The sequence below is a fragment of the Thalassophryne amazonica genome, chromosome 9, assembly GCF_902500255.1.
Source record: "Thalassophryne amazonica chromosome 9, fThaAma1.1, whole genome shotgun sequence".
In the NCBI taxonomy this organism is placed as follows: domain Eukaryota; kingdom Metazoa; phylum Chordata; class Actinopteri; order Batrachoidiformes; family Batrachoididae; genus Thalassophryne; species Thalassophryne amazonica.
Genome location: NC_047111.1, coordinates 108,509,622 through 108,797,979, shown reverse-complemented (window position 1 = coordinate 108,797,979; position 288,358 = coordinate 108,509,622). Strand labels below are relative to the sequence as shown.

The following is a 288,358-nucleotide window of genomic DNA, read 5'->3' as shown; positions in this document are numbered from 1 at the left end:
GGTCAGGTCTAGCGGTCACATTTAATGATCATGACACAGCACTCAACACTATGTTTGGTCTGCACAGATATAGTCCAGTTGTTCTCTTTCGTAGCATCTGGCATTCACGATGAATGACTTGCAGTGAAATTTTGTGCAGGCCTTTCTGTTGCATTAGCTAGAATTATGTTATGTTGTTTTCTTTATTTGTTTTGGTATGAAGTAATTATTTTACTTAAGGAGTGTATTCTTAGTTTCATATACTTTTAGTCTGTCATTTGTTGGAATGTGCATGTCGAACTGGTTGAACCGGTTTTACCACTCGGAACAAAGAAAGACATTCAGGTTCCATTATAAATCATATGTCCCGTTATCGCGCGGGCCATGGGCAGTGGGGCGAGACATCCCCTAAATACCTATGGGACCAATAAGGGACAGATTTTGATTAGTAAAACTTGTGCTCAGCCGTCGTATACAATGGCGTCGGCCCCAGAGGGTTAAAGCACAAACAGTTAACCATGAGGACCCTGGTGATCTGACTAGTTCTGACAGAATGCTGTAGCCACTTTTCTCATTGTTAAACACAAACTATTAAACTGATACTTAACTGTGAATGTTAGCTATATGATATGCTAATGGAGCTATAAAGTGGCATTTCTCACATTATCCTCGTATCCAAATGTGTTTCATGTCTGTTTATTTTCTTTTGGTCGTTTTGTTATTTTCTTTGATTCATGGTTTTCTGTGTGTTTTTTTCTCTTGACATGTTTTTTTCTGCTGGAGTCTGTCTGTCTCTATCCTCTCGTCTGTCCCTGGGTTCTTCGTGGTGGGCGTTTCCCTCTCTCTGGCCACACCTTGTTCTGGTGCTTTCCACGCACACCTGTTCCTGATTCGTAGCTCAATCACCTGGGGTTATATAAGGTCACTAGGCCAGATTGATGCGCCTTTGCCTTCGCGCCAGTTCAGATCTTTGTGTTCATCGTCCTGCCTGCCTCGTTGTGTTTATGTCCTCCTGCCTGTTTGAACAATCACGCTTTAGCCTGATGATTTTTATACTGCTGTGTTTTTTGGACTGTCTACTTGTATACTGACCTCTGCTATCCACCTAAAGTCTGTTATTAACAGAGCTGTTTGTGTGAGCCTCACATTTGTGTCCCAACCTTTTTTGACTAACCTGCCTGTCAATAACTAAATTCATATAATAAATGTTAGCAGTGTGTAGCACCTAATTTCTTTATTTTTTATTTTTAGCAGTTTATTCATTTAGCACTATTCCCGTTTTAACTGTATAGTTAGCGGATATCATTAACAAAGCTATCTTTTCAGTTAGCTGTGCCCATCAGTGGTATTGCATAAAATAATGCATAGCTCTTGCGTGATTTCATGCAAGAATTCATGATAATTCTAACCCAATCTCACGCCAAGCAGAATGTTCATAAGGGCGATTTGAGCGACGTACTACCAAATGGGAAAGGGGGATTTTTTTTATGTCCAAGTCTACCCTATTGCAGTGGTTATCAGTGTTCCAGACCGTTTGATTTGCCTCTGAATGTCATCCAGTCCGGTCTCACCCATTCTGAGGTGATTTCAGTCAGGTTGAAATTCAAACCACCACATCTCTTCCAGACTCTCATGTAAAATCAATATTTTTCACAAAATGGAGCTTTCAACACAATCTTTAGGGTTCTGGTGTGTAAGCAACCCAGTCCAGTCGAAGATTCAAGCTTCTCTACTATGGAAACCACCTGGACAACTGAGAGCCTACACAGAAACGTTCTGTGTGTATCTTTTATAAAGCTAAATCGATAAACCACCTAAAAATTTATTGGAAGCTACAGATAACTGATCAATTCCAGTATTGTCTCTGGTACACTTGTAAGTACTAATAAGCTGATTTTGAGGTTTAACACCACAATCGCTTCTGGGAGCATCAAAGGCGATCACAACCCAAACAATGAGTCAGCACTTCTATCATTGTGCACCCTGCCCCCTGCTGGAAGCTCATGTTTACTACATAGCTTCCAACAGCAAAGCAGTTAAGAGGAGCAGCGAAGCCCAACTCTTTACTCAATAACAGCGTTGCCGTCAGGCGGATATCTTGGAAAATAAAGCAGTGCTGACTTATGGTTTGGTGTATAAATAAAATTAATACTGACAGAATAACTCCATTAATGTCAGTTCTGTCATTTGTACAAAGTTAAAATATAACATGGTGTTGGTGTTTACAGATAAATGTGTTTTTGTAAACTATGCCATTTAAAAAAAAAAAAGCCAAGTTGTAATTATATAACCGTCTGATATAACTGGTGTCAAAAATAAACAGAACACTGTCATGATCTACTGGTGCCAGACATTCAGTACTAAAGCTGGGCTTACACTGTGTGAGTTTTGGCCCTTTTTCATCTGAGTTTTCACTCGTGCGAGAATTTTTTGGATCGCGCCGACTTTCAGGTTAATCCTGCGTCCTACATCGTGTAGTAGACATGGAGTAACGAGCTGCGTTTGACCTCTCACAAACACCTCCTGATCGGCAGTCATATGGTCAGATGAAAATCAAACCTGTTTGATATTCTGATCAAGCGTCGTGAGGGTATCCCGCTGCTGAAGCGCTACAAGCGTCCAACCTCTCGCACTGTGCATTTGCAAACACCAGAGAGAGCATAAACAGTGATCATCTCTTTGGAAGAGCAGCTTCTGCACCACCCCCCCCCCCCCCAAACTCATGTAAAGTCTTGTAATTTTTTTTTTTACTTTGATGTCTTCCATCAAGAGTTTTTGTAAAAATAAGAAATGTAAATTTAGTATGAAAAAAAGCTTCTGTTTACGTTTTGCTTCTGGAAACACGAGTCCGATGTGGTTTTTGAATGTACATGTGTGAGAACAAACATAAATCGTGCGCTCTGAACTTTTAGACCGTGCAGTTTGTCGTACAGTTTGAGCTGTAGCTGAGTACAGTGATTGAAAATATTGTACAGTGTCTGCCCAGCTTAGGGCAAATACGGCCATGAACACTACTGGCCAGTAGATGGCAGTAGAGACCATGAAAAAACTTGCCAAACAAAATTCCAGATAATCCGTGTCTGCTACGTTTAAGATGCGTGGAATTTAATAAATGCAAACACAAACGCAATAACAATGTCTATAAATCAGAGAATATATTCACGCGAGTTTTAGGCACAATATACAAAGAGTTTAATGCTGTTGTCCGTGTGGAGCCTGATCAGAGTGTCTCAAATGCATGTCTTCTGTCGTGAATGTACTGAGATACCCTAACGCACAGCATCTCCACACTAAAACATTCAAAATTAGCACATTGCTTTAAACTAAAACATATATCTGATATTTTCACTTTATAACCTCAGACATGACGTTAATTTAAATAACTTGTCCGAAATTAATTTGGTTAAAATTTTAAACCATAAGTTAAACGTGTATGCCTCTGGATGACTTGGGTGCTATTGCCATCTTGTTAGTATGGGGTCAGAAGAAATTAGTTTTTTTTTTTCTTCTTTTTTGTGACCAATTTCTCCTTTGTCCTGCAGAGGATAGAGTGGTTTCTTCTGGAACCAGTTCTCCTCTATTTATGGAGGGTTAGAACTACACATATGCTACAAAACATTTAAACAGGTAGGTGCTAAACTGATTTTTAAATTTTATAAATGTTTGTAGCTATTCAGCTTTGTTTACCACATACGTTAGCAGTCTAAAAATGAATGGACCAAAGACTTATCGGAAATAATTAGTCTGATAATGGTTTTCAAAGTTAATGAAACCAAATTAGCGGATTAGCAGAACTGTGCTCACCACCGTTGAGAAGCTTGGAGCCTCGGACTCCAAAACCGACGAGACGGCGGGTGATTTTTGACTCTGTTGGATGTTTCTACCGTCACGCAAACCATTTGTTATTATTATCATTTATTTTATTTTAAACAATAATGCATTTTTTTTCATTGCGATTAATGGCACTTTGCTCTGTTTTGTTCAGATGTCATTGAATTGGTCTGGTAGATAAAGTGTGTTCCCAGAACAATAACCAGGTTAGATGTCACTTTTTTGCACAGTTTAAACAACAACACTAGATCAGGAGTATTTAATTTGTTTAAATAGCAGCAAAAGAAAAAAATCACACAATCAACACACCTACAACTCACAGGTCAGTTTTGTTGTTGTTTAAACAGCTTCCTCCTGCCGATCGAGACATAGAGCATACATTAAATACTTTTCATACCAAAGTTAACTTGCTTTAATAACTGTCATTATTTTATCTCAAATGTGGGAGTTTATTCTTTTACCAACGCATTTGTCTTTAAAGATTGTTAATTAACAGCTTCACAGAGCTCCTGCAGGCTTAAGACAGCTTTAAGATGTTTGATTCATGATGCCTTTCATCCAGATTTTCATGGTCAATGGACCAATTAAAATGAAATGGTCTTTGCACCAATACGATAATTATTAAAGGATAATGATTAAATTCTATTTAAATTCTATTCTATACTTGCAGCATCATTTGTCACCAAGGAAAAGCAGCAGAAATCAACTTTTGAATGTGAACACATCACAAAAATTTCAAACGGTGAGCTGCAACCCAATAAATTTGTGTAAACAAGCAGAAAATTGTGCACCGTGCAGTACATCATTATTTTGTAAATAATCGCCTTCAGCATATTATATTTTTTTTTTCAACAATCTGTTGTCTTTATTGTTGTCCAACAACAGAAAGTCACCTAAAACAATGCCGCTTCTGTCTCATTTAATAATGCTTTGCTCATTAAATGCCACATAACACAAGCGGACTCCCCTCTTTCTGTCTCCTCCTCCTCCTCCTCTTTTTCTGTCTGACTACACACCATCATCCTCCTGAAGCATTCTGGGTTAAACAAAACCTTTAACAGTTCACCGTGCCATTTAACATATGTTCGAGTCTGCGCTCTTCTAAGGCGAAACCAAATGCACAGAATTATTGACCCAGTAATAACTCCTGAAATGGTTAGTGAGCGTGTGCACAAAATAGCACATTGCTAATTGATTATAATAGTTGATGAAACTACTTTCTCATGAATCTGCACAGGCTTTGAATAAAGAACAGATTTAAAAATCTCTGTTAAAACCCCAACAATACATATTTATATGTTTATACTTCCAACATTTAACCCAATTTAGATCTGAAGTTAAAAAAAAAAGGCATTTTTGTCACATAAGAATTGGCCCACATAACTATTCTGTTGTAAAAACAAACCAATATGTGTCCAATGATGTGTGCTCTGGAATCAGACTAGAAAACGTGCAAAGAAATTGCAAATTAGAATGTTACTCAATGGGATAGATGCTACAATATTTTGTGAAATCAGTCTGCTGTAACTCCATCAGGGCAATAATTCAGCATGAACTCTTACCATATCTTCATAGCATTTCATGATTCAGCATCAGGAAAATATACATTATATATACATTGGTTTGTGATATTGTCAGGAAAAGTGTCACATTTTCGTAACAGGAGCAGGGATTCAATCGAATACATTCTGTGACAGGAGCACGAAATGAAAAGTAATGCAGGGGGGGTCTGGGCGGGGGGTATGGTTAGGGTTAGAGTAACGGGTAGAGTTAGTAATAGTAACATTTAAAAAAAGGACTCCTGTCATGAAAAATGTGACTCATTTCGTGACAGGAGTATGAAAAAAAAAAACTCATCAGACTGGTGATGTGAACTGACCGATGACCAATCAGGATGCAGACTTTTACCCTCAATTAGAAGTTCATGACATCAAAGGCAAGAGTGTGTGTGGCGGGGGGGAGAAAGCCCATCTCACAAGGATAAAGAAAAAGATGAAGCAATAAATAATAGATCCAGCATGTCACCAAAACAGAATCAATTCTTTTCTGACCAAAGAATCAGGTCAGGTCATCAGATCATGTGCTGATGCTGTGTGTGGCCGCATGCACACTATGGAACCACCTTGGATCCTGGATGGTAACCACCCAGACAAACAACCACTCCAGCCCCACTTCTCAAATGCACCCATTTATATAACAGCCGAGTGAATCCTTGTCATTTGATTGGTGCTTTGTATGTCACGTGACATGAATTATTCGTTCCATTTGTGTTGCGTTGCATTTAGTGTGCAAATATGTTCCATTACTGTGCAATTTGGTTCCATACGTTTTGTACCATTGCACACTGAGAATGAACCCCGCCTACGCACACACTAGTGGGGGCGGTGTTTAGCTAAACATGGCGAAGTTTGTTTTGCTGAGAGACGACGATTTGAGCGAGCTCATTAATGGTGTTAATTCTTCTAACACACACATAAAAATAAATCCACTATGCCATAAGTATACGGAGGCATGTAGAAATGTTAGGATGAAAACCTGGACAAATTTCTGACACAATTTTTCACTGGACTCAGGAAGCACACAAAGTATTTTGGGGGGTATCACAGACTACATCATGACAATTATTTTTTAACTATCTGTTTTTCCAAGTTGACTGAAAACAATCTTGTACTCCTATTTAAAGTTTGTGTTGGACTGTATGTTCTTTTTCTGTTGTTTATAAATGAATATAACATCAAATGACAAGGATCTATTTTAGCCGACAAATAAAACAAATAATGAATGTTTTTACATTCTTTCAATGGAATAATGTTTAATTCTGTGAAACCTGGAGCGTACCATTCAATGAGGCAAAGCAGAGTTGAATGGAACATTCCATCTTTCACCACATGAAATATTCATACCATTGAACTCATGAACATTCATTATTTGTATACTATCTGCTGCAGCCAGGTGAAACATGGGCATCCCCTTAGTCTTCTCCACCCGTTGGGGTTCTCAACACTGAGGCAACTACGTGCTAGATCATGCCCCAAAAAATACATCACAGGGCCAAACTGTTGTAACTGACACTCCTACACAGTGGAAGTGGTACTACTCATTTGAATCTCCCTAAGTAACCATTCCTTTGACACAGTCTTTCCAGCAGCACCCAAGAATCCTCCAAAGAGACCTATAAAGGTCACTGGTTAGCATCCATGTTTCACAAACATACAGTGAGACAGGAAGCAGCAGGACCCTAAAGACTTGGACCTTTGTTCTCCTGCAACAATATCAGCATCGGCAAACACGTCTGTCGAGTAACTCATGACTTCATTAGCTCTTGTTACACTTCAAGAACCATCTTAACATAAATACTATTGAATACTTCACACAAATGGTCAGACTGACAGTTGTTGAAAACACATAACCTCTTTTTTTTTCTGTCAGTTAGGAAAGGTGAAATTACTAAATTAGGAAAAATTGATAGATAAACCTTTGAACAAGTAACTGAATGATGCACTTATTTTACTGTACCAATAACAAGCACAAGAAAATAGACATGGCATCAGATGATGAGATATTTGACAGTGAAGAGTTGGAGTTTCAAAGATTAGCTCTTCGAGAATATTATTTAGTGGGAACAAAAACATCAATCTTCATCTCAGCTATTATGCAGTTACAGCAGGATAAGTAATGTAGCGCAGAGATGGGTTTACTCCAGGATCTCCAATGAATTTTCAAAAGCTCTGCACCAAAGCCATCCCCCCCCGCTGGGTCTCTCAGCTCTCTCACATCTGGTGTTGCCCCCTTGCCAAATTTCCTAGAAAAACTCCTGGTCAGTGATTGGAAAAGGACATGAAAAGGGTGGAGGGCGTTTCAGTACGACTTTGTATGATAGCGTCACCTAAAGTTTGAGCGTAGAATTGCAGCCTTTGTAGTACACTGTGTCATGAATGAATGAATGCACAACCTCGAGCCTCATTTGTTGGATGCACATCTGAGTTATCTGTACTATATCAGCTTTCAAAGCTGGAAAGAAACGATGCATCAACCTTCAGTACTAAAATATTAAGCTGATGCCGAAGTACCAAAACGTGCAATTCCTCGCATGGCCACTTTAGGATTGGTCCAAAGTGAATCAATCCCCATAGAACCCATGTTAACTGTCCAACCTTACAGCAGAAATTACCATGTACAAATCAAAAAGCCTGGTACAAAAATGTTTTTTTGTCTTTATAGCTAGTTTTCACTGTTCATGACAACTATACCAGGGACTGATTTTTTTTATATAACTCATTCGTTTAACCTGTTTCAAGCCATAGCGTTATGCATATTTAGGGGCATGGAGGATTTGAGTGACAGCTGTCATCCAAGTGGTCAGCCAGTAGCAGGTCGCTAATCTCTTTACCCTCATTTAAATCAAATATGAATAAAACATACCTTGCTGTACAATTAATTGTAATAACAGACCAGTCTGTGTGCCAGTATTTTCTGAGGGAAATTTTTACCATTTGTATGTTAGCACCATTAGCACAAGTTAGCAGGTATCAGTAGCCAGGTAATGTTAGCTACACTGATAATATTTGTATCTGTATATGTATTTGTGTTGCGACCCTCCTGTCCTGTGCACCAGCAGCAATTCTTGTATATTCGCCCAGTGAATTGTCTGTGAATTGTTTCTGTAATTTATGTTTGTAGCATGGCCCAAGCAGAGGGTCACCCCTTTGAGTCTGGTCTGCTGAGGTTTCTTCCTCAGAGGGAAGTTTTTCCTTACCACTGTTGCTCTGGGGGTTGGTAAGGTTAGACCTTACCTGTGTGAAGCGCCTTGAGGCATCTCTGTTGTGATTTGGCACTATATAAAGGAAAATAAATTGAAACTGAAAAATAATGCCACGATTACTGAGGAGTCATCCCAGTATAGTTTTTAAAACCTGTACCATCTGTCATTTGAGCTGCCACTTAGTTAACAAAAATATGTATTAACATATACATATATATATATATATATATATATAATATATATATATATATATATATATATATATATATATATATATTATATATATATATGTAAACATGTTAGAAGAAAATTTCTTCTTTATAACTCCATCCTTTCTCTGTTTATTAAGACTTCTTGCTTGCTTTTCAGTTCATTTAGGGGTTTCGCTGTCCAACTGGCTGCATTCGTGAATACATGGTTAGAGATTAATTTAATTTAGCACTCTGGACAAAATCACTGAATAAACAGGGAGTCAAACAAAGAGCACCTTCACAAAGAAAACAAATCTTTTTGTTTGCTTGAAAGATTTGTTCATCAGGATTTGGCTAGCTGCAAATGAAACATCATTAGTGCATGTGAGACACTTAGCGTGCACAAATATAGTGTAATCTGAATGCCTTATTATTGCTGTGCTGTCCATTTTGGAGTATTTTCAAGATGACAGATGTCAACTGTTGGGTTGTAAAGACAGGAAACCCCAGTTTGTGCATTAAATAATCAATAAACAATGTTTTCTTAGAGCCCTAGGTGTCATCAAAGGCACAGGTCAGGTCAGATCTGGAAGCATGTTGATGCCGGGTTGAAAATCATTAATTTTAGTCTCGCTAAGTAACCAGTTGTTTGACAAAGTCATTTCAGCATTACCCAAGCATCTTTCAGAAAGGCGTAATATCAAAAACATTTCAGTACTGCTTTAGGTCACTGGTTAGCATCCAGTTCTCACAACCATACTGTAAGACTGGAAACACCAGGAGTATAAGGAGTTGGACCTTCATTTTTTTTAAATAAATCAACATCACCAAACACCTCTGGCCAGTGACCTTATGACTTCACAAACTTTCCCCGGCATCTCTTGATGTCAAAGGCTGAGGTCCCAAAGACAGAAATGTCACTGCCGAGATGAGGGAATCTTTCAACAAGTTCAACAGTTCACCACAACAATACACGTTGATGGTGCAATCCTGTAATCTGATCCAGGACAAGAAGAAGCTCAACGCTTCAATGCGATCAGGACATCAAGTGATACACACAAAGACTGTAGCACTGTCCACGAAATCAATGTCACCGCACCTTCCCTCACTGACCAAGTTACATAAGATGCTGGACGGCATGACCCTACCAACATCAGTCAGTGCTACCAAGGATCAAAGTAGAAGACCAAACACATCCCTGACAATCACTAGAACTAACTGAAGAAGTCAGACTCTGCCCCCACTCCACCCAGCATTCATATTACCTGTGTACAGGCCAGCTATAGAGGTAGAGGTTCTTATTTAACGTGGGTAGCCAACAAAAGCCCAAAGCTTGTGTCCAGAAGGGCCCACATCACATATCTGGCACTCCTCCCAGCACCGTTGTTGAATGTGCCAGTTGAGAGCGTGGCTGCAATTGGGAAGAGAACCCATCCCAGTCCAACATGCAACCATGACACCACCCCCTCCCAGGCTATGACGTCCAGCAACCTATTGAGGGCCCAGTGAATTCTCAGGACACCCTGCAAATTCTGAGTACAGCCACCACAAAGGTAAACTTCTGCATTAGTATGTCATAGGTAAAAAAACAAAAAAAAAACAAATGCGTGACCAGCCACATGGAAATGGGTGGTTACCGCACTCTGACTGTACAGGCTGCAGAAAAATTAATTGCTACAGGGACTAACTGTAGTGGGCACAAAGGAATGGGAGCCTGCAGTTAACTGGCCAGGTAGTCTCACATGTGTCCCACCTCAGTCTCACGTGCATTCTCAGGTGTCACTTAATGTTCAAATGCCTGATTAATTGCATATTTGTTCCATTTGATGTATCCCAAATGCCTACACTGCCATGTAATAGCATTGCACGAGCACCATCACCTACCCACAGGCTCAAATAATTCCATGCTCACACTTTTGTGTCAAATCACTGACAGATCTCTACTGCCACTGCCAGCTGGTATGTAGCCATAACTTATATTTGTCTAGCCAAACCCATTTGGGATTCCCCTCTTATGGCTAAGACACAAATGGATATATCATGTGTGGAGTTCATTTTGATTGTCGAATGGATGTGTGTTATTGAAGGGGTGTGGGAAAGGATCAACATCAGTGGTGGATTACTATATATCTGGAATTGGAGAAGCAGACCTGTACAGTCCCTGAGGCCCATCAGGGCAGTGTTTATCCCCAGATACCATAGTCTGAAGTGGAGGAGACTCTTATCAACCCCCTGGAAGGAATGCCAGTCCATCACAGGTTACTTTCCCAGCCAAGGTAGGTACCTATTTACAGCTGTGTTGACTGGGACAATCCAGATGAAGTGTCTTGAGTGGAATTGGAAAGCTGACTAAATATTCATTTGTTGCCATCACCTTTGCCATAGCGCCAAATAAGCCCAACTGTAATCCTAAGGCCAACCAAATACTTGCTTTGGGCTTCACCACTGCTCATTAAAAACCTTTACAAACTATTAGTAGCGGTCCCACAGGGGTGTTCCCAACTGTGACATGGATGGAGTCCTTATAAGCGTTGCAACTCCTGTGGTACAAACCCAGCAAATATTCCAATTCAAGGTGCACTGCTGTACAAGAGGTGGGAACCACAGCCGTCTGTGTAATGATACTCAGCGCTCTAACAACTGATGAGTGTTTGACACCTCTAAATGAGAATGTGCTGGACAGGGAATTTTAAAATGTTTCATCATTCCACTCTTTAGAGGTTTCATCAGTTCCATACAACTGTTCTCAAGAGATATGGTGGACTGGCTCGAAACATAATCTTCCCAACAAAAAATGGTTAAAAATACAGCATAGGAAATTTTACATGTAAAATAATGACTGTACTAATTCTTAGCAAATTCCTTTTAATGACTGAACATTTCTCCACAAACCACTGAATGGGAGTTGTATATTTGTTTCCATTCTGGTCCCAGTTTATTTTTACCTGAGGCCATCAAATATGGCCATCGGATATTGCGAAGACTTTTTGACCATCCGTCCATCGGTCTGTCTTTTGTTCAGCATAAGTCCAGTCCTACTGCCAGAGTCTTCAGTTTCACAAGGAACATTCTTGGGACACAGACCTTGGACAAATTCAAAGATGGCTAACCTTGACCTATTTTTAAGAGGGATTTTAAGAGGTTAAAAAGTCACATTCTCTTTCAATCTGTTCTGTTTTTTTTTTGTTTGTTTGTTTGTTTTGTTTTGTTTTGTTTTGAGTGACAGAGGTGACAGTAAATCAGAGCAGAGCGGCACTGTGACATCAGTGGCAGGTCTCTCTTAAAACGCTTAATTTATATGTTTATATAGCATGTTTCTCATATATGAAAAAGCTAGCAAGAAATAAACACTTCTAAAACTGAATTTGCTGTTTCTAGAACCTAATAACACCTCTGAAGTGATCTACAAGATATTTAACAGAACCTAATACCACCTCTGAAGTGATCTAAAAGACATTTAACCAACATTAGCGTGGTGACATCACAGGCTGGAAGCTAGCTGCAAACTCTGTTTTGATTCTGTGTATATATAACATCTTTGTCATATAATATGTAAAACCCAACGAGAAATAAACACTTCTAAAACTGAATTCACTGTTTTTGGAACCTAATAATACCTCTGATGTGATCTGAAAGACATTTTACCTACATTAGCATGGTGACATCACAGGCTGGAAGCTAGCTGCAAACTCTGTTTTGTTTCTGTGTATATATAACATCTTTGTCATATAATATGTAAAACCCAACGAGAAATAAACACTTCTAAAACTGAATTCACTGTTTTTGGAACTAATAACACCTCTGATGTGATCTACAAGACATTTAACAGACGTTAGTGTGGTGACATCGCAGGCTGGTAGCTAGCTGCAAACTCTTGTTTCGTTTCTGCATATATATAACATCTTTGTCATATATATATAAAAGCAAGCAAGAAATAATCACCTCTAAAACTGAAAATGCTATTTTGTAACCTGATAACACAAGACATTTTTGGGACACACTAACACACTAACTTCCCACTAATTCAAAGCTAACTTCCACGCTTGTCAAACGCTCATACGTGTAAATACTGTTTATAACTGATTGATAGAGGGGCTTTATCGAACATGTACAAATTGTACTTTGCGCTGGGATACCAATTAAACAACTGAAAATTGTAATGAAGACAATGCTCATACGGCTGAGGGTATTTTAGTATTGTGTTATATTAATGTCTACCCTCATTTGGGCTATTTTAGGACCACTTTAAAAACTATTCCTGGATAAAAGTGTTGTCTTTCATTCCTCAAACATTTCCAGCAGTCAGTTTTCTGTGTCCAATCTCTTGCTATTACATTCTGAACAAGGCAAAAATATACAGCATGAAACTAAATTCTATTAGTACATTAATCATTTTTGACACCTGGGAGAAGTCACAGGGAAAATGCATATGTTTTAATAAGCAGAGGCACCTTTTCTCCGGCAGCCCCTCGCCATCCTAAGCTGAAAGCTAAAAATATCTCTGCACAGAGTGATACTAAGTGCCAATTGAGGAGCTTCGCTGTATATTTACACAGCTTATTAGCATCCAATTGAGCATGTGTCAGATACCCCCCCCCCCCCAAACCCAGACACAGCTGAGCATAAAAAACATTACATCGTTTCCCAATTTTATCTCTTCATAACTGGAATATGTTTTTCCCAATCCATTTAGATTCAAATAGACACTTTTGCAAAAGCACTTCAACTGCTCGAGCACCACTAAAGTGAACTCTGCATCAGATTTTACCCTCTACAGCACCATTTTTTTCTATCCACTGTAGGTTAGCTTGCAAAAGCATCCACAGCTCTATCCAAAACTATCCATGGCAAAAATAATAGGTGAAAATGGTGATGCTCTAATGTTTCAAAGGTATTTTCATCCAACATCCAAATCCTACGTAAAATCACCCAATCACACAATACTCATTACTGTACCTGGAAATAATATCATACTCCAAAATCTGTCATTAGGAATCAGTGGCGGGTTGAACTCTATCAAGGAGCATTTTCAGGATCACCTGAGCAAAGCGCTGCTCAAATCCAACGCTCACACTGCAGCAACACTTCATTACTCAGGTCTCCATAGTGACAACTTCAGCTGTCTGTAAGGGTCCAGAGCCCTAAAAGCCTTTACTTCAGGTAGTGACATCTTTCTCTGCCCAAAAGAAGACACAAGGTGCATTCTAATGATGCCTAAGCATTAAAATGAATTTTCTAGCTCCAATGAGTGAATGCAGCTCAAGAGATTGCACTGCATTTTGATGCATTCTGCAGTCACTTGTGTATTTACCGCCGTATTTAGTGGTGCACAGTGAGAATTTTCATACCACACCCTAATTTCTAGCCACTAAACAAAATAAATCTATCTTCGTCTCACAGTGACCTTTTCTGTGGAGTCAAATGGGGGTCTGTCAATATGAATAGCATTGCAACTACAACTGCAGCATTCACCACAATTACAAGTGCTGTTACTGCCGTTCAAAGTTTCTATGTAGAGGTCTGTAGCAGCAGCCATTTTGCATCGCTGTTGCCTGGACCAGAGAGACTGATAAACCATTCACCATCAAAAGCGGATCAGCAAGCGGAGCATTCAGGGAAGCATTGAGCGAGATTTGCAATGGACATCGAGCTTTGTGTTTCTGGAGACTGTCATGCCTCAGTTAGAAAATCATCGCTGCTGCACCACCATCACTGGTCTGACTCTGTTCCCGCCTATAAATAACCCCCACTGCTTCCATTCAACCCATCAGCATGGCCACAAAATGGTTTTCTTGTCATTTTTGTTTGACGCATCACCCTCAGTGTTACATCGTGTCCATTTTCTAGTCCTTTCCTTCAGTCCGTCTGTCAAAATAGGTGCTGAACGCAACCGATTTCCATTCGAGACAATTTTTGCCCTCCATCACATGCGCTCTTTCTACCCCACAGCCCCTAGTCCTCCTCACTGCCCCCCCCCCCCCTTCTTACACACCCTTCTTGTCTTCACTGTAAAAATCAATCCAACAGCACACAATGACACTTAACAACTGCATCTTTCAGACGTCACAGTACACAAAACAGGATCTGGATGTGTTTTATGAGACATGCACTTGGCCAAGGGTGATAAAATTGTCTTTGTTTTCCCCATTCCCCCAAATCTAAAATGACTCCATGTCTGTGCTTCTAATATGGCGGGTGCAATGCCCTAAAAAAGCAGAGCCACCCGACTTAATCCTATTTAATTACCATTTTCTAGAATATTCTCAACAGAAGGAGCAGCCTGCAATTGTGTAGTCATCTTTACCATTTCATCGCTTTGACATTAAGAATTATTCCACAGAATTTTAACATGCAAGGGAATGCAATATGTTTTTCATCAATGCACATAAAGGTTTATTTTGTGTTTCTTTTTCTGCATCTTAATGCCTTTATATAAATTATTGCAGTTTTATCTGGTAAATAATTACACATTTTCTGTGCAGTTATGAGGCACCTTTGAGCTGCAAACAAATATAATACCAGGCAAACATTCTATAGAATGTTACAACAAATTAAAAAAAAAATTTTTCTCAAGTCATAATGCATAAAAATGTGAGTGCAGATTATTAGTATGCAAATTTGCCATCTAAAAAAGGGCTTTCCAAGTGCACCCAGGTTTAGGCCCAATGCAGAGTGATCACAGAGAATGCAACAAAAATAATTGTGAGATTTACTCTGAGGCCTACAAATCTTGCAAATAAATAAATAAGTAGTTAAATTAATAAAATAAAAACAAATCTAAATTCTAATATGAGAAAAAAAAATATATTATCCCTCATGTGGTGCAGGCTGCACCTTTACCAAACCATGCTTCTTTCTTTTAAAAGGTTTAATAATTATTTTTTTACACTTTGGTAATTTAACCTGGATGTGGCACCACACACACACACACACACACACACACACACACACACACACACACACACACACACACACACACACACACACACACCCTCCCCCCACGCAGTCCCAACCCTTAAAAAGCACTACTGCTTGTGTCAGGACGCAGCAAAAAAAAAAAAAATAAAAATAAAAAAAAATCCAAAAACGAATCAACATCATAAATATGAAAAATACTTCGCTGCATATTTAGGTTATTATTTGGGCACGCAGTCCTGTGGAAAAAATTCAAGATAAACTTCAAGTTTGCATTAAAATGCATCACCTACCATTCAAGATGCACTGGAAAAAGGAAAGAGCCAATATCCACATGCCCCGCTCCGTTCAATATCCAAGCTTATGCTTTTTCTTCTAATCTCCGCGCGCTCTCTTAATATCTCGCTTTTAATTCTGCAACAAGTCAATGGGAATGAAAGAAAAGGGAGAAATCTGCCTGTGAATGTGTGCGTGCGCGCGCGTGTCAATCCTGCACGTTAGGAAGAAGGAGGAAGTCGGAGCGTCTTCCTGCAGCTGATTGTCTCCTTTATGATCCACAGCTGCGCGTCTCACCCCCTCTTTTTGGACAGAGTGACCACACCGGCCCTCAGCGCAGCCGTCCCCCCGTGTCTGTGCGCTGCTCTGCGTGGAGCATGAGGGATCGGCTCGGTGCGCTCCGGTCCAGGTGAGCTGCTGCTGCTGCTGAGTCAGAGGCTGGAGGCGCAGGACGACCTGCCTGTGCGCAAAAGCCAACTCCACGGTTAACCAGCTTAAAAAAAAAAAAACAAAAAAAAAACAACAATAATAGGATAAAAGGCTCCAGAATCTGGAAACAATCAATAAATAGACAAATAATAAGGCTTCTATGCGCGTAAAACAACCAAATGCATCTGACGCCAAAAATGCGTAAAAGTTGGATAAATCTATGTTTTTTTTTCTGGATAAAATAAAAGCGCAGGGACTTGATTGTTAGCTGCGCTGAAAACTCATTCTTTCTTCGCCTCCTCTCTCCGTCCGGCAATCAACAAGCACACGCATCTTTCCCCCGCAGCCGCACACACAAACTGCGCACACTGGTCCCTGCGCTTAGAACCTGTGCTGCCTCACAGCACTGTGCAAGGGAAAAAAAAAAAAAACCTTCGCCTCCTTCGCCGCAGCCGCGCAGCTTCCTCTCCATTGCCTTAAAGGTGCAGCCTGGGTGTGTGGGGTGTGTGTGTGTGTGTGTGTGTGCGCGCGTGATAGAGAGATGGGTGAGTCCCTCTGTAGGTGCGTAAAAATGAAAGAAACAGAGGAAAGGCTTCTTTGTTGTTACAACACAGATTTAAGACGCACTGAGGTGTGCGCGTGAAAAGTGCACATTTGCATGTGAGGAGGAGAGGATTCGCTGGTTGCAGGACATCCTTCTGCCTGGTGGTGGATGCTGGGGGAGGGAGGGAGATGGAGAGGGAGTGATGTAGGCGACACCTGACCACTATGCAGGCATTTAGTGGTCAAAATGCTAAATTGTCTTAATTGGGGGGAGATCAAATCCTGTCTTTTAATATGTTTTGTGCATAATTCATGAGCCCCAGGGGTGTTTGGGGGATCCTGCCATGCAGCCTCTCCAATGTTTTTATTAATTGACCTTGACAAATATAAGCAGCAGCTTCCCCCAGTGCACCAGGGGACATCAAACAGCGGCCATGTCAGCCATCCGCAGCCCCCCTGTAAGGAAGCCTGAGCGCCAGCTTTGCACTGGACACAGATTTTATAATATATTAACTGCCTGCAAGATGGAAGGACAGCTGGAGTGCAAAAACTCATTCATGCTTTAACCTATTATCTGACATCACAAACACACAGGCTGCATGTTTCTTTTTTTAATAGGCCACTATACTTTCTTGTTTTATTTTTCTTTGTTTTTTTGTAAATGACATTTTTGCATCACTCTTTAATTTTGAAAACGGTTTTCCAGCTCCATTTATGTGTTTTTATAGCTCTCTGCCCAGACACGCTGTCTCTCATCATCCCCATCAGACCTGCACATGCACACGCTCTGCACATGCACCAGCACCTGTCACTGCTTGTCTGCCCCCCCTCCAAGCATCCAGCCGTGCATCCCCAAAATAAAACACATAATTACCAGCGACTGCAGCCACAGCAGGTAGAAAACATGCGATAGTCTTTACATAGTGCATACAAAGTATTTTTTTAATGTTTTGTGTTGTTTTTTTTCCTACATTCTCGTTCTGTCAGTGTCTTTTTTCAGCCATGTGATTTGGTTTTCGTTGTGTTCCTCGTGCCTCTGCCTCTGTGCAGCACTGGTCTGCAGTCTGGCTCTCTCACTGGTCCACCGCCCCTTTTCAAAGGTTTTATTATTAGAAACCCGATTGTACTGTTTTGCTCTGGTTGCAGGCGTGACAGCTACTACCTACTTAGTCTGCCTGCAAATATGAGGCACCTCGTTAAATGAACGCAAAATATTACAAACTGTTATTTATACCCACTCTTTGCTTCCACTTTCACAGCTAGTGTTTTATCTTGGGTTGATGAATTTCTGTGTTATCTGCATGTACTAGATAGTGAAAGGAAATAAGCTTGCAACAGACAAAAGCTGCATGATGCACAGTTTATTTGTAGACATAGAAGCCTATAATTCCTTCCTATTCACCATCTATATTATAATAGCCAAGTGGCCTCTGTGTGTGTGTGTGTGTGTGTGTGTGTGTGTGTGTGTGTGTGTGTGTGTGTGTGTGTGTGTGTGTGTGTGTGTGTGTGTGTGTGTGTGTGTGTGTGTGTGTGTGTGTGTGTGTGTGTGTGTGTGTGTGTGGCTTTGATCACGCAAAAACCGTGGAGAGCTGACATTTGCGTTTGGTATGCTTATGAATTTTGGGTCAAGGATGAACACAGCAAAAACAGAAAGTTGATAGGACAAATATTTTTGGAGAAATTAGCAATTTTAGCTCACCAATTAACAATGGATGTTGTGCTGCAATGCACCATGGGAGTTTGGGGTTGTGAGGTTTTAAATGTTATTGTGGTTTATGTTAAGTGTTGTTAGTGTTATTGATTTGTGTTTCAATTTTTTAGTCAGTTTTGTTAAGTTTCATGTTGTTATTAAAATGAGTGAAAAGAGTATTGATTTTGATGTCTTCCACCACTGTCTCTCTTTGTGTGTGTGTGTGTCTAAAAATTAAAAGCACCTATTTGCAGCAGCCACTGTCTCTGTTTGTGCATGTGTAAAAATTAAAAGCACCTGCTTGCAGCAGAATGCAGAAACAAAAACCAAAAAGCTCTGCATGTGGGCGACCGAGGATGGCTGACATTTGCCGTTTTGGTATTTTTATGTATTTCAGGTCAAGGATGTATGCTGCAAAAATGGAAAGTTGATAGGACTAACATTTTTGGAGAAATCAGCAATTTTAGCTAATGAGTAAACAATGGATGTTGTGCTGCAATGCACCATGGGAGTTTGCGGGTTTGGGGTTTTAAATGTTATTGTGGTGTATGTTAGTATAAAAGTGTTGTTAGCGTTATTGATTCATTGTGTTTTTGTAGTTCAATTGGTTTCATCAGTTTAGTTAAGTCTCATGTTGCCGATACCATGACTGCATTGCATTTGATGTCTTCTGCCACCATCTCTGTTTCTGCATGTCTAAAATTAGAAGCACCTACTTGCGGCAGAATGCCAAAAAGAGACAAAACTTGCAGTCCATCCGTCTGAGTGTGTGTGTATAACTTCAATCATGGAGAAAAACTGTGGAGAGCTGACATTTGCTGTTTGGTTTGCTTATGTTTTTTTTGGTCAAGGATGAACGCTGCCAAAATGGAACGTTGATAAGGCTAACTTTTTGGAGAAACTACAGATATTAGCTAACAACACTGAACAATGGATGTTGATTTTTACATTCTGGACTAACATGCCATTTCAGCAGGGGGCAGTAAATCATCTTTATATTAAAAGCATGAGTGCGTGATTTTATTTAGTAATAATAAAATAATACTAAATAATAATAATAATAATAATAATAATAATAATAATAATAATAGTGTGTATAATAACAATAACCTAAACAATTTATAAATACATTTAGACAGTAAATTAACATTAAAAAATTACATAATTAACAGGAAATAAAAGGGCTGAGTTCCGCTTCTAAACATTGTTGAGGTCTAACATTCTAAAAACATTCTGGACTCACACGCATTCCAGCAGGGGGCGGTAAATCATCTTTATATTAAAAGCGTGAATGTGTTATTTTATTTATTGAGCACATTCTGATCATGTGCAACAGATTTACATAATGAAATCATGTGAATCTAAGACTTTTTCAGTGTATCATTTGTATTTCTTAATGACTGATGTAAATAAAGTCCAAGACATGTTAAGTGACTTGTAAGTTTATGTATCCATCCCCTGTCTTCTCTAAAATAAGATGCCTGGGATTATTTCTTTAAAATCCTCATATTTAATTCAGTTTGTCATTCAGTTAGAGTAGTATCTCACTGGGCTGTGACTGGTGGAGAGGAGGCGGAGACAAAAAAAATCTAACAAAAATAGGCGAACAGGCGACAGGTTTTTCATGTGGAATCTCATTGATTTGGTCCTCCCGACACGTTTGAGCATGGCAGCCGGCTGTCGGATGAATGCTGTCCTGAGTGGCAACGAAAATACAGCCACAAATGTCGAGCAGTCCACACAAATAGTGCGTAAAAGCCAATGACATGCTGCACAGCACACACGAGAAAAAGGAGCGGCACTGGCGCAGCAGGATGTTCTTTCTGACACAACTCTGGTTACCTGGAGAAACACACACAGCCCTGGTGTTCCGAAGAGGTATCTCGTATGAACAAGGACCCACACTGCTTAGCTCCTGAGATCTGATGGGATCAGACTTACACAGAGCAAACTAGCTGTAATAATAATAATAATAAAAGTAAGTCGCTTCAGCTGCTCCCTTGTTTTGCATTCAGGGTCACCACAGCAAATCTGAGGTGGATCTACACATTGAATTGGCACACGTTTTACACCGGATGCCCGTCCTGATGCAACTCCACATTACATGGAGAAATTGGCAGGAGTGGGTTTTGAATCAGCAACCTTCCACACTGAAACCAAGCGTACAAACCACTTGGCCTCCACAAAGTAGTGAAAATAAATAAAAAAATACATAAATAAACAAATAAATACATGAAAAATACATAAATAAATAAAAAAAAACCCACAATAAATCCAGTTTGTGCGGCTCCTCCGCAGTTGGACAGGATGCATCCCACCCACTGACGTACGTACACGGTGTGTGGGTGCTCACGCGGCTGTTTGGAGGCTACTGGACTCACTTGACCACTTCCAGAAATGCTGTTCCTCTCCCATCATATTAAAGGAAAAGTGTGTGGCAACCCCTCACAAGCTGTCTCACATGTTGCACACATTTGAGTCTCAAAGACTACAGCCCCAATTCCAATGAAGTTGGGACATTGTGTAAAATGTAAATAAAAACAGAATACAATGCTTTGCAAATTCTCTTTGACCTATATTCAATTGAATGTACCAGAAAGACAAGATATTTAATGTTCAAACTGATAAACTTTATTGTTTTTGTGGAAATATTTACTCATTTTGAAATGGATGCCTGCAACACATTTCAAAAAAGTTGGGACGGGGCAACAAAAGACTGGGAAAATTGATGAATGCTCAAAGAACACCTGTTTGGAAACAGGTGAGTGTCATGATTGGGTATAAAAGGAGCATCGCCAAAAGGCTCAGCCGTTCACAAGCAAAGATGGGGTGAGGATCCCCACTTTGTGAACAACTGCATGAAAAAATAGTCCAACAGTTTAAGAACAATGTTTCTCAATGTTCAATTGCAAGGAATTTAGGGATTCTATCATCTACAGTCCATGAAGATTCTGAACTCCTGCTCATCAAAAGATTCAGAGAATCTGGAGAACATTCTACACGTAAGTAGCAAGGCCGAAAGCCAACACTGAATGTCTGTGACCTTCGATCCCTCAGGTGGCACTGCATTAAAAACTGACATCATTGTGTAAAGGATCTTACCGCGTGGACTCAGAAACACTTCAGAAAACCATTGTCAGTTAACACAGTTCGTCGCTACATCTACAAGTGCAAGTTAAAACTCTAACATGCAAAGTGAAAGCCATACATCAACAACATCCAGAAATGCCGCCGCCTTCTCTGGGCCCGAGCTCATTTGAAATGGACAGACGCAAAGTGGAAAAGTGTGCTGTGGTCTGATGAGTCCACATTTCAAATTGTTTTTGGAAATCATGGACGTCGTGTCCTCCGGACAAAAGAGGAAAAAGACCATCCAGATTGTTACCAGCGCAAAGTTCAAAAGTCAGCATCTATGATGGTATGGGGGTGTGTAAGTTGCCCATGGCATGGGCAACTTACACATCTGTGATAGCATCATCAGTGCTGAAAGGTACATCCAGGTTTTGGAGCAACACATGCTGCCATCCAAGCAATGTCTTTTTCAGGGACGTCCTCACTTATTTCAGCAAGACAATACCAAGCCACATTCTGCACGTTACATAGTAAAAGAATGTGGGTACTAGACTGGCCTGCCTGCAGTCCAGACCTGATGCCCATTGAAAATGTGTGGCACATAATAACATAATGAAGAGCAAAATACGAAAACGGAGATCCCAGACTGTTGAACAACTGAAGTCGTACATCAAGCAAGAATGGGAAAGAATTCCACCTACAAAGCTTCAACAATTAGTGTCCTCAGTTCCCAAATGGTTATTGAGTGTTGTTAGAAGGAAAGGTGATGTAAGACAGTGGTAAACGTACCACTGTCCCAGCTTTTTTGAAACGTGTTGCAGGCATCCATTTCAAAATGAGCAAATATTTGCACAAAAACAATAAATTTTATCAGTTTGAACATTAAATATCTTGTCTTTGTGGTGTATTTAATTGAATATGGGTTGAAGAAGCGTTGCAAATCACTGAATTCTGTTTATATTTACATTTTACACAACGTGCCAACTTCATTGAAATTGGGATTGTACGTGGTGAGGGACTATTTGGCAAGGAAGTTTGTCGTGTAAATTTCTTGGTCTGTTCAAAAATCAAGAGATGCACGAGCGCCACTCCAGTGAGGCAAGGGGACATGAACGGCTACGAGTTTTGCACCGAACTGCGCAAATTTCCTCCGTTCACAAACTGTTGCACCCCAGTGAAATACTGGCCTTAGTTAGTCAGGCAGTCAGTCCAGTTACTTACAGGCTGTGAAAAGTCACTGTGTATGAAAATGGCTGTAATTCATAAATGGTTAATGTGATGTGTTTGTTGAAACCCTTGAATTAAGGCTAAATGTCAACACTACAAGAACATCTTTCATTTAACTCCACTGTGGTGATGTACAGAAGTACAATTACAAACACTGTCACTGTCCAGTTACTGTCCTGACTCTATTGCTGGTTAAGATACTATGTAACACATGCATTGTGGCAAAATTATTGTTGGTTTACATTTTTGGAAGAATGCACACAACCAGAACCCAACATATTTGGCACTGACCCATTTCCTCATCTATGTTTACACTCGTTGCCATTTTGTGGTTTTGTCCTATCATTTGGCCATATGGTAAAATTATTTTTCCTTGATCCCAGTGGACTGTTTGAATACAGAGATTGGATTAAAAACACGGGCTGCTTGGTTACAAAATGCTAAATCCCGATTTCTAATCCTTGCCTTAACTCCATGATATGTTGTGACTGAAAGATCAAATCAAAGATGTTATCCGCTTTAAAACCTTCTGTTATTTCAACATTAGATGTTTACAGACATTTGTGGAACTAATAAATTAGATCATATTGAAAAGAAACCCTTATTTTCCCCACAATTTGCTGAAAAGTAAATACCCAGGGCTCCTACCCCTGATTTCTAAATAAACCCCAACTAAATATCCATACATTAAAAGCCAAGCGGCCTCTGTGTACATGTATGTATGTATGCGTGCGTGCGTGTGGATGACTTTGATCACGGAGAAACTGGGGAGAGCTGACATTTGCCGTCTGGTATGCTTATGTATTTTGGGTCAAGGATGAATGCTGCAAAAACGGAAAGTTGATAAGACTAATATTTTTGGAGAAATTAGAGATATTAGCAACCAACAGTGAACAATGGATGTTGATAATTACATTCTGGACTCACATGCCATTCTAGCGGGGGGCAGTAAATCATCTATACAGTAGTGTTCAGAATAATAGTAGTGCTATGTGACTAAAAAGAGTAATCCAGGTTTTGAGTATATTTCTTATTGTTACATGGGAAACAAGGTACCAGTAGATTCAGTAGATTCTCACAAATCCAACAAGACCAAGCATTCATGATATGCACACTCTTAAGGCTATGAAATTTGGCTATTAGTAAAAAAAAGTAGAAAAGGGGGTGTTCACAATAATAGTAGTGTGGCATTCAGTCAGTGAGTTCGTCAATTTTGGGGAACAAACAGGTGTGAATCAGGTGTCCCCTATTTAAGGATGAAACCAGCACCTGTTGAACATGCTTTTCTTGTTGGGGAAAGTGTAGTGACACGGACCCACAACAGGGGGCGCAAATGAACGGTCAATAGATGAGCCAAAAGGTAACAATTTAATGTTGTGAATGTGCACAACGACTATACAGACAATCTCAGAATATGACAACAGTCAATACACAAAGGTGATGTGTGGGCAGGCTCGAGGATAGAAGACGTCTGTCCTGAGAAGAGCCGGAACCACACGATTTCTGCCGCCACCGAACCTGGTGAATACTGGAGCCGCCAAGTCCCGAATTCCCAGGTGATCACCGTCCCCGACTGTCGGATCTGGTACTGCTGGTGAGGAGCACAAACAGTGAGATGTGGGTGTGTGCACACCCAGTAACAAAAACAGTCAGAAGGTGGAAAGTCACCTCCACCTCTAATCACACACTCGTGCAGCTCCTGTTAACCACTTATCTGGTTGGAGTGTGAAGCGAAGCCGTCGCTGATCACACCAAACGCCAATCCCACAGATAAGGAAACACTTACAGGAAAACAGCTGCAAAGAAGTTCAGACTATTAGTCAGTGTTTTCAGTTTAGCAGAGAATTACCTTCACAGGTAGATGATATCTCGGCAATGAGGTGGAGATGACGTCCGGGTTTTATGGAGTAGTATGATGAAGCGTAGATGGGTGACAGCTGTCATGAGATAATGAGTGACAGCTGTCACCCCCGGCTGTGTCCGTGGCGGCAGCGCCCTCTCGTGCCTGAAGCCCGCACTTCAGGCAGGGCGCCCTCTGGTGGTGGGCCAGCAGTACCTCCTCTTCTGGCGGCCCACACAACAGGACCCCCTTCAATGGGCGCCTCCTGGCGCCCGACCAGGTTTATCTGGGTGTCGGCAGTAGAAATCGGCCAGGAGGGCCGGGTCCAGGATGAAGCTCCTCTTCACCCAGGAGCGTTCTTCGGGTCCATACCCCTCCCAGTCTACCAAATACTGGAACCCCCGGCCCATTCGACGGACGTCCAGGAGCCGGCGCACTGTCCAAGCCGGCAATGATCCGGGCAGGAGGCGGCGCCGGAGCGGGAGCACAGAGGGGTGAGGTGAGGTGTGGTTTAATCCGGGAGACATGAAAAACAGGGTGGATCCGCAGTGAAGCCGGGAGCTGGAGCTTCACTGCAGCAGGACTGAGGATTTTGACGATCTTGAATGGTCCAATGAACCTGTCCATCAGTTTGGGGGAGTCCACCTGCAGGGGAATGTCCTTGGTTGATAACCACACCTCCTGCCTGGGCTGGTATGCAGGGGCCGGGGACCGCCGGCGGTCTGCATGGGCCTTAGCCCTCATCTGGGCCTTTAACAAGGCAGAACGGGCAGTGCGCCACACCCGACGGCACCTCCGCAGGCACCGACCTCTCCCTCCACCACGGGAAACAATGGGGGCTGGTACCCCAGACACACCTCAAATGGGGAGAGGCTGGTGGCAGAAGACACCTGGCTGTTATGTGCATACTCGATCCAGGCCAGATGGTTACTCCAGGCCGTCGGGTGCGCGGATGTCACACAGTGGAGGGTCTGTTCCAACTCTTCGTTGGCCCGTTCTCCCTGTCCGTTCGTCTGTGGGTGGTACCCGGACGAGAGGCTCACGGTGGCCCCCAGTTCTCTGCAGAAACTCCTCCAGACTTGAGAGGAAAACTGGGGACCACGATCCGAGACTACGTCAGTTGGTATCCCATGCAGACGGACGACGTGGTGGACCAGGAGGTCTGCTGTCTCCTGGGCCATTGGGAGCTTCGGGAGGGCCACAAAGTGGGCCGCCTTGGAGAATCGGTCCACTATCGTGAGGATGGTGGTGTTGCCCTGGGACGGCGGGAGGCCCGTGACGAAATCCAGGCTGATATGGGACCAGAGGCGATGAGGCACAGGAAGCGGCTGGAGAAGTACATGGGACCTTTTGTGATCTGCCTTGCCCCTGGCACAGGTGGTGCAGGCCTGGATATACTCCCGGATGTCGGCCTCCATAGACGCCCACCAGAAGCGCTGCCGGACAACTGCCACGGTCCTTCGCACCCCTGGATGACAGGAGAGCTTGGAACCGTGACAGAAATCCAAGACTGCAGCTCTGGCTTCTGGTGGGATGTACATACGATTCTTCAGACCAGTTCTGGGGTCCGGGCTCCGTGCCAGGGCCTCCCGGACGGTCTTCTCCACGTCACAGGTGAGGGTGGCCACGATAGTGGACTCCGGAATGATGGGCTCCGGTGGATCCGACAGCACAGTTTTGACTTCGTCTTCGTGTACCCGGGACAAGGCATCCGATCTCTGGTTCTTGGTCCCGGGGCGATAGGTGATCCGGAAGTCAAAACGTCCGAAGAACAGTGACCAGCGGGCTTGCCTGGGGTTCAGCCGCTTGGCGGTCCTGATATACTCCAGGTTCCGATGGTCAGTGAAAACCGTGAACGGCACAGACGCTCCCTCCAACAGGTGTCTCCACTCCTCAAGAGCCTCTTTCACCGCAAGGAGTTCTCGATTGCCGACGTCATAGTTCCGTTCAGCGGGGGTCAACCTGCGAGAAAAGTAGGCACACGGGTGAAGAACCTTATCGGTCTCCCTGCTCTGGGATAGCACGGCTCCTATCCCTGAGTCAGAGGCGTCCACTTCAACCACAAACTGGCGGCTAGGGTCGGGCTGCACCAGAACTGGTGCAGACGAGAACCGGCGTTTCAACTCCTTGAACGCGGCTTCGCACCGATCCGACCAGGTGAAGGGGACTTTTGGAGAGGACAGGGCTGTCAGGGGGCTAACTACCTGACTGTAGCCCTTAATGAACCTCCTGTAGAAATTTGCAAAGCCGAGGAACTGTTGCAGCTTCCTACGGCTTGTTGGTTGGGGCCAATCTCTCACCGCCGCAACCTTGGCCGGATCAGGGGCGACGGAGTTGGAGGAGATGATGAACCCCAGGAAGGACAAAGAGGTGCGGTGAAACTCACACTTCTCGCCCTTCACAAACAGCCGGTTCTCCAACAACTGCTGCAGGACCTGACGTACATGCTGGACATGAATCTCAGGATCCGGGGAAAAGATGAGTATGTCATCCAGATATACGAAGACGAATCGGTGCAGGAAGTCCCGCAAGACGTCATTTACCAAAGCTTGGAACGTCGCGGGGGCGTTGGTGAGGCCGAACGGCATGACCAGGTACTCAAAATGACCTAATGGGGTGTTAAATGCCGTCTTCCATTCGTCTCCCTTCCGGATCCGAACCAGGTGATACGCATTCCTAAGGTCCAGTTTGGTGAAAATTTGGGCTCCATGCAGGGGCGTGAACACTGAATCCAACAGGGGTAAAGGGTATCGATTGCGAACCGTTATGTCGTTCAGCCCCCTGTAATCAATGCATGGACGGAGTCCGTCGTCTTTCTTGCCCACAAAAAAGAAACCTGCACCCATCGGGGAGGTGGAATTCCGGATCAGCCCGGCAGCTAATGAGTCCCGGATGTAGGTCTCCATTGATTCGCACTCAGGACGTGAGAGGTTGTGCAGCCTGCTGGACGTGTACTCAGCGCCCGGGACCAAATCAATGGCACAATAGTACGGACGGTGCGGGGGAAGGGTGAGCGCCAGATCCTTGCTGAAGACGTCAGCAAGGTCGTGGTACTCAACCGGCACCGCCGTCAGATTGGGAGGGACTTTAACCTCCTCATTAGCATTTACACCGGGAGGAACCGGGGATCCTAAACAATTCCGGTGGCAAGTTTCGCTCCACTGAGTCACAACCCCAGACGGCCAATCAATCCGGGGATTGTGTTTAATCATCCATGGGAAGCCCAAAATCACGCGGGAGGTAGAAGGAGTTACAAAAAACTCAATCTCCTCCCGGTGATTCCCAGACACTACCAGGGTTACAGGTAGTGTCTTGTGTGTGATAAAAGGGAGAAGAGTGCCATCTAGTGCTCACACCTTCACTGGTGAAGAAAGCGCCACCAGAGGGAGCCCTACCTCCCTTGCCCATCTGCTATCCAGCAGATTCCCTTCTGACCCCGTGTCCACCAGTGCTGGGGCTTGAAGGGTTAAATCCCTGCTCAGGATTTTAACTGGGAGTCGTGTAGACAGATGTGTATGACCCACGTGAATTTTTTGACCCCCCCTCAGCCCAGTCTCTAAGGGCGGGCGTTTGTGTTTTGACCGTTTTGGGCAGTCTCTCTGCTGATGCTCACTCGAGCCGCAGACAAAGCACTCCCCACGGACCAGCCTCCTCTGTCTGAATGCGGCCCTGCTCGTGTCCCTAGCACCGTCAGCAGGGGGAGCTGTAGCCACACTGAGCGCTGTGGCTGTGGAGCGTGGGGAAGACGGCTCCCTTTCGGACCCGGGAGGAAGAGGGACGGCTTGTGCCTGAGCACGCCCTTCGCCTCGCTCCCGTCGGCGTTCTTCTAACCGGTTGTCCAACCGTATAACCAAATCGATAAGCTCAGCCAAATCCCGCGGTTCCTCCTTAGCCACCAGGTGCTCCTTCAGGACCGACGACAGTCCGTTTATGAAGGCGGCGCGGAGCGCAGTCATATTCCAGCCGGACCTCGCAGCTGTGATGCGGAAGTCAACTGCATATTCGGCTGCGCTCTGACGCCCCTGTCTCATTGATAGCAGCACGGTAGACGCGGTTTCGCCTCTGTTAGGGTGATCAAAAACGGTCCTGAGCTCCCTCACAAACCCAGTATAAGTGGTAAGGAGCCGTGAACCTTGCTCCCAAAGCGCTGTAGCCCAAGCGCGTGCCTCACCCCGAAGCAAATTAATCACATAAGCCACCTTGCTGGAGTCAGACGCGTACATCACGGGACGTTGTGCAAAGACGAGCGAACACTGCATAAGAAAGTCCGCGCACGTCTCCACACAACCTCCGTACGGCTCTGGGGGGCTTATGTATGCATCAGGGGATGGTGGGGGGGGGGGGTCGTTGAATGACCAGTGGAATGTCTGTATTCGGCACCGGGTCGGCAGGAGGAGGAGCTGCAGCAGCGCCCTGAGCGCGTGCTTCCACCTGCGTGGTGAGAGCCTCCATCCTGTGATTAAGGATGACGTTTTGCTCGGTCATCAGGTCCATCCGAACGGTAAAGGCGGTGAGGATATGCTGCAACTCACCAATCACGCCTCCAGCCGACGCCTGTGCACCCTGCTCTTCCATTGGCTGTCCAACAGATGGTTGACGCCCCTCGGGATCCATGACATTGGCCGAGATATCCTGTTGGGGAAAGTGTAGTGACACGGACCCACAACAGGGGGCGCAAATGAACGGTTAATAGATGAGCCAAAAGGTAACAATTTAATGTTGTGAATGTGCACAACGACTATACAGACAATCTCAGAATATGATAGCAGTCAATACACAAAGGTGACGTGTGGGCAGGCTTGAGGATAGAAGACGTCTGTCCTGAGAAGAGCCGGAACCACACGATTTCCGCCGCCACCGAACCTGGTGAATACTGGAGCCGCCAAGTCCCGAATTCCCAGGTGATCACCGTCCCCGACTGTCGGATCTGGTACTGCTGGTGAGGAGCACAAACAGTGAGATGTGGGTGTGTGCACACCCAGTAACAAAAACAGTCAGAAGGTGGAAAGTCACCTCCACCTCTAATCACACACTCGTGCAGCTCCTGTTAACCACTTATCTGGTTGGAGTGTGAAGCGAAGCCGTCGCTGATCACACCAAAGGCCAATCCCACAGATAAGGAAACACTTACAGGAAAACAGCTGCAAAGAAGTTCAGACTATTAGTCAGTGTTTTCAGTTTAGCAGAGAATTACCTTCACAGGTAGATGATATCTCAGCAATGAGGTGGAGATGACGTCCGGGTTTTATGGAGTAGTATGATGAAGCGTAGATGGGTGACAGCTGTCATGAGATAATGACTGACAGCTGTCACCCCCAGCTGTGTCCGTGGCGGCAGCGCCCTCTCGTGCCTGAAGCCCGCACTTCAGGCAGGGCGCCCTCTGGTGGTGGGCCAGCAGTACCTCCTCTTCTGGCGGCCCACACAACATTTCTCTTTGAAAGCCTGAGGAAAATGGGACGTTCAAGACATTGTTCAAAAGAACAGCGTAGTTTGATTAAAAAGTTGATTTGAGAGGGGAAAACGTATATACAGGTGCAAAAAATTATAGGCTGTTTATCTACAATGATCTCCAATGCTTTAAAATGGACAAAAAAAACAGACGCGTAGAAGAAAACAGAAAACAACCATCAAAATGGATAGAAGAATAACCAGAATGGCAAAGGTTCACCCATTGATCAGCTCCAGGACGATCAAAGACAGTCTGGAGTTACCTGTAAGTGCTGTGACAGTTAGAAGACGCCTGTGTGAAGCTAATTTATTTGCAAGAATCCCCCGCAAAGTCCCTCTGTTAAATAAAAGACGTGCAGAAGAGGTTACAATTTGCCAAAGAACACATCAAATCAAATCAATTTTATTTATATAGCGCCAAATCACAACAAACAGTTGCCCCAAGGCGCTTTATATTGTAAGGCAAAAGCCATACAATAATTACAGAAAAACCCCAACGGTCAAAACGACCCCCTGTGAGCAAGCACTTGGCGACAGTGGGAAAGAAAAACTCCCTTTTAACAGGAAGAAACCTCCAGCAGAACCAGGCTCAGGGAGGGGCAGTCTTCTGCTGGGACTGGTTGGGGCTGAGGGGAGAGAATCAGGAAAAAGACATGCTGTGGAGGGGAGCAGAGATCGATCACTAATGATTAATGCAGAGTGGTGCATACAGAGCAAAAAGAGAAAGAAACACTCAGTGCATCATGGGAACCCCCCAGCAGTCTACGTCTATAGCAGCATAACTAAGGAATGGTTCAGGGTCACCTAATCCAGCCCTAACTATAAGCTTTAGCAAAAAGGAAAGTTTTAAGCCTAATCTTAAAAGTAGAGAGGGTGTCTGTCTCCCTGATCTGAATTGGGAGCTGGTTCCAGAGGAGAGGAGCCTGAAAGCTGAAGGCTCTGCCTCCCATTCTACTCTTAAAAACCCTAGGAACTACAAGTAAGCCTGCAGTCTGAGAGCGAAGGGCTCTATTGGGGTGATATGGTACTATGAGGTCCCTAAGATAAGAAGGGATCTGATTATTCAAAACCTTATAAGTAAGAAGAAGAATTTTAAATTCTATTCTAGAATTAACAGGAAGCCAATGAAGAGAGGCCAATATGGGTGAAATATGCTCTCTCCTTCTAGTCCCCGTCAGTACTCAACTGGCCTAAAGAGAAATGGAGGAATATTTTGTGGACTGATGAGAGTAAAATTGTTCTTTTTGGGTCCAAGGGCCGCAGACAGTTTGTGAGACGACCCCCAAACTCTGAATTCAAGCCACAGTTCACAGTGAAGACAGTGAAGCATGGTGGTGCAAGCATCATGATATGGGCATGTTTCTCCTACTATGATGTTGGGCCTATATATCGCATACCAGGTATCATGGATCAGTTTGGATATGTCAAAATACTTGAAGAGGTCATGTTGCCTTATGCTGAAGAGTACATGCCCTTGAAATGGGTGTTTCAACAAGACAATGACCCCAAGCACACTAGTATACGAGCAAAATCTTGGTTCCAAACCAACAAAATTAATGCCTCGCAGATGTGAAGAAATCATGAAAAACTGGTTATACAACTAAATACTAGTTTAGTGATTCACAGGATTGCTAAAAAAGCAGTTTGAACATAATAGTTTTGAGTTTGTAGCGGCAACAACAGATGCTACTATTATTGTGAACACCCCCTTTTCTACTTTTTTTTTTTACTAATAGCCCAATTTCATAGCCATAAGAGTGTGCATATCATGAATGCTTGGTCTTGTTGGATTTGTGAGAATCTACTACATCTATTGGTACCTTGTTTACCATGTAACAATAAGAAATATACTCAAAACCTGGATTTATCTTTTTAGTCACGTAGCACTACTATTATTCTGAACACTACTGTATATTAAAAGCGAAGTGCTGTCTTTGTGTATGCATGCATGCATGCGTGTCTGCACCTTTGAACACAGAGAAACGGGGGAGAGCTGACATTTACAGTTTGGTATGTTTATGTATTTTTGGTCAAGGATGAACGCCGCCAAAAGGGAACATTGATAGGACTAATATTTTTGGAGAAATTAAGGATATTATGTAACAACAGTGAACAATGAATGTTGATGATTACATTCTGAACTCACACACCATTCCAAATCATTATAGAAACTTTGCATAATTTATTACCACCCATAAAAAGTGTCAGCTACCTATTATATAAACACTACCCACGGGCAATGCGCTAGTTTTGCATTATGTTCTTAATGTATTTTTGCATTTTCTAATTAGTTTCAACATGTTTTAATGGAAATATTTATACATTTCTCAGGAACTGTTAACCATGCACTGCATTCACAATAGACAAATGTGGACCACAATGGTCTTCTCAAATGGGTGCAGGGTTGATATTAAATGGTATATTAAGGGAAAAACGTACAACGAGCTGGCTATATTACTTCAGATGTCATTATAGCACAAATGTGCTGACAAGTACAACAATTCTGCATTATTTTGTTGCTATTAAGAGCGTATGGAGGGTTTTTAACTCCCAGTATGGTTATTTCAGAGCTGAATTCTGATATTTTCCAGTGTCGGCTGTATTATTTAAATGTTTTGGGGTTCATCTTTTCAGCCAAGTCAAAAATGAATTGAATGGGTACAATATTGATTTAGAATGCAAACATGGTCACCTCTGTATGATGTAATTGTTCAAAAACACACTCACAGTACTCACCACAATGTCAAAACGGAATTGACATTTTTTGTGTCTGACATAATGTAGAGCAGACCTGGGTAAACTGCGGCCCTTTGCATGTCTCTGTCCGGCCCTCATGAGGTCTGTAATTATTATTACATATATTAAAAATGTCAAGCTTGTGTGTTGCAAATCATTAGAGAGGTTTATTTAGGTATATTTACATATTATTACAATAATAAAAAATTACCTATAAAAGCTATTAAACAGGTCATTTTTTGTAAAATTTGTAATGGGAGACAGCTGAGTTATCGATGGTGTGGCCCTCGGACATAATTCAGGTTCCCTATGTGGCCCCTTGTAAAAATTAATTGCCCACCCCTGAGGATTCTCCCTATGGAGTTAAATGTGCACGTTTACCTCATTAAATCTAAAAAACTTTTTAAGATGACTGATTTACATAGATATAACTGCTTACTTTAGCCTAACCATCATCCAGCACCACTGGTCTCCACTGAGTCCGCATGAATTGATTGCCAGTATTAGGCCAAATAAGTTGACAGAGCCACTGGACCAACTGCTGGACATTATGGATGATACCAATCACCCTCTGCACACTGTCATCAGCAACCAGAGGAGCCTCTTCAGCCACAGACTGCGCCTTCAGGCCATCAGATTGTACTACTCACTCAGGGAGAGGAGGAGTAACAGGAAGGCAAGTGACAGAAAGGAGAGGTACAGTAGTAGCCAGGAAGCCAGTAGTGAGCAGTATTTCTGGTATTTATACTTGCATTTACATTTGTAAAATTCTTTTTTTACTTCTGTAAAAAAAGGTACTCTGTGTGCTTCTTACCCTGTGTGCTGCTATACTATGCTGCTGGAACCTCAATTTCCCTGAGGGAGACTTCCCAAGGGATTAATAAAGTTCTACCTAATATAATCTAGTCATTAATTTTTTGCTACTTATCCGGGTCCAGGTCATGGTCTTAACAGGCCAAGCAGTGTGGCTCTCACTTCCCTGTCATTCGCTAAGTCGTCCAACTCCTCCTGTGGATTCTGAGGCATTCCCAAACTAGCTAGGAGATGTAATCCCTACAGCATGTACTGGGTCTTCCCTGGGGGCTCCTCCCTAGGGACTTGACCTGGGGTAATCATCACCAGATGCCCAAACCACTTCGGGTGCCTCCCTTCAACGTGAAGAAGTAGCAGCTATACTCTGTGAGTCCCTGATGGAAAATTTAGCTTCTCACGCTGTCCGTGAGTGTAAGCCCACAATCCCGATGGAGGAACCTTATTTCCACCAGTTGTAACAGTGACCTTGTTCTTTCAGTCATTACCCAAAGCTCATGACCATAGATGAAGACAAACTGACTGGTAAGTAGAGAGACTTACTTCCTGCGCAGACACACTGAAGGAAACATACTGATTTGGGAGTTTAACTTTGAATGGAAATAAACTGCATCTGGACCAAAGCCGGTGTAAATCAAAACAAATTCAGAAGTGTGTGAATATAATGGATGTTTATGTGTTATTTTATGACTGCAAATGTTCTGATCTTCTATTTGTGATGCAATGCTGCCCTCACAAATTGTCTGGAAGGTGGTCTGGTTGACATCATGGTTCCAAGGATATAACAACTGAACAGCTCTAAGATCCAGAGATAATACGAGATAAGGTGGGAAAAACTGTATATCTAGGATCCATCCATCTTCTATACCCACATTCTCCAATCAGGGGCACTACAGCATATCCCAGCAGTGATAGGACGTGAGGCAGCGTACACCCTGGACAGGACGCCAGTCTATCGGAGGGCCACATGTAGACAGACAAACGTTCACACACCCCTATGGTCAGTTTAAAGTTTCCAGTCACCAGACCTATAGGCAACCCACAAAGACATGGGAAGGACATGTAAACTCCACACAGAAAAGTTCCAGGTGGGAAGCAATCCCATGACCTTCTTGCTGTGAGGGAACAGTGCTAACCACTAAGCCACTGTGCTGCCCATATCTAAGCTCTGTATTAAATATCCTTTGTTGAAAAATTGTAGCCAAGAATTTTAAAACATGCCACATTTCACAGTGTTTTAAAAAACGGTGATAAATTCTGGATCTTTGTATCGTCACAGAAAAAGAGGGCGTCTCTTCTCTTCCAATATGCAGGGTTTAGTGGTGTTTATTAGCAGAAATGGAATACAGCATTCATCACCACCTATTAATCCAACCATCCATTTTCTGAACCCACTTATTCCAGTTCAGGGTCACAGGGGGACTGGAGCTTATCCCAGCTGTCACTGGGTGGAAGACAAGGAACACCCTGGACAGTCTGCCAGTCAGCTGCAGGGCTGACACATCATGTACAAATTACCTGCAACAATGAATCAATGTGTCATCAGGAGCTTAGAATGAGCCCTAAATATCTATACGGGAGCGGGCCCACTCATGGAGGCTGCCAAGTTGCAGCACCATGTGGATACAGTAGCCCAAAAGGGACATACGCCACCTTTCACATCTTCACAAGACTGACGAAAAAATCAATCAGCGGTTGCTCCTCTGTACGCTGTGTGTGTTGCCAGTGCAGGCTAAGTTTAAGGACCCTCATGTTTGTGAAATGGAGACACATATGTTGCGTGTTAGAAGAGAAGGGAGCACAACTCCATCACCAAGGAGGCAAAAATGTGAAAAGCAACAAAATCAGGACCAGCAACACCATAATTCAATCCACAACGTCACCACCAGACGACAGTAAGTTCTAAACAATGCAGCGTTTAAAAGAAAAAAAAGGTTGTTGTGTTACATTTGATCTAATGGGTTATTTGTTTTTGTCCCGCACTGCTTTGATCTACTTTACTGATGTTAATCCATCTTGTTTACAGTGCCTTAATCCCCAGAATATAATTATGAGACTGACAGAATATTACAGTGTTACTGTGTATTCCTTTACTATACCCACTTATTCCAACTAAGGGTCACAGGGAAGTTGCAGTCTATCCCAGCAGTCATTGGGCAAGAGGCAGGGTACACGCTGGACAGACATATACACAGACAACCATATTCACACGCACACCTATGGCTCATTTAAGTTATCAGTCCACCTAACCTGCATGTCTTTGGAAGTGTGAAGATGCTGGAGCACATGGAGGAAACCCACACAAACACGGGAAGAACATGCAAAATCCACACAGAATTGTGGGAAGCAATCCCAGAACCTTCTTCAGACAGGCAACAGTGCTAACCACTAATCCACTGAGCAACCCTCATTACTGTGCAGAACTTTGATTTCCTTTTCAAGTCAGCGGAACTGTTGATTATCACGTGCCACATTAGGCACTGCTCTTCCCTGTCTGTCAGTTCATTCTCACAGACAACACCACTTGCTTTTGTTGCAAAGTGCCGTTCTCTTGTTCCCACAGGGAGTGCAGATGTTTGCCTGTCTGTTTGCGATATTTTCACCGTGATGACATCTGCACAGCTGTGTCATCGGCTGCCACACAGGCTGCAGTGCCGCAGCCTGTTCTTGAGCTGATGACAGCTAGGGGCAGGTCAGCACAGATGGCAGGGGGGAGTGTCAGGGAACTGGCACCGGGTGAAGTGAGGTGGCAGGTAGAGACGGCGGCTCCCATCTGGCCTTGGTGTTGGCGCTCTACCCCGGGGCATCTTAACTGTTTACTCGACAGAAGCTGTCAAGTGTTGGAAGTCACCTTGTGCAAAATGTTGTACTCTCCAGGCACTTTAACACGAGTTGAAGATGGTAGGAAGATGGTCATGTGGTTGGCGGGAAGGGGGGGATCAGATCCTGTAGATAGAACTCAATCCACAATACAGTGAGAAGGGAAAAACATGTAGCTAACCCTAAATACTCCCTGCCAGAGTGTCCAGTGTGTTACAAAGTAATGACTGAGTTCAGGTCAAGCTGCAAACTCACAACTGCATTTAAATGTATTTATCATAGTTTTGTTTTGGTGGAAGAAGTTAAAGGAGTTAAAAGTGTGTAACTGGAGTCAAATTCCTTGTATGTGTTCACATACTTGGTCACTAAAGATGATGCTGATTAGATCAGCGATGTGCAACTACAGTGGATTGTTATGTGTCGACGCGGGTTGAGGAGCGGACCTGCGTCAGACAGAACCCAGCGCTAAAAATAACCAGAAAGCGGTTCCAACAACAGAAACATTTTATTTTTCACCTGTGCATAATAATGTGTACAAAACTGAAACAATGTCCTTCTGGTGGAGTGACTGTTGGCACGCTCTTAAGCGCCCAAAAGGATAGAAGCCCGGCGTTCCTGGACCCACTACCACCAGACAAACACGACAAACTGACTCTCTGTGAAGCAAAGAAGAGGTGAGGTAAGTCAGCAGTTACAACAATATCTTTCAAAAGACACACGCTATCAGCAACACATTCAGGTCTGTATCTTTTTTAACTTTATACAAATGAGCAGCTTCTCACAACAGGTGGAGGATCACTTATCCGCGCGCCACAGCAGTGAGAAGCAAGCTGCACAATTCTCATCACAATTCAAGTATACTGTGTAACAAAACACCAAGTTACTATCAACAATTAATCAAACACTTAATTACCTTTAACGTGTGCTGACAGCATGTGTCCTCACCCTTCCTTGCTTCACGGGCTCGATGTGTCAAACCCAGGCGCGGTCCTCAGTGTCTCACAAACGAACATCACAAGGTCGAGTTCCCGGCAGTTCTGCTTGAATCACACATGCCTTAAATGCAGAACGCCATCCAATTATCTGCTTCAGCTGAAAGTCTTCAAGGTTGCATGTGAGCACCAGTCACAGGTGCTACACATGATGTTGATGAGGGTGAGGACTCTTCAGCCAGCACCTTCTCCACAGACAAATCAGTTTCCATGCCACCTGAAAAGTAAAGAAAAGAAAACCAAAATATCCAGCCACACCCCCCAACACACAACAGTACCCCCCCATCAACGGGAAGCCTCCCGGCGACTGAACAGACCAGGCCCGAGAACAGCACCTCCCTCCGGGGTCCACGTCAGGAAGCAGACAGCACCACGCTCCCAAGGTCCATCACAGACAGCAGGACAGGCACCGCAGCTGGAAGGCCGGCTGGCATCAACAAAAGCCCCAAAACATTCAAACATTCCCCAGAACAATTCAACACACAGAAAAAAACATAAATCCCACCCAAAACCTCCCCAGGGGACCGTCCCATCAAACCCCGGGAAGAAAAGAAAAACTCCCAAACGCAAAAACCCAACACAGCCCCACAAACACAATACAAACGTAAATGCATAAAAGAAAAATAACAAACAACCCCCCCAGAATGACCTGCAGAGCCCAACCCCCCCCCCCAGAAGGCCTTCATCGCCAGTTCCAGGAGGAACAGCCAGAACCATAATCCCACAAAGGTCCCCAGGTGTACATGGAGCAAAACGGCGCCCCCCAGGGGACCGTACCATCAACCCCAGGAGGTACCCTCCCCACAACCCCGGAACCCCAGACCCGGTCACACTTGGCTAGTTGGCCCCAAGCCAATTCCCCCCCAGAGGACCGTCCCATCAACCCTGGAGGTGGAACCCGGAAGGAAACAGAACAAAATCAAAAATCAACCCCCGAAGGACTACCAAAAACAACCCCAGGGGGATATAAAACGACCATAAACCCTGTTACCCTCCCCGGCACCCCGAAAGACCCCGGGTCCCTCCCAGAGCCCCTCGGCGGCTCAACTTTGGCGAACGGCTCAAAACATTGAGCCGGAGAAGGGCACAGGAAAAAACTAACCCAGCTCCAACCCCAAGGCGCAGCGGAGAACCGGAAATACGTCCGGTGCCCCAACTCGACCATACCCCAGCCTCTCGGGAGGGGTGGAACTACCGAAATGGCGAACGGCAACAGATCGGCCCACCCCTCCGACTGAGGTAAGTCTCCACTGCACCATACCCCGGCAACACCAATGACGAACGGTACAAAGGCTCACCGAGGCTGGAGTGGAACCGGGCCCTAACCAAACCAAGAAAAACGCCTTTAACACCCCCCCCCCTAGGGGCAGAGGTCTTCTGAGAATGCTCAGCGTGACCAACCTGCACCACCCCACAACCCACAAGACAAACGGTCTTGGGGCAAGTGAGGTTGGGGTTAGGGATGTAGAGAAATAAAAAACAACAAAATAAAACGACCCAACAACCCAAACAGAAAATACCTAAAAACACATAAAAATTAACAAAGACGTGAGCCCAGGCGGACTTCTAACCGCCTAACAGTCACTCCATCAGATACGCCTCTGACTCCCCATACAATTATAACCCCTATTTAAAGAAAACAAAACATTTACTCGTGCTAGATTTTTTTTTTTTTTATGTGTGTTATTTTGCCTGTCCCAGAACACTTGGAGATACATTATTTCTCTTGACGCTTACATGTTGGGGCAATACAGTAATCTCTGCTGGTCCGAGCTGCATGGGCTCGTCAACAGGAGGAGCCAGAGATCCCGTCGGAGGAGCTTCAGTGGGGCGAAGAAGAGGCGGCCCAGATCTGTGTCGGGGAAAGCCCCGAGACGAAAAAACCCGCTCTGATGGGCGTCCTCTCTTGCGTCCACGCTCCTTCATCCGATCATCTAGACGAATCACCAACGATATTAGCTCATCTAAATCGTTTGGCTCGTCACGGACTGCCGGCTCGTCTTTTAATGACTCATTTAACCCATCTACAAACATTCCTCGTAAAGCTGCAGCGCTCCAACCTGACTGAGCAGAAACCAGAGAACATTGCATCACCGCACAAGGCTCCGGACAACAAACAATCGGTTCGGACGCCGAATCTCTGGGTGACGGAGTTATCTGCACTAGTATCGATGATGCCGCAGCTGGAGCAGCAGGAAGCAGAACGGCTTGCGCTGCAAGCTCCGTAACTGGCGTCTGTTTGTTTAATTTGGTTTGCGAGATGCTGCAATTGCTCCCTTATTTTCTCCAAGTGTTCTTGAACTTTTTCGGCAAAAGGAACCGCTTCTGCCGCTGGATCCATTATGGAATGGCCGGGAACTGTGGCTGAGTTCCTTTCCATGTTCAAAACATCGTTCTGAAAGCAATAGTTTCCTCTTCTTCTAGTTGTTGTGACACCCACTAACTGAACAATTAATGCAGCTCATGTTTGGACATGTCTAGTGTACTGTGTTCCCACGTAGCTAATCATTGACGCAGTGGAAAACCGGACGTTGTTTGAGAAAATGGAGCCGCCCACCCTGACTTCCTGAATAAGGTGAATACTCTGAACTATCAGGTGTCTGTCTTGTGGTATAAACTGGATCACATTTAAAGACAATTTTCCCAGGGGCAATTTCTGTCTTCCAATGCAAAAGCAGGATCAGTGCGTGGTGTGGTGGGTGCAACAATGCATGAGATCAGCACATGTTCCCTGACCTGACCTGACTTGACCTGACACTGCACGGAAACACAAAACATAAACTTATAATCCACAAATGCTTGAAACAAACGCTGCTCGCAAAGCAAGAGAGAAAAGGTATCCCTCTGACCCTTCAGGAACTTGTTTTTCTTAGATTACAGCAATATGTGACCACATCAGTAGAGATTCTGTCTGTTATACCGCTAGACAGCGTGGTAATATTCAATGGCCTGACAAATACTAGAATTACCAGGGCAACCTCTAAGAACATAATGCCCATCTTAGACACTGGGCATCTGTTGGCTTTTCCTCACTATATATACAGCATGAAGGGGAGGGAGTGATGGCGAGGTGAGGCAGTGAAGGGAGGATGAGGGAGACTGAAGCAGGGATTAAATGGGAACTGTGAAGAGAAGGGGGGAAGAGATGATGACCCGACCACATGCTTCATCCATAAAGCGCTTTTCTTCTGTGCTCGCCCTTTGCCCTGGACAGGCAGACCACGTCAAACCAAGAACCCCACTGCATGATATCCCATGAGGTTAGCAGCCACATACTGATCTACAGTTGGTCTCTCCAGTTTGATGCTTCATGTTGGGAAACCTCCCTGAATATCTGCTGTCTTCTATTATATATATATATATATATATATATATATATATATATATATATATATATATATATATATATATATATATATATATATATATATATATATATACAAGCTGCATGCATGAGTTTTTCCACGCCTGTCGGTTGCGTCATTCGCCTGTGAGCAGGCTTTGAGTGAGGAGTGGTCCAGCCCCCTCGTCATTGTTTCATTGCCAGGAAATGGCAGAATGATTTGGGCTTTATTTCCCATCAGAATTTTTTCAGAAACTGTTAGAGACTGGCAGCTGGAAACCATTAAAAAAATTTATCACGATGGATTTGCTACTGGAGCGAGACAAAACCACCTCCGTTTTGGTCTCACAGGACGGCATTGAGATGGCGTTCAGACAGCTGTCGGTGGTTTTTCCATTGAGTGATTATCCGAGAAATTGTGGATGTGCCTGGACATGCCAGAACATGTCCCGTGAGGCTTCACCACGGCGTTGCTTTGCGCCATGCGGCACCGCCGCGACGCACGGAATTCCTCCGCACGTCTGTCTCAATGTGCCTGTTGTATGGCTGGGGGGCCTGGCTGCCTTTTTGTTTCTGTCTTTTGTTTTTCCTTCCAGGTGGCTTGCATTTGGGACTGAGTGGCTGTGTTGCTGAGGTTATCAGGACCTCACCCTGATCACCTGCGGCTCGTCAGGACTCACAGCTGAGGTGCATCTATATGGATTGGAACATGGTGGCATTTAAGACTGGAGTATACAGTGTGTATTTGCCAGAGACTCGACCTTGTGACCAGACGGGTGAGATCGTCGTCTCGGGAGCCATCTCATCATCAGTGGATGCAGAGAACGTCCAGGGTTTGATGCACGGTCTGTGAAAGAGGAAGGGGTGAGGTCTCACGCTCGTCAGCACACTTCCTGAGGTACGTTAGATTTTGTGACTAACATTTATACAGTCAGTAAATGTGGTGTCCCTCACACCTTTATTATAATGAGCTGTATGTTAGTCATGTATCGGCTTCCACTGCAGTGGAGTTTTGTGAACTGGATGTTCCATGCCTGCAGGTTGGGAAGCTGATTAATAATCAAGCCAGGAAGTGTTTGCTGTTTGTACACCTTTAAGTGTTCTCTCTGTGTGTAGAGTGTGGACTCACATAATGGTTCCTTCTTTCACAGACTCGGTTTGTTGCGGCCACCTGGGGGGTGTCGGCAGGGTCCTTGGGTCCGAACAGCTTCTGGCTCCGGACCGTTAGCGCTGCTGGGAGCGCACCACGCCAGACCGCACTTTCTTTTGTTATTTTTTGTATCACTGTTATGTATTAAATTCAGTTAGCCTTTGTACCATGCTCTGCTTATTTCATACTGGGTCCTTCAAACGTTGGTCGGTTCTCCGAGCTGCGTCCGACACATAACAGTGGAAGAAACACAAGATGACTGTCAATCTCCCTCGGTCTGGGATTCCATGCAAGATCTCACTTTGTGGGGTAAGGATGATTCTGAGAAAGCTCAGAACTACACAGGAGGACCTGGTCAATGACCTGAAGAGAGCTGGGACCACAGTCACAAAGATTACATTAGTAACACATGATGCTGTCATGGTTTAAAATCCTGCAGGGCAGCAAGGTCCCCCTGCTCAAGCCAGCACATGTCCAGGCCCGTTTGAAGATCACCAGTGACCATCTGGATGATCCAGAGGAGACATGGGAGAAGGTCATGTGGTCAGATGAGACCAGAATAGAGCTTTTTTGAATCAACTCCACTTACCATGTTTAGAGGATGAGAACAACCCCAAGAAAACCATCCCACCTGTGAAGCATGGGGGTGGAAACATCATACTCTGGGGTGCTCTTCTGCAAAGGGGACAGGACAACTGCACCGTATTGAAGGGAGGATGGATGGGGTCATGTATTGTGAGATTTTGGCAAACAACCTCCTTCCCACAGTAAGAGCATTGAAGATGGGTCATGGCTGGGTCTTCCAGCATGACAGTGACCCCAAACACACAGCCAGGGCAACTAAGGAGGGGCTCCGTAAGAAGCATTTCAAGGTCCTGGAGTGGCCTGGCCAGTCTCCAGACCTGAAATCTTTGGAGGGAGCTGAAACTCCAAACCTGAAAAAATTTGGAGAAGATCTGTATGGATGAGTGGACCAAAATCCCTGCTGCAGTGTGTGCAAACCTGGTGAAAAACTACAGGAAATGTTTGACCTCTGTAATTGCAAACAAAGGCTACTGTATCAAATATTAACATTGATTTTCACAGGTGTTCAAATACTTATTTGCAGCAGTAACATACAAATAAATTATTAAAAAAAAATCATACATTGTGATTTCCGGATTTTTTTTTTTTTAGATTATGTCTCTCACAGTGGACATGCACCTAACATGAAAATTTCAGACCCCTCCATGATTTCTAAGTGGGAGAACTTGCAAAATCGCAGGGTGTTCAAATACTTCACTGTATATATATATATATATATATATATATATATATATATATATATATATATATATATATATATATATATATATATATATATATATATATATATAGTACATCCAGAAAGTATTCACAGTGCTTCACATTTTGCTATGTTACAGCCCATTACTTTGAAAGGTTACTTCATTAGTTACTTTTTTAGTTCCTATATGCAATTACTTTATGAGAAGCTGCGAACAACTTGCAACTAATAACTAATGTAACTAATAAGGTAACTAGTAATCTAACTTGGTTACTCTTAAGATTGAGTACTCAGTAACTAATAGTTACTTTTATGAGTACTCAATATTAAATATAAGTTACCAAATTAGATTACTACTTACTTTATTAGTTACATTCAGCAGCTGCTGACAAGTTGTCCACAGCTGCTAATGAGGTAACTGTATAAAGTAACTGTAAAGTGTAAGTGTTTAAGTAATAAATAAAGTAACTTTTCAAAGTTACTTTGGCAACACTGGTTACAGCCTTATTTCAAAATGGAGCAAATTATTTTTTTTTCTACTCAAAATTGTACTCACAACACCCCATGATGACAACATGAAAAAAGTTTTTTTTTTAATATTTGCAAATTTATTAAAAACAAGAGCAATCAGAGATTTATGGCATCCGCCAATCTGGATCCAGATCATCTGTAGTACAAATTTGGTGATAATCCATGAAGTAGTTTTGATGTAATCTTTCAAAGCCTATATACGTAAAGTGAAATCTTGATCCGGTGCCGCCAACCGAATGGTCGTCCCTAAAAATCGGTCTGCACTGCCTTCACTGAGCATGCCTCATTTTGGAGCATCAGCAGTGATTCACCGATTATCACCTCCTTTCTGCTTAAAACTGTACTCCATTATCATTGACAGATATCTGAAGCTTTTGTACAACAATCATTTCCACATAAGTTCAGCATTATTTCATAATAAAAGACGGCGGCCCGAACAGAGCGCACAGCAGCTGCTGCAGCGCCAATGCCATTTCAGACTGTAAAGACTTGACAATTATCGCCTCATTTTCTGCTTAAAACTGACTTTAGAATGATTTAAGAGCTTTTACCTTGTCATGTGATGGTTAATAATCCCATTAATCCATTTGATCTTTTTTTTTTTTTGTAAACATTTCTTTTATTACTGTTACCAGTGTAATATTTCTGCTCATTTTTAGTGTAACTGCTGTGAATTGGAGCTCATTATTTTGCTCCTGTGTGATTCTTAGGAGTGGTTAGCATTTTCGTTAGCGGTTAGCTCGCGCTAGCTTGGCTACACTCTTGGATTTTCTGCTGCACAAAGCGCACGACTTTACACTTTACATAAATCCTGTGGCAGATAGGGTGGCTCTTTTAGAGAGCTGTGTCCGTAAGCTAGAACAGCTTCTTAGTTCAGTGGAATTCGATGTTACGGGCACTCCAGATAGTGAAAAATACACAGTAAAATACACTTCAGTTAGTGATACAAGCACCACATTTTACACAGGTGCTCACTACAACCCTCAAAAGTCTGGTTGTCCACACACAATTTCAAGATGGCCACCATTTGCACCGATATCTGAAGATTTGAGTATACTCCAGAGATAAAAAATATATCATTAATCATTTCATTGTGTTTTTCTTGGTAATAGAATTATTAAGGATTATCACCATAGTTTCTGCTACAAAATGGCCACCATGAAAATGTTTTGTTTGATATTTTAAAAGCTAATAAATCTACTATGTGAAATTTTCAGTTATGCATGCACAAATGAAGCCAGTTAATGTGCTTCTAATATGATAAATCACACATCAAGCCCACAATACTACAGAGGAACACCACAAGGCTATATAATAGAATTTGACATCAACGCGTCACATCCATATTCACACACTGTCACAAGGTCTTTTTTGAAAAATTTGCTGGCAAATTATGTGCTAGAGGCTTGAACAAACCATTATCAAGAAACAATTATAGACACAAATGTTCATTCATGCATGTATATATATATATATATATATATATATAAAAATACAAATAATGGATGGTAAGGAGTCCAACATAGAGAAATATTAGATGAAGAAAAGTTATATTGGATGAGGCGTAGCCAAGTCCAATATAACTGTCTTGATCCGGTATGTCATCTGACTAGCACAGGAATTGTGAAAAGAGTGGGCATCAGCATTTTTTCGGCACATTGAGACAGACGTGCGGAGGAATTCTGCGCGTCGCGATGGAGCTGCATGGTGCAAAGCAACGCCGTGATAAAGCCTTCCAGGACATGTTGGGGCAGGTCCAGCTCATGCACAATCACAATCGGATAATCACACGACTGAAAAGCAACCGGAATCCATCTGAAATCCACCTTTAAGCTGTCCTGAGAGACCAACACTGAGGTGGTTTTGTGCTGCGTAATGAACGGCTCCGCGGCGCGTCCCTCCGCTTTTCTTTCCATGAAAAAAACTCCTGTAACGGTGGAATGTAGCGAAAAAGTGCTGATGTCCACATCTTCAGCCTTTTTGTGAAAGTCAGACGAGGTCCCGGATCAACAAAGCCTTCACGTGGGAAATGATCTGGTTGTTCCAGCGGGGTGTCAGCCTGTCGATGGGGGCTGGGAGCGCGCCGTGCTCTCAGCAGTTGTGGGCGGTCTTTAAACCATCTGGATCACTCCTTAATCTGTGTAATCCCCATAAAATCGTCCCTGAAAGCCATATTAATTTTCCGAACGGTGTCCACCTGGAGGTCTCTCAGTTTCTGGAAAGAAATTGATGCAGCAAAGCTCCAAATCGTTCAGACATTTATTCGCAATAAAAAATAGACGAGAGGGGTGGACCACACCTCACTCAAAGCCTGCTCACAGGCGAATGACGCAACCAACAGGCGTGAAAAAACTCACACATGCGCACGAAGGTTCAAGCTTGGCTGATGCAATCACACGTGATTCAAATCCATATGGTTTTTGAAAAAAATAAAAAGGTCGGATACTTTTCTAACAGACCTCGTGTATATATATATATATATATATATATATATATATATATATATGTGTGTGTGTGTGTGAGTGTGTCCACAGAAAAACTTCTTGCACTAGGAGAATTAAACAACTGAAATGATAAGATTACATTGTACAGGCTTACATCCGATAGCACAAAGCCACAAAGGCTTAAACATGCAAAGAGATTCAGGCTTTCCCTGAAAGAGTGAAAATGGCAAATATTCCATGAAGCCTACCATGGGTCTGGTCAAACTGGAGTGAGGGTTTTACATTGCTTTTCATGAAATCATCTGTGCTTCTGGAAAGAAGCGATACAAGAAGTTTCTGCACCAAAAAAATAAATAAAATAAATAAATAAAAATAGAATCATTCAGCACTGACAAGAAAAATAAAATGGAAGTCAATATGAATCATGGAGCCTTTTCGATTGAGAAAAAAAAAGTGTTCATTTGAAGGTGAATTCAAAGCTCACAACTACATCCACACAAAGCTGAGCATGCAAGCCCAAGTCTGTAGCATTTACACCTGCCAGTACAGCAAGACTTGCAAACACACGTAATCAGCTGTTCACAGCTCTTTGCAATTGGGGAGTTGGCAATCCAAAAGACTTTCCATTGATCCACATCCTTCTCCCAACCCCAGTCAGATGGACTTTCTTCTTCTGGTTGGTGCAGAATAGCCTGAGCCCAAACATCTGACCATCTGAACTTGAGCTTTCAGTGATGTGATTCACCAGTTCTCATACAACCAGTGGAAAAACATTGTTTCTCATCACCAGATTGTTCCTTTTCAAAATTTCTAAGGTGGGACCTCTCTCTGTTGTAGAGACCAGTGAGGCACCCATGATGGTACTTTAGCTCTTGTGCAATTGCATCACCTGCACTTAGTATTGCCAGAAGCTTACCATCGTTCAGTGTGGTGCCACACTCATGTAGTCTTCTGTTGAGATTCAATGTCATGACTTGTCGAAGATCATATTCAGGTGCCTTCCTCTCACAGAAAATGTATGCTTCATTGTCATGACTGGGTCGAGGCAGCTTAGCTTGATTTTCTGGTGGATCACCAACTTTAGTTGTAGATCTCTGCTTTCTGACACAATCAAGTTTTGCATTGCTAAACATGACTCTGCAGCTTGTGTGATATTTTGCCATGTTTTCTAAAAAATCTCCTTTAACAGTGGAATATCCGGATAAAATGCTGAAACCGACTTCTTCTGAACCTTCTCTGTTCTCTCACGACATCCTGGATCAATAGAGCCTGAAATGTGGAGGTTTTCAGCTTGAAACGCCATCCCGCTCCGTGGGAAGTCCTTAAAGCGACAGTATCACCTCAAAATCTCTCATCAGCCGTTAAAATTTTGACCAAAAACCAGCTTAATTTTTCGATCCGTGTCCACTTCGATGTGCCTCACAGGTTTAGAAAAAATTTTGATCAAACAAAACGCCAATCTCTCAGCAACTTCTCAGACAAAGGAATTCCGACGAGGGGCTGGACGACTCCTCCCACAAGGAGTGCTCGAATGACGTCACCGACAGGCGTGGAAAAACTCACGCATGCGCACGAGGGTTCAAGCATGTCTGACGTAAAAACATTTGAATGAAATCCATATAGTTTTTGAAAAAAATAAAAAGGACCTATACTTTATTGACAGACCTTGTATATACACACAACACAATTTAATTCCTGTTTTTGTGAAACTTGGTAGTGTCAACGACTTTTATTGCAAAGAACATTCTATTAAAGAAAAAGTTGCTCCTTATCGCCAGTTGAATCATAAAGTACAAAAAAAAAAGCTTTCTGACCGCCATTTTGGCTGCCATATTCATTTCTACACATAAATATATCATACCATATTTATTTATATTGTATATATATAAAATTTATAGATATAAAGCCCATTTTTGCTCTTTGATTGTAAATGAAGCATGTCCAAGTAAAAAAAAAAAATACTTCAAACACGAGCATAGGTGCCTACGGGGAATGCTGACTGGGGGCCATCTTGAAAAATGGCCACCATTTTGAATTTGTGATTGGACAATTGGGATTTTTAAAGAGTGGACTACAGAGAATCTATGTATCAAATGATATATTTGCATCATTAACTGAAGTCTTCTAGTGAAAAAATGAATTTATCTGCTGCACTAAAAGGAGGTTGCTGTTGGGCCGGCTAGCATGCCCATTAGCATTAGCCTAGAAATGGCGGCTGTGGATAACGGCTTTCGGACTGTGGTTAGGTGGAGGAAGTCACATAGGGCTTGGTGCCCGTTTTGGTACCCCGATCACACTTGCCACTTTGAACTGTCAACCAGTTTTCTCTGTTGTGTGTTGGGGGGGGGTTGGCTGGACAAGGTTGGGTTGTTTTGTGTTTATTTTCCTTCCCAGATGATTTGGGGCTGTTCTCTGAGGAAAATGTGCTGCAGAAGAGTCTCTCTCCTCTGTTACGATGATTGGCTGCACCCGTTGCATTCTCGTGCGGCTCTCTATCAGGACAATCCACGACACCTGTGATGTTCACGTGCAGATCTGAAGACTTCCAGCTGGTACCAATGTAGTGATGAAGAACTACATTTAAACCAGCAGTGAGTTGGATAAGATTGCCGGAGAATACGACCTTGTGACGACCGTGTGGGGACGCTGAGGGCCGTCTGACATCGCGCCTGTGAAGGAGGATGAGGGTGAGAGACAAACGTTGTCAGCACACGGCAGAGGTGAATATTCTGAAAAGTTTATCCGTGAATGTAAATTGGCGTCTTATACGCAGCTTATTGGTGGAATTATTGGTGGAAAGTGTTTGGTGTGCTCCTCACGGCAGTGGCATGCGGATTAATGATCCTCCACTAGCTGTGAGCAGCAGCCTCCTTGAATTAAGTTGGAATTCAGACCTAAACGTGTAGCTGATAAGTTTGCCTCCAAACAATATTTCGTAGTAATAGTGTTGAATAATCTCATCTCTGTTCCTCCTTCGCAGAGTACAGTTCTGGGAAAAAGTTACCTGGGGGGGGGTGTCGGCGGAACTCCTGAGTCCTGAACGTTCGGACTCCGACTGTTGAGACACTGAGAGAGCGCGCCGCCTTTTCACCTCACCAGAACTTTAATTAATTAGTATTTTATGTATAGCACAAAGGGGAGAAAAATAAATGTGTTTTCTTTTTGGAACTGCTTCTGATTATTTCATGCTGGGTTCGGTCAGATACTTGACCGCTCCTCACTCCGCGTCTTATCCATAACATTCTCCCTTGGATATGCCTGTTGTTAGTTCTTTGAGCCCATGGGTGACTTCTGCTCCTATCTCCAGCCGAAACACTGGGCTTTAGTGATAGGGGATTCTATCACTCGCAAAGTCAGGTTACAGATGCTGGCTGATGTTAAATGTATTTCTGGGGCCAGAGCCCCTGACATTGCCTCTCATCTTAGGGTTCTGATGCTACAGAAGGGTAGACAGACAAAGGAACATGGTTTGCAGTATTCCCTGGTTTGCATTATCTGAGCAGGAACAACCAAGAATTTGTGTATTTATGTGGAAAGTGTGACCAGATTGAGAGGTAAGAATGTTTTATCAGAGAGAGATTTTAGTTGTATTTTGGTAAAAAAGGTTAGTGTTTACTGTTAATGCATCGTGGGTGTCCAGCTGTGTTTTAGTTTAACCACAGTGAGGACACTCACAGACACACTCAGCATAGACTTTGAAAGAAAAGAAAAGTTTCAAAATATGTTTGTAAAATTCAGTTCTTTGCTCACTGTGTCACTGTTCAGATTTCATTCATCACTCTCATCTTGCCCAAGTTCCACCTGTTTACTGTTACATGGGTTGGGCTAGGAGTTAGGCAGAGTCAGTCACAACCAAAATGGTGACATTTAGATGAGTTGTCCCATTTGAACTTCAAACCCCCTCTGCGGGTGACATCATGTAGGGTGTGCCCGTATGTAAATCATTTGCTGAAGTGGGCAGTTGAAACAAAAACCTTCAGGCTGTTGGGTTGTCACAGCATCCATGTTGTGTGTTGGGGGGTGTGGCTGGATATTTTGGTGTTCTTTTCTTTTCTTTGCTCTTCAGGTGGCATGGAAACTGATTTGTCTGTGGAGAAGGTGCTGGCTGAAGAGTCCTCACCCTCATCAACATCATGTGTAGCACCTGTGACTGGTGCTCACATGCAACCTTGAAGACTTTCAGCTGAAGCAGATAATTGGATGGCGTTCTGCATTTAAGGCATGTGTGATTCAAGCAGAACTGCCGGGAACTCGACCTTGTGATGTTCGTTTGTGAGACGCTGAGGACCGCGCCTGGGTTTGACACATCGAGCCCGTGAAGCAAGGAAGGGTGAGGACACATGCTGTCAGCACACGTTAAAGGTAATTAAGTGTTTGATTAATTGTTGATAGTAACTTGGTGTTTTGTTACACAGTATTGTTATTATTGTTACACAGAGAATTGTGCAGCTTGCTTCTCACTGCTGTGGCGCGTGGATAAGTGATCCTCCACCTGTTGTGAGAAGCTGCTCATTTGCATAAAGTTAAAAAAGATACAGACCTGAATGTGTTGCTGATAGCGTGTGTCTTTTGAAAGATATTGTTGTAACTGCTGACTTACCTCACCTCTTCTTTGCTTCACAGAGAGTCAGTTTGTCGTGTCCACCTGGGGGGTGTTTGTGTGGTGGTAGTGGGTCCAGGAACGCCGGGCTTCTATCCTTTTGGGCGCTTAAGAGCGTGCCAACAGTCACTCCACCAGAAGGACATTGTTTCAGTTTTGTACACATTATTATGCACAGGTGAAAAATAAATTGTTTCTGTTGTTGGAACCGCTTTCTGGTTATTTTTAGCGCTGGGTTCTGTCTGACGCAGGTCCGCTCCTCAACCCACGTCGACACATAACAGTAGTTCAGTAGTTAAAAGTGTGTTGGAGGTTAAGCGAGTGTCTGACAGGGTGATGAGTGTGAATTTGGAAATTGAAGGGGTGATGATGAATATCATCAGTGCATATGCCCCACAGGTAGGTTGTGAGATGAAGGAGAAAGATTTCTGGAGTGTGTTAGATGAGGTGGTGGAGAGTGTGCCCAAGCATGAAAGAGTGGTGATAGGAGCGGACTTCAATGGGCATGTTGGTGAAGGGAATAGCGATGATGAGGAAGTAATGGGTAGATATGGTATCAAGGATAGGAATGGGGAAGGACAGATGGTAGTTGATTTTGCAAAAAGGATGGAAATGGCTGTGGTGAATACCTGCTTTAAGAAAAGGGGGGAGCACAGGGTAACATAAGAGTGGAGGAAGGTGCACACAGGTGGACTACATTCTTTATAGGAGATGCAAGCTAAAAGAAATCAGAGACTGTAAGGTGGTGGCAGGAGAGAGTGTCGTTAGACAGCATAGGATGGTTGTTTGTAGGATGACTTTAGAGGTAAAGAAGAAGAGAGTGAGAGCTCAACAAAGGATCAGATGGTGGAAGCTGAAGGAGGAAGACTGTTGTGTGAAATTTAGCGAGCAGGTGAGAGAAGCACTGGCTGGATGGGAAATAATTTTGGACAACTGGAAAAGTACTGCAAATGTGGTGAGGGAGACAGCTAGGACAGTACTGGGTATGACATCTGGACAGTGGAAGGAAGACAAGGAGACTTCGTGGTGGAATGAAGAGGTCCAGGAAAGCATAAGGAGAAAGAGGTTGGCGAAAAAGTTTTGGGATAGTCGGAGAGATGAAGAAAGTAGACAGGAGTACAAGGAGATGCAGTATAAGGCGAAATGAGAAGTGGTCTGAGAATACTGTTGGAGAAGTACAGAGAAGGCCAGAAAGAGTTACATTGTGTGTTTGTGGACTTAGAAAAAGCTTATGATAGGGTGCCAAGAGAAGAGCTGTGGTATTGTATGAGGAAGTCTGGAGTGGCAGAGAAGTATGTTAGGGTAGTGCAGGACATGTACAAGAATAGTGTGACAGTGGTGAGATGCGCAGTCGGAATGACAGACTCATTCAAGGTGGAGATGGAATTACACAAAGGATCAGCTCTGAGTCCTTTCTTGTTTGCAGTGGTGATGGACAGGTTGATAGATGAGATCAGACCGGAGTCCCCATGGACTATGATGTTTGCAGATGACATTGCGATCTGTAGTGAGAGTTGAGAGCAAGTTGAGTCTAGTCTGGAGAGGTGGAGATATGCTTTGGAGAGAAGGGGAATGAAAGTCAGTAGAAGCAACTGAGTACATGTGTGTGAATGGGAGGGAGCCCAGTGGAATAGTGCAGTTACAAGGAGTAGAAGTGGTGAACGTAGATGAGTTTAAATATTTGGGGTCAACTGTTCAAAGTAATGGACAGTGTGGTAGAGAGGTGAAGAAGAGAGTGCAGGCAGGGTGGAGTGGGTGGAAAAAGGTGGCAGGAGTGATTTGTGACTGAAGAATATCAGCAAGAGTGAAGGGGAAAGTTTACAAGACAGTAGTGAGACCAGCTATGTTGTACGATTTAGAGATGGTGGCACTAACAAAAAGACAGGAGGCAGAGCTGAAGATGTTGAGATTCTCTTTGGGAGTGACAAGAATGGACAAGATTAGGAATAAACATATCAGAGGGACAGCTCAGGTAGGACGGTTTGGAGACAAAGTCAGAGAGGCGAGATTGAGATGGTTTGGACATGTGCAGAGGAGGGACTCAGGGTATATAGGGAGAAGGATGCTGAGGATGGAGCCACCAGGCAGGAGGAGAAGAGGGAGGGCAAATAGGAGGTTTATGGATGTGCTGAGGGAGGACATGCAGGTTGTTGGTGTAACAGAGGAAGATACAGAGGACAGGCTGAGATGGAAATGATTGATCTGCTGTGGCGACCCCTAACAGGAACAGCCGAAAGACAAAGAAGAAGTTTTGAACATGGAAAGGAGAGATCTGAGTGCTGTGGACGAGCATTTAACTTGTTCCCTCCTCCATTGAAAGACAAGGATCTCTGACGCTGGCTAAAGGCTCTAAATTTGAAAAATCCACCCAAACATCCCGATGTGTGTTATAGTTATAGTCCAACCATGTCCAGAGAAATGGTTGGACTATAACGCTTCGTTGAAGAAGCCACGGCGGATGCTAGTGAGATAAACGGGTAAGCTCTGTTTGTATAGTTAGCTGCTATCTTATTTACTCATTTTCTGGGGTTTGATACAACCAAGCACTGCATGAAATAACACCATACGTATATTAACGTTACATAATCTTGGCATTATGGTGGTACTACGAGGTCTGTTAGAAAAGTATCCGACCTTTTTATTTTTTTCAAAAACCACATGGATTTGAATCACGTGTGATTGCATCAGCCAAGCTTGAACCTTCGTGCGGATGCGTGAGTTTTTTCATGCCTGTTGGTTGCGTCATTTGCCTGTGAGCAGGCTTTGTGTGAGCAGTGGTCCACCCCTCTCGTCGGATTTTTATTGCGAATAAATGTCTGAACGATTTGGAGCTTTGCTGCACCAATTTTTTTCCAGAAACTGTGAGAGACCTCCAGGTGGACACCATTCGGTAAATTCAAATGGCTTTGAGGGACGATTTTATGGGGATTACACAGATTGAGGAGTGCTCCGGCCGGTTTAAAGACCGCCCACAGCAGCTGAGAGCGCGCCGCGCTCCGAGCGCCGATCGACAGAATGAAACCCCGCTGAAACAACCAGATCATTTCCAACGTGAAGGGTTTGTTGATCCGGGACGTCGTCTGACTTACACAAAAATGGCAGGAGACGTGGACATCAGTACTTTTTCAGCACATTCCACTGTTACAGGAGTTTTTTTCATGGAAAGAAAAGCGGACGGATGCGCCACTGTGCCGCTCATGGCGCGGCACAAAACCACCTCCGTGTTGGTCTCACAGGACGGCATTGAGATGGCTTTCAGACGGCTGTCGGTGGGTTTTCAGTCGTGTGACTAACCGAGAAATTGTGGATGAGCCTGGACATGCCAGAACATGTCCTGTGAGGCTTCATCACAGCGTTGCTTTGCGCCATGGGGCTCCACCGCGACGAGCGGAATTCCTCCGCACGTCTGTCTCAATGTGCCGAAAAAGTGCTGATGTCCACATCTTCCGCAATTCCTGTGCTAGTCCCGGATAAAACACAGTGTCCAGTTTGGAAATGAACGGCACATTCCACTGTTACAGGAGTTTCTGTCATGGAAAGAAGAGCAGAGGAATTCCGCGCGTCGCGGTGGTGCCACATGGCGCACAACAACGCCGTGATGAAGCCTCACAGGATATGTTCTGGCATGTCCAGGCTCATCCACAATTTCTCGATTAGTCACACGACTGAAAACCCACCGACAGCCGTCTGAAAGCCATCTTAAGCCGTCCTGTGAGACCAACACAGAGGTGGTTTTGTGCCGCGCCATGAGCGGCACGGTGGCGCATCAGTCCGCTTTTCTTTCCATGAAAAAAAGTCCTGTAACAGTGGAATGTGCTGAAAAAGTACTGATGTCCACATCTCCTGCCATTTTTGTGTAAGTCAGACGACGTCCCGGATCAACAAAGCCTTCACGTTGGAAATGATCTGGTTGTTTCAGCGGGGTTTCATTCTGTCGATCGGCGCTCGGAGCATGGCGCGCTCTCAGCAGCTGTGGGCGGACTTTAAACCGGCTGGAACTGTTGGGAAAGTGTAGGTACACGGACCCACAACAGGGGGCGCAAATGAACGGACAATGGAGGAGGTCAAATAACAACACTTTACTGTTGTGAATGTGCACAACAAATACAACAGATTACAACAATAGACAAAAGCCAAATCACAAAAGGTGTCGTGTGGGCAGGCTCGAAGATAGGAGACGTCTGTCCAAAGCAGAACCGGAACCACACGATTTCCTCCGCCACCAGACCCCGGGAATACTGGAGCTGCCAAGTCCCGAACTCCCAGGTGGCCACTGCCTCCGCGTGTCGGACCTGGTACTGCTGGCGAGGAACAAAAAAACAATTAAATGGGGGCGCGTTTGCACCCAGCAATCCGCACGGCAGGAAAACTACCTCCACCTCTCGTTGGAAAAGGAGTCAGCTAAACAACGCACAAAAGTCACAAAAGATCACTGTCAAACAGTCAGCTGAGTACGTTACCTTCCAGGTAGAACGATATCTCGGCAAAGAGGTGGAGACGTCGTCCTGCTGATGTACCCCTGCTGATCGGATGATTGGTAACAGCTGTTGCAGGTGATGCGTGACAGCTGTCACCCTGGCTGCTCCTGTGAGGCGGCTGTGCCCTCTGGTGCCTGGAGCCCGCACTCCAGACAGGGCGCCCTCTGGTGGTGGGCCAGCAGTACCTCCTCTTCTGGCAGCCCACACAACAGGAACACTCCTTAATCTGTGTAATCCCCATAAAATCGTCCCTCAAAGCCATTTGAATTTTCCGAATGGTGTCCACCTGGAGGTCTCTCACAGTTTCTGGAAAAAATTGATGCAGCAAAGCTCCAAATCGTTCAGACATTTATTTGCAATAAAAATCCGACGAGAGGGGTGGACCACTGCTCACACAAAGCCTGCTCACAGATGAATGACGCAACCGACAGGCGTGAAAAAACTCACACATGCGCACGAAGGTTCAAGCTTGGCTGATGCAATCACACGTGATTCAAATCCATATGGTTTTTGAAAAAAATAAAAAGGTCGGATACTTTTCTAACAGACCTCGTACTTGTCGGGTAGTATTTTAACTTGATTGTGCTTTTATACAAGCTTCATAGTTCCTCATAGCCAAACCATGCACGCTGAGTGACAACAGAAATGATTGAGGACAACTTTTTCATGTCATCTTCCCACTCTGTTATGACCTGTGGGTGAGCCAGAGACGATCCCTTTGAGCTTTTCAAAAAGGTTTTTGTTTCTACCCATGTAATATCTTCCATTGTTCTATAATGAAAACACCGCTCACCGGAAGTCCTAAGAAAAAACAGAAATGCCTCTGTTGTAAAACTCGGCGGGGCTGAATAAGGTGAATAATGAATTCCAATAATTTGGGGTCCACTAAACATACCTCATGGATGAAGACAGATGGCTCAGAAGGTAATTTACTGCTCAGTGTTCTCCTCGGTTTGTCGCACAATGTAGCCAGTTATAGTTGTTAGCAGCATCTACTGGGTTGGCTAACATTAGCAGAACCACTTGATAAACAACACATTATATGATATTTCATGCATCAATACACAGTAGCAACATGTTTTTTTTTTTTTTTTTGAATAGCAGAACAATGCTGTGGACACAAGAAAGACAGTGTGGGGAAAAAAAAGAGCAAAAACTAGAGCTTTTACTTACTGTTGCTGGGCAGAGCAGCCATCTTGGACTGTAAAGTTGGAGCATGTGGTGTTCAAACAAGTTGACAAGTTAAAATTACAACTTAGGGAAAGTTCCATTTGGAACCTCATAGCTGAGGAATTATGATATCAGAGTGCAACAGGAATGCACCGTGAGGCACCTGTGTGCTGGATCGTGCACAGAGAAATGTCTCACATGGCTAAAATGTCGTAGCTAACTGCATCACGATTCAAGTGGTACACTAAATTTACATATTATTAAATCATCCAGTTTGGCACTCACAATATCTCATTATTTATATTTATGATATGAAATCTATTTAAAAAGGAAAAAAAAAATCTATATAATCATTTTTTGGTTGAAGCAAGGTGAAGCAAGTACCATGTTTATCCAGCAGGTGTATTTTAAAGCTTAGACCCAATCTGAGTGTTACCTGACATCACCTCCATTTCAAACACACGTGAGAAAAATAAATGTCAGCTTGCTAAAGATTTCTCTGGACATCAGACTGAGCACGGATGATTATTTACTCAAAGGAGCGCTAGCCACAGAGTGTAAAAAGTAAAGGGCATGTCTCACTCCAGTCAACAGATTCTAAATCATGACTTCCAACTCTTACCTTGTGTGAGTCCTGATAAAGCTAATAAACGTAAAATAACCCAGAGTGCATATGAAAAATGCACAACAGACTGACAGCCATTTTGATCTATAATCATGATGTAACATTAGGCACAGAGATTACCTGTCTGGAAGTCACTCCACCTGTGTCCACCAATGGAAAGAATGGAAAAACGTATTTGATCCACTGTTGATTTTGCAAGTTTTCCCACCTACAAAGAATTTTTATCATAGGTACACTTCAACACTTCAAAAAAAAAAAAAAAAAACAACAAATCAGAAAATCACATTGTATGATTTTGAAATAATTAATTTGCATTTTATTGCATGAAAAAAGTATTTGATACAATAGAAAAACAGACCTTAATATTTGGTACAGAACCCTTTATTTACAATTACAGAGGTCAGACATTTCCTGTAGTTCTTGACCAAGTTTGCACACTGCAGCAGATCTTCTCCAGATCTTTCAGGTTTAGAGTTTCAGCTCCTTCCAAAGATTTTCTATTGAGTTCAGGTCTGGAGACTGGCCAGACCACTCCAGGACCTTGAAATGCTTCTTACGGAGCCCCTCCTTAGTTGCCCTGGCTGTGTGTTTGGGGTCATTGTCATGCTGGAAGATCCAGACACGACTCATTTTCAATGCTCTTACTGAGGGAAGGAGGTTGTTTGCCAAAATCTCACAATACATGACCCCATCCATCCTCCCTTCAATACGGCACAGTTGCCCTGTCCCCTTTGCAGAAAAGCACCCCTAAAAATAATGTTTCCACCCCCCACGCTTCACGGTTGGGATGGTTTCTTGGGGTTGTTCTCATCCTCTAAACATGGTAAGTGGAGTTGATTCCAAAAAGCTCTATTCTGGTCTCATCTGACCACATGACCTTCTCCCATGCCTCCTCTGGATCATCCAGATGGTCACTGGTAAACTTCAAACGGGCCTGGACATGTGCTGGCTTGAGCAGGGGGACCTTGCTGCCTTGCAGGATTTTAAACCATGACAGCATCATGTGTTACTAATGTAATCTTTGTGACTGTGGTCCCAGCTCTCTTCAGGTCATTGACCAGGTCCTCCCATGTATTTCTGGGCTTTCTCAGAATCATCCTTAGTCCATGGAGCCACAGACTGAGGAAGATTGACAGTCATCTTGTGTTTCTTCCATTTTCTAATAATTACACCAACAGTTGTTGTCTTCTCATCAAGCTGCTTGCCTGTTGTCCTGTAGTCCATCCCAGCCTTGTGCAGGTCTACAGTTTTGTCTGTGATGTCGTTAGACAGCTCTTTGATCTTGGCTATGGTGGACAGGTTGGAGTGTGATTAACTGAGTGTGTGGACAGGTGTCTTTTATGCAGGTAACAAGTTCAAACAGGTGCAATTAATACAGGTAAAGAGTGCAGAATAGGAAAAACTAAAAGAAAAACTCACAGGTCTGTGAGAGCCAGAATTCTTGCTGGTTGGTAGGTGATCAAATACTTATCGCATGCAATGCGATTTAGTGAAAATCTTTTTTTATTCTGTCTCTCACAATTGAAGTGTACCTACGATAAAAATTACTGACCTCTCCATTATTTGTAGGTGGGACAACTTGCATAACTAATTTTCAAACCATTTTTACATGATATATTTTAAAATGACAAACATTTAGTTTTGGGCTCTTGATGGAGGGGAAGAGCTAAATGGAATGAAATGTTGTTGCATTTTATAGCATGTTTCTCATCAAGATCTCCAAAGCAGAGGAGCAGAACTTCGTTTGTGATAAGAGAATATGTCAATCACGGAGATTCGGAGAGAAAGTGGTTTGTCAGAGCCTGAGGGGGCCACGCTGACCTAAATACAAAACTGTCAACAACAGTGCGACACTGACTGACCAAAAGAGAACACGGGGGAAACAACCGTTTAACTGAGCAAAAATCTCCACTGGGTTATTCCAAGTCGTCATCACATTCACATTTTAAATATTTATGCTGTCTGGAATCTTCAGGGAATGATGTGCACGTGGTTGGCATATAAATTTCAGTGTTGTTCAGAAAGATGTTTTGTGTCATTGTTTAGATTTTGAAACTTAAAATAATAATGGATCATCACTGAAAAGAGTTTTCTTTCCTTTTTTAGGTTTGACCTTTGCAATATAGAGGATTTGTCCCCATTCAGCTGCTGATCAGTGCTGATTTCACGACCTGAGTCAGTGAACACTGCTGCCACCATGTGGTAATTTATGGTTTTGTTCCTGCTGGAGAATTTATATGCAGTACTAAGAGACTACCGTATAGTGGTGGTGGCCAAGTGGTTAATGCGCTTGGTTTCAGTTCAGAAGGTTCCGGGTTCAAATCCCACCCCTGCCACATTTCTCCATGTAATGTGGAGTTGCGTCAGGAAGGGCATCCGGCGTAAAACCTGTGCCAATTCAACATGCAGATCCACCTTGGATTTGCAGTGGCGACCCCGAGTGCAAAACAAGGGAGCAGCCGAAGGGACTTACTTTGAAGCAGGGGTGGTGGCCAAGTAGCAGGGGTGGTGGCCAAGTGGTTAATGCGCTTGGTTTCAGTTCGGAAGGTTCTGGGTTCAAATCCCACCCCTGCCACATTTCTCCATGTAATGTGGAGTTGCGTCAGGAAGGGCATCCGGCGTAAAACCTGTGCCAAATCAACATGCAGATCCACCTTGGATTTGCTGTGGCGACCCCGAGTGCAAACAAGGGAGCAGCCGAAGGGACTTACTTACTAAGAGACTACCGTATGTGTGTATATGTCCCTCTCCTGTCCAAATGGCACCTCAGAATTGAGCCAAGATGGGCACAGATATACTTTGACATACTGGGAGTGACAGACTACTGAGCACTTTAATAGCAGTAGTCGTGGTACTAGCAGTTAAGGGGGGAACCACTTTTGTGCTGCAGAACTGAGCCAAAGTTGGCAGACATATACTTTCACATATGGAGAGTGACATAGGCCAATGAATGCTTTAGTAGTAGCAGTAGTAGTAATATAGTCGTTGTTAAGGGGGGAAGCATTTTTGCCACAGTTGGCAGACATTAGGGTTGCCACCTTTCAAAAATGAAAATAAAGGACGCCCACCACGGCTCCTCTGGGCCACTACCACTACCCAAAGAGTGGTATATTTAATTTTGAAAAAAGCATTTAGTCATACTTAAAGCTTTAAGTGCTTCATTAACACAAAACTGTTAATGATAAATTGTGCAGTCACTGAAGCGTGCAATAATAAACATAAATATTAGACTAAATTATTAGATAAATATTAGACAGACAGACAGACAGTCTACAAATTCACGTTGCTACAACGTTGTCAGCAACCTTCCAGCAACATTGCATTTACGTTGTTTGTTACCTGGGGACACACAACCCTAACAGCAACATGTTTTTTTTTTTTTTTTTTAAATAAAACTCACATTAAAGACTCTCGATTATCTTAGTTAAACACCTAAATACATATTTTGGTTGAACTCACCTCCATAACAATGCAATGTTGCAAACAAGTTGCCACAAACGCTTGTTTACACTGATAACGAAATCTCAGCCTCCCCAGTGAGAACGTGATTACGTACGAGATTTGATACCGTAAAGGGATCTATACCAAACTATAAACTGTTCCTACTCTGCTCCGAATATTATTAGTTTGCTGTAGGCCTGTTTCTTGCAATAAATGCAGTAAACTTTAACAAAAGCACATTTTACTGCAACAGATATGCTTGAAAATTCACTTATTGTCAGCTATAGGATATGGATGATTGGAAAATTTCATGTGTATTGGATTTTGAGATATTGATGAAAACATAAAAAATGACTGTTTTATAATCTATAATCCACATCCTGATCAGCACCAGACTACATTCAACTCTTCCTCTTGATAAGGTTGATGCTTCCAAATAGGTTTCTGGGATGGACTGAAAAACCTTCTGAAAAATTGATCAATATGTCGAGGAAAAAAAAAATCTACAATCTACTCTGGTGTTGTCGAAGGGACTCATGTTGGTCTGAGACACTATGAGGCTTGATGTGGACTTGGCCCAACACTTGGTCCAACTGAAGCTGCAATCTGACGAAGGCCTTTGGCCGAAACGTTATTATGAAATAAAACAGCAGCAGGACATCAATATTTTGAGTGTGCTATGCTTTTTCTTTATATTTGATGTGGACTTTACCAAAGAACAGGGAAGTGGAAAAAATATATAACTGCCCGGTAACAAGGGCTGTCTCTTGATTGGCTGTTGAGGAACGTTGCATTGTTTGTAGCTTTTGTATGAAATAACAGAAGTGTTTGGGACAGAATAGACACAGAAAGGATGACAGTAACATGCACAGAGTGCACACAGTCTAATACCCCTATTTCACAGAGCACTGTTTCACCCCGAATACTGCATTTGGAAGCATCACAGTAACTTCTTGATCCTTCTTTTGTTGATATTGAACAAACTTGGTACACTGAAAAAAGATAATAGTTGAACCAACTTTAAAAAGCGTTACAATTGGTATTCTAATCCAATTACATTTTTTCTGCAAATCTGCTTGAGATTTCAGACCGTATAATATCGGATCTAAGGTCGCAAAATATTCAACCATTTCACATTTAATGTATTACTCCGCGCCCTGACCGGCTGCGCACTGCGCTGTTAGCTGAGAGCGAGAGAAAGTCGCGTACTGATGACAATGCCAAAATGGGTGAATTTAAGCAACCATACGAAAGTACTGACGTGGATTGTGATACAGAATTACTGTTTCACATTTGATGGATTTTCACATTTGATGGATTACTCCGCGCCCTGACCGCTGTTGGAGCGGCACCTCGACAGTAAGTCTCGCAGACCAAATTACCTACAGAAAAATAAACCACGCAAACGATGGAATTGGATTAGAATGGTAATAACTCCCTTGTGTTTGATGATTTGCTGATGTTCATGCTGGATTATGGTTGCAAATATCCATTTTACCGGCTAAGCTAATGTGTCACTGGTAAAGCTCAATTTGTGACCGTATAACCAGCATGAATGTCTGCAATTCACTAGACACAACAGGGTTATTCCCTAATAATCTGAATGAATTAAGTTGTTGTAACTTAAGTTTGTATGTTAGATCATCTCTAGATCAACTCTAACTTACAAACTTAAGTTCAAACAATTTAATTCATTCAGGTTTTACCATCTGTAGTGCTTTTTAACTTGGTTCTTTTTTTTCTTTTTGTTTTGGTGTGTATGCAGTAATTACAGCCAGTTCAGCACCAGTTTTGAAATCGGGGTGAAATTTTCAAACTGTTCAAAAATTTAATCCAGATTCACCAAATTTGCATCGTTACGCAGTCACTTCCAGTTGTTCATTGTATTAACAGCGTCATTCATGTTCAAACAGTGAGTACAGTGAGTACAGCTTGAAACATGTTTGACTGTGTTCCTTCAGGATAAAAATTTGAAGAAAAAAAAAAGTTTTTGTTACAATTCTGGCTGAGAATGCAGCTGTACGCAGCTTTACATTTGTTTACGAGAGGATTGCCTGCGCCCGGTTTCATAAACCAGTCTAATCTTGTTGACTAAACTCACTTACTCAACTAATCTTTTGATGTTCGTCGTTGCACAAAGCGCTTAGTCAGCTAAAATTACACGTTAGCCGAGTAAAGTTTTTAGCCTGTTACAGAGGAGGCTAATCTTATTTTAGTCAACAAAACTTCAATGCCTCAAAAATGCCAGCTATCATGTACCACCAATTGATGGAGCAGGAAGGAAGTAGAGCGTTGCAGCGGGAGCTGGTGTTCCGGGACCAGAATAATCCATTGGGGATGTTTACAGACACGGATGTTGAGAGCGCTTTTCCTCTGGTGCTGCAGACTCAGCCATGTGTAGCAGCTGACCAACCTGGAAGTAAAATAAAACTGTCATGCATTGGAGACGTTTCTTGGCAAAGGCACTTGCGAGGTCACTTATGACCATGAAAATTGTTGACTAATGTTATACAGCTAATCTACAAGTTTAGCCATCGATGTGAAATGGAGATAAGATGGATAATGTTTTGAGCGACTAACCGTATTCGACTAAGTGAGTTTAGTAGACTAAAAGATTAGACCGCTTTATGAAACTGGGCCCGGGCATCCACTTTATGAGTTTCATCCCGTTTTTGCACTTTTTCTTGGTGGGGGATGATAATAGAACAGTGCCCTGTGGAATATGGACAAAGTGTAGGTAAGAACTAGGGCAAAATTTCACAGTAACTTTCTTTTCACATACGCTGCAGATTCTCTGATCATTTTTTTCACCTCAACTAAGATTTGTATTGAGCAGATAAGAAAAGCTCTGTCATTTTGTTGATACACATCACATAGTGTGACTATTTTCACCTCAGTAACTAGCTCACCCTCCCAAACGTGCATGAAATCAAGAACACAAACATTTAGACTCTAAAAAAGTTGCAATATTAGTGGTCCATCACAGCATCAGAAATGAAGGTATGTGCACACGCACTGGTGTCTAAGTTGGAAAAGCTTCTATGTTTAGGCGGTTTTTGACCACCACCAAGTCATACAAAAAGGCTGCTTGTTATGAAAATAGTCATATTATCCAAGAATACCAATGGACACATTTGGCATTTTTCCTCATCATTGATACATTTTTCATTGTTTCTGAGAACACTTAAGAAATAACACCTGGAAGGCATATGGGTTGACACAGTAACTGGACCAGCCAAGGAAATGCCTACTTAACAACTGGCTCCAACAGACAGCTGATCACTTTCAGAGGATAAGGAAGGATGACAGGTCTGAATTACAGGGACCCAAAGCAGCTCTGTGAGGTTGTGGGTGAAGTTGACTGATACCCTCTTACAGCTAACCAATTTGTCTGTCAGCCGCAGAGGATTCTGAGCCTTTTTAACACCAAGGCAGGCTACCTGATGAAGCATGCAATGTCCTTCAGGGTGGAAAATCTCATGTCCTGCATGTAGGCCCTGACGCCCACCGGTGCCAGTCCTTGGATACCATAGCGGATGAGAGTCCATGACTCCCCCAGATGGGACTTCAGTCCATTACATGTTACTTCCACTGTTCAGCCAAGGCCAGTTGGGAGGACTGGGACAATGCAGATGACTCTTATCCAACTCCCAGGAGATGGACAACTGTGTTGTATGGACATCACATATCCCACTGAACTACCTGCTCCATTTAATAACTAAAATAAACCCATTTGAGTGATATCAAAAACATTAAAAGTGTCCAGATCAACTGCTTTTTACCTTCTCAAAACAAACAGTGAAGTAAAGAGTTCAGGGTAAGTAGGGATTATCCCAAGATGTAAACCACTGCTAAAACTTGAAAACAGAAATGACAGACCAATTATGTGGGAAACATTTTAAAAAAGTATGTACAGTTTTACAACAACAGCCCATGAACAGGCCAGACTAGAAGGTACAGATTCATGCAAATTAATTATTTTTGATTCAATGATAGCTCAATATATGGTTCAGTGTGTCCTTCACATTTTGAACCATCTCATCCTTGACAAACAAACAACATTTACACTGTGTTTAATCCATATTGGCTCCAAAATGTTAGTGTTACAAACAGCTATGATCTTGAGTTGGCCTTTCAGGATCACCAAAGGTCAAAGCCCATGCAACCAACAGAAAAATCCCTTTCTCCTTGGCTGACCCTCACTCATTCTACTAGTTTGGTCCAAATCCGGTCAAAGCGCAGCATGTGGGTGGTACAAGAATGATGTGAAGAGACTGTAATTTTTAAAGCATTGTGACAAATATGAAATATGCTCCTTCCCAAATACAGGACCAACAGATTGAAAAAACTCCTTTGTCCCTCAGGCCATCAGACTGTACAACTCCTCACTCAGGGGGAGGAGGAGCAACAGGAAGACAGGGGACGGGAATGAGAGGAACAGTAGTAGCCAGTAAACCAGTACTGATCAGTATGTCTGATATTTATATTTGTGTATTTATATTTGCCAACTATTTTTCTTTTTTACTTTCATTTTTTATGCATATGCTGTGTACTGGAACCTCAATTTCCCTGAAAGAGTCTTCCTAAGTGAGCAATAAAGTTCTATCAATCTCTAATGAGACAGGAAGAATTTTTTTAAAGAAAAGGCACATTCTATCTGCTAGAGAGATGTCGCCATATTTTGGTGACCTGGTACCACACCAGGTACAGGATCTCTGTAGAAAGGTCATGAAATTAGATTCTGATTGGCAACACATTCAAACTAGGGAACAGTTTGGTAGAATGCAGCACCAAAAACTGTTCGAACAGCATTGTGCTGTGTAGGCGCGAGCGCTTCACTCCATCTCGTTTGAAAGCAACTCTGCAGCTTCCCATGAGCTGCCCGGTGAACATGTTCATGTGGTGAGGCGTAAAGGGGGGTTGCACAGCACATGGGGGGTTCGCCGGTGCTTCTCCACCTCATCTGAGAGGCAATAAGAAAAAAGGCAAGCGGATGAAAGGCAGGGCGCCACAGTTGGACCCGGAGACACGAGGGCCCTCAGTCTAAACAGGCAGCTTTTCAAATGAGTGGCTAATTGTGGCATCTGTTAACCCTCTGAAGAGGCGTCGCTGCTGTATCACGGCTCTCTTAATTGATACAAACAGGTAGCAGATGCAGGCGCTGGGATTGAGCATCTGCCAGTTAGTGAGGGAACCTCCATGAGCACTGATTAGACAGAGGAGGGAGTGAAGGAGGAGAGAGAACTGAAGGGAGAAATTATCAACACCGGAGAGAGAGAGATTCTCATGACACAGCCAGTTATGCCAAAGACTTGCCAGCAGAGGGTGACAGCTGTTTATTTGTACTTGTATTGTTTTATGCCATCACATTTGGTTTTGATAATAAAGAAGGATTTTTCAGAGAAGAAAACAGGTCAGATCTGGGCTCAAGTTTACCATGTTCCTTCTGGCAAACCAGCTGAAAGTTCTTATCTTTAAAGCCACAGTGTGTAGGATTTAGGTTTATAAGCAGAAGTGGAATACAGCATTCATTTTCAAAGTGGCTGGAAGACTGAAGAAAAAAGAAAAAGCAATCAGAGGTTGTTCCTCTTTACATTATCTACTGGTTGCGAGTTCAGGCCAACAAGTTTTTATGAAATGGAGAGTCATATGTAGTGCTGACCACAAGAGAAAGAAAGGGAGCATGAATCCCCATAAAGCAAAAACGTATCATCAAAACAAACAAAAAACACAGAAGCAAGACATATAATAAGAAAATTAACGTGTTGTCCGTGGGGATCCATGGGCTCTACATTGGGTAGTGTTTCTAAAAGAGGTAGCTGATATTTTTCAAGGGTGGTAATAATTATGCAAAGTTTCTATAATGATTTAGAATGGCGAGTCCAGAATGTAATTATCAACGTCCATTATTCATTGTTGTTACGCAACATCTGTAGTTTCTCCAAAAATATTAGTCCTATCACCGTTGTTTTGGCTGCGTTCATCCTTGACCCAAAATACAGAAGCATACCAAACGGCAAATGTCAGCTCTCCCCAGTTTGTCCGTAGTCAAAGTTATACACATGCACACAAACACATACAGAGAGGCCACTTGGCTATTAATATAGATGATTTACTGCCCCCTGCTGGAATGGCATGTGAGTCCACAATGGAATTATCAACGTCCATTGTTCACTGTTGTTAGCTAATATCTGTAGTTTCTCCAAAAAATTAGTCTGATCAACATTCTGTTTGGGTAGCGTTCATCCTTGATCCAAAATACATATACCGAACATATACCAGCTCTCCCCGGTTTGTCCGTGATCGAAGCCATACGCACGCACACACATACAGAGAGGCCACTTCGCTTGTAACATAGGGGAAGCCAGAGCACAGTGGATCAGAAATGTTGTTTTGTAACAGCATTAACACATTATGCATAGGTTTAGGTCATTCTATTGTGGATTTAATGCAGCAAGTTATTGTTTATAAGGCTGTGTTATTTATTTCTGCCAAAGTGTAATTTACAGGTGTTTAAAATCGATTTTAAAATTTTTTTGATTGACTGTGCTCCGGACACGAATTCACAGGGCACAGTGAATCAACTTAGAATATAATGAAAAAAAAAAAAAACACATGATTATAAGGATGTCTTCAAAATTATCAAATATATGCTGATGCATATACAAACTATAATCCAGAAAACCAGCTATGTAATGTGTGAGTGTCTTATATAGTGATATAAGTCTTTTAGAAACTATTATAAATACAACTGTCATAATTTCTGGTCAAACATGAAAACAGTTGTTTATATACACAAATTATAGAAATAATTCATGGACAAAATAAATGTATAAGCTTCAACAAGTAATATTTGTGATCCACTTGAAACTAGGGCTTAGTAAATCATTTTCTAGACTGATTCACTGTGCCCAGGGTGCATGTGACACACATGAGTCATGTTATCAAATACTGTAGCTGATAGTCTGGAGAAGACATAACACATGCTCATCAGTTGGAAGGGGTCGTCTTCTAACTAATAATTTTTTTGGGCCACTTTTCCTCTGTTGTGAGAAATAAATACAAAAACACTGACATCCAAAAAAATTTACTTTTGATAGGAAAAAACTGGCTTCACTTGCCACTTAGTTTTACCCTTAATGTATCCAAAAACAAAACTCTAATTTATAAGGGGGATGTCTTTATGCATAAAAATATGGCATAACTGCTGCAAATATATATGTAGTTTTGCAGACATAGCTACTGATTCACTGTGCCCCATGATTCACGTGCCCCCGTTTCCCCTATAGATAATGTCACCCGTCACTATCTAGATGTGGCTTGGTGTTCACGTTCTAAAATGTTTAGGGTAAAGTTTTGAAATTGATTAAGCAAACAACTTAGTGCCAGTAACGACGCACCTTTTCTCAAACAACACACAATTGTCCTTTCGTTGTTGCTGAAACACACCTGACTCATGTTTGACCATCATTGATCCTGACACTGATACGGAATACTGCATGCATAAAGAGATACAACTTCTTTATGAAAAGATCGCATCAGTATTTCCTCTTATTGTAATGGTATGTTATAAAAACAGAACATGTTCCAGCATACGTGCCAGCAGTCTTAGTCACTAGCAAACCACCACTGAAATGTCATAACTCCTAATACTTGTTAATCATTTATGGTGGAAAAAAAGTTTAATATTTAACTTGGAGTTGAAATGCATGAACAGTAAGTCTGCTGGTTGTGGCTTTGACATGGTAATACTCAACGTGGATGTTGGAATTTTGCTTGTTGCATTAATTACTTTAATTAATAAAAATTAAAGTTGTGGCAGTTTTGGTAAAAAGTGATGCAAATTATTGGTTGAGCTAATAGGATTATTATATGGAATAGTTTTGATTGTGCTGAATGTTTGGTCTCCAAAGAAAAGGTCAAACAAGGTCAACATCCATTGGATTCTATGACGTGACATATGTTACCCTGTAACGTGATAACTAAGCATGATACATGGTCCAAACTATCCTTTTTAAAACCCTGTTGACTCAACTAATAATTTGCTTTTTTTTTTTAACAAAATTGGAGCAACTTTAACTTTTGACCCCTGTACAAACTGAAACTGACCTTTGTCACCATTTTTGCTGTTTTTACCCCATAACTCCAGATCATTCAGTCATAGATAGTCCAGACTATACTTTTTTGGAATCTTTACAGTCAGACAAATAATGTGGTGTAGTTTTCAAAATGATTTGAGCATTTTTAACTTTGACCCCTGTGTAATTCTTCAATTGACCCCTACCTGGCTGCCTACTGAAAATTCAAGTGGCCAGTCAGTTTTTTCAAAAGAGTAATGTCTAAGGAGTATTTGTGCAAACTTTGGTGCTTGTATCACCATTTGCACAATTTTGCTCTAAATATTCTCTTAGCTGCTGCACCAGTTTGAGGCGCTATTGTCACGACTGGGGCCAAGAGTTTGACGCCGCCTGCTGGGACCCCTGACTTAAGGTCCAGCTGCATACTTATCCATGACTCCTGCCCAAACGGACGCTGATTTACAACATTTACAGCAACCTAGAATCAGCGAGCTGCGTATTAGTACTGTGCGTGCACGAACTCTGAGCCTCACTCTCGCTTGGCGACCAAATCTAGGTATAGCTTGATGAGTATGTGTGTTTCGGGAGCCACATAGCTTTAAGTTCAGGTGAAGTTTAAACATGTCAGGTGTACACCGCGCTATTGTTGACTATGCAAACCTTTATTATAGACTTGAAAGGTGGCGTAAAAGCCAGTGTGATATTGTGAGGACAGAGCTCCAGAATGCACATGCCAACCACTGTTTGCTTTACACAACTTTCCCACGGAGGAGAGAAACCCGGACTGGTGTAAGAGATGGATTAATATATTAAGTTTGTCCATTCTAGTTATCACAGTCAGTTTAATAACGTGAACAGAATGTTGCTGTGGTAAACAATGACAAGACGGACCTTCATCGTTGAGCTGCTTTAAGAGTGCTCTCTTGTTATTTTCCATCAAATATTCAGCAATATCTGCACACATGTTTACACTGGTATTTTTTCCAATCTATCCAACTGTCAGTTTCAGGAGGTCAGGTGTAACAAGTCGTTATAATCTTATGTCCGCCAAGCACGTAATAACATCATCTGCATTTATTTATTTGTCTGTGTGTTAGCAGGATTACGTCAAAACTACTGCACGGATTTTGACAAAATTTCCAGCACAGATAGACATTACGCCATGGAAGACTCCAGAAAATTTTTGGAGGTGATCCAGATCCAGATTCTGATTCTGGATCAAGATTTCACTTTATACAGGCTTTGATGGATTATGTCAAAACTACTTCACGGATTCTTACCAAATTTGCACCATAGATAGATATTAGGGTATGGAAGACTCCACTGAATTTTGGAGGTGATCCAGATCCGGATTCTGGATCAAGATTTCACTTTATACAGGCTTTGAAGGATTATCTCAAAACTACTTCACGGATTCTTACCAAATTTGCACCATAGATAGATATTAGGGTATGGAAGACTCCGCTGAATTTTGGAGGTGATCCAGATCCAGATTCTGGATCAAGATTTCACTTTATCAATCAATCAATCAATTTTTTTATATAGCGCCAAATCACAACAAATAGTTGCCCCAAGGCACTTTATATTGTAAGGCAAGGCCATACAATAATTATGTAAAACCCCAACGGTCAAAACGACCCCCTGTGAGCAAGCACTTGGCTACAGTGGGAAGGAAAAACTCCCTTTTAACAGGAAGAAACCTCCAGCAGAACCAGGCTCAGGGAGGGGCAGTCTTCTGCTGGGACTGGTTGGGGCTGAGGGAGAGAACCAGGAAAAAGACATGCTGTGGAGGGGAGCAGAGATCGATCACTAATGATTAAATGCAGAGTGGTGCATACAGAGCAAAAAGAGAAATAAACAGTGCATCATGGGAACCCCCCAGCAGTCTACGTCTATAGCAGGACCTGATTATTCAAAACCTTATAAGTAAGAAGAAGAATTTTAAATTCTATTCTAGAATTAACAGGAAGCCAATGAAGAGAGGCCAATATGGATGAGATATGCTCTCTCCTTCTAGTCCCCGTCAGTACTCTAGCTGCAGCATTTTGAATTAACTGAAGGCTTTTTAGGGAACTTTTAGGACAACCTGATAATAATGAATTACAATAGTCCAGCCTAGAGGAAATAAATGCATGAATTAGTTTTTCAGCATTACTCTGAGACAAGACCTTTCTGATTTTAGAGATATTGCGTAAATGCAAAAAAGCAGTCCTACATATTTGTTTAATATGCGCTTTGAATGACATATCCTGATCAAAAATGACTCCAAGATTTCTCACAGTATTACTAGAGGTCAGGGTAATGCCATCCAGAGTAAGGATCTGGTTAGACACCATGTTTCTAAGATTTGTGGGGCCAAGTACAATAACTTCAGTTTTATCTGAGTTTAAAAGCAGGAAATTAGAGGTCATCCATGTCTTTATGTCTGTAAGACAATCCTGCAGTTTAGCTAATTGGTGTGTGTCCTCTGGCTTCATGGATAGATAAAGCTGGGTATCATCTGCGTAACAATGAAAATTTAAGCAATACCGTCTAATAATACTGCCTAAGGGAAGCATGTATAAAGTGAATAAAATTGGTCCTAGCACAGAACCTTGTGGAACTCCATAATTAACTTTAGTCTGTGAAGAAGATTCCCCATTTACATGAACAAATTGTAATCTATTAGACAAATATGATTCAAACCACCGCAGCGCAGTGCCTTTAATACCTATGGCATGCTCTAATCTCTGTAATAAAATTTTATGGTCAACAGTATCAAAAGCAGCACTGAGGTCTAACAGAACAAGCACAGAGATGAGTCCACTGTCCGAGGCCATAAGAAGATCATTTGTAACCTTCACTAATGCTGTTTCTGTACTATGATGAATTCTAAAACCTGACTGAAACTCTTCAAATAGACCATTCCTCTGCAGATGATCAGTTAGCTGTTTTACAACTACCCTTTCAAGAATTTTTGAGAGAAAAGGAAGGTTGGAGATTGGCCTATAATTAGCTATGATAGCTGGGTCAAGTGATGGCTTTTTAAGTAATGGTTTAATTACTGCCACCTTAAAAGCCTGTGGTACATAGCCAACTTGTTGGGAAAGTGTAGTGACACGGACCCACAACAGGGGGCGCAAATGAACGGTCAATAGATGAGCCAAAATATAACAATTTAATGTTGTGAATGTGCACAACGAACATACAGACAATCACAGAATATTATAACAGTCAATACACAGAGGTGACGTGTGGGCAGGCTCGAGGATAGAAGACGTCTGTCCTGAGAAGAGCCGGAACCACACGATATCCGCCGCCCCAGAACCTGGTGAATACTGGAGCCGCCAAGTCCCGAATTCCCAGGTGATCACCGTCCCCGACTGTCGGATCTGGTACTGCTGGCGAAGAACAAAGACAGTCAAGTGTGGGTGTGTGTACACCCAGTAACAACAACGGTGGGAATGCCACCTCCACCTCTCACTCAACACGTTGCAGTGGTCTCAGAGGAAAAGGAGCGCCGTCGTGCACAGCCTCCACCAAAACGACCGGTTCTCCTGCAAACACTCACAATCACAGATTTATAAATCTCAAAAAAAGGCTGAGAGTAGTACCTCCTATGAAGTATGATATCTCGGCAACGAGGTGGAGATGACGTCTGGTCTTTATGGAGTGAGATGATGTTGAGTAGATGGGTGACAGCTGTCAAGAGGTAATGAGCGACAGCTGTCACCCCCGGCTGTGTCCATGGCGGCAGCGCCCTCTCGTGCCTGAAGCCCGCACTTCAGGCAGGGTGCCCTCTGGTGGTGGGCCAGCAGTACCTCCTCTTCTGGCGGCCCACACAACACAACTAATAAAGACAGATTGATCATATTTAAGATCGAAGCATTAAATAATGGTAGGGCTTCCTTGATCAGCCTGGTAGGAATGGGGTCTAATAAACATGTTGATGGTTTGGATGAAGTAACTAATGAAAATAACTCAGACAGAACAATCGGAGAGAAAGAGTCTAACCAAATACCGGCATCACTGAAAGCAGCCAAAGATAACGATACGTCTTTGGGATGGTTATGAGTAATTTTTTCTCTAATAGTTAAAATTTTGTTAGCAAAGAAAGTCATGAAGTCATTACTAGTTAAAGTTAATGGAATACTCAGCTCAATAGAGCTCTGACTCTTTGTCAGCCTGGCTACAGTGCTGAAAAGAAACCTGGGGTTGTTCTTATTTTCTTCAATTAGTGATGAGTAGAAAGATGTCCTAGCTTTACAGAGGGCTTTTTTATAGAGCAACAGACTCTTTTTCCAGGCTAAGTGAAGATCTTCTAAATTAGTGAGACGCCATTTCCTCTCCAACTTACGGGTTATCTGCTTTAAGCTACGAGTTTGTGAGTTATACCACGGAGTCAGGCACTTCTGATTTAAAGCTCTCTTTTTTAGAGGAGCTACAGCATCCAAAGTTGTCTTCAATGAGGATGTAAAACTACTGACGAGATACTATATCTCACTTACAGAGTTTAGGTAGCTACTCTGCACTGTGTTGGTATATGGCATTAGAGAACATAAAGAAGGAATCATTTCCTTAAACCTAGTTACAGCGCTTTCTGAAAGACTTCTAGTGTAATGAAACTTATTCCCCACTGCTGGGTAGTCCATCAGAGTAAATGTAAATGTTATTAAGAAATGATCAGACAGAAGGGAGTTTTCAGGGAATACTGTTAAGTCTTCTATTTCCATAGCATAAGTCAGAACAAGATCTAAGATATGATTAAAGTGGTGGGTGGACTCATTTACTTTTTGAGCAAAGCCAATAGAGTCTAATAATAGATTAAATGCAGTGTTGAGGCTGTCATTCTCAGCATCTGTGTGGATGTTAAAATCGCCCACTATAATTATCTTATCTGAGCTAAGCACTAAGTCAGACAAAAGGTCTGAAAATTCACAGAGAAACTCACAGTAACGACCAGGTGGACGATAGATAATAACAAATAAAACTGGTTTTTGGGACTTCCAATTTGGATGGACAAGACTAAGAGTCAAGATTTCAAATGAATTAAAGCTCTGTCTGGGTTTTTGATTAATTAATAAGCTGGAATGGAAGATTGCTGCTAATCCTCCGCCCCGGCCCGTGCTACGAGCATTCTGACAGTTAGTGTGACTCGGGGGTGTTGACTCATTTAAACTAACATATTCATCCTGCTGTAACCAGGTTTCTGTAAGGCAGAATAAATCAATACGTTGATCAATTATTATATCATTTACCAACAGGGACTTAGAAGAGAGAGACCTAATGTTTAATAGACCACATTTAACTGTTTTAGTCTGTGGTGCAGTTGAAGGTGCTATATTATTTTTTCTTTTTTAATTTTTATGCTTAAATATTTTTGCTGGTTATTGGTGGTCTGGGAGCAGGCACCGTCTCTACGGGGATGGGGTAATGAGGGGATGGCAGGGGGAGAGAAGCTGCAGAGAGGTGTGTAAGACTACAACTCTGCTTCCTGGTCCCAACCCTGGATAGTCACGGTTTGGAGGATTTAAGAAAATTGGCCAGATTTCTAGAAATGAGAGCTGCTCCATCCAAAGTGGGATGGATGCCGTCTCTCCTAACAAGACCAGGTTTTCCCCAGAAGCTTTGCCAATTATCTATGAAGCCCACCTCATTTTTTGGACACCACTCAGACAGCCAGCAATTCAAGGAGAACATGCGGCTAAACATGTCACTCCCGGTCTGATTGGGGAGGGGCCCAGAGAAAACTACAGAGTCCGACATTGTTTTTGCAAAGTTACACACCGATTTAATGTTAATTTTAGTGACCTCCGATTGGCGTAACCGGGTGTCATTACTGCCGACGTGAATTACAATCTTACCAAATTTACGCTTAGCCTTAGCCAGCAGTTTCAAATTTCCTTCAATGTCGCCTGCTCTGGCCCCCGGAAGACAATTGACTATGGTTGCTGGTGTCGCTAACTTCACATTTCGCAAAACAGAGTCGCCAATAACCAGAGTTTGATCCTCGGCGGGTGTGTCGTCGAGTGGGGAAAAACGGTTAGAGATGTGAACGGGTTGGCGGTGTACACGGGGCTTCTGTTTAGGGCTACGCTTCCTCCTCACAGTCACCCAGTCAGCCTGCTTTCCCGGCTGCTCGGGATCTGCCAGGGGGTAACTAACGGCGGCTAAGCTACCTTGGTCCGCACCGACTACAGGGGCCTGTCTAGCTGTAGAATTTTCCACGGTGCGCAGCCGAGTCTCCAATTCGCCCAGCCTGGCCTCCAAAGCTACGAATAAGCTACACTTATTACAAGTACCGTTACTGCTAAAGGAGGCCGAGGAATAACTAAACATTTCACACCCAGAGCAGAAAAGTGCGGGAGAGACAGGAGAAGCCGCCATGCTAAATCGGCTAAGAGCTAGTAGCTACGCTAAGCTAGCAGATTCCTAAAAACACGCAAAGTGAATAATGTGTAAATAATTTAGAGATGATTCAGCAGAAGGAGTGCTTTAGTTAAGGCACGTAAAGATTACACTGGGAAACAAATCGTAATCTAGATAACTAGATCAATCTAACTGCGCAGATTAAACAGCTAACAGATACAGAAAAACACAGCTGTGCTCCGGAACAGGAAGTGATACAATACCGCAGTGAGAGCCAACCACCAGTAGAGGCAAGCAAGGCTTTGAAGGATTATGTCAAAACTACTTCACAGATTCTTACCAAATTTACACCATAGATAGATATTAGGGTATGGAAGACTCCACTGAATTTAGGAGGTGATCCAGATCCGGATTCTGCATTAAGATTTCACTTTATACAGGCTTTGAAGGATTATCTCAAAACTACTTCACGGATTCTTACCAAATTTGCACCATAGATAGATATTAGGGTACGGAAGACTCCACTGAATTTTGGAGGTGATCCAGATCCAGATTCTGGATCAAGATTTCACTTTACACAGGCTTTGATGGATTATGTCAAAACTACTTCACAGATGCTTACCAAATTTACACCATAGATAGATATTAGGGTATGGAAGACTCAACTGAATTTTGGAGGTGATCCAGATCCGGATTCTGGATCAAGATTTCACTTTATACAGGCTTTGAAGGATTATCTCAAAACTACTTCACAGATTCTTACCGAATTTGCACCATAGATAGATATTAGGGTATGGAAGACTCCACTGAATTTTGGAGGTGATCCAGATCCGGATTCTGGATCACGATTTCACTTTATACAGGCTTTGAAGGATTATCTCAAAACTACTTCACGGATTCTTACCACATTTACACCATAGATAGATATTAGGGTATGGAAGACTCCACTGAATGTTGGCGGTGATCCAGATCCGGATTCTGGATCAAGATTTCACTTTATACAGGCTTTGAAGGATTATGTCAAAACTACTTCACGGATTCTTACCAAATTGACACCATAGATAGATATTAGGGTATGGAAGACTTCACTGAATTTTGGAGGTGATCCAGATCCGGATTCTGATCAAGATTTCACTTTATACAGGCTTTGAAGGATTATCTCAAAACTACTTCACGGATTCTTATCAAATTTGCACCATAGATAGATATTAGGGTATGGAAGACTCCACTGAATTTTGGAGGTGATCCAGATCCGGATTCTGGATCAAGATTTCACTTTATACAGGCTTTGAAGGATTATCTCAAAACTACTTCACAGATTCTTACCAAATTTGCACCATAGATAGATATTTGGGTATGGAAGACTCCAATGAATTTTGGAGGTGATCCAGATCCAGATTCTGGATCAAGATTTCACTTTACACAGGCTTTGAAGGATTATCTCAAAACTACTTCACGGATTCTTACCAAATTTACACCATAAATAGACATTAGGGTATGGAAGACTCCACTGAATTTTGGAGGTGATCCAGATCCGGATTCTGGATCAAGATTTCACTTTACACAGGCTTTGAAGGATTATGTCATAACTACTTCACGGATTCTTACCAAATTTACACCATAGATAGATATTAGGGTATGGAAGACTCCACTGAATTGTGGAGGTGATCCAGATCCGGATTCTGGATCAAGATTTCACTTTACACAGGCTTTGAAGGATTATGTCAAAACTACTTCACAGATTCTTACCAAATTTACACCATAGATAGATATTCGGGTATGGAAGACTCCACTGAATTTTGGAGGTGATCCATATCCGGATTCTGGATCAAGATTTCACTTTATACAGGCTTTGAAGGATTATGTCAAAACTACTTCACAGATTCTTACCAAATTTGCACCATAGATAGATATTTGGGTATGGAAGACTCCAATGAATTTTGGAGGTGATCTGGAACCGGATGTGAGAAACCTCAGATTGCTATTGTTTGATTTGTTTCAGGTTGGACCTTACCAATGTGAAGCACCTTGGGGTGACTTTGCTGTGATTTGGTGCAACTGAATTGAACTGAAATAGAATGAATACGTTGCTGCTGTTGCCCTGTGACAGGCTGGCATCCTGTTCAAGGTGTACCCCACCTCACGCCCTATGACTGCTGGGATATGCTCCGTTCATTGTAGTTTCCATTAGTGCAGCTGAGGTCAGTTAAAAAAAATTGTTGTGTGAAACAAATATGAGTGGAATTTCATTTTTTTCTCAAAGCACTGCAAAACTCAACAACAAAAACAACAGTTTTGTTTTCATTCCCACTTTTCATGCATCATGCATAGATCTATGATTTTCTCTATGCATGTTAAAGGCTTATTTCTCTCTATCGTTGTTCAAAAATTGTTCAAATCTGTGCCACTGAATACTTCACCTTTGCAAAGATAATCCATCCACCTGCCTGATGGAGAAAATCAAAATGCTGATTAAACAGCATGATTATTGCACAAGTCAACTCAAATCTGGGAACATGTGCCAGTGCTGTGCGTCGCTGCATCCAAAACACCACAGAACCCCCTTGGGTCCTGGATGGCAGCCACCCAGGCAGGCAACTGATCCAACGCCACCTCTTAAGGGTAACAGTCTTTCAGCTGCAGCTTGGTAAATCATGGTCACGTCCTTGGACTTTTCCAGCCACTGGGCTGGAACTTCAACTTTGAGGCATCTGCATGCCGGATCATGCACATATTAATGCTCCACAAGACCAAGATGTCATGGCTGATGATCCCTCACAATGCATGAGATGCTCCTCATCTACTATAAGTAACTGTTTGATACAGAGTTATTGTCGTGGTACTCAAGGACCCTCCAGTCTGAAAACATCTAACATCCCTTCATGAGCTGTTGTCTTGTAATATTCTTACAAATGTCATCAGGCTTTTCTCAGAGTATATAATTTCTTCCCAACTGTATTTCTCATGAAACATTTCTGCATTAGGGACAACTGGACTCCTTTACATACGACAAATGTGTGTTACAAATGTAAGACATTATGTTCTCCACAGTTTTGTCTCTTTGCCCTTTTTTTTTTTACTTCATCCTTCCTTCCTTCCAGTTAACACAGTCATTGCTAAGTTAAATATTATCCAAGTCTAAAAGTCCTCTTTTTTTTTGGGTTAAATCAGGTTGGTCTTTGTTCAGACGTTACTGATTAAACGCAGCAGAAGCTTCTGTTTGGGACAATGTATAGTCCGAATGTAAGAGCCAAAATTCTTATTCATTTTCTCACCTGTTAGTAAAATACTGGTCAGACAATCTGAACTTGTTGTTTGGTCAAACTGAGGAAAGAAATACTCAGATCTTTCACTTTCTTGTAAATAGTAATGACACAAAGTAGAAACATTCTGTTATAAGTAAAACTCCTTCACTGAAAATGTTACTGAAATAAAAGTATTAATGTCAAGTATCAAAAAAGCACTCATTGTATAGAATGGCCCATTTCAGAATAATATCTATGTTATTTATAATTGGATTATAATTATTGATGTATTATTGTTCCTAAATATGGTGCTAATTACATATATATATATATATATATATATATATATATATATATATATATATATATATATATATATATATATATATATATAAATTGGAGTTCATTTTGTTTAGTGGTTTGATTCCTGGGAAAACCTTACATCATTTTTGGTCACACTGTCATATAGGTAACACTGGTGTGTAAGTTACCTCCCAAACAAGTAAAAAACAAGAAACATGACTTATACTCCAAAAAATATGGTATTATTACCACCACGTTTGACGGAAATCCATAAAGTTGATCTTGAGTGACCTTGTTCACACACTACACACTCCAGTGAAAACAGAACTGCTTACCCAATTTGCAGGGTAATTAAGTTCTGTTATCACTAATCGATGACTGGATTTCACATTTTATTAGCCTCATGTGAGCCTGGGTGTGTTTTAATGAGAGTTCCTGCTTGCTGACATCATGTATTAGTTTTGCTTAACTCCAACAGGCTGTGCACACACACAGGTAATGGTGTGGTTTCACCTGCTGACTGCACAGTGGAACGGGCCAGAGGAGAACTCACAGAGTGAAACCAGAAGCACAAAGAAATTCTAAAACCACGTTCAAGACTTTGGAGCATTTTCATGGTAGGTGGGAATTCTAGTACCAAAAAAAACCAAAGGGATTCTTGTAATGTTTGACAAAGCATGTTTAAGAGAAGCTGTTTTAATGATGTTTATACAAATGGCACAGCGCAGCTTTGTCTTTTTTATCTATATTTTAGTCCAAAAAACATATCAAAATCTGTCTAACCTTTGTCCAGGTCTCTCCCTGAGTTCTGTGAGCAGTTTCAGTATGAAAAATAACCAGGTAAAGTCAAAATTAAAGTTTCATCTGATCTGCAGCACCTTTCAGTTTACTGTGAATATGTTTTCTGTTCTTTAACATTTGTTCACAGTTCTACATTTCTACATTTGTTGTGTCAACTTAGAAATGTAAATTTGGGTTATTAAAATTCAAACAAGGAAACAGGTTTTTTTCCACGTTTTGGACTGATCAGTTTTGGAATTTGGCACAATTTTTACAGCAGATGCACTTCTTTACTATAGAGTCAAATGGATAAACGTGAGGACGGACTTATCACATGACCGTGTGCCGCCACCATTACCCTTCAGTTTGTCCCTTTTTTCACTTGGATCTGTAGGTTGATATGGCACAACATTTACACCGGATGCCCTTCCTGATGCAACTCCACATTACATGGAGAAGGGGCAACAGTGGTCTTGAACTGGGAACCTGTCCCTCTGGGGAAAAAAAAGAGTATTTATTTATCCTGCTTTATGTAACACCCAACTAGATCCGTGGCATGTGATTTGTGGATTGTATGTCAGGTGACATCATTTGTCCGACTGTATAGAGAAACAGTCGATTGTATGACATCTTTAAATTCTCCTGTGCGAATCAGGATTTTTATTTTATTTACAGTATTTAGTGTACAACCCCAATTCCTATGAAGTTGGGACGCTGTGTAAAATGTAACAGAATACAATGATTTACAAATCCTCTTAAACCTATATTCAATTGAATACACTACAAAGAGAAGATATTTAATGTTCCAACTGATAATCTTTATTGTTTTTGTGCAAATATTTGCTCCTTTGCTCTTTTCACTCTTTTACTATGAAGCCACACTGTTGTAACACATGCAGATTGTGGCATTGTCTTGCTGAAATAAGCAGGGACATCCCTAAAAAAGACATTGATGGTGCCATCACAGACACAGAAGTTGGGACATTGTGTGAAATGTAAATAAAAACAGAATATAATGATTTGCAAATCCTCTTCAACCTATATTCAACTGAATACACCATAAAGACAAGATATTTAATGTTCAAACTGATAATCTTTATTGTTCATGTGCAAATATTTTCTCATTTTGAAATGGATGCCTGCAACACATTTCAAAAAAGTTGGGACAGTGATATGTTTACCACTGTGTTACATCACCTTTCCTTCTAACAACACTCAATAAGCGTTTGGGAACTGAGGACACAAATTGTGAGTGTCATGACCGGGTAAAAAGGAGCATCCCCAAAAGTCTCAGCCATTCACAAGCAAAGATGGGGTGAGGATCACCACTTTGTGAACAAACTGCATGAAAAAATTGACCAACAGTTTAAGAACAACGTTTCTCAACATTCAATTGCAAGGAATTTGGGATTTCCATCATCTACAGTCCATAATATAATCAGAAGATTCAGAGAATCTGGAGAACTTTCTGTTCTCCAGATTCTACACATTAGAAGACCTGTTTCCAATTAACCGGTTCACCTGTGGAATGTTTCAAACAGGTGTTCTTTAGGCATCCATTTCAAAATGAGCAAATATTTGCACAAAAACAAGTTTATCAGTTTGAAAATTAAATATCTTGTCTTTGTGGTGTATTCAATTGAATATAGTTTGAAGAGGATTTGCAAATCATTGTATTCTGCTTTTATTTATATTTCATACAACGTCCCAACTTCTTTGGAATTAGGGTTGTAACACCAGAACCCTCCCGAACAGTCGGAGTTAATCCACGCCAGTTGAGCCACAAAAACATATAGTGTTGTAGAGTACTTGCTATGTGAAGTGTTGTTGCTTTTACTTGGCATATCAGATATGATTCTGTTGTTGCTGTTGCGATGTGAACTATACCATCAATTGCTCTTATTGTTTATGTTCTGTTTCTTTCGGTGTGTGCTGCCTGGTTGGCAAAGCATCTGTGGTAGCAGCACATAGGAACAGACATTCATTTTGTCAGTTGTTGGTAGTCATTTGGCAGCACGTCTTGCTGTTTGGAGAAGACATTTATTGATATTTGTTTAACAATTAATTAATTTAATTAGGTTATAATGCGCCAAATCACAGCAAAAGCCATCTCAAGGTGCCTTACACGAAACAATACAACATAAAATTTAAATCAATAATTAAAAATTAATAAAAAAATTCAGCTAAAAAATAAAAGCTATTTATAAGAAAGAGAATAAAAATGGGTTTTCAGTCTTGATTTAAAAATGTCCACGGACTCTGACTGCCTCACAGTTGCAGGAAGACTGATCTACAGGGTGGGTGCACGATGAAAAAAGGCTCTTTGACCTGCTGACTTCTTCTTCACCCTGGGAACACAGAGAAGTCCCTCATCCTGCGACGGCAAAGCCCGGGCCAGCATGTAAAGTTCCACCAGATCAGCCAGATAAGATGGCGCCAGTCCATGAACAACTTTATAAGTCAATAACAAAACCTTAAAATCTGCTCTCACAGAGACAGGAAGCCAGTGCAAGGATGCCAAAATGGGTGTGATATGTTCAGACCTTCTGCTATGTGTCAACAGTCTGGTGGCAGCATTCTGAACTATCTGAAGAACCCTAATGCTGGACTGCGGTAACCCTGAAAATAGAACATTACAATAATCTAGTCTAGAAGAAACAAACGCATGAATCAAGGTCTCAGCATCAGCTATAGACAGGATGGGGGTGGATCCTCGCTATATTTCGCAGATGGAAAAAAGCAGTCCTAGTAACATCCCTGATGTGGAGGTCAAAAGACGATGTGGCATCAAAAATTACCCCAAGGTTCCTCATTTTGTCCGTATGATGTATGATACGTGAACCCAGGACGAGCGCCAGCTGGTCAAACTGATGCCGATGTCTCGCTGGACCAAGAACCATCATTTCAGTCTTATCAAAGTTTAAAAGTAGGAAGTTACTAGACATCCAACTTCTTATTGATAGAAGACAGTCCTCCAGGGTTTTTTATGGGAGTGAGATTTCTCGCAGTTATCGGCATCTACAACTGAGTATCATCAGCGTAACAATGAAAGGCAATCCCAAAACTCCGCAGTATACGCCCAAGGGGTGCTACATACAGGGAGAAAAGCAAGGGGTCGAAAACGGATCTCTGTGGAACCCCAAATCTCATGTCACTAAGGTTAGAGGTAGTGTTATTATACAAAACACAATGAGAATGACTGGACAGATATGATGTCAACCAGGCAAGGGCACTTCCAGTAGTCCCAAAAAGATTCTCCAACCTATCGAGCAAAATATGATGATCCACGGTATCAAACGCAGCACTGAGATCTAACAACACCAAAACTGTAGTGGTGTCTGAGTCCAATGCTCGCAGAATATCATTCACTACTTTAGTGCGCGCTGTCTCTGTGGAGTGATATTTCCTAAAAGAAGACTGCAGTGGCTCAAAAAGATCATTCTCAGTGAGATAGTCTACGAGCTGCCGTGAAACCACCTTTTCTAAAATTGTGGAACAGAATGATAGATTTGATATCGGCCTGTAATTTTTCAATACACTAGGGTCAAGATTAGCTTTCTTAAGTAATGGTTTAATCACTGCAGATTTAAAACATTTTGGAACAGATCCAGAGGTTAATGACAGATTGATAATTTCCAGCACAGTTGGCCCAAGAGTGGGTCACAGGTCCTTAAATAGTTTTGTTGGTATAGGATCACGAGTTTCGTCAGCACACCTAATGAAATACTATTAAATTCTGTAAATCTAGGTAACACCTCAGTGGTAGCACCCACCTCCATAGCAGGGCTTAATGGCTGGGCCGAGGCGTGCTGAGATATGCTCAGCCTAATATCTTCTATTTTCTTCTCAAAATAATCCAAGAAATCCTGCACTGAAAAGGGAGAACGACTAACAGGTGGCTGCCCGTGAATAAGAAATGCTACCATGTCAAACAAAAACTTTGAGTTATGTTTGTTTTTACTGATCAAATCAGAGTAATAGGTGCGCTTTGTGGTCAGTAGTGCATGTTTATAATCTAAAATAGCATCCTGCCACACAAGGCGGAACACTTCTAATTTGGAACTACGCCATTTCCGTTCCCTTCTGCCTGAGGTCACGCAAGTAACCACTGAACCAAGGTGACTGTGCCTTGGGAGGGCGTGGCCTTAAAAGAGGAGGCGCAATCTTATCAAGTGTGGTTTTAAGTGCTAAATTGAAACTATCCGCAAGGCTGTCTACTGATTTCGTGTTCTCCAGACTCTAAGCTAAAATATCATGTAGTCTAGTCTCACGTTCAGTCATAGTTGAGTGTTTAATACGAGGCCGCAGTAGTGGACAAGGTTGTTGGTCCACTAAACGTGGCAGCGTAAATGTAAACCTGATAAGTGAATGGTCTGAGACTATAGATGCAAGAGGAAAGATGTCAATATTTGTGACAGCAAACCCACATGCAAGAACCAGATCCAGGGTATTTCCTCTGATATGTGTCGGGTCTTGAACGCATTGCTGGAATCCTAATGCATCCACAATTTGCATAAATGATTTGCTAAGGGGATCAGAGGGCTTATTTATATCATTGTTAAAATCACCAATAATCAAAATGTTATCTGCACTAGTTGACAAACTAGAGATGAACAAAATTCACCAAATTCATCTAAGAAATCGGAGTATGGGCCAGGGGGCCTATATACAGTGACAAAGTAACATAGCTGAGCTCCGTACTGTACTTGAATTACTGAACTACTGTACTGTACTAAGTACTGTAGACAGTACTTAGTATCATGGGCATAAGGGAGAGTCAGATGCTCAAAGGAATTATATTTGTGACCCCCAACAGCTAATAAAGAAAGCCTAGATTTGTAAATAAAAGCAACACCTCCGCCTTGCTTCACACCACGAGACATGTGACTAAATGTGTACGCTGGTGGACAGGCCTCATTCAGAGGGTGCTGCCATACAATGCGCTCACTCCACATTGGGAGCAACTAGGGGATTAAGGACCTTGCCCAAGGGCTCTTAGTAGAGCCCGACCGATATGGATTTTTTGAGGCCAATGCTGATAATGATATATGGATGAAAAAAATGCAGATAATTGATAAATCGGCTGATTTGCCTATAGCCGATATATTTTTAATGAATAAAATGTTCTTTTTTGGACCCTTAACAAAAAAGGTATGAGCTAAACGCTGAAGCTTTGTCCTCATATTGATTAATTTTATAACAGAGAAGAATTTTCAAGTTCAAAAAAATGCAAAAATGCAATTGGAGCAGTTAGGGGGCTATTCAAACGGGCCAACTAGTAAGATATGACTCCTGAAATTGATCTTTGCCATATCACGTGAGGTAAATCTGCCCTACAATTGGATTTTGGAAAACCATGTGACGGAGAACCAATCCCGATTGGACACTCACATTGCACACGTCATCACACATCTTCTATGAGGAGTACCAAGATGGCCGATGGTGAATTGAAAGTCCGCAGAGTTAACTTTTTATCTCATATCATTAAAAAGTTATTTACAATTTAGTAAAGAGCAGGGGTGGTGGCCAAGTGGTTAATGCGCTTGGTTTCAGTGCAGAAGGTTCCGGGTTCAAATCCCACCCCTGCCACATTTCTCCATGTAATGTGGAGTTGCGTCAGGAAGGGCATCCGGTGTAAAACCTGTGCCAATTCAACATGCAGATCCACCTTGGATTTGCAGTGGCGACCCCGAGTGTAACAAGGAGCAGCCGAAGGGACTTACAATTTAGTAAAGCTTGGTCCCACCCATCGTATACGATGGCATCTGCCCCAGAGGATTAATGGCGAATGGCAGTAATTTCCAGAACCCTTCCGGACGACCAGTGAATCTGAATGTTTCAACCTCTTAGCAGTAAACGAAAGTTTTTCATGCTAGAAATAAGGTCTACACAACGTGGGCTTAATAAAAAGCGTGACTGACGCATTGAAGCACATTTGACACATTACTACATAAACTGAGAAATGTGGGGTGAATGTAATCGCAAAGTTATTACAAACAACATCCTTATAAGCTTACTTGTATGCTTTTGTCAGCTGATCAGTGCAGTGTGACGGCGAACTACGGGATGAACACATTTAAGCAGGGGTGTAAGCAGCTCTCAGTTGAATGGAGTCAGAGCTCCATCTACTGGACAAACGGTGCAAGGACATTTTACATTGCAGACACAAACATTATTTCAGTAACTGTTCTGTTTATGAGAAATTATCGGCGTTCTATCGGCAAACTTTTGGCCGATAGTGAGTACTTTGAAAAGGACTTATATCGGCCGATAATATCGGCCGGCTGATATATCGGTTGGGCTCTAGCTCTTAGTGATTTTCCGGTCATGCTGGGATTATAATTATGTGTACATTATGTATACAGTGGTCCCTCATTTATTGTGGGAGTTACGTTCTAATAACCCGCGATAAGCTAGTCAGCGCTATTTTTTGCAATTATTATAGATGTTTTAAGGCTGTAAAACCCCTCACTACACACTTTATACACTTTTCTCAAACAGTCATTAACATTTTCTCACTTTTCTCTCCTGTGTAAACACTCTTTTTTCTTCTGGGCAAGAAGATTATAAACAGACACACACAGAACTCTCCCTTCGCTCACTGCCTCCGGAGGTACGGATGCGGGACCCGCAAAGAATCCAAGTCCTCTCTCGGTGGCCACGGAGCTCTGTGGCTGCGGTCAACATCCGCATCAAAAAAGCAAGCGTAGTCTCTGGACCTGTTGCCAGATTTGGCGCAGCTCTGCACAGCAGACAGGAGGGCGGTGTGAGTGGCCCGCTGCTGCGTTTACCGAGCCCGCAGACTCAGTTAGCGCATCGGAGGCAGTGAGAGCAATCGCGGTGATGCCGACCGGTGCCGTGACCAGCCCACCTGATAAGGACGCAGAACACAATGCGCTGTTAAAAAAAAAAAAGCATGCAAAACTGCACTAAAAAAATCTGCGAAACTGCGAGGCCGCGAAAGGTGAACCGCGTTATAGTGAGGGACCACTGTAGTAATATATATTATATATTGAGCTGCCCCCTTGTTTTCACTCAGGGTCAACACAGCAGATGCAACGTGGAACTGTACAAGGTCTGTGAGAAAAGAAACGGACCTTTTTATTTTTTTCAAAAACTATATGGATTTGAATCATGTGCGATTACATCAGACAAGCTTGAACCCTCGTGCGCATGCTTGAGTTTTTTCACGCCTGTCGGTTGCATCATTCGCCTGTGGCCAGGTTTTGAGTGAGCACTGGTCCACCCCTCCTGTCGGAATTCCTTTGTCTGACAACTTGTTGAGAGACTGGCGCTTTGCTTTATCAAAATGTTTTCAGAAACTGTGAGGCAGATCCGAGTGGACACCATTCGAGAAATTCAGACGGTTTTCTGTGAAAATTTTAAGGGCTGATGAGAGATTATGGAGTGTTACTGTCGCTTTAAGGACTGCCCACGGAGCCGGACGGCGCGCCGCGCCCCGAGCCGCCGTCGTCAGCCTGTTTCAAGCTGAAAACTTCCAAATTTAAGCCTCTGTTGATGCAGGACGTCGTGAAAGAACAGAGAAGTTTCAGAAGAGGTCGGGATCAGCAGTTTATCCGGACATTCCTCTGTTAAAGGAGATTTTGTAATGAAAGACGTGCGGACGGATTCGCGCGTCAGCACTCAGCCGCTCATGGCGCGGCGCCACAGAAAAACACCTCCGTTGGAAGCCTTACAGGACAAGTTTGAACATGCCCAGCTGTTAAACAATTTCTCGGATACTCACTCGACTGAAAGCCATCAAAAGCTGCCTAAATCTTACGAATGGTTATCAACACGGAGGCGTTTTCGTGTGGCGCCGCGCGATGAGCGGCTGCGTCGAATCCGCAAAACTCACGCATGCGCACGAGGGTTCAAGCTTGGCTGACGTAATCGCACGTGATTCAAATCCATATAGTTTTAAAAAAAAATAAAAAGGTCCGTTTCTTTTCTCACAGACCTCGTATGTTGATTTGTCACAGGTTTCATGCCGGATGGCCTTCCTGATGCAACTCCATATTCAATGGAAAATGGGAAGGGGTGGTCTTTACCTGGGAACCTTCTACACTGGAACCAAGTGCACTGAACACTTTTGGTCACCTCCCCTGCCTTCCAGCTGGCTCATACCAGAATATACACACTTTCAATATTGAAGCAACACAGAAACAAACTATTAGACCAACAACAGCAGTGTGTCTGAAACAGCAACACGGATGCCAACAGTGTGCAAACATAATAGATATTTAAAAAGCAACAACAAACAAACCAAAACAAACAGAGGAACATGAGCATGTTAAATAGGGGTGCTGGTCATGATGATAGAAGCAAAAATAAATAATTTAAAAAAAACCTCGGCCATATGAGCATAAAAATGTGTCCTTCTAACCACTGAAAATAGGTCAAGGTTAGCCATCCCTGTGAATTTCAAGACCCTGGCAGTAATAGGAGCACAGACAGATGGACAGATGGACAGACACAAAGCCTTCACAATACCCAATGGCCATATTTTGGCCTCGGGTAATAAGCATGTGCAGGATTTTTCATGAGTTACAAAAAATATTCAGTCAGCACAAGTTATGTGAATGTGTGTGTGTGTGTGTGTGTGTGTGTGTGTGTGTGTGTGTGTGTGTGTGTGTGTGTGTGTGTGTGTGTGTGTGTGTGTGTGTGTGTGTGTGTGTGTGTGGGTGGGTGGGGGGGGGGGCATGGCTGCAAAGCTACACAAATAATGAGGTTCTACTAGTTTGAATGTTTTAAAATATCCATAAAATATCCATATTCTTTTTTTAATCTGACGTAAGCATAACTGATGCACAGATTTATAATTTTGCAGTCAATGAATGGACAACAACATGGTAGACTGGGTTACTGCTAAAACAGTATCATCAACTACACTGAGGCCAATTTAGGCTCATTCCTTCATTTTCTGTTGCTTATCTGGGTCTGGGTCAAGGTGGTAGCAGACCAAGCAGCTCATCCCACACTTTCTTATCTTCTTTCTTATCTAAGTCCTCTAACTCTTCCTGAAGGACCCCGAGATGTTCCCAAGCCCACTGGGAACACTTCTTCATTCCAGAAAGGGCTAAAAGGGTGCAGGTTTTCTTTGCAACCACTGACTCCAGCAGGTGGCTTCACTGATGAACTCATCCCATCTTCTCAAAGTGATGTTAATCAGTGAAATCATCTGCTGGAATCAGTGGCTGCAAAGAAAACCTGCACCCTCTTGGCTCTTTCTGGAATGTCTTTGGACACCAATAATCTACTATGTTAACAAAATTCCCCTCTAGCCAGTCTAGAACTTAAACTCATCTTTTATGAATTCAAGGTCAAATCTAATTAAAACCACATGTGGAGGGTGACTGTGTATGGGAAAAAAATATGGTGGAGAAAACCTCTACAATTTTTGTTTGGAGTCCTGTTGTAGCCGAGGCATCACAAAAGATGACCAAACTTATAATGCTGATGTAGTGGCGGAGTAGGAAGACATCCGACTGCGGGTGAGTGGTCCCAGTTCAATCTTGGGTGGGACAATGACAGTGACTTTCAAGGTGCTTAAACATGGCTTTTAGCATATTTGAGTAAAACGTAAGTCTACTAAATACTTTCCAGAAAAATATTGGTTCAGCAATATTCAGTAACATGGCTAGGAGTCTACAAATTCATGTTGTGGCAACATCACTTTCTAACACATTATTACTAAAAAGTGATTTAACTGTTGTAACAAAGCAGAATTGTTTTGGGATACCTCCTGGTTATGGTCATATTCCACAACAACAATACTAAAATTATTAGTTGGGAGCTTACAAATAGTAAAACTCAATACTGTTTGTTGGAACATAGAGCAATGCATACGAGGTCTGTCAATAAAGTATAGGTCCTTTTTATTTTTTTTCAAAAGCTATATGGATTTCATTCATATGTTTTTACGTCAGACATGCTTGAACCCTCGTGCGCATGCATGAGTTTTTCTACGCCTGTCGGTGACATCATTCGCCTGTGAGCACTCCTTGTGGGAGGAGTCGTCCAGCCCCTCGTTGGAATTCCTTTGTCTGAGAAGTTGCTGAGAGAGTGGCGCTTTGTTTGATCAAAATTTTTTCTAAACCTGTGAGACATATCAAAGTGGACACGGTTTGAAAAATTAAGCTGGTTTTCAGTGAAAATTTTAATGGCTGATGAGAGATTTTGAGGTGATACTGTCGCTTTAAGGACTTCCCACGGTGCGAGACGTCGCGCAGCGCTCCCAGGCGCCGTCGTCAGCCTGTTTCAAGCTGAAAACCTCCACATTTCAGGCTCTGTTGATCCAGGACGTCGTGAGAGAACAGAGAAGTTTCAGAAGAAGTCAGTTTCAGCATTTTATCCGGATATTCCACTGTTAAAGGAGATTTTTTTTAATGAAAGACGTGCGGACGGATTGCAGCGTCGGCTCGCAGCCGCGGCGACACTCCGCCACAGGAAAAACACCTCCGTTGGAAGGCTTAAGGACAAGTTGGAACATGTCCAGCTGTTAAACAATTTCTCATATACTCACTCCACTGAAAGGCATCAAAAGCCGCCTGGATTTTACAAATGGTTATCGACACGGAGGTGTTTTTCGTGTGCCACCGCGCCGGCTGCGTCCCGACACGCGGACCCATCCGCACGGACCCGTCCGCACGTCTTTCATTAAAAAAATCTCCTTTAACAGTGGAATATCCGGATAAAATGCTGAAACTGACTTCTTCTGAAACTTCTCTGTTCTCTCACGACGTCCTGGATCAACAGAGCCTGAAATGTGGAGGTTTTCAGCTTGAAACAGGCTGACGACGGCGCCTGGGAGCGCTGCGCGACGTCTCGCACCGTGGGAAGTCCTTAAAGCGACAGTATCACCTCAAAATCTCTCATCAGCCGTTAAAATTTTCACTGAAAACCAGCTTAATTTTTCAAACCGTGTCCCCTGTTGTGTGGGCCGCTGAAGAGGAGGTACTGCTGGCCCACCACCACCAGAGGGCGCCCTGCCTGGAGTGCGGGCTCCAGGCACCAGAGGGCGCTGCCGCCTTATGGGAGTAGCCTGGGTGACAGCTGTCACCCATCACCAGACACAGCTGTTCCACTCAGCACAGAGGTATATCTGGAGGACGGCGTCTCCACCTCAGTGCCGAGATATCGCCTAAGACTGAGGTAATATTCTCTGCATTTATATTCTGAACAAACCAGCTAAACTTGTTAAACCTTTTCAGGACTGTTGACTACTGATAGCTTCATTGCTTGGATAAGTACTCACCTTCCTGCTGTACTTTGACAAGAGGTGGAGGCGGCTTCTCCCCTCTCCGTTACTGGGTGCGGTCGCATCCACACCTGTGTGTTGTTGCTCTCTCCCGCCAGCAGTACCGGATCCGACGAGCGGAGGCAGTGGCCACCTGGGAATTCGGGACTTGGCGGTTCCAGTATTTCCAGGGTTCGGTGGCAGAGGAGATCTGGGTGGTTCCGGTTCGACGGAAACGGACGTCTCCTACCTTCGAGCCTGCCCACACGACACCAGTGGATTCGACCCCAAATTGTGATTGTTGTATTTATTGTGCTCGTTTCACAATAGTAAACCTTGTTATTTACCTTCTCCATTGTCCGTTCATTGCGCCCCCTGTTGTGGGTCCGTGTTCCTACACTTTCACAACATCCACTTCGATGTGTCTCACAGGTTTAGAAAAAATTTTGATCAAACAAAGCGCCAGTCTCTCAGCAACTTCTCAGACAGTGGAATTCCGACGAGGGGCTGGACGACTCCTCCCACAAGGAGTGCTCACAGGCGAATGACGTCACCGACAGGCGTGGAAAAACTCACGCATGCGCACGAGGGTTCAAGCATGTCTGAAGTAAAAACATATGAATGAAATCCATATAGTTTTTGAAAAAAATAAAAAGGACCTATACTTTATTGACAGCCCTCGTACTTTACATGGCTAATTAACACTGTTTTGTTCACCTGACCCAACAATCACACTGATACCAGGAATTTCACATTTCAAATTATATATCAGCAGCAAATAATTTCTTTTATTTTGTTTTTACCTCCAGCCAAATGGTGCCCAGTTTGTTAACTCTGGGTTTCAGGGCGATGAAGGACGACCTCCTCCATATGTCCCACAGATGGGATTATATCCATCAATCTCACCACCTCCAAGCTACACCTTTGAACCCATCAACACCCAGCAAACCGCAATGCCTGGAATACCACACAATACAAGACAAAACAAAGGTATAAAACTGAACCTTATCAATTATCCAATTAGTCAATCAGCAACTAGTCTGACAATTACTCTGAAGTCAGTTCTTAATGGTGTTGAGTATTTTCTGGTTTCACCAACTCATGTACAGATTTGTTGTTGTATTTTTATGGAAAAGAGTGTATGTTGAGCTCTGAAAAGTTTCATTTTTAATATTTTAATTTCTGACATTGCACTATAGCTAGTGTCATATTGGCAAAGCAAAATTTGTCTCAGTAGTCTTGTTCAGAGATGGAGATGGACTCATGTGTTATCACTGTGCACCTAATCATGACTCACCTGTATCTAATGTCAGATCATGGTGAATTGTTTTGTAAAATAAATCAGTAGGAAGCATCTTAACAATACCAAATGAACGCATAACCACAAAATACATGAATTTGTTTGTTTTTTAACCAGATAAATGCTAACAAACCAGGCTAGCATGACTAAGGGGCTAGCTAGCGCCACTGGTTGCTACTCGGATAATAGTTGATAACTATAAAAGTAAGACATTTACTGGATTAGCATGTAAACTCTACGAGGAACAAATTTTTGATTTTAGGTTCCCAAACATTTTTGACTGTAAAACATTATTCCAAAAACTAAACAAATTAATTCAAATAAAATCATGAGCTGACTCAAAATTAGTGGAAGCAAACTTGACACCAACGGTTTTCAAAATTAGTATAAGAGCTAATCTGCGAATGAAAAACGTAGCCTTGCTAATTAAACATTAGCTGGTTGTCTGACCACAGACGACATAAATGATACAACATAAATGGTCTACATGAAAATATATGATAGCCATCTCAGGGTGGTAGCTATAGCCAATTAGGGCTCAATGAAGAAATACACAGAGGTCAAAATGTAAAAATGCTGCAACCACATTGAAAAGTATACCACATTATTTGTATGATTGTAACAATTCCAAAAAAGCCCCTGTTCTGTGGAATGATCTCCCTGTGTCAATAAAACAATCAGATTCTGTGGAGACTTTCAAGTCCAGACATAAGACGCACTTCTTTTCCCTTTCATATAGCTAGCATTCTGGTAGAGTTTTGTTTTACGCTTTTTACTCTTTTAATTCATTTATTAGTAATTGGAGCGGGCCGAGGCCTCAACTTTACCTAAATTCTGGGTGTTTTAGTGAACTTTAGGGCTAGTGGCCAGCGATCACCTTAGTATTTCTTCTGTTTTTCTTGTTGATTAATGCGCAAATTATATGGTATTTTTTGTCTTTCTGATGCCTGATTCTGTTTTTTCTCTGTTTAAGGTGCAGCTCCATCCAGAGATGGGAGTTGTGTTTGTGTTGGCGACCCTCCTGTCCTGTGCACCAACAGCAATTCTTGTATATTCATCCGTGAATTGTTCTATGAATTGTTTTGTAATTTATGTTTGTAGCATGGCCCAAGCAGAGGGTCACCCCTTTGAGTCTGGTCTGCTTGAGGTTTCTTCCTTAGAGGGAGTTTTTCCTTACCAGCGCCTTGAGGCAACTCTGTTGTGATTTGGCGCTATATAAAGGAAATAAATAAATAAAATAAATAAAGGTATGGTTTGGACTAACAATAACTGAATGTTATGGGGTTAAAAACAGCAACAAATGGTAACAAAGGTCAGGTTCAGTGTGTACAGGGGTCAAAAGTTAAGCTGCTCCAATTTGGGTAAAAAGGGATACAAATTATTGGTTAATAGGGTTTGAAAAGTTTGCACCATGTGTCATGTTTAAGCCTAATTTATGCTTCTCCGTCTCCACAGCTCCGTAGCGACACAGAACCCTCTGTGTACACTCTCCGAGCTCCTTTCTGTTGCCTGACATGCAACTCCCAAAAATTTAAACTATACTTTGAAATGATAGAGACCACAAGCACTGTGATTGGTCACTTTTCCGGTTTCGCTCCTTCCTCTCACGTCATATTTAAAAGATTTTGCAGTGTGCACGCCAATAACATTTTTATCATGGATCAAATAGAGGAATGTTTGGCAGAAGTCCGCACATATGACCAACTTTACAACACAGTGTTGAAAAACTACAAAGATGCTCAAATGCCCATTAGTTCACGGAGGGAAACTGCACACAACATTGGTTTGGAGGATGATGATTGTAGAAAGAAGTGGAGGTCGTTGAGGGACGAATTGGTCCAGAAAAAAGAAAAAAATGACCAGGAACTGTAGTGGCCTGGCGGAAAGAAAGTCCCTGCCTTGTTCTTCATGTCGCACCCCCTACTGTTCCGGAGGTAAATTGCAACACTCACCAACGTGATGGAGAAATTAGATGGGGTCACGCCCACGTTGACTTGATTGTGTGTCCACAGAGTTACAGCGTTGTAGAAGCATAAATTAGGCTTTAGGTGTCACATTACATGGTAACATATGTCATATAATCCAGTGGTCATTGATCTTATTTATCCTTCACTTTGGAGACCAAGCATTTAACACAGTCAAAATTATTCCATTTATTAATCCTATTAGTTCAACCAATAATTTGCATCACTCATTGCTAACCAAATTGACTACTGGCTCATGGACTAAGTAGAAAAAAATTAGATTGCTTGATTATGAATTCAATATTTGGTACAATCAGTGTTTAGCAGTAGCTACATTTTATTATAAGCATTTATAAAATGTCACATTGAATAGAAATTCACACAGATTAATATAAACATAAAATGCAATGAATATGATCATTACTTTCCTCGGTCGGTCATGCCTAGTGATCTCTGCACTGGCACCTGCATTTAAGATATCAATAATTTGCATGTGACCATGCACATTTACGTAACACATGCAAAGGCACATGTAAAAGAAACAGATGGAAATATGTTGTATTTTTGTTTTGCAGGAGTATCTAGGTATCCACGCAAATATGTTGTGTGCATATCTCTGTGCATGATCCTAGTTCTCCTGGTAGTGACTGCAGTCTTGCTCTGGTACTTCTGTAAGTCAGTTGGCAGATATGACATTTTGTTAAGTGATACTGTCATCACAGCAGTATCAGTTAATCTGAGCGGAACTTTATGCCTGTTCTGTACATGTGTGTTCGCAGTATATTATCAGTGTTTACTGGGGAAGTTATGCAAAACAGATGGTGCATGTTTGAGCCTGTCCCAGTGGTGTGACGGTGTCAAGGACTGTCCGAGTGGAGAAGATGAAGCCCAGTGCTGTAAGACTAAGAACACCAGAATGTTGCACATATTGTACATGCAGAATCAGAGCATTCTGTCTTCTTTACAGTTCGAATGCATGGGACCAACTATCTGCTGCAGAGTTACGTGCCAGACAGTGGCACGTGGATGCCCGTGTGCGCTGACAACTGGAACAACAACTACGGCAGAGCCATGTGTGAGCAGATAGGCTACAAGAGGTGCTGATGTGTGATATTGTTGACTTGTGTTTCCAATTATACCTCTTTTTTTTTTTAATCTTTTCAACAGCAGTGGCAGTTCTAGGCCATTTTTTTTACCAGGGGTCAAAAATAGTCAATTTATCTCTTAGGCTAACAATCAGGTTAGCTCCAAATGAGGATGAGAAGCAGTTGGTGTTTGTCACTTCATGTGCATTCCAGGGGCGTGGCCAGCTTGTGGTTACTTGGTGTTGCTGTGCACGTTTGAATAGACTGAACAGAAATATAAATGCCGCACTTTTGTTTTTACTCCCATTTTTCATGAGCTGAACTCAAAGTTCTAAAACATTTTCTATATACACAAAAGACCTATTTCTCTCAAATGTTCACAAATCTGTGTTAGTGAATGCTTCTCCTTTGCCGAAATAATCCATCCCACCTCACAGGTGTGGGATATCAAGATGCTGATTTGACAGCATGATTATTGTGCCTTAGGCTGGCCACAATAAAAGGCCACTCTAAAATGTGCAGTTTTGCTTTATTGTGGGGGTCAGAGGTATGTGTGTCAGAAAACCAGTCAGTAATTTGCCTCACGCAGTGCAACACATCTCCTTTGCATAGAGTTAATCAGCAGCCAGATGCCATTGAATGTGAGCATTTGCCCACTCAAGTTGGTTACAACAACGAACTGCAGTCAGGTCGAGACCCCGATGAGGACGACAAGCATGCAGATGAGCTTCCCTGAGACAGTTTCTGACAGTTTGTGTGTAAATTCTTTGGTTTTGCAAACCGATTGTTGCAGCAGCTGTCCGGCTGGCTGGTCTCACACGATCTTGCAGGTGAACATGCTGGATGTGGAGGTCCTGGGCTGGTGTGGTTACATGTGGTCTGTGGTTGAGGCCAGTTGGATGTACTGCCAAATTCTCTGATATGCCATTGGAGACGGCTTATGGTACAGAAATGAACATTCAATTCACGGGCAACAGCTCTGCTGGACCGTGGACATTCCTGCAGTCAGTATGTCAATTATACGCTCCCTCAAAACTTGTGACATCTGTGGCATTGTGCTGTGTGATAAAACTGAACATTTTAGAGTGGCCTTTTATTGTGGCCAGCCTAAGGCACACCTGGTGTGCAGTCAAAAGCTCACAAGGCAAAGGCTCACATCTCAAAATTTTTGTTATTTTATTATACACAACTTGATATCACATTAGACTTATCATGTGATATTATACATATTAAATATCACAAATTCTAGATATCAGATGTAGTTGAACAAAAAAATTATAGGTTTTATTGGGATAACAAATATTGTAATTCTGCAACAGTGGGTCATACACGGTTTTAAATGTGTACATTGAGAAAAAACTAGATGTGAACTGAGGTGTGGGAGGTGAGAACAACTCTGCAAGATTAACTCATCAAATGTGTAAATTGAGGAGAAAACTGCTAACAAAGTATGTGTTTCTGTTCATTTGTATAATAACTTCTAGTTTTTTTAAATGTGAGCTTTTATCTTTTTTAAGCAGGGCTGTGAGTTTATGTTTTGTAAGCTTTTGTCATGGAATCGGCACACCTGTGCAGTAATCATGCTGTCCAATCAGCATCTTGATGTGCCAAACCTATGAGGTGGGAAGCTATACCACATTATTCTTCTGATCAGAAAAATTCCAAAAAGGTGTAGTTTGGACTATCTATGAGTGAATGTTATGAAGTTATGGGGTAAAAACAGCAAAAACAATGACAAAGGTAAATTTGCTACAAAGAAGCAAAAATAAAACAAGGTTCTTAAGCTTCTCAGCCAAAAGAAACCTACATTTATGAAGAAAAGACGCTGTGAACACAATCAATGTGGGGTTCATTTACTAGACAAACAGAATGTTCAAACAAAAATACAGGTGCAACATTGTGACTAACTTTCACATTTCTCGGCCGACTCTGTTGTGTGTCCCACAGACAGGAGTATGTGAGCTCCACCCAAACCAGTGCAGGATCCATGGCCTCCAACGGATACATGAAGCTGAAACCTGGAAGTAGCCCTTCAGGATATATAGGGCCACAACTCATTCAATGGTTACCCATACAAAACAATGATTACAATTTTATACACAGCACTGCAAAAACTAACTTACATTCAACAAGGATCTGAATTAACTATGTCACATTCTGGATTACTAACATCAAACTGGTGGTTTGGGGGCCATATAAGGCCAGTGGAGACTGTATTTTACAGTCCGCTGCACGCCATGTGACCTATCATTTGGGCCCCCTCATACTTAACATGAATGAAGCCAAATCAGGCCAAATGGGGAAAAAAGCCAAACTTCGAGGCACAGTCCGGAGGGATATGCATCCGGACAGCTGTGTACGAATGACGTATGACCACTTAGAATGTGAGCGGATCCCGCCTCCACTTACACTTACAGTCCAAACATAGTTGGAACACAGTGCAAATACCTAGAATGTTGTCAGATTGCAATAAGAATAAGAAGAATGCACATTGAATGTCATACAGGTGCAGTTCGATTGCCACCTGAAGTCTGGTTGGAAGACAAGCAAGGGAAACACTTATCTGCTGTATCTGTCAAGACGTGTTGTTCCTGTCATGTAAAGCAGGTACCTCGGATCATGGCAATACTGCTGTGCATGTAAATGGACCGATCACATGATACAGTTGTATGCAAAAGTCTTTTCTTTTATAAATCATTGGTTGTCTGGATCAGACATTTCAGTTAAATATATCATATAGCAGACGAACACACTGATATTTGAGAAGTGAAATGAAGTTTCTAATATTTACAGAAAGTGTGCAGTAGTTATTTAAACAAAAGGCAGGTGCATAAATTTGGGCACCCTTGTCATTTTATTAATTTGAATACATTTAGCACTAATTATTGGAACACAAAATTGATTTGGTAAGCTCATTGAACATTGACCTCCTTACACAGGTGAATCCAATCATGAGAAAGGGTATTTCAGGTGGCCATTTGCAAATGTTTCATCTCTTTGCATCTTTTCTAATGTGTGGCAACATGGAAGCCTCTAAACAACTCTCAAATGACCTGAAAACAAAGATTGCTCAACATCATGGTTTTGGGGAAGGATACAAAAAGCTATCTCAGAGAATTCAGCTGTCAGTTTCCACTGTGAGGGACATAGTGAAGAAATGGAAGACCACAGGCACAGTACTAGTTAAGGCGAAAGTGGCAGGCCAAAAAAAATCTCAGATAAGCTGAAGCGAAGGATGGTGAGAACAGTCATAGTCAACCCACAGACCTGCTCCAAAGACGTACAACATGATTTTGCTGCAGCTAGTCTCTCTGTGCATCGTTCAACTATACAGCGCACTTTGCACAAAGAGATGCTGTATGATGCTGTAATGCAGAGGAAGCCTTTTCTGTGTACACGCCACAAACAGAGTCGCTTGAGGTATGCTAAAGCACATTTGGACAACCCAGCATCATTTTGGAATAAGGTGCTGTGGAAACTGAAACTGAGTTATTTGGACATAACAAGGGGCGGTATGCATGGCTGAAAAAGAACACAGTATTCCAAGAAAAACACTTGCTACCTACAGTAAAATTTGAAGGTGATTCCATCATGCTGTGGGGCGGTGTGGCCAGTGCAGGTACTGGGAATCTTGTTAACGTTGAGGGTCACAGGGATTCCAATCAATATCAGTAGATTCTTGAGAACAATGTTCATGAATCAGTGACAAAGTTGAAGTTGCGCCGGGGCTGGATCTTTCAACAAAACAACCCTAAACACTGCTCAAAATCTACTAAGGCATTCATGCAGAGGAACAAGTACAACATTCTGGAATGCCATCTCAGTCCCCAGACCTGAATATTATTGAAAATCTGTGGTGTGATTTTAAGAGGATGCTTTCTGTCCATGCTCAGAAACGAACAAACCTGAGATGTTTTGTAAAGAAGAATGGTCCAAAATACCTTCACCCAGAATTCAGACTCTCACTGGAAGTTATAGGAAGTGTTTAGAGGCTGTTATTTCTGCAAAAGGAGGATCTACTAAATATTGATGTATTTTTTCTGTTGGGGTGTCCAAATTTATGCACCTGTCTAATTTTGTTTAAAGAAGTATTGCACACTTTCTGTAAATCCTATGAACTTCATTTCACTTCCCAAATACATATCACTGTTTTTGTCTGCTATGTGACATATTTAACTGAAATTGCTGATCCAAACAACCAATGATTTATAAAGGAAAATCATGGAAATCATCAGGGGTGCCAAAACTGTTACATACAACTGTGAGCTCACGCACATGCTGCAGAGTGATCAGATATGAGCTCACACACGCGTGGCGATCAGTTGATACAGTCTCACACATGTGCTGCAGAGCAATCAGATGAAATGAGGTCACGCATGCATAGCGGAGCGATCAGTTGATACAGCCTCATCCACGTGCTGCAGAGCGATCACATGATGTGAGCTCATGCACGCGCAGTGGAGCAATCAGTTGATACAGCCTCACGCATGTGCTGCAGAGTGATCATATGATGTGAGCTCATGCACATGCAATATGTCCTTTGCGCACACCAAATGGGATGCATGGGGGGGTGCCAACAACTACTTTCCGTGTAAAGATTTAGTGGCTTAACGGTGTGTAGATAATGAAACAATACTTCCTCTTGTTATCTGAGTTGTTCTGTCCCTTGTTTATAAAGCTGACATGGCCTCAAGTGCATGTTTAGTGCATGAGCGTGCCACGTGTACATTTAGTGCATGTGACCTACCCTTCTGGCAGATTATAGCACTTATGAAGTGTTACATTTTTCACTGGGGCCCTTTGGGTAAACAACCTTGTCAGTAATCCTCAAATAATTTTGGCATGTGTTCACTGCTCTAAACACTGACAAATACTTCAATTTTTTCCTCTGCTTTAAATTTACAGCAAAAATTGTGCACACGCAGTCAGCCTGAAATGTATTGGTAAGTCACCTTTTTAATGCACACATAAAACAGCTGTCATGATTAACATTTTGGATGATTTAGTTTCATAATTGTGACTTCACATTCTATGATAACTCAAGACCCATTCTCGTTGATTGATCTGGATTCAGTTTGAAACCTTATCATCGAGGGTCTGAATGATGAGCCAGGATGGATCCTGCAACCTGAATTATTATATAAATAATGAATGTTTATGAGTTCGATGGTACGAATATTTCATGAGGTGAAAGCTGGAACATACCATTCAATGAGGCGAAGCCAAGTTGAATGGTATGTTCCAGCTTTCGCCAAATTATCTGTTCCATTGAAAGAATGTAAAAACATACACTATTTGTTTTATATAACGGCTAAAATAGATCCTTGTCATTTGATATTTTATTAATTTATAAACAACAGAAAAGGGACTTACATTTTGGTGTTCCACTGCTGCTAAAGTCAAAATTGTGATGTGTAGTCCAGTGATGCTGTGCACTTCGGGCTACCATAAAAAAAGACTGTGTAGTTCCTCAGTCCAGCCAAAAATCACGTCAGCTTTTCATCTGAACAGCTCTTCATGCATCCAGACGACTTACAGCGGAGAGGATTTTGTATGTGTGTGTGTATGTTACAAGAATTAGCAGTGTCAGTTAGCTTAATCAAATCATTGTCTCGGTAGAGTTGCTGTCCCGCGCGTGCACACACGCGCAACCGGGTCGGCGTTTGTGCGCGTATGTACTACCAAAAAAAGACTGTGTACATCCTTCGTGCAGTGAAAAAAAAATCACGTCAGAAATTAATCCTGCTTTTCATTCTTTCTTCCTGCTAACAGCCTCCAGACAGCGCAGTGGATTTGTTTTGTGTGTGTGTGTGTGTGTGTGTGTGTGTGTGTGTGTGTGTGTGTGTGTGTGCAGAGTGCAATGGTAGCAAACGTATGGAACCAAACTGCACTCTGAATGCAATGCAACACAAATGGGATGAATTAATCCATGTCATGTGACATACAAAGCACCAATCAAATGATAAGGATCCATTCAGCCGTTATATAATATGCATCATTGCACCATGGTTGTTTTAACCATGGCAGTGATTTTCAAGATGTTCAAAAATGTCGTTGGTAATCCTTTGCATTCCTGTAGAGACTGTAACATATTTGTGCATGACATCACTAGAAGGTTTTTCCCGGAGCACCACATTTGCGCTAAAGCTACACTACAATTCGGCTGTGATTGTTTTTGCTAACATCACACGGTTGCTACATGATATGATCAAACAGCACGCTAGATGATACCAGCAGGCGGCCGTGAGCTTCACACAACAGTTTGTCACAGTTACAAAATGTGACCTTCAGCATGGCGCACAGCCGTGAGAAACAGGCTCTAGTCACTTGAAGAGTCACATTAAGCGGTGTATGTTTTATTATTATAAAAAATGTATTTCTTCTGGTTTTGCAAAATCACATTATTATGTTTAGTTATGCAATTATTTATCCTTTGACACAAATGTCACATGATCAACTGTCCTCCTACCCTCAGAATGTGGACAAAGTCCTGCAGCCCCTAGCACTCGTATCGTAGGGGGAACAGACGCAGCACCCGGGGCTTGGCCATGGCAGGTCAGTCTCCAAATTAACAACCAACACCTTTGCGGAGGATCCATTATAACCCTGTACTGGATCGTGTCTGCTGCACATTGCTTCAAAAAGTAAGCTTCCACACAAGTAAGAGCCCAGAATGGCTTTTCACCAGATTATGTGTTTACTTTATTACATTGCAACATACTCTGGATTGTCTGTTCCAGAACTTGTCTTTCTGCCAAACAGTGTGAGAATACAGAAGGAAATACAGAAATACAAATTTTGACATCACTCTTCCAAAATCAAGTCATTTGCATGTTCCGATATGAAGATTAAAAACTTTGGCTGTGCAGTTCATGTTTGCACAAAGACTGCTGGTGATACGGAATTCAGAGGTTGTAAGCACCAAAGTGCAGATAAAATACATACAGGTTGCCAACTCTGATCTGCTTCTCGGTGAAACCAAACCTTGCAGTCATCATCTCCAAATCGCCACTATCACACTTACATACAGACTAGCTAGAATTTTTCTCTAAACCAGGGAAGCCATTTGGATTGGTGGCAAAATGACCAATATACGAGGGTAGGCTGAAAAGTTCTAAGGCTCCCCATGAAGGAGTAATGCATTAACTGCATTATAGTGAGCCTTAGAACTTTTCAGCCTACCCTTGTAGAGTCCAGTTGGTGGTTTGTGATCTTCTAGATAACTTCAATCTGAATGACTGAGATCCTGCATTGATATTTGCATAAACACTGTGCACTCTGTTCCTCTGAGCTACATTGGGGGACCAGATGTCTCACGTTGTGCCCCAAATGGAGATGGTTTCCATTCTTGTTGACAGACATGGTTCAGTTTTGAAATGCATGTTAAAATCACACCTTTTTAAAACACACATTTCAAAACTGAAGCCTGACTGTCAGTAACAATGCCAGAAACCATCACAATTTGGGGCACAATGTGGGACATCTGGTCACCCTAGAGCTACACCTTGTTGTGTTGTTATCCCACCGCTGCACTCAGTGTGCATTATGTGACACTCGAGGCAAACAAGCATGGTGTCATTGCTAGTTTCCATTTTTGTGGAAATGGCAAGTGCTCTTGTACTCATCTCTGCACCACCTGCTCAAAAGTCAAGCAGAGTTTTTCTGCTGGTTTCACTGTACATAAAACTACAGTGAAATTGGAATGAAAACGAAAATTTCAAATAAATGTACAAACTAGGAGGTGTTGTGGTGTGAACAAGGCACTCAAATGCTTCACCTCAGGCAACATTGGTGGCTGCTCCTGTAAATAATCTGCATGCACACTTTGACACTTGGCACAGTTTCCAAGCCAGAGAAACTCTCACTTGAGTCAATCATCTAACTAGCTCCCAAGCAGGTTCCACCACAATAAAGGCAATAACAGATGTGATTGGTTGAATTCATGTTATGTCCCAAAACATAAGTCAGGTCTGAGAACATATACTGGTGCCATGGCCACCTCACCCCACAAAGGAAACAATCTATGTGCTGCAGCACAGAGAAATGTGGATGATCCAGCTGAATGTAACAGCAGATGCTCCTTCACAATGCAAGTGAAGCTGCGTCCCCAAACCACACACAGAAGTAAGGAAGTAAATACAGCCCCTTTGAACCCGATGCCTTACTTTGCAATCAGATTATGTGCCATATATATAGTACGCGTGCTGTGCACTTCACGTGGTATGCTATTGATCATCAAGTCAAAGTCTCAGTTGCAACTTTCCTGTTTTGCTACTTCATGCTCTGTCAGTGTGGTTTTGTGCCTTTTGTCTTGATAGAATGGTGATAGTAGATGGTCACCCCACTTAGTCTGTTCTGCTTGAGTTTTCTTCCAGTAAAAAAATAATTATGGAGATTTTCCTTACCACTGTCAAAAGTGTGCTTGGTTATGGCCCGGTCATACAGCATAAGACAATTCCTGAACAAAGGGAAAAAAGTAAAGAAGTCACAAATTGTTGAGAAAAAGTGGACAAATGAGCTTTTGACCTTTCCCATCACCGAAGAGCCTGCAAATCAAGAGCGCAAAAGGAACGAAAGATAAACAAAATGAAACTGAAGCTAATGATCTCCACGCTTTAAACGAAATGCGGCTGGAGCCACTGCTGGAGCAGTGTGTGTCTGTGTCCTGCTCTGTGTTCCAGCTGCAAACAGAAGCACACGATCCGACCCACTGTGGAGAGCTATGTGCATGTCTGTGGATCCACCTGCTCTGGTCCTCATCCAGAACAAAAGAGGGATCATTTCCATCATCAGAATCCTCACTATCTGGTTCAGACTGACGGCAGGCTCCAATTAAAAAAAAAAGAAAAAAAAAACTGCTGTGCTGTGGTGGCTGCTGTATCACTGTATTACATTACTAAGCCATATACGAGGTCTGTGAGAAAAGTATCCAACCTTATTATTTTTTTAAAAAACCATGTGGATTTGAATCACGTGTGATTACATCAGCCAAGCTTAAACCCTCGTGGGCATGCGAGAGTTTTTTCACGCCTGTTGGTGACGTCATTCGCGTGTGAGCACGCCTTGTGGAAGGAGTGGTCCAGCCCCCTCGTCGAAATTCCTTTGTCTGAGAAGTTGCTGAGAGACTGGCGCTGTGCTTGATCAAATTTTTTTCAAAAACTGTGAGGCACATCCGAGTGGACACCATTCGAGAAATTCAGCTGGTTTTCGGTAAAAATTTTAACGGCTGATGAGAGATTTTGGATTGTTTCTATCGCTGTAAGGACTTCCCACGGAGCGGGACGTCACGAAGAGCTCAGAGGCGATGTCGTCATCCTGTTTCAAGCTGAAAACCTCCAAATTTAAGCCTTTGTTGACCCAGGACATCATGAGAGAACAGAGAACTTTCAGAAGAGGTTGGAATCAGCAGTTTATCCGGACATTCCACTGTTAGAGGAGATTTTTTTTTTAATGAAAGACGTGCGGACGGATTGGTGCGTTGGCTCGCAGCCGGCACGGCGCGCCCGCCACAGGAAAAACACCTCCGTTGGAAGCCTTAAGGACAAGTTGGAACATGCCCTGCTGTTAAACAATTTCTCAGATACTCACTCAACTGAAAGCCACCAAAAGCCGCTTGGATTTTACAAATGGTTATCAACACGGAGGTGTTTTTCCTGTGGCTGCGAGCCGACGCGCCAATCCGTCCGCACGTCTTTCATTAAAAAAATCTCCTTTAACAGTGGAATGTCCGGATAAACTGCTGATTCCAACCTCTTCTGAAAGTTCTCTGTTCTCTCACGACGCCCTGGGTCAACAGAGGCTTAAATTTGGAGATTTTCAGCTTGAAACAGGATGACGACGTCGCCTCGGAGCGCTGCGCGACGTCCCGCTCCGTGGGAAGTCCTTACAGCAATAGAAACAATCCAAAATTTCTCATCAGCCATTAAAATTTACACCGAAAACCATCTGAATTTCTCAAATAGTGTCCACTTGGATGTGCCTCACAGTTTTTGAAAAAATTTTGATCAAGCACAGCGCCAGTCTCTCAGCAACTTCTCAGACAATGATAATCCGACGAGGGGGCTGGACCACTCCTTCCACAAGGCGTGCTCACAGGCGAATGACGTCACCGACAGGCATGAAAAAACTCACACATGCGCACGAGGGTTCAAGCTTGGCTGATGTAATCACACGTGATTCAAATCCATATAGTTTTTAAAAAAAATAAAACTGTCGGTTTCTTTTCTAATAGACCTCGTATATTGATTTATAACAGAAAACTGTCAAAAGGGGGAATAAATATAAGTGTAAAGATGATTGAATATATCAGAGCAGTAAATTGATCAGTCCGTGTGAACGTGCATTGACTCCACGTGTGCAGTTATTTCAACCAGCTGCAGCTGATCCACAACATGAATCCTTCCTTCCAGAACAGCTTCCATCTGAATCATCTACCTGTTGCCACATGTACAGAAGAGAGGCAAACACCCCTGCTGCTGCTGCATTCAAGTACCGTCGGAAATTACACAACTTTTTTGTTGTTTCAAATTCAGCAGTTGTTTGTGGCAGGAGCGTGGTTTTCATTTTACTTTTGGTAAAATAATTCATTGTATCTACACAAAAGATTAATTCTGGCCTATATAAGGTGCCTGAACCCATTGAAGCTAACCCCCCACCCAGATAAAAAAAAAAAAAATCCAAGAAAACAGGCTGAGTTTGCCCTGTAGTTTCCGACAGTACATGAACGCAGCGGCAGTAGTAGCAGCGCTCACAAACCAGCTTCTGCACTGTGTGAAAATATTCAGCTGGTCAAATGAAGTCAAACTAAACGCTAAGGTTACAAAAACTAAGCAAACGATAAAAAAACCATCAAGAACTACAGCAAAACGAAATACTGATGAATTGAGGTTTTCGGTGGCCTTCGTTCAACATTTTCAACAGTTTAAAAATCCTGACGAAGCTCCAGCTGCAGGAACGAAGCCGCACGAAGGTTAAATGATGCCAGTGAAAGTCAACGGAAGTCTAGATTCCTTGTTTCATTTGGGCTTCGTTGCCCTTCGTTAAGTGTCATGTGACCGGGCCTTTATGGGGGGGTCTAAGGTCTAATGTTACTTGTGTATAGCCCTTTGAAATGACATGTTACAAACATATGCACTCATGCAGTTTAGCATTTTCCACAGTAAGTGACATTTTCCTGTGTTTTCTCCCTTCGAGATACAACAATCCTGAAATATGGAGAGTGCAAGCTGGCAAATTGCGCTTGTCTGAAATGGAGCATTTTTCTGGAAACAGAGTTGACAAAATCATCATTCATGAGAATTTTGACAGAAACACCCTTAACAATGACATTGCTCTGCTTAAGCTCGCCAAAGCTCTGACATTTACAGGTGTGTACTCGTTTGCTGAATTTCACATTTGATTAATGTAATGATGAGCCACATCGGGTTAATTTGCATTGTAATAATATAAATTCTTAGAAAAAATAAAGCCAGTGTGTTTGCCCAATGTTGGTGTGGACCTCTCTGCTGGAAAACAAGCATGGATCACTGGCTGGGGAACCATATACTCATCTGGTGAGCCAAACATCACGTGTGCACTCCAGGTGAAAGTCATCGAGATATGATAAGGACTGAGCTTACATGTTTTGGAATATTTGTTTTAGAGAATAAAGCAGACTGTAACACAATTGTGCCAACAGAGTGTATAATTGTTTACAGGTACCAAACCTAACACACTGAATCAGGCCCAGGTGACCATCTACAGCAGGGAGGAGTGCAACAAACCCTGGGTGTTAAACGGAGCTGTCACAGAAACGATGATCTGTGCCGGCAAAATGAAGGGAGGAGTTGATTCATGTCAGGTCAGTGTCTCATTGAAGCACGAGGATTTTCATGGCAAGATCTATGAGCAGTGATGTCAGAGGTTTTAACTGCTTCATCTGTTTGCATGAACGCAGCGGCTTTTATGTGCAAATGAGCCGAGTTACAAGACAACGTTTGCCAAAAAGCTTGGGAAATTATCATCATCACATCCACATGACAAAATGTTTGCAACTTATCGGAATGGTTTACAGCGAAAAATATGAGTCCACAGTAACTTCAAATCTGCAACAAAAGTAGTTTCTGGCTTTTACAAGAGAGGTTATACAGTGAGGAAAATAAGTATTTGAACACCCTGCGGTTTTGCAGGTTCTCCCACTTAGAAATAATGGAGGGGTCTGAAAAATTAATCTTAGGTAATAATTTATTTGTATGTTACTGCTGCAAATAAGTATTTGAACACCTGTGAAAATCAATGTTAATATTTGGTACAGTAGCCTTTGTTTGCAATTACAGAGGTCAAACGTTTCCTGTAGTTTTTCACCAGGTTTGCACACACTGCAGCACGGATTTTGGTCCACTCCTCCATACAGATCTTCTCTAGATCAGCCAGGTTTGGAGTTTCAGCTCCCTCCAAAGATTTTCTATTGAGTTCAGGTCTGGAGACTGGCCAGGTCACTCCAGGACCTTGAAATACTTCTTACGGAGCCCCTCCTTAGTTGCCCTGGCTGTGTGTTTGGGGTCATTGTCATGCTGGAAGACCCAGCCATGACCCATCTTCAATGCTCTTACTGTGGGAAGGAGGTTGTTTACCAAAATCTCGCAATACATGACCCCATCCATCCTCCCTTCAATACAGTGCAGTTGTTCTGTCCCCTTTGCAGAAGAGCACCCCCAGAGTATGATGTTTCCACCCCCATGCTTCACAGGTGGGATGGTTTTCTTGGGATTGTTCTCATCCTCTAAACATGGTAAGTGGAGTTGATTCCAAAAAGCTCTATTCTGGTCTCATCTGACCACATGACCTTCTCCCATGCCTTCTCTGGATCATCCAGATGGTCATTGGTGAACTTCAAATGGGCCTGGACGTGTTGGCTTGAGCAGGGGGACCTTGCTGCCCTGCAGGATTTTAAACCATGACAGCATCATGTGTTACTAATGTAATCTTTGTGACTGTGGTCCCAGCTCTCTTCAGGTCATTGACCAGGTCCTCCTGTGTAGTTCTGAGCTTTCTCAGAATCATCCTTACCCCACAAAGTGAGATCTTGCATGGAATCCCAGACCGAGGGAGATTGACAGTCATCTTGTGTTTCTTCCACTTTCTAATAAATAATCATAACAGTTGTTGTCTTCTACCAAGCTGCTTGCCTGTTGTCCTGTAGTCCATCCCAGTCTTGTGCAGGTCTACAGTTTTGTCCCTGGTGTCCTTAGACAGCTCTTTGGTCTTGCTATGGTGGACAGGTTGGAGTGTGATTGATTGAGTGTGTGAACAGGTGTCTTTTATAGAGGTAACAAGTTCAAACAGGTGCAATAATACAGGTAAAGAGTGCAGAATAAGAGGGCTTCTTAAAGAAAAATTAACAGGTCTGTGTGAGCCAGAATTCTTGTTGCTTGGTAGGGGGCCAAATACTTATTTGCAGCAGTAACATACAAATAAATTATTAAAAAAAATCATACATTGTGATTTCCAGATTTTTTTTTTTTTTAAGATTATGTCTCTCACAGTGGACATGCACCTAAGATGAATTTTTCAGACCCCTCCATTATTTCTAAGTGGGAGAACTTGCAAAACCGCAGGGTGTTCAAATACTTATTTTCCTCACTGTATATAAATGGCTACACCTCCACCTTTCTTGGGACAATCACAACGGAAAACATTCTAACCGTTAATAGCAATATCATAATCCGAGACTGATCTTCTCAACCAAGTCTTGGACAAGACATCAGGTTCCGCTGTTTGTACCCAAATTCATACTAAATCAATTTTAGGAAGCAGGCTCTGGACATTTAAATGTAAAATGCCAAGGTGTGATCTGGCTCTGAAACTATCAGGGGTGTCGATATTTTTTCAGAGAGGGCAACAGACCTGGATTAAAATGAACATTGCCAGACCGTAAAATATTAATTAATATTAAAATTTAAAAAGTATTTAGTTAAACAACACAAATGTTTGGAGCGCAGCTAACGACTGTGCTAGCTGTTTTGGCCCACCCCAGTGGCCAACAATGACCCATCAACGATGGCCAGCAAACTCCAGTGGCTGGTAGACCAGCAGGCTCCGGCAGCTAGAGTTAAATGGGCTCCAGCGGCTAGCAGGCTAGGGCTCTCCAGCATCCAGCAAGCTCACAAGCTCCCACAACTAGCAGGCAGACGGGCTCCAGCAGCTAGAAAACTAGCAGGCTCCGGAGGCAAAAGGGCTAGAAGGCTCTGGCGGCAAGAGATCTAGCAGGCTCCCGCAGCAAAGTTATGTTGATGCTGTACAGATTTTGGGCTTCTGGTCAGATCAGGTCTGAACTCATACATTTGGACAAAAAATGGGGTTTGATTTGTAGATTATTGAAGATAGATAGATGGTGAAGATAGATTTGTCACCAATCTGCTGTGAAGTAGAACTAAATAATCCTACGCAGAGTGAACCCAGTATGGATATACATGTTGATTTGGTTCAGCTTTTATACCAGATGCCCTTACTAAGGCAGCTGGAGATGTGCACAGAGAACAGGGCACCGGTGACATTGAACCAGGGACCTGCTGCTTGAGAGAAAAGCATACTACTTGTGTCACCACTATGACCAGAACTACTTGGTGCAAAGACATTAAACTTAATCTGAGGTTTAAAATAAAACAAAACAAAGTTTTAAAAAAAGAATTTTTTGGATAATTGAACTTTTATTATTATTTTTGGGGGACTGGATCACCACTTTATCCGATGTGGTTCTGACACATACATTTTCTGCAGTTATCTTGGACCTAATTTCCTGCAAAACAACAAAGATAGTCTTTGCACTGACTTGTTTAAATGAAACAACAAAACATTTGTTCCTCTCCTCCCACCTCAGCATCACGTGCTCTGCACCGACAGACTAATAATCTGAGATCTGGTTACACTTAGACTCTAGTCTGATGTCATTGTGTGTGTGTAACAGGGTGACAGCGGAGGACCCCTGGTGGTGAAAGATGGAGTGTGGTGGCTGGCAGGGGACACGAGCTGGGGAGTTGGATGTGGTCAGAGAGACAAACCAGGAGTATATGGAAATGTAACATATTTTACTGAGTGGATATATAGAGAAATGAACACATTTTACCGCTGAAATCACAACAAGCACACCTGAGAGACGGTAGCATTTACTGCTGGAGCTTCAAGGGTAGAAATTATTGTTTGCAGTTGACCAAAAACCAAAAGGTGCACAAATCAATTTCTATATGAATCGCTTAATTTTTTTTTTTTTTATATTTTTTTTTTTAACTACTGCTACTACTTTACATATGATGCAATCTGAATTCTGATGGGATTTTTGTTTTGTTTTTGAAAAGCTGCATTAAAGATTTGTTAAAAGAATTCATATTTTACAGAGAACCCAGAATATATCATTTCATTATTTTTAAGCTTCTTATTTTTTACAAATTAATGTTTGAATGTGACCAAATAAAGTTATATGTTGAAATAAAACTGTTTTTGCACAAAGATCAGAGATTAACATCTGGGTTTTGGCACCAGCTGGAATAACATAACACACACACACATATATATATTAGGCATGTGGAGATTAACTGATACAAATCTGTATCTAGATACAAACGTATGCAATGCGAGTGCATCAATTCATTCGATGGATCGAATCGTGTTGCATCGTTCGCTCGCATCAATTTTTTTCCGAGGCACATTGAATGCACCACGGACGGTTCAGAACACCGGAGAGGCCCTTGTTTTTGAGGGTGTTTATCGAGAAAATGATTATTTCTCTACGTTGACTGCAGACTGCAGCGGGTCTCCTTGCAGCTTGAAGCAACGAAGCAGTGCTTCGACCCGCTGTTCACTGGTTCTCTGCTTCACTGGTTTTCAGAAGTGGCAAGTCCAGTGCCATGAGCACTAGCTGGTACGTAAACTGAAGTTGTCCATCAGGTAAAGGAAATAATAATAATATCCTCTGTTTTGTGGGTCTAAGTGCGCAGCTCCAAAGAGCCGTGCAGATTTCGGTCGGAATTAATAACTTCAGAGCAAATTGCTATTTTAAATCTAATGACACCTCTTTTCCAAATGTTATAATACAAACAATAGATCTACAACTGACCAAAACCAGGGTTGTTTTTCCCCAAAATGAGACGTTTTCCGTTTATGAATTCCATCTTGATGTGCAGCGCAGCCGAGTGAAGAGCTCAGCTCAGAGTCTATGGGGTTACATTTGTGTTATTAATATCTGAAAGGAAATGCTTTTGACAAAAACTGCAGATTTTGTTTATTTCTATTTCTGTGCAGAGATCAAGGAACCAGTGACCATGTATAGATTCTATTGATTTTTATTCATGTCCAGAGTTTAAGGATGCAGTGACCAATTTCATATTTATTTAGTTTAAGACTCATAAAATGTTGACATAGAAAACCTGTAAAGCCTACTTTTAGTACACAGAAAATTCACAAGCGGTACTGATATGGGAATCGATAATGGCATCGATATCGATAACATCTTATCAATACCCATCCCTAATCGTATCGCACCAAATCGTGAGGAATTTAATCGCCATCAAATGCATATCAAATAGCATTGAATCGGGAACAGGGGTGAATCGTATCGCATCGTCAGTATCATCAGTATCGTCATGTATAGCTATATGTATCATATTGCTGGTAGTGTATTGGGGTGCATATTGAATCGTTGTCAGTGATGAGATTCACATGCTATATATATATATATATATATATATATATATAATATCTCAAGGCCATCCAAAGCAAAGTGAGAGCAGTGTTTGGGTGCTCGGCAGTAAGTCGGACTTGTTTCCGGTGGAGACTGGCCTCCGCCAGGGCTGCACCTTGTCACCAATCCTGTTTGTGATATTCATAGACAGGATATCAAGGCGGAATTGGGGGAGCAGGGTATCCAGTTTGGTGGGCTCAGGGTCTCATCGCTGGTTTTTGCAGATGATGTGGTCCTGTTGGCTTCATCGGCCTGTGACCTCCAACACTCACTGGATCAGTTTGCAGCTGAGTGTGAAGCGGCTGGGATGAGGATCAGCACCTCTAAATCTGAGGCCATTGTTCTCAGCAGGAAACCGATGGATTTCCAGGTAGGGAATACGGTCTTGCTCCAAGTGAAGGAGTTCAAGTACATCTGGGTCTTGATCACAAGTGAGATTGGCCAGAGAATTGGTGCAGCAGGGGTGGTATTGCATTCGCTCTACCGTACTGTTGTGACGAAAAAGAAGGGAAGCCAAAAGGCGAAGCTCTCGATCTACTGGTCAAACTTCGTTCCTACTCTCACCTATGGTCAAGAGGGTTGGGTCATGACCAAAAGAACTAGATTGCGGGTACAAGCGGCCGAAAAGGGCTTCCTTAGAAGGGTGGCTGGTGTCTCCCTTAGCGATAGGGTGAGAAGTTCGGTCATCCGTGAGGAGCTTGGAATATAGTCGCTGCTCCTTCGCATTGAAAGGAGCCAGCTGAGGTGGTTCAGGCATCTGGTAAGGATGCCTCCTGGGCGCCTCCCTAGGGAGGTGTTCCAGACACGTCCATTTGGGAGAAGACCACGGAGAAACCCCCGGACTAGATGGAGAGATTATATCTCCACACTGGCCTAAGAACACGTCGGGATCCCCCAGTCAGAGGTGGTCAATGTGACACAGGAAAGGGAAGTCTATACATACATACATACATACACACACACACACACACACACACACACACACACACACACACAAAATGCATCCGGAAAGGACTGACAGCACTTCACTATTTTCACATTTTGTTATTTTACAGCCTTATTCCAAAAAGGTACCCACATACTGTGAGGGCTTTCCGGACAAGTTGTTGTTCTGTGGGTACCCACGATGGTCCCTGGACAAAGTGCAGAAGTCCCAGGGAACAAAGAGACCAGATAGACAGGAGACAGAGACAAGAAGAAGAGTGTCTCTCCCTTATTTAGCAGGAGTATGGGAAAAACTACAGAGGATCTTCAGACAGCACAAAATCCCAGTTTACTTTAAACCGGTTAACACCTTGAGACAGAAATTAGTTCACGCTAAGGACAGGATCCCTAGTTACAAACAGAGCAATGTAGTGTATTCTATCAGATGTCAGGAAAACTGTAATGAACACTACATAGGTGAGACTAAGCAACCTTTACACAAAAGGCTATACCAGCCGCAGAGAGGGCGCCAGTGGACCTCACTCTGCAGTTCATCTCCACCTTACTGACACTAACTACACGTTTGAGGACAAGGAAGGTAAAATCTTAGCCAGAGAGAAGAAATGGTTTGAGAGAGGTGTCAAGGAGGCATTCTATGTGAAACAGTTGAAACCCAGCCTTAACCTGGGAGGGGGTCTAAGACACGCTTTTTCAGTTTCAGTTTCAGTCTTTTGTTCATGGTAATGAGTCATTCACGTCATCAGGAGAATCGTCAAGGAAGTCGGCAGGAGAGGCGTCTGTCCCATCATTAGGAGGGACAGCTGCCCTGTCATTAGGAGGGTGCTAACTAGAGCACAATAGGTGTTAATTAGAGCTATTGTTTAGTCACTAGCCTATAGCAGTCTGCTTCTCAGTAGGAGGGGTCTGGTTAGGTTTAAAACTCCAGCTTTTGTGGCTTCTGTTTATTCTTCTCTACAAGAGTCAAGACAGAAGTCACACTACCAGAGCAAGAATTTTAGCTGAGGAAGCTTCTGCAATTTGAAGCGAAATGTCCTCGCGTCAAGCAACCCAGTCCAGTCGAAGATTCAAGCTTCTTTACTAATATCTTTGGGCAGTTTTGTCCATTACTCTATGCAGCACCTCTCAAGCTCCATCAGGTTGGACGGGGAGCGTTGGTGCACAGCCACTGTCAGATCTCTCCAGAGATGTTCAGTCGGATTCAGGTCTGGGCTCTGGCTGGGCCACTTAAGGATATTCACAGAGTTGTCCTGAAGCTGCTCCTTTGATATCTTGGCTGTGTGCTGAGGGTCATTGTCCTGCTGAAAGATGAATCGTTGCCCCAGTCTGAGGTGACGAGCGCTCTGGACCAGGATGTCTCTGTACACTGCTGCATTCATCTTTCCCTCAGTCCTCACTATTCTCCCAGTTCCTGCTGCTGAAAAACATCCCCACAGCATGATGCTGCCACCACCATCCTTCATTGTAGGGATGGTGCCTGGTTTCCTCCAAGCGTGAAGCCTGGCATTCACACCAAAGAATTCAATCTTTGTATCATCAGACCAGAGAACTTTGTGTCTCATGGTCTGAGAGTCCTTCAGGTGCCTTTTGGCAAACTCCAGGCAGACTGCCATGTGCCTTTTACTAAGGAGTGGGTTCCGTCTGGCCGCTCTACAGTACAGGCCTGATTGGTGGATTGTTGCAGACATGGCTGTCCTTCTGGAAGGTTCTCCTCTCTCCACAGAGGAATGCTGGAGCTCTGACAGAGTGACCATTGGGTTCTCGGTCACCTCCTTGACTAAGGCCCTTCTCCCCCATCGCTCCGTTTAGACGGGCGGCCAGCTCTAGGAAGAGTCCAGGTGGATCTGAACTTCTTCCATTTATGGATGATGGAGGTCACTGTGCTCATTGGGACCTTCAAAGCAGCAGAAATGTTTCTGTACCCTTCCCCAGATTTGTGCCTCAAGACAATCCTGTCTTGGAGGTCTACAGACAATTTCTTTGCCTTCATGTTTGGTTTGTGCTCTGACATGCACTGTCAATTGTGGGACCTTATCTGTAGACAGGTGTGTGTCTTTCCAAATCATGTCCAATCAACTGAATTTACCCCAGGTGGACGCCAGTTAAAGTGCAGAATCAGTGAAAACAGGATGCATCTGAGCTCAATTTTGAGCTTCAAGGCAAAGGTTGTGAATACTTATGTGATTTATTACTTTTTAATTATTATTGATAAATTTGCAAAAATCTGAAAACCTCATTCACATTGTTATAATAATAATAATAAAAAAAATCATCCATTTTGAAATAAGGCTGTAACATAAAATGTGAAAAAAATGAGCGCTTTGAATACTTTCTGGATGCACTGTGTGTGCGCGAATACACACACACACATATATATATATATATATATATATATATATATATAAAATTTGCTGTCCATCTACTCCTGTCAGCTATATGGACAAGCACACACTGCCAACATCTACTGGCCGATTAGAGAACTGCACACTTACTGTGACTTACTTTATTAATTCATGTTAATCTTAGAATGAAACACATTCAAACCAAATTATCTTCCACCTGCAAAACTTTGTTTTCAGTCAAGGGTTTAGTAGACTGAAACTGAAATATCAAAAACTAGAATCTCTGGTTTGAAATAGTCTCATTTACTTTTGGAGGTGTGCTACAGTCACTATTGGACCACAGTCAATATTGTAATAAGTATTACAATAGTGCACATTATTATAATAGTGGTTGCTCAAATATGTCACTGTTGTGATCACACTCACGACTGTAAAAACATCAAAGTGAGGGCTTTTGTGGTACAAAGCCGAGGTGAATTTTGTGCGTTTCTCTGAGAATGACTTTGATCCTATGTTTTGGTAGATGTCTAATTGAAATTCTAAGACATTTCAACCTGCAACATCAAGCACTATTGCAATAATTATTACAATACTGACCTTTATTACATTAGTGGTTGACAAAAATGAGTCCATTCCAAGCACTAATGTAATATTATGAGGGTAAAGTTATGCCTTCAGTATGATTATTTCAATAACAAGCAAGATATCAAAGTAAAACTGGTACGAGAATAATCCTTTGCTTATTGGCTATCACTGCACCAAATGTCGGAACAAAAAGACGCACATGAACATATGTGTTAAACAACGTGTTGTTATTGACTTCCTCACGTCGGAGGGCTGTATGTCCATGGACATTCATCGATGAATGAGTGTTGTCTAAGTGTTGATGTCAGTTTTAGTTGCGAGGTGTTTGAGGAGTCTGAAAGGAGAAATCCTCCAAAATGCTGAGCAGCTATGACGGAACCCGATACCTCCAGTACTATGATTTTAAGAAAGGCTTCATAAATAAACAAATATTTTTGATCTTTCTATAGACTGTGTTGCCATTTAAAATTTTGGCACAAATCACTCATGACATGACAGAATCATGTATTATAGCCACAAAAAGTAAAAAAAAAATTAAATAAAAAAAAATAAATCACTGCATAGTGCTATTGGGTGTGAAGTAGTAGTACTGTAGTACTACTGAACTCTGTCACAGCCACTCAAACATTTGGAGAACCACTGCATGGAAATGTCTCCGCTTTTGCCACATTTGGAAAATGACTTCTGTGGCTACGTCCTTCACAGACGAGCTTTTATATTTTTGATCATGAGGAGATTCTTTCTTTCTCCAAATGCTGGCCTTTCAATCACTTTGGTAGAGGTCAATCTTTGTCTCCTTAACACCTCGCCGGTGTTTGTCACCTACATTCGTGTCAACATTCAGACCCTTTTATTGCACAAATTTAAACAGGCAACAAGAAACACCCCTTTGCCATGTTCTGACTGGTCAAACTTATCAAATTTGTCAAAGGACCTATATTCTTTGTTGTTGAACACAGACATAAATACAAGCTCAAAATTCAAAAGTCTTCTCATACAGCAAAAAACAAGAGCCCTTGCTGTTACAATACATTTGGAGGAGACTAAACAACTTATTCCAGCCGTTACGTCAGTAAAATAGTAATCATTTATTGCACTAAATGTTTAACAAACAAAGGCGTGTCAAACACTGGAGTCATAACATCATAAGTCCTACTTTGCTGACGATAAGGCTGCTGGCCTTGGAGTTGTAACAGGTTCTTTCTTCACAATATAAAGGTAGTTTCCAAGCTGCTGTAACCACTTTGAACAAATACGTCATTACCATAAGAGGGAAAAGTTTTGCTACAGTTTCTGGATAATAATAGAAGAAGCTCCACCACCTCCGTTGCAGATACCGGCGAGCCCGTACTCTCCTGATTTCAGATGGTGCACCATGTGACCCACGATTCTCGCCCCAGACATCCTGAGGAAAAAGGAAAACTGAACAAGTGAGCAGGAAGATGTGCTCAGTAATTTTAGTGCTAATACCACCTAAATTCCTGTGTTTTAGCACCCATCGGCAGTGCTACTGTAGTTTAAAGCTACAGTATATAGGATTTAGTAGAAACAGAATATAACATTCATAGCCACATGTTATTAATACACTTCGAATGAGCCCTTCATAGGAGCGTGGCCCCCCTCAGGCCATGATGTCACAACACCATGTTGATACAGTAGTCCAGAATTACATACTTACTCCTTCTTCTGCATTGGACGAGTGACTGCTCCCCTGTACATGGTCTACTGGTTGATAGGGCAGGCTAACAGGTTTAAGGGTGGTCTCCCACAATCCATTTCTGGCCCCAATTTTTATCCCAATTTCAAAAATGAGGAAATCTGCCCCAATTTTTTTTAAAGTAGTTAGCAAAATTTGTATTACCTACTTCTGTATATCTGCTCACAAAGGAGTGTAACAGAATATTGGCAAATACACCAGCGTATATATACTTCCAATTCCAGACTGCCACCCACACTTTTCCAAAAAGCTAAAATGTTTCTGTTAACACCTTAAAAACAGTCTTCTGTTGAAGAGCATGACAGATTTTTCAAGGATCAGAAGAATAGTAGGTCCCGATTATGTCAACTTTCACCTACTGTTAGATCTCTGAGTGCCTCCATCTGCTTCAGTTAAATTCAATTATTCAGTTGTTTGAGGATCACCATTTAATATGACGTCAAGAAATTTTTAAACGTTTAAAACTTTCCAGATTGCTTCCAGTGTTCCACTTTTTTTTTTTGCCAAAAAAGTAAACAACTGGATGTCAAAAATCTACAATCGTAAGAGAAGTCGAGGGAGGATGAATCCCTGCTGCCTAACAAGCAAAAATGTGAGTGGAAATAAAATCATGGCCATCAACTGCATAAGGCAATCTATAACCTCACCAGTAGATGGCACTAAAGCCTACACAGGCTTTCAAGTTGCATCGAAATGTCAATGTTTTGTGTGTGAGTTAGAATTGAGGCACTTATATTGTGCCAATGAAGGCAGTTCTGTGCAGAGTTAGTATCACACTCGGTAATGACCAAAATTAATAAACATTAGAGTATCAGTAATCAGGAGAGTTCCAAAATATTTGAATGGAAGTTTTGCCAGTGGAAGATAATTAGGGTGTTGGCGATCATAACACTGGTACCTTTGTGGACGTCTCATAACTTGCCATATTATCCTATGTATGTCATTCCATGAGCTGATAAAAGTCTTTGTAAAAGCTGAAAATACACAAAAAGGTGTCGACAAATCATAGCTGAGTAAACAGTAAGTCCGTTCGGCTGCTCCCTTGTTTTCCCTCAAGGTCGCCACAGCAAATCCAAAGTGGAACTGCATGTTGATTTGGAACAAGTTTTAGGTTGGATGCCCTTCCAGGTGCAAATTACAGCTGAGTAAATTCCTAAATAATCTACCATATCAATAACTATTTTAATAATATTACAAAAAAATCCCTGACAACCATTTTTATTCCAGATAATGTCCCTAATTTGGTAATTAGTCAGTTCCTTACCCAATAGGGTGTCCCAGTGACACAGCTCCCCCATGGATGTTGACCTTTGTGGGGTCGATGTCCAACATCTTGATATTGGCCAGAACGACCACGCTGAAAGCCTCATTGATCTCCCACATGGCTATATCGTCCTTCTTCAGCCCAGCTGCCTTAAGGACCTGACACACACACACACACACACACACACACACACACACACACACACACACACACACAATGTTAGGATGTCCTACCATCTAAAAAGGTGTGTGATACAACCATATCAATCTAATTCTTTTGTTTCGCCATGGATACAACATATTTCTCATCATTTTGATAAAAGAGTTGTTTTGGACTTCACTTTACATTAATCAAGATGACATTCAGTCATAAGAATCCAAACTTAGGTTTTACAACTGCTCAATGATAACTTAACCTTCAAGACAACAAAGCACAAAAATAAATTTAAGGAAGTATAGCACAGTTCTAGTTTGGCTACTGTCACCAGTTCCTAATGTGCTGGGAACTCCCAATAGTGGAGGAATTATTATGAATGCAAGAACCAGCCCCCAAAAGTGCCTTATTGTATCTTCATAACTCACCTTTGGTGCAGCATAGGCTGGAGCAATGGGGAAGTCAATGGGTGCAACAGCAGCATCAGCAAAAGCTATAATGTTTTTTGGGGTTAAAAAGGGGAAAAAAGATGTCAATTATAAAAATATTAACATAAATAGTCATATGATTTAAATAGTATTGTTCACTGATATTCTTAATGTTACCGTGTTAAATTTTCCCCATATTTGCTCAAATGTAATTTAAACAAAAATCTTTCCAGACATGCAATCAGAAGAACTGCTGTTGCCCAATTTATTTATGTCACACCAAATCACAACAGCAGCACACTGTTGCACATAGCAGGAAGAAACCTCGAGTGGACCGCACTCATTGGCGTGGTCATTAGTTTCCAAGAATCAGTACAGAAGGTTCAAAATGAGACTGAAGCAGATACACAGTGAATTAAAAGTGGAAGGACAAAGTAAATGAATGTAAGAAGCGTCTGGATCTTTTAGAAACTATACTGCGCATATTCAAGAATTTTTTTGTCAAAAGTACAGCCGAAGTGTGTTTCTCTGAAATGATCAATGTTAGCAGTCATAACACTGTAACAAAGCATTCTATGTGTCTGTGTCTTGCACAGTTTTACCACACACACACACACACACACACACACACACACACACACACACACACACACACACACACACACACACACACACACACACACACACACACACACTCTCTGATGCTACAAGCTCACTTCAAGCTGCTGACGTGCACAACACCGAACAACAGAATCCAAACATTGAACCTCCTGTTCACAATATGATTCCCTCACACACACTACTGTCTGCCACACTAGTTTATTGCATATATTATGTCAATTGCAGCAAATCTATGGTCAAGAAATACTTGAATTAACAAACTCATCAAGCTCTATATTGAAGATAACAGTTTGTCTATTTTTCTTTTTTTGTAATTGACAAATATGATATGCGATCCCCTGCCATCCCCTCATTACCCCATCCCCGTAGAGACGGTGCCTGCTCCCAGACCACCAATAACCAGCAAAAATATATTTAAGCATAAAAATTCAAAAAGAAAAAATAATATAGCACCTTCAACTGCACCACAGATTAAAACAGTTAAATGTGGTCTATTAAACATTAGGTCTCTCTCTTCTAAGTCCCTGTTAGTAAATGATATAATAATTGATCAACATATTGATTTATTCTGCCTAACAGAAACCTGGTTACAGCAGGATGAATACGTTAATTTAAATGAGTCAACACCCCCGAGTCACACTAACTGCCAGAATGCTCGTAGCACGGGCCGAGGCGGAGGATTAGCAGCAATCTTCCACTCCAGCTTATTAATTAATCAAAAACCCAGACAGAGCTTTAATTCATTTGAAAGCTTGACTCTTAGTCTTGTCCATCCAAATTGGAAGTCCCAAAAACCAGTTTTATTTGTTGTTATCTATCGTCCTGCTGGTCGTTACTGTGAGTTTCTCTGTGAATTTTCAGACCTTTTGTCTGACTTAGTGCTTAGCTCAGATAAGATAATTATAGTGGGCAATTTTAATATCCACACAGATGCTGAGAATGACAGCCTCAACACTGCATTTAATCTATTATTAGACTCAACTGGCTTTGCTCAAAATGTAAATGAGTCCACCCACCACTTTAATCATATCTTAGATCTTGTTCTGACTTATGGTATGGAAATTGAAGACTTAACAGTATTCCCTGAAAACTCCCTTCTGTCTGATCATTTCTTAATAACATTTACATTTACTCTGATGGACTACCCAGCAGTGGGGAATAAGTTTCATTACACTAGAAGTCTTTCAGAAAGTGCTGTAACTAGGTTTAAGGATATGATTCCTTCTTTATGTTCTCTAATGCCATATACCAACACAGTGCAGAGTAGCTACCTAAACTCTGTAAGTGAGATAGAGTATCTTGTCAATAGTTTTACATCGTCATTGAAGACAACTTTGGATGCTGTAGCTCCTCTGAAAAAGAGAGCTTTAAATCAGAAGTGCCTGACTCCGTGGTATAACTCTCAAACTCGCAGCTTAAAGCAGATAACCCGTAAGTTGGAGAGGAAATGGCGTCTCACTAATTTAGAAGATCTTCACTTAGCCTGGAAAAAGAGTCTGTTGCTCTATAAAAAAAGCCCTCCGTAAAGCTAGGACATCTTACTACTCATCACTAATTGAAGAAAATAAGAACAACCCCAGGTTTCTCTTCAGCACTGTAGCCAGGCTGACAAAGAGTCAGAGCTCTATTGAGCCGAGTATTCCTTTAACTTTAACTAGTAATGACTTCATGACTTTCTTTGCTAATAAAATTTTAACTATTAGAGAAAAAATTACTCATAACCATCCCAAAGACGTATCGTTATCTTTGGCTGCTTTCAGTGATGCCGGTATTTGGTTAGACTCTTTCTCTCAAATTGTTCTGTCTGAGTTATTTTCATTAGTTACTTCATCCAAACCATCAACATGTCTATTAGACCCCATTTCTACCAGGCTGCTCAAGGAAGCCCTACCATTAATTAATGCTTCCATCTTAAATATGATCAATCTGTCTTTATTAGTTGGCTATGTACCACAGGCTTTTAAGGTGGCAGTAATTAAACCATTACTTAAAAAGCCATCACTTGACCCAGCTATCTTTTTATCTAATTATAGGCCAATCTCCAACCTTCCTTTTCTCTCAAAAATTCTTGAAAGGGTAGTTGTAAAACAGCTAACTGATCATCTGCAGAGGAATGGTCTATTTGAAGAGTTTCAGTCAGGTTTTAGAATTCATCATAGTACAGAAACAGCATTAGTGAAGGTTACAAATGATCTTCTTATGGCCTCAGACAGTGGACTCATCTCTGTGCTTGTTCTGTTAGACCTCAGTGCTGCTTTTGATACTGTTGACCATAAAAATTTATTACAGAGATTAGAGCATGCCATAGTTATTAAAGGCACTGCGCTGGGGTGGTTTGAATCATATTTATCTAATAGATTGCAATTTGTTCATGTAAATGGGGAATCTTCTTCACAGACTAAGGTTAATTATGGAGTTCCACAAGGTTCTGTGCTAGGACCAATTTTATTCACTTTATACATGCTTCCCTTAGGCAGTATTATTAGACAGCATATAGTTTTAAAAAACAAAAAAAATTCTATTTATCTCCCTTTGAAGAATTTTCATTCATACATTTCATACAGTGTGTGACCACTGTGTGAAGTTTAAATGAAATCCATAAACTGTATAATACATGAGGTAAATACATGAACAACACTTGTGACAGGATAAATAGTGTATGAAACTTACAGACAATCCTGGCCAGTGGTGAGATGTTGAGTTTCTTCACTGCATCGGTGGTCATTAAAACGAGAGCAGCTGCCCCGTCATTCAGCGTGCTGGCATTGGCTGCCGTCACCGTGCCTGAAAGCAAAGACCAATCCCAATGAAGTCTCAGCGTATAAAAACAAAGCAAAATAACACAATTTTTCATGTTTTCACTCTGATCCACACATGGCAAGTGAGGTAGTGATCGCATTACCGTTCTCTTTCTGGAACACAGTCTTCAGTTTGGGCACTTTGCTAAAATCGACCCGCCTCCACTCCTCATCCTCAGACACCACCACATCCGGCTTCCCTACAAAAATCATGATGACATCAAGCCATGACACTGGCTAAGGACAGACTGCCGCCATCTTCCTATACCTCTCTGAGGAACGGTAACGGGTACAATCTCCTTGGCGAGCATGCCAGACTCGTATGCAGCTTGGCTGCGACTGTATGACCCAATGGCGTAGGCGTCCTGCTCCTCCCTGTTGATGTTGCAGTTCTTGGCCGTATTCTCTGCACAGTTACCCTGTTAAACACCACAAAAGATTAATTAATATCTGCACAGTCCAAATGGCCCACTGGTTCTGGTGCTTATCCCTGAATACATTGTGTGAAGTGGATGACTATCTACAACTCCCGCTGGAATGGATGTTAGGTTAGTACCCCAGACATCAATACCCATTTCCAGCTGGGTGGACTAATGCAGACAAAATGTCATATCCAAAAATAAAGACAGGAAATGTGACAAGGACCAGGATAAGGTACATATTGGTACCCAAACCCCTTATCTCACTGAGCAACCTGCTCTATACACCATCAGAAAAAAAGTAAACCTCTTAAAATTATCATTTACAATTTTTTAGTAAAAATAAAGAGCAGCTGAAACACGCAGAATAAGTCAATGGCTTACAATCACACATTCCATCATTACACTGGACATTAGCATTTGCTTTATAGTCAAGATTATGTCACTTCTACTACAATTACACAGCATGGTCAAGACGATTGTGCACAAAAAGTACTTTCTAAAAACCGAGTCACAACTTCAATTACACTTTTATCTCCACAGTTGTACTTTCCAAATCATAATAGAGACAGGAAATGATGACATACAGCACATAATAAAAACACAAACACATTATTATCTACAATGTGGAAATTTGCCTTTGGTTTCACCATAAAAAACATGATTAAAAAAAAAGTCACAGCACACAACCACAAAAACGCATCTAAATAACAGTCCTATACACCAGTAGTTCCTGATCTTTTTCCAGAGGCCCTCCTTTTGTAGAGAAATCTCCAAGTCCCAATAGGAGGTGCCACCAAAGGTGGTTGAGAACAACAGGGCTAAGGTCCTGTGAGACTTCAAATCCAGACAGACAAGCAGCTGCTGGCCAACCAACAAGACATAGCGATGGTTGACAAGAGAAAGAAGACCGCAGTTGTGATCGATGTGGCAATCCCAGCTGACAGCAACATCAGAAAGAGGGAGCACAAGAAAACAGAGAAGTACCGAGGGCTAAAGGAGCAACTAATGCAGAGGTAGAAGGTAAAGTCCAAAGTGGTCCCAGTGGTAACAGGAGCACTAGGAGCTATAACGCCCAAACTGGAAGAGTGGCTCCAACAGAATCCAGACACAACATCAGAGATGTCTGTACAGAAGAGTGCAGTCCAAGGAACAGCTAAGATACTGCACCAAATCCTCAAACTCCCAGGCCTCTGGTAGAGGACACGAGCTTTAGGAACACACACACCACCTGTAAGTGCCAAAATGTGGTCTGGCTGTAAGTCCTGGCATACACATGTCCAACCACTTCACTTGACCACTTGTCGAACCAGTTAATAATCCACTTGATGTCCATTGTAAAGTTTAAAAACAAAATAATTTTATTCCACAAGTGTCACAACAGGTATTAATATACAGAATCATCTTTGGTGGTTTTCTTAAGATTGCGGGTTCACAATTTTCTGCACCTTGTTCCTTTGCTACAAGTTTAAATTACTGTACCATGTGATTCAAAACTAAAATGTTTTCTACTAGGTTCTTATATAAAATTTCTAAAATATTTTGGATCACTCCAAAATTGTTCAACTTGTGCAGCAAGTGATGTTTCTTGAATACATGGTCAGTATCTACTTTGAAGGTCAAACTATCAATGACTAATGACTATACAAAGGTATTTAAAATCGTCCACCAAGTCAACTGTTTGCCTGTTAATCAGAAGTGGCTAAATTAAAACTTTGTTATTTTGTATAAGGAGTTCTTTTGTATAAGCGGGTCTGTGTTCAACACCAGTTCTGAAAATGTAACATGACTAAAATATTAGCGGTCTCTTTCTCACTGTCTTGTAAATGGACACTTTTAGATTCTGAATCAATTATATCACTAACTTATTTTTCTTCTGTTCTATTACATACTGCACCATTTTTCGACCCAAACATTTATTCAATTAAACAAATGCTGCAGTATGACAAAGACTTTCCAACTTGCCTCCTTAGAAATTTATATATAAAGCAGCCCCCACCGCAAATGTTATTTGTAGATGCAAGTAAGTCAGCTTAATTTAATAATAGGGTAATAATTACCATGTGAAATTTGTTGTACACGTCAGTGAGTCCATCCTTGACGATGAGGTCTTCCATCATCACTCCTCCATAAGCGGGGGTCTCTCTGGACATCATATAGGGCACGTTGGACATGCTCTCCATACCTCCTGCAACCATTACATCCTTTAAAAAAACAAAACAAAAAAAAAACAACAACAAATAAAGGACAAGGAATATAAATTTGTCATTTTCTGTCTAATGTTTGCAACATGGAAAATTAAATTCAGAATGTGTGTGAGATGGTTGCTATGCACTGCTTTAGCTTTTCTGACAGTAAAACTGCCTCTTCAAAACAGTTTTAAAATTCTCAGCCACACTGAAAAACACAATAGAGTCTGCTGTGACCTTAATAATTTGCCAAGTATCAAACAGCTTATAGTAAACATACACTCAACAAAAATATAAACGCAACACTTTTGGTTTTGCTCCCATTTTGTATGAGATGAACTCAAAGATCTAAAACTTTTTCCACATACACAATATCACCATTTCCCTCAAATATTGTTCACAAACCAGTCTAAATCTGTGATAGTGAGCACTTCTCCTTTGCTGAGATAATCCATCCCACCTCACAGGTGTGCCATACCAAGATGCTGATTAGACACCATGATTAGTGCACAGGTGTACCTTAGACTGTCCACAATAAAAGGCCACTCTGAAAGGTGCAGTTTTATCACACAGCACAATGCCACAGATGTCGCAAGATTTGAGGGAGCGTGCAATTGGCATGCTGACAGCAGGAATGTCAACCAGAGCTGTTGCTCGTGTATTGAATGTTCATTTCTCTACCATAAGCCGTCTCCAAAGGCGTTTCAGAGAATTTGGCAGTACATCCAACCAGCCTCACAACCGCAGACCACGTGTAACCACACCAGCCCAGGACCTCCACATCCAGCATGTTCACCTCCAAGATCGTCTGAGACCAGCCACTCGGACAGCTGCTGAAACAGTCGGTTTGCATAACCAAAGAATTTCTGCACAAACTGTCAGAAACCGTCTCAGGGAAGCTCATCTGCATGCTCGGCGTCCTCATCGGGGTCTCGACCTGACTCCAGTTCGTCGTCGTAACCGACTTGAGTGGGCAAATGCTCACATTCGCTGGTGTTTGGCACGCTGGAGAGGTGTTCTCTTCATGGATGATGCGAAGGAGATGTGTTGCACTGCATGAGGCAAATGGTGGTCACACCAGATACTGACTGGTATTCCCCCCCCCCCCAATAAAACAAAACTGCACCTTTCAGAGTGGCCTTTTATTGTGGGCAGTCTAAGGCACACCTGTGCACTAATCATGGTGTCTAATCAGCATCTTGATATGGCACACCTGTGAGGTGGGATGGATTATCTCAGCAAAGGAGAAGTGCTCACTATCACAGATTTAGACTGGTTTGTGAACAATATTTGAGAGAAATGGTGATATTGTACATGTGGAAAAAGTTTTAGATCTTTGAGTTCATCTCATACAAAATGGGAGCAAAACCAAAAGTGTTGCGTTTATATTTTTGTTGAGTATAGGTTGTGTTTACTTTAAGCTGTTTGGTAAATACAAAGTTCACCATGACTTCTGACTGCATCACATCCATTTTTATGCCGTGTTTTCCCTCTATGGCAACCTTCATTTGACACATATTACAAGGTCTATTAGAAAAGTATCCGACCTTATTATTTTTTTAAAAAACCATATGGATTTGAATCATGTGTGATTGCGTCAGACAAGCATGAACCCTCGTGCGCATGCGTGAGTTTTTCCACGCCTGTCGGTTGCGTCATTCGCCTGTGAGCAGGCTTTGAGTGAGGAGTGGTCCACCCCCTCGGCGGATTTTCATTGTCAGGAAATGGCGGAATGATTTGGGCTTTTTTTTCCCATCAGAATTTTTCAGAAACTGTTAGAGACTGACAGCTGGAAACCATTCGAAAAATTTATCTGGCTTTCGGTAAAAATTTTACGGGCTTCACAGAGAATAAGGAGTGTTACTACAGCTTTAAGGACGCTCGGCGTGCCGTACTCCGTGCCGTCATCGAGAGCCACAAACCACCAGATCATTTCTAAACGGATGGCTCTATGGAGCCGGACCGTCGTGTGCACTTTCTCTGGTTATCACAAGAGCTGGACATCAACCATTTTCCGGCAGATTTCACTTTAAACAAGAGATTTTGTCATGGAAAGCCGAGCGGAGGCTTCGTGCGTCACGACCGATTTGCTGATGGAGCGAGACAAAGGAACACCTCCGTTTTGGTCTCACAGGACGGCTTTGAGATGGCGTTCAGACAGCTGTCGGTGGTTTTTCCATCGAGTGATTATCCGAGAAGTTGTGGATGTGCCTGGACATGCCAGAACATGTCCCGTGAGGCTTCATCACAGCGTTGCTGTGCGCCATGCGGCACCGCCGCGACGCGCGGAATTCCTCCGCACGTCTGTCTCAATGTGCCGAAAAAGTGCTGATGTCCACGTCTTTTCACAATTCCTGTGCTACTCAGACAATGTCCCAGATAAAACACAGCGTTCAGTTTGGAAATGAATGGCACATTCCACTGTTACAGGAGTTTTTGTCATGGAAAGAGGAGCGGAGGCTTCGCGCGTCGCGGTGGTGCCGCATGGCGCACAGCAACGCCGTGATGAAGCCTCACGGGACATGTTCTGGCATGTCCAGGCACATCTACAATTTCTCGGATAATCACTCAATGGAAAAACCACCGACAGCTGTCTGAACGCCATCTCAAAGCCGTCCTGTGAGACCAAAATGGAGGTGGTTTTGTCTCGCTCCAGTAGCGAATCCATCGTGACGCGCGAAGCCTCCGCTCGGCTTTCCATGATAAAATCTCTTGTTAAAAGTGAAATCTGCCAGAAAATGGTTGATGTCCAGCTCTTGTGATAACCAGAGAAATGGCACACGATGGTCACGGATCCAGACAGCCATCCGTTTAGAAATGAAATGGTCGTTCAGCCTGACGATGGCGGCTTCGGAGCGCGGCGCGCCCCACAGCCGCTGGGGGCCATCCTTAAAGCGACAGTAACACTCCTTATTCTCTACCAAGCCCGTAACATTTTCACCAAAAGCCAGATACATTTTTCTCATGGTTTCCAGCTGCCAGTCTCTAACAGTTTCTGAAAAAATTCTGATGGAAAAAAAGCCCAAATCATTCTGCCATTTCCTGGCAATGAAACAACGACGAGGGGGCTGGACCACTCCTCACTCAAAGCCTGCTCGCAGGCGAATGACGCAACCGACAGGCGTGGAAAAACTCACGCATGCGCACGAGGGTTCAAGCTTGTCTGACGCAATCACACGTGATTCAAATCAAAATCAAATCAAATCAATTTTATTTATATAGCGCCAAATCACAACGAACAGTTGCCCCAAGGCACCTTATATTGTAAGGCAAGGCCATACAATAATTATGGAAAAAAACCCCAACGGTCAAAACGACCCCCTGTGAGCAAGCACTTGGCAACAGTGGGAAGGAAAAACTCCCTTTTAACAGGAAGAAACCTCCAGCAGAACCAGGCTCAGGGAGGGGCAGTCTTCTGCTGGGACTGGTTGGGGCTGAGGGGAGAGAATCAGGAAAAAGACATGCTGTGGAGGGGAGCAGAGATCAATCACTAATGATTAAATGCAGAGTGGTGCATACAGAGCAAAAAGAGAAAGAAACACTCGGTGCATCATGGGAACCCCCCAGCAGTCTAAGTCTATAGCAGCATAACTAAGGGATGGTTCAGGGTCACCTGATCCAGCCCTAACTATAAGCTTTAGCAAAAAGGAAAGTTTGAAGCCTAATCTTAAAAGTAGAGAGGGTGTCTGTCTCCCTGATCTGAATTGGGAGCTGGTTCCACAGGAGAGGAGCCTGAAAGCTGAAGGCTCTGCCTCCCATTCTACACTAACAAACCCTAGGAACTACAAGTAAGCCTGCAGTCTGAGAGCGAAGTGCTCTATTGGGGTGATATGGTACTACGAGGTCCCTAAGATAAGATGGGACCTGATTATTCAAAACCTTGTAAGTAAGAAGAAGAATTTTAAATTCTATTCTAGAATTAACAGGAAGCCAATGAAGAGAGGCCAATATGGGTGAGATATGCTCTCTCCTTCTAGTCCCTGTTAGCACTCTAGCTGCAGCATTTTGAATTAACTGAAGGCTTTTCAGGGAACTTTTAGGACAACCTAAACCTAGAGGTCAGGGTAATGCCATCCAGAGTAAGGATCTGGTTAGACACCATGTTTCTAAGATTTGTGGGGCCAAGTACAATAACTTCAGTTTTATCTGAGTTTAAAAGCAGGTCATCCATGTCTTTATGTCTGTAAGACAATCCTGCAGTTTAGCTAATTGGTGTGTCCCCTCTGGCTTCATGGATAGATAAAGCTGGGTATCATCTGCCTAACAATGAAAATTTAAGCAATGTCGTCTAAGAATACTGCCTAAGGGAAACATGTATAAAGTGAATAAAATTGGTCCTAGCACAGAACCTTGTGGAACTCCATAATTAACCTTAGTCTGTGAAGAAGATTCCCCATTTACATGAACAAATTGCAATCTATTAGATAAATATGATTCAAACCACCCCAGCGCAGTGCCTTTAATAACTATGGCATGCTCTAATCTCTGTAATAAAATTTTATGGTCAACAGTATCAAAAGCAGCACTGAGGTCTAACAGAACAAGCACAGAGATGAGTCCACTGTCTGAGGCCATAAGAAGATCATTTGTAACCTTCACTAATGCTGTTTCTGTACTATGATGAATTCTAAAACCTGACTGAAACTCTTCAAATAGACCATTCCTCTGCAGATGATCAGTTAGCTGTTTTACAACTACCCTTTCAAGAATTTTTGAGAGAAAAGGAAGGTTGGAGATTGGCCTATAATTAGCTAAGATAGCTGGGTCAAGTGATGGCTTTTTAAGTAATGGTTTAATTACTGCCACCTTAAAAGCCTGTGGTACATAGCCAACTAATAAAGACAGATTGATCATATTTAAGATGGAAGCATTAAATAATGGTAGGGCTTCCTTGAGCAGCCTGGTAGGAATGGGGTCTAATAGACATGTTGATGGTTTGGAGGAAGTAACTAATGAAAATAACTCAGACAGAACAATCGGAGAGAAAGAGTCTAACCAAATACCGGCATCACTGAAAGCAGCCAAAGATAACGATACGTCTTTGGGATGGTTATGAGTAATTTTTTCTCTAATAGTTAAAATTTTATTAGCAAAGAAAGTCATGAAGTCATTACTAGTTCAAGTTAAAGGAATACTCGGCTCAATAGAGCTCTGACTCTTTGTCAGCCTGGCTACAGTGCTGAAAAGAAACCTGGGGTTGTTCTTATTTTCTTCAATTAGTGATGAGTAGTAAGATGTCCTAGCTTTACAGAGGGCTTTTTTATAGAACAGACTCTTTTTCCAGGCTAAGTGAAGATCTTCTAAATTAGTGAGACGCCATTTCCTCTCCAACTTACGGGTGATCTGCTTTAAGCTGCGAGTTTGTGAGTTATACCACGGAGTCAGGCACTTCTGATTTAAAGCTCTCTTTTTCAGAGGAGCTACAGCATCCAAAGTTGTCTTCAATGAGGATGTAAAACTACTGACGAGATACTTTATCTCACTTACAGAGTTTAGGTAGCTACTCTGCACTGTGTTGGTATATGGCATTAGAGAACATAAAGAAGGAATCATATCCTTAAACCTAGTTACAGCGCTTTCTGAAAGACTTCTAGTGTAATGAAACTTATTCCCCACTGCTGGGCAGTCCATCAGAGTAAATGTAAATGTTATTAAGAAATGATCAGACAGAAGGGAGTTTTCAGGGAATACTGTTAAGTCTTCAATTTCCATACCATAAGTCAGAACAAGATCTAAGGTATGATTAAAGTGGTGGGTGGACTCATTTACATTTTGAGCAAAGCCAATTGAGTCCAATAATAGATTAAATGCAGTGTTGAGGCTGTCATTCTAAGCATCTGTGTGGATGTTAAAATCGCCCACTATAATTATCTTATCTGAGCTAAGCACTAAGTCAGACAAAAGGTCTGAAAATTCACAGAGAAACTCACAGTAACGACCAGGTGGACGATAGATAACAAATAAAACTGTTTTTTGGGACTTCCAATTTGGATGGACAAGACTAAGAGTCAAGCTTTCAAATGAATTAAAGCTCTGTCTGGGTTTTTGATTAATTAATAAGCTGGAATGGAAGATTGCTGCTAATCCTCCGCCTCGGCCTGTGCTACGAGCATTCTGGAAGTTAGTGTGACTCTGGGGTGTTGACTCATTTAAACTAACATATTCATCCTGCTGTAACCAGGTTTCTGTAAGGCAGAATAAATCAATATGTTGATCAATTATTATATCATTTACTAACAGGGACTTAGAAGAGAGAGACCTAATGTTTAATAGACCACATTTAACTGTTTTAGTCTGTGGTGCAGTTGAAGGTGCTATATTGTTTTTTCTTTTTGAATTTTTATGCTTAAATAGATTTTTACTGGTTATTGGTGGTCTGGGAGCACGCACCGTCTCTACGGGGATGGGGTAATGAGGGGATGGCAGGGGGAGAGAAGCTGCAGAGAGGTGTGTAAGACTACAACTCTGCTTCCTGGTCCCAACCCTGGATAGTCAGGGTTTGGAGGATTTAAGAAAATTGGCCAGATTTCTAGAAATGAGAGCTGCTCCATCCAAAGTGGGATGGATGCCGTCTCTCCTAACAAGACCAGGTTTTCCCCAGAAGCTTTGCCAATTATCTATGAAGCCCACCTCATTTTTTGGACACCACTCAGACAGCCAGCAATTCAAGAACATGTGGCTAAACATGTCACTCCCGGTCCGATTGGGGAGGGGCCCAGAGAAAACTACAGAGTCCGACATTGTTTTTGCAAAGTTACACAGCGATTCAATGTTAATTTTAGTGACCTTCGATTGGCGTAACCGGGTGTCATTACTGCCGACGTGAATTACAATCTTACCAAATTTACGCTTAGCCTTAGCCAGCAGTTTCAAATTTCCTTCAATGTCGCCTGCTCTGACCCCCGGAAGACAATTGACTATGGTTGCTGGTGTCGCTAACTTCACATTTCTCAAAACAGAGCCGCCAATAACCAGAGTTTGATCCTCGGCAGGTGTGTCGCCGAGTGGGGAAAAACGGTTAGAAATGTGAATGGGTTGGCGGTGTACACGGGGCTTCTGTTTAGGGCTACGCTTCCTCCTCACAGTCACCCAGCCGGCCTGCTTTCCCGGCTGCTCGGGATCTGCCAGAGGGAAACTAACGGCGGCTAAGCTACCTTGGTCCGCACCGACTACAGGGGCCTGGCTAGCTGTAGAATTTTCCACGGTGCGGAGCCGAGTCTCCAATTCGCCCAGCCTGGCCTCCAAAGCTACGAATAAGCTACACTTATTACAAGTACCGTTACTGCTAAAGGAGGCTGAGGAATAACTAAACATTTCACACCCAGAGCAGAAAAGTGCAGGAGAGACAGGAGAAGCCACCATGCTAAATCGGCTAAGAGCTAGTAGCTACGCTAAGCTAGCGGATTCCTAAAAACACACAAAGCGAATAATGTGTAAATAATTTAGAGGTGATTCAGCAGAGGGAGTGCTTTAGTTAAGGCACGTGAAGATTACACTGTGAAACAAATCGTTATCTAGTTAACTAGATCAATCTAACTGCGCAAATTAAACAGCTAACAGATACAGCAAAACACCGCTGTGCTCCGGAACAGGAAGTGATACAATACCGCAGTGAGAGCCAACCACCAGTAGAGGCAAGCAAGAGACGAAGATCCATATGGTTTTTGAAAAAAATAATAAGGTCAGATACGTTTCTAATAGACCTCGTATATATCGCTTTTTATGGCCAAAGTGCTTTACAATGATACCTCGCATTCACCCTCACATACAGGTATCAAGGTGCTGCCATGTAAGGCACTCAACACACACCTGGGGATTAAGGACCTTAAACAGAGGGCCCTCTGGTCATGTACCCACTGCTTTAACCTTTTGACCATCATCTCTCCAGCCCTCCCAGACTCGGTATCACCAAAAAGTGAAGAAGTCATGTTTGAGCTCAAGGGATTTCCTTTGCTTTTGTTGGATATTACTATATGTGATTATATGTGTAAAACATTGTGTTTGGCCCCTTTTGTTCTGGAAAAGCTTTAAACAGATATTCATGTAATGAGATTTTGTTGATGAAACATCAACAATATTTTCAGGACAGTGAGCCTGCTCACAGACCACTCCACTTTCAGCAGTGAATCAAATGATTCTCCTATTGGCCAGGTTTTAACAGCCAGTATTCAATAAAATGCTAAAATCCAACCTGATTGTAATCAGAGTAAGTTAGTATCAGCCACACATTAATAAAAATTTAGCTTGACATAGAACAAGAATGACGCAGCTCCTATATGGACACTAATGTGGCACAGAATATGATGAGTGGTCAGTCACCATGTTAGCAGGCGAATCACAGAGTGGCGATGTCTGGGTGACATACAATGAACTTTGTTCATCAAATATCAACTGTATCTGCCAACATCCGTTTGAATGTTTATGGTACCTGGTGTCCACACATTAAACTCTGGGCTGCCATCATGATCGACTTCATTCCAGACGCACACACTTTGTTGACTGTTGTTGCTGGCGTGCTGAGGGGCAAACCTACGGACAAAAACCACCACAATGTGCATTTACAGATAAATGACATTACTATGATATAGCCTCTGAATTTCCAGATAAGTGTAGATAAACCAATGTCTTTTCATTTGGCAAAACTCCAAGTGCATGTGTATGGCTTCAATCACGCCGAATCCGGGGAGAGCTGGCATTTGCCGTTTGGTATGCTTATGTCTTTTAGGTTAAGAATGAACGGTACAAAAAATGGAAAGTTGATGGGACAAATATTTTTGTAGAAATTACCAATTTGAGCTAACCAGTAGATAATGAAAGTTGTCCGGCAATGCACCACGGGTGTTTGGGGTTTCAAATGTTGTGGTTCATGTTAGTTTAACAGTGCTGTTAGTGTTGCTGATTTATTATGGGTCTTCCGCCACCATTTCTTTGTGTCTAAAATTAGAAGCACCTGCTTGCGGCAGAGTGTGGAAAAAACAAAAAGCTCTACGTGCATGTGTGTGTAACTTCAATCACAGAAAAACTGTGGACAGCTGACATTTGCCATTTGGTTTGCTTATGAATTTTGGGTCAAGGATGAACGCCGCCAAAACGTAACACTGATAAGACTGATATTTTTGTAGAAGCTACAGATATTAACAAACAACACTGAACAATGGATGTTGCTAACTACATTCTGGACTCACACACCATTCCAGCAGGGGGCGGTAAGTCATCTTTATATTAAAAGCTTGAGTGCGTGATTTTATTTCGTAAGTTCAGTGTAAGTGCATAATATAATTGTAAATATGATAAGAAAGTGAGAACACTTATTTTCATTGTGATCCATTTAAAAATCAAATTATAAACTATAAGTAATAAATAAAGTAATAATACTGATAATAACAATAGTGTGTATATGATAACCACAGCCTAAACAATTTATAAAGACAGCAAATTAACATTAAAAAATTGCATAATTAAAAGGAAATAAAAGGGGTTTGTTCCTCTTCTAAAGACTGTTGAGGTCTATGGTTCTAAAAACATTATGGACTCAAATGACATTCCAACTCATTATATAAGCTTTGCTTAATGTATTATCATCCTTCAAAAATGTCAGCTACCTATTTTATTATAAGCACTACCCAATCTAGAGCCCGTAGATCCCCATGGGCATATATATATTAATGCTTGAGTTTTATTTATGTAGAATGAACCTTTTCACACATCATGGCTACATCATGCTTTGCTTTTGGCACATGGACAAAGTGCACTGCAAACAGGGTGCACACCTCTGTATCCAAATTAAAAATTAAATCCACAAAGTCAGCGGGATGACACACTTCTTTTGTGCTTGTATGAGAGGTGTTCAGACAACCTGCTTTGTCACACAGAGCGTGCATCGCTGCATGAAGGCTGCACCTCTACGCAGAGTAAAAAGAGCAGAAAAGCATGGCCATAGAGACTAATTCATTCTATTCCTGACAGTAATTTTATTAATTTATTGAAGAGTGACACACATGAGTCAGGCCTATTTATTGAGTTGCCACTCCCATCTCTGTCATTTACACAGAGCTTTCTTCTCTGGTGTGAATCAGTCATAAATATTACAGCCCTTCTGAGGTAAAATTACATTACTCAACTTCCCCATATAAAATTAGTCCTGTCTGAATAGGGTTTAAGCAAACGTTACCCACATTTTTTTATTTACTTATTTGTCAACATTTTGAATTTGGGTCAAACTGAAAACAGTGTTGCCATACCTGCTCCAAGTAAGGCTTGCCTTGTGGGTGCCTGTCCTTCTCCTGCCTGAAGCACATTTCCCATGTATACCTCCTTCACCTCCTCAGGGGGGATTCCTAGATGCAAAAAGCTTCATGTCAAACAGAAACCCCAAACTACAATTCATCATTCTGTGATCCAGAACACCTATAATTCTTCTGCGGAAGACCAAAAGGATGGAGAGTTTGATTCTTAAAAATGACATCAGTAGTTTCCCGCTACTCAAACTAGTGTTTAAGATCATCTGTTGGATTTCCTCCAAACAGATGTCACATAGCAGTGGCACCACCCCTCTGGGCCAAAATACAATTTCCATCTTCAATCATTCCTCCCTACTGAGCATATGGAAGCGCATGTTGGAGCTCTTTAACGGGTCTAACGGCTCTATGGCAGCCTTTGCATCCTCTGAACATGGTTTCCTGGAGGATTTTCTGGAAAGTCGCTGCTGTCCATCTTGAAGAATGGACAAGTCTGTGTGGGTAGTCACAGTGTTTGTTGGTGCTACATATTAGCATGTTATTCACTTCTTAAAACATGTTCAGTAATTCAAACTCTGTTTATTACAATCACAAATATAATAAAAAAAATAACAATAATAATAATATTAATGATTATGGGTTTGAGTTTCTGCTCGACAACTGACAGATTAAACTTGTGTGTCTGCATGTACCTGCTTTTTCAATAGCCCCCTTGATGGCTACAGAGCCCAGTTTGACAGCAGGTACTGATGCAAGGCTGCCTCTAAACGAGCCCATTGGGGTGCGGACAGCACTGACGATGACGACTTCCTGAAATAATTCATCAAATGTTGGTGCAGCACAGACATTTGATTGTACACATTTTCAGACGCACCTCACTGTACTTACATTGAGGGAAGGGCGAGAACTGTAACTCCGTGACAGGTACTTGTGAGCCTGTTCATAAAAAAAAAAAAAAAAAAACCTGTTCATAAAATAGATCAAGGCAGCACAGTGGCTTAGTGCTTAGCACTGTTGTCTCACAGCAAGAAGGTCATGGGATCACATCCCACAAGGCCTTTTGTGTGTTGTTGGCATGTTCTCCCTGTGTTTGCGTGGGTTTCCTGCGGGTGCTCCTGCTTCCTCCCACTTCCAAACACATGCATGTTTGGTGAATTGGGAACTTTAAATTGACTGTGGTTGCGTTTATCCGTCTATATGTGGCCCTGAGATAGACTGCTGTCATGTCCAGGGTGTACCCCGCCTCATGCCCTATGACTGCTGAGATAGGCTCCAGCGCCCCCCCCCCCAAACCCTTGTGACCCTTGATTGGAGTAAGCGGCTGTAGTGCATGATAACTAGTGCTCAACTCGAAGCTGAAAATAAAATGTTTGTACGAGGTCGGTTAGAAAAGTACTGTACCTTTTTATTTTTTTCAAAAACTGTATGGATTTGATTCATATGTTTTTACGTCAGCCAAGCTTGAACCTTCGTGCGCATGCGTGAGTTTTTCCATGCCTGTCGGTTGCGTCATTCGCCTCTGGGCAGGCTTTGAGTGAGCACTGGTCCACCCCTCTCATCGTTGTTTCATTGCGAGGAAATGGCGGAATGATTTGGGCTTTTTTTCCATCAGAATTTTTTCAGAAACTGTTAGAGACAGGCAGCTGGAAACCATTTGAAAAATGTATCTGGCTTTCGGTGAAAATTTTACGGGCTTCACAGAGAATAAGGAGTGTTACTACAGCTTTAAGGATGGCCCACAATGGCGCACGGCACGCCGCGCTCCGAGCCGCCATCGAGAGGCAGAAACCACCACATCATTTCGAAACGGATCGCTGTGTGGAGCCGGGACCGTTGTGTGCAATTTCTCTGGTTATCACAAGAGCTGGACATCAGCCATTTTCCAGCAGATTTCACTTTTAACAAGAGATTTTGTCATGGAAAGCCGCGCAGAGGGTTTGCACGTCACGAACGATTCGCTGATGAAGCGAGACAATGGAACACCTCCGTTTCGGAGTGCCAGACGACAAGTTGGGACATGTCCAGCTCGCCACAATTTCTCTTACTACTCACTCTTATACTCACTGGTAAGCACTGAAAGCCAAGATAAGCTTGTTCCAACTTGTCCTCACGACGGTCCCGGCTCCACACAGCGATCCGTTTAGAAATGATGTGGTGGTTTCTGCCTCTCGATGGCGGCTCGGAGCGCCACGCGCCATTGTGGGCCGTCCTTAAAGCTGTAGTAACACTCCTTATTCTCTGTGAAGCTCGTAACATCTTCACCGAAAGCCAGATAAATTTTTCGAATGGTTTCCAGCTGCCTGTCTCTAACAGTTTCTGAAAAAATTCTGATGGAAAAAAACCTCAAATCATTCCGCCATTCCCTCGCAATGAAACAACGACGAGAGGGGTGGACCAGTGCTCACTCAAAGCCTGCCCACAGGCGAATGACACAACCGACAGGCGTGGAAAAACTCACGCATGCGCACGAAGGTTCAAGCTTGGCTGACGTAAAAACATATGAATCAAATCCATACAGTTTTTGAAAAAATAAAAAGGTACGATACTTTTCTAACAGACCTCGTAACTTTGCATTTTCTAAAAACACACAATACCTCCTGCATTGCAAGCCTGTAACAGATTTCAAAAAAAGTTGGGACTGGGTAATTTATTCTACACATTAGGATTAAATGATCACTTTTGTTTTCTTGAACAACTCACAGAATGAATACATGAACATTTCTAATTCACTGAATACATCTCAGACTTCAAATACACCAATCATTAAACACAAACAGTACCGTTCTGTATGGTAATCTGTCAGGCAGGCACTTCTCTGAGTGACCATGCTGGAAGAAGACTAGCGAGGGAAACCACCAAGACAACCTCTCAACTCTGAAGGAGCTACAGGCGTCTGTGGCTGTGGTTGGAGAAACTGGACATCGTGCAACTTTTGCCTGTTGCATCACTAGCTACACAGTTTCACAATGAGGTAATACATAGGATTTCACAAAAAAGTACATGTCACATTTCAGCTGCAGTGTGCTAGAACGTATATGAGAAACCTGAGCCTGCCTTTACTTTCTCACATCTTCTATTATTGTGACATGTTCAAGGTCATACTGTATATGTGCAATAATTATGCTGTTTAATCAGCATCTGGAAATGCTGCACCTGCCAGAAGGATGGAGGAGCGTGGTAATTGTTTAGTGTTTGTGAACACATTTGTTTTTTCAATTTGGTTATTTATTTTTTAATTGTGAATAAAATCAGAGGAACAAAAAGGCATGTATTTGTATAATCCAGAATGATTTATTATTAAAGATCAGAGAGAAAGGAGAAGCAAATAAGAAATGAAAAAATGAGTAAAAAGAGGGAAAGACAGAAGTTTTAAGTGAGAAGGTAAAGAGAAAGAAGAAAAGATGAGGAGAAAGACTGGAAAAGACAAAACAAGGGACAAGACTAGGGCTGGGCGATATGACCTAAAATTCATATTGCGGTATAAATTGAATACCTTCAAGGTAACGGCATATATGGCGATATAAACTTAAGTATAAAAACTATAAGTGTTCTGAATGGGTCCCTCAGCAAAGCTAAATTGAGAAAAATAAATAACTACAACTTTGAGAACATTTATTGTGTGGATCTCAAAATAGGCTACAGCCACAATTTGCAAGAAGGTGCATCTAAGATGCAAGCCCAAATTTGATGTTTTAGTACACTTGTTGTTGTTTCTTCTCTTGAACACTAGATGGCACACCCACTCTGAATACATGAACTGTTTTCAGGACAGAGGCATTGACTCATTTCCAAAATGCAAGAAGAACCCCCCCTAAAAAAAGTACTTAATTTACTCATATTTGAAGTCAGTCTGGGTAAATTGTTGTTCCCTGGCTGATTTTGTCTTTCTGCTTTGGTTTAAAAAAAGCCTTGTGTTATTTAATGTGGAACTTTTTCAAACCCGAGGTTTGATAAGCTTTAGGGTTTTATACCTCTAAAACATTAACTTTTAATGTTAATTAAACGCTATTTTAACACTAATAAACGCTATTTAAACTAGTCTTGAGTGATTTTAGATTTATTTAAAGCAAGAATAATCAACCAAAAAATGACATTTATGTTGTAATATTTAATATCAAAGTTTTTGCATGTTTCTGTCAAAGTCTAATTTAATTACATAAATTATCTTGAAAAGGTCATAAATAAAGCTGAACAGGTTCAAAACCATTAATATTTCATCATAGACATAGCATTTGCTCTCAAGTTCAAAACTGACACACAGCACCTTGTAATCCAGTGAGGAAGAGGCCTGTGTCTCACAATTTAACACTGTGACACTGACTGTAAATGCAAATTTACACATAGTAGCTTACTTTTTCTGTCATGTTGACAGTTTCGCCTTTTCAACATTTATGAGTGGGACTGCATTAAGGCTGAAACGATTCACTGAGTAATTCGAATAATTTGATTAAAATGAAAACGAAGCCTCGAAGCAAAGAATTACACCAGGCCTGTATGTGGCGCTGTAACGCTCCCACAAAAAACACAGAATAAGACCATAGCGCTAATCAATGTAGCAGCCGATGCTACAAGTTTGCAAAGCCACACGCTGAGTAAAATGAAGCCTTTTAAGAGAAAGGGTCCACGCAGATCGTCTGAAACGGACTTATTGCACATTTAAAGTGAAGCAGTGTATTTGTATATATACGAGGTCTGTTAGATAAGAAACCGACACTTTTATTTTTTTTTTAACTATATGGATTTGAATGACATGCGATTACACCAATCATGCTTGAACCCTCGTGCGCATGCGTGAGTTTTTTCACGCGTGTCGGTGACGTCATTTCCCTGTGGGCAGGCCTTGAGTGAGATGTGGTCCCGCCCTCTCGGCTGAATTCCTTTGTTTCACACGCTGCTCGAGACGGCGCGCGTTGCTTTATCAAAATTTTTTCTGGACCTGTGAGGAATATCCGAGTGGACACTATTCGAGAAATTAAGCTGGTTTTTGGTGAAAAGTTTAACGGCTGATGAGAGATTATGGGGTGTTTCTGTCGCTGTAAGGACTTCCCACGGAGCGGAGCATCGCGCAGCGCTTCCAGGCGCCGTCGTCGGCCTGTTTCGAGCTGAAAACATCCTAATTTAAAGCTTAATTCACCAAGGACGTTGTGAGAGAACAGAGAAGATTTAGAAGAGGCCGGCATGCGAACATTCCACTGTTTAAGGACATTTTTTAATGAAAGACGTGCGCCGCAACAGGAAAAACACCTCCGTGTTGAAAACCATTTGTAAAATTCAGGCAGCTTTTGATGGCTTTCAACAAGTGTTTAACTGAGAAATTGTTTAACAGCTTGGGCACGTTCCATCTTGCCCGTTAAGGTTTCCAACGGAGGTGTTTTTCCTGTCGCGACCCCCCGCGGTCGGGTCCGGCCCGACATGCGACTCTGCCCGCACGTTCTTTCATTACAAAATGTCCGTTAACAATGGAATGTCCGAATAAACTCCTCATGCCGACTACTTCTGAATGTTCTCTGTTCTCTGACGACTTACTGGGTCGACAGAGCCTGAAATGTGGAAGTTTTCAACTTGAAACGGCGAGACGCTGCCGCCTTGAAGCGCAGATCGCCGTCAGGCACCGTGGGCCGTCCTTAAAGCGACACTACCAGACCAAAATCTCTCATCAGCCGTTAAAATTTTTACCGAAAACCAATTGAATTTATCGAATGGTGTCCACTCAGTTGTGCCTTACAGCTTTTGAAAAAAATTTGATCAAACAAAGCAGCAGTCTCTGAGCCATTCCTAAACAATGAAAAAAATCGACGAGAGGGTGGGCCAGTCCTCACTCAAAGACTGCCCACAGGCGAATGACGTAACCGACAGGCGTGAAAAAACTCTCGCATGCCCACGAGGGTTCAAGCATGTCTGATGTAATCACACGTGATTCAAATCCATATGGTTTTTGAAAAAAATAATAAGGTCGGATACTTTTCTAATAGACCTCGTATATATATATATATATATATATATATATATATATATATATATATATATATATATATATATATATATATATATATATATATATATATATATATAAAAACACGTTTTGCTCCACTGGCCGTTCTCCACCTCCGCAGATGAAATGAAAGGACGCGCACTTTAAACGAGTCATGGTAAGAGTTTTTATCAACAGCAGCTTTTGCGGAAACACTGCAATCCACAGCCATTTTTCAAAGGCTGTGTTATTCGCCAAGTATCCACAGAAAACAAAGAATTTGACTTTGGTTTGAGCTACACTCTGTACGGCATCTATAAATATACACTAAACACTGAATAAATCACAGTAATAAAAAGTGCAAATGAAATATGCACTAAGAAGGAAAAAAAGAATGCACTGTCCGCAGACTGAAGATTTCACAGACTGCCTGGGCTTATGGTTTGGCAAAGCTCTTCTTCTTCTTTGTCTTTCGGCTGTTCCTGTTAGGGGTCGCCACAGCAGATCAATCGTTTCCATCTCACCCTGTCCTCTGTATCTTCCTCTGTCACACCAACCACCTGCAAGTCCTCCCTCAACACATCCATGAACCTCCTCTTTGGTCTCCCTCTTCTCCTCCTGCCTGGTGGCTCCATCCTCAGCATCCTTCTCCCTATATACCTTGGGTCCCTCCTCTGCACATGTCCAAACCATCTCAATCTCGCCTCTCTGACTTTGTCTCCAAACCGTCCCACCTGAGCTGTCCCTCTGATATGTTCATTCCTAATCTTGTCCATTCTTGTCACTCCCAAAGAGAATCTCAACATCTTCAGCTCTGCCACCTCCAGCTCTGCCTCCTGTCTTTTTGTTAGTGCCACTGTCTCTAAACCATACAACATAGCTGGTCTCACTACTGTTTTGTAAACTTTCCCCTTCACTCTTGCTGATATTCTTCGGTCACAAATCACTCCTGCCACCTTTCTCCACCCACTCCACCCTGCCTGCACTCTCTTCTTCACCTCTTTACTACACTCTCCATTACTTTGAACAGTTGACCCCAAATATTTAAACTCATCTACTTTCACCACTTCTACTCCTTGTAACTGCACTATTCCACTGGGCTCCCTCTCATTCACACACATGTACTCAGTCTTGCTTCTACTGACTTTCATTCCCCTTCTCTCTAAAGCATATCTCCACTTCTCCAGACTAGACTCAACTTGCTCTCTACTCTCACTACAGATCACAATGTCATCTGCAAACATCATAGTCCATGGGGACTCCTGTCTGATCTCATCTGTCAACCTGTCCATCACCACTGCAAACAAGACTCAGAGCTGATCCTTGGTGTAATCCCACCTCCACCTTGAATGAGTCTGTCATTCCGACTGCGCATCTCACCGTTGTCACACTATTTTTGTACATGTCCTGCACTACCCTAACATACTTCTCTGCCACTCCAGACTTCCTCATACAATGCCACAACTCTTCTCTTGGCACCCTATCATAAGCTTTTTCTAAGTCCACAAACACACAATGTAACTCTTTCTGTCCTTCTCTGTACTTTTCCAACAGTATTCTCAGAGCAAACATTGCATCTGTAGTGCTCTTTCTCGGCATGAAACCATATTGCTGCTCACAGATCTTCACCTGTTTTCTAAGCCTAGCTTCTACTACTCTTTCCCATAACTTCATGCTGTGGCTCATCAGCTTTATGCCTCTGTAGTTACTGCAGCTCTGCACATCACCCTTGTTCTTGAAAATAGGAACCAGCACACTTCGTCTCCACTCCTCAGGCATCCTCTCACTTTCCAAGATTTTATTAAACAATCTAGTTAGAAACTCTACTGCCATCTCTCCTAGACATTTCCATGCCTCCACTGGAATGTCATCTGGACCAACTGCCTTTCCACTCTTCATCCTCTTCATAGCAGCCCTCACTTCTTCCTTGCTAATCTCTTTTACTTCCTGATTTACTCTCACCACATCATCCAGCCTTTTCTCTCGCTCATTTTCTTTATTCATCAACTCTTCAAAATATTCCCTCCACCTTCTCAGCACACACTCATCACTAGTCAGCACATTACCATGTGCATCTTTTACCACCCTAACCTGCTGCACATCCTTTCCAGCTCTGTCCCTTTGTCTGGCCAATCGGTACAAGTCCTTTTCTCCTTCCTTACTATTCAACTTCTTGTACAGCTCGCAATATGCCTTTTCCTTTGCTTTTGCCACTTCTCTTCTCGCCTTACGCCGCATCTCCTTGTACTCCTGTCTACTTTCTTCATCTCTCCGACTATCCCAAAAAAATTTTGCCAACCTCTTTCTCCTTATGCTTTCCTGGACCTCTTCATTCCACCACCAAGTCTCCTTGTCTTCCTTCCACTGTCCAGATGTCATACCCAGTACTGCCCTAGCTGTCTCCCTCACCACATCTGCAATACTTTTCCAGTTGTCCAAAATTGCTTCCTCTCCAACTAGTGCTTCTCTCACCTGCTCGCTAAATTTCACACAACAGTCTTCCTCCTTCAGCTTCCACCATCTGATCCTTTGTTGAGCTCTCACTCTCTTCTTCTTCTTTACCTCTAAAGTCATCCTACAAACAACCATCCTATGCTGTCTAGTGACACTCTCTCCTGCTACCACCTTACAGTCTGTGATTTCTTTTAGCTTGCATCTCCTATAAAGAATGTAGTCCACCTGTGTGCACCTTCCTCCACTCTTATATGTTACCCTGTGCTCCTCCCTTTTCTTAAAGTAGGTATTCACCACAGCCATTTCCATCCTTTTTGCAAAATCAACTACCATCTGTCCTTCCCCATTCCTATCCTTGATACCATATCTACCCATTACTTCCTCATCACCTCTGTTCCCTTCACCAACATGCCCATTGAAGTCTGCTCCTATCACCACTCTTTCATGCTTGGGCACACTCTCCACCACCTCATCTAACACACTCCAGAAATCTTCTTTCTCCTTTATCTCACAACCTACCTGTGGGGCATATGCACTGATGATATTCATCATCACCCCTTCAATTTCCAACTTCACACTCATCACCCTGTCAGATACTCGCTTAACCTCCAACACACTTTTAACATACTGTACCTTTAAAATGACCCCAACACCATTTCTCTTCCTGTCCTCACCATGGTACAACAACTTGTACCCAACGCCGATGCGCCTGCTCTTACTTCCCTTCCACTTGGTCTCTTGCACACACAATATGTCTACCTTTCTCCTCTCCATCATATCAGCCAGCTCTCTCCCTTTACCAGTCATACTACCAACATTCAAAGTCCCCACTCTCATTTCCACCCTTCTACTTTTCTTCTTCTCCCGCTGTTCGTGGCAACGTTTTCCTCCTCTTCTTCGTCGTCTTCGCCCAGCAGCAGCCCAATTTCCACCGGCACCCTGTTGGGCAATAGCACCGGTGGCGGACGTTGTTAACTCGGGCCGCAACCGATCCAGTATGGGAATTCGATTCTGAGTCTGCATAGTTGGGTTCAATCAATCAATCAACTTTTTTCTTATATAGCGCCAAATCACAACAAACAGTTGCCCCAAGGCGCTCCACATTGCAAGGCAAGGCCATACAATAATTATGAAAAACCCCAACGGTCAAAACGACCCCCTATGAGCAAGCACTTGGCCACAGTGGGAAGGAAAAACTCCCTTTTAACAGGAAGAAACCTCCAGCAGAACCAGGCTCAGGGAGGGGCAGTCTTCTGCTGAGACTGGTTGGGGCTGAGGGAAAGAACCAGGAAAAAGAGATCGATCACTAATGATTAAATGCAGAGTGATGCATACGGAGCAAAAAGAGAAAGAAACAGTGCATCATGGGAACCCCCCCACAGTCTACGTCTAAAGCAACATAACCAAGGGATGGTCCAGGGTCACCCGATCCAGCCCTAACTATAAGCCTTAGCGAAAAGGAAAGTTTTAAGCCTAATCTTAAAAGTAGAGAGGGTATCTGTCTCCCTGATCTGAATTGGGAGCTGGTTCCACAGGAGAGGAGCCTGAAAGCTGAAGGCTCTGCCTCCCATTCTACTCTTACAAACCCTAGGAACTACAAGTAAGCCCGCAGTCTGAGAGCGAAGCGCTCTAATGGGGTAATATGGTACTACGAGGTCCCTAAGATAAGATGGGACCTGATTATTCAAAACCTTATAAGTAAGAAGAAGAATTTTAAATTCTATTCTAGCATTAACAGGAAGCCAATGAAGGGAGGCCAACACGGGTGAGATATACTCTCTCCTGCTAGTCCCCGTCAGTACTCTAGCTGCAGCATTCTGAACCAACTGAAGGCTTTTTAGGGAACTTTTAGGACAACCTGATAATAATGAATTACAATAGTCCAGCCTAGAGGAAATAAATGCATGAATTAGTTTTTCAGCATCACTCTGAGACAAGACCTTTCTGATTTTAGAGATATTGCGTAAATGCAAAAAGGCAGTCCTACATATTTGTTTAATATGCGCTTTGAATGACATATCCTGATCAAAAATAACTCCAAGATTTCTCACAGTATTACTAGAGATCAGGGAAATGCCATCCAGAGTAACGATCTGGTTAGACACCATGCTTCTAAGATTTGTGGGGCCAAGTACAATAACTTCAGTTTTATCTGAGTTTAAAAGCAGGAAATTAGAGGTCATCCATGTCTTTATGTCTGTAAGACAATCCTGCAGTTTAGCTAATTGGTGTGTATCCTCTGGCTTCATGGATAGATAAAGCTGGGTATCATCTGCGTAACAATGAAAATTTAAGCAATACCGTCTAATAATACTGCCCAAGGGAAGCATGTATAAAGTGAATAAAATTGGTCCTAGCACAGAACCTTGTGGAACTCCATAATTAACTTTAGTCTGTGAAGAAGATTCCCCATTTACATGAACAAACTGTAATCTATTAGACAAATATGATTCAAACCACCGCAGCGCAATGCCTTTAATACCTATGACATGCTCTAATCTCTGTAATAAAATTTTATGGTCAACAGTATCAAAAGCAGCACTGAGGTCCAACAGAACAAGCACAGAGATAAGTCCACTGTCCGAAGCCATAAGAAGATCATTTGTAACCTTCACTAATGCTGTTTCTGTACTATGATGAATTCTAAAACCTGACTGAAACTCTTCAAATAGACCATTCCTCTGCAGGTGATCAGTTAGCTGTTTTATAACTACCCTCTCAAGAATCTTTGAGAGAAAAGGAAGGTTGGAGATTGGCCTATAATTAGCTAAGATAGCTGGGTCAAGTGATGGCTTTTTAAGTAATGGTTTAATTACTGCCACCTTAAAGGCCTGTGGTACATAACCAACTAACAAAGATAGATTGATCATATTTAAGATTGAAGCATTAAATAATGGTAGGACTTCCTTGAGCAGCCTGGCAGGAATGGGGTCTAATAAGCATGTTGATGGTTTGGATGAAGTAACTAATGAAAATAACTCAGACAGAACAATCGGAGAGAAAGAGTCTAACCAAATACCGGCATCACTGAAAGCAGCCAAAGATAACGATACATCTTTGGGATGGTTATGAGTAATTTTTTCTCTAATAGTCAAAATTTTGTTAGCAAAGAAAGTCATGAAGTCATTACTAGTTAAAGTTAATGGAATACTCAGCTCAATAGAGCTCTGACTCTTTGTCAGCCTGGCTACAGTGCTGAAAAGAAACCTGGGGTTGTTCTTATTTTCTTCAATTAGTGATGAGTAGAAAGATGTCCTAGCTTCACAAAGGGCTTTCTTATAGAGCAACAAACTATTTTTCCAGGCTAAGTGAAGATCTTCTAAATTAGTGAGACGCCATTTCCTCTCCAACTTACGGGTTATCTGCTTTAAGCTACGAGTTTGTGAGTTATACCACGGAGTCAGACACTTCTGATTTAAAGCTCTCTTTTTCAGAGGAGCTACAGCATCCAAAGTTGTCTTCAATGAGGATGTAAAACTATTGACAAGATACTCTAACTCCCTTACAGAGTTTAGGTAGCTACTCTGCTCTGTGTTGGTATATGACATTAGAGAACATAAAGAAGGAATCATATCCTTAAACCTAGTTACAGCGCTTTCTGAAAGACTTCTAGTGTAATGAAACTTATTCCCCACTGCAGGGTAGTCCATCAGGGTAAATGTAAATGTTATTAAAAAATGATCAGACAAAAGGGAGTTTTCAGGGAATACTGTTAAGTCTTCTATTTCCATACCATAAGTCAGAACAAGATCTAAAATATGATTAAAGTGGTGGGTGGACTCATTTACTTTTTGAGCAAAGCCGATAGAGTCTAATAATAGATTAAATGCAGTGTTGAGGCTGTCATTCTCAGCATCTGTGTGGATGTTAAAATCGCCCACTATAATTATCTTATCTGAGCTAAGCACTAAGTCAGACAAAAGGTCTGAAAATTCACAGAGAAACTCACAGTAACGACCAGGTGGACGATAGATAATAAATAAAACTGGTTTTTGGGACTTCCAATTTGGATGGACAAGACTAAGAGACAAGCTTTCAAATGAATTAAAGCTCTGTCTAGGTTTTTGATTAATTAATAAGCTGGAATGGAAGATTGCTGCTAATCCTCCGCCCCGGCCCGTGCTACGAGCATTCTGACAGTTAGTGTGACTCGGGGGTGTTGACTCATTTAAACTAACATATTCATCCTGCTGTAACCAAGTTTCTGTTAGGCAGAATAAATCAATACGTTGATCAATTATTATATCATTTACCAACAGGGACTTAGAAGAAAGAGACCTAATGTTTAATAGACCACATTTAACTGTTTTAGTCTGTGGCGCAATTGAAGGTGCTATATTATTTTTTCTTTTTGAATTTTTATGCTTAAATAGATTTTTGCTAGTTATTGGTGGTCTGGGAGCAGGCACCGTCTCTACGGGGATGGGGTAATAAGGGGATGGCAGGGGGAGAGAAGCTGCAGAGAGGTGTATAAGACCACAGCTCTGCCTCCTGGTCCCAACGCTAGACAGTCACAGTTTGGAGGATCCCAAAAAATTGGCCAGATTTCTAGAAATGAGAGCTGCTCCCTCTAAAGTGGGATGGATGCCGTCTCTCCTAACAAGACCAGGTTTTCCCCAGAAGCTTTGCCAATTATCAATGAAGCCCACCTCATTTTTTGGACACCACTCAGACAGCCAGCAATTCAAGGAGAACATGCGGCTAAACATGTCACTCCCGGTCTGATTGGGGAGGGGCCCAGAGAAAACAACAGAGTCCGACATTGTTTTTGCAAAGTTGGCTTGTTTTACGCCGGATGCCCTTCCTGACGCAACCCTCATTTATCCGGGCTTGGGACCGGCACTCAGAATGTACTGGCTGCAAACTCCATGTGGCTGAGTTATGGTTTGGCAAAGCTCTAAAACTCTTAATATAAAAAATAAATAATAACCTGGCAAATCAGATAGAAGGAACACCCTAAACTTAAAAAATCTGCATGGTGGCAGAGCAACATTGTGCTACTTCTTAGGGAGAGCCCTGCCACTACTGATATTGTTTAAAAACACAAAAGTACTTTTTATCCAATTACTTGATTAATCGATAAAATAATCGATAGAATATTCGATTACAAAAATATTCGATAGCTGCAGCCCTAGATTGCATTACTTTTCTTTAACAGAATAAAAAAATATATAATAAAAAAAAACAATGTTTGCACAAGAGCTGAACCTGGACTAATTTGTCAAACCTTCTCTTTTAAAAATGATTTCAGTAATGGAACTGAACATTGAGAATTAAACATTGTTCTTAAACTGTTGGACTATTTTTTTCATGCAGCTGTTCACAAAGTGGTGATCCTCGCCCCATCTTTGCTTGTGAACAGCTGAACCTTTTGGGGATACTCCTTTTATACCCAATTATGACACTCACCTGTTCTCAATTAGCCTGTTTTTACGTGGAATGTTCCAAACAGGTTTTCTCTGACCACTGGTGATGTAACACAATGGTAAACATACCACTGTCCCAGCTTTTCTGAAACATGTTGCAGACATCCATTTCAAAATAAGCAAACATTTGCACAAAAACAATAAAGTTTATCAGTTTGAACATTAAATATCTTGTCTTTGTGGTGTATTCAATTGAATATAGATTGAAGAGGATTTGCAAATTATTGTATTCTGTTTTTATTTACATTTTACACAACGTCCCATCTTCATTGGAATTGGGGTTGTATGTCAGGGCCCTGTATCCATGAAGCAAATTCCTCTCAAAGAGCTCCTAACTTAGCCTAAAATTTCCTGGCAAGGAATCTTAGCCTGAGAGTGAGTCAGGCGGTGTCTGAGAGCAACTCTGACTAAGGAGTGGATGGAAACTCCTATCGTTGTGAGGAGGCAGGGTTGTCACAGAAACGTCGGGAGAAATGAAAAAACAAATGCGCTCCACCCTCCTAGTTATGAATGGACAGTGAAATCAACCAACCATAAGCTGAACTACATTAAGACGCGTAATCGTAAAAATAACTTAATGTTATGATGATGAAACTCAGCAAAATTAAACTGTTACACAGCTTGAAAACGTTTGAACAAAAGTCATTCACATGCCGAATATCTATATATTAAAAGAGTGAGTGTGTGTTTATTTAATGCGTTCAATGTAAGTAGATAATATAAATGTAAATGTGGCAAAAATACATACATGACACAAGAAAGTGAAAACATTTCCACTGTGGGCCATTTATGAATCAAATAACAAAATAGAAGTAATAATAAAAGTAAATAATATTAATAATACCGATAATAATAAGAAAAATGAACATAAAATAATGACGTAGATCAAGCCGGTAGCGTGTTACTGACTGTCATCCTAAATACGTAGAATGTCTCTGTTTCCCCTCTGTCTTTTCCACCATCTTCTCTGCTTAAAACACTCTTAGACTTCTTAAAAGTCCTCCTCCCTCCTCTTACCAGTTTAAAAGTCTAAGAATTCAACGAATTCTTTGAATTCAATCAAGATTTTTCTTAGAATAGCGTCACTAGGAGCTATTTGTAGCCTTAGGGTGCTTTGTGGATACACACCCAGGTTTTTATCCACAAATAATAATACAAATTGTATTTCTATTATTCATTTGGTATATTCATAAGCAATTAGATGCACTGACATGTTTTGAGTGGGGTAAATATTTTCACGGGGCGAGAATACTGATATGTGCTGTAACATCTCCATTTTTATGACACGGATGCACAAAATGCTTGTCGGGAAAAAAAATACGGGAGAAAGAAAAATATGTGACACCTAGTTGCTTTATTTTAAGCTTTTTGGTCGAGGACAGTGACCTGCGGTCAGGGGAGGCAGGGGAAGCTTTGCCTCACCTGTCAACATGGAAAGAAAAAAAATATAAAAAGAAAAAAATAAATTAAATGGTTATATTCATCCAGTGATTTGTCCTATAAAGCATTTTCATTTTAATTCATGTTTGATGCTCTATATTTCAACTCTGTTTCACCAGTTTCAGATTATAGAAAATTTACTGAATTTTCACATTTACCGTTCAAACACTGAGAAGAGATGTGTGGTGAGGCAGCAGCCAGCTGAGCCTCACCATGGATTGTGCAATGACTGAGCTAACTGCGCTGGCATGCAAGCAGTGAGACTGTATTGCTTTCTCTCTGTATGTCACAATTAAAATGTTCAAACACTTTGGCTATATGAACTTAATTTCCATAGTTTAGCCAATGTACATAATGTCCAGTGTTTTCTGCCAAAAACTGTATGTGTGTGTAACGTGTTTCGTGTGCTGAGCGATCAGAAAACGGCTGCGAAAAGGCACGAAGTGAGGGATGCAGTTCTCCTGCCTCATGGTAAAGGATACCAGGGATTCTTTCTGCAGCAACTCCTCAGCTCCAGAATAAATGACAGCAAGCGACAACTTACAGTTACCAAGTCAAGAGCAGCAGCTCATTTCTTTTTTCCTCTCGCCTGGCTTTTACTTTCAGAATGGAGAATTACATATCCAAACTGAAACAATTTTCTAAACTGCACTTTCAACTGAAGCAGGCGCTAATAATTACAGGATGACCAATGCCGGAGCTAAAATGTTTGCTTCAGACTCCGGTACAGAAGACCCACTCTTTTCAAACTCCATTGGGCCAAACTAAAATATGAAATGGGAACTTCTGAATACGAAATGGGGGTAAAATGTAAGAAATGGAGCAGACTGTCCCAGACTGACTCCAAATAAGTACTTTTATTTAATTGTTTGATGTTTGTTTTTTGTGAGATGCGCTCAGTACAAGTACTAGGGGCAGATGCACCATCTGGTGTACAAGAGATAAAACTTCAGCCAATGAGTCAGTCTGCTCCATTTCGTTATGTTTTACCCCCATTTCGCTCTATTTCACAAAAAAATATATATAAATAAATAAAAGTACTTAACTGAATCATATTTGGAGTCAGTCTGCTCCATTTTGCTACATTTTACCCCCCATTTTGTTATCAGTCCACATTTCGCTCCATTTCGCTAAAAAAATTAAATAAAAGTACTTAATTGAATCATATTTGGAGTCAGTCTGCTCCATTTTGCTCACATTTCATTATCAGTCCCCATTTTGCTCCATTTCGCTAAAATAAATAAATAAATAATGTACTTAATTGAATCATATTTGGAGTCAGTCTGCTCCATTTTACTATATTTTACCCCCATTTCATTATCAGTCCCCATTTTGCTTAAAAAAAATTAATAAAACTACTTAATTGAATCATATTTGGAGTCCATCTGGGTCAGTCTGCTCCATGTAGTTACATTTTACACCCATTTTGTGATTATCAGGCTCAATTTCACCACATTTTGTATTTTGGTACAGCTGCTCTTATTCAAAGCCTGAAAAGGCTCAAAAAATACAGTCGGAACAGAACTGATGAAGGACGACTTTCTTCCCTGGCAGTGATCTCCACTAAGATAGAGACACTTTTAAAACTGAAGGAAAACTTCTACAAACAACTCATTGATGCTTTTGTTCTGAAGGACCAGCACTTGGACTTCATTTACAAGTAAAGGTAAGACCATAACAAAGGTTATTTAATTAAATGAGCTTGTACTCCTTTACAATACTGGAAGAATAACCAGAAAACATATCCACACCTTTATCAACTCGCACTGAAATGTTTATGCTCACCATCTTCATCTGTACCCTGTGAAAGAGTTTTTCTAAGGCAGGGGAACTGGTGTGTAAGAGGAGAAATCGCCTTGGAGCAAAGACACGTCAGAAACCTTTGTTCCTCAATAAAAATGCATAAATGAATCTTCTTTTAGTCTTTTATTTCATATGCTTTAACACTTAAGTTAAATTTCCATACATAAGTTACAAATTTTAACTCTGACTTTTATTACAGACAAATACGCTATATTTTACAAACCAACTCAGTAGCATTTACACAAACAGGGTTTTAAGCAAATTTTAAACTCTTCTCATGAACAACTTAACTCGACACACAAATTGAGCACATGAAACTATGCAATGATGAGATCATATTTTAAATAGAGGACTTGCGATTAACTATTTCACAGGCTGATGCTGCGTTTGCAGCACGTTAGCTTTTCCATCTTATTTTCATTTTATCTGCAATGATTTTATAACTACTGCAGGGGTCACTATTGAGCGACCAACACAGTGTCAATACAATGTCGACACAGTTTGTGTAGTGTGTCAATACACTCCTTGAGTTATCATCATCCCATCACTAAGCTGTTCTGTGGGGTTCATATGTTTGTAAATCTGATTTTATTGTGAAGTCAGTCAACCTCACCGCACGTCACTGCCTGAAGGACGAACCTCACAGGTCTTTTGTGTCTACACCCAACCACACTGACACAAAGTAACAGGCATTTCGACACTGAATAAAAGTGGCACTCGTTATTAAAACAAAGAAAACGACACTTTTCTCACCAGTCGTTTACAAACGTGAGCTCGCACTGCTAGAAGTCCGCTCGCCGACATGACAGCTGCACTTTCTTCTTCTTCTTCTGCCAGAAAGCGGTTGACATCAAGGTTGATGGTGTACTGGCGCCACCTCCTAGAGTGGGGTTGATTAGCTCACACAAAAATATGACAAAAACTTTTCACACACAATTTCTCCAGTCGTAGCTACAGAAGCCTGTCACGTCTTCAGGAAAATGAGGTGCAGACTGACACTCACTTTCACCTGACAAAATAAGCATTTGAACACCCTGCGATTTTGCAAGTTCTCCCACTTAGAAATCATGGAGGGGTCTGAAATTTTCATCTTAGGTGCATGTCCACTGTGAGAGACATATTCTAAAAAAAATTTTGATACCCAGCATCAACTCTCCTCCTCCTTTCATTGAAACTACAACAGGCGAGAAGAAATACGTCAGTTTACCTCCAAGTTACAACAACTGATTCTGCCCGTTAGTTTACCATCATACTGACCTCCAGTATTTGTTGTTGACAAACATAAGGGTTTTGCTTGTGAACGTCACATGAACAGCAGCATCTACCTTGGTAACGGAGAGGGGGAGGCCAAAGTCACTGAGAGGTTTGGGATAACCAGGCAGGATGCTGTTTCTTCTGACACCCTAGTAATGATCACCTGTGACATGAAAAGACAGTTAGTGCACCGCTCCAACTTTTACTTCTTAACAATGAAGAACACATTTTGTTGAGAGTTCTTCATTTTGAGGCAGATTCACAGTTAATTCAAAATATTTCCTTTTATCACTTTCACTTAACCCCAAGAACTTGCATTATGACATCACAAAGGAGTACACATACACTGTTCAAAGCTCTGTCCCGCGTTAAAAACGCCTCAACTGTCACTTTATTTTTGGTTGACAGTTATTGCCCTGATGGAGTTCCTTGGTAGCTCTGTCACGGCTCCAGCAGTATACTTGAATTTAAGTTGATCGTGATATCAGTTTCCCATCCTTCCGCTGTTGCCTGAAAACACTTTTTTATCTCACCATATCTGAATCACAATATGGAGCTGTGTCAAAGTCCACCCAACAACAGCCAGTCATGGGATCTTAAACATGTTTGATTCTGAGCATTGACTTTTGGTCCTGATCGCTGATCTTTGAGCCTGATTGCTGAGAAGTAATGCTGATTGCTGAACTTTGATGCTGATCATTCAGCTTTGATACTGAATGCAGCCGTTCATCCTAATCCTAGCCTTTGAACTGAATCCTGACTTGTGATCATGATCATTGATCCTTGAGCTCGAGTTACAGATCTTTCATCATGAACGTTGATCCTGATTGCTGAACTTCAACCCTGATTGCAGAATTCTTTGAGGATCAAAGGAATCAGAATCAAAAACCATCATTAAGGATAAGTCCCTTGATCAGAAGGGCCTTTTTTGTCATTGTATATACATGCAATGAAATGTGTCCTCTCCATCCTAATTACAGTTAGACACAATCCAACCAGCAGTGGGCAGCCACAGTCAGGCCCCCTGAGACCAACAACTGCAGATGTAGAGCCGTTGCCTCTAGTCTTGGCAGAGAAAGGAGCAGACCCCAAATAAGCATGTTTTTGATTTAGGATGGTTGCAGATCAGGACCCGCAAACAAGCTACAACAAGTTCTTCATTGGCCAATGCCAATGAAGAACCCCCCCCCCACACACACACACACACACAAAAATTATCACCTACTTTTTGTGCACCACAATCAAATGCTGGAGGTGGTGACATTCATTCAAGAATTGGTTCAGTAGTTTTTGAGTAACCTCAGACATGACCAATAGATGGCAGTATCCAGCAGTTATCAGATGAGTACGGTGAGCCCGGAAAGTATTCACAGCACTTCACTTTTTCACATTTTGTTATGTTACAGCCTTATTCCAAAATGGATGTAATTCATTTTTTCCTCAAAATTCAACACACAGTACCCCATAATGACAATTTTATTATTATTATTTTTTAGCTATTTACTGTCATGATCCTGCCCTTTGGGGGATTCCTGTCATTATTTGGTACCGATATCTGCTTCCTTGCTCGGTACATCTGTATTTATATTCTTGTCAAGCTCATGTTATCATTGGTTTTGTTTCTGTTCATCATTCATTTATTTTTGATCTTCTGTTAGTAATTTTGTAGTTTCAGGTTTTGATTCATTTACCTTCTGTGTGTTGTAATCTGGTTATGTTTCTTTAGTTATTTATTGCATTCCCTGTTTCTAATTTATTTTGTGTTGTTCTTCATTGCATTTACATTTATACTTTAATCATGTGTTTAGTTCTGTCTTAGCAGTTTGTTGTGACATGTTGTCTTCATTTATTGAATGAGCTTTTTTGTTTTCACTCAGGTCACTTAAGTTGTAGTTTAGTTTTGTTCATCTCGTCTGGGGTAATTCTTGTCACTGTTTTGTTCTCTATTTATCTTTAATTTTATTTTGGTTCAGTCTATAGTTTATGTTGCCATCTTATTATCATTTATTGTATTTATATTTATTCTTTAGCCAATATCAGTTCTGTTTTGGTTTTAGATCATCGTCTTTTATTTGCTTATCTTTCTTTTTAGGCTGGTCACATTATTCCCTTGGTTGTTCCCTTTGTGTTGTTCACATCACTTGTTGTAGGTCTTTGGACACGTCATGTTTTTCACCGTTGGTTTTTCTGTCACTTATTTATCTTGCTCCAGTTTGCATTGCTTTTTTTTGTCTCGCTGCACCTTCTTGCACCTTCCCTTGTCTTTCTCGGTCATGCCCCTTCCAGAGCCTTCCTCGCTTTTCCTCATTTATTATTTATTATGTTATTTAAGCCCTCACAGTCTCACAGTCCCTCACCAGATTGTTGAATGTTATTCACTTTCCAGCCTTCACACCTTGTTCTGTTTTGCCTTGTATTCAACCTGCCGGTATTTGACCTTGTTTTGTGCTCAACCACATTTTTGCCTTTGCCTCTGATTGCCACTGCACTGTGTTTTTTGACCTCTGCCTGTTTGTTGGACCAAGCTTCACCCTCAGGCCTGTCTGTACCTTTGCTTTGCTGCTGGACCATCTGTTGACTGAATCCCTGCTTGTTTTATTATATTAAACTTTTTCCGTACACCGGTCTGCTAGTGAGAGTTTGCACTTGTGTTCACCCAGTTTGTGCCACACCTGACATTTACAAATTTATTAAAAATAAAAAAAAAACTACACAGTAAAATCATCAGTGTTAAACTAACACTGAAAGCGAACATATGGTCCCACTCTGACCAGAGTGGGACCATATGTTCTGGCAGTGTTAATTTAATACTGTCAGTGTTAGATTTACAGTGATGAATTTACTGAGTAGGAAATCACTTGTACATAAGTATTCACAGCCTTTGCCATAAAGCTCATAATTGAGCTCAGGTACATCCTGTTTCCACTAATCATCCTTGAGATGTTTCTACAGCTTAACTGGTGTCCACCTGGGACAAATTCAGTTAATTAGACATAATCTGAAAAGACACACACCTGTCTACACATAAGGTGCCACAGTTGACAGTGGATGTCAGAGCACAAACCAAATATGAAATCAAAGGAATTGTCTGTAGACCTCTGAGACAGGAGTCTCAAGTCACAGATCTGTGGAAGGGAACAGAAACATTTCTGCTGCTTTGAAGGTCCCAGTGAGCACAGTGGCCTCCATCATCCATAAATGGAAGAAGTTCAGATCCACCAGGACTCTTCCTAGAGCTGGCCACCTGTCTAAACTGAGCAATCAAGGAAGAAGGGCCTTCAGCGAGGTGACCAAGAACCCGATGGTCACTCTGTCAGAGCTCCATCATTCCTCTGTGGAGAGAGGAGAACCTTCCAAAAGGACAACCATCTCTGCAGAAATCCACTAATCAGGCCTGTATGGTATAGAGTGGCCAGCTGGAAGCCACTCCTTAGTAAAAGGCACATGGCAGCCCACCTGGAGTTTGCCAAAAGGCACCTGAAGGACAATCAGACCATGAGAAACAAAATTCTCTGGTCTAATGAAACAATAATTGAACTGTTTAGTGTGAATGCCAGGCGCCATGTTTCGAGAAAACCAGGCACCATCCCTATGGTGAAGCATGGTGGTGGCAGCATCATGCTGTGAGGATGTTTTTCAGCAGCAGGAACTGGAGGACTAATCAGGATTGAGGGAAAGATGAATGCAGCAATGTACAGAGACATCCTGGATGAAAACCTGCTCCAGAGCGCTCTTGACTTCAGACTGGGGCGACGGTTCATCTTTCAGCAGGACAATGACTCTAAGCACACAGCCAAGATATCAAAGGAGTGGCTTCAGGACAACTCTGTGAATGTCCTTGAGTGGCCCAGCCAGAGCCCAGACCTGAATCTGACTGAACATTTCTGCAGAGATCTGAAAATGGCTGTGCACCGACGTTCCCCATCCAACCTGGTGGAGCATGAGAGGTGCTGCAAAGAGGAATGGACAAAACTGCCCAAACATAGGTGCACCAAGCTTGTGGCATCATATTCAAGAAGACTTGAGGCTGTAAGTGCTGACAAAGGTGCATCAACAAAGTATTGAGCAAAAGGTGTGAATACTTATGTATGTGTGATTTCTTAGTTTTTCAAATAAATAAATAAAAAGAATCAGTCTCAGTGCTTGTTCAGCTGTAAATGTTGCTATTCTAGGTCTGTTGGACATGCTTCCCTGCAAAACACTAAAATATAATGATTAGAGTTGACAAATTACAATACCATCTGAAGCAGCAATGTCAAAAATTTCATAGATCTTCCCAGGGGGGTCATAAGTGACCCCGTACAAGTTTGGATTATACTTGCCACAAGGATCGGCCGATCCTTGCAAAATTCTATGAACAAATGCAAGACAAATAGATTGACAAATTCATGATAGGAAACTTTTTCCTGATTGAAATGAGAAAAATGGCACACAAAAAACATATGCCTAGGATTATAAATGACTCCACTCGGTCGCTTGAGGGTTAATTCTTGACAAAGTTAATGTTGTGTGTTGGGGGGTGTGGCTGGATGTTTTGGTGTTCTTTTCTTTTCTTTGCTCTTCAGGTGGCATGGAAACTGATTTGTCTGTGGAGACCGTTTGTCTTGTGGGTTGTGGGGTGGTGCAGGTTGGTCACGCTGAGCATTCTCAGAAGACCTCTGCACCTGGGGGGGGGGGGGGGGGGGGGGAGGGTGTTAGAGGCGTTTTTCTTGGTTTGGTTAGGGCCCGGTTCCACTCCAGCCTCGGTGAGCCTTTGTACCGTTCGTCATTGGTGTTGCCGGGGTGTGGTGCAGCGGAGACTTACCTCAGTCGGAGGGGTGGGCCGATCTGTTGCCGTTCGCCATTTCGGTGGTTCCGCCCCTCCCGAGGGGCTGGGGTATGGTCGGGTTGGGGCACCGGACGTATTTCCGGTTCTCCTCTGCGCCTTGGGGTTGGAGCTGGGTTAGTTTTTTCCTGTTCCCTTCTCCGGCTTAATATTTTGAGCCGTTCGCCAAAACTGAGCCGCCGAAGGGCTCTGGGAGGGACCTGGGGTCTTTCGGGGTGCCGGGGAGGGTAACGGGGTTTATGGTCGTTTTATATCCCCCCGGGGTTGTTTTTGGTAGTCCTCCGGGGGTTGATTTTTGATTTTGTTCTGTTTCCTTCCGGGTTCCACCTCCAGGGTTGATGGGACGGTCCTCTGGGGGGGAATTGGCTTGGGGCCAACTAGCCAAGTGTGACCGGGTCTGGTGTTCCGGGGTTGTGGGGAGGGTACCTCCTGGGGTTGATGGTACGGTCCTCTGGGGGGCGCCGTTTGCTCCATGTACACCTGGGGACCTTTGTGGGATTATGGTTCTGGCTGTTCCTCCTGGAACTGGCGATGAAGGCCTTCTGGGGGGGGTTGGGCTCTGCAGGTCATTCTGGGGGGGTTGTTTGTTATTTTTCTTTTATGCATTTACGTTTGTATTGCGTTTGTGGGGCTGTGTTGGGTTTCTGCGTTTGGGAGTTTTTCTTTTCTTCCCGGGGATTGATGGGACGGTCCCCTGGGGAGGTTTTGGGTGGGTTTTATGTTTTTTCTCTGTGTGTTGAATTGTACTGGGGAATGTTTTGGGGCTTTTGTTGATGCCAGCCGGCCTTCCAGCTGCGGTGCCTGTCCTGCTGTCTGTGGTGGACCTTAGGAGCGTCGTGCTGTCTGCTTCCTGACGTGGACCCCGGAGGGAGGTGCTGTTCTCGGGCCTGGTCTGTTCGGTCGCTGGGAGGCTTCCCGTTGATGGGGGGGTACTGTTGTGTGTTGGGGGGTGTGGCTGAATGTTTTGGTGTTCTTTTCTTTTCTTTGCTCTTCAGGTGGCATGGAAACTGATTTGTCTGTGGAGAAGGTGCTGGCTGAAAAATCCTCACCCTCATCAACATCATGTGTAGCACCTGTGACTGGTGCTCACATGCAACCTTAAAGACTTTCAGCTGAAGCAGATAATTGGATGGCGTTCTGCATTTAAGGCATGTGTGATTCAAGCAGAACTGCCGGGAACTCGACCTTGTGATGTTCGTTTGTGAGACGCTGAGGACCGCGCCTGGGTTTGACACATCGAGCCCGTGAAGCAAGGAAGGGTGAGGACACATGCTGTCAGCACACATTAAAGGTAATTAAGTGTTTGATTAATTGTTGATAGTAACTTGGTGTTTTGTTACACAGTATACTTGAATTGTGATGAGAATTGTGCAGCTTGCTTCTCACTGCTGTGGCGTGCGGATAAGTGATCCTCCACCTGTTGTGAGAAGCTGCTCATTTGCATAAAGTTAAAAAAGATACAGACCTGAATGTGTTGCTGATAGCGTGTGTCTTTTGAAAGATATTGTTGTAACTGCTGACTTACCTCACCTCTTCTTTGCTTCACAGAGAGTCGGTTTGTCGTGTCCACCTGGGGGGTGTTTGGCGGTGGTAGTGAGTCCAGGAGCGCCGGGCTTTGATCCTTGCGGGCGCTGGAGAGCGCGCCAACAGTCACTCCACCAGAAGGACGCTATTTTTGTTTTTACACCTTTTATGCACAGTGGGTGTAATAAATATATTGTTTTTGGAACCGCTTTTCTGGTTATTTGTAGCGCGGGGTTCCGTCTGACGCAGGTCCGCTCCTCAACCCGCGTCGACACATAACAGTTAACATTTCATCACTTCATGCTCATTATATTCAGTTTGGTGAGCTAAACAATGGGGGATGAAGAAGATGGACTTGTTCTTTTATCTTTCCATTCATTCATTGTATTTTACTAAGTAAATTACTGATATTAACGATAAATAAATACACTGAATTAAAAAAAAATCTATCTGTAGCAATAATGTCATTTTGCACCTTCAAACAAGAAGACAGTGTTACGGCTCTTATATTCATAAGCTGCATCAACACGTCGGATTCTAGGCCAGACAGACTGAATTCTCCTCATCCAGATGCCAGCTTGACATGAATACTGACAGATGTATATAACAATTACAGTTGTGTATAATGCTGACAGTAGTATATAATAATATTAGTGTATAATACTAATAGTAGTACATAATACTGGCAGTTTATAGATTTATGCTGCGTTTACACATAACGACGACAAGTCACGAATGCCATAAAGTTTACATTCTTGGCCGCTGATCACAAATGTGATGATTTGGGGCAGAGGCGTCAGGTGTCCTCAGGAACTAATGCAACCTGTTACCACACGTTACAATTAATGGCATGTGTTGCTGTAGAATTATCAGGAACCATTATGCATTTTCAAGAATAATGTTCTGTGCTGTTGTGCACTGTTCCGCGCTATTGCATGTAACAGTGCATCATTATATTCTCTCACGTTGTGAGTGAGGCGAATTGTCTCTACACACAGCCATATTCATCCATGAGCTGCTGAACACTTCAGATCGCTCCAGTTTGCTCCTCAAAATCCACAGCAGAAGAGCTTTGTGACTGCATGCTTCATTGGGCTCTGTGCCATGGAGTGGTGCAGAAAGGAGGAGGAGATGGACAGAGCCAGATGTGTGGCTCCACGCAGCTCTCGTCTCGCTCATTTTCTCAAACATCAGGCACAGCAGCAGCAGTTGGAACACCTGCAAGAGCGCACTGATGAGCATTGGAACAAAACTTTTAGCCGACTTGGCGTCACTGTCCTTCTTCAGCATACTGCAGCAATGAAACTGAATGCGGTGCAGCAGGGTTTAATTGTGCGCACGTCAGAGAAGAACACAGTCACGCTCTATTAAGGATCACCACTAATCAAGATGGATCAACATGCTCAGTTGCGACCTCCCACAACATGAGGCGAAATGACGGTGGTGCGTGACATTCGTGGAAGATTTTTTAACAGCCAAAAATATGCTCCATGAAAATCACAAATATCACACACCAACACGCACTATTAAGAAACCTATTCAGATGCGTTTAAGTAACATTAAGAATGTCAAGAATATGCCATGAATGACGCAAATATGACATTCGGAACGCATCCTGCCTATGTGTAAACGCAGCATTAATAATTGCCCCAGTGTAGATACTATGTGCAAAATATCACTACAATTGTGTGTGCGTTTTTGTTTTGTTTTTTTTCAGAAAAGGCACCAAATACTGCATAGACATTATTTGATATGTAATTTAATTTATTTTCAACCAGTGTATATTGATTAACAAATTGCTGCCTTCACCATAAAATGCACAGTTGTTTGACATATCTGCCCTGCTATTGATTAGATTTTGAATTTGATGCAGATCAAGGATCATTTTTTTATTATTTGTTTTTTCATAATATCTTCTTATATGTGGAGAAACAGCCCCAACTTGCACTTCAACTGGAATAAGGACAGATGGAATGAAGACTAATCGGCCTTGGTAAAGATATGTGGTCTTGTAATTTGGTGATGTGCCCACATACATTAGCCTTTACTATGTCTAACATTATAAAATGTCAAATATTGAAATTTAGAGGAATGACATCACTGTAAAGTTGGAAAGCTTTGGCTATGGTATCGTCCACCTCACTTCTGCTGAGGTCAGGCGTGTACTCGGTTATCCTGAGGCAGCACAATGTGAAAATGGTTTAGAAATCTTGCAGCGTCTCTTTCACTCTGTGTTATAGTTTGATTAATTACTCTCAGGGATATTGTACCGGTATTTGAGCACGGCCTTGTCCCACTTAGGTCGACCATCGAAATGTCCATATCTAGCCACATCTGTGAAACCACATCGAGGGCGAGACATCACTTCCATGGTTTTGGAGTCCAACTGGCCTGTCACCTCCAGGCCGAAAAAAGCCCTGCATTTTCCTTAAAGAGTCTTCGAAGGAATCCAGAGCACTTCGCCAGTTACTGCCGGGAGCGCTGACACCCACATCAGAGAAAAACTGAGACAGATAGTCCTGGACAACAAGAGCAAGAATTGTTCTTATCCAGAATAGCAAGAATGGTCTTGTTCAGTGGTGTGTGCCTGTTTGGAGGATTTTCAGCTCACCAAAAAAAACCAAACAAACAAAAAAAAAGAAATCACTGGAACCAACCTCATGGCCTGGGGGATCCACGTGCAGATGTGAATTTTGGAGGGTAATGGGACACTTTCTGGCATTTTGCCTCAAACACATGTTAATGAAACCCGTCAGATTCAAGATGAAATTACTGAGACTTTGTGCCCGAGAGATGCATGGGAAGAATTTATGGGGAGGTGAGTTGGCAATGCCAGTACTTTCATGGGAGAATGAAACTACAAGTCTTTTGAGACCTGGTGTTCATTGTCTTACTGTGCAGTTGTGAGGGTAATTACGGACCTAAGGTTGCACCACATCTCTTTGGAGGAAATTTGGGTACCACTGGGATTAATTTGTGTCACACAAGCAGTAACTTAGGGTAATATCTCACTGAGCTGTGATAGCTTACGAACGGCATCCATGAGGGAATTCAGGCAATTTCATGTGACGTTCGCAGCCTTTCATCATCCCCTTACCTGAGTCGCAGGGTGGCAACCAGGGCCATCACTTGGTTTATTTTTTATTTTTTATTTTTGAACTGGCCAAAAAATTACTTGACATATTTCCTCGCCAAAAAAATCAGGCAGGCATTTTGTACCCCCCACCACATAGTCTCGACTTGACGTGGCACACACTTTTCCTTTTATATGATTGGAGAGGACCATCACTTCTGGAAGCAGCCAAGCGAGTCCAGCGGCCTCCAGCCACTTGGCTCTGTAGGTGGGTCAGTACGACAGAGGTGAATATAAGTACTATAGTCCACAGTCGCACTGAACTGTGTCCCAGTAAGGAGGCATGGTAACCATTTTAGATCCAGGCAACCCAGTAGGCAGTGCACATAGACACTCAATTAGTCTCATCAAAAAACAGGTGGAATATACCGGAAAGCTGCACATGTTGGCAAAGCCACAAAGGAGGAAGAAGGGAGACAACATTTCCTTCCATAAGTGGCTTTGATTATTCCTGTCACTTTGTCTGTATCATTTGGTTGATAAACAGGTGTATGTTGCCTGCCATGCCTGTGTCGTCTGATGACATGGACCATTAACTCTTATGTCTAGCTGATATTTTCCCCTGCTAGACCGATGTCTACTTAAAATACTTGTCATTAGTGATTAAAACTGTTTGACAAGATCAATGATTATTTTTTATTTTGCGCCTTAAATAACCAAGCTGCTGCTCACAGAATAAAATGACCCGTGCTGTGCCACTTACAGTCACAGCTTCACACAGAGATGTGCACCCACTCCACTGACTTTATGAATGAAAGAGATAATAAAGGATAATTGTGTAAAAATATAATATATATATAGAAATGTATTGTAATGGTTTTCTCAATCCATGCCTCTGTGTGAGTCTTGCATTTGTGTCCAGCCTTTTTGGGTCCAAGTTCCTGACACCCACCTGTCTGGCCACAGAGGAACCACACAAACCTGATTTATATTTTTTTTTTCTGTTATTTAATTATTAATTTTTCTGAGGACTGCAGAGCAAATAAGGTTAATACTGCTGGGCTGGCAACAACCTCCATGCACGCATGGACAGAGTGCTAGACGTCACTTGTGTGGGGGATGAGGATGATGCCAGTGCTCCAGCTTCATTCTTTAATTTTATTTTTATTAAGGACCACATTGGAAGTAAGAATCAGATCCTTCATGCACACATGGACAGTGTGCTGGATGTCACCTGTGTTGGGGATGGGGACAATGCCACCGCTTCAGCCTCATTCTTTTATTTTATTTTTATCGGAGCACTTCCAAAGGATCACAGAGTCCGTGCCTCCTGTCCAGCCACGGAGGAACTGAGCTATCCGATGGAACTAAGTTTTATGCGTGGCCTGACTGTGAATGCACACTGTGGCTGTGTCTGCATGCCAAGTGCTGGATACATCCTGTTCGGCCAAGGAGGAGCCACACCATACAATGGAACAAAGTTTTATGCATAGCCCGGCTGTGCATGTGCGTCAGCCAGATGGGATTTGGCCACCATGCACGATCGTGTCAGGAGGATCGATTCAGTGAGATTCCACATGAAAAAGTTGTTACCTGTTCATCTGTTTTGCCACAACTTTTTGTCTCTGTTCCTCTCTACTAGTCACACCCGAGATATTACCCTTAGAAGACATAATAAAAAACTAGGGAATCACATGGACATAAGTATTCACAGTCTTTGCCATGAAGCTCAAAATTGAGCTCAGGTGCACCCTGTTTCCACTAATCATCCTTGAGATGTTTTTACAACTTAACTGGTGTCCACCTGGGACAAATTCAGTTAATTAGACATGATTTGGAAAGACACACACCTGTCTACATATAAGGTCCCACAGCTGACAGTACAAGTCAGAGCACAAACCAAACATGAAGTCAAAGGAACTGTTTGTAGACCTCTGAGAAAGGATTGACTCGAGGCACAAATCTGGGGAAGAAACATTTCTGCTACTTTGAAGGTCCCAATGAGCACAGTGGCCTCCATCATCTATAAATGGAAGAGGTTTGGATCCATCAGAACTCTTCAGAGAGCTGGCTGCCAGTCTAAAATGAGCGACTGGGGGAGCAGGGCCTTGGGAGGTGACCAGGAACCTGATGGTCACTCTGGCAGAGCATTCCATCTCTAGCATTCCTCTGTGGAGAGAGGAGAACCTTCCAGAAGGTCAACCATCTCTGCAGCAATCCACCAATCAGGCCTGTATGGTAGAGTGGACAGATGGAACCACTCCTTAGTAAAAGGCACATGGCAGCCAACCTGTTATGTGTCGGACGCAGCCTGGAGAACCGACCAGCGTTTGAAGGACCCAGTATAAAATAAGCAGAGCACGGTACAAAGGATAACAGAGTTTAATGAACATAACAGTGCTGTGAAAAATATAAAAGTGCGCGGTCTGGCGTGGTGGATTGCGGTGCGCTCCCAGCAGCGCTAACGGTCCGGAGCCAGAACTGGTTCGGACCCAAGGACCCCGCCGACACCCCCCAGGTGGCCGCGACAAACCGAGTCTGTGAAAGAAGGAATCATTATGTGAGTTCACACTCAACACACAGAGAGAACGCTCAAAGGTGCACAAACAGCAAACACTTCCTGGCTTAATTACTAATCAGCTTCCCACCCTGCAGGCATGGAACATCCAGTTCACAAAACTCCACTGCAGTGGAAGCTGATTTAAACGACCAACATACAGCTCAATATAATAAGGTGTGAGGGACACCACATTTACTGACTGTATAAATGTTAGTCACAAAATCTAACGTACCTCAGGAAGTGTGCTGACGAGCGTGAGACCTCACCCTCTCCTCTTTCACAGACCATGCATCAAACCTGGACATTCTCTGCATCCACTGATGATGAGATGGCTCCCGAGACGACGATCTCACCCGTCTGGTCACAAGGTCGAGTCTCTGGCAAATACACACTGTGTACTCCAGTCTTAAATGCCACCATGTTCCAATCCATGTAGATGCACCACAGCTGTGAGTCCTGACGAGCCGCAGGTGATCAGCCTCAGGTGATCAGGGTGAGGTCCTGATAAACTCAGCTACACAGCCACTCAGTCCCAAATGCAAGCCACCTGGAAGGAAAAACAAAAGACAGAAACAAAAAGGCAGCCAGGCCCCCCCAGCCATACAACAGTACCCCACCCTCACGGGAAGCCTCCCGGCGACCACACACACCTGGCCCAGGAGAAACACCCCCCTCCAGGGACCATGGCTGGAAAACGTATCCGCATTCATCTTCCAACAGAATCTTCATCTAACAGAACGGTAGATGTCTTCTCCTCTGGCTGCATCTTTGCCCTTGTTTCTATCAGTCAATTAGCACAGGTGTGGCCAGGAGTTCTTGAACCTGTGCGGTCAGCCTTTGTCCAACCATGTTCACAGTCTGATTAGTCATAAAACAAAAAAGACATACACAAACAACCAAAACACCCCCCCCCTCCCCAGGGGACTGTCCCATCAAACCCTGGGAAGAGGAGAAAAGAAAAACACAACCCAAACTTAAGCTTACAAATAAAAATGCTAACCCCCCCCCCCCCCCCCCCAACGACATGTAGGGACCAACACCCCCCAGAGGACATCCCGCCAGCTCCAGGAGTAATAACCACAGCCGAGGTCCCTCTGGGATCCAACGTCACCCACGGGGACTCCCAGCGCCTCCCAGAGGACCATTCCATCAACCCCAGGAGACGCCTCCCCTCATGACCAATGGACCCAGCCCCGGCCGTCAATGGCTAGATGGACCCACAGCCCTTTCCCCCCCAGAGGACACCACAGTCAAACCCTGAGGACGGAAACTGGGGGGAAAAACAAAAGGAGGAAAAAAAAACATACAAACAAAACAACCCCAACCCCACCCCCTTGGCGCAGTGGAAACTGGAAGCACGTCCAGTGTCACCAACCGTGACTATACCCCAGAAGCCAACCGGGAGGAGTGGAACAGCGGTTATGGCAGACGGCACAAAACGGCGCCACTCCTCCGACTTCCAAACCAGCCACCAGCTGCGGGTATATCCCACTGCCCCAAACCTCAGCCACGCCGATGGCAGATGGCTCAAAGGCGCGCTGAAGCCGGAGGTGGAACAGGGAATCAAACAAAAACACCCCCCCCCCCCCAGGTGCAGAGGTTACCTGGGAAACGCCCAGCATAACCAAACTGCACCACTCCAGCAACGCCGACACTACGGCTCACACGGCTGGAGCCAGAGGAGAAGAGAGGGAACAAAAAGAAAATACCCCAAACCCCCCCCCTCCCCTCCCGGGTGCAGAGGTTACCTGGGAAACGCCCAGCATAACCAACCTGCACCACTCCAGCAACGCCGACTCTACGGCTCACCCGGCTGGAGTCAGAGGAGAAGAGAGGGCATAACAAAAAACAAAACAAAAAAAAAGAAAAAAGAAAAAAAACAACCCAATCACCCCCCCATGACCCCCCAGGGGACCGTCCCATCAAACCCTGGGAGGTGAAACTGAAAGAAATAAAAAGAAAGACTAACAGACTAACATAAAGTTGCTTGGGTCCTTTTTTTTTTCCAGACAGAACTGCAGGGTCACGACCCCAGACACTAAATAGTGTACAAATAAAAACCCCACACAAAAACCAACTCAAAAAACACCCACACAAAACTAATAAGTGATTTATACCGTCAAGCTCAAACAAATGGAACACACCTGTTCCAACTTAAGAGCTTGACGGTAATGTGACTCAGTCACCAAAAGAGGGAGCCAAAGTGCTAAAAATGAAAAACCCCCTTTGGTAACTGAGAAAACAAACTCATGCTGCCTTTCTGTGTGCAGCTCTGTGTAACACACAACCAAAAATGTGATTTAACTAAATAACACCGGAGCTGACACAACAGACGCAGTAGTTATCTTCATCCGGGGAAACGGGGCTACAACTGTCACACGGGAAGCACAGCGACCCGTGCCACAGAACTCCGCTGTGCGCGTGCACCCATTACAGACACACTCTTGCAGCTCCCGTTTAAACCTCTTATCCGGTCGGAGCGTGACGCGAAGCCGTCGCCAGTCACACTCCACCACGACCCTCGGATAAGGCACACACAGGAACACGGCTGCATGAGCGCTCAAATCAGTATTCAGTAATGGGTTCTCCAACGCGCACCATCCGGGCGGAGAACACCCGCAACTGATCCGGATAACTTCTGAACGTCTGCTGCCGCCTTCCCGCCGCGTTACCGTCTCTGCTACCGCTGGGTCCGTGATGTTTGGCCAGAGACTACTGTTATGTGTCGGACGCAGCCCGGAGAACCGACCAGCGTTTGAAGGACCCAGTATAAAATAAGCAGAGCATGGTACAAAGGATAACAGAGTTTAATGAACATAACAGTGCTGTGAAAAATATAAAAGTGCGCGGTCTGGCGTGGTGGATTGCGGTGCGCTCACAGCAGCGCTAACGGTCCGGAGCCAGAACTGGTTCGTACCCAAGGACCCCGCCGACACCCCCCAGGTGGCTGCGACAAACCGAGTCTGTGAAAGAAGGAATCATTATGTGAGTCACACTCAACACACAGAGAGAACGCTCAAAAGGTGCACAAACAGCAAACACTTCCTGGCTTAATTACTAATCAGCTTCCCACCCTGCAGGCATGGAACATCCAGTTCACAAAACTCCACTGCAGTGGAAGCTGATTTAAACAACCAACATACAGCTCAATATAATAAGGTGTGAGGGACACCACATTTACTGACTGTATAAATGTTAGTCACAAAATCTAACGTACCTCAGGAAGTGTGCTGACGAGCGTGAGACCTCACCCTCTCCTCTTTCACAGACCATGCATCAAACCTGAACGTTCTCTGCATCCACTGATGATGAGATGGCTCCCGAGACGACGATCTCATCCGTCTGGTCACAAGGTCGAGTCTCTGGCAAATACACACTGTGTACTCCAGTCTTAAATGCCACCATGTTCCAATCCATGTAGATGCACCACAGCTGTGAGTCCTGACGAGCCGCAGGTGATCAGCCTCAGGTGATCAGGGTGAGGTCCTGATAAACTCAGCTACACAGTCACTCAGTCCCAAATGCAAGCCACCTGGAAGGAAAAACAAAAGACAGAAACAAAAAGGCAGCCAGGCCCCCCCAGCCATACAACACAACCTGGAGTTTGCCAAAGGTGCATCAACAAAGTATTGTGCAAAGGGTGTGAATACTTATGCACACATTATTTCTTTTTTTTTTTTTTTTTTAATAAATTAGCAAAAATTTCCAAAAAATAAAAAAAACTTTTCATGTTGTCATTATGGGATGTTGTGAGTAGAATTTTGATGGGAAAATGAATTTACTCCATTTTCAATAAGGCTGTAACACAACAAAATGTGGAAAAAGTGAAGCATTGTGAATACTTTCAGGATCCACTCTAAAAAAGATTTTAATCTGCACCACTATAATTTTGTTGTTCTCCATTCGGCTGCTCCCATTTTGTGTTTGGGTCGTCACAGTGGATACAGCCAGAGCCGCATTGGCAGTTGGCACAAGTTTTACACCGGATGCCCTTCCCCACGCAACTCCAGTTTTACCTGGAGAAACACACACAGCTGCTTGTGTTCCAAAGAGGTCTCCTATCCAAATACTAACCAGGTCCCACACTGCTTAGCTTCTGAGATCTGACGGGATCAGGCTGACACAGAGCAGATCAGCTGCTGCACCACTATAATTTTGTTCATTATTATTCAAATAAAGGCTTCACAGCTTTATATCACCAATATCATCAATATTCACCTTGTTGTGGAACAATGTAGGATTTTGACCCATATGTGATTGTAATTACAACAACAAGATGGCATGACACACACTGCTGCTACGCTACATGTGCTAATGTTAGCATCAGGGACCAGAAGAAAAGTAATTCAGTTGTGATTGTGAATGAAAGTGACAAAAAACAAGACCACATACAATGGAAACAGAAACACAGCTAATAAAATGTAGTTCACAAGCGATCCAGCTGGAGAAGAACTCCAGGTAACATCTCAACAACATTTGCTTTTGCTGGATATCTGCTGGACAAGTAAGACAACACTCACACAAATCTGCTGTGTCAGTTGTCTGTATTCATGTTACTTACTTAGATAGTAGCAGTTAGCTAGTTTACTTGGTTTGACAAAATGTTTTATCTTTGCATATTTATTTTTGAGTTGTCAAAAAGTTAGAATTTCCGATTTCCTTTCAATGCAGCATGATCAAACTTGCATATGCTCTTCTTGTCATCAACAAGCCCTCTGTGAACAAAATCAGGATATTTGCCATCAGATCATCCCAAAATAAATAATGCTTTGACAGCTATAAAAAAAAAAATACCTGTAATTTTGTGATATGCCACAGAAATAAAGATAATTTGAAATAACTGCATTTCCACACAAAGCAAATTTTGTGAATTTTGTAAAATTTAGAAAAGTTGAACATTCCTGCAGTAAAAGTGATTATGATTTTTATTTTTTTATTTTTTTTGATTGGAAGCAAACTTTTACAAAGCAGCAAAGCATGGCTAAAAATGACTAAAAATACAAACTGTAAAGTATAATATCCTTGCGCCTACCTGGGCTTTAGAAAGTTCTTCTGGATTTGGTGAAGTGGTGGGCTCAGCTCCACAGAGTGCCACAGTCAGCACCATGATCAGAAGTTTTTACATCCAACATGCCTTCCAGGTTGGTTACCACAGAAAAGAAGAAACACTTTCCCCTTGAGACCCTATTTGTTCTTACTTTTTGGTTTTCTCTTGCGAGATGTAGAGGAGATAGATGCACAGCACTGACTGGCTACTACTCGATGTGTCTATATCAGTGGGGTTTTTTTGGAAATAAAGCTACATGACTGTGCAATAAGTGCATTCCTCACATCATGTGCTTGAACATGCAGTCAGTGAATAGATGCACTGTCAAAAACCCATGTAGTATTGTAGGCCTGCACCAACAAATCAAAAATGTCCTTCGTAAACATATTGTTAGCAAATGCCCAAAAAGAAGTGCAGTTATTTCACAGTACCAGTACTCGATCATTAGCTCTGACAAGCAGGCAGCCGTTAAGTCTTTGCCTGCCGAAGTGTTTACAGCAGATTTCTGGTAAACATGCATGAAAATGTAACCTTACACTGGTTTCACACTGTAAACAAATTCAGTTTTTCCACATTCAGTTATATAGAGCGTCTAGAGAAGCGTGGCCTGAGAAGATGTCATCAAAGTCCACAGTACGTTGCTTTGCAGGCAGCACGGTGGCTTAGTGGTTAGCACTGTTGCCTTACAGCAAGAAGATCATGGGTTCGATTCCCACTTGTGGCCTTTCTGTGTGGAGTTTGCATGTTCTCCCCGTGTTTGCGTGGGTTTCCTCCAGGTGCTCCAGCTTCCTCCCACATCTAAAGGCATGCAGGTTAGGTGATTTGGAAACTTTCTAATTGCCCAGGTGTCCCTTGTAAAAGAGATCTCGATCTCAATGGGACTAACCTGGTTAAATAAAGGTTAAATTAAATTGAGCATTTATCAGTAGCTGGTGAAATCAGGCTCATTTCTCAGGGCATATAGCACCAAAAATAAAAAAGAAATACATTAATATTTTGATCATTCTTTATTTATTTAGAATGACATTTTATTTCCTAGCGATATGCACTTTAAGACTAAATTTGATCTGTTTTCTTGTATGATTATCTGCTCTACTCTGGAGGCCATGGTGGCTTAGTGGTTAGCACTGTTGTCTCAAAGGAAGAAGGTTGTGGATTGCTTCCCACCTGCCCTTTCTTTGTGTTGTCTGCATGTTCTCCCTGTGTTGGTGTGAGTTCCTGTTGGGTGTGCTGGCTTCCTCACACTAAGACATGTGGGCTAAAACTAGAATCTTTAAATTGACAAAGGAAAAAAGGAGACAGAGGGCTGGGTGAGGTTGACTTTACCCTTGTGAAGTGCCTTGGGGTGACTTATGTCGCGATTTCAGACTGATAAACAGAAATAGCAATTTATTGTCCTGTGGTATGTACCACGTTACATACCACTCTATGTTTCAAACGCTGTTTTTAATTCCATTAAGATTAAGATGCATTTAGTATCATTTTATATATTTGTTTAGGAATTATTTTATCTGTACATAGTAACTTTTAATTCTGTTGTTTGTTGTGTATAACACACTGTTAGGGCCACAGAACTAAATGGGAACTAAATGTTTATTCACTTTTTGTGTTACCCTGGTAGTACACACACACACACACACACACACACACACACACACACACACACACACACACACACACACACACACACACACACACACACACACACACACACACACACACACACACTTTTGTCTTAATAGTATGATCACAGCAGATGGTCACCCCACTAAGTCTGGTCTGCTTGAGGTGTTTTCCATCCATCTAAAAACACTGAGGAAATTTTTCCTTATTGTTGTTGCCATTGTGCTTCATCATGGGATTCATAAGGTTTACATTCTAGACCTTACTCAGGTATTGTGCCTTGAGGTGACATGATATGATTTGAGGCTGTACAAAAAAATTTAATAGATATCAAAGCAAAGGTTCTAAACACATCTTAATGATAAATTACACTATGTAACAAATTTTTATTTTTGTTTTGTTCCTGGGTACACAGTGTGTTTTCCTAACCTATTATGCCTTAAATAAATAGAAAATAGCTGTTATTCCACAGAAACCTTGCTTCTGTGATCAGGACAATGATATTTTGAAATTTGTCTGTTTTCAAGAATATTCTCGATTCGCCTTCACGACTACTGAGTAGTCTTCTAGAACATTATTTAACTGCTAGAACTGTCCAGAATTTTCTAAAAGTTTCCAGAATTATCTAGAAATTTCAAGAAACTTTTAGAACTTTCTAGAACGTAAAAAAAAAAATAATAATAATAATAAAATCAAAGTTTGTGCTGAATGGAGTCATTTTTCCATAGACTTTAGACATAAGCAGTTGAAATATAACACTTAGAAGCCAGGAACAAAAATTGTGTTACATAGTGTAATCAACAGTCTGTGGTTTTGTTTCCAAGCATGTTTAAAATCCTACCTGCCCCCCCACCACATGACAACTGACCTGTCCCCTGCAGTTGAGGCAGGCGGACGAACGCAGTGGCGTGTCTTTCCAGTTCAGTTTGAAATAGTGTTGATGAAAACAATGAAGAATTATAGGAGTATGAAAAAGTATAACCTTGGGAACGCCTCGGGATCCCTGGGAAGAGCTACAGGACTTGGCCGAGGATAGGGAAGTGTGGGATGAGCTGTTTGGTCCGCCGCCACTACGACCCCAACCCCGACTCAGATAAGTGGCTGAAAATGAATGAATGAATGCAGCTGGAGCCAAGAAATAATTGTAATTGTCCATTTTTGTGTAGCTTCATTATTTGATTCATGGGGTCATTTATTTTATGAACAGCCACAGTAAAAACATAAAAAGAAAAATGAATTAATTAAAAATGAAAGCAGTGAATTATTAATTATTTTATTCACGTAACATTTTCCAGAGGTTCACAGATGCACAGTCAAAGCTTCACAATGTTCAAACAGCAATAAGGATGCACAACATTTGATTTAAATACAATAAATTAAATTACTATAGTGACACAAACGTGCTACTTGATGACAATCATTATTTTAAAAAAGCCTCATAGGATGCAGCTCTCATTGAGGTTATACGTGTGTCTGGACATATACATACGAGGAATAAACACAAAGACAAATCTGGTCCCTTCATTGATATGTTCAGTGGCTCTTATAAACAGCTTTTTAGGTAGTTTGGTGTCCTAGAAGTTATTGCACTGCAAAAAGTAGCTGTTCCTCAGCACGCGTAACAACCTCCTGCTTGTCAGGCTGAACTCGAACATATAGGGCCCGCTGTAGATGTAGGTAAAACCTGCAAAAACACACAGTCAATCTTAGAATTTGAACAAATTACACGCTGAAAGTGTCCAATCAGCTTTGAGTGCCGCTCACCTCTGTACTGGAAAGCTGCCGTCACGTTCCCGGTCAGGCCTGGTAACAGATTGTCCACATGTTTGGGGAATCCAGGGTCCATCCTCTGCTGGGCCTCATCATAGCTGTAGAAATATTGAAAGATGTTCACACTCCACTGCAGTTTGGATCTCTGCCAATCAGTTCAACTCAAGATGTCATCTGGACGTACCTGTAATACTTCTTGCCGACAAAGAAGAGCGTCTTTCTGGAGTCAGTGTCGTAAAGGGCAGCATCAATTCTCTTCACGGTTTTGGGCAAACCAAAACTGGAAAGGCTTTTAGGATACCCACGTACAAGATCGTAGCCACTGAAGGCCCACACTTGATGACCTGTAGAGGCAGGGACCAAAAATATTTCGATAAAGAGTTTGTGCAAAGGCAAATACCTGCATCTGATTTGTTCAACAGAACAGAAAGCACGCTGACGCCGCACCTTTAAACATTAGGACTTTGTCTGATTGTTGGCTTTCATAAGCAGCATCCACACTTGTAGGAGCATTTGCCCAGAAGCTGGTGATGAGACTTTGCTGAGATGTGCTGCTCTGAGGGTGGCTACGCCAGAAGAAGCTGAAAAAACAGTGGAATTATTTGGTACCTTATAAACCGGGTTTGATGTGGAGAAAACAAGATCCTGACTGAGTTCAGAATCAGGTTTTTGATACCTGTCTTTGAAGAAGAGCATCTCTCCTCTCAGGGTGGCAACAGCATCCAAAACCATGGTGGAATCACAGGCGTCTGGGGTAGTGGGGGGCTCGGGATTGGGCTGAGAAGGATCCACATCAGGGTTTGAACCTGGAGATGAGATGAAAATTAGCAGCAGCAAGACCAAAGAGAAACACTGAAAGGATTTTGCAGAAGTTCTTTTTCAAAGCAAACAGTACCAACCGTATAAAGACTGGATCCCATTGACATCGTCTCTTGGCAGGACAAAGGTGTCTGGGTTGCGGAACGTGTACGTGGGGAACATGAGGGCACCGGGGTCATTAGAGTGAGACAAACCCAGAGAGTGACCAAACTCGTGAGCAGCCACCATGAAGAGGACGTAACCTAAAGCACAGTTACATATCAGCTGCAGTTTCTCTGAAATCTTTAAAAGGAATTTCTGTCACACGTGGTGGTCCGGCTGTTTTCAAAATATAAAGGACTCACCGGTGTTTGAGCGGAAGGTGAAGGACTCGTCATCATCAAAGTGAGCATCTCCTCCAATGCCAGTACCTGGAGCGAACGCGTGTGCAAGGGTTCCATCGGGGCCATCAAACGGGTAATAATCACCATGATCTGGAAAAAAAACCACATCAAAACTATAAATACTTCGTACACTAGACAAATTTAACTCTGTCTCACTAGACACTCTTGGGAGGTGATGATCTTGAGGTCCTCTAAAATCCTCTCTTTGATTCTACACTAAAAAGTCCACTCAGTTAAATATTTCTTATGTCATTTCCTGTTTTATGCAGTTTTTTTTTATCCAATTCCACATAAATATAGCTAATATAAGATACATTTGTATCTTATTTTGTTGAATGTAGTTATTTTATTATCATTTATTTTGCCTTCTGTAGTTTAGTTGTTATTCATTTTGTTTGTTAGCTGGTACTGTTTAGTTAAATGTAGGCACACTTCTTTGAGTGGTTCTACAAGATGCTCATACAGTGTTTCATACTTTGCACCATATGTTACAGTTTACCTCCTTACATCCAGTGTTTTCAGTATCAAGCTGTAAGTAATTATCCTGTAAGAACACTTTCATGGTGGGTCCCATGAAAGTGGTAATAGCTTGTCTTCATGAGAATCTTCAAACAGATCCATTTGGGGGAAAAAAAAAAAATTATTGTCAATTTTACTTATATGTCATTTTAATATTTATATGATGTACAGGGAGACCCCAAAATAACAGAACCCATAAAAATTGTAATGAATCCTGCAAAGGCCCAGCAAATTTCTTGCCGGATTCTTCTTGGGGAAGACTATTGTTCCAATCGTCTTTCCCAACATGTCTTGGTTAACCAAGGAAAAGACATTTTGCCTGGATGCCTATTTTGCCAACAAATCATACCATTTGGAGCATAATTTTGAAAGAACATGACTTTTATGTAAAGCGACAAAGACAAATGAAAAACTTTGGGGAATGATTGTCCAGCAAATGTCAAGAAATTTGCTGAAAATAATATATTTTGTACAAGGTAAACAAGGGTATATAGTGCATCATTCTTCACGACCAAGAATCTGATTGCAGAGATGGTTAAAATAAGTTGGCACCTACCCCGGGTTCCAAAGGAGATCATGATGTCAGCTGTGCCACTGTAGATTCTGGTGAATCTCAGAGGAGTGACTTTGGCCCAAACCTGCAGGGCTTTCTCAATGGAGTCATCGACCTCCTGGGCAGTCATGTCAGGGGTGTAGTTTTCTATCCTGCATGTCAGAAAAAAGCAAAACTACCCATAAATACTCAGTAACAACATGCAAAACTGTCTCTATGCACATTTTCTCTTGCCATCACTCACTTGTAGGTAAGACTATTTGTTTTCCACTTCAGGTCACTTCCAAACGTGGAGAAACGTGCAACATTGTGATCTGGGACGCCACAGCGGGGCTTCTTCATCACCTCAAGAGTGTCAGCATCCAGAGTACCAGTGATGCGCAGACCGAAGAATTGTTGCATCTCACTCAGCTTCCGGGTCAACGGACTGATGCCCCGTCGGACGGTCGGACCACGCTCTTCTGTCAGGTTGAAAAAACTCTTCAGGTAGGTCTGCAAACCACAAGCAGAGTTAGACAGAAGACAATGGACATGAAGTATTTCCAAGACAAAGCAACAACACTCACCTTTGCAAAATCTTCATCTTGCACAGAAATCTGCGGCAGCGGCACACAGAAAGCCGTCGCTGCGAGGCTCAGTAGGATGCACAGATTGTAGGACTTCATACTTCCTTGCTGAATTCAACTTGTGCATTTGTGCTGCAGGTGGCTGTTATAAAGGCTGGCGACTGGGCGTGTTGAGCAACAGCCACGTTGAGTCAGCGCCTCAGGATGTTCCATGTATGGATGTTAGAGGAAGTTAGACCTGGATTGCTCATCCAGTAAAAAAGTTTTCCACATATATTTTATGATTTGCTTTATTAGGTAAAATGACTATATATATATATATATATATATATATATATATATATATATATATATATATATATATATATATATAACATACAACCCCAAAACACAAAATAAAATTGGAAATTTTAATACTTTACTAATTTTTATGCTGTATGTTGCTTGAACTAATGTTTCAACAAATGTCATTCCAAAACTACATGATTGTGAAGTTGTTAAATCATTGAAAAACAGTTTAACATTTCCAAAACTGAAAATATTGATTAGTTACAGAACGAAACAGTTTTGTTTTGTTTGTTTTTTTTCCCATTTAATTTAATTTGTTGCCAAATCCTGAAATTGTGTCATTAGTAAATAGTATTATTTTTTTTATTTTTTTTTTATTTTATTTTATTTTATTTTATTTTTTTTATTTTTTTATTTTTCAGATTCAATTTTTCTGTTACAACCTGAAGAGTTTTTTTCTTTGTGTCTCTTCTCATCCTCAGGCTGCTGTTGATGCAAAGACAGAAAATTCCATCATGTCAGACATGTAGGATCACGTCGCTACAAGCGAACCCTCTGTTTGGTGCTGAGGGTTTGGGGAATACTTGTGGACATTATTACTCATCAAGGTGTGCAGCTTTGATAGCAAAATCATGTCACAAAGAACAAACGTGTGGAAATTACATTAGTAACAGTGAGTCATAAAAATAACGAACAATACTGATTCATAACCTTTTATCCTGTCGGATTTTCTCATTGTTGGGTTTCTTGTTTATGTGTTTGTTTGTTGAAGCCAAATTTGTCAAAAAAATAACCGACTTGATTCTCACGGTTGTTGAAGAAGTGCGACGTGGACGGTTCTCACACTCTGCACGGCTTGTGAATGTCTCAGCCAGGAGAGCGGGGGGGTCAGTGTGTTGCTTTGCATGGCTTGGCAGAAGTCCGGAAGGTCATTTAAGCTCTTTTTTTTAACATGAGCCTGGAATTGAACAGTCTTTTCAGGACCTCAGTTGGACTCCTAGTTGTCTTGGTTTGACTCATGCTGAGGGGCTGAGTGCAGAGATGACCATATGAAGCCTCATGAAGCATTTTCTGTATTTTCTGATACCACTGGATGGAGCTTTCTTTTCAAAAAGGGTTCAAACAAACTGAAGTGCATTGAGCTTTGAACCTATTTTTGAAAACAAACCAAGGCGCCGGTGTCATAAAGCACTCTTATCTTATTTAGTCGAAAAAAGTCACTTAGTTCAGTAATTTTTTGATGTTAGCTGTTGCACAAAACACTTAGTTGACGAAAGTTTCATGTTACCCAACTAAAGTTTTTAGCCTGGTATAGAGGAGGCTAAGCTTATTTTAGTCAACAAAACATCAGTGTCTTATGCTACATTTACACATAGGCAGGATGCGTTCCGAATGTCATATTTGTATCATTCTTGGCACATTCCTGACATTCTTAACATCACTTAATGCATCTGAATAGGTTTCTTAATAGTGCATGTTGGTGCGTGATATTTGTGATTTGCGTGGAGCATGTTTTTGGCTGTCAAAAAATCTTCCACGAATGTCACACACCACCCTTATTTCGCCTCATGTCGTGGAAGTCGCAACTGAGCGTGTTGATCCGTCTTGATTAGTGGTGATCCTTAATAGAGCGTGATAGCGTTCCTCTCTGACGTGCACACAATTAATCCCTGCTGCACCACATTCAGTTTCATTGCTGCAGTAAGACAGTGATGCCAAGTTGGCTAAAAGTTTCATTCCAATGCTCATCAGCGCTCCTGCTGCATGTGCCTGATGTTTGGGAAAATGTGTGAGACAAGAGCGGCGTGGAGCCACACATCTGGCTCTCTCAGTCTCCTCCTCCTCTCTGTGCCCCTCCATGGCAGTCACAAAGTTCTTCTGCTGTGGATTTTGAGGAGCAAACTGGAGCGATCTAAATTGTTCAGCAGCTGATGGATGAATATGGTTGTGTGTGGAGACAATTCACCTCATTCACAACATGATGCTGTTACACGCAATAGCATAGAACAGTGACCAACAACTCGGAACATTAACTCTTGACCGTGCTTAATGGTTCCCGATAGTTCTCCAGCAACACGTGCCATTAATCGTAACGCATGGTAACAGGTGGCAGCAGTTCCTGAGGAGACTTGACTCCTCTGCCTCAAATCATCACATTCATGATCAGCAGCCAAGAATGTATACTTTGTGGCATTCGTGACTTGTCGGCGTTATGTGTAAATGCAGCATTACTCTTGCACACTCTTGGAGGTGTTTCTAGACAACAGCATTCGCGAGGCTGCTATGCCTGTGACAAACATCCACTAACGTAAGACAGTTAATCTATAACTTCAGCCGTTGATGCAAAACTGTGATTAGATGGATAATGTTGGGCGACTAACCGTAGTTGACTAAGTAAGTTTAGTAGACTAAAAGATTAGACTGCTTCATGAAACCGGGCCCAGCTCTTTTAAATTCAATGCATGAGTTAATCCCGAGTTAATTAGGGAGTGTACACTGGAGTTTGCCCAGAGCTGTGCTCTGTCTTTTGTTCGGTCAGATCAAGGAGGTTGGGAGTTTGTCCGAGTTCCAAAAAAAAAAAAGACTTCTTGTGCCGAGTGGTGTTCCTATTCGGGAGGTCAGATGGGAGCTGCTTGATGCATTGTGTTGTACAACAGAAACTGTGCAACATTTAACTAAATGTGAGAGTAGCTGCTAAAATAAAGAAACCTACATTTTGGAGTAAACCTGGATGAATGGATGCACAAAATTTAATTTAAATCTGCTCATGTGTTTATGAGATACCATGCTGACAAACATAAAACAAAAACTAGTCAGAAAATCTTACCTCCTTGGTTGATGCAAAGATGCAAGAATGTCATTTAAACTAAATCATGTATATTCAATATCTAGGCATTAAATACTGATAATCAAATACTGATCATGATCCAGATCCAGAAGTTCAGAATAGATATTTATTGGGGTTGGTAATGTTTTATTTTCTCATGGCTTTGTGCACCATCAGTTATTTTTCATCCTGGTGTGTAGAAATGGATAATCATTGTTTACATCAGCATCCGTGGGAAGCTACATTCTGCTTGCTCTTACGTCATTGTGGGCTGTAAAGAAATGTCTGTCGACTAACAACAATAAATGCAGACACGCAAAGTGATGAAATAAAGAAAGCAAAAACAATTTTGTTAACTCATAAAGAAGCTAATCTGACATTATCTGTATTATGTATTACATAAAAAAATAAAGCTGTGAAAAAGAAAAACAAATAAAAGCAACAATTTTAACAAATTACAAATGTTCTTGCAAGATTTTATTGTGCTGTGAGGAAACACTGAAGAACTTCCTCTATTCATCAGTTCCTACTTTAGAAACATTGTGGTTAGTGCAGGATGCACAGTTTCTCACATTCTGTACAAAACGTTTTGTCACCGCTGAAGGCCGTGCGAATTACCTCAGGTGTCGTCTTATATTCTTGGTGGACGAGTCAGATTCATAGTGGACTTCTTTAAAGAAGCGCGCAAACCCCCACAGAGAATCACAACTTATCCACACAATGCATTGTTTAAACAAAAAGCACTGAAAAAAGAGAATGTTTGAACCAACTTAAAAAAGTGTTACAATTTGTAAAAACCTGAATGAGTTAAGTTGTTTGAACTTAAGTTTTAAAGTTAAATCAACTCTAACTTACAAACTTAAGTTCATACAACTTAATTCATTCAGGTTTTTACAAATTGTAACACTTTTTTTTAAGTTGATTCAAACATTCTGTTTTTTCATTGTGGCCACACAAATATTATTGCAAATAGTTAAAGGCTAATAGTTTGATTTTTGGCGAGATTATTCAAAAGGTTTTCAGCAAAGCGCCTCAAAACCTGGTGGATTCATGAGTTTGATCATGATGAAGCATCCATTATATTAGATTCGGGTGTTTATCCAGATGTAGATGAAGATTATTTTTCCTGTATTTGCTTGTTTTTGCAACTTGAAATGCACTTTATTAAATTTGACATTCTACTCAGTTTTGCAAAAGGTTTACAACTGATTTTCGGAACACTTGATGGAATACTCAACCTGAAAATTTTGGTTTTGATCTAGATTATTTCTTTTGCCTGTTCTTGGTGTCATTCAGTGTGAACAGTTTCGTAATTTGGAATATTTGAGGGAAAGAGTGAAACTTGCTACAACTTCTAGTTTGTGTGTGCAGTTTTGTTAATTTTGCAATTTGGCTTCATTTCAGCTCCACTTAAGGATACAACTTTTTCATAGGTTACATGTACTCTGTGAAATGCAGTAAGTGAACACATGAATGAGTCCAGTCCCTCCAGGTTCTGAGCATGATGACTGAAAAACTACAAATACTGTCATCTTTTAAGTTTCCACATTAGTAGAGCATATAATGACGATGAACTGATTAAAATTTAATTAACCTCCATGTGCCATGTTAATAACAAAAGCAAGTTTGTTTTGCATCATTAATATCAAAAGCATACTGTGTAATAAATGTGCAGCATTTAGGGAAACATGTTCCCACACATTACAAACAGCATTGTAACTTTTATAGCAGAAAGATTTCCAGCTGAAACCTGCAGCGAATGACAAAATGTGTTGACATCAAGGCCTTACTCAAACAGGAAGTGGACTTTACATCATAATGAAAAAAGGAAATAGTCTCATTTGTTTTGCTGTGTACACAACACAGTTACACTGGAATCCATAGCATGAAGCAACCTGAGCTTAGTGAAATGTGACAAATTGATTTCTGTGAAGCAGCTTCATTACATTTGCCTATGGATTTGGTAGACAGCTTTACTTTTTTACCTAAAGCAAAAAGCAGTCATACACTTTGTCCACCGTGAAGCAATGGGAGCTTGCAGCACATCAGATAAAAGTGTTGTTTCACAGCTGTAGCCTGAGAGACCAACATGCTGAGTCACCCCATGTAAAAGATTCCTAATGAGGGTCATTAGCAAGTTTCTTTATTCCTCTCTTCATCCAACTCATTCATCATTAACTAGCAAACCTTGTGTTTGTGTTGCTCCCACTGATTGTCAGAGCTGTGAGACATCAAGACAGAACTGACTCATGTGGGGAATGCACAGTTTCCTGCATCAGTTACATCATAAATAACGACAAACAGTATGTTGCTGTATTGGACATCTGTCTAGACCCGTGTTTCTCCAACTTATTCAGACAAAGGACTGCTTAATCAATCACAAGAGCAATCAGAGATTTCTGACGTCCACCAATCCGAATCTGGATCACCATCAAAATTCAGTCCAGTCTTCCTTAAAAGCCTATATAAAGTGAAATCTTGATCCAGAATCTGGATCTGGGTCCAGATCACTTTCATAAATCAGTGGAAGTTGCCCCAATATCTACATGGGGTGCAAATTTGGTGAGGATCTGTGAAGTAGTTTTGATATAATCCTTCAAAGCCTATATAAAGTGAAATCTTGATCCAGAATCTGGATCTGGATCCAGATCACTTTCATAAATCAGTGGAAGTTGCCCCAATATCTACATGGGGTGCAAATTTAGTGAGGATCTGTGAAGTAGTTTTGATATAATCCTTCAAAGCCTATATAAAGTGAAATCTTGGCCCAGAATCCGGCTACAAATCCAGATTACCTCCCAAATTCAAGTCTTCCATACCCTAATATCTATCTGTGGTGCAAATTTGGTGAGAATCCGTGAAATAGTTTTGACGTAATCCTTCAAAGCCTATATAAAGTGAAAACTTGATCCAGAATCTGGATCCAGATCCAGATCACCTCCAAAATTAAATTGAGTCTTCCACGGCCTAATATCTATCTGTGGTGAAAATTTTGTCAAAATCCGTGCAGTAGTTTTGATGTAATCTTGCTAACAGTCAGACACACACACACACACGCACACATATATATATATATTTATATATATATATGTGTGTGTGTGTGCGTGTATAAAATAAACACAGATGATTTTATTACGTCCTTGGCGATGTGTGAGTGTGTCTCTGTGAATGTGAGGCATAATTGTAAAGCGCTTTGAGTGTCTGATGCAGATGGAAAACGGCTATATAAATGCAGTCTATTTACCATTTGACAGACGTAATAATAATAAAACAGTTTTGTGGACACCCTAACCTCCCAAATATCCAAAAACTACAGGTCTGCACACCTCTCTATCAGTACATCTACTGGTGGTTGGCTCTCACTGCGGTATTGTATCACTTCCTGTTCCGGAGCACAGCGGTGTTTTTTCTGTATCTGTTAGCTGTTTAATCTGCGCAGTTAGATTGATCTAGTTACCTAGATAACGATTTGTTTCACAGTGTAATCTTCACGTGCCTTAACTAAAGCACTCCCTCTGCTGAATCACCTCTAAATTATTTACACATTATTCACTTTGTGTGTTTTTAGGAATCCGCTAGCTTAGCGCAGCTACTAGCTCTTAGCCGGTTTAGCATGGCGGCTTCTCCTGTCTCTCCCGCACTTCTCTGCTCTGGGTGTGAAATGTTTAGTTATTCTTCGGCCTCCTTTAGCAGTAATGGTACTTGTAATAAGTGGAATAAGTGTAGCTTATTCGTAGCTTTGGAGGCCAGGCTGGGCGAATTGGAGACTCGGCTCCGCACCTTGGAAAATCCTACAGCTAGCCAGGCCCCTGTAGTCGGTGAGGACCAAGGTAGCATAGCCGCCGTTAGTTCCCCTCCAGCAGATCCTGAGCAGCCGGGAAAGCAGGCCGACTGGGTGAGGAGGAAGCGTAGTCCTAAACAGAAGCCCCGTGTACACCGCCAACCCATTCACATCTCTAACCGTTTTTCCCCACTCAGCGACACACCCGCCGAGGAACAAACTCTGGTTATTGGCGACTCTGTTTTGAGAAATGTGAAGTTAGCGACACCAGCAACCATAGTCAAATGTCTTCCGGGGGCCAGAGCAGGCGACATTGAGGGAAATTTGAAACTACTGGCTAAGGCTAAGCGTAAATTTGGTAAGATTGTAATTCACGTCGGCAGTAATGACACCCGGTTACGCCAATCGGAGGTCACTAAATTTAATATTGAATCGGTGTGTAACTTTGCAAAAACAATGTCGGACTCTGTAGTTTTCTCTGGGCCCCTCCCCAATCGGACCGGGAGTGACATGTTTAGCCGCATGTTCTCCCTGAATTGCTGGCTGTCTGAGTGGTGTCCAAAAAATGAGGTGGGCTTCATAGATAATTGGCAAAGCTTCTGGGGAAAACCTGGCCTTGTTAGTAGAGATGGCATCCATCCCATTTTGGATGGAGCAGCTCTCATTTCTAGAAATCTGGCCAATTTTCTTAAATCCTCCAAACCGTGACTATCCAGGGTTGGGACCAGGAAGCAGAGTTGTAGTCTTACACACCTCTCTGCAGCTTCTCTCCCCCTGCCATCCCCTCATTACCCCATCCCCGTAGAGACGGTGCCTGCTCCCAGACCACCAATAACCAGCAAAAATCTATTTAAGCATAAAAATTCAAAAAGAAAAAATAATATAGCACCCTCAACTGCACCACAGACTAAAACAGTTAAATGTGGTCTATTAAACATTAGATCTCTCTCTTCTAAGACCCTGTTAGTAAATGATATAATAATTGATCAACATATTGATTTACTCTGCCTTACAGAAACCTGGTTACAGCAGGATGAATATGTTAGTTTAAGTGAGTCAACACCCCCGAGTCACACTAACTGTCAGAATGCTCGTAGCACGGGCCAAGGCGGGGGATTAGCAGCAATCTTCCACTCCAGCTTATTAATTAATCAAAAACCCAGACAGAGCTTTAATTCATTTGAAAGCTTGACTCTTAGTCTTATCCATCCAAATTGGAAGTCCCAAAAACCAGTTTTATTTGTTATTATCTATCATCCACCTGGTCGTTACTGTGAGTTTTTCTGTGAATTTTCAGACCTTTTGTCTGACTTAGTGCTTAGCTCAGATAAGATAATTATAGTGGGCGATTTTAACATCCACACAGATGCTGAGAATGACAGCCTCAACACTGCATTTAATCTATTATTAGACTCTATTGGCTTTGCTCAAAATGTAAATGAGTCCACCCACCACTTTAATCATATCTTAGATCTTGTTCTGACTTATGGTATGGAAATAGAACACTTAACAGTATTCCCTGAAAACTCCCTTCTGTCTGATCATTTCTTAATAACATTTACATTTACTCTGATGGACTACCCAGCAGTAGGGAATAAGTTTCATTACACTAGAAGTCTTTCAGAAAGCGCTGTAACTAGGTTTAAGGATATGATTCCTTCTTTATGTTCTCTAATGCCATATAACAACACAGTGAAGAGTAGCTACCTAAACCCTGTAAGGGAGATAGAGTATCTCGTCAATAGTTTTACATCCTCATTGAAGACAACTTTGGATGCTGTAGCTCCTCTGAAAAAGAGAGCTTTAAATCAGAAGTGTCTGACTCCGTGGTATAACTCACAAACTCGTAGCTTAAAGCAGATAACCCGTAAGTTGGAGAGGAAATGGCGTCTCACTAATTTAGAAGATCTTCACTTAGCCTGGAAAAAGAGTCTGTTGCTCTATAAAAAAAAGCCCTCCGTAAAGCTAGGACATCTTTCTACTCATCACTAATTGAAGAAAATAAGAACAACCCCAGGTTTCTTTTCAGCACTGTAGCCAGGCTGACAAAGAGTCAGAGCTCTATTGAGCTGAGTATTCCATTAACTTTAACTAGTAATGACTTCATGACTTTCTTTGCTAACAAAATTTTAACTATTAGAGAAAAAATTACTCATAACCATCCCAAAGACGTATCGTTATCTTTGGCTGCTTTCAGTGATGCCGGTATTTGGTTAGACTCTTTCTCTCCGATTGTTCTGTCTGAGTTATTTTCATTAGTTACTTCATCCAAACCATCAACATGTTTATTAGACCCCATTCCTACCAGGCTGCTCAAGGAAGCCCTACCATTATTTAATGCTTCGATCTTAAATATGATCAATCTATCTTTGTTAGTTGGCTATGTACCACAGGCTTTTAAGGTGGCAGTAATTAAACCATTACTTAAAAAGCCATGACTTGACCCAGCTATCTTAGCTAATTATAGGCCAATCTCCAACCTTCCTTTTCTCTCAAAAATTCTTGAAAGGGTAGTTGTAAAACAGCTAACTGATCATCTGCAGAGGAATGGTCTATTTGAAGAGTTTCAGTCAGGTTTTAGAATTCATCATAGTACAGAAACAGCATTAGTGAAGGTTACAAATGATCTTCTTATGGCCTCGGACAGTGGACTCATCTCTGTGCTTGTTCTGTTAGACCTCAGTGCTGCTTTTGATACTGTTGACCATAAAATTTTATTACAGAGATTAGAGCATGCCATAGGTATTAAAGGCACTGCGCTGCGGTGGTTTGAATCATATTTGTCTAATAGATTACAATTTGTTCATGTAAATGGGGAATCTTCTTCACAGACTAAAGTTAATTATGGAGTTCCACAAGGTTCTGTGCTAGGACCAATTTTATTTACTTTATATATGCTTCCCTTAGGCAGTATTATTAGACGGTATTGCTTAAATTTTCATTGTTACGCAGATGATACCCAGCTTTATCTATCCATGAAGCCAGAGGACACACACCAATTAGCTAAACTGCAGGATTGTCTTACAGACATAAAGACATGGATCACCTCTAATTTCCTGCTTTTAAACTCAGATAAAACTGAAGTTATTGTACTTGGCCCCACAAATCTTAGAAACATGGTGTCTAACCAGATCCTTACTCTGGATGGCATTACCCTGACCTCTAGTAATACTGTGAGAAATCTTGGAGTCATTTTTGATCAGGATATGTCATTCAAAGCGCATATTAAACAAATATGTAGGACTGCTTTTTTGCATTTGCTCAATATCTCTAAAATTAGAAAGGTCTTGTCTCAGAGTGATGCTGAAAATCTAATTCATGCATTTATTTCCTCTAGGCTGGACTATTGTAATTCATTAGGTTATCCTAAAAGTTCCCTGAAAAGCCTTCAGTTAATTCAAAATGCTGCAGCTAGAGTACTGACAGGGACTAGAAGGAGAGAGCATATTTCACCCATATTGGCCTCTCTTCATTGGCTTCCCGTTAATTCTAGAATAGAATTTAAAATTCTTCTTCTTACTTATAAGGTTTTGAATAATCAGGTCCCATCTTATCTTCGGGAACTCATAGTACCATATCACCCCAATAGAGCGCTTCGCTCTCAGACTGCAGGCTTACTTGTAGTTCCTAGGGTTTGTAAGAGTAGAATGGGAGGCAGAGCCTTCAGCTTTCAGGCTCCTCTCCTCTGGAACCAGCTCCCAGTTCGGATCAGTGAGACAGACACCCTCTCTACTTTTAAGATTAGGCTTAAAGCTTTCCTTTTTGCTAAAGCTTATAGTTAGGGCTGGATCAGGTGACCCTGAACCATCCCTTAGTTATGCTGCTATAGACTTAGATTGCTGGGGGGGTTCCCATGATGCACTGAGTGTTTCTTTCTCTTTTTGCTCTGTATGCACCACTCTGCATTTAATCATTAGTGATTGATCTCTGCTCTGTTCCACAGCATGTCTTTTTCGTGATTCTCTCCCCTCAGCCCCAACCAGTCCCAGCAGAAGACTGCCCCTCCCTGAGCCTGGTTCTGCTGGAGGTTTCTTCCTGTTAAAAGGGAGTTTTTCCTTCCCACTGTCGCCAAGTGCTTGCTCACAGGGGGTCGTTTTGACCGTTGGGGTTTTTCTGTAATTATTGTATGGCTTTGCCTTACAATATAAAGCGCCTTGGGGCAACTGTTTGTTGTGATTTGGCGCTATATAAATAAAATTGATTTGATTTGACATTACAACACCATATGTTCCATGTACTAAATTTCATCACTCATGTTTTTCTTTTTCTACCGTAGAGCTGGTGACCTTATGGAAACAGTAATTCAGACAGGTTAAGGTGAAGCAGACTATGTTTAGGGCACCTTTTCAAGTCCCGTCCTGTTTACAGTGAGAAGAGCGGATCCTAAATCGGGCTGCTCAGTCGTAGATGCAGCTATGGAAAAAGCCTCCTGCATCTTCCGAGGGTCTGACGACTGAATCACACATCTACTGCTTCCATCCCAGGTCACAGCTAAGAGCTTCCAGATTCACAATCATGCCCCTGTCACTCTTAGCCATTCTCTGTAAATGCTAATATACAAATTAATTAAGTATGATAAGAGAACCAAACTCAGTTTTCATCAATCTGTTATGAACACTCATTTTAAGTAAATAAGTGGTACTTTGAGATTGGAAGACATGCTTTACTTGATGTATTCCATTTAAGTCAAATTCGAAGAAAAAAAAACATTCGTACCCAGTGTCCTTTGGGCTTTCTGTCAGACATGCACAGATCTGCCTCATTTACTTTGCACATCCCGCCCGCACACGTCCATGGTGAGCCCATGTTTGGACTACCAGTGCTTTCTCTAACCTGTTTTTCACTCACTGTCAGCACTGTGGGATTACTTGTGCTTGCCGCCCTGATTTATTAAGTAAATATTTTACTATTTGTTAGACTACCTAGAACACTTCCATCTACTAGATGGGAGTATGAATAACGTTCAACACACGGTCGCTATTCATTGCGCTGAATCACACTTAACAAACAGAATTTTTAGTTTTGCAAATGACTTTTTTACAAATAAAAGTATGACATATTTACAAATACACGTTTACTTGTAAAACCAACACACACGTTACAGTAACTTGTGTATTGGTTTTTACAAAAAAATAAATAAATAAACCAACCAACCAGTGATGAGCGGAGGCTCATTATCCCATAATGCCTTTTGGCATCTGTGTGTGTTAAGGCTCAAACCTTCAGAATTAGCGCATTACTTTAAAATTAAAACATATGTGCGATATTTTTCACCTTGTAAAAATGACAGAGTTGACATTAATTCGATAAACTGTCTGGAATTATTTGGGTTATAAATCAAGACCATAAGTCAAAACTGCTTTGCTATTAATGTGTTCTGCAACATGTCTGTACTGTTCCATGTTGAATATTGACACTTCCTTACAGCAGTGGGCAGGGCGCTCAAAGACAGAAGCTCTCACTCATTGTTTGTGTTGAGTTTGTGATCGCCTGTGTTTTTACTCAGAAGTGTTGGTGGTGCTGAAACTCAAAACTGGCTTGTCAGTAGCTAACAGTGTACCAAGTCAATACTAAAAGTTAGCAGTTAGCTGTAGCTTCAAGAAAATTAAGTTGAGCTGAATATGATGGATGAGCAAAACTAAAGAGAATTAAGCTGTCACTTGAGTACTGGATGCTCACAGTAAATAAGTTACTGTAATCTAATTTATTTGAGTACTGTAAACTCAAAATAAACAAGTTACTATAATCTAGTTATTTAAGTTTATTTGAGTACTGCTAAGTCAAGATCAATCAATCAATCAATCAATTTTTTTATATAGCGCCAAATCACAACAAACAGTTGCCCCAAGGCGCTTTATATTGTAAGGCAAGGCCATACAATAATTATGTAAAACCCCAACGGTCAAAACGACCCCCTGTGAGCAAGCACTTGGCTACAGTGGGAAGGAAAAACTCCCTTTTAACAGGAAGAAACCTCCAGCAGAACCAGGCTCAGGGAGGGGCAGTCTTCTGCTGGGACTGGTTGGGGCTGAGGGAGAGAACCAGGAAAAAGACATGCTGTGGAGGGGAGCAGAGATCAATCACTAATGATTAAATGCAGAGTGGTGCATACAGAGCAAAAAGAGAAAGAAACAGTGCATCATGGGAACCCCCCAGCAGTCTACATCTATAGCAGCATAACTAAGGGATGGTTCAGGGTCACCTGATCCAGCCCTAACTATAAGCTTTAGCAAAAAGGAAAGTTTTAAGCCTAATCTTAAAAGTAAAGAGGGTGTCTGTCTCCCTGATCTGAATTGGGAGCTGGTTCCACAGGAGAGGAGCCTGAAAGCTGAAGGCTCTGCCTCCCATTCTACTCTTACAAACCCTAGGAACTACAAGTAAGCCTGCAGTCTGAGAGCGAAGCGCTCTATTGGGGTGATATGGTACTATGAGGTCCCTAAGATAAGATGGGACCTGATTATTCAAAACCTTATAAGTAAGAAGAAGAATTTTAAATTCTATTCTAGAATTAACAGGAAGCCAATGAAGAGAGGCCAATATGGGTGAGATATGCTCTCTCCTTCTATTCCCCGTCAGTACTCTAGCTGCAGCATTTTGAATTAACTGAAGGCTTTTTAGGGAACTTTTAGGACAACCTGATAATAATGAATTACAATAGTCCAGCCTAGAGGAAATAAATGCATGAATTAGTTCTTCAGCATCACTCTGAGACAAGACCTTTCTGATTTTAGAGATATTGCGTAAATGCAAAAAAGCAGTCCTACATATTTGTTTAATATGCGCTTTGAATGACATATCCTGATCAAAAATGACTCCAAGATTTCTCACAGTATTACTAGAGGTCAGGGTAATGCCATCCAGAGTAAGGATCTGGTTAGACACCATGTTTCTAAGATTTGTGGGGCCAAGTACAATAACTTCAGTTTTATCTGAGTTTGCAAGCAGGAAATTAGAGGTCATCCATGTCTTTATGTCTGTAAGACAATCCTGCAGTTTAGCTAATTGGTGTGTGTCCTCTGGCTTCATGGATAGATAAAGCTTGGTATCATCTGCGTAACAATGAAAATTTAAGCAATACCGTCTAATAATACTGCCTAAGGGAAGCATGTATAAAGTGAATAAAATTGGTCCTAGCACAGAACCTTGTGGAACTCCATAATTAACTTTAGTCTGTGAAGAAGATTCCCCATTTACATGAACAAATTGTAATCTATTAGACAAATATGATTCAAACCACCGCAGCGCAGTGCCTTTAATACCTATGGCATGAACAAGTTACTATTATACAGTTATTTAATTTTAGTACTGCACACTCACAATAATTAAGTTAATCAAGTCTGATTCGTTTAAGTCAACATAAATTACTTTTTTAAGGCAGCAAGTTTGCATATTTTTTTTAGTAAAGTCAACTTATTATATTTTACAGTGTTGGCTGAAACACTTGTGGGTGTGTAGCGCAGCCTAGAAAGACTACATCCAAGGTTGATTGAGCAACGCTTGTGCGTGGGTTTGTTTAACATCCGAATGTCATTGCACACTGAGAAACACAGAGCCCTTGACAGATCCTCAGCCTGGTCCAATGGCTGGGAAATCCCAGACAGTTGGGATCTGAGGACCTACTGCAGCCTTCATCCACCTTCACAGCCACTGGGTGAAAAGCCATCACCTACGCCGCCTGATCCACCATTGAGGACTTCTTGTTACACCAGAGCCTCGCTAGCCATCTCCCATTCAGTGTTCCTGTTGAGAATTCATGGGTACCATAGCAGCCATGGAGCATACAAGGTCCCCACCATCTTTCACCCCAACAGGCAATCCCCTACTTGATGCTTTGTTCAAGTGTCATGACGTGGACAAAGGGAAACAGTCCAGAGGAGGGCAGAAGAAATGCTAAAAGGACCTCTTGAAGCACAACATCAACAGGTGCTTCATCAACTGGAAGACCTGGGAAGAACAAGCAAAGGACCAAAACAGCTAGCGAGCCATGATCCACATAGGAGTGGAGGTCTTTAAAAAAAATGTGGCCAAATAAGACAGAGGAGAAAGAGGAAGCAGAGACAGGAATATCCTGACCGGCAGAAGCTCCCTACATCAACCACGTGCAGCATTGTCTGTCAGAAACAGTCTGTGTCAAGACTGGGCCTGTTCAGTCATCTCCACGCCTACCTTCCCATCCGAGAATCAATCAAGAGACAATCTTCCTTACTACAGAGGGATTATCACAATCAGTGACAGCTCTAGAGATTTGTTTTCTGCGGGTGTTGTGGGGGACCTTGGCATTTTTATGATGGTGTTATGAAATAAGGGCTTGTGTGTCATGACACCTCTCTACTACACCTCTGCCACGCTCACTTGCATGCGCTTACATAACCACAGTCTCATGTGGGTCAGTCACTGCCGACATGCAGAATGAACAAAATAATACACAAAACTAGGCTACTTTTCAATACAAATATCCACAGACATACACATGTCACCTATAGGTAGCCTAAAGGAAAAAATGACAACGGCAAGCAGAGGAAAAACCTTTTATGACTCTGTGGTGCCATCAGCCATACTTTATGCTATTGTCTTCTGGGGCTGTGGAAGTTCTGAGAGGGACAGGAAGAGACACCGCAGATTAATACTATGCAAATGCCGCAAAGTATCCTGTTTACAATATGCCAAAAAGCACAGAATAGAACAAGGTCATTTGGAGTGATGAGCCCAAAATTGAACTTTCCTACTGTGAAGAAGGGAAGTGGATCGCTGATGTTTTGGGGATGTGTGAGCTACAAAGGCACAGTCAAATTTGATGGAAGGATGAATGTAGCATGTTATCAGAAAATTCTGGAGGAAAATTTGCACTCATCAGCTCAGATGCTGCACATGGGAAATACTTGGATGTTCCAACATGAAACATGCACCCACCAGTAAACATTGCAATATACTTTAGTCACCTTTCTTTAGGCTCTTTATTTACTCTGATGGTAACGCTGGCCATTCTTCTTGTTAAAAAGCCTCCAGTTGCTGTAAATTCCTGTGGTGTCTTGCATGAACTACACATTTGAGATCTCCACGGAGTGGCTCAATGATACTGAGGTCAGGAGATGTGAGATGGCCACTCCAGAACCTTCAGTTTATTCTGCTGTAGCAATGACAGGTCAATTGGCATTGTGTTTTGGATTGTTGTCATATTGGAATGTCCAAGCATGTTCCATGCGCAGCTTCTGGGTTGATGACTGCAAATTTTCTTCCAGTATTTTCTGATAACATGCTGCACCAGGTCGTTATTGTAAATAAGATTTTTTTTTTTCTTAAAAACTTACCTGGTTAAATAAAGGTTAAATCAAAAATTCATCCTGCCATCACTTTTGACCGTTTACTGTGCCTTTGTAGCTCACGCATCCCCAAAACATCAGTGATCCACCTCCGTGCTTCACAGTAGCAATGGTGATGACCATCAGATGTATGTGCCTCTTAAAAAGAATGACGCACACTCTCATTTCATTAGTCGGGTGTCTTGAAGATGTCATGGCCCTCCCCTGCCTGTTGTGGGAGGCTCCCCATGGCAGGCAGGGGTGGGGCTGCTTGAGTGGTGGCACCTGTGCTGTTAAATTGTTTGTGCTATGCTCATTCACTCTCTCTGCTCTCTCCCCACCAGGTAACCCATTTGGTTTGTCTTCAGTTCATTTTTTGTTTTAGTTACTTTTGGTTTTCACACACCAACACATTTGCACCTACATATTCATGCGTCTTCATGCACTGCATACACCACTGATTCTTACTTACATTTGCATGCCTTGTATTTATGTTGCATTTTATTATTATTGTTTGTTAAATAAACTATTTTAATTGGCCTGAACCTTTGAGTTATCCCCCTCCCAGCTAGTTTGTTTGGGTTGTGACTTGCCATCGAGCCAGGCTTGTTACAAAGACATAAAAGTTTTGATGGCTTTGAATTTTTTTTAAATTTTAATGACAAGAAAACTGAAGTCATGGTTTTTGGAGGCACCACCGGGACCCCCCTGCAAGATCTGGATTCCCTGGCCCAGTATATCAATCAATCAATCAATCAATCAATTTTTTATATAGCGCCAAATCACAACAAACAGTTGCCCCAAGGCGCTTTATATTGTAAGGCAAGGCCATACAATAATTATGTAAAACCCCAACGGTCAAAACGACCCCCTGTGAGCAAGCACTTGGCTACAGTGGGAAGGAAAAACTCCCTTTTAACAGGAAGAAACCTCCAGCAGAACCAGGCTCAGGGAGGGGCAGTCTTCTGCTGGGACTGGTTGGGGCTGAGGGAGAGAACCAGGAAAAAGACATGCTGTGGAGGGGAGCAGAGATCAATCACTAATGATTAAATGCATAGTGGTGCATACAGAGCAAAAAGAGAAAGAAACAGTGCATCATGGGAACCCCCCAGCAGTCTACATCTATAGCAGCATAACTAAGGGATGGTTCAGGGTCACCTGATCCAGCCCTAACTATAAGCTTTAGCAAAAAGGAAAGTTTTAAGCCTAATCTTAAAGTAAAGAGGGTGTCTGTCTCCCTGATCTGAATTGGGAGCTGGTTCCACAGGAGAGGAGCCTGAAAGCTGAAGGCTCTGCCTCCCATTCTACTCTTACAAACCCTAGGAACTACAAGTAAGCCTGCAGTCTGAGAGCGAAGCGCTCTATTGGGGTGATATGGTACTATGAGGTCCCTAAGATAAGATGGGACCTGATTATTCAAAACCTTATAAGTAAGAAGAAGAATTTTAAATTCTATTCTAGAATTAACAGGAAGCCAATGAAGAGAGGCCAATATGGGTGAGATATGCTCTCTCCTTCTAGTCCCCGTTAGTACTCTAGCTGCAGCATTTTGAATTAACTGAAGGCTTTTTAGGGAACTTTTAGGACAACCTGATAATAATGAATTACAATAGTCCAGCCTAGAGGAAATAAATGCATGAATTAGTTTTTCAGCATCACTCTGAGACAAGACCTTTCTGATTTTAGAGATACTGCGTAAATGCAAAAAAGCAGTCCTACATATTTGTTTAATATGTGCTTTGAATGACATATCCTGATCAAAAATGACTCCAAGATTTCTCACAGTATTACTAGAGGTCAGGGTAATGCCATCCAGAGTAAGGATCTGGTTAGACACCATGTTTCTAAGATTTGTGGGGCCAAGTACATTAACTTCAGTTTTATCTGAGTTTAAAAGCAGGAAATTAGAGGTCATCCATGTCTTTATGTCTGTAAGACAATCCTGCAGTTTAGCTAATTGGTGTGTGTCCTGTGGCTTCATGGATAGATAAAGCTGGGTATCATCTGCGTAACAATGAAAATGTAAGCAATGCTGTCTAATAATACTGCCTAAGGGAAGCATGTATAAAGTGAATAAAATTGGTCCTAGCACAGAACCTTGTGGAACTCCATAATTAACTTTAGTCTGTGAAGAAGATTCCTCATTTACATGAACAAATTGTAATCTATTAGACAAATATGATTCAAACCAGCGCAGTGCCTTTAATACCTATGGCATGCTCTAATCTCTGTAATAAAATTTTATGGTCAACAGTATCAAAAGCAGCACTGAGGTCCAACAGAACAAGCACAGAGATGAGTCCACTGTCTGAGGCCATAAGAAGATCATTTGTAACCTTCACTAATGCTGTTTCTGTACTATGATGAATTCTAAAACCTGACTGAAACTCTTCAAATAGATCATTCCTCTGCAGATGATCAGTTAACTGTTTTACAACTACCCTTTCAAGAATTTTTGAGAGAAAAGGAAGGTTGGAGATTGGCCTATAATTAGCTAAGATAGCTGGGTCAAGTGATGGCTTTTTAAGTAATGGTTTAATTACTGCCACCTTAAAAGCCTGTGGTACATAGCCAACTAATAAAGATAGATTGATCATATTTAAGATCGAAGCATTAAATAATGGTAGGGCTTCCTTGAGCAGCCTGGTAGGAATGGGGTCTAATAAACATGTTGATGGTTTGGATGAAGTAACTAATGAAAATAACTCAGACAGAACAATCGGAGAGAAAGAGTCTAACCAAATACTGGCATCACTGAAAGCAGCCAAAGATAACGATACGTCTTTGGGATGGTTATGAGTAATTTATGAAGCCAACCATAACAAATCTAGGCTTAAGTGGATGCAGATCTGAAATTTGACAGTGATATCAGGGTCATTGTCAAATCAAGCTTTTCCCATTTGAGACAGCCTGGCCAAAATGAAGCCAATCCTTTCGAGGCAGCAATTTGAGACAGTAATCCATGCCTTTATTACTACTAGGCTGGACTACTGTAATTCACTGTATGTGGAGATTAGTGTGTTCCTGATTGCCCGTCTTCAGGTGGTACAGAACGCTGCTGCACATCTTTTAACCAGTGCACGTAAATACGAGCACATTTCCCCCAATTTAGCCTCACTCCACTGGCAGCCCAAACATTTTAGGATTAATTTAATTAAATAATTATTTTATTCACTCATCTCACTCACTCCTCTTCAGCCGCTAACAGGTAAGATATGCAAGGCTGCTTATCTGGAACCGGGTCATGGGGCAACAGCTCCAGTAGGGGATCCCAAGCTTCCTTTTCCAGGGCCACATTAACCACCTCTGCCTGTGGTATACCAAGGCATTCCCAGGCTAGTGTGGAGATATGATCTCTCTACCTAATACTGGGTCTTCGCCAGGTTCTCCTTCCAGCTGGTTGTGCCTGAAACACCTACCTAGGAAAACAAGTCTGGTGGGGGTTGGCCTCCACCAGCCGCTAAATTTTATTTGTTTACTTGTTTTTTAATCCCTGAATGCACTTGTCCCACCCTACCTCTCTGGCTCATACACCCTTATAAACCCACCCACTCTCTCAAGTCAGCTGAGCAGCTGTTCCTGAGTGTGCCGATATCTAAGCAGACGCTCAGAGGGGACAATGCATTCGCTGTTGCATCTCCAAAATTATGGAAGGACCTGCTTCAGCAAATTAGACAGTCCTTGTCTCTGTCTGTTTTCAAATCTTTTTTGAAAACCCATCTCTTCTCCTTAGTGAGATGTTGACTTCATTCATTTATTTGATTTTATGTTATTGTTTTTATTGTATGGTTGTTTTTATTCATGTTTTATGGCTTTTAATTATTTTAATTGTATTTTGTTTTCAATCTTATGAGAATTATGTCTTTTATGATGATTTTTATTTTGTGTACAGCACTTTGGTCCACTATGGTTGTTTTAAAGTGCCTAATAAATAAAGTTGGTTGGTTGGCGATCCTGAGGCCCATTGTTGTGCCATTCATCCATGACCATCACCTCATGTTGCAGCATGATAATGCACAGCCCCATGTTGCAAGGATCAGTACACAATTCCTGGAAGCTGAAAACACTGCAGTTCTTGCATGGTCAGTATAATCACCGGACATGTCACCTCTTGAGCATGTTTGGGATGCCCTGGATCGGCTTATACGACTGCATGTTCAAGTTCCTGCCAATATCCAGCAACTTCGCACAGCCATTGAAGAGGAGTGGACCAACATTCCACAGGCTACAGTCAACAACCTGATCAACTCTATGCGAAGGAGCTGTGTTGCACTGCGTGAGGAAAATGGTGGTCACACCAGATACTGACTGATTTTTGACGCCCCCCACCCAATAATGCAAAACCGCAAATTTCAGAGTGGCCTTTTATTGTGGCCAGCCTAAGGCACACCTGTGCAATAATCATGCTATCTTATCAGCATCTTGATATACCACACCTGTAAGGTGGGATGGATTACAAAGAAGTGCTCACTAACACAGATTTAAACAGATTTGTGAACACTATTTGAGAGAAATAGGTCTTTTGTCTATATAGAAAATGTTCTACGTAGATCACTGAGTTAAGCTCATGAAAAATGGGAGCAAAAAAGTGTTGCGTTTAGGTTGTTGTGCAATGTATGTTGAGTACTACAATGCAGTTTATGCTATTGTTAACCAGTCTTTCTTTGCACGCCTGCAGCTTGTGCAAAATGCTGATGCTTGTCATTTAACAAACACCTCCCGACGTGATAATATTGTTGTGGGCTGCTGCTGCTTCTCTCTCTTCAGCCAGATGGCACGCCGCAAGCTGACTGACACACCTAACCTTCTTGTAATCAGCACCTGTATATGAACCACAGCTCCTCATTCCATCCTCGCCAGAAACTCAGCTCATCTCCCCAGGTTAGCTTGGCCTCTGTTTTCCAGAATTGAACCTTTTCTTGACTTTTTGGTGTTTCCACACACCTTTCTGTCTGAGCCTCTGCTCTGGACCAAAATCTGACTGCTTCTGCACCAAGACCAGCTTCACCCTCAGCCTGTGCATGGAGTTCACGCTCTGCATCAACCAGTTAAGTGTTTGCTCTCCTTTTGGCTCATATGAGCTGCTGCACACCGAACTCTGCTTGGAATATCATACAAACTGAACTGTGAACTTTTCCTGAAGAAACTGAACTGAACAATTCTAACTGCCTGCTTATCTGGATCGGCTGTGGTCAGTTATCACTGATTCAAACTGAACTGCCTGAGAATCCAAACCGATTCCTCCTGAACAAACAGTCAGCATAATTGGACCCAGCTGAGATAATTAACTACCGATTGACTGTGAATAAACACTTCTGGAAGTGACCGGCTCAGCACTCTCCCATCTGTCTCTCCTCCTCAGCCACGTCGACAGCTTGCAGGCGGCCACCTGGCACTGGATCCATCTCATCCCAGGTCAACTCCATTTGGACTGCAGCTCCCTGGTTCCACCGCTGAGTGGGCCGGTCTCCAGTCGGCTAGGCAGTAGCCCCGAGTGACTCCTCTTGTACATATATCCATTGTAAATAAACCCATGTTCTAATTATTTCTGCCTCCTCTCTGCTCCCAGTGTTTGGGTTCAATTCACACTCTAGCCCAAACCATAACAAATATCACCTTTTAATGTGTGTATTTAAAGCCATTAATGGCCTTGCATGTCTTACCTGTTTGAAATTTTAACTCTTCAAACATACAGCAGGGCATTGAGGTCATCTGATCAACTCAAGTTCCGAGGTCAAAATATAAACATTGGGGTAATAGTGACTGATGTTGCAGTAGAATGTGGAATAAGTAATTCCTGATATACACATTATTTCTTACCTAACACTTTTTAAATCAAAGCTCAAGACTTATTTGTTTAAAATGGCTTTTAAAACCTAGTCACCCTGACAAGTTTTTGTTTATTCTTGTGAATTTTATTCTTTGAGGTTACTGTTTGATGAATACATCCAAGGATCCTGCATATGCAGTCACAACAGGAAGTGTTGTCAGATGGTACCCAACCTTCACCGGGCGTTGCGACCCTGAACCGCGACAACTTCTAGTTGGCAGTGGTGGCCAATTCACGTCCCATCAGCTCCAACCCTCCACCCCTCCTACTGCCTCTTATACCAGAGCCAATAAGTCTCTCTTTCTGCTGACTCTCCAATCCTCCCCACATTCCCTGATATTCCAAATGCAGTGAGCACTATCCACACAGAATGCACTAAGAACCCTCTACCCCCTTATTCTACAGGAAAGAGCCATGTTTGCCATCCTTTCTCTCTGCATTCCTGCATTAGGTCTTGGTATTTTAAGCTCTTCCTCTCATTGACATTCATGCCAAAATGTTTGAAAGGAAATGCTTTTGACAAAAACTACAGATTTTGTTTATTTTTATTTATGTCCACAGATCAAGGATCCAGTGACCAATGTAAAATGTTGTTGACATAGAAAACCTGTAAAGCCTACTTTTAGTACACAGAAAATTCACAAGAGGTATCGATAAGGGATCCGATAAGGAATCGGATCTGTAAGCGGAATCGATAATGGTATCGATATCTACAAAATCTTATCAATACCCATCCCTACACATGCGTACATGTGCACACTATTGTAGAGACACGGAACTGTCGATTTATGCAACGAGACGCACAATTCGACAGAACACTAGCCATGCACTGCTAGCACTGTTAGCTGAGAGTGAGAGAAAGTCGTGTATCGCTGCCGCCAAAATGGGTGAATTTAAGCTACCAAACGAAAGTATTGATGTGGATTCTGACACAGAATTACGTTTTACATTTGATGGATTTTCACATTTGATTACTCTGCGCACTGACCGCTGTTGGAGTGATGCTGCTTCACGGTAAGCCTCACTGACCGAATTACCTACAGAAAAATAAAACATGCAAATGATGGAATTGGATTAGAATGGGAATAACACCCTTGCGTCTGATGATTTGCAGACGTTCATGCTGTTAGACGGTCATAAATATCCATTTTAGCAGCTCTGCTAACGTGCCGCTGGTAAAACTCCTTTTTACCGGCGTCACATTGCCTGCCAATTTGCGACCATATAACAGCACGAACGTTCGCAAATCATCAGACATAACTGGGTTATTCTCTCTCTCTCTCTCTCTCTCTCTCTCTCTCTCTATCTATCTATATATATATATATATATATATATATATATATATATATATATAGATCTAGATCTATATAGATCTAGATCGATCAATATAGATATAGATCGATATAGATATATATGTACAGTAGTGTTCAGAATAATAGTAGTGCTATGTGACTAAAAAGATTAATCCAGGTTTTGAGTATATTTCTTATTGTTACATGGGAAACAAGGTACCAGTAGATTCAGTAGATTCTCACAAATCCAACAAAACCAAGCTTTCATGATATGCACAGTCTTAAGGCTATGAAATTGGGCTATTAGTAAAAAAAAAAAAAGTAGAAAAGGGGGTGTTCACAATAATAGTAGTGTGGCATTCAATCAGTGAGTTTGTCAATTTTGTGGAACAAACAGGTGTGAATCAGGTGTCCCCTATTTAAGGATGACGCCAGCATCTGTTGAACATGCTTTTCTCTTTGAAAGCCTGAGGAAAATGGGACGTTCAAGATATTGTTCAGAAGAACAGCATAGTTTGATTAAAAAGTTGATTGAAGAAGGGAAAACTTATATGCAGGTGCAAAGAATTATAGGCTGTTCATCTACAATGATCTCCAATGCTTTAAAATGGACAAAAAAAAAAAAACGACGCGTGGAAGAAAATGGAAAACAACCATCAAAATGGATAGAAGAATAACCAGAATGGCAAAGGCTCACCCATTGATCAGCTCCAAGATGATCAAAGACAGTCTGGAGTTACCTGTAAGTGCTGTGACAGTTAGAAGACGCCTGTGTGAAGCTAATTTATTTGCAAGAATCCCCCGCAAAGTCCCTCTGTTAAATAAAAGACATGTGCAGAAAAGGTTACAATTTGCCAAAGAACACATCAACTGGCCTAAAGAGAAATGGAGGAATATTTTGTGGACTGATGAGAGTAAAATTGTTCTTTTTGGGTCCAAGGGCCGCAGACAGTTTTTGAGACGACCCCCAAACTCTGAATTCAAGCCACAGTTCACAGTGAAGACAGTGAAGCATGGTGGTGCAAGCATCATGAATGCTTGGTTTTGTTGGATTTGTGAGAATCTACTGAATCTACTGGTACCTTGTTTCCCAACAAAATGAATGTTTATATATATATATATATATATATATGTATGTACAGTAGTTTTCAGAATAATAGTAGTGCTATGTGACTAAAAAGATTATGATATGCATTCATGATATGCACACTCTTAAGGCTATGAAATTGGGCTATTAGTAAAAAAAAAGTAGAAAAGGGGGGTGTTCACAATAATAGTAGCATCTGTTGTTGACGCTACAAACTCAAAACTGTTATGTTCAAACTGCTTTTTTATCAATCCTGTGAATCACTACACTAGTATTTAGTTGTATAACCACAGTTTTTCATGATTTCTTCACATCTGCGAGGCATTAATTTTGTTGGTTTGGAACCAAGATTTTGCTCGTTTACTAGTGTGCTTGGGGTCATTGTGTTGTTGAAACAACCATTTCAAGAGCATGTCCTCTTCAGCATAAGGCAACATGACCTCTTCAAGTATTTTGACATATCCAAACTGATCCATGATACCTGGTATGCGATATATAGGCCCAACACCATAGTAGGAGAAACATGCCCATATCATGATGCTTGCACCACCATGCTTCACTGTCTTCACTGTGAATTGTGGCTTGAATTCAGAGTTTGGGGGTCGTCTCACAAACTGTCTGTGGCCCTTGGACCCAAAAAGAACAATTTTACTCTCATCAGTCCACAAAATATTCCTCCATTTCTCTTTAGGCCAGTTGATGTGTTCTTTGGCAAATTGTAACCTCTTCTGCACGTCTTTTATTTAACAGAGGGACTTTGCGGGGGATTCTTGCAAATAAATTAGCTTCACACAGGCGTCTTCTAACTGTCACAGCACTTACAGGTAACTCCAGACTGTCTTTGATCATCCTGGAGCTGATCAATGGGTGAGCCTTTGCCATTCTGGTTATTCTTCTATCCATTTTGATGGTTGTTTTCTGTTTTCTTCCACGCGTCTCTGTTTTTTTTTTTTTTTTGTCCATTTTAAAGCATTGGAGATCATTGTAGATGAACAGCCTATAATTTTTTGCACCTGCGTATACGTTTTCCCCTCTCCAATCAACTTTTTAATCAAACTATGCTGTTCTTCTGAACAATGTCTTGAACGTCCCATTTTCCTCAGGCTTTCAAAGAGAAAAGCATGTTCAACAGGTGCTGGCTTCATCCTTAAATAGGGGACACCTGATTCACACCTGTTTCTTCCACAAAAATGACAAACTCACTGACTGAATGCCACACTACTATTATTGTGAACACCCCCCTTTTCTACTTTTTTACTAACAGCCCAATTTCATAGCCTTAAGAGTGTGCATATCATGAATGCTTGGTCTTGTTGGATTTGTGAGAATCTACTGAATCTACTGGTACCTTGTTTCCCATGTAACAATAAGAAATATACTCAAAACCTGGATTAATCTTTTTAGTCACATAGCACCACTATTATTCTGAACACTACTATATAAAATTGCATATAAAAATTGTTACTAGTAAAAGCAAAGGATGGAACACGTTTTCACATGACTGTACCGGTACATTTGATTCTGCTGTGAAAGAAACGTGATTTCAGCTCTGTACTATATAAACAGATGTACCATCAAATGTGGCACTGCATTTTGCGTCATTGTTGTAATGATGTACAACAGCTGATGATGACTGATGGGGATTTTTACACATTGCTGGCAACAGTAGGTGTTTTCCTGCTTTTCTCAACAAAAACAGACCAAGGAGGTGTGCTGCACGTGGAGAATGTGGCCACAGTGCTACTTTGAAGTGAACAAAAATGTATGTATTAAAGCATGTGCAGAACTCACAATACCTGCAGCTTGTCAGCCACATAGATTTATCACCAGCACAGGAGTAGCTATCAGAATTAGAAAAACCACAGCACTGTGTGCTCTGTGTAATCTTTTTGATTAAAAAATAGGATGAGTACCTAATAATTAGTTCAGGGTGCACGAGGAGCTGTGTTTTAGCAGAAAATTAATAAATTATCAAGCCATGTGGAAAAATCAAACTCTTCTACACCCAGTCATGAACCGGCAAATAGACTCATAAAAAACTTTACCACTGAGCTTTCCAACTACAAGGTAACAGGCAAACAGAACAGCAATGTTTCAGGTATACATTTAGGCCTTTCTTCATTTTGACAGTTTTTTTTACATGGATATGAATTACTACGGCCAAAATGGGTATACTCAGGAGGGTGGCTGGTGTCTCCTTTATGCCCCGCTTACACCAGATTGAGACCCAAGTATATAAGACCTACAAGATCATGACATGTTGTCAACTCTCACAAGTCGTGGCTGGTCTCTGTTGTGATCTGTTATTTGCGTTTACAACCAAGTTTGCATTGTGACTGAATTGTGCAATTATAAAATATGTTAATATCCGCGATCATTGATGCAACCCCATGCAGAGTCAATTGAGAGTCAATTACGACCAATAGGATCAAGTTGAGAGTGACGTGAGACGTGAGAGTTTATCAAGACATATAATGAGGCCCGTGTGCCTGTTAACCAGTCTCACAACTTGTGCAAGTGTTTTAAACACACTTTTGAAGACACACTTTTTTCTGCTTTATCATTAGCATTTTACATGATTGTGTGTCTTCTTTTATTCCTTTTACTTATTTCTGTTTCTTTCTCTTTTTGCTCTGTATGCACCACTCTGCATTTAATCATTAGTGATCGATCTCTGCTCCCCTCCACAGCATGTCTTTTTCCTGGTTCTCTCCCTCAGCCCCAACCAGTCCCAGCAGAAGACTGCCCCTCCCTGAGCCTGGTTCTGCTGGAGGTTTCTTCCTGTTAAAAGGGAGTTTTTCCTTCCCACTGTAGCCAAGTGCTTGCTCACAGGGGGTCGTTTTGACCGTTGGGGTTTTACATAATTATTGTATGGCCTTGCCTTACAATATAAAGCGCCTTGGGGCAACTGTTTGTTGTGATTTGGCGCTATATAAAAAAAAAAATTGATTGATTGAATTGATTTATTTTTTTTTATTTTTATTGTGTTTTTAATCTTTATTTCATTTTATTCTGTCTTTTAAATGATGTTTGTGAAGCGCCTTGAGACGACTTGTCGCACTATATAACTTAATAAATCAAAATTTAATTTATTTAAATTTTTAAATTTATGTAAATTAATGCAAATTTTTAAAAAAAATTTCAATACACTTGCACACCTGTTGAAGGGGGAGTGATGACAACCAAGATGGATCTTTATTCTGACCGGGAAACCCCATTGTGACCAGCCTGCAACCCCAGTGGGAATCAGTGAGGGTGACGGCGAGGAGAGTCCGTTTTTCAATCGCAACTTGGTTGTGGACCTGGTGTAAATGCAGTGATAGAGATCGGGTGAGAAGCTCAATCATCCTTGTGGAGCTCGGAGTAGAATCGCTGCTCTTTCACATTGAAATTATCCAGCTGAGATGGTTCGGGCATCTGGTAAGGATGCCTCCTAGGCACGTCGATCTGAGAGGACACCCCGGGGAAGACCCAGGACTAGGTGGTGAGATTATATCTCCACACTGCTGGAGGTGTTGCCCTGCAACCGACCAGATAAGCGGTTGAAGATGTATGTGTGTATGTATGTGTGCATTACCTGCTTTGAAATTATATATCTAAAAAAAATCTATGTTGTCATGTGGCCTTTGTCCATGTCTGTGTCCTGTGCTTGTGTTCTCAGTGTTTGGTCCCCTGTACGTATCTGTGGTTTTGTTTGTTCTTGTGGTTGGTGTGTGCGTGTGTGTGTGTGTGTACCCTTGGTCATGGTGTGACGTCAGTGTCTGTGGTCTGCCCTTTGTCTGGGTCTCTGTCTATCTGTCCTTATCCTCTGACTCCCCCTTGTGACTGTTCCGAGTGTTGTTTGAGTTATCTGTGCGTTTTTCTTTCTGTATCTGTCCTTGACCTCTGACTCCCCCTTGAGACTGTTCCGAGTGTTGTTTGAGTTGTCTGTGCGTTTTTGTTTCTGTATCTGTCCTTGACCTCTGACTCCCCCTTGTGACTGTTCTGAGTGTTGTTTGAGTTGTCTGTGCATTTATCTTTCAGTATCTGTCTTTGACCTCTGACTCCCCCTTGTGACTGTTCCGAGTGTTGTTTGAGTTATCTGTGCGTTTTTCGTTCAGTATCTGTCTTTGACCTCTGACGCCCCCTTGTGACTGTTCCGAGTGTTGTTTGAGTTATCTGTGCGTTTTTCGTTCAGTATCTGTCTTTGACCTCTGACGCCCCCTTGTGACTGTTCCGAGTGTTGTTTGAGTTATCTGTGCGTTTTTCTTTCAGTATCTGTCCTTGACCTCTGACTCCCCCTTCAGACTGTTCAGAGTGTTGTTTGAGTTATCTGTGCGTTTTTGTTTCTGTATCTGTCCTTGACCTCTGACTCCCCCTTGAGACTGTTCCGAGTGTTGTTTGAGTTGTCTGTGCGTTTTTGTTTCTGTATCTGTCCTTGACCTCTGACTCCCCCTTGTGACTGTTCTGAGTGTTGTTTGAGTTGTCTGTGCGTTTTTCTTTCAGTATCTGTCTTTGACCTCTGACTCCCCCTTGTGACTGTTCTGAGTGTTGTTTGAGTTATCTGTGCGTTTTTCTTTCAGCATCTGTCCTTGACCTCTGACTCCCCCTTGAGACTGTTCAGAGTGTTGTTTGAGTTATCTGTGTTGTGTGTTGGGGGGTGTGGCTGGACATTTTGGTGTTCTTTTCTTTTCTTTGCTCTCCAGGTGGTATGAAAACTGATTTGTCTGTGGAGAAGGTGCTGGCTGAAGAGTCCTTCACCCTCATCAACATCATGTGCAGCACCTGTGGATGGTGCTCACATGCAACCTTAAAGACTTTCAGCTGAAGCAGATAATTAGATGGCGTTCTGCATTTAAGCCATGTGTGATTCAAGCAGAATTGCCGGGAACTTGACCTTGTGATGTTCGTTTGTGAGACGCTGAGGACCGCGCCTGGGTTTGACACATCGTGCCTGTGAAGCAGGAAGGGTGAGGGACACATGCTGTCAGCACACATCAGAGGTGATTAATTGTTTGACTACTTGTTGATAGTAACTTGGTATTCTGTTACGCAGTAGATTTGAATTGTGATGAGAATTGTGCAGCTCGCTTCTCACTGCTGTGGCGTGCGGACAAGTGATCCTCCACCTGTTGTGAGAGGCTGCTCATTTGCATAAAGCTTAAAATACAGACCTGAATGTGTTGCTGATGGTGTGTGTCTTTTGAAGGATATTGGTTGTAACTGCTGACTTACCTCACCTCTTCTATCCTTCACAGAGAGTCAGTTTGTCGTGTCCACCTGGGGGGTGTTTGGTGGTAACAGTAAGTCCAGAAGCGCCGGGCTTCGATCCTTTTGGGCGCTGGAGAGCGTGCCAGCCTTCACTCCACCAGAATGACGCTGTTTTAGTTTCTACACTTTGTTTAGCACCAGAGGGTGACTCAATAAATTGTTTTTGTTATTGGAACCGCTTTCTGGTTATTTTAGCGCTGGGTTCCGTCAGACGCAGGTCCGCTCCTCAACCCGCGTCGACACATAACAATCTGTGCGTTTTTGTTTCAGTATCTGTCCTTGACCTCTGACTCCCCCTTGTGACTGTTCCGAGTGTTGTTTGAGTTATCTATGCGTTTTTGTTTCAGTATCTGTCCTTGACCTCTGACTCCCCCTTGTGACTATTCCGAGTGTTGTTTGAGTTATCTGTGCGTTTTTGTTTCAGTATCTGTCCTTGACCTCTGACTCCCCCTTGTGACTGTTCCGAGTGTTGTTTGAGTTATCTGTGCATTTTTCTTTCTGTATCTGTCCTTGACCTCTGACTCCCCCTTGAGACTGTTCAGAGTGTTGTTTGAGTTATCTGTGCATTTTTCTTTCTGTATCTGTCCTTGACCTCTGACTCCCCCTTGAGACTGTTCAGTGTTGTTTGAGTTATCTGTGCATTTTTCTTTCAGTGTCTGTCCTTGACCTCTGACTCCCCCTTGAGACTGTTCAGTGTTGTTTGAGTTATCTGTGCATTTTTGTTTCTGTATCTGTCCTTGACCTCTGACTCCCCCTTGTGACTGTTCTGAGTGTTGTTTGAGTTGTCTGTGCATTTATCTTTCAGTATCTGTCTTTGACCTCTGACTCCCCCTTGTGACTGTTCCGAGTGTTGTTTGAGTTATCTGTGCGTTTTTCGTTCAGTATCTGTCTTTGACCTCTGACGCCCCCTTGTGACTGTTCCGAGTGTTGTTTGAGTTATCTGTGCGTTTTTCGTTCAGTATCTGTCTTTGACCTCTGACGCCCCCTTGTGACTGTTCCGAGTGTTGTTTGAGTTATCTGTGCGTTTTTCTTTCAGTATCTGTCCTTGACCTCTGACTCCCCCTTCAGACTGTTCAGAGTGTTGTTTGAGTTATCTGTGCGTTTTTGTTTCTGTATCTGTCCTTGACCTCTGACTCCCCCTTGAGACTGTTCCGAGTGTTGTTTGAGTTGTCTGTGCGTTTTTGTTTCTGTATCTGTCCTTGACCTCTGACTCCCCCTTGTGACTGTTCTGAGTGTTGTTTGAGTTGTCTGTGCGTTTTTCTTTCAGTATCTGTCTTTGACCTCTGACTCCCCCTTGTGACTGTTCTGAGTGTTGTTTGAGTTATCTGTGTGTTTTTCTTTCAGCATCTGTCCTTGACCTCTGACTCCCCCTTGAGACTGTTCAGAGTGTTGTTTGAGTTATCTGTGTTGTGTGTTGGGGGGTGTGGCTGGACATTTTGGTGTTCTTTTCTTTTCTTTGCTCTCCAGGTGGTATGAAAACTGATTTGTCTGTGGAGAAGGTGCTGGCTGAAGAGTCCTTCACCCTCATCAACATCATGTGCAGCACCTGTGGATGGTGCTCACATGCAACCTTAAAGACTTTCAGCTGAAGCAGATAATTAGATGGCGTTCTGCATTTAAGCCATGTGTGATTCAAGCAGAATTGCCGGGAACTTGACCTTGTGATGTTCGTTTGTGAGACGCTGAGGACCGCGCCTGGGTTTGACACATCGTGCCTGTGAAGCAGGAAGGGTGAGGGACACATGCTGTCAGCACACATCAGAGGTGATTAATTGTTTGACTACTTGTTGATAGTAACTTGGTATTCTGTTACGCAGTAGATTTGAATTGTGATGAGAATTGTGCAGCTCGCTTCTCACTGCTGTGGCGTGCGGACAAGTGATCCTCCACCTGTTGTGAGAGGCTGCTCATTTGCATAAAGCTTAAAATACAGACCTGAATGTGTTGCTGATGGTGTGTGTCTTTTGAAGGATATTGGTTGTAACTGCTGACTTACCTCACCTCTTCTATCCTTCACAGAGAGTCAGTTTGTCGTGTCCACCTGGGGGGTGTTTGGTGGTAACAGTAAGTCCAGAAGCGCCGGGCTTCGATCCTTTTGGGCGCTGGAGAGCGTGCCAGCCTTCACTCCACCAGAATGACGCTGTTTTAGTTTCTACACTTTGTTTAGCACCAGAGGGTGACTCAATAAATTGTTTTTGTTATTGGAACCGCTTTCTGGTTATTTTAGCGCTGGGTTCCGTCAGACGCAGGTCCGCTCCTCAACCCGCGTCGACACATAACAATCTGTGCGTTTTGTTTCAGTATCTGTCCTTGACCTCTGACTCCCCCTTGTGACTGTTCCGAGTGTTGTTTGAGTTATCTATGCGTTTTTGTTTCAGTATCTGTCCTTGACCTCTGACTCCCCCTTGTGACTATTCCGAGTGTTGTTTGAGTTATCTGTGCGTTTTTGTTTCAGTATCTGTCCTTGACCTCTGACTCCCCCTTGTGACTGTTCCGAGTGTTGTTTGAGTTATCTGTGCATTTTTCTTTCTGTATCTGTCCTTGACCTCTGACTCCCCCTTGAGACTGTTCAGAGTGTTGTTTGAGTTATCTGTGCATTTTTCTTTCTGTATCTGTCCTTGACCTCTGACTCCCCCTTGAGACTGTTCAGTGTTGTTTGAGTTATCTGTGCATTTTTCTTTCAGTGTCTGTCCTTGACCTCTGACTCCCCCTTGAGACTGTTCAGTGTTGTTTGAGTTATCTGTGCATTTTTCTTTCAGTGTCTGTCCTTGACCTCTGACTCCCCCTTCAAATCAAATCAATTTTATTTATATAGCGCCAAATCACAACAAACAGTTGCCCCAAGGCGCTTTATATTGTAAGGCAAAGCCATACAATAATTACGGAAAAACCCCAACGGTCAAAACGACCCCCTGTGAGCAAGCACTTGGCAACAGTGGGAAGGAAAAACTCCCTTTTAACAGGAAGAAACCTCCAGCAGAACCAGGCTCAGGGAGGGGCAGTCTTCTGCTGGGACTGGTTGGGGCTGAGGGAGAGAACCAGGAAAAAGACATGCTGTGGAGGGGAGCAGAGATCAATCACATTAAATGCAGAGTGGTGCATACAGAGCAAAAAGAGAAAGAAACACTCAATGCATCATGGGAACCCCCCAGCAGTCTAAGTCTATAGCAGCATAACTAAGGGATGGTTCAGGGTCACCTGATCCAGCCCTAACTATATGCTTTAGCAAAAAGGAAAGTTTTAAGCCTAATCTTAAAAGAAGAGAGGGTGTCTGTCTCCCTGATCCGAATTGGGAGCTGGTTCCACAGGAGAGGAGCCTGAAAGCTGAAGGCTCTGCCTCCCCCTTTCAGTATCTGTCTTTGTCCTCTGACTCCCCCTTGTGACTGTTCCTTGTGTTGTCATTGTGCAAGTCCCTGTTGGTTTGCTTGTTGGTGTAACTGTCTTATTCTCCTTTGTCTTTGTTTATTTTACTGTTCCTTTAGACTGTGTTGTGTGGTTTTATTTATGTCTCATTCTTGTGTTTAATTACTGCTGCTAACGAAGTTGGAGGAAGTTACGTTTTCGCCCGTTTGTTTGATTGTGTGTTTGTGAACAGCCTGGAGCCCACAATTTTTCATATATCATTATGAAAAATTTACTGAAGATTAATATCCTGATATGCAAGAACTGATTTCATTTTCAAGGTCAAAGGGCAAAGTCAGGAAAAATCTTGGAATAATCCCTATCTTTAACATTGAATGAATTTTCAAATATCCATAACTCTGTCAAATCAGATCAAATTTCTTTCATATTTGACAGCACTATGTAGGACAGTATCCTTAATTGACTGACAAAGTTTGATCTGGATCTGATCCAGATTACAGATTGTGTTGCCATTTAAATTTAACATTGAAAACCCCATTTAATGTATATTTTACATTCTATCTTAATCAAGCATGCCCCAATCACTCTCATATTTTAAAGTGAGTTGCAGACTGACACTCACTATCGCCTGACAAAGTTTGATCCGGATCTGATCCGGATTGTGGATTTTGTGGACATTTGAATTTAATATTGAAAATCCCATTTGGTGTACATTTTGTATTATATGTCAATCAAAAGTGCCTCAATCACTCTCAGTTGTGACAATGAGGTGCAACCTGGCACTCTCAATGAATAGACTAAGTTTGATCTGCATCTTATCCGTATTGTGGATAGCGAATATTTGATTTTAACATGAAAAGCCCTTTTGATCTATATTCTGTATGATATTTTAGGTTATAATAATAATAATAATAATAATAATAATAATAATAATAATAATAATAATAAATGTTATTTCTAATGCACTTTTTGTTTGATACCAAACCTCAAAGTGCTACAAGGGCAAACAGAGAAAACAGATAAAACAACAAAATACTGCAATTTCAACAATTTAAAATAGTGTATAAAAAAGTAAAAAATAGCGAACAGCATTTAGTCCATATATGCTTTTCTAAAAAGGAAGGTTTTAAGTCCTTTCTTAAAAGCATCCACCGTCTGTGGAGCCCTGAGGTGGTCCGGGAGAGCATTCCACAGACGGGGAGCTGCGGCCTCAAAGGCTCTGTCGCCCATAGTTTTAAGCCGTGTCCTGGGCGGGAGCAAACGGTGCTGTTGGCCTGACCGGGTCCGGGTTGATGTTTGTGGTGTGAGCAGTTCAGTGAGGTAAGTGGGGGCTGCACTGTGCAGACAGTGATGGGTGTGCAGAAGGATCTTGTATTCTATATGGAGGTGAACAGGGAGCCAGTGGAGGGTGTGAGGGATGGGGGTGATGTGCTCATGTTTCCGCACCCTCATCAAGATCCTGGCAGTGCTGTTTTGAACATACTGGAGCTTTTGAAGGCTCCTGCCAGGGATCCCAATGAGGAGTGCGTTACAGTAGTCCAACCTGGAGGAGACAAAGGCATGGACAAGCTTCTCTGCAGCAGGGAGGGAAAGGGAGGGGCGCAGTCTGGAAATATTTCGTAGGTGAAAAAATGAAGTTTTGCATATGGAAGTGACGTGAGCATCAAAGGAGAGCTGGGGGTCAAACTTAACTCCCAGGTTAGTAACAGAGGGAGAGAGGGTAATGATGTGGCCAAAGAATGAAACAGAGGTTGCAGTGGTTATGAAAAACCACTTCTAACAGGACTTTACCTTGAAAAAATTTTTCCAAGGTAAAATTGGAAACTAGCCTTGGCAGAAGTTTGCACTCTACGAGCGTGGTGCTTTAGTTGTTGTAGTTTGTTCTTCCTATTTTACTGTCATGGTCATGGTTTGCTTGTGTTTTCATGAACTTCTTCCTGTGCACCTTCCCCAACTGTTGATGATTTGTAATTACCCTCACCTTTCTTCCGTTTGTGAGATCACCCCTGTGTGCATTTAAGCCTTTCCTTGTGTGTTTACTGTTTTCTTCATGTTGGCTGTCTCCTATGTGTTCCATGATTTGATTTGTAAGTACTTTGTGAGCACCTTTATCATCTTGTTTAGTAGCTTTTTTTTTTAGTTTTGTGCATTTCTGTCATCACCCTCTTAGTGATTTTTGCTTTAGTGTCTTGTGTTTTGGAATTTGTTGGACTGTTTTTGCGTTTTGTATTGCTTAAATATCATCTGTGATTTCACCTCACCTCTTGTTTTGTGGTTGCCTGCATTATTGGGTTCTTTTTGTACTACGAACCATAACAGTCTTGTTTTAATCAAATTTCAGTTCAATTGACATTAAGACGTGTTAACCATGACTTTTTCAAAAATTAAGCCTTTTAAGTGCAATTTCAGAGTGGAATTTAATCAACAGCCTATATGAAAATTGGACAAAGAACCTGGGAGGAGTTGCCCACAGACAGACGTGATGTTGACCTAAACCATGAATTGAGCTTTGGCAAATTTGACCTCAGCTGGGCAAATCAACACTAAGGTCTGACCCACACAGTGTGGTGGCTTAGTGGTTAACACTGTTTTCTCTGGTTTACTTCAACCTGGTCCTTTCTTTGTGAAATTTTCATGTTCTTCTCTTTTTCCACTGGGTTCCCTCCAGGTGCTCCACCTTCCTCCCACCAGCAGAGACCTGCAGGATCAGTAAAACAGCGACACTAAATTGACCACAGGTGTGAATGTGTCTTGTCTCTATATGTGGTGTTCCAGCTGTAAACTGGTGTGTTGTCCACATTGTAGCCCTCCTCACACATTTATAGTGCAAATCTATAATTTATACGTTTAACAAACATTACAGTACACATATTCCACACACATCAGCTCTAATCTGTCAAAGGAGTGTTGGGAAAGTGTGCACTCGGTGTGCATGTGGTGCAGTCTGAACCTCTGCCACACCTAAAAGGGACTCAACCCCAACATGACTATGTGCATTCAGCTGATGATCAATAAAACTTATTCATGAATCAAACATTTTGAGTGTGGAGGCCCACTGGATCTGCAGCGTTCGGTGCACAGTGCAAACTCATCAGTGAGCGTTCACAGCAGGCGGGCCAGTTCCCAAAAACATCAGAAGCTGAGGAAATCAGGTCTGAGTGTTTAGACAGTGACACTTTTTGTCATCACAATGACATTTCAATGAAATAAGGAAGATGTGCCTGTGGTTTTGACTCGGCTTTAATTCCAGGAATCTGACAAAACTTCACATTAACACTTGAGCAATTACAGCCAGTTTTGGATATTGTCCCTCCATTTTCAGCGCTTATTAGCAAATGGACAAATTAAGAGATGTATCTTAAATACAAATCACCTTTAAAGACAGTTTTCTTTCCACACGAGCACTTCAATGACTTTAATCATGAAGAAATGAGCGCAGTCCAGTGCTTTTTCTTTGTCTATCGGCTGCTCCCAGTTGTCCAGAGTCACCGTAGTAGATCCAGGACAGATCTGCATTGGGATTTGACAATTTTTCTGACTGATTCTGTTCCTGACTCACCTTGTTTTGTACATGGGGGATGACACACAGCTGCTGGTCTTCCCAACTCTAATCCCAATCAGGACTGTCCCACGCCACTGTTGATGTGGTGGGATTACGTGCACACAAAGCAGATTGGCTTCAAATGCAAACAGTGTGTCAGTTTTTTCAATTCAATTTCAATTTATTTTAATTTATATAGCGCCAAATCACAACAGAGTTGCCTCAAAGCGCTTCACACAGGTAAGGTCTAACCTTACCAACCCCCAGAGCAACAGTGGTAAGGAAAAACTCCCTCTGAGGAAGAAACCTCAAGCAGACCAGACTCAAAGGGGTGACCCTCTGCTTGGGTTTTCAAAGCCACAAACAACCTAATCCCATTATGTTCACATTCTGTTTTGTTATTTTACCTTTTCTGCTTTAAATTTGGTAATGTGTATCTGTGTGAAAATTGTCTGAACATTGTACAAACTGTCTAAAACTGGAGCGCGAACCTCCACTGACCTTAGTTTCCAATTCCACAAATTTTTACCTTGAAATTTCAAGGTCAAAGTCCTGTTAGAAGTGGCTTTTCATAAGCTAAAATATAGGTCAAAAATGTTTGTCAATGTTAAAATCAAATATAAGCTTAATCTGCAATGTGGCTCAAACTTAGTCTATTCATTGAGAGTGTCAGTTTGCCCTAATCACACTCAAATATGAGAGTGATTAGGGCACATTTGATTAAGATATAATATTAAATATACATTAAATGGGCTTTTCAATATTAAATTCAAATGTCCACAAAATCCCAGATCAGATCCCGATCATCCTTTGTCCGTTGATAAAGAATACCGTCCCACAGAACACTCTAATATGAAAGGAATTTCATCTTTTTTGACAGTTGTGAATTTTTCAAAATTTGTTCAGCATTAAAGATGGGGATTTTTCCTGACTTGGATCTATGGCCTTAAATTTAATTAGTTATTGCCTTTTAGGGTATGAACCTTAAGTAAAAATTTCATAACAATGTATGAAAAATCACAACCCGGGGAGAAGAAATGACCTGCTCCAACTTCATCAGTGGAGGAAACTATGGTTGTGGTAAAATAGGACACTACATATGGGGGGGGGGGGATTCTGCAGTTACGCCATCGTGTGATTGGCTTTGCAGTGAAGTTTCTGTTCCCTAATATGGTGATGTAGAGTGATTATAAATATGAGGCCTGGTGTAACGAGTTCACTTACTCACTGTGTTAATCTGATGCTTGTCCTGCTAATCACAGGAAATAAATAAATTTCCCATGAATAAACAAGAATGAATGCTTAGTTCTAATAATTTTTCATATCGCTGGCAAAAAGAGATGCGTTCCTGCTTTGCATGTTTTGAGCTGGTAAATATCCTCTGCAACACATTCGTACCAGATGGATAAGCGGGCATAGCAGTTGTACTGTCAATTGGGAGACTGTTTGATTCCAGCTCCCTACAGCTTACCTGGAAAGGGTAAATCCATCAGGTTGAGTGTGATGGTAGAAGTACTGACAATGAGGTTGCCCCATAAGGCTGCATGGATTTACTCTTTAGGTTCCACTTTTTAAATCCCTACAAAATTGATTCCATTTCTTATACACCAATTTTCCACATTATCTTATTCTCCCTTAAGACGTTCTGTGAATTAATTCAAACCACTCAATCACAAATATTTTGATCAATATATGCTTTCAACAGTTCTTCTTGACTGTTGAAATCCACTTGAGACAAGATTGTCTAAAGGCACAAATCTGGGGAAAGGTACAGAAACATTTCTGCTGATTTGAAGGTCCCAATGAGCACAGTGGCCTCCGTAGTCTGTAAATGGAAGACGTTTGGATCCACCAGGACTCTTCCTAGAGCTGGCTGCCCGTCTAAAGAGGTAAGATCTTCTAATTTTACCATTTCTTTTCCTATTATATCATTTGTGAGAGCTTTTGATGTTTATCACACAGGATCTCATTCAGGATATGTAATAAATAAATGATCAATGAATCAACAAGAACAATCGGTGAAATACCTGCTCCTTACACATCTGACACATTTATCATTCATTTTTAACACTCTTTTCAGTTCAGGGTCACAGGGGCCTGAAGGCTGCCCCACATGTCATTGGATCATAACTGTTTGAAACCCTTTCAGATGGTGGAAGGCTTGTGTTTATCGAGGGTTCAGTTTTGGACAAAACTGATCAAATGTAAACATCACACATAACCAAATATTGTGCTGTCACTGGCTCAAAGAACTGATTTTATAGGTGGACCATTTGGGGGGGAGGGGGGGGGTGACCCAAGTTCAAATGGTCATGTGATAGGGGTTCAAATTAGTGTTTCATAGCAACCATAGCTCTATCTTTAGTCAGTTCCTTAACATTGTCATTGTAAATGAGTTCGGCATTTCAAGGTTACTCAGGTTCAGTGATCACATGACCATGTACCGTGTCAGAGTAGTAACTTTTTAGTGAAACAAGTATTAAGTGCACATAAGCTACTTTATTTGAATCAAGGACAGCCAACAGACAAACATCACATTTTATTCTTTAAAAAAACAATTCCTGTACAATTTGTCAGCTATTTATTAACTTCTATTTTATATATATTTTTAACTTTACTAACTGTAATGGAAAGTGACAGTCAAGAAAAACCATCCATCCATTTTCTTCCGCTTTATCCAGAGTCGGGTCACGGGGGCAGCAGCTCAAGCAAAGCCGCCCAGACCTCTCGATCCACACACACTTCCCCCAGCTCCTCGGGGGAAACCCAAGGCGTTCCCAAGCCAGCCGAGAGACGTAGTCTCTCCAGCGTGTCCTGGGTCTTCCCTGGGGCCTCCTCCAGATGGGACGTGCTCGGAACACCTCTCCAGCGAGGCGTCCAGGGTGCATCCGGAAAAGATGCCCGAGCCACCTCAACTGGCTCCTTTCGATGTGGAGGCGCAGCGGCTCGACTCCAAGCTCCTCCTGAGTGACCGAACTCCTCACCCTATCTCTAAGGGAGCACCCAGCCACCCTGTGGAGGAAACTCATCTCGGCCGCTTGTGGGTGATTCTTAGACTATGGGCACTTATGTCCTTTGATCATATTGTATGAAAAACAGAAAAAAAGGGGAAATTTCACACTTTTATAGTTATCTTTACAATAAAAGTGTTTTAAGAAATTTGTTCTAGTAGTCTATGATGACTTTTTCACCTTTTTTCAGCATCATTATATGCAAATATTGCCGTTTTGTGCTTGTCCCACACCCAGACTTTTGATCTTCAATGATAAAAATGAATGGTAAAAAAAACCCGTTTTTTTTTTTCTAATGTTTTAAAATAACTCAGTAAAATATCAGTAAAATAATCAAAACATAATTGGGGTATTCAATGTCATACAACTGTTGTGATTTTTTTAAACAAAATGTAGTTGTCCCACACTATTGCCGTAATTTCCACCACAACACTGTAATGTCCCTTTAAACAGTTTGTATGAAAGATTGTTTGGGTAGTTTCTTTGGAGATAAACAGTGACATCAGAGCACATGTATATAGCGCCAAATCACAACAAACAGTTGCCCCAAGGCGCTTTATATTGTAAGGCAATGGTGTGGTGGAAATTACATTTACAAGGCCAATAGTGCCCGTAGTTAAAGAATCACCCTTGTACTCACGATCTTGTTCTTTCTGTCATGAGCCAAATCTCATGACCATAGGTGAGGATCGGAACGTAGATCGATTGGTAAATCAAGAGCTTTGTCCCCCCTACTCAGCTCTCTCTTCACCACAACGGTCCGATACAGCGACCGCATCACTGCAGACGCTGCACCGATCTGTCTGTCGATCTCACGCTCCATCCGTTCCTCACTCGTGAACAAGACCCCGAGATACTTAAAGTCCTCCACTTGAGGCAAGGACACTCGACCGACCTGAAGAGGGCAAAGCACCTTTTTCTGGTCGAGAGCCATGGCCTCGGACTTGGAGGTGCTGATTTTCGTCCCGGACGCTTCACACACAGCTGCAAACCGCCCCAGTGCACACTGAAAGTCCTGATTTGACGAAGCCAACAGAACCACATCGTCCGCAAACAGCAGAGACGAGATTCTGTGGTTCCCAAACCAGGCCCCCTCTACACCCTGACTGCACCTAGAAATTCTGTCCATAAAGATAATGAACAGAACCGGTGACAAAGGGCAGCCCTGGAATGTCAAGAAAAACATTCAGGGGAAACCCAAAAGAGGTACATTTTTCTAGTTTCACCATTTATCTTGTAACAGCTTATTGTTGATTTAAATTAATTTAAACAAGATCTCATTCAGGGTATGATGTTAAACTGCATCCAGGATACCCAGACTGCAGAAAATTATTCTTGGGGGTTGGTGGTGGGATTAGCAACCCAGCACAAACAAATTCTTATGGGTCAGACGCAAAAGGGAAACCATGCCCCTGTTCTCCTGAGGCGTAATTTTGCTCACTTGGGTGTCGTGTGGGAGGATCACAGGTTTCACTGCAAACAGCAGTGGAATCTAAATGCCACATCTTTAGTTGAAAACTAAAGATTTCATGTTGCCCCCCCCCCCCCCCTTTTTTTTAAGGATGTGGAGGAATGAAGGCTTTCTGAAGTCTGTCAACAAAGCATCAGAGCCTCTTCTGGAGGAGCTGCTGAAACTCGAGGAAGAGCGAGCGCATTTGAAGGAGGAGCTTGAAGGTCTGAAAAAGAAGTTCAATGAACAGCAGTCGGTGATCAGAAACGGCTGCAACAAAGACCTGCAAGACATCGAGTCCAGCTACCAATGGAAGCTGGAAGAACAGAAATACAGCTTCCAAAAAGAGCTGGAAGAACAGCGAGCCGCCTTCTGCCAACACCTAGAAGCCCAGCGAGCTAGTTTTAGTAAACTATGGGAAGAACGAGAAATTGGTTTTCAACAGGAACTGGAAGCCCCGCGAGCCAGCTTCAGAAGAGAGCTGCAAAAACGACAAGCCGCCTTCTGCCAACACCTGGAAGCCCAGGAGGCCAGCTTCAGTCAAGTACGGGAAGTCAGATTTCAGCAGGAAGTGGAAACCCAGTGGGCCAGCTTCCAAAAAGAGCTGGAGGAGCAAGAAGTCAGCTTCTACCAACAGCTGGAAGCAGAGAAGGCCAGATTCATAACAGAGGCAGCACCAAGAAGGAATTCCTGGATTTATGTCTTTGGTGGCAGTTATTGGTTTTGTATCAGCAAAATTTCTCATAAAGTGACAGTGAGGTTTCAGTGATGGAGCGCTGAAGTGTTACTGGAGTGATAGCTATGACTTTTTAAATTTTATTTTTAAATGAATAAGCATGTCATTGGTAGTAAAACCCACATTTACTTTTGTGGGTGTATATATCATATTTCAGTTAGATTTTCTGTCAAAACAATGATTAAAATAGATCAAAATTCAAGTTTTTTTTTTTTTTCATTACAACCCAGCCTTCTTGTTTTATGAATCTTTTTTACTGTACACAATTTTAAGGCATCTGAGGGCTGATGCATACTGTACAGTCGCAGATATAAATGTTAAAGTAATATACACGTTCTGTCATGGTGTTTTTGAGTCAATGCAACTTCACTCGCATATCAATCTCAATATGTGCATTAGATCTTCCTTCTTGGTTGTTGAGTAGCACCAAAAAAGTTGTTTATTCAGATGTCTTTTTTTTTTTTATCTTGACCTTTGACCAAAATCTATTTCCACCAGTTCTGATGGACATCTGTCCATTTATTTTTGCGTTATTGTTTCCCCAGACACACGTCAGCGTGCTGCCAAGTTGCACACCAGAAGAGCCTTTACAATGAGGATCTTCCCAAGGACATTTCATGTCTGATGGGGAGTTTAGCCTTTTGACTGTCACCTCCCCAAGGTCGGGTAAACATAGCATCAATAAGGATGTGGACATTGTGTTTAAGACAGAAATCGCAGCTAAACCTCAACCTTCACCCATATGCCTGACCTTTCAATGATCTTGATGGGGCAAGTCTGGAACTGACCTTCACATCTGTGCCATGTTTAATCCCAATCCGGTTTAAAATCTAATTTGTTGACCTTGACCCCAATGACCAAGTCCTTTTATGAAAAATGGACCCTGTAAGCACAATTCCAGGATGGAATTTAATCTACATAAAAATCTGGCAGAAATCAAAGGATTTGGGAGGAGTCAATCAACATACAACTTTGACACATTTTCTTTTATTTGACAATACATCATTAAAGATCAAAAATGTTTGCAGAGTTTACACTCTTTACCTCATTATCCTTCTAGTTACAGTCATGGTTATGATTAAAACAGAAAATACTCATTAAATTGGACATGGTGAAATGAAAGGAAGGCAAATAAAACATGAAGGAAGTGATTTTCCTCTTGATGCTGTAACTGCAAATAATTGCCCAGGGAACACTGTCAAACAATTACAATGGATTATTTATTGTCAACATCAAGACAACTTGGATTACACCGCAAAGATGATAGCAATAAGGCACCATTACTGACGGCTGTTCAGCTGTTTTAACGAGGCGCAAATTAAAAACACAGACATCTGGACAATGCGAACACTTTGTGCTTATGTACTTATGAATATTTGCAACAGTGGACTGCACAACTGTGATAACCGGGTGCAAGATTGTGACAGCATTTATGCATATTTTAGAAATGTGGTAGAGAATCATACAGCAGCTCTGGAGGTCAGACAAATATCTCCACAGAATCACTACATTATTATAAGCTTAAAGTACCAGTGTTATTTTCATTATTTCAGTCAAAAACAAACAGTTTAAAGACAAATAACATTCCACAGCACAAATCTAGAAAAGCTAGAGATTTTAAAACATGTCTTAGTAGTCAGGCCTTGAGGCACACCTGGAGAAAAGATGAATATTTACACCATCTAGTGGTGTATCACGTCTATTTCATGAAGGTAAACAAACCACTGCGTCTTCACTTTTACGACATGGCAAAAAAAAAAAAAAACAACACATGGGCACAAAAACAAGCACAATACATGAGGGTAGCAATAATACATGACAATATTGTGAGATACATAGGTCATAGTTGGCTCTGTAGAGTAAAAGGTTTCAAAACTCCTAAAGGACAAGTTCATTTTTTTTTTTAATGGAAAATGCCTTTATTATCATTGTACATGTGTATATCAGCTCTGAGGGCCATTGGTGTATTTATTACCAGATTCTGTACTCTATGGATTGGATGCCAGTCCATCCTAAATTGCTTTCCCAGCCAAAGCCTGGTTGGATTTGGGACAATGCAGATTAACCAGGGTTTTTTTTTTCCAAGGACAGAGGTAACATGACCAGAAATCAACCCCAGGTCTACATATTGGCTGTCCAAATCCTACCCCACTGAGCAACTCAACATACAACAAAATCTGAGCAATCTTGCAGTTTTGCACAGTCTACCATTGGGGCCAGTGGGCAGTCCAGTGTCCATAGACCAAGTCCAGGCATGGGGCATTTATTTTCTCCATTAGGTCCATGTTTTGAAGACAGGTAACCTTGGTTAACAGCCATTTACTGTAGAGGAAAGATAATCTAAATCTGATATTAAAAGGGAAATAAATTATTACTGAGTAAATTTTGTTTGTGGAGGTGTAAAGTTCATTCAATCAGTCTCCAGTATTAGTCAGTTGGGGTGGAGGTAGCTAACAGATAGATAATGACCAAGACAAGCTACATGTTTAGAAGCAGTGTAGAAAAATGGGTTGAGTTCTTTCTTCTGCACTCTGCAAGGTTTCTGAGTACTGAGGGAGAGGCAGCTGTTATGGTAGAAGAGTTCTTTCTGATGGTTTCAGACATCACTTAGACTTGGACAGTCTTTGGGTGTTTATCTATTGTTTTGTTGTACGTGCCAACTGTGGTAAGTGATATCACAGTGAGCCAGGCTTAACTCCTTCACTCTGTAAAATGTGGGGAACTACAAATTGCTGGATATATGGTAGTCCACTACTGACTATGTTCCTGTGGGAAGCTGCTGGAGACTATAGAAATGCCAAATTTGTGAATGATAACCAAACACTTGTTGTAGCTTCCCAAAGCATACTGTGGCTGTCCCGAAACCTGTCATCTTCTCAATGTCCTAAACCTAAGCATCCTGAACTTCCAAGATCGGACTGTTTTGAAAGAGTTTGCAAGCAATCTGGGTGCAAACGTGGAAATAAGAAATAACCCAACTGGATGGTGGGAGTGTTTTCACACCAATTACTTGTCCACTGGTGTCACATCACAGAGGATGCTTTGAATATGATCCAGAGGAGCTGTAGTGCATGACTTGGTGGCAGTTCCAGGTTATGCAAGGAGCTGTGAAATTGGCATCTGATGTCCCAGAGTAAACGGTAGGTTTTGTCAGAGGAATCTGCGCACATGTACTGTAGCATCACCTGTAGAAGGAGGAATCTAAGTACTGCATTCCTTCAACCTACACCTCATCTATTGTTTCCCTATCTATTATGAACACATGAAAATACAACATTACATATATATGTATTTGTGATTTATGAGGGGATTTTGGTCCACATATTTGTTGCTGGTTTTCATGGTTATGAATGCAGTACCAATTTTATCTATTCTGTAGAAATCAGCCAGCAGGTATAAAGTCAGCCTTCAGTGTGTGCTTTGTTTCGCTTCGATACTTAGTACTTTCAGTACTGCTATAAGGACAGGGGTTCTGGTCATTGGTGGAACTGGACCTTGCACCTTCATGTTGTAAGATAAGAGAGCCAATGCTTGGCACAGTGCCGCTATTTTTCAACCTCAGTCATGTTTAAATAGTGTTAAACAAGCCTTGAATGCCTTTAGGGTTTTTTTTTTGTTGCCATTTTCAAAAGTATGCTGAAAAGAAAATAAATGTGTTGCCAAGGCACCACACGTTGAGCACCCAAATAAGTCAAACCATGTTTTCTCTCACCTTAAATTACGTATACAAGACATTCATGCATTTAGTGATTACTTACAACATATACTTTAACATTTTAGCCAATGTTAAATTATATTAAAAAGCCCTAGATTTCACTGAAATTGTCATGAATTATTAGATAGCAGATATAACATGCAAATTTGATCGCCACATACTTTCTTGCAATTGTCTTTTTCCAAACGTAAATTTCGATGTTCATGATGTAAGATTTTGTGTCCCCTTGATTACATGGTAGTTGCTTAATTTGGATTTGTGTGAGAACAAAACATGACAAAATTACCTTCACAAAGTGTATTTTTATTTAGTTGCGTGCTATTTGGCAGAAAATAAGTGATTTTTGAGAGGCACTGCTGTGTTTGATATATGCGACATGAAAAATATGTACCTTACATTTAGTTTTTGTTTCAGTTTAGGGAAATATACACATGAATCTTTGTAAGGAGCAATATTTCATAATAATTTAATAAATTTGAAAATGTGTCCCTCATGTCGTAACTTGGTACCCTGTTATCAAGGAATACCAACATCCATGTAAATAAAAAGACTGGCACTAACTTCTAACACCAACGCAGGGTTAAGAAATCTGTATCCTGGGGGCGTGGGGAGTAATACACTGAGGTGGCCAAATTTCTTCAGCCATTTTACATAGCAAAAACAGAACAATTCTAAGAGTATGTTGCCATTTTGAATATTCAGTGGATTTTGGATTTTCCCAAACAGCTGCCCTATCAACACATATGGATTAAAACAAATTTTAGTAAAAACAGCTTCTTTTTTTTTTTGCAAAGGAACCAATCGTCAAAGGTGATCAGAGACGCTCTGAGGCTTGTGTGATCACAACAAAGTGAACTTGTCCTTTAAGCAGAAGTGGGATGAAGTCACCATCAAGTCACTCTCAAGTCATGAATCAGCAAGTCCCAAATCATAATGACCACCAATTGTTTGTAAGCTGACTTGAGACTTGCAGAATGATGATTTGACATTGACTCGACAGTGACTTCATCCCACCTCTGCCTTTAAGTTAGCAGAGAGGACACTTAAACTTATTCCTGTTCTCAAAACAATATGTTAATGGGATTAAGTTAAAACATGTAAGAGACCAAAAACAGCAGAAGTGACTTTTTCTAATATCTTAAACTGGACTACCACTGGCTCCTCAAACATTTAAACAAACTACAACAGCTGTATGTATCATCCACAAATACATTCCACTCAGTTTTCTTTGAAAATATCAACAGACTTCAGATAAATTGGATTGCTGCGTTTACAGTGGATTTTCTTGGAATATCTGTGTCTTCATGTGAAAATTACTTTATAGCAAAGGGTTCATAGCCACCTCAACATCCAGGCTACTCAGGGAGATGGGAGTGTGAGGGAAGGCCCACCAGCAGCCAGTCAAAGACCTCTCCAGGGCTGCTGAGAAGAGGAGCCAGTGGGTAAGGATGAAGAGAAAGGACTCTGTCTGGGCCTCCAAATGAGTTGATGTCATCTAGGGAGTGAACCTGGAATGCTGGAATTCACTGGTGAACCTTCTGGAGGTGCCGTGGGCCTAAAGCCCCGTTTACACATAGACGGTTTTGTCGGCGGGTAGTACGTAGACTGAAGTTCGCGGTAGTTCCGGCTGTTTTTGCGGTGGAAAGGGGTGGAGCATTTCGCCGGCGTTTTGACCGCCATACTATCCACAAATGGGTGATTCTTTAACTACGGGCACTATTGGCCTTGTAAATGTAATTTCCACCACACCATTGCCTTACAATATAAAGCGCCTTGGGGCAACTGTTTGTTGTGATTTGGCACTATATACCTGTGCTCTGATGTCACTGTTTATCTCCATAGAAACTACCCAAACAATCTTTCATACAAACTGTTTAAAGGGACATTACAGTGTTGTGGTGGAAATTACGGCAATAGTGTGGGACAACTACATTTTGTTTAAATAAATCACAACAGTTGTATGACATTGAATACCCCAATTATGTTTTGATTATTTTACTGATATTTTATTCAGAGATATTTTAAAACATTAGAAAAAGCGTTTCTTTACCATTCATTTTTATCATTGAAGATCCTAAGTCTGGGTGTGGGACAAGCACAAAACGGCAATATTTGCATATAATGATGCTGAAAAAGTCATCATAGACTACTAGAACAAATTTCTTAACACACTTTCATTGTAAAGATAACTATAAAAGTGTGAAATTTCCCCTTTTTTCTGTTTTTCATACAATATGATCAAAGGACATAATAAGTGCCTGTAGTCTAAGAATCACCCAAACAGGCGGATAAAACGCCTCTAAATCCGCCGAATAAAGCAGCGTTTTGACGCCGTAGCATCCGGCACACGTCACGCAACGGGGGTTAATACCCAGTTCTATCCTTTAGAATCGCAGGTTAAGACGCGCGTGAGAACGGCGGTGTTCTGCTTCCTTTCCCCCTCCTCAACGTGTTGCTCCGTCTCCACCACAGGCCTCCCATCTGCTTCTGAACCAGACCTCTTGGTTTCCTCCTTCTTTAAGTCCTTGCCGCTGCCAACTTTCTTTTAGGAGGCATACTGGAGCTTCTCTGCAAAAATATCTGGAGCTGGCCTCGAGTGAGAGGCCTGCATGCAGCGCGCTAGCGTTTTTATACTGACCGCCGCCTATCGGCCGTTTGGAGCGCCATTTTAACCGGGAGGTGGCGTTTAGAACGGTGTACTGTCCGCTAACGCCGCCGTTTTGTCTGCCTCTGTCGCCGGTTAAAATGCTGTTGTGTACGCCGATGTGGGCTCTATCTCCATTTTATACGCCGTTGATTAGGGATACAACTGCGGCACTACAGGAAGGGACAGGATGAAATGGCGATTAAAAAGTATCAAACGCCGTTGTTCGCGTTGTCTCTGTTGTCACGCGAATTCTCCGGGAGCGCTCCCGAAATTATTCGACATGAGTAATTTTTTTGACGATTCCCGGTGAAGCTGGAACTAAGCCACGCCCCCTAGCGGCAGTGTTAACAACGGCATTTGATCCCTAAGACGGCCCGGAGGAGCCAAAAACTCTTCGGGGATGCTTCCGGGAGCTCTTACCGTCTATGTGTAAACGGGGCTTAACAATGAAACACCCAAGAAGGAGGGCACCCGCTTGACAACCCAAAGGATGCCATCACCCAATTGACCATGCCACAGACTTTCACCGATGCCTCACTATTTTATTTATTTATTTTTTTAGGGATAGCAACATCTAGTCCTACACAATAGATCTATAAGAAAAGTATTTAACAGGTGTTGTGATTCACCTGTGGAGCTCAGCAGAACAGGAAATAAACAGAGCTGCGAACATCACAGCCTTGGCACCACGTCGCTGATCACAACTGCAGACATGTCAAAATGATTACAGATATCCACACAAATGGATATTTGTCATTATTTCATCTGCACTATTTTTCATTGGCATCATCATTAAGGATTACGCAACAGTATTGCGCAATCCATATCATGGCATACTGTAAGAACGGTGACAAGTATGACACTGGTGTACCACCCACCCCTATAATCCGGCATGTGATACACGGATCTATTTTTGTGAATGATAATGGTTTTCGTTTTCTCCATTAAAACGGGCCTCAATTTTGCTAAACATTATCACGGACGCAGATTCAGATCTATAACAGCCGAGTGGCGGATTGAGAAGTTTGGAAGACGAGAGGCGCATTTCCATAGTGCAAATGAGTTAACCTGAATTAAGTTTTACTACTGCTGCAGCACTCTGCTATGCACAAAATAAACTTTTTACAGTTGGCATCTAAAGTAAGCAGGAATGAAAATGCAGAATGCATTTGGAAGCAACCCCCACGCGGTGCTCCACAATGTAACTATAATAAACACTGTATCACCTGTTTGCGTGGAATCGCATTCTTTCACACGGTTTGAACATTTTTAAAGCAGTGCAACATTTGCATGTGAAGAAAATGTAACTGCAGTCTTGCCACATCTTAACAGATGAATGATTAAGTCGTAGGTCCATGCAAAAGAATGAGGATTTCGTTATGAGAGATGAGCTGCCACAAGTTTTCACTTCGTGGCTGGCAGTTGCTGTGCAGTGAGCACATCTGAAAACAACAAGAAACGCCTCACATGGGGTGCAAAAACACTGTCTTAAGTCGAGCTTTCTCAGCTACTTGTGAACTACACATTCAGTAAGCAGCAGGATTTGTTGTTTAAGACAATAAAATGTTAGTGCACTGAGCAAAAACAACAAATATACAAATGTGATGTGTAAATAAATGGCACATTTCCCTTTATCCAAGCTTTTATTAAAACATGACCCTTAACCCCTTCAATGTCTTCCACAGTATTATTACAAGTGAACAACACATGATATTGTGGCCTCAAAGTGAATGAGCACTTTAAAAAATGCTCTTCAATAATCACAGAAAAACTAAGTTAATAAAATATGACTGAATAAAACCTTCCAGTTAGTAAAAACTGTTTCAGTGCTTTTCTCTACTTCACAGTTCTCCATAGTGCTGAACTGAAGGGTCCCCAGTGTGATACTGTGAGGTTCACCTGCCCTCGGGTGCGGGCTGAGTCCCTAGCAGTATGGCAGAGCTTCAGTAAGTTCCGGTGCTGGTGGTCACAGTCACTGTCCTTCGCTTGGTCCTCATTTCTTCATTTCAGCTCATCTTCTGGGGTTCAATGTGCAACATGGGCCACACTCCAAACAGAAACTACACACAAAATAGCATTAAATTCTGGTTTTCAGAATCAAGACTCAAGGTACACTGAGCTGGGTCGCTGGCTCAGTGATGGTTAGACACCCAATCAAAACACAGAATAAATACCAAAAAGCACCAGCATTACTGTAAGCGATACTCGCCTTTCCTTTTTGATATACAGGGTGACCCCTCCCCCCACAAAAAGAACCCATAAAAGTTGTATCAAGCGCAATCAGAGATTTCTGACATCCACCAATCTGGATCTGGATCACCTCCAAATTTCAGTGGAGTCTCCCATGCCCTAATATCTCTCTGTGGTGCAGATTTGGTGAGAATATGTGAAGTAGTTTTGATGTAATCCTTAAAAGCCTATATGAAGTAAAACTTGATCCAGAATCCAGATCACCTCCAAAATTCAGTGGAGTCTTCCATGGCCTAATATGCATCTGTGTTGAAAATTTCATCAAAATCCGTGCAGTAGTTTAGATGTAAACCTATTAACAGCCAGACAGGCAGACAAATAAACAAACACCAATGATTTTTTTACGTCCTTGGCGGATGTAATAAATCCTGCAAAGGTCAAGGCAATTTCTTCAATAATCAAATTTTGGAACAATTGTCTTCCCCAACATGTCTAGGTCAAACAAGGAAAAGACATTTTGCTTGGGACCGAGTTCACCAACAAATCATACCATTTGGGGCATAATTTTGAAAGAACGCGACTTTTATGCAAAGCCACCAAGATAACAAACTTTGGGGAATGATTGTACACAGACTGAAGTTTAAGTCCTTTGAAGGTTTAATACAATTTTTATAGGGTTTTTTTTTTGGGGGGGGGGGGGGGGGGTCACCCTGTACAACATTTATCTTTCAGTACAGGCCAGTTGAAAGTGATCTCATTTCCTTTGAGATACTGACTTCTGGCTCCAAACCTCTGTATTCATGTGTCATAAAAGCAACAACTCAAAACACATGGGCTCAATAGATTGAACTGGCACTGGCCTACACAGCACCAGTAAACCGAGACTGTACCTGAACATTGTAGGTTTCATCTTTCATATTGCTCTGACTTTGGCATTAATGGATTAATTCTTTGATGTGCATGAAAACCACTAAGAGATTAGTGCATGTCAATAATTTGTCACCTGTTTTCCTGTGTTGAGAGCAAAGCAGATTTAGGAACAGCTTGATGTTTTGTGTGTGTGTGTGTGTGTGTGTGTGTGTGTGTGTGTGTGTGTGTGTGTGTGTGTGTGTGTGTGTGTGTGTGTGTGTGTGTGGTCATTGTAGATGCAACATCCTGGAAACAATCTCTGCTAAAAAAAAAAAAAAAGATCGCGGATAACTTCGACACTGGATATTTTACCATTTTATTTTGACCACCAGGAGGACCCAAGCGTCAGAAACTAGTGTAAGTGATACTGTGACAATGACTCTGAATATCAACGTGAAACGTGATGTACAAGGTCACCTCACTAAAACCTCAGATATGCTTGATATTGGGCACATTTCAGTTCTAATTTTGGCCATAAAGGTGTAGAGTATCTGAAAAACAGTGTATGCATGAAATATATAAATTCCTCATGGATTGTGACCACACTTGATACTGCAGATTATGCCTTGCATAAGTTCAAGGTTGGGCTCAGCGATGCAAGTCTGGGAAAGTATTGCTTTTGTTTAAGGGCGATTCTTCAACCACCAGCACTATTGGCCTTGTAAATGTAATTTCCACCACACCATTGCCTTACAATATAAAGCGCCTTGGGGCAACTGTTTGTTGTGATTTGGCGCTATATACATGTGCTCTGATGTCACTGTTTATCTCCATAGAAACTACCCAAACAATCTTTCATACAAACTGTTTAAAGGGACATTACAGTGTTGTGGTGAAAATTACGGCAATAGTGTGGGACAACTACATTTTGTTTAAATAAATCACAACAGTTGTATGACATTGAATACCCCAATTATGTTTTGATTATTTTACTGATATTTTATTCAGAGATATTTTAAAACATTAGAAAAAACATTTCTTTACCATTCATTTTTATCATTGAAGATCAAAAGTCTGGGTGTGGGACAAGCACAAAACGGCAATATTTGCATGTAATGATGCTGAAAAAGTCATCATAGACTACTAGAACAAATTTCTTAACACACTTTCATTGTAAAGATAACTATAAAAGTGTGAAATTTCCCCTTTTTCTGTTTTTCATACAATATGACCAAAGGACATAATAAGTGCCCGTAGTCTAAGAATCACCCTTAAATATGGTTTGATTCTCTATAATGTGATTCGGAATTTCTGCCATGCTAACCGCCAACGTGTTAGTTTGCAACCGAAAGTAGTGGTTGCTTGGGGGAGGAATTCTAAGTGTAGCTTTTTAAAAGAGTTTATGTATATGTATATATATATATATATATATATACATACACATACATACATACATACATACACACACACACACACACACACACACACACACACACACACACACAACAAATTACAAATTGACTGCTCATTCATTCATTTTCTATTCCAGCTTACTCTAATCAAGGGTCACAGGGGCTGGAGCCTATCCCAGTAGTCACAGGGCGAAATGTGGGGTACACCCTGGACACACCAGTCTGTTGCAGGGCCACATACAGACACATGTACGGTCAATTTAGACATCAATTCACCTCACCTGCATGTGTGTTGAAGTAGGAGGAAGCCAGAGCACTCGGAGGAAACCACACAAACACAGGGGAGAACATGCAAAATCCATACAGAAAGGACCGGGTGGGAAGCAATCCCACGACCTTCTTGCTGTGAGGCAACAGTACTAACCACTAATCCACCATGTCACTGATTGATTACTCAGGACATATTAAACTACTGACAGAGTTTTATTATGTAAAGGATTCTAAATGACTGATTGAGATCACAGCTTAAATATCAATTTACAAACTTGGAATCTGCTGGATGAGTACCAATGTTTTGCCCAAATCACTGTTGTGTTTTCAGGTCTGTATTATATACAGTAAATGGATCTGTTTGCAGTCACATTGGCTCACAGTTTGCATGCTGAAAAGATCACTTAACAAATGGCACAAAGTTTATTTTATTGAACCTTTAGCTGAAACAAAATGATGAAGTTGAGCTTCCAGTGAACAACTATGGAATGCCCACATCAGCACACCACTTTTCATAAAAAAAAAAAAAGTTTTAGCTGTTCAAGTGATTTGTAATGTGCCTCAGTTACAGGCTGATATTGAAAATCAAACCATCACTAAATCGGTACATACCTTCACCTTTGGTCTGTACTTGAGGTAGGTTGACCTGATCTGAAGGCTAAACAAACAGAATACTTGCTGTTATCTATTTTATTTAATTTTTTGTATGAATATGTGAAATAAAACTCACTGCAGCTGTAACCTGGATCTACTGACACAGAAACTTGCCTGAGAAGTATGTGTAGGTATGATCCCAGGCCTGTGAGAATGTGCCACCAAGCATGGAACTGTGTCACTACTCCAACACCAGGGGGCAGTATTTGCCTGCTGGCTCTGAGAAGACAAGAAGGCTTTAACAAAATAACTGATGACGATGACTAGAAAGCACTAAAAGGGCACATCTGTGATAATACCACTGTGACTGAGACTTCAAAAACCCAGGAATTACTAAATTAATGTTGCATTTGTAGGAAGAAGTTTTCTCATTGTTGCAAAATGTGATTTTAAAAGAAGGATCTCTGAAACATATCTACATCTGGGGCCCATTCCATGAAGCAAGCCCAGAAAAGTGGCTTTTAATGTGAAACACCGGACTTGAATAAGCCTAGCAAAAGCGGTTCCATAAAGGTCGAGCCACGTTCATGCATTTAAACTAAGTCAAGACAGGTTCAGTCAATCACACTAATTGCATGCGCATCCATTCACAGGCAGCCCATGAGGTCGAACACTGATCGACTGGATTCACAATGGCAAAATGTAAAGAGGGAGCAGCAATGTTCAATGCCTCAGAGCAGCACTTATAATGGAGACCTATGAGGAATTTAAACATCTAATAAGGAAAAGAGGTAACATGGCACCAATAAATAAACTCAGAGAGAAAGGCTGGCATTGACTAAATGCTTACGATTAACATACTAGTGCAATGCATTCTGGGTAAAATGTACTGAGAAATAAATGTGTCCTTCTTCCTGCAGACTGCAATGCTTTATGCTACTACTGTGGTGAACATGTTGAAGTTTTTTAGATCTTGTTAAAATTATGTCCATAGGTGTTTTTGATGTCTAAATTATGAAACAACATGACACCATAAGTGAGTGGTTGGGTTATATTATGAACTTCAAAATGCTGAGCTTCGTGTTGTTTGAGAGTCGTGATGTTGGAGTGAAATTTCTCCCGCATGTTCACAAAAAGCAGAAAATGTCATAATTAAATTTTTGTCTGGAGTCTGACTTGTTGTGCTTTTCAACCTTTAAATTAACGTATCACTCCATAAAAATTTTAACTTTTTTTTTTAATTCAGTGATACATTTAAAAAAATTAGTGTTTTCAGACTGTTTTATTACGGCGTGATACCTTAGTTTAAAGTAATTTAAACTAAGGTATCACGCCATAAAACAAATTAAAGCTTCTTTAGGGAGTGATATGTTAATTTAAATAACTTTAAGCTATGCATCACTCCATAAAGCAAATTTAAAAAATATTGAGCGATGCATTAATTTAAACAACTTTAAGCTATGTATCACTCCATAAAAAAGTTAAAACATTTTTATGGAGTGATATGTCAGACTCCAGAAAAAAAATTCAATTACATTGTCCACTTTTTGTGAACAACAGGAGAAATTTCTAGGACTGTACCAATTTTACTGATTATTTTATCAGTACATTCTACCCAGAATGCATTGCATTGGTCCAACTTGTAGTGGTGGCCAATAATTGTTCACGTTTCGGCGTGTGCATTGGTATTCCATTCCATTCCATATTATTTAATAGTGAAGATGGTTTTGTCTATTTGACTCTTTTACCTATAGAAGTTTTTCTTTCCTTTTCTTATTGCTCCAATAACCCCAGATCAAATTCCTTGTAACTTGGCAATAAATTAAATTCTGATTTTGATTCAAACTCAGCTCAGATTGCAAGGCCAGTGACTTCAAACCTACAAAAGATGAACTCAAACCTGCAAAGAGTGGCACTTAGCTCTAATGGACTTTTTCTTTTTTTTTACTATTTTACATACTGTGCAATAAATAAATAAATTAATTAGGATTAATTAACTAATTAATAAGAAAGAAAGAAAAAATGCACGACACTCTACAGGGCTCAGATCTTCTCCAGATCTTTCAGGTTTGGAGTTTCAGCTCCCTCCAAAGATTTTCTATTGAGTTCAGGTCTGGAGACTGGCCAGGCCACTCCAGGACCTTGAAATGCTTCTTAAGGAGCCCCTCCTTAGTTGCCCTGGCTGTGTGTTTGGGGTCATTGTCATGCTGGAAGACCCAGCCATGACCCATCTTCAATGCTCTTACTGTGGGAAGGAGGTTGTTTGCCAAAATCTCACAATACATGACCCCATCCATCCTCCCTTCAATACGGTGCAGTCGTCCTGTCCCCTTTGCAGAAGAGCACCCCCAGAGTATGATGTTCCCACCCCCATGCTTCACGGTTGGGATGGTTTTCTTGGGGTTGTTGTCATCCTCTAAACATGGTAAGTGGAGTTGATTCCAAAAGTCTCTATTCTGGTCTCATCTGACCACATGACTTTCTCCCATGCCTCCTCTGGATCATCCAGATGGTCACTGGTGAACTTCAAACAGGCCTGGACATGTGCTGGCTTGAGCAGGGGGACCTTGCTGCCCTGCAGGATTTTAAACCATGACAGCATCATGTGTTATTAAAGTAATCTTTGTGACTGTGGTCCCAGCTCTCTTCAGGTCATTGACCAGGTCCTCCTGTGTAGTTCTGAGCTTTCTCAGAATCATCCTTACCCCACAAAGTGAGATCTTGCATGGAATCCCAGACCGAGGGAGATTGACAGTCATCTTGTGTTTCTTCCACTTTCTAATGAATAATCATAACAGTTGTTGTCTTCTACCAAGCTGCTTGCCTGTTGTCCTGTAGTCCATCCCAGCCTTGTGCAGGTCTACAGTTTTGTCCCTGGTGCCCTTAGACAGATCTTTGGTCTTGGCTATGGTGGAAAGGTTGGAGTGTGATTGACTGAGTGTGTGAACAGGTGTCTTTTATACAGGTAACAAGTTCATCCATCCATCCATTCATTTTCTTCCGCTTTATCCGGAGTCGGGTCGCGGGGGCAGCAGCTCAAGCAAAGCCGCCCAGACCTCCCGATCCACACACACCTCCCCCAGCTCCTCCGGGGGAACCCCAAGGCGTTCCCAAGCCAGGCGAGAGATGTAATCCCTCCAGCGTGTCCTGGGTCTTCCCCGGGGCCTCCTCCCAGTGGGACGTGCCCGGAACACCTCTCCAGCGAGGCGTCCAGGGGGTATCCGGAAAAGATGCCCGAGCCACCTCAACTGACTCCTTTTGATGTGGAAGAGCAGCGGCTCGACTCCGAGCTCCTCCCGAGTGACCGAGCTCCTCAACCCATCTCTAAGGGAGCGCCCAGCCACCCTGCGGAGGAAACTCATCTCGGCCGCTTGTACTCGCGATCTCGTTCTTTCAGTCCTGAGCCAAATCTCATGACCATAGGTGAGGATCGGAACGTAGATCGATCGGTAAATCGAGAGCTTTGCCCCCCTACTCAGCTCTCTCTTCACCACGACGGTCCGATACAGCGACGGCATCACTGCAGATGCTGCACCGATCCGTCTACTGATCTCACGCTCCATCTGTCACTCACTCGTGAACAAGACCCCGAGATACTTAAACTCCTCCACTTGAGGCAAGGACACTCCACCGTACTGAAGAGGGCAAAGCACCTTTTTCCAGTCGAGAACCATGGCCTCGGATTTGGAGGTGCTGATTTTCATCCCGGACACTTCACACTCAGCTGCAAACCTCCCCAATGCACGCTGAAGGTCCTGATTTGACGAAGCCAACAGAACTACATCATCCGCAAACAGCAGAGACAAGATTCTGTGGTTCCCAAACCAGACCCCCTCTACACCCTGGCTGCGCTTATAAATTCTGTCCATAAAAATAATGAACAGAACCGGTGAAAACGGGCAGCCCTGGCGGAGGCCAACGTGCACTGGAAACAGGTTTGACTTACTACCGGCAATGCGAACCAAGCTCCTGCTCTGGTCGTACAGGGACCGGATAGCCCTTAACAAAGGACCCCAGACTCCGTACTCCCGGAGCACTCCCCACAGGGCGCCCCGAGGGACACGGTCGAACACCTTCTCCAGATCCACAAAACACATGTGGACTGGTTGGGCGAACTCCCATGAACCCTCGAGCACCCAATGGAGCGTGTAGAGCTGGTCCAGTGTGCCGCGACCAGGACGAAAACCACACTGCTCCTCCTGAATCCGAGGTTCGACCATCGGTCGAATTCTCCTCTCCAGTACTCTGGAATAGACCTTACTGGGGAGGCTGAGGAGTGTGATCCCCCTATAGTTGGAACACACCCTCCGGTCCCCCTTCTTAAACAAAGGGACCACCACCCTGGTCTGCCAATCCAGAGGCACTGCCCCTGATCGCCACGCGATGTTGCAGAGGTGTGTCAGCCAAGACAGCCCCACAACATCCAGAGACTTAAGGTACTCAGGACGGATTTCATCCACCCCAGGGGCCTTGCCACTGAGGAGCTTTCTAACCACCTCGGTGACTTTGGCCTGGGTAATGGATGAGTCCGCCTCTGAGTCCCCAGTCTCTGCTTCCTCTTCGGAAAACGTGACAATGGGATTGAGGAGATCCTCGAAGTACTCCTTCCACTGCCCGACAACATCCCCAGTCAGGGTCAACAGCTCCCCACCCGCACTGTAAACAGTGCTGGTGGAGAGCTGCTTCCGCCTCCTGAGGCGTCAGACGGATTGCCAGAATCTCTTCGAGGCCGACCGATAGTCCTCCTCCATAGCCTCCCCGAACTCCTCCCAGACCCGAGTTTTTGCCTCTGTGTCCGCACGGGCTGCGGCACACTTGGCCTGCCGGTACCTGTCAGCTGCCTCTGGGGTCCCACCTACCAACAAAGATAAGTAGGACTCCTTCAGCTTGACGGCATCCCTTACTTCCGGTGTCCACCACCGGGTTCGGGGATTGCCGCCGCGACAGGCACCAGAGACCTTGCAACCACAGCTACAAGCAGCCGCATCAACCATGGAGGTGAAGAACATGGTCCAGTCGGACTCCATGTCTCCAACCTTTCCCGGGATCTGGGAGAAGCTCTACTGGAGGTGGGAGTTGAAGACCTCACTGACAGAGGGTTCCGCCAGTCGTTCCCAGCAGACCCTCACGATACGTTTGGGCTTGCCAGGTCTGACCGGCTTCCTACCCTCCCAGTGGATCCAACTCACCACCAGGTGGTGATCAGTCGACAGCTCTGCCCCTCTCTTCACTCGAGTGTCCGAGACACGTGGCCGAAGGTCAGATCAATCAATCAATCAATTTTTTTTTTATATAGCGCCAAATCACAACAAACAGTTGCCCCAAGGCGCTTTATATTGTAAGGCAAGGCCATACAATAATTATGTAAAACCCCAACGGTCAAAACGACCCCCTGTGAGCAAGCACTTGGCTACAGTGGGAAGGAAAAACTCCCTTTTAACAGGAAGAAACCTCCAGCAGAACCAGGCTCAGGGAGGGGCAGTCTTCTGCTGGGACTGGTTGGGGCTGAGGGAGAGAACCAGGAAAAAGACATGCTGTGGAGGGGAGCAGAGATCGATCACTAATGATTAAATGCAGAGTGGTGCATACAGAGCAAAAAGAGAAAGAAACAGTGCATCATGGGAACCCCCCAGCAGTCTACGTCTATAGCAGCATAACTAAGGGATGGTTCAGGGTCACCTGATCCAGCCCTAACTATAAGCTTCAGCAAAAAGGAAAGTTTTAAGCCTAATCTTAAAAGTAGAGAGGATCGGGGAGGCCATGCTTCCCGATCACCCCCCTCCAGGTCTCACTGTCACCGCCCACGTGGGCATTGAAATCCCCCAGGAGAACAATGGAGTCCCCAGTCGGAGCGCTATCTAGTACCCCTCCCAGGGACTCCAGGAAGGTCGGGTACTCTGCACTGCCGCTCGGCCCGTAGGCCGAGACAACGGTGAGAGACCTGTCCCTGACCCGAAGGCATAGGGACGCGACCCTCTCGTTCACCGGAGTGAACTCCAACACTTGGCGACTGAGCTGGGGAGCAATAAGCAATGCGACCCCAGCGCTCCGCCTCTCCCCGTGGGCGACGCCAGAAAAATGAAGCGTCCAGCCCCTCTCCAGGAGTTGGGTATCAGAGCCCAAGCTGTGCGTGGAGGTGAGCCCGACTATTTCTAGTCGGTATCTCTCAACCTCCCGCACAAGCTCAGGCTCCTTCCCCCCTAGCGAGGTGACATTCCACGTCCCAACAGCCAGGGGCTGTGAGCACGGACCGGGCCGCCAGGCCATCCGCCCTTGACTGCCACCCAATCCTCTCTGCACCCGACAACAAGTTCAAGTAACAAGTTCAGACAGGTGCAATTAATACAGGTAAAGAGTGCTGAATAAGAGGGCTTCTTAAAGAAAATTAACAGGTCTGTGAGAGCCAGAATTCTTGCTGGTTGGTAGGGGGTCAAATACTTATTTTATGCAATAAAATGCAAATTAATTATTTAAAAATTATACAATGTGATTTACTGGATTTTTTTTTTTAGATTCTGTCTCTCACAGTTGAAGTGTAGCTATGATAAAAATTACAGACCTCTCCATTCTTTGTAGGTGGGAAAACCTGCAAAACTGACAGGGGGTCAAATACTTATTTTCCCCACTGTAACTCAGCGAGACTTGACGTTAGTGAGATTGCTGGAATGGAACCCTCGCTTAGAAAGTTGCGACTTGTCAAAATAAGCTTGCTGGAATAACTCTCTGGATTTGCCTCAACATATACTCAACTCAAAGATCATGCCTCCACAAATATTTTTCAAAATCTACTTTTTTGAGATGTCTAATAAAAACGTAAATACAAAATATGATTAAACACAAACCTTCCACCCTCTTTTGCTGCTGACCCAAGTCAAAACACAGTTCATAAAGAATGCGAGATTTTCAGTTGTTGCCATAATAAAAGTTGTTTCGATTTAGCTGAAATTTCCATTTTCACCCATGACACTCTACAAAATCAAGTTGAGTTACAACTGTTTATATTATGCAAAATGTATAGATATAATCTACTCTCTATTCTTCTTTATTTGCTTGTAAAATACTCACCTTAATGAATCACAGAAGATATTGTCAATAATCCACAGTAAGAATCCAAACATAAAGACACATAAGGAGGTGTAACACAGAGCTCTGAGCCACGGGTACACCCTGAAAAATAAAATCAAAACGTTAGGTGTGCAGAAAGTATCAAGTATATTTGTCTAAATTCTAGTCAAAATATCGAAGTTACACTCGTTGTACAACCCCAATTCTAATGAAGTTGGGACGTTGTGTAAAATATAAATAAAAACAGAATACAATGATTTGCAAATCCTCTTCAACCTATATTCAATTGAATACACCACAAAGACAAGATATTTAATGTTCAAACTGACAAACTTTATTGTTTTTGTGCAAATATTTTCTCATTTTGAAATGGATGCTTCCAACACATTTCAAAAAAGCTGGGACAGTTGTATGTTTACCACTGTGTTACATCACCTTTCCTTCTAACAACACTCAAACGTTTGGGAACTGAGGACACTAATTGTTGAAGCTTTGTAGGTGGAATTCTTTCCCATTCTTGGTTGATGTACGACTTCAGTTGTTCAACAGTCCGGGGTCTCTGTTGTCATATTTTGCGCTTCATAATGTGCCACACATTTTCAATGGGTGACAGGTCTGGACTGCAGGCAGGCCAGTCTAGTACCTGCACTCTTTTACTACGAAGCCACGCTGTTGTAACACGTGCAGAATGTGGCTTGGCATTGTCTTGCTGAAATAAGCAGGGATGTCCCTGAAAAAGTCGTTGCTTTGAGGGCAGCATGTGTTGGATGTACCTTTCAGCATTGATGTTGCCATCACAGATGTGTAAGTTGACCGTGCCATGAACACTAACACACCCCCATATCATCACAGATGCTGGCTTTTGAACTTTGCACTGGTAACAATCTGGATGGTCTTTTTCCTCTTTTGTCCAGAGGACACGATGTCCATGATTTCCAAAAACAATTTGAAATGTGGACTCATCAGACCACAGCACACTTTTCCACTTTGCGTCTGTCCATTTCAAATGAGCTCGGGCCCAGAGAAGGCGGCGGTGTTTCTGGATGTTGTTGATGTTTGGCTTTCACTTTGCATGATAGAATTTTAACTTGCACTTGTAGATGCTGCGAAAACTGTGTTAACTGACAATGGTTTTCTGAGGTGTTCCTGAGGCCACGCAGTTAAGATCCTTTACACAATGATGTCAGTTTTTAATGCAGTGTTGCCTGAGGGATCAAAGGTCACAGACATTCAATGATGGGTTTCAGTCTTCCCGCTTACGTGTAGAACGTTCTCCAGATTCTCTGAATCTTCTGATTGTAGTATGGACTGTAGATGATGGAATCCCTAACTTCCTTGCAATTGCAAGTTGAGAAACATTGTTCTTAAACTGTTGGACTATTTTTTTCACACAGTTGTTCACAAAGTGGTGATCCTCGCCCCATCTTTGCTTGTGAACGACTGAGCGTTTTGGGGATGCTCCTTTTATACCCAATCATGACACTCACAATTAGTGTCCTCAGTTCCCAAACATTTATTGAGTGTTGTTAGAAGGAAAGGTGATGTAACACAGTAGTAAACATACCACTGTCCCAAATTTTTGAAACGTGTTGCAGGCATCCATTTCAAAATGAGAAAATATTTGCACAAAAACAATAAAGTTATCAGTTTGAACATTAAATATCTTGTCTTTGTGGTGTATTCAACTGAATATAGGTTGAAGAGGATTTGCAAATCATTGTATTCTGTTTTTATTTACATTTTACACAACGTCCCAACTTCATTGGAATTGGGGTTGTAAGACAATCACTAAACAGGTTACATTTCACTAATATATACAGACTTATTTTTAGATAATTCATCTTAAAACTCTTTATTGAAAGAGTTTTGGAAACAACTTGTTTTGAATCATATATGTGATAAAACAAGTTTTCTCAGCTAATTTCGAGAAATCATAACAGGTCAATGGTAAGATTGTTAAGATTGCTCCACTGACAGATTTTTTTAACAATTTTTTTTAACTTGTTGCAAATTGAAAACACTGTTTTCATTTTAAAAAACTGTCAATGCAACATATAAGGTCTTAAAATGAGGTGAGAAAACTCATTCTGAGCTTCATTTTACTGGTTTGAGGAAGTGTTATATATTTTACAAATAACACAGCAGCTTAAAATATCTTGAAAGTGAGTCAGTAAAGCTTGTTTTATCTCTGATTATTCAAATCAAGACGTTCCCAAAGCTCTCACTTAAGATTTTTAAGATGCATTATCTACAAACAAGTGGTTGTGCCTTATACTAAGTGTAGATTAGACATTTACAGTAAGATTTTGTGCTTTTGCAGTGTGGCTGTGTGCTAAATTTGTGACATTCTTTTTTCCAAACTTACCACGTAACAATGAAGACGGATCGCATTACGAGGCAAGCTACAAGGGCACCATACATGACCTGGAGGCAACAAAAAGTTCAGACAGAATTTGATTACTACCCATCCTGAAAAGTTTTTATTTGGTACACAAGCACGGCGTTTGTTACACAACTGCTGTGTCCTTCATAAGACATGTGTGCCTATATTTACAGTCAGTCGGTAGGTTTTGTGTTAAATCAGAAAGAAAAATCTTGTGGTTGTTGAGAACCAACACAGAGCTGTGTGATTACAAAATTAAATTTCATTCCTAATATATTTGTTAGTGCCTTATCAACACAGACACAAAGTGAGACTGAAAGTGGTAAAAGACACTTGAGGCAGGATGTAACAGAAGGTATAGTGCTATTAAACTGTATGTAGTTAGAGATTCTTTGTATGCACACACACACAGACTGGATACTAAGTTTAAAATATAACGCAATATTAAAATACTCTCGGTCATATGAGCCTAACAACAGGAAACACAATGTGACCTTTTGAAATAGGTCAAGGTTAGCCATCTTTGAACTTGTCCAAGGTCTGTGTCTCAAGAATGTTCCCTGTGAATTTGAAGACTCTGGCAGTAATATAATAAGACTGGACTTATGCTGAGCAGACAGACACACGGACAGACACAAGGCCTTTGCAATACCCGATGGCCATATTTTGGCCTTGGGTAAAAATGCTATTAGTTGTTGCATAATGGTATTTGGTTAGACTCTTTCTCTCCGATTGTTATGTCGGAGTTATTTTCATTAGTTACTTCCTCCAAACCATCAACATGTCTATTAGACCCCATTCCTACCAGGCTGCTCAAGGAAGCCCTACCATTAATTAATGCTTCGATCTTAAATATGATCAATCTATCTTTATTAGTTGGCTATGTACCACAGGCTTTTAAGGTGGCAGTAATTAAACCATTACTTAAAAAGCCATCACTTGACCCAGCTATCTTAGCTAATTATAGGCCAATCTCCAACCTTCCCTTTCTCTCAAAAATTCTTGAAAGGGTAGTTGTAAAACAGCTAACTTATCATCTGCAGAGGAATGGTCTATTTGAAGAGTTTCAGTCAGGTTTTAGAATTCATCATAGTACAGAAACAGCATTAGTGAAGGTTACAAATGATCTTCGTGGTTTGAATCATATTTATCTAGATTACAATTTGTTCATGTAAATGGGGCGTCTTCTTCACAAACTAAGGTTAATTATGGAGTTCCACAAGGTTCTGTGCTAGGACCAATTTTATTCACTTTATACATGCTTCCCTTAGGCAGTATTATTAGAAAGCATTGCTTAAATTTTCATTATTACACAGATGATACCCAGCTTTATCTATCCATGAAGCCAGAGGACACACACCAATTAACTAAACTGCAGGAATGTCTTACAGACATAAAGACATGGATGACCTCTAATTTCCTGCTTTTAAATTCAGATAAAAGTGAAGTTAGGCTGGACTATTGTAATTCATTATTATCAGGTTGTCCTAAAAGTTCCCTGAAAAGCCTTCAGTTAATTCAAAATGCTGCAGCTAGAGTACTGACGGGGACTAGAAGGAGAGAGCATATTTCACCCATATTGGCCTCTCTTCATTGGCTTCCTGTTAATTCTAGAATAGAATTTAAAATTCTTCTTCTTACTTATAATGTTTTGAATAATCAGGTCCCATCTTATCTTAGGGACCTCATAGTACCATACCACCCCAATAGAGCCCTTCGCTCTCAGACTGCAGGCTTACTTGTAGTTCCTAGGGTTTGTAAGAGTAGAATGGGAGGCAGAGCCTTCAGCTTTCAGGCTCCTCTCCTGTGGAACCAGCTCCCAATTCGGATCAGGGAGACAGACACCCTCTCTACTTTTAAGATTAGGCTCAAAACTTTCCTTTTTGCTAAAGCTTATAGTTAGGGCTGGATCAGGTGACCCTGAACCATCCCTTAGTTATGCTGCTATAGACTTAGACTGCTGGGGGGGTTCCCATGATGCACTGAGTGTTTCTTTCTGTTTTTGCTCTGTATGCACCACTTTGCATTTAATCATTAGTGATTGGTCTCTGCTCTCTTCCACAGCATGTCTTTTTCCTGATTCTCTCCCCTCAGCCCCAACCAGTCCCAGCAGAAGACTGCCCCTCCCTGAGCCTGGTTCTGCTGGAGGTTTCTTCCTGTTAAAAGGGAGTTTTTCCTTCCCACTGTCGCCAAGTGCTTGCTCACAGGGGGTCGTTTTGACCGTTGGGGTTTTTCTGTAATTATTGTATGGCTTTTGCCTTACAATATAAAGCGCCTTGGGGCAACTGTTTGTTGTGATTTGGCGCTATATAAATAAAATTGATTTGAATTGATTTGATTTAATGATTACCTCGGCTCAAACGCCATTTTCTTGATTTTACTATACCTTAAAAAGTTCCCATTTTAAAGTACTTTCTTTTAGTATAACCACCACGTGTTGCATATCAAAATGTTCAGAATAACCTCAGCTTTCTGAATCTGAGATATAATTTGTCTGTGTATATAAATTTCCCTGTGTATAGATATGAACTACAAATAAAAACATGATGAAAAACTGACTGGAATGCTGGAGCACATCATTGGGGCTCTAAGGGATCAAATAAAATGCTGTGTCACTCTTAGCAGCCAGCAGGTGCCTAAAGCAGGGCTGCACACTATGCTGACAAGCCCACTGTTTATATGAGGTAAAACGGGCTTGTTACACACCAGGCCCTAATGGCAAACAAAGTGCAATCTGATATGAAGTCCAGATACGCCCTGACCTGGTGAAACACTGGCTCCTTCCACTGCAGGTACACCTAAGAAAAGAACAGCATAGAAAGAGTTAAGAGGATGTTACACTTATTGGGCAATTATACCCAGGTACATAAGTATTTGGACTGCAACAATTGTTTTACTGCTGCTGTTGAGTTGAGATGAAATAATATGTGCTTGTACTACAGACTAAAATCAAGGTGTCAAAGCGCATTAACCATTTCAGAATTACAGCACTTTGACACACAGTCCGTTCATTTTGTGTCACCAAAAGGAATGGGATAAACTCAGTTCAAGGATTATAGTTCATACAATCCATTGCTTTTAGTCAGGGGATGGATACATAAACATGTCCAAGTCACTGAATAGGTCTCACACTTCATTTATATCACTCATAAAGAAATAAAAACAGTATGGCACTGTATGGTAAATGTCTGGAGTAGGTAGTTCTCAAAAACTGAGTAAACATGCAAGAAAGAGATGAGTGAGGGAAGCCAACAAGACAGCCATGACAACTCTGATGTCCATTTAGGCTTCTGTGACTGAAGAAGCTGTGCACAGTACAACTTTTATCCGTTACATCACCAGTTTTACGGCTGAATGGTAGAGTGGCACAAAGAAGGATTTTGTTTATAGGTGTGAAATTTCAGCTCCAGTTTGCTCCCAAAGGCAGGACAGACTCTACAGATTTGATTTGAATATGATCAGTTTTCTTCTATGAAAATCCTTCACTGATTCCCTCTAGCATAAAGCTGTAACTGGTGGCACAGTGGCTTAGAGGTTAACACCAGTGTTGCCTCACAACAAGAAGGTCTTGGGATCACTTCCCACGTGAACAGTCCACCACTAAAAATTGATCCGCCTTTTGCAACTGCGCATGCGTCATTTTCGACCACATCAGCACATCTGAGATGGAGTCTCTTCACCAAAGCAATCAAATGGATTAATGGGATTATTAACCATCAGATGATAAAGGTAAAGTCATTCTAAAGTCAGTTTTAAACAGAAACAAGGCCATTTTAAGCAGAAACTCTGCGAAATTCTGTGACGCTTTGAAATGACCAACGCGCAGTGAACGCAGCTAGCAGCTCATTTAGCTGCGGCCCTCTGATCGATTCATCCATCTTTTATGATGAAATAATGCTGAATTTATGTGGAAATGATTGTTGTACAAAAGCTTCAGATATCTGTCACTAAGACAGATGACTGGAGTGCAGTTTGAAGCAGAAATAAGATTTTAATCCGTGAACTACTGCTAATGACGCATGCACAGATGCAAAAGGCAGACCGATGTTTAGGGGGGACCGTTCAGTCGGTGACACCGGCTTCCTCCCACTTCCATAGACATGCAGGTTAGGTGAATTGGTGAATCTAAATTGACCGTATGTGTGACTGTGTTTGTCCGTCTATATGTGGCCGTGTGACAGATTGGTGTCCTGCCCAGGATGTACCTTGGCTCATGCCCTACGAATGCTGGGATAGGCTCCAGCCCCCCGTGATCCTTGATTGGAGTAAGCGAGTGTAGAAAACGAATGAATGGTGTTGCAAAAAACAAAAGCTGCATGTTCTCCAAACACATCCACAGAAGCCTGTAAATCTCTAGGAGTTGTCTTGGTGGCTTCCCTCACTAGTGTCCTTCCTGCACAAACACTCAGTTTTGGTGAATGAATGAACAGAGTCTTTATGGTAATTGTGCATGTACATATACATGGATGTGATGGTGGAGCGTTTGTTGTAGTGCGACAGACGGGACGCCTCGGTGGCGATGAGCTCAAAGATGTCCACAATGAACAAGTTCATGATGCTCATGGCCTTGGAAGAACTGCCCGTGTCGGGATGGACCTGTTTAAGCACCTTGTACACTCTCCTTCCTGCTCCTCTTTCTCTTCTTGCCTCCCTTACCGATGATCTTGGTCAGCACTTTCTTGGAGCCTTTCTTAGGTGCTGACTTCACTGGTTCAGGTACGTTACGAATTTTTTCTACAATATTTAGACAAAACCACTACATTTAGAATTGTAGCATAGTCCTACCAGGACTATGCTACAAGGTCAGATTTCAAAGTTTTATTTCAGATTGGCCTAATCAGTTGCAGCTGTATCTCTAATGCTGGTTCCTTTTAATCATTAACTCACAAATGATAGCAAACCTATGTGCTATTTAAAAAGGTCGGCCTTAACTCACTTCTCTAGGTTTGCAGTTGTCAGCCAGAAGCACTACCTCCTCCACCCCACTGCCAAAAGTTGGACGCCTGAGGTGGACTCCACCCTTGCTTTCCTTTGATGGCAAGTTTCAAGACTAATGTACCTCATCACTGTCAAGACTGGGTCCTCCCCTCAAAGACTACTTTAACATTCTGTATAACATAACGATGGCGTAAACCTTTAACTGTCTCTAGTCTCCCGAGTCTATACGATAAAACTGCCTATCTTGACTCTTGACTGTTTCATTTCAACTCCAACATTGGTGAACAGAAGCAAAATTTCAATATATATAAATAACAAAATAGGTGTGTCCAAATACTTATGGACCCAATTCGTTTTGGTCACTGGCCTGTTTTCAAACAACTGTGAACTGTGGAAGCTTGCCGAAAAAATGCAATAATGTGACTGAGTTTACAGAGAAGGCTGATACTCACCACAGTGACCAAGATACTGAAGATTAATAACAAGAAAATTTTACATAAACTGGTGCTGTTCTCTTGTTTGAAGCACTCGTATCTGAAAAGCAGAATAAAGCCTTTGTTTTACATGTTCAGTACAATGGAATTTTGAAATAACAGAACAAATATCAAACTGAAGTTGTTCGTATCCTAAGAATCAGCAGCTTTGTTCAATTTACAACACAGTCACAAAAATCTAAAAGTTTCTGGACCTCCACTACAGGATCAATACTTTTGGGTACTTGTGTGTAATTTATGTAAAAGAATTCTAGATGTGCCATGCAACGTACAGACACCACAGACAGATATTAGGCCATGAAGAACCCACTGAATTTTGGAGGTGATCTGGATCTGGATTTCAATTTGTACACTTCACTTTGTCAGATTTTAAGGATTACGTAAAAAATACTTAACAGATTTTCACCACATATTGATGTTAGGCCATGGAAGACTCTGTTAAATTTTGGATGTGATCTGTTTCCAGATTCTGGATCAGGATTTCAATTTGTACACTGCACTTTGTAGACCTTTAGCATTACGTCAAAACTACTTCACAATGTAAAACCAAGATGATGAAGACAATATTTTGTTTCAGCTTGTGAATTAAATATCAGATTGTAACATCTTGATCAGTCAGACCATTCGGGATCAGTACACAATTATTGCATTGTGTTGCGGAATCCAGATTCAGGTCAAGTCCGGGTCAAGATGTGAATTATATATGTGTTCTTTTGAGTCCTCGTCAACCCTTGGTGGATGTCAGAAATCTCCTTTTGTGCATGCAATTGTTGCATTTTGCAGGCAGCAGCTCCACCAACTCAACTGTGACTCTTTAAATCGTTGTCAAATTCACTCTGTGATGTGATGACGTTTTGTGATACACATAGTTTATCATTTAAAATTAAAGAGCACAATGAACTTTGCAGGCTGGAACTCTGTATTGGTTCCATTTATTTACACCTGCAAAAATTCACCTGTTTTTGTTTTGTTTCAAGTTTTTGAAATGCACATCAGATGCGCACTTTTGTTGGCAGTCTTTCATGATTTATGATTTCAAACAACACAACACCACATATCAGTAGAAAACAACGGTTCCAACAGGCTCGGCAGCACAGGACACAATCACTGCGATTTCCTCAAGGTTCTAACACGTACATACGTCACACGTGTTTAAGAGTCTGTGTTTGCCAACCTTAGTCTGACTAACATCAGAACAAAATAATTAAATGCAGGCAGACCAGGGAGAGATGGAAAATATGCAAAGCAGAAAGCATAGAGGACCACGGGATCAGAATTGAGAAGCACTGCTTTAAAGTACTCCAATTTCATAACTCTGTCTGTCTCACCATCGGATATATTCCTCTGACACATCCTGAAAACTAAAACTTCAAGCTGTACTTCAACAAGTTCTCGGCCTCACCCAGAAAATGCCACAAGAGAAATTTTTTTGCGTTATTTTTCAATTTCATCTCCCTGAACTTCAATGCATTTGGTCCACCGATGTTCAAGATTCACTATCCCTTCGTAGAACAAGGTCACATCTTGAGCCTCCAGATGATTTTGTTTCCGAGTGAGGCCGAGAGCTTTCTGAAGTACTCTTGTAAATTATTCATCCATCAATTTACTGAACCCACGTATTCCACTTAAGGCTCACAGGGAAGTGGAGGCTTTCCCAGCAATCACTGAATGAGCGCCGTGGTAAACATGAGACAGGACACTAGTCTCCTTATAAATATGAAATTTATAATTGAATATGTAGGAGCACATCCTTGAACAGTCCAGCAGGCGGCAGTGTTCAGCACATCTTTCTTTTGATACAGGCTCTGGAACAATGTTCCGAAACACGGGTGTTGCAAAGGTTTTAAAATGTTGTGAATTGTTGTTCTATTGCTTCTATGATCAGGAAAATGTTCAAGCTAACCCAAGGCCAGAACTAAATCATTTGAAAACCCCTTGTGAATTCAATGCAAGATCAGGGCTTAGTATTATTCATCTAAACACAGTGGTGGGCACACTTCCGATAATCCGATAACAGATAATTATCGAAGATAATGTTTTCATTATCGGATTATCTTTTTAGATAAACTTAAAAACCATCATCGGACTAATTATCTTCCGATGAATTACCGTCCGATAACTTTTAGACCGATAACGTACTAAACTAAGATGAACAGTGAAAAACATTTTTAAAACTGTTAAAACTGTTGAGACCTACCTGTTAAAAGTTTCCTAATAGGCATGTTGTTCTACTCTCTGCAAACAGACACCACTCTATTGTCTGTAAGCAAAGGAGAACTGCTCACCAAAAAAAAAGTCATTTCCTTTAACACCATACTAATATAATCACAATGTCACCAAGTTATCCAGAGGCATACATGTTTAACTTATGGTTCAAATTTTAACCACTCATTTTAGACAAGTTATTTAAAATTAGTGTCATGTCTGAAGTTTATAAAGTGAAAATATCAGATACATGTTTTCGTTTGAAAGTAATGTGCTAATTTGTAAGGTTTTGTGAGCACATGCTCTGCCAGGCAGCAATGCATTATGGGTAGCATAAGGTAATCTCAGACGTTCACGACAGGACAAATGCATTTCAGACACTCTGTTCAGGGTCCACAGATAACAGCATTAAACTCTAGTGCCTAAAACTCTTGTGAATATATTCTCTGGGTTTATAGAAGTTAGTGTATTTGCGTTTGTTAAATTCCACGCATCTTAAATGTAGCAGACACGGATTATCTGGAATTTTGTTTGACATTTTTTCAAGGCCGCTACTGCCATCTACTGGCCAGGAGTGTTCATGGCAGTATTAAACATCTGGGTACATGGCTGCTCTCAAAGTATTGGTATTGTCCATTGTCCAGGCGCTTTTTGTGTGCATATATTTGTTAACTTTGTATTCTAAAACTACGGTTAGAAGTAATTCCAACTCCTTATCGGTCCACACGAACGAGGTTGGCGCCATGTTTTTAGTTTTTGTGGAAGTGACGACAAGAGAATAAGGCTCCTGATTGGATAGAATTTTAATCAGTAGCACCACCCAAAGGTTTGGCAGACTAATTACAACACATTTATACGGTTCGATGTGGATGGATTTTTTTTTTAAATGACGTAGTGTGGATGAAGTTTTTTCCCCAAACTGAAAGGGTAAGATATTTGGTTTTACAAATACCTGACAACATGTGTACATGGCCTTATGTCTGTGAAAGGCACTATATAAATAAATTTACTTACTTACTAATATTGAGTGCATGTTTTACAACATCATAGAAGTTTTAAAACATGCAATTGCGATGACAATTCCAGGGCTCCGTAAAAATGCCTGTTTTTACAAATAAAAATGGAATATTTTACAAAAGCACATTTATCTTTAAACCAACACACGACACACGTCACATTAACATGTTGGTTTACATAATGGATTACTGAACCAATCACTGTTTAGCACTTTTACCTAGAATGTTTTGCGGTCTGTGTTTGTTACAAAACCTCAGAAATAGTGCCTTATTCAACATTAAAAGATATGTTATATTTTAACTTTGTCCAAATGACAGAATTGACATTAATGGAGTTATTCTATCAGTATTTTCAAAAAACCATAAGTTAGCATGACTTTATTTTTCAAGACCTCCGCCTGACCGGAGTGTTGAAATTGATAGGGAGCTGGCTTTATGATTGCTCTCGGTGTGTCTCTGCGGTGGAAGTGCTGTTGTAAACAAGAGCTTCCGGGAGGGGCAGAATGTTGAAAGAAAAATGATTATGATTAGTAAAGAGTTGATTTCGTGGGTGTTCTCAGGATTTGTCTGTGCTGCTTCCTGCAGGGGGCAGCATGGTCAAACATTCTTGCTTATTCTTTAGGTCTTTCACTGCTTTTGATGCTTTCAAAAGCGATCGTGTTAAAAATAAATTTCAGCTCTTTAGTAACTGCAAATGTCCCATAGACAACACCGGAATTTATCGGTTATCGATTATCTGTAACTTCCGATACATTTTTGGGTGGTTTATCGGTTTATCTTTATCAAAGATAACTTTTCAGTTATCTTATTATCTGTTATCGAAGTTAATTTTTTGGTTATCTGTGCCCACCACTGTCTAAACATCAGAAGTCTACTTCATTAATTGGACCTAGTGAAAATGTGGAAATTGAAAGACACTGATATTTTGGTTTTGTCTGAAACTTGGCTACATAAATCCATTACAGACAAACACTGCAATCAAGGGTTACAGTGGTTTTCGTTGTGGCCATCCCAAGAAAGGTGGTGGAACTGACATTCATATTAAAAACAAATTTCATACCATCATCCTGTCCTCAGTATCACTTCCCTGAAAATTTGGAGTTCTTGCTTTGAAATTTGAACTTTTAAAAGGGCCATTTTATCACTGTTGTGGCTTACTATAGACTCCCCTCAGCAAGCAGTGAGTCTTTATGTTCATCGTGTGAACATCTTTCATCCTTGGATTTTAATGACATTCTCCTCGCTGGAGGTTTTAACTGGGACTGGTTAGCACATCAAATAGGGTGTTAACCAGTCCCAGCCCTAAGCTCTGTGTCTGATGGTTGAAAATCTACCTTACACAACTAGTCAACTGCTCAACTCAGCCAAATGCTAAATTTCCTCAAAACCCCTCCTAATTTACTTTTTAACAAATGCTCCAAATAAGTTTTCATATATCGTTGCTTTTGCTACTGATCTGACCAATCATTCTTTGATAGCTACAGTCAAGCAAGTTAAACTCCCAAAATCAAGGCTGCAAATTATTTTTTAAAGAGATTAGTATTAGTATTTCTGTGATCAAGCTTTTATCATGCTTTATGGGAATTTGACTGGAACGAGATCTGTCTCATTACGATGTAGAATTGGCTTGGAGTTACTTTTACAATGCTTTTATTCTAATTGTAAATAAGCATGCTCCCATCTGCAAATTTTGAGCCAAAGGTCATAATAACCCCTGGATTTGCACACAGAGTCTACTCTGCTAAAAGAAATGGATGCTGCCTGCTCAAAAGCCAGAAACTCCCAATCTGAAGCTGACTAGAAGATTTTTAGACAAATTTGGAATTGCTTTACTTCTCTTGTCAAAAAGGCCAAATAAAATTTCTATCTTTTCAAGACTACTAGCAATTAAAACCATCCTAAAAAGCTTTAGAAAGTGATCAAATCTACACATGGAAATGTTGCAATGAACAATTTGCCAGCCTGTATTGTGAAAGATGCACATACACTAACATATAAATCAGCTATTTTTAACTGCTTTAATGAACACTTTGTTTCTTTGAGTTCTCTTTTTGAGTCTCTATACCCTCATCTAAAAAGAGCCTGATAGACAAAGGACTCAACTTTCATCATGATCAATAAGATCAATAAACCTTTTAATTTTATCCTATTTGATGTGTCAGAGGTTCACAGAGCCTTAAAACAATTGGATCCCAATAAATCTGCAGGTCCTGATGAGCTTGATCCTCACTTCCTGAAGTACCCGCAGATTTTATAACAAAATCACTGACTCTCTGGCACAGCGAAGCACACCCATTTCTCGGTGGATGGGACTCCGAACCTCAAGGGGAAGAAAGAGAGAGAAATAAAATGTTTCTAAACTAAAGCATGGCAGAAGAAAGCTGCTCTGGACAGGGGATGGGGGCGTGACTTTGGAAGAGATTTAGTAACTTATGCGTCAAATGGCGGTCGTGATTTTGCCATAAGTTGTGGACAAAACTACTATATTGGTGGTTTTGATGGAAGTAGTTTGAGTGGAGAAACCGTTGGCGTGTCTACCATGTAAGTTTTCTGGCTGCTGCAGTCTCGGTGGGTTGATGTCGGTTTGAACTCAATAAACTTTCTCTAATTTCCAGGTCTTCTAATATTGTGAATCCACTTGTTTCTAAGCGTTGCATTCTGAGGAAAACGAAAGAAGTTCACATGTTTATCCCTGAGATGTATACTGAAGCATCCAGGGACACAAGTAATTCCTGGCAATCTGAGCCTTTTGTTTACTTTCTGAGCGTGTCTGTGCAGGCACACATTTCCCACAATCCCCTGCGTGCCCAAAATCCAATACTTGGAACCTATCCCAGTGATCACTGGAACGCCACCAGTCTACTGCAGGATAGTTCAGGTTTGCCATCACTAATCTGCAGTACTGATGAATCATCCCCAGGCAAACATTCTATCCATTCTTGTTTTACTTCCCCAATCTGTTGTATATTTCACCCCATATTTTGCCATGTGGCAGGCATCATTTTTTCTCCCCGCAGTTGCTAGCTAAATGTGTCAGGTGACACTCAGGGGAAAGTGGGCACTATGTCCAGCAGGTGGCAGACAAGTCTGTAAGATATTACATAGGCAAAACAAAGGTGAGTTCTCCATTCATGCAGTGCATAAAATTAAACATCATGGAATGAGTTCATCCTCATTATGTGACCCTTTAAATTTGGTGACTTACATGACAGCATTTTTTGTTTTTGAGTCATTGCTTAAAAAAATGGCTGGGATAGATGAGCTCACTCATTTACTCAACCACACATTGATCCCTGTTGTTAATGTATAAACCTGATGCAGTTACCAGTACAGGGGAAAGGAAGCATGTTCAAACTTTAGTGTCGTACTCTGGCTACAAGTGAACAAGAGGTTCTCCAAACATTCTTGCTACAGGAGCTCCACACTGGGACACCACCTCCACCATCAACAAATATTACATCAAAAATGCTCAAGGGTTGAAACAATATAGCAACAGAATAATAATCAACAGCTAAGTTGATAACTGATTGGTAATTTAAAATATTCAAAAAGATAGAAATGTTCACTGGTTCTACACTTCAGATATGAACTTCTTTGGGTTGTGTACTGCAAACAAAACCATTTCAAGATATCCATCTGGCAAACAGAAGCTTTTTTTAATTAATGTTCCTGTAATTTCATACACTCAACAAGGATGAGTGCATGAATCTTAACAAAAATATCCAGCTTAATTAATTAAAATAATGCAATTTTTTTAAAACTGCATTGTTACCATTTAGTTTTTTAGTTGTTTTTTTTTTTGCAAGCCTTTTTGTATTTTTTATTTGTTTATTTTTCCATCCATCCATCCATTTTCGACACCCACTTACTCCAATTAAGGGTTTGTTTATTTAAATTATATATATATATATATATATATATATATATATATATATATATATATATATATATATATATATATATATATATATATATATATATATATATATATATATATATATATATATATATATATATATATATATATATTAGTTATTGTAAAATCTAGTCACTCATCAGTAGAACTTTAACAGTTGTAAATCTGCATACATTAATTACTTACAAACAGTACAGAAACACGCATGTGCTGTATATCATTGGCAACTCGTCCAGCAGCTGCAAAACACAACATGGAGAAAACACATTAATAAAACACGATGACATATGTTTCTTTTGGCATAAACTTATAATTTAACAGGCAACAAATATTTTTCTATCATATTGTCATTACAAATACAATGAGTCTGGTTCATTAAATGAAATGTCAAAATGACAATTCAAAGTAAATAAAGAATTACAAAAATATTGCTGTATTGTGTTTTATTTTTGGTGCCATATGCCCTGAGATATTAAGTCATAAACATGGGGAATCTAGCTTGATTTGATTGGTTGCTGATGAATGCTCAGAAGTGTTGATTTCAGTGAACTTTCCTCGAGATCCATTTTGCCTTTTCCATTGCAACAAAGCTTGAAATATGTGTTTTTTTTTGTGGCCTTTGACTGTGAATACATTGAAATGGTGAACAGGTGTCTTTTTCTAAAGGTCCAGCAACACCAGTCCTGATGTTTATTATTTCTATACTTTTCCCAAGGATAAGATTTTTAAAGGTTTAAGTGGAAGCGTTTTGTACACACCTCCCGGAAAGAGTGGAGAAATATACACCTAGGGAAAAGGCCTTCAAAAACCAATTGAGTCTGAATGTTGCTTTTCACTCAATTTGTGTGGCCAACAGAACTTGAACAAAGCATGCTGCCTCTCCCAAAAGCATGGAATGGGACATGGTTTTTTGTTTTGTTTTTTGCCACTGTCATGGTGATGAATGTCTCTGCCACACTCCAGCCGGAGCCAGTGAGTGGTGGAGAAAGAAGCATTTTATCCTTGTGTTTATAAGCGTGACCACGAAGATTGTAAGAGAAAGTGACAGCTGTTGGAATCTTGACGGGAGACTTGTGACGTGGGCACCGGACCCGCCCCTGCCGTTTAAAAGCATTAAGGTGCGTTTACACATAACCAAGATGCATTACGAATGTCATTTTTCTGTCATTCTTAATGTGACTTAACGCATCTGAATAGATTTCTTAACAGTGCGTGTTGGTGCGTGATATTCTTGATATTCGTGGAGCATGTTTTTGGCTGTCAAAAAATCTTCCACGAATGTCACACACCACCCTCATTTCGTCTCACGTCGTGGAGGTCACAACTGAGTGTATTGATCCGTCTTGGTGAGTACTGATCCTTAATAGAATGTGACAACAGTAGTGATTCTTGTGATGGTTGTTGGAGCCCAAACTGGCACGCGTTATTACGAAGTGACACGGAAACTGTCAAGTTTTGACACGACTTGCAACACGGCGTCACATTTCACTGCGCGCCACGATGAATCAGTTTTCTGTCACGTGCACACAATTAAACTCGGCTCCAAATGTTGTTCCACAGTTCTGCTGAAGCTCGTCAGGACGCTCCTGCAGGTGTTCCACCTGCTGTTGTAACCAATGAGCGGGAGAACGAGTCTGAGCAACCAGAGGAGCGAGAGGAGACTCACGTACAGCCAGACATCTCTGCTCCTCCTCCAGTCTAGCGGAGGAAGAAGCGCGCGCACAATTAAACCCTGCTACACCGCATTCAGTTTGATTGCTGACACCAAGTCGGCTAAAAGTCTAATTTCAGTGCTCTTCAGCGCGCTCCTGCAGGTGTTCCACCTGCTGCATGTGCCTGATGTTTGGGAAAACATGCGAGACGAGAGCCGCATGAAGCCACACATCTGGCTCTGTCCTCCTCCTCCTCTCTGCACCACTTCATGGCACAGAGCCCAACTACGCATGCAGTCACAAAGTTCTTCTGAAAAATTGGAGCGATCTGAATTCGGTTGGATGAATATGGGTGTGTGTGTGGAGACAATTCACCTCGTTCACAACGTGACAGAACTTAACGATGTGCTGTTACGCGCAACAACGCAGAACACTATTCTTGACCATGCATAATGGTTCCTGATAATTCTCCAGCAACATGTGCCATTAATCGTAACGTGTGGTAACAGGTTGCAGCAGTTCCTGAGGACACCTGACGCCTCTGCCCCGAATCATCACATTTGTGATCAGCGGCCAAGAATGTGTACTTCGTGGCATTCGTGACTTGTCGTCATGTGTAAACGCAGCATTACCCGCTTACCAGGTCACTGATTGTGGACAGCCAAAAAACAGATGGAAGCAACACAAACGCAGTGGTGAGCACAGTTCAGCTAATCCGATAGCAGATAATTATCAAAGCTAATGTTTTTGTTATCGGATTAGCTTTTCAGATAAGTTTAAAACCATCATTGGACCAATTATCTTCCGATAAATTTAGTTCCAATAACTTTCAGTCCGAAACATTTTCTTTGCTGGTAAAGTTTAACAGTCAAAAATGTTTGTAAACCCTAAAATCAAACATTTTAGTCCGTTTGTTGTCTGTTTCTAGCCACGGAGCAGACTAGCTGCCTGTCGCTTGGTGATGACTTCATCATTAAGCACAAAACGTGATTGGCTGGTCGCCGCAGGGAGCATTGTGGGTGGTGTAGTTCAGGTTCACTTTTCACGTTACAGTGGCTTGTCCACTCAACACAAAAACAAAACAGACTAATTTTAACATTATTTTATTTCTTTGTGACTGTAATTTAATCGCCACAGAGGGAGGGACTTTTCAACACATTTAGACATTGTTTTGGATTTAAAATGTGGATTATTTATTCAAATGAAGCCCACTGAAACTAACAGGTAAGAATTTATATTTACTACGTGTATTTTACTCCACCAATCAATGCATTACTGGATGTATTTCAGTTGTTTAAAGCTAGAGTGCCAGGAAGCATATTGAAATTGAGATGATTGTTAGAATTTTGATGGGGACCAAAATAATTTTGTTCGTTAGTGTGAATATAAAGGATTCCTAAAATATTAGTCTGAACGTGATTAAAATTCGTCTGTATCGAAGCAAATTATGAATTATTGGCACGTGCCAAAAATTCGAAAGCCAGGACGCCATCGTTGTGATGTCACAGGTCACGTGGGGGGGTTTCACCGCTAGCTGCGATGCATGCATAGAAATTTAAAACTGAAGAAGGCAAGAAGGAGGAGAGAGACAGTAGATGTGGAAGAAAGCGAGGAAGAGCGGCGATATACACAGAAAGTGCGAAGAAAAGACGTAATTTGGAGCGAGAGTTGGATGCTTTCTGTGATTCCAACACTAATCTACCTACGGGTATTAATACAGTAACCTGAATCTGATAGAACTAGAGCTGGAATGATATTCTCCATCGCTCTGTGTGCAAACATGGGAGGCATAACTCAGCGGAATGCATTGCTCAGGGTATGTATTTAATATTTATTTTTTGCTTATTCAATCTTATTATTTATTTATTTATTTTTAATACAAAAAGCAACCCGGAGTGACGTAATGGCATAAGCCTGTGCATGAAACAGACTGTAACTGGCTGACCTGTAGGCCACATTTTTCAGGTGCACTCTAGCTTATGTTACTTTTCTCAGCTATATCAGGGCCCACACAAGTTAAAGACTTGGAAGATATTATTTATAATCTGGTACAGAATTTTTTAAAAGATAGTGCTGACTGGAGTGAGATATTGCAGCCTACCTGCATCTCATAGAGCAGCGTCATGTGGAAACACCAAGAGCCAACGCCAACAGCTGGTCAACACACAACATCCCCACAAAACATTAGAACTGAAAGCCAGCCGCATATTTCCGCTCCATGTACGATTTGTGCATAATGGCATCGGGCAGTAATTACAGACTGTCTGACCGCCAGGTTTGTTATTTACATTATGAGATGTAAACAACAGTTCTGTTTTCTGGAGTGCCATCACTTGGGAGTCAGAAGGCTTTTAAGTACATCAGACTAACCTGCCAGTCCGAGGAACGAGCAGATGTATCGAAACTCGAGACCGCTGCGAAAGGTCTGGATGGCTCCACAGATGGGAGGAAGAATCATTATCAGGTTGCTGACAGTGTTCCCTGTTCAACAAAACAAAGATAAATCAGAAGACAACAGAATCTGCTGCACAGCTGGCAGCCTCTGCAGATGGACGACAAGTTGACATCTGCATCTTATTTTGAAAATATCAGGATGTTCTCACAATTACTTTTCCCCTATAAAACTACTAATTTATTCTCATATCATAATATTTGCACATCTCATCAGTGTTTCAGCTTTGACAGCATGACTTCAAATAAATATAACCAACTTATTCTTCATTTTTGCAAAGTACTGCAGGACGTGTGTGGCAGACAAGGGCAGAAGAATGAAAAAAGGAAAAGGGAGAAGTAGACAAGAATGAGACGACAGACAACAGCCCAGACTGTCTGCACAATCAGTGGAAAACAAACTGATTTTTTTTTAAATAAAACTCTGAAACGCAACATTGGCATAATTCATTTAATTATTGTTGTAGCATTGATCAATTCTGCACAAACCTGCACCATGTTTAATCCATATTGGCTCAACAGTGTTTGAATTAAACAATTATGAGCTCAAGTTTGACCTTTTAAGGTCACCAATGTTATACGTTGTGCAACCAATAAAAAGGTCATATATGTGTTTAATAGTAGCCATAAGTGCACATTTAACCAATGCATCAAAGAAGTCAATATCAATGAGTTTGCCCTGTCAAGGTCACTCAAAGTCAAAGGTCATGCACCCAACAGAAAGGTGACATAGGACTTCATAAAGTAAGTCCCTTCAGCTGCTCCTTTGTGTTCACTCGGGGTCGCCACAGCAGATCCAAGGTGGAGCTGCATGTTGATTTGGCAGACGTTTTACACCGGCTGCCCTCCCTGACGCAACCCCACATTACATGGAGAAATGTGGCAGGGGTGGGGTTGAACGGGGAACCTTCTGCACTGAAACCAAGCACACTAACCACTTGGCCACCACCCCTTGATATAGGACTTTATACTGGTGTTTATCAGTAATCATAGGTGTATCTGAACATAAATATATAAATCTCCAAAAATATATCCACCAAACAGTAAGGGGTATGTTTATCATGCAGGCAGATCAGAGCTCAGCGGTAGCTGACAGGACGTTTGATTGAACATTATGTCCGACTGCAGAATGTACAAAAATCCTGATCCAGAAATACTCTGGTTACAAAAGAGCAAAAAGAAGAGAAATTCACCTTCTTGTCTCTTATGTATGTAAGATTAAGTGTCTTCTACTAAGCAAAGCAGTTTAAAAACTAAAAATGCCAACATGAAACTAGATAACATTCATTTTTCTGCAGGCAACTGATAAAAGTCAAAGCGTCTCCACAAGAATCCTCGAGTGGAGAATGTCGTGACTTTAGCTACTGATAATAAAATGCACTCATATCAAAAACACAACAGCATCTCACTGGTTTGTTTTCAATACCTCAACTTGAAGGCATTAAACTAAGTACGGTATAACGCTAAAAGTGATTGGACAGTTGTCTCCTGTTTGACAGACGCTTTATGACCTTCTTCTGTGTCGGCCTTCTGTTGTCAGGTTTAAAACAAGGAGGCACAATGCACAAAAAACAGTCATCAAATGTGGATTAAACTCATAGCGGTGTCTCCTTTCCACATGAACAATACCACATTCCATCGTAAAACAAATCGCTGTTTAAATGCCAAACACCACTTGTGTGGGTCAAAACAAACCCTCTGAGCCGTGTGTCTGTTGTTTGTGCAAACAAAAGGTTCAACTGTCAGCAGAGATACAGGACACACAGAGTAGTGACAAAGACTAGAAACATTTCAAATAATGTAATGACGGCGGCACACAAGTTGTAATCCCCAGCTAATGGAAGAGTAGGACTGTGGGACGAAGTACATAAAGAAATGAAAGACATCAGAGGGCTGATGCACACACCATGTGCTCTACACACCATCATATACATGCACATGTGTCTGTAATGGTGCCTTTGATTAAACTACTCCAAAAACTAATCACATCTAGATATCGATCCAAGTAATATTCCCACCAAGCTTGAAGGAAATTCATCCAGCCATTTTTATCTGGTCCACAGACACACGTGCACATGCCAGTGAAAACAAACTCAAGCTACTGATGTGTCGCAGATTGAACGGTCCACCCCTAAAAATTGGTCCCCTCTGCCTCCACTGCGCATGCGTCATTTCGGAGCTCAGCAGCTCGTCTGAGACAGAGTCTCTTCACCCAAAGCGATCAAATGATCAATGGGATTATTAACCATCAGATGACAAGGTAAAACCTCTTAAATCATTCCAGAGTCAGCTTTAAGCAGAAACAAGGCAATACTCGCTGACGCTTTGAAATGACCGGCGCACAGTGAACGCATCAGCTAGCAGCTCGTGTAGCTGATCGCTTCCTTCATCTTTTATGATGAAATAATGTTGAATTTATGTGGAAATGATTGTTGTACAAAAGCTTCAGATATCTGTCACTGAGATAGATGATGACTGGAGTGCAGTTTGAAGCAGAAACGATGTGATAATTGTGAACCGTGGCTAATGACGCATGCGCAGTGAAGGCAGGGCCGACCGATTTTTAAGGAGGACCGTTTGGTCAGCGACAGTGGCACTGCAGATGCACAGGGTAAAGAAAAGGAAATAAAAACAACATCAAATTAAACTCTGACCCACTTGACTTGTTTTCATCTTGAGCACTGTGAACACAGAAATAGCTGCTGGTGTGTTAGTGACAGCTGTACCGCTACAGGACAAAATTAAAGTGATCAGGAATATGAATATAACATACTCGTATTAGTGTAGGCTACAGGATTTCATACAAAAGACATCTGACAGAACAAACCTGGGACACTGTCACTTGTACATTTTACTCTTTTGTACCTGGATGGATTTATCCAATTTTTTTTGTAACAATTACTATTTGAGTTGATATCTGATTTTTTTTTTTGTTCTGACCTACTACCCTCCGGCTGACGGTATAGGTCAATCAAAACTAGGACAAACAGACTCAGGGATAGCTTTCTCACCAGATTCTCACCAGGTATTTTACGTTTTACATTACTTGGTCCACATTTCATTTTATTTTACCTTATGTGTATATTAGTTGTACATATACTCTGAATAATTTACTATTAAATTTCACTATCTTTTATTTGGCTAAAAATTACTCACACCACGGAAAGCACATTTTTGGAGTTGCACTCAAATCTCGTTGTAATGCAAATTACAATGAAAATAAATGCGATTCTGATTCTGATTTCTTGCTGGTTCGTGAAGCAGATTCTATGTTGTTTTGAAACGTGATACATAAATACATTTTTTTTTTATTACCATCTTGCTTTGTCAGACCAACCATGCGAAACCCACAGAATCAATGTGCAATAATAAAAGCCCCCCAAAAAAGGAGGAAACCATCAGACTTGAAAAGCTGGAACCACTCACAATTTGGGATTTTCATTTTTACAATTACTTCAATATTTAATCAATTTTCAAAACACTTGGCAAATAGGCCATGTGTCATTAGAAAGCTTAGGATGTCTAGATTACAAAAAAACTGGTAGGAGTAAAAATACTGGGACTCACTATGACATATCAGCACTTTTATTGACCTACCCTAGCCAAAAGAAAATGTCCAATTATGAAACTGATAATTTTTTTTTCTACACAACATAAAGAGTTACCAAATTGTCATCTTTTAGACAAATGGGACACATAAGACACCAAATAAATGCTGTCTTTATATAGAATCAACTACATTTTGAATTCTGTGCACAGCTTTTTGTGTCAAAAGGCAAACCTGACTGTAATATGATACCCTGCGAAAAATAAAAATACTATAGCACAATGAAAATCTCTACACCTCTCTGCACAAAATGTATATACTATTCGAAGGTGCGACTTTTAAATCTTCATTTCCTGCAAAGATTTTTCAAATCAGACAAATGTTGATAAAGATATTGGCCATTTCACAAGTACCTGACATCATATATGCACAAACAAGGTGGCTTAAGCAATGAGTACAATGTGCTTCTTGTATCTTTCAGGCTCATTCCTGATCAGAGGGCTGGAATGACATACTCTTGACCTACTTCATTACATGTGTGACCTCTTCTGCTACTCACAGGCATTCTTTAACAGTTTTGTATTCTGTAATAGGGTGGTTAATGACAGGGTAGTAAACTAGTGTTGTCATATGTTATAGTGAGTCCCAGTATTTTTACTGTTACCAGTTTTTTTTGTACAACCCCAATTCCAATTAAGTTGGGATGTTGTGTAAAATGTAAATAAAAACAGAATACAATGATTTGCAAATCCTCTTCAACCTACGAGTATATTAAATTGAATACACCACAAAGACAAGATATTTAATGTTCAAACTGATAAACTGAATTGTTTTTGTGCAAATACTTGCTCATTTTGAAATGGATGCCTGCAACATGTTTCAAAAAAGTTGGGACGGGGCAACAAAAGACTGGGAAAGTTGATGAATGTTCAAAGAACACCTGTTTGGAAACAGGTGAGAGTCATGATTGGGTATAAAAGGAGCATCCCCAAAAGGCTCAGCCGGTCACAAGAAAAGATGGGGCGAGGATCATGTGAAAAAATGGTCCAGCAGTTTAAGAACAATGTTTCTCAACATTCAATTGCAAGGAATTTAGGGATTCCATCATCTACAGTCCATAATATAATCAGAAGATTCAGAGAATCTGGAGAACTTTCTACACATAAGCAGCAAGGCCAAAAACCAACACTGAATGTCCGTGACCTTCGATCCCTCAGACGGAACTGCATTAAAAACCAACATCATTGTGTAAAAGATCTTACCGCGTCGGCTCAGGAACACTTCAGAAAACCACTGTCAGTTAACACAGTTCGTCACTACATCTACAAGTGCAAGTTAATACTCTACCATGCAAAGCGAAAGCCATACATCAACAACATCCAGAAAGACCACCGCCTTCTCTGGGCCCGAGCTCATTTAAAATAGACAGACGCAAAGTGGAAAAGTGTGCTGTGGTCTGATGAGTCCTCATTTCAAATTGTTTTTGGAAATCATGGATGTTGTGTCCTCCGGACAAAAGAGGAAAAAGACCATCCAGACTGTTACTAGCGCAAAGTTCAAAAGCCAGTATCTGTGATGGTATGGGGGTGTGTTAATGGCCATGGCATGGGTAACTTACACATCTGTGATGGCACCATCAATGCTGAAAGGTACATCCAGGTTTTGGAGCAACACATGCTGCCATCCAAGCAACGTCTTTTTCAGAGAAGTCCCTGCTTATTTCAGCAAGACAATGCTAAGCCACATTCTACACAACAGCGTGGCTTCATAGTAAAAGAGTGCGGGTACTAGACTGGCCTGCCTGCAGTCCAGACTTGTCGCCCACTGAAAATGTGTGGCGCAATATGAAGCGCAAAGTACGACAACAGAGACCCCGGACTGTTGAACAAATGAAGTTGTACATCAAGCAAAAATGGGAAAGAATTCCACCTACAAAGCTTCAACAATTAGTGTTCTCAGTTCCCAAACACTTATTGAGTGTTGTTAGAAGGAAAGGTGATGTAACACAGTGGTAAACATACCACTGTCCCAGCTTTTTTGAAATGTGTTGCAGGCATCTGTTTCAAAATGAGAAAATATCTGCACAAAAACAATAAAATTTATCAGTTTGAACATTAAATGGGTCGGTCTTGGTTTGCTCAGCCCTGCTGTTGACCAAGGCAGTGATGTACATCTGGAGCTGGTCCCCGGGCACCTAATGGTGACTTCTGCTCCTACTGGCAATTAGGATGGGTTAAATGCAGTAGACACATTTCATTGTGCAGGGAACATGTTCTTCTGTGCATATGACAATAAAATTCCTTTGAATCCTTGAAATATTTTGTCTTTGTGGTGTTTTCAATTGAATATAGGTTGAAGAGGATTTGCAAACCATTGTATTCTGTTTTTATTTACATTTCACACAACATCCCAACTTCATTGGAATTGGGGTTGTAATCTAGATACCCTAAGCTTTTGTTAGGGGGAGGGGGGTGTTGCGGTGCACAAGGGACCATGCTGGCCCATTGCCTAAAATATTTTCTGTTGAGTTGTGATTGGCTTAACTGACCAATTGTTTCAGCTCTGGGAAGAAACAAATTCATTGGCTGGCCGGTTCACTGAACCAACTAAATGCCAATTTGAGTAAATCTACATCCATTAATGGCTGTGATTACGAGGCCAATCAACCAAAAAACAAAGCAATGTTATTGCTCCCCTTTGTGCCAATTTCAATATAGGTAGACATCACTGGTTCCTGGGGAGCAGTGGGAAAGATGGAAAGATTTCTGTGTCGTCCTTCCAGCAAGAGAACATTTAGGCAGGTAGGAAACATTTATGGGGAGAAGAGGAACTACTTCTGTGGGAAAAATGCAGAGAAACAGTTTTGTTTCCTCATAAGGTAGAAACAAAGCCATACAGAGAGCACTGAGTGAGGACAAAGCCATTTCCAACAACAATATGAACTGACCAGTTTTTTTGTAAAGTAACTGTTTAAGAGCACAAACCAAACATGAAGTCAAAGGAATTGTCCGTCCTCCAAGACAGGATTATCTTGAGGCACAAATCTGGGGAAGGGTACAAAAACATTTCTGCTGCTTTGAAGGTTCCAATGAGCACAGTGGCCTCCATCCTGAATGTTGCTTTTCACTCAATTTGTGTGGCCAACAGAACTTGAACAAAGCATGCTGCCTCTCCCAAAAGCATGGAAAGGGACATGGTTTTTTGTTTTGTTTTTTGCCACTGTCATGGTGATGAATGTCTCTGCCACACTCCAGCCGGAGCCAGTGAGTGGTGGAGAAAGAAGCATTTTATCCTTGTGTTTATAAGCGTGACCACGAAGATTGTAAGAGAAAGTGACAGCTGTTGGAATCTTGACGGGAGACTTGTGACGTGGGCACCGGACCCGCCCCTGCCGTTTAAAAGCATTAAGGTGTGTTTACACATAACCAAGATGCATTACGAATGTCATTTTTCTGTCATTCTTAATGTGACTTAACGCATCTGAATAGGTTTCTTAACAGTGCGTGTTGGTGCGTGATATTCTTGATATTCGTGGAGCATGTTTTTGGCTGTCAAAAAAATCTTCCACGAATGTCACACACCACCCTCATTTCGTCTCACGTCGTGGAGGTCACAACTGAGTGTATTGATCCATCTTGGTGAGTACTGATCCTTAATAGAATGTGACAACAGTCGTAGTGATTCTTGTGATGGTTCTTGGAGCCCAAACTGTCACGCGTTATTACGAAGTGACACGGAAACTGTCAAGTTTTGACACGACTTGTAACACGGCGTCACATTTCACTGCGCGCCACGACAAATCAGTTTTCTGTCACGTGCACACAATTAAACTCGGCTCCAAATGTCGTTCCACAGTTCTGCTGAAGCTCGTCAGGACGCTCCTGCAGGTGTTCCACCTGCTGTTGTAACCAATGAGCGGGAGAACGAGTCTGAGCAACCAGAGGAGCGAGAGGAGACTCACGTACAGCCAGACATCTCTGCTCCTCCTCCAGTCTAGCGGAGGAAGAAGCACGCACACAATTAAACCCTGCTACACCGCATTCAGTTTGATTGCTGACACCAAGTCGGCTAAAAGTCTCATTTCAGTGCTCTTCAGCGCGCTCCTGCAGGTGTTCCACCTGCTGCATGTGCCTGATGTTTGGGAAAACATGCGAGACGAGAGCCGCATGAAGCCACACATCTGGCTCTGTCCTCCTCCTCCTCTCTGCACCACTTCATGGCACAGAGCCCAACTACGCATGCAGTCACAAAGTTCTTCTGAAAAATTGGAGCGATCTGAATTCGGTTGGATGAATATGGGTGTGTGTGTGGAGACAATTCACCTCGTTCACAACGTGACAGAACTTAACGATGTGCTGTTACGCGCAACAGCACGTAATAGCGCGCAACAACGCAGAACACTATTCTTGACCATGCATAACGGTTCCTGATAATTCTCCAGCAACATGTGCCATTAATCGTAACGTGTGGTAACAGGTTGCAGCAGTTCCTGAGGACACCTGACGCCTCTGCCCCGAATCATCACATTTGTGATCAGCGGCCAAGAATGTGTACTTCGTGGCATTCGTGACTTGTCGTCATGTGTAAACGCAGCATTACCCGCTTACCAGGTCACTGATTGTGGACAGCCAAAAAACAGATGGAAGCAACACAAACGCAGTGGTGAGCACAGTTCAGCTAATCCGATAGCAGATAATTATCAAAGCTAATGTTTTTGTTATCGGATTAGCTTTTCAGATAAGTTTAAAACCATCATTGGACCAATTATCTTCCGATAAATTTAGTTCCAATAACTTTCAGTCCGAAACATTTTCTTTGCTGGTAAAGTTTAACAGTCAAAAATGTTTGTAAACCCTAAAATCAAACATTTTAGTCCGTTTGTTGTCTGTTTCTAGCCATGGAACAGACTAGCTGCCTGTCGCTTGGTGATGACTTCATCATTAAGCACAAAACGTGATTGGCTGGTCGCCGCAGGGAGCATTGTGGGTGGTGTAGTTCAGGTTCACTTTTCACGTTACAGTGGCTTGTCCACTCAACACAAAAACAAAACAGACTAATTTTAACATTATTTTATTTCTTTGTGACTGTAATTTAATCGCCACAGAGGGAGGGACTTTTCAACACATTTAGACATTGTTTTGGATTTAAAATGTGGATTATTTATTCAAATGAAGCCCACTGAAACTAACAGGTAAGAATTTATATTTACTACGTGTATTTTACTCCACCAATCAATGCATTACTGGATGTATTTCAGTTGTTTAAAGCTAGAGTGCCAGGAAGCATATTGAAATTGAGATGATTGTTAGAATTTTGATGGGGACCAAAATAATTTTGTTCGTTAGTGTGAATATAAAGGATTCCCAAAATATTAGTCTGAACGTGATTAAAATTCGTCTGTATCGAAGCAAATTATAAATTATTGGCACGTGCCAAAAATTCGAAAGCCAGGACGCCATCGTTGTGATGTCACAGGTCACGTGGGGGGGTTTCACCGCTAGCTGCGATGCATGCATAGAAATTTAAAACTGAAGAAGGCAAGAAGGAGGAGAGAGACAGTAGATGTGGAAGAAAGCGAGGAAGAGCGGCGATATACACAGAAAGTGCGAAGAAAAGACGTAATTTGGAGCGAGAGTTGGATGCTTTCTGTGATTCCAACACTAATCTACCTACGGGTATTAATAAAGTAACCTGAATCTGATAGAACTAGTGCTGGAATGATATTCTCCATCGCTCTGTGTGCAAACATGGGAGGCATAACTCAGTGGAATGCATTGCTCAGGGTATGTATTTAATATTTATTTTTTGCTTATTCAATCTTATTATTTATTTATTTATTTTTAATACAAAAAGCAACCCAGAGTGACGTAATGGCATGAGCCTGTGCATGAAACAGACTGTAACTGGCTGACCTGTAGGCCACATTTTTCAGGTGCACTCTAGCTTATGTTACTTTTCTCAGCTATATCAGGGCCCACACAAGTTAAAGACTTGGAAGATATTATTTATAATCTGGTACAGAATTTTTTGCAGAGAAACAGTTTTGTTTCCTCATAAGGTAGAAACAAAGCCATACAGAGAGCACTGAGTGAGGACAAAGCCATTTCCAACAACAATATGAACTGACCAGTTTTTTTGTAAAGTAACTGTTTAAGAGCACAAACCAAACATGAAGTCAAAGGAATTGTCCGTCCTCCAAGACAGGATTATCTTGAGGCACAAATCTGGGGAAGGGTACAAAAACATTTCTGCTGCTTTGAAGGTTCCAATGAGCACAGTGGCCTCCATCAGCCATAAACTAAAGAAGCTCAGATCCACCAGGACTCTTCCTCTTCCAACAGCTGGCCATCGATCTAAATCGAGCGATCGGGGGGGGGGGGGCATTAGTCAGGGAGGTGACCAAGAACCGGATGGTCACTCTGTCAAAGCTCCAGCATTCCTCTGTGAAGAGAGGAGGAGCTTCCAGAAGGACAACCATCTCTGCAGCAATCCACGAATCAGACGTGTATGATAGTGTGGCCAGACAGAAGCAACTCCTTGCCAAAAGGCGCCTGAAGGACCCTCAGACCATGAGAAACAAAATTCTCTGGTCTGATGAGACAAAGATTAAGCTCTTTGGTGTGAATGCCAGGTGTCATGTTTGGAGGAAACCAGGCACCATCTCTACAGTGAAGCATGGTGATGGTAGAATCATGCTGTGGGGATAAATGGTAAATGGACTGCATTTATATAGCACTTTTCAATCTGCATCAGATGCTCAAAGTGCTTTACATTAATGCCTCACATTCACCCCAATGTGAGGGTGCTGCCATACAAGGTACTCACTACACACCGGAAGCAACTAGGGGATTAAGGACCTTGCCCAAGGGCCCTTAGTGATTTTCCGGTCAGGCTGTGATTTGAACCGAGGATCATCTGGTCTCAAACCCAACGCTTTAACCCTCTGGGGTCCAAGGGCATTTTTTGGACAGTTCACTCGCCTGGCATAAATGTTTTATTATTACCGTTAACAGCTCGCCCTGCATCTCACAATCAAGTTTTATGTCTCTTTTTCAGGACAACCTGTGCTTTCATAATATATATGCTTTTGTTGTGTTTTATAAATGGAATAAAGGTTTACAATCAGAAATAAGAAAGGAAAAAGTAAAGTGGAAAATAATTTTCCACACATTTATTCAAAACACATAGCAAACTACAACCCCTGGCAATAATTGTGTAATCACCGGCCTCGGAGGATGTTCATTCAGTTCTGCTTTTTTTCTACAAAATTAAACAACTGAATGAACATCCTCCGAGGCCGGTGATTCCATCATTTTTGCCAGGGGTTGTATAATAAACAACTGTTTTGACACTTCATAAGGTTATTTGAGGTCTTGTGTGAAAGACTGTACAACAAAAACGCTCAAACAATAAACACAAATGCACATTTTGAACAATATATACAAAATGGTCATCTCAAAGCAATTTCTGTCTGCTATTACACAAAGGTTACATCACAAACTTCTACTTCTACTGTGTTTTGGAGTGTTCTGTGCTGCTCCTAAAGCAGCTTTCATTCACACTTTGGCTCCTTACAGTCTGAGAAGTGGCCCTCCCCCTCGCTCCATTGATATGGTAAACAGTGCTTTATGCCAATAAAGCGACAGAGTTATCCAGTAACATTCACATCAAACTAGTGGAGCAATCCTGATAGTTACACACTCTTTGAGCACATGAGATTGTCATCAGAGGCTCTCCGTCTGCTCCATCTGCTTTCACTGATCGCTGTGCGTAATAGCGCAGGTCACATTGGAACCCAATAGTATGTACTCACTGGAGCACCCAGGGGGCTTTTCAAGTGAGCCAACTAGTAACATATCACTCCTGAAAACAATTTTTGGCTTTTCACGTGAGGTAAATCTGCCCTACAATTGGATTTTGGAAAACCATGTGACGGTGAACCAATTCCGATTGGACACTCACATTGCGCACGTCATCACACAACTTCTATGAGGAGTGCAAAGATGGCCGATGGCTGGCTCGAAAGTCTGCGGAGTTAACTTTTCAGCAAAAAATGTATGTTTCTATCTCATATCATTAAAAAGTTATTTATAATTAAGTAACGCTTGGTCTTAGCCGTCGTATACAACAGCGTCGGCCCCAGAGGCTTAACCACGAGACCATCACCTCCCCTGATCATCACATCCCCTATGTTTTTCAGCCGAAGGAACTGGGAGAGTAGTCAGGATTGAGGGAAAGATGAATGGTGCAATGTTCAGAGATATCCTGGATGAAAACCTGCTCCAGAGCGCTCAATGTCCCTAAACACACAGCCAAGATATCAAAGGAGTGGCTTCAGGACAACTCTGTGAATGTCCATGAGTGGCCCAGCCAGAGCCCAGACCTGAATCCGATCGAACATCTTTGGAGAGATCTGAAAATGGCTGTGCCCTGACGCTCCCCATCAAACCTGATGGAGCTTGAGAGGTGCTGCAAAGAGGAATGGGCAAAACTGCCCAACGATAGGTGCACCAAGCTTGTGGCATCATATTCAAGAAGACTTGAGACTGTAATTGTTGCCAAAGTTGCATCAACAAAATATTGAGCAAAGGCTGTGAATACTTATGTACAAGTGATTTCTTATTGTTTTTTTTATTTTTTAATAAATTTGAAAAAAAAGAAATAAATCATGTCATCATTATGGGGTGTTGTGAGCAGAATTTTGAGGGGATTATTATTTTTTTTTTTCCTTACTCCCTTTCGGAATAAGGCTGTAACATAAAATGTGGAAAAAGTTTAGACCTGTGAATAATTTCTGGATGCACTGTAACTACAACCGGAACAAAGAAAACACCCCCCACCCACTTACATAATGGTCTAGAACCGCCCCTGCTGACAGAACACCTGACAATTTGAGAACAATGTGATGAGATCAAAGTGTAAATCTATAGATGTTTCCAGAGGAATCAGTTTTTGTTTACTTTTTATTTTATTTTGACAGGCAGGAGTGAGAAGTACGGATAGCAAGAAGGAAACGTTTTTATCACGTTTCAAGGGGTGGATTTTGAGGGTAAACCGTTTTTAAATAAAAATATATATGAACTAATGTTGAAACGACGTTTAACAAACACGACACGGTGTGCAGAAAGGCTGAAATGCCTTTTATAAAACATAATCTCGACTCGTGCGTCTGGTGGTGTAATGAACAGATTGGTGCCCGACACGAAACGAACAGCTTCTTTTTTTTACTTCCCGCTGGTGTTATGCGTAAATCGGTAACCTTGATAGAAAACCAAACCGGACATTACCGCCGGTGTTCACGACCGTCTGTAGGTCCACAGGTTACGGTACTGACGCCGTTAAAAGAGCTCACAATTCACCATTTTCACTGTAAATGACGCGTTGCGCTTGGACTTACAAAATTCGGCGATGTAAAACGAGACGACATAGTTTTCTTCACACCAGTCCAGCGTTGAGGTCGGCCGTCCCCAGTATCCGTGCCTCTCTGTCGACGGAGCCATGATGGAAAAGGAGGAGGCTGTGGGTGTTAACGGGTTTGTAGTCCCATCTCAACCGGACGAGCAGTCCTCCACACCTCCTCCTGGTAAGGATGGAGACCCTAATTGAAAAGGAGACAATTAATACCCATCGACTGTTGAAAAGAAAATACTTGTCTTCATCTAGACGAGCACTTGGGGATGATACAGATGCAGTCATTACCTCCGCCAGCCAACAGAGGGCGGTCGACTTTATGAGTATGACTGACCTCAAGCATTTGTGATGTCATCAGGGACGCCAGACTGCATCAGATTCATAGGTCAGGTACACGCAGAGGTGCCACCAGGGATTTTGGGCCCCATGAAAAGAAGTGTTACTGGGCCACATTACTCCCATTCTGACATCCCTTCATTGGCTACCGGTTTCTGCCAGATCGGATTTTAAAGTTTTATTGTTGGTTTATAAAATTGTTCACAGACTGGCACCTTCCTACCTGGCGGACTTGGTTGAGCCCTACCTTCGCAGGACGCAAAGCTTCTGTGTGTTCCGAGGATGAACAAGAAGTCTGTGGGGTATAGAGCCTTCTACCATGGTCCGACTCTTTGGAATGATCTACCTGTTGTTATTAGGCAGTCTGACATGGTGGAGACTTTTAAATCAAGACTGAAGACCCACTTTTTTTATCAGACGTCTTATCATTAATTTAATTTGTTTTTGTGTTTGCTTTGTAATTTCTTTTTATTCTACTGTGTTTTATCTTTTTATTGTGCTTTTCTTGTTTTTAATTTTGATTTTAATTCATTTGTGTTGCTATGAATTGTGTGAAGCGCCTTGGGGCGACTTTGTTGTGAGTTGGCGCTATATAAATTAATAAATTGAAATTGAAATTGGGCCACCCCTCCATATTAGCTTGTCAGTATTCTAATTGTATTAGGGACCTCCTTGGGCCCCGGTCAGTCATGGGACCCTAGAATCCTTCTCCTTATTCTGCCCTTTTCGGTACCCCTGGGTACACGTCACTTCCGGCAAAGTGGGGAATCCGAAGGCGAGAATTCGTACTTTTGCGACTGGCCACTCGGTGAAAACACACTTGGGCTCTAAGCTGTTCTGTTGAAATCAGCTGGTTTAGTTTTGTCTCGAGCTTGCTTCTAACAGCCAGCTGATAGCTATCATTGCCTGGAATGATGACATTTATGCACCAAGCTGACCTGAAATGAACCCCTGTACATTACATTGGCTTTATTGATGAGTCTGACCCCTTTGACAAGTGACCCAATTACATGTACTGAGTTCGGCGATGTTTTCACCGATCAAAAGTGTCCACCAGAGGGTGCTGGGGTACTGCCCAACCTTGAGAACGAATCGTTCAAAGCTCGAGATTCTTTTTGCTGACTCGGGAGTCACGAGTCATTGTCTCCATTAACTCATTCACTGCTCCATTAACTTCCATTAGCTTCTACTGCTAGCTAACTGCAAAGAGAAGGTATGACACTCAACTGTTATTCTAACTGCAGTTGCGTAAATGTATCAAGCTAATTGCTGCATTAGCTCCGTGCCTGAAGCAACGGCTCTGTTGCAGTTTACAGGCAGCTCACAGCTCACTCGCTCTCCCTTCCAGCTCATAGATGTCCTCCCTTACCTGAATAACTCACCAACTCATGAGGTTGCCTTCCTGTCTGAATACATTCATTTTATGTTTGCAAAATTGCAATGTAAAAACAGTGAAATACACCACTACCTCAATTTTGATTCATTGATATTTACATTTACTGTTGCCTACATTTTGTGTGTAATTTTGTTATAAATTTGATTGCAAAACAAAGTCTGTATGAAGGACTTCAAATGTGTTTGTCTTTTAACCAAGTATTTCCACTTAGTTTGGGGCGTCCACCTCTTATAGGTCCGCTGACAAACAGTTTGGGGCATCCACCTCTTATAGTTCCGCTGACAAACTTTAGCCCATTAACTATTATATTTATAAGACATCAGCATTACAAAAACAAATGTTGGGCAATTGTTTTGATTAAAACAATTTGATTTTGTTTTGATTGCCACAGAGGGCGTCATCTTGGAAGTACTAATATTATAATGTCAAAATAAAAATTTAATGTCAAAATAAGGGTTTTGAAAATTAATCCCCAACATTTTCATAATAAAGGATGCACATAAGTCATATCCGAAAGCTGATGTCGATCTGACAAACAGTCAGAGATATGTGAGCCACATACACACACACGGACATTTCTTGCTTTATACAAGTGAAGTGATGCATAGCGGGGTGGAGCTCGCTCATGGTACACTGCGTCCCAAACAGGAAGTGCCAAATTTTGAGTCCACAGTGAAACAGAAAAAGTCAAATGTCAAACATTTCCTGGATCGACGCTTCTTGGATTGACAGAAGAGATCTCATGGAATCTCGCTGCAAGTTCACACTGAAACAAGAAGTGCCAAATTTTGAGTCCACAGTGAAACAGGAAATGTCAAATGCTGAACACTTCCTGGTGGAGCTAGAGCAGAGGCCAGGGTTGCGCTGGACTCCCCTGAAATCTGATTGGACACAGATGATTTACATGTCACGGCACATGCAAAAAAAAAAAAAAAAGCTGCATTTTGAAATCGGTGACCCATATTGACTGCTAGGTTCCTCATGTACAGTAGTTGGTGCTGTGTAGCACAAAAAGTACTAATCCCCCTTAGTAGAAGAAGAAAAATGTGTGACTCAGATTTGAACTGAATACGTCATTTAGACCGTGGACTCCAAATGACACCAAAGTTATATTGGTGAGTAAACGACCGTATTTTATGCCAGAAATGAGATCCAGGTTGTTAAAAGCAGCATTTCTCCTTTAATTCGAGTTGTCTTATATATGCATGTTTCTCCAGTGATTTTTAAACAAACAGGCGGCTGTTGATTCATGAGATATAATGTGAAGACGCTCAGGTTGAAAGAAATACAGGTAATTTACTCCTCCTCTGTTCTGTATAAAACCTGTGTAACCTGAATTTTGCTCTCTGAAGGACTTACTTTTTGAATAGCCTCTTAATTTTGCTGTCTGAGTGACACAACTTTAGATAAATAAATCTAAAGTTATCTTCCCTAAACTCAAACTGAAAGCAAATCTCTACAACTTGATATAAATTTATTAACAATATAAAATCCAGCTTCCTGATGAAGGACCTAAATGACATGGTGAGATGCTGAGGAGCTTCACTCATTCATGTCAGCAACATATTTTATATATATATATATCATTCCACAAAATGCAAAGTAATCAGATTTTTTTCATTTGAAAAGGTTTATTTTCTTTGAGTTACTACTTTCTTTTATAAAATATCCCATCTGTACCTAAAATTAACACAGCCCTTGTTTGATAACCCGACTCCCGTGTTGAGAACCACTGGTTTACAGTCACATCACAGCTGTTGCACTACATTTAAGTGTAACTGCATTGAAAAACACATCATCTACCACATATGTTGCAAATATCAATAATGTTATAGTGATGACATTCCTTGCTCAAGCTGCAGGTGAGGAGGGAAACACAGTCACGTGCGGTGGAATGTTCTTATGTTATCCAGCTGGAAGTTCCCTCTGAAAGTTTAATGTGACCTGCCCAAAGCACAGCTGCCACAAAAACCAGACATTCAGACAGAAAAGCCTCAATAATGGAACACAATGTGGCTCAAAGTGAGGCTTCTGGGAAACTTAAATCGAAACCACTGAATACCTGAAACCATGATGAGTGTTTTGTTTTCATCCATTTATTTAAAAAAGTAGAAATTTACTGTTTTGTTCAAGCTGTTTCTTCTACACATAATTCATATTGAATCAAGTGTTTTCCTCGTGCATTCAGTGTAACCAGTAAATTATCATTTGAAACTAAACATAGCATATGCATGTACATGGTTGTGCATCTTTAAAAAAAAAAAAAAAGGTTAATACCTGCTTTTACTCTTGATGAAATTTGCCACATGTATCAATGTTAGAACAACAACAAAAAATTAAATCTTTGAACCAAATGTTTAAGAAAAAAATATTCTTGATATACATGGAGAAGTGGCTTATGACTGTTTAAAAGTGCTCCAAACAATAAACAAAGGGTTTATCTTCATAAAATTGCTGGGTGGTTCTAAACAATTGAAACACTACACTACAAAAAGAGAATTGTTGGACCAGTCTAATAAAATGCTTCAACTGGTAACACTCAAATGAATGTATTTGATCCAAATTAACTTAAGCAATATTTCTGCCAACTTATTAACTTCATGTGGACAAACTTAATTATTAAGCATAATTAAGCATAATTATTAATTGCGTACTTATTAATTTGAATAAATAAAAAATGTATGAAGATAAGGTTTCACGCTGTGGTGACAGCAGTGCTTTCTAGCTGCAGTTTCCCTGTTCAACCACTTGCTGTGTGTGCATAGTCATAGCCAGAGCTGTGCATATATTTACACACATTTCATTGTTGTGCATTTAGGCTGATGTACATCGTCGTCATTGATCCTGTCAGACCTCAAAAGTGAAGTAGAGTAGGTCTTGATTAGTACTGAGCTGGGAGACTGTTTAGTTAGACCAGGGGCTGTGTGTGTTTCTTCATTAAGAATTAGAGTTGCTTCAGGTTGGGCATTCAGTGTAAAATGTGCCAAATCCCCACATGGATCTTACTGAATCTACTGCAACAAGCCTGAACAACAGGGGCAGTTGAAAACAAACATCAACCTCATTAAAATCACCCATCTGTCTTGTCCCCCGGACCTGTAGGAAATTCTGCTTTCAGATTGTCTGTCATGGGATATGTATGACTGGCAGATTTTGTCATGATCACTGTATCAGTTTTGAAAAATGTATTCAATTATCAAAAAAATGACCCATCTCACTATAGGAAAAAAAAAAAAGAGAAAGAACCAAAATGATCCAGAGCACCAAAATTTAATAGTTTTGTCTTTGTGTTGATTGATCATTACATCAGTTTTCACAGAGATCATTTTAAATTCTTTAAAAATGAATCACAATGTCAAGTTTAGAAAAGCCTAATTTCACTCTGCAAAAGAAAGTAGAGTAATGTTTAAGAGTCCATATCCCTACCTCACCAATAGCAAAAGGTAATGGATACTTCTTCTTGATAAGACTGACAATTTGTTCAGGTTTAGAGAAGATCCGCTGAAAATATTTATTATTTATGCAAATTATCCATCACTAACACAAGGAAAATTCAATGATTCATATCTTCAGTCATGAACTGTGGAATGTTGTTGCCACGTTATGTAAAGAAATGCATTTATGCCTTATCAAATGTGCATCTCATTTTTGACGAGACCAGGGACAGACAACGGGTGCCATGAACAGCTCCCAGTGTGGAGACAGATTTCTTCAGTACATAATTTCACTGAGGAGTTCCTCCCTTCAAGTAAAAGTGGTGCTATTTAGTGAAATCACCTGTTAAAGTGACTGGTTGGAACAAAGACCTGAACCTTCTCAGACTGTCATAACACATAGTTGCCATACCATGGTCTAGTTCAGGGGGTATTCACCTCCAGTCCTCGAGGGCCAGTGTCCTGCAACTTATAGATGTGTCTCTGCTTCCATACACCTGAGTTAATTAATGAGGTCATTAGCAGCACTCTGGAAACTTGACTGCATACTGAGGAGGTAATTCAGCCATTTGATTTAGGTGTGTTGGACCTGGTACACATCTAAACGTTGCAGGACACGGGCCCCTCGAGGACTGGAGTTGAATACCCCTGGTCTAGACACTAGATACCATGCGGACATGGACACGGTCATAGATTTAAATTAGAAGAAGTCAACATATGCTCATAATTCATCTCTCATCTTTTCACCCTTTGGTCTCACCATCCTGCCAATGAAAAGAACAGCATTTGTCTTTTGGTCCTTCACCATGAAGATGAAGGGGTGATCAGCATAGAACAGCTTTGGGGTTTTCATCTTGTCTGAGCTGAAGATAGTCGTGTTAATCGCATTTCCGTCAGTATCCCATTCTATGGCTGAGGCATGGAACACACTGGACAGGTACAGGTCCTTCTTCCCAGAGATGTTGGACAGGTCAGCTTTGGATTTGTCCACAGCCTCCGTCAGGCCCAGTTCTGTCAGGTGTTTCTAAATAGACGGATGACAGACAGATGACATTGGAAAACCGAAGGTCAAGTTAAGACAGAGAGGTTAAACCCATGTTGCTCCTTTAAAGGTGTTGCACCTGCAAGTTGTGGCTGACTTCCATGCTGACTTTGGGCAGAGACACGGCAACTGCAGTTTCCTTCAGTTTGCTCTTCCATATGTCCAGCTGCTTCTTGGTCAGCATCTTCTCCAGTCTCTCCAGAGGTTCCACATGATATGGCATGATGAATACTACACTGGACTTCTTATGAGCCAGAGGCATGCTCAGGATTGACAGCTTATTGGTTGCATCGTCATAGTAGCCAAAGAGACCTGAGGATAAAATTAATTAGAAATACTATTAAGATGCTCGCTCGGTGTACTTCAAAAATTTGAAAATATCTATGTACATTAATGAGTCTTTCCATGCCAAGTCAACCAGTGGTCCCCACATGACCCCCTCCAAAAAATTAGAAAAAAAAATCATAGTTGTTCCCCTACCAGAGAAATGGAATTTCCCCAATTTTTAATGATGTAGCTTTAATACTTTAGAAAATACAGCCATTTCAAATTGCAGCTTTTTTTTATTATTATTATTTACAAAATGTGGTTTCTTTCACCAAACATTCTAGGCTTGCATCTCAGATGTACCTTCTGGCAACTTGTAGCTGAACTTTCAGGTCTTCTTTTTAAGAAAATCCTCCTCTATAGCACTTCATCACGAAGCTGTATAACTGGGGATACAAAATGCAAAACATGCACTGTGCACAATTTCTCCACTCACAGCCACAGAAGCCTGTAACGTCTTCTGGGTGTCTTGGTAGCTTTCCTCACTCTTCTCCTTCTTGTACAGTCACTCAGTTTTTTGAGAACTCTCTACTTCACACAGATTTACCACAGAGTGTCATACTGTTTGTATTTCTTCATAACTGATGTAAATAAAGTTCAAGACATATTCGGTGACTTGGAAATGTTCATGTATCCATCCCCTGACTTGTCTGAAGAAAACTGACAATAAAACTGATTATTTACAGATATTATACCAAAGGGACTGATTACTTATGCAACCCATCATCTTGGCTTTTATATTTTTAATTAATTTATCTCAAGTTGTAGAGATTCACTTTCAGTTTGAGTCTCAGGAAGATAATTTTAGAACTTTTTGTATTGAGAAGCCTGATTTGCTTTTTGTATTTGAAATGCCATAAACAAAATGTGTGAAAAACCAAGGGGCTGAATACTTTTGCAAACCACTGTATATAGCGCTTTTCCGTTTATATCAGAAGCTCAAAGTACTTTACAGTAATTCCACACATTTACCCATTCACACATACACACGTCAGGGTGCTGCCATGCAAGGCACTCACTACACACCAGCAGCAACTTGGGGATTAAGGACCTTGCTCAAGGGCCTTTAGTGATTTTCTGGCCAGTTTGAACTGAGGATCCTCTGGTCTTAAGCCAGCTTTACCAGTTGACCATCACCACCCACCAGTTGACTTCTCCCTTTTTCCCCACAAAACAAATAAATATTAAATAAAATTCAGGCAATGACTGATGGGATAATTTGGGACGTGAAGGATACACCTGTTGTATTCTTCGTTTTCAGGGGAAGAAGGGTGCAGCTCATTAGCCTCTTTACCAGCAGTACCCTTTGAAATGGGACAGCCCAGTTGCACCATTTAAAACTTAAGCAGCCCACGACTGCAGGCTTAGAAGTGTGCAACCACTGAACTGGGACACAGCCAATGTGCCCAGCAGAGCCTAGTTTGTTAACTGCAGTAGTAGCAATATCCTGTAGAGTAAAATATAGCCTACAGTATATTGTTAGACAATTAAAACATTTTTTCAAAGAATATGCATTGTTATATCACGCAGTCTTACATGGAACGTATGAACTGGTATTTATTTCTAACTGAATATATAGGAAATGCCATGTAGCTCTTTAGCTCCACCTACCTGTGCGGTGCATCATCTGCACTGAAACAGTGTAAGTACGGGAAACCATGAATCCTCGGTTATCAACCATCTGGTGATGGAACTGTTCATCCCAGTGAGCTGTGAGAAGAAAATCTATTAACTTTCAAATGTAAGAGGAATTACAGCACTGCACTTTGACTGACGTGTTCCATGTGTGCTCACGTTTGAAAAACATAGCGTTGATTATCATTGCTCCATCAGTCTTCTCCAAGTCCTTGGTGACCTCCGGCAGCTTGCCGTCAGTGGACTTGGCTGCCCATTCATTGATGGAGTTCACAGCACTCTTCTTGTCTCGGAAGTTGATCTTAAAGTGGTCACAGTTGTAGTGCTTCTTGCTGCCTTGACAAAATCGTCGACGAAGTTGACAGTACTTGGTCCGTAGAGACGGTTGCTAATCTTCCAGGTGACGTTGCGGCTCTTGGGGTCACTCACCTCACTCAGAAGCTCAGCCAGACCGGAATGCAGCTGCTCGTCTTTGACTTTGGCTGCGTTCAGGATGGTTTTTACCTGAGATGCAGTGGAAGCCTTGCCTCCTAAAGCTACCAGCCCCAGAGAGGATGCTACTACTACAGGAGAAATCAGAATGTTCTCATGTTTTTTTCTTTGGCAATGGTTTGGTAAAGGACTGATAGCTATGTTGGCACTGTTGTCTGCCAGGATGGTGGCGTGGTTACTCAAGACCTTGTCCATTGAGGCGGAGGTGGCAGCAGAGACAGAAGTGGCCAGAAGGACCAATACCACAATGGTTGTCACCAAACATGGTTAAAACACTAAACAACCTGTGACGAGAGAGAAAGACAAATGTCTGGTATGAATATGCTGTTACCAGCCCGAGAAGAGAGACTACATCATGCCAATGTTCATTCTGTTTCTGTTTTAACTTACTATAATTTGTTGCCAACAGTTGTGGTTCTCAGCATCTCTCCCTGCATCTGGCTACTAAGTATGTAATGTCGGTTAGGAACCTACTATCCAATCAATACTGTGGTACATACTAGAAGTAAGTGAGTGATGTAATCTGTCTTTGATGTTTACTCTTTAAGTTATTTACATATTAATCAAATTAGTATATGGATGTTTCTGTATTTGGGGACAGTTGGACTGCAGGCCCCACCACCAGATGTCACTGTGGAGCAGTGCACGATATGATCATAATATATGACAAAAGTTGTGCTTTTTGATACGTATGATAGTAAGACTTTCCTCAACATACATTTATACATGAGTATTGCCTGGGAAGTTAACAAGTTTGTATAAATATTACTTGTTATTTGGATCAATCAAAATAAACAGATTGTTCCTTTGAGAAATGGATTGTTTGTCTGCCTGGGTGCTTACTATGCAGGACCCAGGGTAGTTTCCATGGTTGTGATAGATTTGCAAAGCACGATGCCAGCACGTGTTGCCAGACTTGGTTTGGCTTCATTCGAGTGTTACCAAGTGAACCTTTCTATGGTGGTCCAGCGATTCTGTGTTTTCACTTACCCAGATAAGTGATAACGTCAAAAATCACTGTTATAGTGAAACATACATAGAAAAAAACAAAAATTGGACCAACTTGCCTGAACCATGGTAATTAAGTAATAGTAAGCAAATCCATCATGTTGACTCAACAAATTTATATTTAGGTCACTCAGCAAAATAGTTTTTTTGTTATTATTATTATTACATTAACACATTTTACTTGTGTGGGAATACTTTCCATAATTTTATTATGTTCACTGAGCAAGTTACATTTGATGTTGTTGCAGGTTAGGTTAAAACTACATGATTAGTTTACGTGTTCACCCATAAAACTTGATGTTATATTGTAGAAGCTGTTGTACATGTTAGACTTTGGTTCATGTAACATAAAAACCAACAACACCCATGATGGGTTTTTTTTAGTGCATAATTTCTGGATTCAAACATATTATAGTTGACATAAGTTGATTCAAGTTTCACTTTTTAGTGTGCATTCATACAGGGTGTGAAAAATTATTGAGGTGGTTAGAAATGTGCTAAAACCATGTTGTTTTACTGTGTTTGAAATCCAAGGATTGTTTGATGGTGGGAGTTTGAAAAGCTTTACACGGCATTTATTTTAATTCAAGATGACCACTCTGCATTTTTTTAGAGATAATAACAGACATCCCTCTCCAAGTAGATCTACAAAATGAGCCTTACAAAACAGCCACGTAGGCAGCTGTAGGATGTTCTAAGCCAGCTGTTTTCTGGGCTTTTAACATTACGTAACAGGATGCTTAACTTCCTGAAATTGCCTAATGTTATATTTATTACTTATTCTTGTTATGTCAACTGGTCCCGTAAACTGTGGTTGTTTCAGAGGGAAATATAAAATCCAATTAACTGGATCATTTTGTCACAATTTGCTTTAATATGATTTTTTTTAAACTCCAGTCCCATTTATGGATGTGGCTTTAGGCACCTCAAGACATTTTATGATATTTGTACACTTACTGATAAATGAACAGGCTGTTGACCAGCACTGATATAAAATCAATATGCTCAAAACAATCAAAACACATTTTCTTTGGGATTATTAAAGTTCTTTCTTATTCTTATTCTTAATATTTTAAAAACATATTTCCTACAAGCTCAATAAGTCACAAAATCAAAACAGAAAAAGAAAAAAAAAATGATTGCAACATTTCTGCAAGAAGACATGTGATGTGGTTTCACTATTTTATGGCATAACCCTGTTTTTAAAGTACTATAAAGCATTTCTGCTTTTCTGGGTTGTTGCATTCAAAAAATTAACAGTACAAAACAATTCATATTAAGAGTTTACCTCACTTGCAGTGCATGCTGGGTGGCTATAGGTTCATTCAACACAGGCCTTGTATTAGTTGTTTTGTTTTTTTTTTAACATCAAATGGCAAAAGTCCTGAATTGAATTTTATTTGCAGTGTGAGGTTATACACACTTGTAGTTGTGTTGTCTCTCGCATTCATAACTTTACAGCATTCTAGTAATAACATTTGTCCAATCACACTCAAAAAGAAAAAAAATCCCAAAACAACTTTAATTCAGTTTAGTTTGTCAGCAGGTTCAACAAAATGAATTTGTTGAAGCAAAATATTAAATTCTTCTAATGTATTGCAATTGTATGATTAAAAAAAAAGTTCATTTAACAAAGACCTAAACCAAAAAGTTAATATAAAGTGCGCAGCCTACCTCATTCAGCTTTTTGAGTCTGCAGTTGATTTGAGGTGTTCACCTCATGAGAAGTGAGTGTTTGAATGAATGAGTAGAAATTCTATACAAATGTTCCAATTTTATATTGGCCTGCATTATGAGAGACATTTTGCACTGTGATCTGCAGAATCTCACGGCAGTTAGTGATGGCATTACGAAAAGTAAATTAATCTATGGTTCGTGGTACTGTCACGTAATGGGCGCTTTTCATGATGGAGGCATGGGGTGGGGGAGGAGTTATGGATAGGGCAAGGGACAGACTTAGGTTACGTTTAGAGTTAGGAGAAGGGGAGGATTAGAAATAATAAAATACAAAAAAAAAAAACGCGTAACAAAAATGTAACTCAATTCGTGACGGGTGTTGTGTGGGCTGCTGAAGAGGAGGTACTGCTGGCCCACCACCACCAGAGGGCGCCGCCGCCTCACGGGAGCAGCTACGGTGACAGCTGTCACCCATCACCTGAGACAGCTGACGGCAATCATCTGTGGGGTATATCAGCAGGTCGGCACCTCCACCTCATTGCCGAGATATCGTTTCTACCGGAGAGGTAACGTATCGAAGCTAACAGAGTGTATCTTTTTGGATTGTGCTAGTTTGTGGATTACTGTTCCAACGAGAGGTGGAGGTAACTTCCCTGCTGTTCGGAGTCCTGGGTGCAAACGCGCCCCCATCTAACTGTCCTTTGTTCCTCGCCAGCAGTACCAGGTCTGACAGTGGCCACCTGGGAGTTCAGGACTTGGCGGCTCCAGTATTCCCGGGGTCCTGTGGCGGAGGAAGCCGTGTGGTTCCGGTCTTACCTTGGAGAGGCGTCTCCTATCTTCGAGCCTGCCCACACGACACTTTTGTGAATTGACTGTTGTCCATTGCTGTGATTGGTTGTATTCGTTGTGCACATTCACAACAGTAAAGCTTTATTATTTTGACTTACTCCATTGTCCGTTCATTTGCGCCCCCTGTTGTGGGTCCGTGTTCCTACACTTTCCCAACAACGGGGACACGAAACAAAAGCGTGAGACTGCTGAAGAATTTACAGTGTGCATTTTCACAGAAAGAACTTGATGTCAAACTTCCTGAAAGTCTAAGTTATGGGGCATTTTTTTTTTTAAATATGTTTTCAAAGAACACACTGTATAAATCCACAGTGAAATCTCCAACCACATTATCACTGATCTGCCTGGATTCTTTCCACAAGCCTGGGCATTTCCCACCAGCTGCACACATCCCTTCCCCCTGCTTCCAGTGTCTTTCTTTCTTTCTTTTTTTTTTTTTTTTTTTGCTTACCTTATTTGGCTCTTTCAGTAGTTCAGAAGATTGTGTCACAAACAAATTTTCCTTGTGCTGATCTGGTCTGTATGAAGTTGGTTTTTCTGATGGGCAGGAGAAGAAGTGTGTGAGAGAACTGCATGAACTGTCATTCCCAGGTTTCAGAGCAGGAAAATCTGTGCTCTGGAATCTTATTTCCAAGCTGGTCGCACCCAGATTGTCCATGGAATGTGGGAGAGCAGTCCTCTCCCTCCAGGTCCTAAAGCCGGAGAGTGTGACCCCGTTAGAGCCTGGCATCATTAACAACTAAATATAACACATTTATCTGTTAAAGATGCTGAACTGTGGCTTATAAGATGCAAAGTACATTTCAGAGCGATCAGAAAAAGTCTCACATTACTAATATGAATAATATGTTATTTTACGTCATTGGTGAAAGTAATGATGGTAATTTCTACAGCAATCGACAACAAAAAGTTTACTTGCTGGATACTTATGGGTGAATTTTATGGATTTCCTCTGTGATCGTGAAAATCTTTGTCAATATAGTAAACAGTATATCAAAACTGTATATATACAGTGAGGAAAATAAGTATTTGAACACCCTGCGATTTTGCAAGTTCTCCCACTTAGAAATCATGGAGGGGTCTGAAATTTTCATGTTAGGTGCATGTCCACTGTGACAGACATAATCTAAAAAAAAAAAATCCGGAAATCAAAATGTATGATTTTTAATAATTTATTTGTATGTTACTGCTGCAAATAAGTATTTGAACACCTGTGAAAATCAGTGTTAATATTTGGTACAGTAGCCTTTGTTTGCAATTACAGAGGTCAAACATTTCCTGTAGTTTTTCACCAGGTTTGCACACACTGCAGCAGGGATTTTGGTCCACTCCTCCATACAGATCTTCTCTAGATCATTCAGGTTTGGAGTTTCAGCTCCCTCCAAAGATGTTCTATTGAGTTCAGGTCTGGAGCCTGCCAGGTCACTCCAGGACCTTGAAATGCTTCTTACGGAGCCCCTCCTTAGTTGCCCTGGCTGTGTGTTTGGGGTCATTGTCATGCTGGAAGACCCAGCCATGACCCATCTTCAATGCTCTTACTGTGGGAAGGAGGTTGTTTGCCAAAATCTCACAATACATGACCCCTTCCATCCTCCCTTCAATACAGTGCAGTCGTTCTGTCTCCTTTGCAGAAGAGCACCCCCAGAGTATGATGTTTCCACCCCCATGCTTCACGGTTGGGATGGTTTTCTTGGGGTTGTTCTCATCCTCTAAACATGGTAAGTGGAGTTGATTCCAAAAAGCTCTATTCTGGTCTCATCTGACCACATCTTCTCCCATGCCTCCTCTGGATCATCCAGATGGTCACTAGTGAACTTCAAATAGGCCTGGACATGTGCTGGCTTGAGCAGGGGGACCTTGCTGCCCTGCAGGATTTTAAACCATGACAGCATCATGTGTTACTAATGTAATCTTTGTGACTGTGGTCCCAGCTCTCTTCAGGTCATTGACCAGGTCCTCCTGTGTAGTTCCGAGCTTTCTCAGAATCATCCTTACCCCACAAAGTGAGATCTTGCACAGAATCCCAGACCGAGGGAGATCGACAGTCATCTTGTGTTTCTTCCACTTTCTAATAAATAATCATAACAGTTGTCTTCTTCCAAGCTGCTTGCCTGTTGTCCTTTAGTCCATCCCAGCCTTGTGCAGGTCTACAGTTTTGTCCCTGGTGTCCTTAGACAGCTCTTTGGTCTTGGCTATGGTGGACAGGTTGGAGTGTGATTGATTGAGTGTGTGAACAGGTGTCTTTTATACAGGTAACAAGTTCAAACAGGTGCAATTAATACAGGTAAAGAGTGCAGAATAAGAGGGCTTCTTAAAGAAAAATTAACAGGTCTGTGAGAGCCAGAATTCTTGCTGGTTGGTAGGTGTTCAAATACTTATTTGTAGCAGTAACATACAAATAAATTATTAAAAAATCATGTGATTTCCGGATATTTTTTTAGATTATGTCTCTCACAGTGGACATGCACCGAAGATGAAAATTTCAGACCCCTTCATGATTTCTAAGTGGGAGAACTTGCAAAATCGCAGGGTGTTCAAATACTTATTTTCCTCACTGTATATATAGCTTTGATCAGTGGAAGAAGCACTTATGGAGAGCTTATGGAGTTATGACAGGTGTTGTTTGTTGAGGTGACAGGTTGCTGGACAGGTGTTTGGCGATGCCTATTTGCAGGCAAATGAAGGACCAAGTCTTTAGGGTCCTGGTGTTGCCTGTCTTGCTGTGTGGTTGTGAGACTTGGATGCTAACCAGTGATCTAAAGCAGCAACTGGATCTCTTTGTAATAGGTGTGTTCGAAAGACCCTTGGGTACCACTGGATTGACTTTGTATCAAAGGAGCGATTATGAAGAGAGACTAAGACGAGGATTATCACTTACACATTATGAGGGTGTGTCAGCTCCATCATTTTGGCCATCTGGTCCATTTCTCTGTGCTTGATCCAGCACACAGGTGTCTGAATGCTGAGGACCCCAGTAGCTGGTGAAGGCCAAGGAGATGCCCATGTTTCACCCAGCTGTGGCAGATAGATGGTTATTTTAAAGATGTGGGAATGGGCCAGTTGTCTGCCTGGGTGGTTGCCATCCAGGACTGTGACTTGACTTGAGTGAAAGCACACCTGGGCCTGCATTCGGTGTCAATCCTGTGTAAATGTTGTCTTGGCCATGATTAATCAGATTAGATGCTGACAGGTGGGTTATAAAAGAGGCATACACTTACAGATACTGTTTGGACACATGTTGATGGACATGTCCTTCAGGAAATAACATTGTGAGTATACTTAATATGACTTAATTCATTCAGTTGAATGTTTTGGCATCATTATGTGATTAAACCTAATGAGATCGTACATGAGGCAGTTAATTTGAATTTATTGTTATGTTCACCTTGACATAGTCTCTCGTAATTTATTTATTCATTTTAGGAAGCCATGATAGCCATTTAGTCAGTATTCATTATTTTTTTTGCTATCTGTGGGCCAGTCATGGTGGAATTAGACCAAGCAGCTCATCCCACACTTCCCTAGCCTCAGCCAAGTCCTCAACCCAGTTACCATTAATGGAACTGAGGTGGACATTGTGGACAGCTACAAATACCTGGGTGTCCACATTGACAACAAACTGGACTGGACTGTAAACACAGATGCTGTGTATAAGAAAGGTCAGAGCTGACTGTACTTCCTCAGGAGGCTCAGATCTTTCAATGTCTGCAGAAATATGTTGCAGATGTTTTATCAGTCAGTGGTCTCCAGCATCATCTTCTATGCTGTAGTGTGCTGCAGCAGCAGGCTGAAGGCAGCTGACACAAACAGACTCAACAAGCTCATCAAGAGAGCTGGCTCTGTCCTGGAGGTTGAGGTGGAGTCTGTGGTGGAGGTTTCAGAGAGGAGGATGCTGAGGAAACTGCTCATCATCCTGGACAGCACCTCTCACCCCCTGCAGGCCACACTGATGTCCTGTCAGTGCACCTTCAGCCACAGACTGAGGCCACTGAAGTGCACCACAGAACGCCACAGGAGATCCTTCCTGCCTGTGGCAGTCAGACTGCATAACTCCTCCCCCTTCTGCAGGATGAATACATAACGATCAGAGTTTTCAGTTTCTCAAAGTTATCCGCAATACTGTCAAACATCTTGTGCAAGTGTCTTTCAGTCATTTTGCATAAACATGTTGTACTCATTGTTCTCATTGTAAAAAAAAAAAAAGAAAAGAAAAAAAGCAATGGTTATTGTTTCAGCACTCTGGCAAAATAACTTCCTTTGGAATTAATAATTTGGGATTTCTGGGGGATCCCAAGTCATCTGAAAAATATAATCTCTCCAGCTTGTCCTGGTTCTTCCCCAGGGCTTCCTCCCAGTTGGATGGAAGACCTCCCTTGGGATACAACCAGGGAGCATCCTCACCAGATGATTGAACCACCTCAGCTGGCTCCTTCCCATGCAAAGAAGCAGTGACTCCACATTGAGTCCTTCCCAGATAGTCAAGCTTTTCACCCTGTCGTGGAGTGTAAGTCCAGATACGCAATGGAGGAATCTAATTTCCACCACTTGTATCTACGGCCTTGATCTTTCAGTTGTTACCCAAAGTTCACAACCATAGGTGAGGATAGAAGCACAAATCAACTGGTAAAATGAGAGTTTTGCCATCTGGCTCAGCTCTTTCTTTACCGTGATGATCCCCAATCTGACTATCAATCTCACGCTCACTGATAGTTGCCTAACAATTGTACTCTCTAGAGAAAGGCTAAACTTACTTTTCTTTGTGAAACTTTGAGGTTTGAGGTTTATTAACATTTTGGATCACTTGAGAGCATTTTAAAATCTAATTAATATGGAATATAACTTATCTAATAAGTGTTTATGCAGTGTGGTAATTTACCCCCCCCCCCCCCAGAAAAAAAGAAAAAAATACAGTCATATTATGATTTTATAATATTGGGTAAAATATTGTTTATGCAAAGCCACATTGGTACTTTTTCTGTAGGGAAATGCTTATGATGAATTATTGACATTGTTCCACCATTGTTTGGAAGCACTTTTTTTGTGGAGCAGACGTGGGCCATCAACCAGCCCGCCAGCACCGAGTCTAGTTTGAAATATACGGAAATTGGGTTATGAATCATTTCCCTTGGATATGTTGTTTTTTTTTTTTGTCTCATCTTGTTATGACTTGGAAATGGTTCCATGTTTGGAAGAGTTTACAAAGCAGGATGTTACAGGGTGTCCGGATGCACATCCTGTTTAACGCTCCTGTTTCCTGTACGAATACAATGTTGCTTTATGCACACAAATGGCAAAAGTCATTTTCATCAACAGGCTGTTGTAGCTTTATAATGAACATCTCTTATGCTATAAATTACAACATTATCCAACAATATGCAGTGGTTCCACTGACTTATTCTGCATCCTGTCAAAAGAGTTGCTGAGACACAAGACTGGAGCCATCTGCTGGATAAATGCAGTTATTCCCCTGACTGCTATTGGGTCATTCACTCATCTTCAACCGCTTACTCCAATTAAGGGTCCCGGGGGCTGGAGCCTATCCCAGCAGTCGCTGGGCATGAAGACAAGACAGCAGTCTGTTGCAGGGTCACATATAGGCAAACACATTCACACCCACACACACCTACGGACAATTTAAAGTTTCCAATCCACCTAATCTGCATGTCTTTGGATGTGGGAGGAAGCCGGAGGACCCGGAGAGAACCCACACAAACCCGGGGAGAACATGCAAACTCCGCACAGAAAGGCCACAAATGGGAATAGATTCCATGACCTTCTTGCTGTGAGGCAACAGTGCTAACCACTAAGCCACCGTGCTGCTATTGGGTCACAAAGAAATTCAATTCCCAGCAGAATTAATTCTTACAGCAAGTATCATCACCGAGTTTATAGTTACGGCACATTTAACAATTAAAGCAACAAATACTTAGATTAGATTAGACAGAACTTTATTGATCCCTTGGGAAGACTCCCTCAGGTTCCAGCAGTATTGTATAGTAGCATACAGGGTAAGAAGCACACAGAGTATCAAAAGTGAAATAAAGAAAAACAGTTTGCAAATATAAATACAAATACACAATATAATGTCACCCTCCTTAAACTAAGTCAATTTTGATTGTTAACAGTGGTCGTAGAATATTAAGTGTTACACTTAAACACATCGTCCAGTTCCACTTTATTAGGTACACCTTGCACGCTTTGTGTTAGACCCCCTTTTGACCTGAGAACTGTCTTCTTTCTCTGTGGCATCGATTTAACTCAGTGCTGGAAACATTCCTCAGAGGTGTTGGTCCTTATTGATAAGATGGCATCACACCGTTATCACACCAGTACACCGCCAGCAGCCGTGACTGAGGATGCTACAATGCAGGATGCTTTCATTTTACACCAAGTTCTGGCCATGTGACTGTAACAGCAGAAATCAGATCAGGTATTTTTCCTATCGTCTGCTGTCAGATTTTGCCTGTGTCTACTCCAGCCTCAGTTCCCTGTTCTGGTACTGCTGTAGTCCATCTGCTTCATGGTTCGACGTGCTGTGCGTTCAAAGATGCTCTCCTGCAGTAACGAGTGGTGATTTGATTTAGCGCTGCCTTTCTGTCACCTTGAACTGCTCTGGCTGTTCCTTTCCAAACTCTGCCATCAATAAAGCATTTCTATCCAG

General features: G+C 41.7%; 5 protein-coding genes, 1 long non-coding RNA gene and 1 pseudogene across 6 annotated transcripts; 1 reads left to right on the top strand and 6 right to left on the bottom strand.

Annotated features, from left to right (window-relative positions):
* The first annotated feature begins 79,137 nt into the window (after positions 1-79,137).
* On the top strand, positions 79,138-110,506 carry tmprss2 (transmembrane serine protease 2). The gene is made up of 13 exons (XM_034178953.1): positions 79,138-79,219; positions 79,396-79,442; positions 91,431-91,611; positions 94,461-94,556; positions 94,665-94,781; positions 94,853-94,982; positions 96,918-97,034; positions 99,876-99,913; positions 101,446-101,614; positions 106,164-106,336; positions 106,427-106,522; positions 106,667-106,809; positions 109,915-110,506. Exons 2-13 carry the CDS (start codon positions 79,428-79,430, stop codon positions 110,077-110,079), a joined length of 1,440 nt encoding a protein of 479 aa, XP_034034844.1. The 5' UTR covers positions 79,138-79,219; positions 79,396-79,427; the 3' UTR covers positions 110,080-110,506.
* A 6,116-nt stretch (positions 110,507-116,622) lies between these two features.
* acat1 (acetyl-CoA acetyltransferase 1) lies at positions 116,623-153,377 on the bottom strand. The gene is made up of 12 exons (XM_034178952.1): positions 153,228-153,377; positions 136,269-136,316; positions 136,073-136,190; positions 135,384-135,479; positions 133,571-133,671; positions 125,014-125,157; positions 122,803-122,953; positions 122,639-122,734; positions 122,407-122,520; positions 119,116-119,180; positions 118,535-118,692; positions 116,623-116,958 (listed from the first exon to the last, which is right to left on the bottom strand). The coding sequence occupies exons 1-12, from the start codon at positions 153,276-153,278 to the stop codon at positions 116,838-116,840; spliced, it is 1,263 nt and encodes a 420-aa protein (XP_034034843.1). The 5' UTR covers positions 153,279-153,377; the 3' UTR covers positions 116,623-116,837.
* A 143-nt stretch (positions 153,378-153,520) lies between these two features.
* On the bottom strand, positions 153,521-171,046 carry LOC117518001 (macrophage metalloelastase-like). Its single transcript, XM_034179115.1, is given in 9 exon segments — positions 153,521-153,648; positions 153,732-153,891; positions 160,553-160,667; positions 162,162-162,252; positions 162,348-162,493; positions 162,495-162,596; positions 170,743-170,823; positions 170,825-170,921; positions 171,042-171,046. Coding segments are annotated over 9 exon segments (849 nt in total). The 3' UTR covers positions 153,521-153,596.
* A 2,625-nt stretch (positions 171,047-173,671) lies between these two features.
* LOC117517796 (collagenase 3-like) lies at positions 173,672-191,534 on the bottom strand. The gene is made up of 12 exons (XM_034178950.1): positions 191,523-191,534; positions 182,001-182,005; positions 176,991-177,108; positions 176,669-176,916; positions 176,428-176,576; positions 175,314-175,442; positions 175,050-175,211; positions 174,827-174,956; positions 174,598-174,731; positions 174,335-174,494; positions 174,145-174,248; positions 173,672-174,064 (listed from the first exon to the last, which is right to left on the bottom strand). Exons 3-12 carry the CDS (start codon positions 177,087-177,089, stop codon positions 173,955-173,957), a joined length of 1,425 nt encoding a protein of 474 aa, XP_034034841.1. The 5' UTR covers positions 177,090-177,108; positions 182,001-182,005; positions 191,523-191,534; the 3' UTR covers positions 173,672-173,954.
* Positions 191,535-203,581: 12,047 nt separating this feature from the next.
* LOC117517795 lies at positions 203,582-221,850 on the bottom strand. The gene is made up of 3 exons (XR_004562835.1): positions 221,765-221,850; positions 209,697-209,699; positions 203,582-203,592 (listed from the first exon to the last, which is right to left on the bottom strand). It is a non-coding gene; the product is annotated as an uncharacterized LOC117517795 (long non-coding RNA).
* Positions 221,851-225,328: 3,478 nt separating this feature from the next.
* Positions 225,329-269,874, bottom strand: acer3 (alkaline ceramidase 3). The gene is made up of 11 exons (XM_034178949.1): positions 269,488-269,874; positions 256,463-256,573; positions 256,194-256,246; positions 252,627-252,679; positions 245,262-245,343; positions 242,634-242,669; positions 239,854-239,912; positions 237,489-237,590; positions 230,598-230,702; positions 230,442-230,487; positions 225,329-227,168 (listed from the first exon to the last, which is right to left on the bottom strand). The coding sequence occupies exons 1-11, from the start codon at positions 269,588-269,590 to the stop codon at positions 227,115-227,117; spliced, it is 804 nt and encodes a 267-aa protein (XP_034034840.1). The 5' UTR covers positions 269,591-269,874; the 3' UTR covers positions 225,329-227,114.
* Positions 269,875-274,750: 4,876 nt separating this feature from the next.
* On the bottom strand, positions 274,751-282,348 carry LOC117517792 (annotated as a pseudogene).
* Between the last annotated feature and the right edge of the window lie 6,010 nt (positions 282,349-288,358).

Excerpts from the sequence above, each read along its gene's own strand:
- tmprss2 (XM_034178953.1), top strand. Across the intron at positions 94,983-96,917 it reads GAGCAGATAGGCTACAAGAG|ACAGGAGTATGTGAGCTCCA; the intron begins GTGCTGATGTGT and ends TGTGTCCCACAG. Across the intron at positions 106,810-109,914 it reads GAGGAGTTGATTCATGTCAG|GGTGACAGCGGAGGACCCCT; the intron begins GTCAGTGTCTCA and ends TGTGTGTAACAG.
- acat1 (XM_034178952.1), bottom strand. The coding sequence starts at position 153,278 with ATGTCGGCGAGCGGACTTCTAGCAGTGCGAGCTCACGTTTGTAAACGA. Across the intron at positions 135,480-136,072 it reads GGGGGCTATTGAAAAAGCAG|GAATCCCCCCTGAGGAGGTG; the intron begins GTACATGCAGAC and ends TTTTGCATCTAG. Across the intron at positions 122,521-122,638 it reads TGTGTTCCAGAAAGAGAACG|GCACGGTGACGGCAGCCAAT; the intron begins GTAATGCGATCA and ends CTTTGCTTTCAG.
- LOC117517796 (XM_034178950.1), bottom strand. The coding sequence starts at position 177,089 with ATGAAGTCCTACAATCTGTGCATCCTACTGAGCCTCGCAGCGACGGCT. Across the intron at positions 174,732-174,826 it reads ATGCTCTTCTTCAAAGACAG|CTTCTTCTGGCGTAGCCACC; the intron begins GTATCAAAAACC and ends CTGTTTTTTCAG. Across the intron at positions 174,495-174,597 it reads CAAAGTCCTAATGTTTAAAG|GTCATCAAGTGTGGGCCTTC; the intron begins GTGCGGCGTCAG and ends CTGCCTCTACAG.
- acer3 (XM_034178949.1), bottom strand. The coding sequence starts at position 269,590 with ATGGCTCCGTCGACAGAGAGGCACGGATACTGGGGACGGCCGACCTCA. Across the intron at positions 256,574-269,487 it reads GTTTTACATCGCCGAATTTT|GGAACACTGTCAGCAACCTG; the intron begins GTAAGTCCAAGC and ends TTTGTTGAACAG. Across the intron at positions 230,703-237,488 it reads ATCTTCTGTGATTCATTAAG|AGCCAGCAGGCAAATACTGC; the intron begins GTGAGTATTTTA and ends TTGTCTTCTCAG.